Consider the following 288,358-nt stretch of genomic DNA (forward strand, 5'->3'; position numbering starts at 1 on the left):
GACTTTATCTGGTCATCTGGGATGTTCTCTGCCACAGCAGAGCTGTGGTAAAGCTGGATCTCATATCAAAGATGTCTTACTTTGCATACAAACATGCTCACAGGCAGATAGGATAAATTAAAGAAGTGAAGCAACTTGCCAATGAGAGCTCCCCCAGCCTCTTCCAGTGAGTGAGTCAGAGCATGTGGACTCAAGACTGTATCAAGCATCTCCAGAGAACACAAGAAGTGCAGGCTAACATGTTCTGCCCAAGAAAACTTGCTCTGATAATTTGGATGCATGCCATCTAGTTTGTGCTGAAAAAAACTTTGAAACATGAGAAAAAAGGGCTGTTTGTTTGATTGGGATTTTCACAGGCTTTAAAGGAGCTGGAAACTTGGATCTCATTAACTACTTCAAGTGCCTTGCAAACTTTTCAGTCCTGCAAAACAGCCAATAGGCTGGAACTTGCATGCTTAGGCTGTTAGCAGGATATGAATGATCATCTCTAGGTTTCTAAATACCAATTTTTTGCCGCACTGAGGGGGGTCAAGCACTGGGAGAGGAGCCCAGTGAGGTTGTGGAGTCTCCATTCTTGAAGATATTCAACATGCAAGACCCTCAGCAACCTGATTTAACTTCAAAATTAATCCAACTTCAAAGCTGGCCCTGATTTAGGGAGGTTGGTTGGACCAGATGACCCCCAGAAATCCCTTACAACCTATATTATTCTGTATTTCTGCAATCCATAAACAAATAACAAAGAAAACAAATGAATTGGTCATTTGGGTTTGAAGTGAAATCCCAAGGGGTTGCACTGGGAGTAATATAAGGTCGTGATGGACATTGCTTCGTATGATATTTTCCCCAGTAGTTCTTGCCAAAAGCATTGCCATCACTCATTGCTCTTATGCCAGAGCCCTCTTCACACAGGCCTGTCCTCAAACAGTAGCCTCAGTTAAAGCTATATGCAACTCCTTCCTCATGAAGTTTAGCACATTTGACAAAATGTTGGCTTGCACTTCTCCCACTGACAAAAAAATGTAGTTAGAACTGCCTTTTAAAAATTATTTTTTCTGGCATAGTGAAGAGTAATTAAAATATGACATTTCTGTAAATTGGTCATTGTATAATTAGAAGCTTAAGGTCAATGTATTTTTAATATAACAGATGAAGTCATCTCCATCTTTCCATTTAACAGTAGGAAGAAGACTGCACAACTACAGAGGAAAAATAAATGGGTTCTCAGGAATATTCAGTGAATTGGATGTTGCAAAAATTCCCCTGTGTTAAAGTAGTACAAATTCCCCACCAAGTCACCAACAGCTCTCAGGATAAGACAAGGACAGTTCCACGTCTACCAGCTGCACATTTCTACTTGCAGCTGTGTTTCACAAAAAGGTGAAGATCCCACTTTTCTTCTCAGGCATCTTCTGATGAACTCTAAGAATAGGGAGCAATTTTAAGTCAGGTGGAGCACAGTTCTCTAAAGCAATGGATCCTGCCTGTCACCAAGTAGTCTCTGGCCATATAAATGCCAGGCATGTCTTCTTTTAGTTCATAATAATCCTATGCCCTGACATCTTTTACAACTAAAGTCTCTCACATTGAGATTTTTGGGTCTACTACATCCTCTTATGCTTCAGTTTTTCCATTTAAGGCAGGTAATTAAAGTTTCTGTTTTATCCTTTGGGCTTGGATCCACTGGTACCTCAGCCAGAGTGGCTTACAATGGGAATTTCCAGGACATCCTGACACCACTGACTAGGTCTGTGTGGTCCGTTTCTAACCAGTAACTATACAAGGGCCTCAAATGTCTGACAAATCCCTTGTAAAGGTCTAAAGTGAAATGAGCCCACCCCCAGTACTTGAAGCCCAGACTACACTGTGCCGACAGCCATGGCAGACTTACCAACATGGACCCTACAGGATATGGGTCAGCTTTGATGCAGTGTGACCAGTTTCTTCCTGTGCTTCCCCATCACCCCCTGGGCCAGGCGGGACCTGCTGCTGCTGCAGAGCCAGGAGAAGGCATCTTCACACAGCCTTGGGGGCCAATGTCAGCTAGTCCCACCTCTGTCTCCCTGTCCCTGGCCAGTGACAGGCACATCATCTAACTTCAGATAACTTCTGACACAGCCTAGGGATTGAGAGTGTGTGCAGAAGAATGATATTTTGAATGCTACTGTCCCAAAACAATTAATATGTAAAAATTCTTTTTGCTATCTGCTTACGGAGGAAGCCCCATGAAATGTAGTAAGCCTTTGTGGTTTGTCACTCCAAAGTCAGGCAGTCCAAATAAGGCATCATTTTGATAGAGGTTTATCATAGCTACATGATTCTTTATGGAATTTGTTTCTCACACCTCCTAAAGCAGGTGGGGTTAATCTCATGTAACTCTATATAATCCTCTTGATTACCAGAGGGACAGATCAACCTCATCCTCCTGAGGGTTGCTCAGTTGTCTGCTTTTGAATGTCCAGGTAACCCCCTCAGATATATTTGTTTCTGCTGACACTAAAGCAAGCCCAGAAGACCAGCTTAGACTGAGACAACTAGCTCTTGGGTGCCTGTGGCTAGCTGCGGTGAGGCCTTCTCTTGCATTGTTTCTTGGGGTACCATCAGGATAAGGACCATCTGCACCAAAGGCAAGAGCCTCTATGGCTGGATTTGCTCTGGCACTTGACTGCAGTGCTTAAGTTAGCTAGGACACTGGAGAGAGACTGAGTACTTCCAGCCAATGATTCAGATCTCTCATCTGCCCTCCCAGGGAGACAGCTGTGCTGCCATAGATGTTCCTCTCAGTGATTTACATGCTGTGTTAGTGGCAGCTCAGCAAAGGCTGAACTCTCTCCACTACTCGTGAGGCAGGTGGGTTTTGTTCTTTGGGAAGCAGCTTTGAACCCTCCTGCCAGCAAGGAAAAAAAAAATTGCCTTGGGAAAGTGACCCTTGCAGGATACTCTTCAAACTAGAAGCAGCTTGTTCTAGCCTTGTTCACAAAGATCGAGGTGAAGGGGTTAGGAGGAGGTTCAGGTGGAGATTGTGCCAAGTGTGTGCCTAGGAGGGTGGTCTGTAGTTGTGAGGAGGGACTCTGCCATGGCCTAGCAGCTTCCAGACAGAAAGCAGTCTATAACTGCTCTGGCAGAGAAGTTATCACATGTTGTTTGCTTACCTCCTCACAGTGAAGCATGGCATGGTGGTGAGATCACTGGAATGTGCATTAGAGAGAAGGGTTTTAATGGGTGAAAGAGAGTAATTTTTGCCCTTTCAGATGTGCATTCTTTTTTTTTCTCAACTCTCTGCCTTGAATTAACCATTTCTCACTTTTACCATTCTTTTCAAATTGTATTGTCCAGCTTTGGAGTCCATCTGAATTTGTCACAGGTCATTTTTCTGGACTTTTTTAAAAGAGAAAAATGTTTATATCCCAGAAGAAGCTATTTATTAATATAGATGCATTGTCACAGCAGTACATCATTTCTCTCCCCCCCCCCCCCCAAAAAAAAAAAAAAAGTAAAAGGGTGGTCTATGGACAAGAAAAGGAAGTAGTAATTGTGGAACAATTTTTTTTCCCAGCTCTGCTACAGATGGTAAATATAAAAATAGAGATCTTTCCTCTCATAGAGGAATGTTTTCAGTTAAATACCCTATTTTCAGTGGTTATCAGTTACTTCACCCCTTAGCTATCTCTACCACTATGTTGGCTGGACAAGGAACAGCAGAGCCATTCCATGTTGTCCTTCACTTCTCTGGCACCTTCTCCTCTTCCAAGGGCTACAGAGAAGCTCACAATCATGACAGGCTTCTGATGGTCAAGCTACAGCTTTTTGCTAAGAACTGTGGTTTGTGCTGCTTGAGATCCATTTGATGCCCCAGGGATCCAACCTGGAAGAGTCAGCCCTTTCTTCTTTCAGAAGGATATTTACTTTGCTCATTAAAGATCTCTTCCTCTAGATGTTGACAAGTCACCACAAGGAGCAAACATTAGGGTAAACATCAAGAACTGCAAAAGCAAAAGTGTAACTAGCTTATTAGAAATTCAGTGAAATACAGAATAACATCACCCATCTCACAAAAGTCCCACAATGTGCTTCATCATTGTGGGAATACTGCTTTCACTGCAGCAGTATTTGATGCAGCAGAGACCCGTCAGTTACTTGCAGTGTCATTTACACGCTTTGTTAAGTCTTGTGCTAGTTCTAATGATCATGTAACACAAAACAGACTGGTTTGCATTTTCTTGCTAATTGCTCCTCAGAGACAAGTTTTCTTAGGCAAGCACAGATGATTTCTACATCTGATGGCATAATCCCCATAGCTTCTGTTTTCTTTGACGCATCTGAAGTGACAGCACCCTGCCTGCTCAGGAAAGCGAACCTGACACAGCACAGAAGCACAGCCCTTGTCTAACAGGAAGATTGACTCTTCTCTTGTTCACATATCTATAGATTTCAGAGAAGCTGAAGCTGAGAATCTCTCTGGAGTTCCTCACCCTAATAATATATCTCCATCCCTCTTGGGTAGCACTCTGTGCAATTTCTTGTCCTGGAAAATACCTGTCTGGAACTGTGATTCCTTGAAACAGAGCAGGATTCTGGCACGAGCATGGCTAGTTGCAGGCTGGGGTTTCTGCATGACTATGCCAGAATCTCTGCTATAGTTATAAAAAAACCTATTTCATGAAAAGAAGATGCTGACAAAGCATTTTCTACAGGTCCTTAACTCTATGACCCGTTATTATAAGCTTATGGTCCATTACTGGAGTGTCTGAATGAACAGCAAGCTGGTTATTAGCAGTCTCATTTGCACACCTGGATCAGATTCTGCAGGTTTCACCAAGCGAAACTATGAAACAAAAGAAATGCATGAACACGTGTGCCTCCTTGGAGGTTAGACCTGAATGAGAGTTGCCTATTTTCCATCCCAGTCCATTTGGCATCCAAACAAAGGGCATACTCTTCACCATGGGTGCTGAGAGGTGACCCAGAAGCTCCAGGGAGAGCTGGATGGCAGCTCTGTGGATCTGGGAAGGGCCTGACTCGCCAAAATGTTCCATTCTAATTATCCAAAGTCCTGCAGGCAGAACTGCTAGAAAGAGTCATGTTTAGCAGGTGGTTGGCAAGGTAGGCTGTCTCCCTGAGACCAGGTCTTGCCAGGAAGGCACCTTGAAAAGCATCCTAGAAATGGAGACACTCAGACAGACATACTGTGAAACAGAGATTGGAGATGTGTTTTGTACTTGCTCTCTTAGTAACTTTTTGTTTCCAGGGATTCATCTGTAAGTCTGACCTGAGACAGTACTAGAGCAGTCTTTTCTGTTAAGTTGTTTCCAGAGGCAGCAGATTAACATGGAAAGTTGCACATAGGCAGGTCTGAAGAAGTGGTAGGGAATGAAGCTCAGGAGAATATTTCCCAGTGTTTTGCAGAGTGGAGTTTTGTTTTGCTATCAGCTGAGATTTAGAAAAGCTTTTCCTCTGGTGAAGGCAAACCAGCACCCTTTCTGCAGAGAAGCACTCAGGCCTCCACCTAAACCCCAAATGGCCTGTGAGACAGGTTTATGCCTCTTAAAATGCAGTGATCATATAATTATAATAAATTATTTTTTTGTGGCTTTGAAGGACAGGTGGCTTGGACAGGTCTGCACAAGTGTTCAGTCTCCCCTCACCATGTTTCCTGTGTGATATTCCCACTACTACCTTTTCTCTCCTCACTGCAAAGCTCTCCCAACCTCTACCCAACTGCAAAGCCAAATCAAGACTCCAGTGATAAGGAAAAGCCCAAGAAACAGCATGACCAATAGACCTGGAGATGATAATAGGAAGCTAAGCAGACTTTCCTACTGTATTTGGACAGCCAAAAGAAGGTTTTGGTAGGTAGTACCTTCAGAAGAGTCATGTAACAGGAAGACATCACATCTGTCTCCTCAGCTTGCCTGGATTATTGCTCTTTTATGTGTGTGAACCACCAGAAAAGCATTTTACTGAATAACTGTTCAGCAGAGAGCAACAAAACTGGGCTTGTGGTGTGTTCTTAACTCTAAAGCGAGAAATTTCTGTGCTGGAAATTTTGAGGGAGCAATGGAAAGAGTGCAAAGCATAAGCCAGTGTGTCTTTAACTGCCTGAATACTACTAGCATGATTTTCTTTCCACTCTGGATGCAGAGTGTGAAATATAGTAATTATGTACAGAAGTCAGTGATCCAGCTAGTTCCAGTGAAGCAGAAGTTAATGAGAGGGTTCAGCAGTAGCAGGAAAACCCAAACTGACAAATTGCTCCTGAACATTTAACAGAGCTTCTCACACACAGGACAGCTGCCAGGAGCAGACAGGACATTTTCACCTAAGCAATTACATCTGCAGCAAGAACAAGCAAGCAGAGGCCCATGAGATGGCATGTCCCAGTGCCTCTGGTGGGTGGGCTCTTCCTTTCCTCTGATCCCTTTCTTCTCAGATGACTTGTTCTTGTTATGGGACTGGAACCTCTCCCTAAACTCCATGATGGAACCAAGGTAGTTCTGAGACTCTTGCACTCAGGAGGTATTGGAACTTCTGTCCAAGCAAAACCTGCTGCATTGTGCCTTGCCCTCCTGTTCCCTACCCTCCTCTTTCCATGAAGTTTTCTGGAAACTGGAAGAAGCATGCTTAGTTTGGGACAGCAGAGGAGGTGAGGGAAAGCCCAGTCTGCCTCCACACCCAATCCCAGGTGAGACACAGTGTGACAGCACTCATTGTCCCTGCCCTGGAAGAGGGCATGGGTGAAGCCGGCATCACAGCAGGGTTGCACGTTTAGTGGTGGCTCTGCAGAGAAACATAAAGCAGAGAAGACTGGCATGGCAGATACTGTGAAAGCATCAACACCAATCAAACTGTGGTGTTTGTGTCACACATGTTTGGAATCACAGCATTACTATGAGATCAGGAAAGAGGTCATGTCCACAGGCATCACAGAATTTCTAACTCAATAAGAGCAGTGGTACAGCTCTGTTCTTCATACACACCACTCCTGCCCCAACCAGGAACCTGCTTCCATGCCAGAATCCCCTTTGCTTTTCTGGCTGCAGCTTCACCCCACCCAAGGGAAACTTCCACCAGGAGTCTCCTGCTTCCCATGGAAAGATCAGCAGAGGGGCTATGTCTGAGGAGACTGTGACTGTGGCTCCTCTCACCATGAGCAGGAGAGAACAATGGACTGGGCTTTTTACACCATGTAATAAGAGTCTAGCAAAGGAGGCAGAGGAACAGGGTGAAGGGCCAGCTTGCCAGACAAACACCCACCCATGCTCCAGGCTGAGCAGCATATTGGTGCTCTGTTCTTGAACCTCTTCACTGGAGGTTTGCTTGCTGGCTTGCAGTGTTTTCCTCTGGACAGTGTTTGCTGGTAGATCTGATCGGAAAGATTGGGAGAAGCCTATTTGAGGTAGCAATCCTGGCTCGATCCTCCCTTACTGTGATGCAAAGGATGGTTGGTGGGCTGGGGGGTGTCCCTGGTACATGGTTCCCAGCTGGCACATTAAAGCAGTGGTGCAAATGCAGAGCTCCAAAGGAAGGTGACTGTTCTTTCTGCTCTTCTGCAGGGGCAATACTGGGGACAGTGGTACACTGGAGGATGCCCCAGTTGTACTGTGGAAGTGGTGGATGAAAATGGCGGGGTTTTCCAGTCCAGAGCTCCCCTTAGCAGTGAACTCACTGGAAGGTGCAGTTACCCAAATCCAAGGAGGACCCAGATCAGATCAGTCACTTCCTGGGAGAGTCTACTTCTCACCGACTTTCCAGGGTGTTTAGGTGACTCATTCAGATGGCTGCAATGTAGACGCTTAAAGCAAGTGATGTGAATCCTGCTTCATGAGAAAAGCTAAAAAAAAGCCAGAGCAGAACAAGTGAAGATAAACAAGCAAAGAAGGTGTGACTTCACCCACAGCAAGGGCGATAAATTAAAGTCTTGGCAGGGACAACGGTGCTCTACACAGGGCAGTAACTAGCAACACGCCAGTGCTTGTTTTAAAAGGAAGACTGATTGTAAGCCCTGTTCCTAGCTAGAAGCAGGAATCAAAACAGGGAAATTGAGCACCACTCTTATTTTCTTTACTTTGTGCAACTTATAAGGAAATTTGCTGTGGGAGAAAGCCCTGCCAAGAGCCAGGATTCTTCCATTGTGAGAAGTGTCTACAGACTGCTGGGTAGCTGCTAAGGAGCTTTCCTGCATCACAGAAGATCTGAAGCATTTTCAAAGTGAACATTTTCTAGGAATATAGCACATAGCCCACTGACATTGAATATGCATGACTGCAGCCTCAGTATTCCTACAATGAGGGAGTGATGGGTGAGTATCAGAGTCCCCAAGGCAGCTGCAGTGCCATTTCAACTCACCCACTTTTTCAGGAGATTTTTGCCATTGGTAAGGTGCCTGCTGTGTGTACAAGTGTTAGGGCAGACACAATAAATACAAGGAGGAAGTAATAATTAGAAAATATCCTTCAGACATTTACCTGACAGTGGTCTATCTGCTGCCTGCTCTGATTTGCTTTGTAGATTTCACCTTGCTCCTGGGCAATATTCATATGTAAGTGACCAGGGGAACTGTTGGGCCAGGCTCAGCTCAGCAATTATAATTCTCTGAGAGTAGCACCTGGAGACCTTATTCTGTATTACAGTCCCCTTGTGCTTAATCCTTAAGCGATGTAATATAAGGCAGTCTTTACCTTCACACATATGACTTGAGCAGAGAGGAGAAATGCATGCTCCATGGGTCAGTGCTAGTGCTAGTGCTTGCCCCAGCTTGATCCCACCTTTTTGTAGCAGAGCCTAGCCCCAGGGCAGTTCTGCCTGCCCAATTGCAGTTTATGTCCTGACTGGGAACTAGGAAGCACAGATGGAGCACTCTGAGTTTGAAATTAGTCTGATTTTGGATCCGCTTCTTTGGGCCAACTTTATCTCTTCCAACATTGTCTCCAGTGTCTTTGGATTCTCCAAAAGGAGCAGCCCTTTGCCCAGCCTGGGTGTTGTTCTTCAACAGCTGTGCAGAGCCAGCTGCTACTGTCACAGGTCATCATGGTCCTGTCTGAGGAGCTGTGGGCCAAGCAGTTTTATTCCTAAGGCAAAATAAACAGTATCTCCTTCTTTATTTGACATTTAAATGTTATTTTAATGCTTAGCTCTTTTTTTGCTGTGCTTAAAGGTTTCTGAGGTATTTTAATCCAGTGCTATGAAAATGAGCAATGTCTTTATCTGTTGAACTTCAGGAGCAAAGCATTTATCTACTCTAGCTGTCTGCTAGAATTTTAAAGGAAGTAAATTCTTAAATTCCTTAGGCACTAAACCTCCATTGTGACATGCCTCTGTATGGCTGGGGGCACTTGCTAAATTCCTTAGGAAAAAATTGGATCAGACCCAGGGGAAACATCCAAAATACCTTACTTTAATGACAATGCCAGCTACTGAAGCAATTATTTTGAAAGCATGGAATTTAAATATGATATTAAAGTCAAAGTAGCTCCATGGTTATAAAAAGGGAGATAGTAATAGAAAAAAAAACCTCACTAACATCCACGAACAATAGAAAGCAGCCCAAGCTCAGATGTTATCTGAGGTATGATACAAATATAACACAAAAGCTCAATAAGTAGCCTGTTGTCCTTATGTCAACATTCACCTCACAATAAAACCAACCTGATTTCTTTGACTGTCTCTTTGTTCAGTGAACTAAACGAAGCTCTGCCTACCTCTGGGTGCAAGGGCTCTGGTTGCCAGACAGCCCCAGTACAGTTTCCCAGTGGAGCAAGAGGCCAGCTGCTATGTGGTAATGTCATGCCTGGAGGCTAATGCTATGGCTCTGGAGGGACGGTTGCTGCTGCCAAATGTTGGTCCCACTCTGGCTGGGCATATGGCCCTATGATTTTCCCTTATTTTGCTTTTGATGGAGGGAACTTTTAAAAATATTCTAATTATGGGCACATTTCTAAGCATGCAAACAGATAGCCCACAGCTGGGTCTTGAAGCATGAACTGGAAGAGGAGAGAGGGCTGATGCCTATTACTTTTGTTGCATGTTCTTCTATGGGTCTTCTAGTGATGTGGAAGCACCATTTCCTCCTCAGCTGCCAGCAAAAATCTGGCCAGCTCTGTAGTTCTGGGAAGAAGCCAGGGCTACAAATGGTCTACATGTAGCCTTGTAGTCACAAGTGAGAATGTCATCCATGCACATAGCCATGAGTGGGCAGGTGGCTTTGTGCTGAGGAACTGCAGGAAGCCTGAGAAGAAGGAGCTTGTGCTCTGATGATGGGACTGGGGCCAACTGCACTGGTCAGTATGAGGCAGGATGGAACAATCTGGGTACTCCAAGGAGGGCCTCATTGATATAAATGAAGATGTGAATAAACGAATGCTAAAAAAGAAGCTCACGACCCTGGTCATCAGGAGAGCAGACTTTGGCCTCTTCAGGGATCTATTTGGTAGAGTACCATAGGATACAGACCTGGAGGGAACAGGGGCCGAAGAAAGCTGGTTGATATTCAAGGATCACCTCCTCCAAGCTCAGGAGCAATGCATCCCAACAAAGAGGAAGTCAGGCAAAAATGCCAGGAGGCCTGCGTGAATGAACAAGGAGCTCCTGGACAGACTCAAACACAAAAACGAAGCCTACAGAGGGTGGAAGCAAGCACAGGTAGCCTGGGAGGAATACAGAGAAATTGTCTGAGCTGCCAGGGATTAGGTTAGGAAAACAAAAGCCCTGATAGAATTAAATCTGGCCAGGGATGTCAAGGGCAACAAGAAAAGCTTCAATAGGTATGTTGACGGTAAAAGGAAGATGAGGGAAAATGTGGGCCCTCTCTGGAAGGAAATGGGAGGCCTGGTTACCTGGGACATGGAGAAGGCTGAGGTAGTCAACGACTTTTTTGCCTCAGTCTGCACCAGCAAGTGCTCCAGCCACACCGCCCTAGTCACAGAAGGCAAAGGCAGAGACTGGGAGAATGAAGAACCACCCACTGTAGGAGGTCAGGTTCAAGACCATCTAAAGAACCTGAAGGTGCACAAGTCCCTGGGACCTGATGAGATGCACACATGGGTCCTCTGGGGAACTGGCGGATGAAGTGGCTAAGCCACTATCCATCATATTTGAGAAGTTGTGGCAGTCTGATGAAGATCCCCTGACTGGAAAAGAAGAAACATAACCCTCATTTTTAAAAAGGGAAAAAAGGAAGACCCAGGGAGCTACAGGCCAGTCAGTCTCACCTCTGTGCCCAGCAAGATCATGGAATGGATCCTCCTGGAAACTACGCTAGGGCCCATGGAAAATGAGGAGATGAGTGGTGACAGCCAACATGGCTTCACTAAGGGCGAATCATGCCTGACAAATTTGGTGGCCTTCTATGAGGGGGTTACAGCGTTGGTGGATAAGGGAAGAGAAACAGGCATCATCTACCTGGACTTGTGCAAAGCATTTGACACTGTCCCATGCAACATCCTTGTCTCTAAATTGGAGAGGCATGGATTTGATGTTTGGACCACTCAGTGGATAAGGAAGTGGCTGAATGGTCACACTCAAAGAGTTGCAGTCAACAGCTTGATGTCCAAGTGGAGACCAGTGATGAGTGGTGCTCCTCAGGGGTTGGTATTGGGACCAGGGCTGTTTAACATCTTTGTTGGAGAGATGGACAGTGGGATTGAGTACACCCTCAGCAAGTTTGCTGAGGACACTGAGCTGTGTGGTGTGGTCGACATGCTGGAGGGAAGGGATGCCATCCAGCGGGACCTTGACAGGCTTGAGAGGTAGGTCCATGCAAACCTCATGAAGAGCAACAAGGCTAAGTGCAAGGTCCTGCACATGGGTTGGGCAATCCCAAGCACAACTACAGGCTGGGCAATGAGTGGATTGAAAGCAGCCCTGAGGAGAAGCACATGGGGGTATTAGTGGATGAAAAACTGAATATGAGCCAGCAATGGTGCTTGCAGCTCAGAAAGCTGACCATATCCTGGCCTGCATCAAAAGAAGCGTGGCCAACAGGTTGAGGGAGGTAATTCTGCTCCTCTACTCCGCTCTCATGAGAAAGCTCCAGAGACACTTTATAGCAGCCTTCCAGTACTTAAAGGGGGCCTACAGGAAAGATGGGAAGGGACTCTTTAACAGGGAGTGTAGTGATAGGACAAGGGGTAATGGTTTTAAACTGAAAGAGGGTAGATTTAAAATAGATGTTAGGAAGAAATGCTTTACTGTGAGGGTGGTGAGACACCGCAACAGGTTGCCCCCTCCCTGGAAGTGTTCAAAGCCAGGTCGGTTGGGGTTTTGCGCAACCTGGTCTAGCAGAAGGTGTCCCTGCCCATGGCAGGGGGGATTGGAACTAGATGATCTTTAAGGTCTCTTCCAACCCAAGCAATTCTATGATTCTGTGTTAGCTGTGCAGCCACATTAAGCTCTCCTGTCAGAAATACAGTCAATTAGCAACATCTACTCCCTATACTGAGAAGGATCCAGAACACAGAGCTCATTTCATCCTCAGGTCGATGTCCCCAAGGTTGACAAATGATGCCACAGACCCTAACAACCACCCTACATCCCACTGGCCAAAGCCATTTGTGTCTGGAAAAGGACATCAGAATGGCAAGATGTAGGCGTCTAAAATTTGCATAGAGGAGTATTGCTCTGACTGAATGGGTGTATTTGAAATAGACCATTGGGCCATGCTCAAATATTCTCTCACAATTTTTAATCTCCTACTGGGAAAAACAGTTTCTTCAGTGAGGTCCTCTGAGAGGGCTTTCCATCTGTGTCTTAGTTGGCATTGATTAGATTTTGAAAGGAATTAGCAATCAGTAAATCCCTAGAGCCAGGGAAGCAGGAGAGCTACTGCTTTTCCATTGCATATTATGTATAGCCATTGCTAACTAATTAGTTTCAGTAAAATGACCTTAACATGCAGTCCCTCAACAGTATGCCAATTTTTTCAACTTTTTCACTCAGACAGTCATGCTTTCCACTTAGGCAGTCTTTTAAAGTCTGGTTAAACTGTGCCTGGAAACTGGGAGGTAGGTACCAAAAGAAAAGCCAGATAATTTTGGGTCCCTACACCTCACATAGTTCTCCATTGCTTTTTCCTTTTACCCCCCTGCACCCTGACACATCTTCACAACATGGCCCAGGGCATATCTTTGACATTGACTTGTAAAACCACTACTCTGGCTTCAGAGTCCTCACAGCTGGAGCTGGAACTAGTGAGATACGTGCAGAATAAATAAATACACTGACAGCAAAAGAAAGGCTAAGGAAACTGCCTCCCCTTGCTTAATCAGGCAGAGGACCTGGTGACAAAGGACATGGAAATGGTTGAGATACTGCCTTTTACTACAAAGATTTGCCCTCAGGCCTCTCATGTCCTTGACCCTTCTCGCAGTCTGTGGGAGTGAAGTGTGTCCTACAGCAGAGGAAGATTGAGCTAGGGAGCATCCAAGCCAATTTGACATATGCAAGTCCATGGGGTCTAGTTGGATGGATGCCTCCAAGAGTGCAGACGCAGCTTGGCTGACATCATTGTGAGGCCACTATCATCTCTGAAAAGTCATTTGGAGGAGATTCCTGAAGGCAAGTGTTACACCCACCTTCAAGATGGTTTCAAGTCCCTGTGAAAGTGATGGAAACCTTCCTCCCAGCCAGGCATGTGAAAGACAAGCAGGCATTCACCAAGGGAAAAGTGTGCCAAACTAACCTGATTGATTGCCTTCTGTGACAAGACTAGCTGTGTTGTCATAGGAGGAAGCAGTGGATGTTTTACACCTTAGTGCTAGCAACGCCTTTGACATGGACCTGTTAGAGCAGGTCCAGAGGAGGGCCACAGAAATGACTGGAGGGCTGGAATGTCTTTACTATGAAGAAAGGTTGAGAGAGTTGGGATTGTTCGGCCTGGAGAAGAGAAAGCTCCAGGAAGACATTTCAGTACTTGAAGAGGGCTTATAAGAAAGGTGGAGACAGACTTTCTACCAGGGCCTGTAGTGACAGGACAAGGGATAACTTTTAAACTAAAAGAGGCTAAATTTAGATCAGATATAAGGAAGAAATTCTTTACTATGGGAGCAATGTGATACTGGACCAGGTTGCCCAGAGACGCTGTGGATGCCTCATCCCTGGAAGGCCAGATTGGATGGGACTTTGAGCAACCTAATCTACTGGAAAGTGTCCCTCCCCATGGGAGGGGGGTTGGACTAGATGATCTTTGAATACCCCTTCCAACAAAAAACATTCTGTGATTCTATGTTTCTATGGTCTCCTGTTGTCACCTCACAGTCAGATTGGTCAGATAGTGGGTGATAAAGTAGATGGAATACTGGCTGGACTGCCAGACCCCAAGGGTTGTGATCAGCTGTACAAAGTCCAATTGGCAGCCAGCTGCTAGTGGTGTCCTTCAGGGAAGCACACAGAGATCAACACTGTTTAGTGTCTTTATTAACAACCTAGATGATGGGACAGAGTACACTCTCAGCAAGCTCATGGATGATGGATGGGACATTGGTTGACACCTTGTAGAGCATGGCTGCTGCTCAGAGGTACCTTCTTTACTATGAGGGTGGTCCATCCTTGGAGATATTCAAAACCTGAATTGACAAGGTCCTGGGCAACCTGTTCTAGCTGACACTGCTTGAGCAGGGGGCTTGGACAAGATGATCTCATGAGGTCCCTTCCAACCCAAATGATTTTGTAATTCTGGAGCCAGCAAGTTGAGGAAAGTGAATCTTCCCATCTTTGGCACTTTTGAGACTATATTTGGAGCCCTGTGTCCAATCTTGCCTGTGGTACAAGAAAGACACTGATATACTGATGCAAGTCCAACAGAGGCCATCAAGATGATCGGGGGCTGAAACACATTATGTACAAGGAGGGACTCACAGAACTGAGTTTCTTCAGCCTGGAGAAGAGAAGACGAAAAAAGATCTCATTGTTGTCTGCAGGTACCTAATGGAAGGGCATAGCCAGTCTCTACTTGGAGGTGCACAATGAAAGGACAAGATGCAGCAGACACAAGCTGTAACACTGAGAATTCAAATGGGATATTAGGAAATAATTTCATTGTGGAGATAGTCAATCAGTGGAACAGGATCCTAGAGGAGTTGTGGACTCCTCATCCTTCATTTGAAGCTGAGCTGGACCAGGCCCTGAACAGCCTAATCTGCTCAGAGTGGGAGGTGTGTCCAGTGGTCTCCAGAAGTTGACTCCTTTCTTTTCTTCTTTATGAGTCTAGATTCTGTCTGATCAGATGGGTTGTATATCTTCTCCCTTTCAAAATTTTCTCTCTGCAGTGTAATTTTGGACAGGTTTTAGATCAGCACAGGTAGTTTCTTTTTTTCATTGTTCAGCTCCCCCACAAAAAACCCACAATGAGACAATGCCATATATAAGGAAGAGAAGAAGATGAACCAAAAAGTAACAAAAATTCATTCAAGATTTTGGACAAAAAAAGCGCAACCCCCCCCAAATAATAGAAAATCAAGAATTTAGAAAGCCAAATATTCAAAAATTTCATTTAAAAAATCATATTAAAAATGTATTTTTTTCCAAATGCAAAAAAAAGGAAATTATTTTAAGATTTTTTTCCCAATATTATTTTCCAGATATGATTTCCAATTTGTAATTACCTATAAATTTGCAAATTATGAGGAATTACTTATTGTCTGTACATTCTGTCTTTCTTCTGAGTAGAAACACGGAGGCCAGGTTCTTCTAGATGAATCATGAACCAGAAGATCACAGAACTTCCATTCCCAGGTTGATCCTTCTCCTTTTTTTCTACTCCACCTTCTTGCCGCTGAAACAATTAAATGCATAATTTTGAAACATGCATTAAAGACATCATTTGATTTGTTTGCTTGCATTATTCCTCAGTATCTGTTTTGTCTCCTTCCTCTGTCTATGTATGTATAACCATCTTGCTGGCTGCTTGCCCATTGTGCTGTTGGAGGAATGCCTTCCCCTGGGATGTGCCAGTGGGACCACTGGGATTACTGGTAGTTTCCCATCAAGGGAACTGCTTCCACAGGGATGCAACACTTCCCTCCTCTTTTTCATCCCCTGCTATCATGGCAAATGGCAGTCTATGAATCTACTTCTTTATGACCCTCCATCCTCAGAGGTTTTCAGATCTTAGCTGGATGAGGCTTTGAGTAACCTCATCTGTAGCTTTCAGGCTGGCCCAGCTTTGAGCAAGAGTTTGGACTAGAGACCTCCAGGCATCCCCTCCAGTTATTCTGTGATTGGACTTGTGTTTCCTTATACGGGGGCTATTTCAGAGTCTCTGACATTTATGAAAATAACAGCAAAGCTGACATACCACCACAGAGGACATCTCCACTGTTTGTCCATGTGCCTTGTCACATTGCCTGGCACATTCTTGTGTGCTGTAGGTCTTTATTGGAGAGTAATGGAACATGCACTTCCCATTGACTGCTTTTTCTCACAGCTTTGAATATTTGAATTTCTCTTAGCAAAACATTATTAGGGACATAATGGGAGTTGACAGGGACAAGTGGTTTTGTAAATAAAAACAAAGTGTATTGTGCTTCAGTATTCAGTATTTTCTCTTGCTCTTCTCTTCACACACTTAATTTCATAATATTCTGTAAGGCAAGGCAAGGATAGCAAATAACAGACACAGGTCTATCACTTGTAATCAAGAACACAAATATTTAGTCAATAGCATTCACATTAATGAGCACCTGGGGCAGATGGACATTTCCTCCATAGAGAATTGGCCTCAACGTCAGAGCTGAATGTCAGCCCAAAATCCAAGATTCTTGGCTGTTGTATGCAGGGATCACTGTCAAAATAAATGTTGACTCAGCCTGTTTATAGCCCTTTCCTTTTCATTCTGTGACTGATGATTGCTTTATGTGCAATGAGCCCAGATCCAGCCAGTAATGGATATGACAATAACCAGACTGTGTGTGGACATGTTGCATGGTCTCTGGGTACTCCCCTGTGTCAATTCTCAACATCTCTTTCAAAGTGAAACTCACTGGATGCCCCATCCAATTTCTGTCCCACTGTAAGTGGGGTGCAGAAGATGTGCTGCTCTGTTCCTGGATGGGTTTTACCTGAGGGGAAGCAGTAGTTGCAAATACAGCTGATGACAGTTTTAATTTAAAAATATACCAATCCAGTGAATCATGAGTGCTTTGTCCTTGATTCCTGGTGGACTGCTGCCTTCACCTTTGGCTCTGAGCAGCCAGAAGGCAAGCACCTGTGTCCTGTTAACCTGGAAGCAGGAACCTGTATATCTTCGGAGTTCAGTATGGACACCAAGACCTGACAGTCCCTCCTCCCCACAGAAGTGTGAGGGCTAGGAAACCTGGGGAAGGCTCCCAGGGTACGTGACTGTGGAACAGCCCTGCTGTAGGCAACTATCATGCAAAATTAAAATGCTGTGTACGACTGATGTGCCAGCATCTTTATAGCTGTTAATCATGGCATAACCCTAAAGAATGAAATAAAATTTATTTCCCAAAACCTATTTTTCCATGAAACTGTTTTTTCTGACATTGGATGGGCTGAGTCCCTTTACTAGATCTGGACAAGGTGAGCATCTTGTTCAAGGGAGCTCCTGGTTCAAGTTCAAACTATTTAGAATCCTTTCCAATTTTTTAATATCCACTTTTAAGTGAGAGCATGGAGCCTCAGCCAGATGTGTTTTATAGAGCTTGGCATGTATCATTTTGTTCATGGGACATCAGCTACAGGACAAACAAAAAAGCTTATGTGAATCTCACTAGATGACCAGGATCAAAACGAACAGTTCTTCATTCACAGTGTGACATATGTGTTTTCATTTTAGCCAGTACTGAGAGCTTCAAGGTGGGTTGTCTTTGCTTCAGAAGAATCAACTGGCAGACGCAGTTATTAGAAATCACAAGAGAGGGACCCTGTCTGGGAGTTCACTCATGAATCTGCTCTCATGTCATGAATCATTCAAAGCTGTTGCTATGCCAAGCAGTGCTCTCGCTCTTCCTCTGACTGCAGTGCTGCAGTTTATCACAAGACTGTTTACAGATAACGATACTTGCAGCATGCCTCCAAGTCCAGATATGTGCTTCCATGGCTCAATGAGTTGATTTGCACCATTCTGTCCCCACCACACTCCTAACTGACACTTCCCAGAGCTTTAATTATTTTACTCCTTTATGACAATGGGAAATTTTCCAGTAAGACAGTCTGATGAGCAGGAGCTGTGACTCTCCTTAATGTCTAGTTGGAATTTCCCTTGCTGCAGCTTGCATCTGTTGCCCTTTCACTGTGCACAGCTGCGAAGAGTCGGGTGTCATCTTCTCTATAACACCATTAGTTAGCTGAAGATTGCAGTTAGATCCCCCTTTCCCTTATCTTTTCCAAGATGAACAAGCCCAGGTCCTTCAGCCTCTCCTCAAGCAATGTGCTCCTGTGTCCTGATTGCCTTAGTGCCCTCCAGTGGGTTGTCTCCAGCCCTGAAGCCAGTACCATATACTCTGTTCAGAAAAATGCTTCACTAAATCAGTGGAAGAACAGTGCTGATAGAGACTTCCTCTTCCTCGAGGAAGGAAATTACTGTTTAGCTGTAACATAATTTTTTTGTTTTATGTGTAAATAAGGCCTGTGACCTCATGGAGCTTCATTGAGTAAACACAACCTCTTGGAAGCTGGCTGCATTCCTTAGCCATCTTCTGAATTAATCAGAAAGTTCAAACGGGTTCAAGCAACTCTTTGGGGAAGGCACAAGTACCTTAGCTCTTTGGGGAAGGTACAAGTTAAATTAGCAATTATAAGACAGGTTTTGTATTTTGATACTGTACCAATTTCTGAGCATTTCTCTGCTTGATACAGAGAGAGGAAAGAGAGGAGCCTCAGGAGAAGGAAGCATCAATTGGGCTCTGGGCTATAGTTGTTTGCAAGGCTGAGAATAAAGCTTTGTAAAGCCAAAATACACCTTCTGTAGGGAAGCAGTGCCTGAAGAACTCTCCATATGCCAGCATCTAACTGTGAGGTTTGGAATGTGACAAAAACGTGGAATTCAGAGGAAAATGACTCATGAAGGAAAAGTAAGTACTGTGAGATTCCTCCTTTTTGGGGAATGTCTGGGTCTTTAATTCAGTTTTCAATGTTAAAAGTGAGTTGACATCAAGTACCAAAGAGCAGACATAATTCCTGAACCAAGAGGAGGGACCTCACTTGATGCATCTGCCTTCCTTAGCCAAAGTAAATTTCTTTGACAAGAAGCCAGTACATTCTGTTGACACAAAAAAGAGTTGGTTGGTTAATCACAACAGTAAACCTCAAGGAAGGACACCACTGGACACAGAAGAAATACATGTAAATTAGCAATGGACAAACTTAGGCTGACAATTAGAAGGGGCCTATATGTTAGTTTTCTGACCATAGTTTAACAGTGAGCAAAAGCAGTTTTGAGGTACTTCGTGTAGTTCTCAGGATGATGTCAGCCCCCTTGTTCTTCTTTAGTCTGGGCTTGGCAAGATTTACAGAGGGAAAAAGCATTATCTCTGTTCACATAAGCAATGGATCTGACTGTGATGCATCCACAGGGAGCCACACAACTGATGAGGAAGGAAGTATTTTTACTTGGATGTCATCCAGGCTGTAGCCATTTTAACGTAATTTCCTTTCTCCCAAGGAGGATGAATTCATATGGTGGTTTCCATGCTGTTCAGCATTCACTTGAATTGCCCTGTCCACTGACCCTCCCATCTGCTGGGCGATGCAACTGTGACAGTTCCCAGCTCTTGGAGAGCTTCAATGAGGGCAGCAAAATAATTCCAATCTCAGAGATTTTGTCTTGACTTGTGTCAGTGGTGCTGATGTTCAGTATAACACAGCAGTCTTTAAGTAAACCAGGAACAGATCAGTTCATGAATATGCACAGTGCTACAGAGGTCTTTATTACCAATTGCCACCCCTCCTGTCAGCTCAAACAAGTAAAAACACTCCCCTAGCATATCTGGAAAAGTTAAATAATTAATCATCATCTTACTTCCCTGGGAAGTCACAGTAGAGGAAGCAGCATCACTCTAATACGTTTGTTTGATCTTGAGCTAGATCGGACCAGAGGAGGGCTCAGAACCAAAGATCCTGGGCTCACTCCTAAGATTGAACAGCCAATACTCTCCTACCCTCGCGAAGAAAAGCATCTGTTTTATCTTTGATTGCCTTCCAGCTACACCAAGGAAGGAAACTGTTTCTCACACCATGAAAACCTCCAGTTTTCAGCCTTTCTTCTGCAGCAAGGGAATAAAAACCTGAGCCTTTTGAAATCAAACACCCAGGAGATGCACTTCACCTTAGAGCAACAGTCTAGTCAATACTGGTGAGGCATTCACTCGAGATTCTGAAGAATTAAGTTTAATTCTCCTTGTCCATGTCTGGGACCTTTACCCCCTCCCAGTGTCCCAGGGACCCAGGCTCAGCTGCATCATAACCTTGGCTCAGACTGCTGAGGAAATAATTAAGCTGTGAGAAACAGCAATGAGAAATTCTTAGAATCATGCATGATGGGAAACAAAATTAGAGAGGTAGGACAGCTGAGATGGGCTCAATTTGAAAAGGAAACATGGAATCAGCCATGTGAAAGTCAAATAAATGGGTGCAAGGAAGAAACTCACTAAGAGCTGTGTGTGAAGCCCAGATCTTCTCCAAAGGACCTGCCTCAGACAGCACCAAGTGGTCGCAAATGTACCTGAGCTACACTGATGTACAGCTACAACTGCTCCAACACAGGAGTCTACAGACTGAGCATCACTACCACACTTCTTGTGACTCTGTCAACCTTGCCAATGCAGCTATACTTTTTTTCCTAGAGTTAAACCAAAGCATAGACTCGTTTCAAAGGCTCCTTTATCTGTAGATCTTCCTGTCATACGGGTGCACATTCTTACTGTCTCTGGGCATGTGCACAAATTCTGTCTGTGTATCCACCACACCAAAAAAAAAAAAAAAAAAGATAACATATCTCAAAAAAGAATAGTTGCATTATTTTTCTAAGCAGGACATTCAACACAGGAAATTAAATACAACACTGATTTTGACCTTATAAAGCATGAGTGAAATGAGCTATAGCTGTTATTAGGCAAGAGAGTGGCTAGATAATCAAAGTCAGAGGGAGAAGGAAAATGTTTTTTTTTTTTTTCTTAAATACCTGAAGACCAGTTTGCACCCCAAAATTCTCTCTGGTTTTCCCAGTCAGCCTAAGGAAAACCACCAGACATTTCCTTTTTCTGCATGGAGTGAATGTTTCTGAAAAATATCTAACATCTGTGAAGCCCTGGCATGGGAGACCAGACCAATGACTTTACAGCAAATGTTTTTCCTGTGCTATGAGGAATCTGGCCTCTGCCTACAGCATGTGAGTTCCCCAGTCAGGCTGAGTGACTGGCAGGACAGCAGTAGCTGGCTCAGGGTGGCCGCAGACCTCAGACCAGCTCGCACTCTCTGCTGCAAAGCTCTGCAAGATTTTCTGAAGTATCTCTTGCCCTGAGAGGGGAATTTATTCTTCAGTTGGAGATATAAAAGAGCCAACCTCTTTCCTTGCACATTGTATCACACCAAACACATTTCCATCCATGAAAAAACACCCACATTGTTTGAAAGGAAAATAAACCGAGAGGCATCTTTTCTCTAGACTTTCAAAGAAAATCTATTGTAGCTACATTTGCCTCAGTCTGTCTCTAGGAAATTGTGGAGGCTCAAAAGATTCACCGCATACCATCTCCCAGCCTGGAAGTGAAGTGATGCTGCAGGGAATTATTATTTTTTTGTATAAGATTCACACCATGGTGGTGCAGTTTGAAAAGCCCCCATTTTCCTCTCATTCTTAAGTGAGGCTGTAGTTTTTTTGACTTACACAATAACCAGCCTCTTCTTTGGGTTTAAAAACATGTTCTAAGTCCTGAATTGCAATGCAGAATAGATAAAATGCTGCTGTTCCTGGCAGTAGCCAGCTATTTGAGGTGCTGAAGTTGGGACAACTCTGGAGAGAGCATAACATTTCTTCTGAGACTGACCTCAGGGCAGCTACAGCAGACTGGCTCAGAGTCACAAACTTTTTGCGTGTTAATGAGTTTCAGACCATCACATTGAGACAACATGGTGTAGACAGCAGAGCCTGGCTATCAGCAGTAGTAAGTGTTCAAAACTGATGAGATTGTTTTCTGAAAATAACACAATATGTAAATTAGCTGCCAGAGGGAGCTGGAGACAGCGGGTTGGCAATGGTTAATTTAAAATCTATTTAAGGCCAAACGATACTGCAAAGGGACTGTGACTTCAGCATTGCTCTTTCAAGACCTTGGCTCTGTTTGAATTGCTTTTATACAAATGTTTTGTCTAGCGTGAACGAAGCTACCACTTCATCGAAAAAACAGCTTTCATTTCTCATTAGTGACTAAAACCAGCTTAAAAACACTAACTGCATCTCCCAGAAGAGCTGGAATTAACACTCTGGGTCTCTGAGGTTTGGGTGCAGGAGGTCTGCACTGCTAGAGGGGGTACCAGCCCAAGTTGGAGGCAAGCCCATACAAGTGTCGCCTGCTGCAGTCCGGCAAGCCCATCCAGCGAAGCTCTCGGCCCACATCTACTCTTGGCCGTAGATGATGCCCTGTTGCCCTTCAGGGCATCATCATGATCTTGCTGGGTTACTTACCTTTCGATCACCCGAAATAACCGAGGGTCTGCGACACGGCAGCCTGCCAGAGCCGTGTTTCACGGCACTGGGGTCAAGGCCCAGGCTGGCGCAGCATGGTCCGGTGCGAGGACCACCCCGGAGGAGGGCCGCAAACCCCATCCAGGCCCCACCTCGCCGGGGCAGCGCGGCCCCGGCGCCCACCCCCGGAGCCGGGGCTCCCCTCTCCAGGCGCCACGGGCGCGTCCCGGGGGACTGGGGCCGGTGTCGCTAGCGGCGCGGGGGCCGCTCGCTGCCCCGACCCAGCCCGACGGGCAGAGCCTCGGGGCCGAGCCGCCGCCGCCGCCGCCGCCGCCGCCGCCGCCGCCGCCGCCGCCGCCGCCGCCGCCGCCGCCGCCGCCGCCGCCGCCGCCGCCGCCGCCGCGCCCGAGGAGCGGCCGGGCCCCGCGGCGCCGAGCGGAGCGGGACGCGCGGCGGCGGCGCAGGCGAGCCCAGCCGGGGCCGCCGGTATTTAGGGCGGGCGCTGCCGGAGCCGGGCGAGAGCGGGCGGGCGCGGGACGGCGGGGACGGCAGGTGAGTGCCGGCCGGCGGGGCGATGCCGGCGGGGCGATGCCACCGCGCCGACGGGGCGGGCTCCCCCCGCCGTTCGGCCCGGCCGGGCGGGGGGGGCGCCCGCGGGGCCCCGGTTGAAGTTGGTTTCCCCACGGCCCCGCCGGAGGGGACGGGACGCTCGGGGCTTCCCCGCCGGCGCCCCGACGCTGCGGCCGCGGCTGGACCGTGCCCCGGCGGCTGTGGGGACAAGCCGGCCGCCGCCCCGCGACCCGCCGCTGGAGGCCGGTGCCGGCGCGGGAGCGGGGAGCCGGGGGCCGGGAGCCGAGAGCGGGGCGGGCAGGAGATGTAGGCCGGGGCCTTCGGCGGCATCGTCCCGGCTCGATGGGCGCCGGTGGACGGGGCGAGGAAAGCTCCCGCGTCGGCATCGCCCTCCCGAGCCCCGGCTGAGCGCGGAGAGTGGGGGTTCCAACAGGCGCCAGTCACGGGTGTTTATCGTGCAAGTTTATCTTGAAGGGAGGCTTTGCTCTCACGGGCAATTTAAATGGGTATTGCAGGTCTCTTCCTCCAGGTACTGGGTGATATTGGGTAAATGAAGGCACCGCTTTAAAAGTGTAAATTTCTGTGGATTGCTCTGGGGAAAGCTTTGGGTGACGGCGGCTCTGAGATTTGTCTTGTTACGGTCGTCCCAGCATTATCCCACGCCATTCTGGTTTGCATACCACGAGTGACCCAGCTGCCTGGCTTCTTCCTTACTCCTTCTTCACATACGGTGGTGACCAAATGTCACCTCCAGTTAGGTGCTAGCACACAGACAGGAGTCTTACCATCACGTTGTGCTCCTGGAGTCCTCATCCTTCCATGCTTATGTACCTGCCTGGATGCAAGCCAGGATTTCCAGGGCAAAGCCCATCATTTTCTCACTTATAGCCAGTGGACTGCCACCGTGTCACAGGTTGCAGCAAATTATGAATGTGAGCCACTTTGGGAATGAGCTTTGGTACTACAGAAAAGAGCAGGAGCCAGCCAAGGACAAGGACTCCCTGTGATCATGAGATGGTCCTAATTTTTCCAGGATACTGTGGGCAGCAATGCATGAGACTTGAACAAGGACTTCAAGGAGAATAACATTTCCCCCCAAAGACAAAGTCCCTTTCCCAGTTGTGAGCCTGATGTAAACCCCAAGGAAGAAACTCCCTTTGCAAAGCTAAGTGGACAACTGACTTCAGAGTGGTAGGAATTACTTTGCCAGTAATTGTAACTTCCTCATTGCAGGAACTGTTGCCAATGGAGCGTTAAACAGATTATTCCAGGAAGCAATGGCTAGGATCTGTGACAAATTTGCTTTTGTTCTTCATGTTCTCCCCAAAGTTAAGGTGGCATCATAACAAAGGATTTAGGCTGTACATCATGCATGCTTCTCAAATATTTAAATGACCAAATATCAAGCAAATTGTCAATCTGTTGTTTTTCATGTAACATTTTCTGGTTTTCCCATCTACCCCCAGATCCTGATGGTTTCAGAGTAGCATCCTCACCAGTCATCACTCATCCATCTTTCCTGAAATCACAGATTGTTCTGTCCCCTTTGCAGCTGATGGTCACTCCCTATATTACACTTCTGATGGGCTGGGGGGAGATTGAGCATGTGTAATGCAGGTGCGTGTGAGAATATGGCAGAGAATAAGGAAATTTTAAAAAAAAGAAACCTCTGCGGTGTGAACAATGCTGGTTTGCAGCTTTCTTAGAAATCTGGGAAGTATATTTCTCAAATTGAGACATGTCAGAATGCAGGAAGATGTGAGGGGCCTGGCTACTTTCAGTGTCTAACACCGAGTAAGCATGATGGCAGTCCTCACCTAAATGCGGAACAAAAACCAATGGCAAAGATCACTCTCTTCTGGAATGTACACAGCAAGGCAATGCAGTCATCTTGGAGCAGTTTGCCTAGCTAGAGTTGTCTTACATACAGCTCTGAGGGGAACCATCCTGATATAGTAAGTTAGCATAAAAAATGGACTGTTTTTTCCTCTGCCTTTTGAGTAAAGATTCCTTTCTGCCCCCTTGGCGATGCAGTCAGAGATGCATGTAAAGAGAGATATCTTTCAGAGTGCACACAAATTATGATCCACCCTCCATGATCCCCAGAGTTGCAGTGCCGGACCCATTTGAGATGTTCCTTCTGTCTGTCCTGCCAGCTCCCAACCTGCCCATTACTGACCCTATATAAGCACAGAGACATTGTGCAGAGGAGAACCTAGAAATTTTACCATCTCTGAGCTCATTGAAATTGGGGTGGCTAGGGGAGTTTATTCTAAACCAGGGAAAAAATAAGCATCATCATTGCTATAAACACTGTAGTCAGAGCAATAACTGTTCAGCTTCTTATTTGCCTATGTTTCTATAGCTGGAGAGCTCTTAACAGGTCATATATGGGAATGCTACTTTACAGTGCCTTACAAATGTTGAGGAATAAAAGGAACAAGCATTGTATGTTAGGGGACCCTGTGTCTGTATCCAAGGAAGCGAGTAAGAAGGCAGAGGAGTGTAGTGTGAGAGTGCAGTGAGAGAGGAGGGTAGAGAATTAGTAAGGAGCAACACTCAGAAAGCCAGGACATGTGAAAAATGCTGCTGGGGTTGGTGCAGTTGTCTATAAAGAGAACATTTTGGTACAGTGTTCCTACCTGGCACAGTCATGGGTAGTTCCTTCCTCCTGTTCATGCTCTGAAATGGTGGAGGTTGGGGGCTCTGGTGCCCAGATGACACCCAGTGGCAGTTGCTACAATCAGCTGTGTCATTCCTCACCAGTCTGTGCTTGAAGGCAATAAAAATTATCTTAATTCCTCTGCCCACATGGAGGACCACAATACCACAGTGCTGAGTCCTGAGCCAGTTCCAGATCTGAACTGTGATGTTCTGCAAAGCTTGCACTGTCTTGGGTTTCTGTTCATTTTGAATTGGCTAATTTTACACTGTATTGCAGTCAAAATGGTGCAAAACATAAGATTTTTTTTTACACAGGGCAGACTTGTCTAATCCATTTTGCTTCTCCAGTGCTGAATTGGTTATTGGAAATCACATTCCAGAAAGATTGTTTGAACTGTCCTTAAAGACTTTCTGTAATGGAGATGTCACAGTGTCACCAAGCAATACTTTAAGAGTTTCACTACCCCTACCATCTGGAAGGTTCTCCTTATGGCTCAGTCTTCCTTGCTGCAGTTAAATCCCTCTCTTTTCAGTGATATTAGTCACAGGCATGCGGAGCAGACTATTCCTTCCTGTTCTGCAGCAGGCTTTCATGCATATAAAGACTGTTGAACATCTCCTTCAGCTCTGTCCTTTCTAGCCCAGACAGTCCTGTTCATTCAGTTTGTTCCCATACCTTCACTTTTCTGATGATTCTCACTGCTTTCCTCTGATCTCTTTCTGTGTGGTCCGTATCTTCTTGGGAACCAGTGCCCAAAGCTGAACGCAGGGCTCCCACTTGGCCTCATCCAAGGTGAACAGAACAAGATCTATTTGAGGTCTTATTCCTAGTTACACACCTGCCAAGGTCTTTGCCATTTTGCTGGGGTACAATATCACTGACACTGCTGACAGTGAATGTTGGTCCTACACTATGCAGAGCTTTTTTACCGAGCTGGTTACTCTCCATCACACAATGAAACAGCTGCTCATTTCTACCTGAACTAAATACCTTGCACTTGTTCTTAGACTCATGTTTAAGCTTCTTAATCCTGTTCCCTAGTATGCTGGAACCCCTCCAGTGTCATTTCACTGGATGAAGCATGCCATCCACTTCATGACCCAAACCATTACTCAAAGTACCAACTTCTGGGCCTCCTTGTTCCCACCATGGTAGAATTGCTGTGTGTTTCATTCTGCATGTGTGTAGGTTAAATCCCTGTGTGCTCTCTGACACATCTAGCTGCCAGCTAGACGTCGTTCAAGCAAAAGTTGTTCCCAGTTTCTTCCTGAATTGCCTCTGGGACAGAGAGTAAGGGGAAGCAGGGTGGATGAGTGCTTCTTCCAAGAAGTGCAAGACCATGTTTCTTCAAAAGTGCATTCTGAATTTATTTACTAGGTGAGGAAGTGCTGCATGACAGGTCAGTGTGCTGCCCTCTGAAGCTACCTCATTCTCTGTGTTGGCAATAAAAGCTACCTCATTCTCTGTGTTGGCAATAAGGGGGTATGCTCTGATTAAATGTCTATAGTTAGGCAGATCAATTCTACCATCATAGCTTGCATTTTTAAGGCTTGACTGTTTATTTAAGTGCAAGTATTAACACAACAACCAATGCTTTCCAAACCCCTCTACAGGCAAAGCTGTAGGATACTTTCTGGAAAAAATATAATTCTTCTTGACTTCTGGACTGGAGGAAAGGTCAGGCAAGAAAAATGGCTAAAATGTAAAAGTGAATCTTGGTGCATTATGTAAGGCCCTGAGACATCCTAGTAGACCACTGTGCTCAGAGATGAAGCCTCATGGGAATGTCTGAGCACACTGAAACCAAGTTAAATAAAGCATCAATGGGTGATCCGCAGAGCACAGTGCAGTGCTGAACTGAGCAAAAATGGTTTGCATGAGACCTGCAAGAACTTTTCCTCCTTTGCATCTCTTCCCAGCATTTATTGTTATAGATTCCAGCTGATTTTAAAAGTGCCAAGGTTTGAGCACTGAGGGCTTCTTCGAATGCGCTGGGCTTTTCCAGAGCACTCAGTGTGAGCCTAATTCCCATTGTTCCATTGAATGAATGCTAACATTTTGTTGGCTTAAAAATAAAGGAATTAGAACATCATTAAACACTTGGAAAAGTCCCCTAGTCTGAAAACAGTCTAGAGGCACTCTGTAGGAAGCTGTAACAGTGATTCCCCATCCTTTTCTAAACAGGCTCTAGTACTTCATGGCAGGTACTCAGAAGACCCCTGACTGGTCTCCTGTCCTTGCTCCAGTTCTCCGGCTGCCCACCACTGCTTTCAGACTCCAGGCAAAGCTGATAGGTTCAAGCTATCAGGGCTTTTAAATGCCAACATCACTCCAGGCTTCCTTTGCAGGTACTGGAAAAAAATGGGCACCACCTAAAACAGGCTTCTAGGACAGGAGGGAAAAGTAATCTCCATAGAGGGAGCCTGAGATGATTAGCCACTCTTTAGATATCAGATGTGCCAGGTCAGGCCTTCTGCATCAGTTAGACCATCCAGATCAGAGCCAGTGTCACTGTGCTTGTCTCAGATCCCACCTTGCAGGCACTTGGACATAGTCTACCTTACAATCTCACACCCAACTGTATTTCATTGGCTCTTACAATTCCACATATTATATGACATCAAATAATAATGAGGGAGGAAACATGGGAAAGAAAAAGTTTATTGGAGATTTTGCATTGTGCATGTTTGTTATCAGAGATTTTACAGCTGAGGGAGTCTAGGTAATGCCAGAGGTAAGTGCTCTAGCCCCTGCTCCCTCCAAAGAAATTATTGGTAACTTACTGTGGAGTATGTTTTTGCAGTGTAGTATTTGCCAGCATCACTGCCCACTAAGTCCCAACCTTTCTTGTTGATAAGTAATATTTAGTTATAAGGTGTAACAGCAGTTGTAACTTGGTATTTAACAATAGGTTGGGTAGCTAGTACATGTTGGCTGTGTATAAAGGCAAGAGAGAAAAAATAGCAATACTTTATTGAAAGCTGAGCAAAAAATAGAAGGTGGGGAGAAGGGAGAAAAGGTATTAAACTTTGCCAATATTTGCTTGCCAATTGTCATATTTGCTTGTTTAGAATGGGAAATGTTTTGTATACAATTTATCATATAGAGTACTGTTCCTTGTATCAAAGAAACAAAATAGGCATACCTGATTTACTTTGAAATAGTCACAATAATCCTAGCATTAGAGATTTAGTTGTGCTTCATAAACCATGCTGGAATGAACATACGCAGCGTCTACTTCTCTAGAAGCATGAACTCTTTTGTACCAGCTCCCCTTACAGTCAATAAAGAGAGATGCTCAGCCCTAAAGGGCTCAGTTGCCTGTCCGGGCTGACCAGCTCTGGCTGGGTTTTAGATGTCTAAGTGGACTGTGTTGAATCCCACCTTAACTTTGTTATTTTGTGATGCATCACTGAAGTAGGGGGCAAGGAGGCAAATGTTGAAAACAGGGCTCATATTACTGATTTCATAACTGATGGAAAATATTATATCCATAGCAAACAGAACTGATACATCAGTATAAACCTAATGTAATAAAACAAAGAATATAACTTTTTTCTAATGAAAGGCTTAGAAAATGTACAGTTCATTGTATTATGACTAACACAATACAGTGTTATTGATCAACAGTTAATCTATACTTATGGTATTTGAGGTTTGTAATTTCCCCATGTTGGTTGGACAACTCATTAAATGCAACACCCTGAATTCCAAAACACTGTTGAAACATCTCAGAGCAAAGAAAGGTCAGGAGGGTGCAAACTAGCTATGACTGGAGTATTAGAGCTCTGTTTCTTGAAATATGTTCCAGTATTAAAAAGTTGTTTGGTGTTGATGTGAAGTACACCTGAGATCTCAAAAGCATCTTGAATTATCAGAATAACCAGTCTAGCCAGTAACACAGTAGCCTTGCTACTCCCTAAACACATGAGAAATTCAGGTGCAGACTCATGCTCTTATTGATTCAGCTCAGAGTCTGAAGAATTCTAATCATTTATTCTCCTAAAACAGGTACCTGCAAAAATCAGGAATCAGGATCCTGTGTAAAATGTCAGGGTGGAATCAGTCAGTGAAAACTGCTTCCCAGATGCATGGAGGTGTGAGTAGAGCTGGGTGTGTGTCTAGATGCCTACACTGGCTGGTGTCTACAGGTGTGTGAACTACCTGCCTGGCACGTAGGTAGGAGGAATTCACCCTTCATGCTATGCTATGAGAGGCACCCACTGAGCTGTGGCCAAATGAGAGCCTGCACTGGAGGCAGGACCCTGATCTGTCAGCCCAGAGCACCCAGCCCTGGTTGGAGGCTGTCAAAGAGGGAGAGGAGGCTGAGACTAAGCAGTACCTCTTTCCTCCTGCCAGCAAAAGTGGTCCTGCGCTCTGCAAACCTGAACCTTGCTCCTCCCTGGCTGGAGCATGAGACAATGGAGGAGCTGGAACCAGAGGTGTAAAGAACATCACTGCCACGTACATCAGTGGGTGAGAATAGAGGAGCAATGAAAGACTTTGCCATAAGCGCTGCATGGCTTTCCTGTGGCCTTGAGGGTTGCCGCTTCCTGCAGGTGCTCTTGGCTTCTCCTTCTAGCTTGTGATCCTTGCTTGAGCAGAAAACAAATGAGCAATTGCAGTTGTGCTCATCCCTCTCCCCCAGGGACATGGCAGCTTGTCTCAGGGCAACAGGGACACTTTTGTAGATTCCCCTTGTTTTGCTCTGAGTTTAGCTTTTGTAGCCAATGTTGAAATCATCTCCTCATCATATGAGGACACTTACTTCTATTCTAGATACTCTGCTTTCTTTTCAAGGTGCTAACTGTAAGTTCAAATGGCACATTAGCTTGTGCATAATGGACAGCAAGTAACAAAGCTCCCGTTACAGTTCTTAAACTAATCCTCCCCCCCCGCCCCTTTTCTTCTTTATTTGTGATGGCAGTGTGACAGACTTTTCAGTACATAGTGCAGCCTAATCCTACTTTATTGTGCAAGGTGCATATTTATTTTATTTCCTGTCAGGTTTATTCTATCTTATTTATAGCTTTTGCAAAATGTTATGTATTTCAGGCAGCTTAATCCAAGGCTAGGAAACTGGTTAGGACTGTGGTTACTTTTGAGGCATATCCAGTCCTTTATACTGATGCATGCAAACCTACTCACATTACATTTTACAGTTTTTACCAATTTTTCACTTTTACACAGACTCTACCTTTCCTGTGGATCTCATTTTTCAGTGCAATACACTATGGCATTGCCTTGTTTTTTTTTCCCAGAAGCTGCATCCTGTTTTGATTATGATCTACGGACTCGCACATTCCTATAGCTTATTCTAAAGGTATTTCACCACGTTTGAACAGGGTTCTCATCTCCAGGTTGGACTCCACAGACACTCTTATGCTGCATGCTTGAGTCAAGTGTCCTAAATACGCAAGAAAGTATTCAAAAATTTCTCCGTCTTTTGAGTTCTGTGAAATGTATCTTTCAAAGGTGTGATTCCTGTTAGGAGTGCCATCTGGTGTTTGTCAGCTTACACAGGGAGTAGCTTTATTACTGGTCAAGGTTTCAGCATGATAGAATATACCTGTTTTATTTAGGCAAGATAGCAGCAGATTGTACATTTAAATGAAAAATTAGAATTAGTTACAAGAAGATGGGAGACCAAATGGATTTTCAGCAGTTTGCTGAAACTTAGCTCTGTTCTCAGCCATCCCTTTGCAATTCCCCTGGTTTTTACCCAGCTACAAGGGGAGAGAATGAATTCTCTAATTCCTCTAACTTCAGTGTGAACTTAAAGGAAACGTTCAACTTATTAGAAGACATTTCATCTTGCTCTTTTTTTTCCTTGTTCTATTCAGTGAAAGAGGAAATTCTGTATTTTCATTTCAACATACTTATTTTTGTATACACTATTTACCTCACTCTGACATCGATCTGCCTGGGTGCACCAAAGCATTCTCTTTGCAGCTGAGCTTGTCAGAAAGTGTTTTCAGCTGCACCATAAAATTGCTGTCTGCAGGAATTGCCCTGTTCTCCAGAAATAGCAGCTGTGCTCTGGAAGAGACAGAAATGTGTCATGACTTTGTTTACACTTGGGACTAAGTATCTTTGGCAATCCTTGGTGGTCGCTCTCCCTGCAGAGCTGCAGCTCTGTGTCTGCGTGATGGCACTTGGTTGTAACGTGCTGTCAGTCTCACGCAGCCTCCTGCTTGCAAGTTTACCTGCCTTGTCACAGCTTGGCGCTTGCTTTCTCCTCTGACTTAACCAGGCTAGAGACCCTCTCCTGCTGCCTTGCCCTTACTGTGTCAGTTTAACTGCAGAGCTGGAGCACCAAGTATCTTTTCAAAAGAAGTACCTGGTTTTACGCAAGGACCCTGAACTGTGAAGCAATCCCAGTGGTTATCACTAACAGCTAAAGTGTGTTCTCTTTTCACATTGAATATGTGCCTCGCTTCACCTTCCAGACCCTGAACTGAGCCTTCTGCTAAGTTAAATAGCACTGCACTGTCTAAAATTGTCTCTCCATTTAAATACTCTTTCCTTCTTTTTGATGAACAAAAAAGAATCTCCCCAGTCTCTCCGGGACATCAACGTATCATTACACACCTCCTCACCTCCTGGACTTTCCAAGTAACCACTGAATGTTGACCCAGGAAGTGACCAAAAGGTCCCTCCCCATGCAACCTTTGGTACTGTTGGAGGTGTATAAATGAGGGACATTCTCAGCCCAGGTCACATCTAGGGTGAAGGAGAGTGGCTGCTCCTGACGGCAGTCCTGGTCTCTGGTGGTCCTTCAGTGAGGAGGTGCTGTTCTCTCCCCACTGGCTACAGAAGAGGCTCTGGTGACTGCGCTGCTTGCTGTGATTGTATCATCACTGTCAAGTATCTTCACTCCAGGGTCACTTTGTGCCATGGTTTCTCATCATCCTCACTGCATGGGTCTAAGTTTGCCCCATCCTCTCTTGACTGCCAAACCTGCATGCCACTCTGGGAATGGTAGTGTGGATAAATCACAGGGACAGTAGCATGAATAAAGCAAGGACAGGTTTGGCTTCCTTTGCTCCATGCTTTGTAGAAAGCCTTGCCTGCAAGTATCCAACACAACCCTGCAGTTTGCTGCAAACTATGCATTGTATGTCACACGTGCTGTGCTGTGAAAACCTCACTCTGGTAGGCTGTGGCACCACCTTAAATTTATTTCAGATACTTTGAACTGAAAAAAATACCCACAGCCCATGGCCAAGGAGACCAGGTGAAGCCCAAGAAGAGATGGGCCAAGGACAGTGCTGATGCAGCCAACTCACCTGAGAGGATTTCCATCTTAAGAAGTGTGGGTGAAAAACATACTATGTCTTGCCTGGTTGGAGGCCAGAGGCATGACACAGGCTGATGCCTTCAGCACTGTAAACGTAACTGCAGGCACACAGCCCGCAATTACCCAGACTGTAAATTGCACATACTGAAGACAATAATACTATCTAGATATGATATCATCAGGTTCTACTCAATTCTCCTCATGCTCCAGACATCATGTAAACTGTGCCTAGGCAATATGTCCTACTGGGAGATTGCTCTCAGCTGAAGGTGCCGGATGGCCTCTTCCTCCTTCTGGGCTTCGAGTTTCAGGATGTGTATGTCTATACATTTGTGTTCTGTTTTCCTTAATATGCAACTATATGTATGACCTTGTACTTGTCTTAATTTAGTGACTGCTTGAGATTTAATGTTATTTTTCTTCAGTGTGTGTAGTTTAAGCACACAATTTTTTTTTTCTTTTTTTTTGTCAACAGGAAAATCATTTATCTTTATTCAGGATTTTTTCTTGAGTAAAAGGTAACTTAATTGAAATATTAAATTATTGGGAAGACATTAATTTTGTCTAAATGGTAACTATAATTCATTACATCCTAACATACTAATTCTAACTGGAGTCCCATTACTAATTTTTTTTTAATTATATCAAAGGTAGTGATCACCAACTCACACAAATTAAGTAACAGAGTCTGTAAAACAGGCATCACAGGGAAGTACATTCAAACGAACTTTTAAAAGTAGATTCAGAGTCCCTGATTCCTAAACACTTATTTAAGCTACATTGTGTTCTTAGTAGTCCATTGAATTTAATATTTATTTACAGTATATGAAGTCATATCATTAAGCAAATGCATAAGTCATTGCAATAGAAGGGCTATAGATTTTAAGAAACTTTTATGACCATCCTATCTGACCTTGTGCATATCCCCAAGCAGACCACTGCCTTCCAGTTTCATTCATGGAGCCCAGGAGCTTCCAACCAGCTGAAGTGATCACAGTTCTGTCTAGATACTACACTGTGGGTTTTGTTTTTTTTTTAATTTTGCATATTTACAGTTCCATACGTTATACTGTGTACTGGCACCTTACTGCTTGTAAGTGAAGGATTATTTTGACTAATTATTCTGCATAAGTCTATAGTACCTGGTGATAATTTAGCATATGGGGAATATATTTTAATGTCAGCACAGCAAACACCCAGAATAAAGCTCTAAGTAGGGAACAAAAATTATGTGAGTCCCATGCACTCTCATAATCTGTTTTAATCTGAAACCAATGAGTCATATTGACTAGCTGCCTTGCATGATTATTGATACATCTCTGATAGATGCTGCCCTGCCAATCAGAATGGATAACAGCTGCTCAATATGCTATATGTATTTCTTGATGAATGACTCACAATCAAAAGACTTTTTCTGTATGCCCAAGTGCATGATTTTATTAAACTTAAGAATACATGCTATTAAGGTTTTGAAGACCCCAGCAGAAATCCTACAAGATGTGTCTGTTGTGGGGTTCAGAAACCTGACCTGGAGTTACTTCTAAAAATTACTTTCAGTCATGATAGCCTTATTTGTGGTGCAGGAAACAGCCAATGCACTCTTTCTGAGTACATGATAAATAACTGACTTGGAGAATTTTTGTAAAAAAAATGGTTCTTTTCCTTTGGTGATCACATCACAGGAAAACATCATTTATTTATAAAAATTAATTCAGTAAGTCACTACCTGTTGAGGCATTGTTTGGTTTCAGCAAGACTTTCTCCCAGTGTCAGGCTGTCCTGTTTACTGGTATGTTGAAGATTAATAATTCATTTAAACTCTGGACTAGTTCATTTGACTGAAAATACCATGTTTCACATCAGATTATTTTTTTTCCACAGTCATTGACAGCAGTTGGAAGCAATAGGACTACTAATAGGCTTGTTCATATACAGGTGGGTGGGTGATGTCCACTTCATTTTATTTCACATTGCTGGAATTGTTCTAACACTGAACAATGGCTGATACTTGCAATATATGGGAAAGGCTTGATATCACTTTTCTCAGTAACTGAAATCAAGATTGGACTTGGCTTTAGTTTTTAAGTAATACAGTCGTTGCCTTTAATATTGCTAATCAATCTGTCTGGTGGTTTTGTTTTAGATTTTCTACTGCGTGGGATGTGTGATCAGCCCAGTGTTCAGGTAAAGAGGTTTCTTAGACTCTAAAAATGACAACTCTATTACTGAGTCAGAGAGTTAAAGGGATGGTAAAGGTATGGGGAAAAAAGCCAACAGGGACGATGAAGGAAATTTCTCACACAGAAGCTAGATTAACTTTAGCATCCGTGTTCACTGAAGAGAATTTGGAGGATGTTTAGTGGAACCTTTATTTCTGGCCAAAGCGAACCATAACAAATCTTCACTATCAGACAGTGCTCAGCTGAAGAGTTAGATGCAACTCAAGATCCAAAGTGCAATGGTATCAGCAGGGTGTTCAGCCTCTACTTAAAACTCCCCTTGCACCTGCCAACTGCAAGACAGCTGCTGTGGTACCAGTTTCCAAAGAGATCTGGGCAACTGCTTATCTGTAAGCCTGATGTCTGTACCTAGCCAGTTTGCAGAAATTATAATAAACAATAGTATTATTTTACACATAGTAAATATGGTGTTTTGGGGAACAGTCAAAATTACTTTTGTAAAGGTAAGTTATGCCTCACAAGTCTGTTGAAATAATTAAGAAAAGCTGATGAGTATAGGGATTGAGTGAAGTCCAACTGATATAATTACTTGGACTTTCAGGAGACTTTAAGTGATCTGGAAAGTACATGAATAGTGGGGTGATGACATCTGCCGAAGAAACAAAGCTTTTCAGGGTAATAAAGACAAGGCCTGACTGTGCAGACTAGTAAAGTACCTTAGTTAAAAAGTGGGAGAAGGAATACAATGCAGATAGATGTAAAAAGTGAGCAAACAGGAAAAAATGCTGATGTTGCCACTCATGGCTTTGGAATTATATTAATTGGGACTGTTCTGTGGAAATGTCAGATCAGTGCTATATAATGATTAAAAAAGCAAAGTAAATCTCAGGAATCATTAGGAAAGAAATTGAGAAGAGAACAGAAAATACGATTATGCTGCAGTATAAATCTATGGTGCATCCACATCTTCAACAATGTTTGTGGTTCTGGTCCCTCTGTCTCAAAAAGAATGTATCAGAGTTGGGAAAGCATCAGAAAAAGTCAGCAGGATTGAGCTGAACGTATGGGCCGTTGTTGGAGACAGGTGACTGGATTTGATGGACTTTGGTCACTATCACCATTCTTACATGCAAAAATTCTTATAAGTTGAAAATTTGCTCAGTGTGACAAAAATGGTCATTAGGAAAAGAGGTTAGCCTTACTGGAAAAAAAAAATCAAGAAAGTAATAGTCTAGTGTGAAATATGAGACTCTTCTAGGTCGCCTTATTAGAAAAATACACCTCAGAAGAAAAAGCATGTCTAAAAATAAGTTTGACTCACAGAAGGTGGATGTTTATAAAAAAATCAAACATGCAAAATCAAAAAGTGTTGTTTCTTATGTTAGGATTCAGGAGCTCAAGAGAGGCTGTTTGACACCAAAGTGTTAGTGTTTCACGTAGAATATGTGATGCTCTTTCTCCACAGATTCTTAACCGGTGACTCTCAGTTCTGTGTCAGATGGCATGAAACTGTACCAGTTATGACTGATAGAGGCGTTTTTCCTCAATGGTTGGGAGGAGGCTTGCCTGGTGATTATCTTCTTGGAGAAGTTTGGTGTCTCTCCTTGTAGCCCTCACAGCATGCTTCAAAGCTGTTCATGACCCATATTCGGGATCTCTTTCAAGAAGGCTTGGGCTGGCATAATGTAAGTGACATTCTGGTACTCAGGGGCAGATCTGAGTGAAAGGTCGCAAGGAAATCTGTCTGAGGATGTTTTCTTCAGGTTTGTAAAGATCTCTAAGTGAATCTAAAGAAAAGTATGGAAAGGCTGTAGACTGTATACTGTGATACCTCAACTTCCACAACTCTTGTATCACCATTCTGGACTAAAACAATCGCTTTCTTTTTCCAGATCCCCTTAACCACTCTATTCTTCGTCTTTTGAGGGAATCACCACTCCACAAGTGCATGCATTACAATCATTCACCATGTGCATGATAAGGAACACCTCAGTACTTGGAACATGCTGTGAGCTTCAGTGCCAGCGTATTGAATTCTGATACCCAACACCTGACTTCAGGATTTGAAGACTGAGTGTTGAAGAGAAAATCTGAATGGTCTGGAGGAATAAATGAAAATAGAGCTCTGCACTTTTCAAAAAGAGATCTTGATTTACAAATCTGGCAGAAATTATGTTTACAGAAGGAATCCAGACAGTATTGTTTTATATCTTCGGTCCTCTACTAATAAAGTGTCCCTTATAAATATAAAAAATGTGACATTCAGCTATTAGAGAGGAAGGGAAAATACTCCTGAGGATAGCTTTGTTCCAAGCACAGGGGCATCAATTAAATGCCCAGATGTTTTCAGCTTCTCACTCTTCAGTATTGACTTATGGAGCTTTGCAGAAAATTAGTTCAGAAAGGAGGTGTGAATAAAAGATAATAGAGAATGATTTAGTCGTCTGCAAGATGTAAATGAAAACCACCTAAATTCCCACCACTTACAGTACCACTTGTCATATACCAGAATCATGTCTGCATGATTATGTTAACATTTTGCTTTAACAATGATGTCATTGATGTGATGTGATGGAAAGTCTAGCTTAGGAGGGTACCTCATCTACTGTGTAAGCTGAAGTTTTCAACAAGTTAATATTTCTTCAGTGCTGGACTCTAGTATGAAACATTCTATTTCAGCAAAAAGTAAGCATCTTTCTTCATCATCCCAGAAAGATTACACTGGAAAGTGAAAAGTGAAATCAGAGCAGAGGATGACTCAGTATAACCATTCAGCAGAGCTCTCTCTCCAGAGCTCAGCAAATAAGTCATTAAATTTCACTGAAACACCACTGGCTTTGGATGAAAGGACACTATTAGGGCTGAAGATTTCACTGTCAGTCCTTCTGTCTGTTATAACTTTGGCAACGATCCTTGCAAACATTTTTGTTGTTATTACAATTTTCCTGACTAGAAAGCTCCACACACCTGCAAATTACCTCATTGGCTCCTTGGCAGTGACTGATCTTTTAGTGTCTGTCCTGGTAATGCCCATCAGTATTGCTTACACTGTCACCCACACGTGGGCCTTTGGCCAAGTGTTGTGTGACATCTGGTTATCATCAGACATCACGTGCTGCACAGCCTCAATCCTACACCTCTGTGTTATTGCACTGGACAGATACTGGGCTATCACAGATGCTTTGGAATATGCCAAACGCCGGACTGCTGGCCGAGCAGCGCTCATGATTGCTGTGGTCTGGATGATATCTATTAGTATTTCTGTGCCACCATTTTTCTGGAGGCAAGTGAAAGCTCATGAAGAAATTGCAAAGTGTACTGTGAACACAGATCAAATTTCCTACACAATTTATTCCACTTGTGGAGCTTTCTACATCCCAACTGTGCTCCTTCTGATATTGTATGGCAGAATTTATGTAGCAGCTCGATCCAGGATTCTGAAGCCGCCCTCATTCTATGGGAAACGTTTTACTACTGCACACCTGATTACCGGCTCTGCTGGGTCTTCTCTCTGTTCCATTAATGCCAGCCTTCATGAAGGGCATTCCGATTCAGGTGGATCCCCCATATTTATCAATCATGTTAAAATAAAACTTGCAGATAGTATCCTGGAAAGGAAAAGAATTTCTGCTGCAAGAGAAAGGAAAGCTACCAAAACTTTAGGCATTATTCTGGGAGCTTTCATTTTCTGCTGGCTGCCTTTTTTTGTCATGTCCTTAGTCCTACCAATCTGCCAAGATGCTTGTTGGTTTCATCCCATCCTACTGGACTTTTTTACATGGTTAGGTTACTTAAACTCATTGATCAATCCAGTCATTTATACAGCTTTTAATGAAGAATTTAAACAGGCTTTCCAAAAACTAATACATTTCAAAAAGTGTTCATCTTGAGCCTCTCCTGTTGTGTTACTGACCCTTGTGGAATCTTGCAGCCTACCTGGAAACTTTCTGTGCTTTTACGCTGCTGCTACCCTGTGCTGTGCATGTAACTGGGAACTTCTTGCCAGTTTGGTACTTTCTATCTGGAATTCTGTATCCCATAACAGAACTTGTCTGTGGTCTGTGCAGTGATTGTTTGTGTATATAAGATCAACACATGAAGTAAGCTTTGTAACAAGTGAAGGAGTGTGAACCAGAGAGCTGAGTTTGTATGATGAGATGACACATATTATCCAAAGCTGCCATGCCTTTCTAACCTGATGGGAGGAGAAATGTGTGCATATTTGCAGGATGTCAGTATTTCTGCTGTATATTATTAACAATTTATGTAGGCTGAGAAAATTTCTGGGGAACAGGATCTGATGTCTACATTTTCTATGGCATGTATCCGATCCATTTGAAATCGATAAAACCTGTAATTTTTTCAGAAGTTGTGTGACAGCCTGACTCTAAGCAGCAGGGCATAGGAGGCATAGCGTGTATGTAAGTTCTGTGGATATTTCACAAATACTGCATCTGAAGCTATGCTTTTGGTGAACTGTAGAAAGAAGACAATTTGAAAAATTTTTTACATGTTTTATCATGAATAGAATAGCCAGTGCAGAAATAACACAAAATAAATAGCATGAAAATTATTGAAAAGTACCTTGATCTTATATTTCTGTTATTTAATTTTTTGCATGCACAAATTGAAAGAGGAAAATATGGTTAGTGCCAGTGTGGAATGACTGGAACCTCAAAAAAGAGCCAGAAGGTTCACTCCCTGGTGACAAGAAATGAGGAGTTAGAGAGGAGAGAATGAAGTGACATATCAAGGAAAACTTTCTTAGTGATTAAGGTTGTTGGGGTGGATGTGACATCACTGTCTCTGAAAGTCTTTAAGAACTAGTCAAACATCTGTCAGAGATCACAATGTCAGGACCCTCCAATGGGGCTCTGGAGAGTGGAGCAGGTCCCCTCTAACCTGCACTTCTCTGTCTCTGGGATTATTTCCCCCATTCGGCAGGTGGGAAGCTGGCACATGGAGGTCTTAGTTGAAGTCTTGGACAGGACAGCACACCAAGTCATGCAGCCCAAATTTCATTCAACTTTTTAGAGTCTCTGGGCATTTTACAGCAGAAGCATCATGTCCATACTGCATATGAGCAGCATGCATTGCTTTGAAAGAGTTACCCCATCATCCTTCTGACTGCCCTTCCATCTCTTAGCCTGCCCAAATTCATCTCCACCATCCACTACTGTGACCATCCCAACACACTCCACCACAGCCCAGGTCCATGACAGCTCTTCAGCCTCTCCTTTGCATTTGCTGCACAGTCTTGTAGCTTATTCCTGTTGCTGGTGCCTCTGCTGAGGACCAGACTATAAAGTAATGTCCCAGGACCACCCACATGTTGCAGAATCAGGCAGAGCAGTTGTGTAGGTCACAGAATTGTAGTCCTCTCTCTCACAGTACACACCTAGGGCAATTAGGCCTGCCCTGTTTGGGACACAGCTCCTCTCCCCTCCCAAGAGTGAGCTGATCTAGCTTAGCCCAGCTCAAGAGATTTTCATGGTGGCACCACCTGGCCATGCCCATGCAGTCTGCTTCCACAGTGTGTCCAGAGTGCCCACTGGCAGCAGTGGTTCTCTCACCTGTGCTCACTCCTGAACTGTGCTTGTGCATTGCCTGAGGGCATGGGAACTGACATGGGCCACAGCGATATTTGGAAATGCATGAAACACTAACTAGTGTAGACACCCGAGTTCTCACACCTGAGGCCAGGCCCTGCCACTATTTAATTTGCTGTTATAGACATAACCTGTGTGAAGAGGTAGTGTACAACTTGGAGCTCCAGGCTCCCTTCTGGGCTGCCATCCTCATGTCCAGGCCACTCACAGCTTCTACCATTGTCGGACAGATGGTGTGGCAGGGCCAGTCTGGTGTTGGTCTGGTGGTAACTGAGGTATGCAGACATCACAAAAGGTTGGTATAACCACCTCTGCCAGAATAATGGGATATACAGTCTCATCTTGAGCCTGCAGCAGGGGACCTGTGTGACTACATGAATTCGAAGAGATACAACTCCAGGATCCTGCAAGGTGTTGTCACTCAAAGAATCATTTGTGGAGACTGGGGGAAAGTCTCCTAGCTTAACATAGGACATTGCATATTCCAGAACATTGGCATCTTCTAAAGGAGATAGACAAACAGCCAATTCCTCCCCAAAGGACACAGTCTGTGTTATTTTAGAATAATCTTTTTCATCATGGGTCTGGGTGATACAGGTCTTCCTGAGCAGTAGTGTCTCACATCAGGGTTTCAGTCAGCCATTGAACTCATGTGTTTAAAGCGCCAATGTTTAAAGATAGGCTTTATGCCCCTGGGTCCACATCAGTGGAGCTTTTTGCATCCTCTACCAGCTGTACAAGGATTTGGAGGAGCCTTTCTGTTTGACATTGACACAGCAAGACAAGACTGCTTTTAAAATGACCCAGCAGCGCTGCCAGCCGTGGCTGATTCCCAGAATAAAGAGCACCCTGGAAAGTTTCCTGCAGCCATATAGCATAAGCACTAGTATGAGAGTGCCCATGATATGACATCCCCTCATTCCCTTAGGGATCCTTTCCTGTCCCCCAGCAATTTAACCTGGGAGACAAGTCACAGCCTGAAGAGTATGTACTTCCAGAAGTCATGGGATCTCTGCAGACTTTCTTTTTTTGCACTATAGGCCAAGGTTTGGGTATCTCTGGAGTTTCCCCTCCTTTTCCTCAGATGCCCTTTTAATGCTGTCCATCCTGCCCGCATCCTGTGCTTTCTGGACCCCTTTGTCTGTCGGGGGATGCAACAAGCCTACGGAATTCCTGACAGTTCGAGAACAGCGCGACCTTGAGCAGCTTGTAGTGTATCCTTGAGAGTCTGGAAAGATCCGAGAAGACCAGTACAAAAACAAGATAGTGATAAGAAGAACCGTCCTAACGAACTCACCAATCATGAATTGTTAGTTACTAACCAAACCAATCATATACTAACACATACTCAAAAGAAGGGTATAAAAAGGTGTGTTAGAACAATAAAGTAGCCATTTTGCATGATCTATTACTTGTCGTGTCCGTCTCTACCGCGACATTTGTCTACTGTGTTCGTCTGGCACAGCCCTGTGACCTGAGGGGCCCAGGGTACAGGGAGAGTGTCACACAGCTCTAACTGCACAAACATACCTGTTTTGTAGCTTGAAAACAAAAAAAAGACCCAACTAGGGCAAGTGGATAAAGGACAAACCAAGTGAACGATAAGTCACGGTGACAGTCAGAACCCAGAATGAAGGTTTGGGTTCCTCAGGGACTTGAATAACAGAAGCGAAGACAGTTTCTCTGCCTCCCCTTCAGCAGCCTGGCCAGCATAGCACTGGTGCCTCCTGCTTTGTACCAGCCTCTGTGGACAGCTATAGGCTGGCATTCCCACCATATGGCTTCATGCTGCCTAAGGAAGGGCTTACCTACAGCCAGGTCCCTTACAAACTACTCATTCTCTTCCTACGTCATGTTTCAAGACATCACGCTAGCAGTGAGCCCTCAGGTCACAGTGTTCCTGCAAAAACTTGGCAGCAAGGCTGTCACTTGGTTGTCTAAATGATGCTGAATTTTGGCCTGCATTTCACCTAGGGAGCTTCTCCACAGTGTCCTTCAGGTGGCCTCATGCCTGGTTCTAACCTTGAAATCAGAGCCTTGGAGCAGCTGATGCCAACATCTTATTAGAAATACTGATAGAAGCAATGACAGCAAGTGTGTCAGTCCTTGCTCAGATGTGGGGACATGCAATACATAGAATCAGAGTAATTCAGGTTGGAAGGGACCTCTGGATGTCACTAGTCCAAAATCCTGCTCAAAGCAGGACCAGCTGTGACATCAGACCAGGTTACTCAAGGTTTTCTTCAGCCTTCCAAGGATGAGGATGCACAACCTCTCTGGGTAACCTGTTCCAGTGCTTGACTGTCCTTATGGTGAAAAAAGACTTTCCTTATATCCAGCTTGAAGCTCTCTTTTTTCCCACTTATGTCTATTGTCTTTCAGTCTCCCACCAATCACTTCCTCATAGGTCCTGGGGGAGCTGCTGTCAGGTTCCCTCACAGCATTCTTTTCTCCAGACTGACCAAGCCCGGTTCATTCAGCTTCTCCCTCTGCATTCCTGGGGCAAGTTCTCCACTCTCCTGACCACTCTGGTGTCCATCCATTGACCTCACTCTGGTTTAGGTATGTCTTTCTTTTACTAAGAGGCCCAGAACCAGACACAGTATTCTAGATGTGGTTTAACAAGGGCTGAGTAGAGCAGGATAATAACTTCTCTTGATTTATTAGCTATGCTTCTGTTATAATGTAGCCTTCTCTGCTGCCAGGGCACACTGCTGGCTCCTGTTTAGCTTGCTGTCTACCAAGACCCCCAGGTCCTTTCCAGCAGAGCTGCTACCCAGCCACTCAGTCCTCAGCCTGTATCATTGCAAAGGGGTCTTCCTTCCCTGGTGCAGGATTTTGCATTTGTCCTGTTGAATTTCATAAGGTTCCTGTTAGCTCCTTCCTCCAGCCTGTCTAGGTAACTCTGAATAGTGGCTCTACCCTTGAGTGTATGCACTGGATGCCCCAGCTTAGTGTCATCTGCAAACTTAAGTGCACTCCGTCACTTCCTCCATGCAATTGATAAAGATGTTAAACAGGACAGGTCCTAGGATAGCCCCCTCCAGTACTCTACTTGTTAGCAGGCTGTCCACCCATCCAGACCACAACATCCCAAACTAGATACAAAGATACTGTGGGAGTTAGTTAGTGTTGAAAGCCTTGCTAAAGTCAAGGTAAATTACACTCCTCTCTGCTCATGCACAAATCCAGTAAATGTATCATACAAGGCAGTCAGACTGGTCAGGCATGATTTACCCTTTGCAAATCCATGCTGACTGTTCACCTTCTCCTTCACAGATGACTGTTCACATTCTCCTTCACAATGCTCTTGCACAGATCCAGCCTCCCAAGGCAGTACAACTGAAGGCCGCAACTTTGTCATTTTTTTTCAGACTGTGTTGCAGGATTGGTTAGAGAAAATCTCTGGGCAGGATGGCACAGAAGCAGGAGCCTGAGAGGTCAGTCTGAGTGACCTCTGCAGCACCCTGTAGCTTAGACCACAGGAAAAAGTGTCTCAGAAAACAACAGAACAACATGGTTTAAGTCTGCTATGTGAGGAGTTCTAATAAATAATGTTTCCCTGCTGTACCTTTATAGATGGTTCTAAGCGGTCAGTTGATTGAGATTCCTTCACTATTGCAAACAGTCCTGGAGAAGATGGCTTAGATGGATTATACCTAGTGGGCAAATGGAGGCAGGGTATGTGGAAACCCAAGTCTTGGGGAAGTCCTTAAAGAAAAAGGCCTCCTCTCTATCCCATCCCTTTGGATTGAGGGATATGATGTCTGCTTCCATGCTAATGTTCTGAGCCTGGTCTTTGTGAAGGACCTGGTGTCCTGTTTCTTCCCACTATTCAGATGGGCATCTGGAACCTTTCTACCCACTATCCTTCCCACAACTCCTGGACCATGACCTGCTTGACTTTCCCCAGCCCTGTGACAGTTCCTAGCTAGAAAATTTTGCCCTCGTACATATACAAAAGAAGCTGGAAAGAGGGAAAGGGGAGCAAGACCTTGACAGTACAGACCACTAGTTAGAACACACCTGGAAAGCAGAAAACACAGGGTCAAGTCTGTTCTCTAATGAGTAGTAGATGGTTTATACACAATAGCAGGTGAAACTGTGAACTTTGTCCTTCAGTATCTAGGCAGTGACATTGTTTAAAACTAGGCTTCCCAGCAAAGTGTTTTGGTCACTGACTTAGGGGTCGGCATCAGTATGCAAAGCCAAGGAAAGTTCCCAGCTGAGAATCCTGGGACTGTAAGTACCTGTGCACAGGGATCTGGAGGCCAAATGTCTCCACAGAATTTCTCCTGATGGTTCACCTGCCCAGTGTTAATCATAAAACCACAGATAATCATCCTGGAAGGGCCTCTGAGAGGCTGGCTAGTCCATGCCCATTGCTCTATCCGGATCAACTATGCTTTTGTCCTTTTCCTGTCTTGCCTACTCTTGAAGATTTCCAATGATGAACAGAATGGCAAAATGCAGCATAGGAAGATGAACCACTACTATTCTTTGGGCTTTTATAAGACACTGTTTAATTCAAGAGCAAACAAACTAGGTCCTTTCTTTGATTAGATTATAGGCTAATTAAAAAAGGCACATGGTCTAATATTACATGATTCTTAATGCCGGTAAATATTTGATACAGTGCTTCAGGAACTCATATTGGAAAAAACAGTGATATGGAACCATCAGAGGAAAACACTAGCTAAGGATCATAAGTAAAAGATAAATAACACCCCACAGCCTCTGAGTTGAAAGGGGGAGGCTATCATGTCACAGAGATCAATGTCCATATTTACCATGTCATTAATGCTCTGTGGATCACAGTCAAAAGTACACAAATGCGTTTCACAGAAGGTACATGAGGGCTGCATGATTTCTAAGTGCCTCTCTGGTGAAGCTCTTGCAATATTAAGCACACAGATAAGTTAAAACACATATTTTTATTTGTACAGAAGTACATATTGTGGTTGTCCCAGCGGATAGTTATTTCAATGATCATGTGGAATTTACTGGAAACAGAAGAAATAGCTAAATAAAAGTCAAAGCATGTGTGTTCACTGCAGCACCCTGCAATTAAATTTCAGTGCAGGTTATTCCTACAACTGGGGAAGTGGAAGAGTGTCAGCAATGAGTCACCATGACTGAAGGCTGGCAAGACAATGGAAGTGGAGGCTGATCAGTCGTCCCAGGACAAGCCTGAATCTTGCAATGTGAAGGGAAGATGGTCATGGAAATTGTGTTGGTTGAAGCAATACTGTCATACTTACCAATCCAAAGATGGTTCCTTGTAAGTGGGGTACAGAGGAACAACTGTTGTATGTGTAAGACTACTCTCTCTGCAGTAAACTTTGAGAGCCCTTGAAGGAATGTCAGGAGGGATGGCTGCAGTTATGGCTCCCATGCAATTTCCATTACGACAATCCAGCTACAGGTGCTCAGTAGGTCTTGTCACTCAGAGGTAAGGATTTCCCAATGGCTTCAGCAAAATGCATTTAACTTTCCTGAATTCTGTTTCAATGCAGCCAAGAAGCTTCTGTTGAAAATGCCAATGACCAGACACATACTCCATATACTTGTTGTCAATAACAGATTTTGCATTTAGATTTCATCACCGGTGAAACAGAAGGAGGAAATGTAGATTAGTAGGTAATGAAGTTAAGAGCCCTCTCAGCCAGATTTCCTCTAAGCCACATTCACATACACACTGCCTCCAGCTTCTGGTGGCAACAGTCACATTTTCACAGCAGTTGTGTTGCCAGCATCTGTTACTGAGAGGGGAGCCCTTTTCCGTAGCCTGCTAAGGTCCATCTGAGTAGCAGCCCTGCCCTACACCATAGCAATAGTTCTCCCCAATTTGGTATTGTCTGCAAACTTGCTGAGAGTGCAAGACAGCTCATTGTCCAGGCCATTAATAAAGACATTAAACACTATTGACCTATCAGTGTGCATCCCTGAAAGATGCCCCTAGTAACTAGTTGCCAGTTGAACTTCATATTGTTGATATGACCCCATCAGCCCAACCATCCAGCCAGTTTTCCATTCAATTCACACTCCACTTATCCAGTCCAAATCTCACCAACTTGCCTACAAGTAGATTGTGGGAGACCTTGTCAAAGGCCTTGATAAAGTCAATGCTACAATCAATCAGTACAACATCCAGTGCCCTCCTGTTGTCCACACAGGCTGTTGTCTTCTTGTAGAAGGTAATCAGGTTGGTCAGGCACAACTGGCCCTTGGTAAATCCCTGCTGGCTGCTAACAGTCACTTTCTTGTCCTTCATGTGCTTGGAAATAGCTTCCAGGAGGATATGGTGTCCAGTCTTTGCAGGGACTGAGTTGAGGCTGACCAGCTGATAGCAGGACCTTTCAAAGATGACAGAAAAGCAATCTTGAAATTACGCTGGCAAGCATCTTTGGCACCCTCAAATGCATCCCTTCTGGTCCCACGTGTAGGCCTAATTCAGCTGACATTTTTAAGATGTCTGCTCCAGGAAGGGGTGAAACACCCCCTAAATTCAACTGACTTTAATGACAATTATTTCCACTATCTAGGAAGGAAGACTGAAATAAGACTTGTATGGAAAATCTGTAGTGCGGATGTCTAATGTATTCAGACAAACCCTGCTCTCAGTGTGTGCAAATCCTGTTTATTATTCCCAGCAACTGCCACTCCCCATCCTGGTGGTCTCCAGATATGTCAGGTTCTGGCTCCTGATGAAGCTGGTGAAGACAGATACGAAGATTCTTGGTCTGAGGACATGACGTTCTCACTGTAATGCCATGCATATGCTTTTTGACAAAAAGAAAGATGGCAGCAGTATGAACTGAACAAGACATCAACCTGCTTCTGATGTTGCTGCTTGCTTCTCAGTGCCTTCATTACTGTACCTTGATATGGCTGCAAGCTCCTAGGGGATGTAATGGCGGTATCTCACTGATCCTACAGAACAAGAAACAGTTACACACACACACAACCCCCCCCACCCAACCCAACAAAACTTATGTTGGTTGCCATATAGAGTGCCGATAATGATGTAAGACCAGCAAGGTATGCAGCACTGCTGCCCACACAAGCGTGCACCTGTTTCTTTTTTCCCGCTTACAGTGTTTAATAATATTCCTAAACTCTGTGTGGCACCTAGCATAGCCAAGGCTCCAGCTCTGTCAGGAGCTTTTAGAAACCAATTCAATAAATATCAGGATCTTATAAAGACTCTGCTGTTATAAATACTTAAAGCCTGAATACCTGGAATCAGGTAATAACAGCAGAATCTCCACTTCCATTTAAAAACAAATCTAGTCTTACTTTGCAGAGAGAAGCAAGAAATTTTGATGGACACCACTGGCTCAGAAAACAGTGGGCTGATTCAACTCACTAAACTGGCAGAAAAGTATTCACTCTGTGTTAATTTTCTGCCAGTTTAATGAACTGAACAAATGCCAGAACTGGTGCAACAGAAGCAGCACAGATGCAGAAGTAGTTTCAGAAGGAGGGAAGCAGAACTGCATGTATCATCAGCAGCAAGCTGTTAGATCAACTTAGACACCTCATTTAAATTCACCATAGAAACAGAGCAAATACGGAATAGCAAGAATGTCTGAAGAGTCAGTTCAGGGACTTCATGAACTGGAAGATGACTCAGGTAGACATTTTTAATAGCCACTGAGAAATCTGTTCTCTGTGAGCCTGTCTAATCCCTTTTCATCCTCATGCCTCTGGTGTTCATGGCATCCTGCAGCCATCCACTTCTCACATTACCAAGCTGTGCATAAACTGTATGAGCTACTTTTGTTTGTTTAAACCTACTACACCCATATGGGTCCTCTGTTGTCAGACATGCTGACAGCTTCTGTTTCTTCCCCATATTATTCATGATTTTATGGGTGTTTTTCATCTCCCCTCCCCCCATCATCTCTGATCACATCTGCCCATATTACTTACACCCTGCACCCTTGGAACTAAACAACCTTTCTATCAAGTACCATAAGAAGAGAAGGCTGCCACTCCACAGTGAGAGTCTTTGAGGTAAGAAAGGGATCACTGCTTCCCTTTCAGCTTTAACCCTGCTATTCATATCTGCCCACAAGCAGAGCAGTCTTCTCCAGCCCACCCTAAGCAAATGCACAACACCAGCAGTGTAACCTCTGGCACACCTCTTCCTCCACTCCCCTGTGCCTCTGCTCCTTCTTCCTGTTCCAGCCCCTGTGTAGTTTTCTCCCATCCTCATCCCCTTTACGCTTTAGGGTGAGTTGGGCTCCCCTACTTTGCTCCCACCCTCCCTGCCAATTGTATACCTTTTGTTCAGCACCGCTGCAGTCCAGCCAAGAGCTGGGTCTGCCTCCTCACCTTGTTACATCCCCCATTCCACTTGTCCCTTTCTGTCCTTTTTGTCTGGTGCTTCCATTGACTGCACTAAGTCCCCATGAATAAAACCAAAAAAAATTGCTCCTTCCCCTCAGAGCAGCCAGAGCTTCCTTATTTCTCCTCTTTTCCTCTAGGTCATGTATCACATTTCCTTTCCTGGGACAGAACTTTCTAATTCTCTAACCTCACAACACTAAGCTTTTTTCTCTGAGACTATCTGCCTAGGCAGCTGCAGGCTTGTTACCACAGTCACTGTATCACCAGCTGCAGCCATGCCACTTCTACACCACCCACAGTGGGTAGGATGTCTCCCACATGGATCCAGAGGTCTGACATTTGTCACTCCCTGGTCTTTTTGTCACTCACTGTCTCTTCCTCTAACTGGAGTCCCCACCTGGAAGTTGGTTCAGATGCCACCTTGGTGAAGGGCTTCTTTCTCCTCCTTTATTTCCCCTCGGCTCAGTTTGTTCCCTCACACCTCCCTTGTCTACCTCCTATCAGTCATGCTGGGTGGTAAGGACTTTACCCTCTGCCTTGTGCTTTCCATCCAGCAGCAGTTCATTGTCCAAATGCTGCTGGCACCTTGTGGCACAGGTGACTGAGGAGTGTCTTTCACAGTGTGTAGTGAGCATTCTGCTCTTGATTGCATTACTGCATGATGAGGACTTGCCAAGGCCTGGGGCATGGTCACAATGGCTGTCTCTTGTATTGGAAGGATGGGTGCTGGGTTTCCAATACCCAAAGCAGGGTGCCAGCACCACTGGTAGAAATCTGTCTTCCCCAGATGTCCCCTCAATGCCTGCTAAGTAGCCCACCTAGGTGCCTGGAAAGATCCTGCTGCAGACTGCTGCAGCCAGCGGACACTGCTCATGACAATGACCAGGTGGGATCCACACAGATGGTATGAAGGATACACCAAGGAGAGGGCTTACCTTGGGGAAACACATTCCCTCTTCTGTCCTTTCTTGTCTCATCCTCTCCTGAACATTGTTCCCTAGAGCCCCTGAGTCCACCTCAGTACCAAAACTTCCATCTTCATAATGATGGGGGCTGAACTATGGACAAGGATGATGAATGCAGACCGTAAGACCCATGACTCCCTTCTGCCCTGGGACGAGGCTTCCTCCACAGAGGAGTGAAGCTGTAAGGAGGTCACTGTCCTTCCCCTCCTGGAAGCCATGGTGTAGGAGGTCTCAAAATCCTTGGTCAGTGCTGGAACAGGGTTCACCACTGGGCTCCAGGAAGGACTCCTCTTCAAGGGTTGTGACTTAGCTGCCATTTCCAAAGTCGGACCTCTGCCAACCAGGGGAGCAAACAGAGCCCAGGAGCAGAGCTCTGGGCCTTTAGGATGTCCCTGAATGGTGAAGCCTTTTGGTGAGCATCCAGCACATATCAGCGGAGCCTGTCAATGGTTAAGGGTGCCAACCAAGTCCTGCTGCTGGTCCTGCTCGTTACATACAGCCTTCTACACCTGGTACACATGATGGTGGTGCTGAGCCTGGTGGCAGGGACAGGTCCTTTGCTTAGTCCCTGTCCTAGCCTGGATCCCCAGCTGTCCCACCATCAGCAAAGAGCCAACACATGGCATGCTGTCAGGTAGCAGCAGGCACACAGCTTTCACAAGGCCTTCCTTGCCCTTGGGGAGCAGTTCAGGTGGCTGAATCATTTTCCTGATCACAAGGGTGCACCACGAAATGTCAAAACCCAGCATCACTGAACACCTCGGGGTCTCAGGTGATTCTTTGTACTAATAAGACATGTCCAATAATTATCATGTTCTCAGCACTGCATTCCTGCAGGGGACTAATGTCAGTGCAGCTCCTGAGCCTGTGAGGGGGAGGCTAGAGGGTGAGAGAAACCACTTCCACCAAAATCTCCATGAGGAAGTGGAGAAAATGTTTTCCTCATATCTAGGGACAAAGGTGTGCTGTTATTTACACACCTACACCTCAATGCTAGGCCCAGGGTTTGTGCACTTCAGCAGGTGTCCACCTTCCACAGATGTTTGGATCCACATGGAACCTGCACAGGGGTTTTATCATGGTGAGTCAACAGGACTGTACTGGGGGAGAAATGCTTGGCCACTGCACACTCAGGATCTCTCATGGGTGACTGCTCTCTGGGGCATGTTGGCCTAACCAGACTTGAATACCTGTGCTTGGATGGAGAGAAACACATTGACTTTCTACCAACTGGACTACATTTATATTTTAAGTTTAACTGCCTTGCAAGATGTTTAAACCTCTCTAGTGCAAGGGTGACTTGTCTCATGGGCCTCACCTGGTGCCCACGAAGGCTGCTGTAACTTCAGGCCAGACAGATGCCATCTATTGGCACTTAAAGCCATTTAAATCATGGGCTTTGCACAGTGCTCTTTCTATCCAGACAGAAAATGCTGGATTTTTTCTCACCAGGGCTCACTGTGTTTGCAGTCACCACCAGGTCTACGCTTTCAGACACTGCCACAAACATCTATCTCGTGCAGACAGCCTGTATGGAGCATGCTGGTATATGTCTTTCTTTAACCACATGCCAGAGCCTGGCAGCCATTTTGCATCCACCTGAAAGACCCATCCCAAGAACACATCCTTTCAGACCTCCTCAGAATGCTGAAGTACTCTTCAGGCCCAGTTTTGCTACAGCCACAAAACGGGACAGAAAGATTTTCTTTAAGAATCCCCATTAAAAAATTCTACCTTCATACAAAGTGGTGGTTGTCCCTGGAAGGCTGATGCTGGACCTGGCCAGTGTCATCAACATCAGATACTTCCTGAACTACAGTCAGCAAGACCAAGTAGATCCCATTGTGCTGACTTTGCATATGAGGTGGTCCACCCACAGCATCTCTCAACTAATTTATCCAGAAGATGAGTGTGTCCCACATCTCCTATTTTGCTCCTACTGTAAGCAGGTTCTGCAGGAGCAATGCCACCCGAGCCACTGTCACCTCTGGCCTCATAACCAGAGGTTTTGGCCTCCAAATATCTCAATGCTCTGAACTCCTTCATGTTCTCCATATTGAGAACTTGATATGGAGTTGGATCTTTTCTATTTGGCTGCACCCATCCATATCCAGGAAGGCATTTAGGCTTTTGATACACTTTCAGCTGTTTTCACTGTGGAAACCAATGAGGACAACGGCAAGTAGATTATGCCTGAGGAAGGGCAGAAAAATATGCCAAACATATAACACCACTTTCCCAACATCTCTTCACGTTCTTCTTTAGCCAGAGGAGGCATTGTTGTGATTCCCTGGCAGCCCCTGACAGAATTTTCTTCCCTTCATTTGTTTCATGTTCTTTTGAAACACTCAGGAATCTCTGGTGCCAATATCATACTGCAGCAATGAGTTTCACCATAAACTCTCTACAAAAAAGTACCCAAGCACAGCCCCATTCCTCTCCCAGCACAGCAAATCCAAGAAGCACATGGAAGGCACCCTAGGCTCTAATGTACACTGCTCCTGACAAGTTTGAAGCACACGCATTTAGCACATGCTGAAATAAAAACCTACCTTTTTTTTCCATTTCACCTCCCAGTTATCCCAGCTGTGCCATTGCTAGATGGATTTCAAGAGCTGGCATTGTATTAGCAAACCTCCCTCTTACCAGTTTGGAAATTAGAAGTGGCATCTGTAAAGCAGAGAACCAAAAAACTGCTGAATGTGGTTGCATGGTAGAGCGCGTGTAACATGTGCCTCTGCTGCTGAATGCTGGTGTGCAGGTGGAGTTTCTTTCCTGAAATATACTTTCCCCAGTTAGAATGACTGTACATGAGCCCTCCTCAGTTTGTCTACACGTAAGGTCTTGTTCATTCTGTATCTTTGTGTGAGCTTGGACTTTGGCTGTAAACCTAGGAAATTCACTTTAAAGTGTTGATACTTCATTCAGAACAAGTATATTTCAGACTGTGCTATGGAAACAGGACCAAAGAGTAATATTTTAACTCAGTATGACACCATGGACAATATTCTATCAGAGTGTTACAAGTCAAATCATCTAGCGATCGAAGCATCTTCCTTTGGCATTGTCTGAAATAAAACAGCACTGGAAATACAATTTCAGCTAACATACCTACTGGCAAAAGGGGATGATGCATTCTACGACTGCCTGGTCCAGCTGCATGGCCTGGAGGCTGGAAGTGCTCACCAGCTGCTGACTGGATCCTCTCTCTATTGACTCAGCTGGGCAATTGCAGCACTGACCCATAGCTCCTCTGTGTTCATCGCTGTACCACCCTCCAGGTCAGCATCACTTGAGTCCTGTGGCTTTGCTTACAGCCGAGTAACACTTTGAGCAGCTTTTCCCGGCTACTGCTGGAAGGTCTCTTGTCTCTGATCCCATCTGAACATCTTTGGGCTGCACATACCAGATGTGGAAACAACCATAGCTGGGTCCCCACTTGATTCAACACCAAGTCCCAAACTTTGCAAGAGATGACACGGAAGGGGAGATGCAAGGAATGCCCTGGAGGACAAGTGTCCAGTGCCATCTGGCATACGGCTCTCTGCCCTGTTCTTAGGGAGACAGGTCTCTGGTAGATGCCTGGTGTTAGCGGGCAGGGAGGGAGCGCTTGCGAAGGCACCGGCAGTGCCCACCCCGCCACTAGCCCCTCCAGAGCCCTGAGGCGGCGGCAGAGCCCGAGCTGGTGGCAGCCCCGCGAGGAACCACCGAGGGACTCGGTCTGGAGGGCTCTCGCGCACAAACCCACCGTGAACCTAGTCATCAGAGGGCCCCGACCTGCACCCTGCGCTCTGTCCCGCAGCCGTCCCACGACACCCACCCCCGGCGAGCTGCTCGCCCCCTCCCCAGCCTCCCCGTTTCCCTTCCGGGGCCCTTCGGAAGGCAGCAGCCCCTCGGCGCTAACGCAAGCCTACCACCCGCCGAGCGCGGCCCCACCCGTTCCCCCCCCAAAATGGCCGACGCTCCCTCACCGCCCTCTCCCAGAGCCGGGGGAGGGCGCCGCGGAGCTGCACCGCGTCCGGGCCGGGCCCGGCAGCCCCCGCCCCCGTTGACGTCAAGCACCGCCCGGTACCGCGTCCCTCCCCTCATTGTCAGCGCCCGCACCCGCCGCCCGAGCCCGGAGCCCCCCGCGGGCTGCGGCTGCCCAAGCCCGGGCTGTCCCGCCGGCTAGAGCGCGCCGTGGGCGGGAGGGAGGCCCGGCTGCTCCCGCTGCCCAGGTAGGCAGAGGCGGGCGATGAGGGTGCGGGCGGGGGGTGCCGCAGCACCGCCAGACCGGCGGGGCGGGGAGGAATTCGAGGCATCCGCTTTGTCTCCGCGGACAGCAGACCGCCTTCCCTGACCGGGCGGGCGCCGCAGGGCCGGGTCGCCCGCGGTGTGGCGGCGGCAGGGACCCCGCCGCCGCCACACCGCGGGCGACCCGGCCCTGCGGCGCCCGCCGGGGCCTCGGCTCCCGCTCGGAAATGGAGCCGCCGTCGGGCTCCTTCCGACGTGACCGGAACAGCCGCTTTCCTGACCGGAGAGCGGCCCCGCCAGCGCCCGGTCCCCGCCCGGGAAGGGCACGGTCCCTCAGGGACTGCTGCGAGCTGCCTTCAGGGAAGCTCTTAAACCCGTCGGTGTGCATCGTTGGATTTTGGCGTAGTTGAGATTTTGGAGGCTTCCAGGCGCTCAAAGCATGGGATTTCTGTGAATAACCTTTTTTTTTTTTTTTTTTTTCCTTTGCTGCAGCCACATACTCCCTTTCCTGTTGCTTATTTTTTTTTAATTCTCCCTTCTTTCCCCAGCCCACCCACATTTGTCATATAATTAATAATATTCTCCCTTTTATATGTGAGCTTTTCTGATGCTCTGCCTTTGTTAATCACTTTAGTATTCTTTGCTCCCCTGTCGTGAGGGAACCTTTTTTTCGTCATAAAATTTCTTAAAAGTACCACATTTGGCTTTGCCAGGTGTCCCACGTGCTGGTATGCAAAGCAAGCGGAATAGCAGACCCTTGGTGGTTGTCCTTGGTGACTGGGCTTTCATTGCAATTCTGCGTTGTTTTTTTTTTCTTCTAATGCTTCATCTGAAGCCTTTAAACCAATTAAACACAAGTTAAAGTGACCGTCTCAAGTAATCAGCACATTCGAGTTAGACACAGTGGAATTAGATTTTAATGGGTGCATAAATTCTGTTAAAATCTTGCACAAAAAATCACAGGAAAGAGTGCTCCTCGTTGCAGTGAGCGTTGCATTGGGGTTGTTTCTTATCAAGTCTTTAGCTGAGAGCCACCTCGGCTGGCAAGCGCCTCTCCAAGCAGTACCACACAGCAATGACAGTGAAAGGGGGGGAAGTATTTTTACAACTCTGGAGTAGTCTCGGGCATTCAGAGTTTAGGGAAAAAATGCAGTTACCACGTGCCTACAGTCTCTTGGCAGAGATACGCATCTGGCCTGCTGGATAGTGAGGAGGGACAGTGTTCCTCAGCATTTCTGTGCAAGTACAAAACTAACAGTTGTGTGCTTTGGTCAGTTAACACAGCCCATGGCCAGCCATCGTGTTTCGGCAGGGGCAGCATGCTCCATGGCCGATTTGCGTACGCGGCACTTGCAAAAGAATAATTCCTCCATTGTGTTGGCTCCACAGTGGTAAGGATGGCAGAAAACGGTCGGCGCTGCCTGCTAGGCTGACAACCCCCCCCCAGGGCTCCGAGGGGCCTGAGGGAGCGATGGTCATGCTGGGGTGCAGGATCCCTCCTGGGCGTGGGGCCCCCTTGTCTGGATTGTGCCCTGGCAGCTGGGGCTGGTCAGGGCAGGGAAGGAGGAGGACGTGGAGAGCTGGTTGCTGTATTTCTTTTAGACATGTGGCTGAAAGTTCCTGTGGGCAGGAGTGAATCGGGCTAAGGGTGTGTGGGAGAATGGAGCAATTCAAGAGTAGGCAGTTCCCCATTAACTAACCCCTATGCCTCTATTCTGGTCTGAGCAGCCCTCCAGCCTCAGCTTCCCCATAATCCTATAAATGGCAAGTTTTCTTCATTCCAGTACAGGGCAATCTGACCCATTTCTACTTTCTTGGAAGTCAAAATAAATTACGGCAATGTGGGATCTTCACTAGCCCTCTGGCTTTCTCTGTGCTCTGAAAATTTGGCCCAACTGAGAATAAGTTACTGAATTTATTTATTTAACGTGAGTTAGGAAGTGTAGACAAAAATAGCTCTTAAAAAAGAGTACTCTCAAATGTGGCTGTTACCAGAAATGGTAATGTTTAAAAGCCCAGCATGCCTTACAGTCTAGACCATGTTATTTTGTTTGTTAAAATGGGTTGGTGATTACATCTTTGAGCATGACCTTACCGTAATATTGTACACAGGCACTCTGAGATTATGCTCATCCTCCACGAAACCTTTCCTTCCCACCAAGGGCTGCGGTTGCTGAGGAACCAGACGATATGTGCCTCCTTCCTCATGGAAGCTTTTCAGAAAGCGTGGCTGGCGTGACTGACCCAAATGACAAAATAGGACAATTTTGATAAAATTGTTACACTAAAATGAAGTGAATAATCTTTTTAGGAGGTCAGTTGCATTGGAAGATTCACATGATGGTGATGATTAGTAGCAGTAATAAGTTTTGCACTAACTAGTGCAATGCAGGTCATAGGAACCCTTAAAACATATCAGAAGGGAAAGCACTGGTTGTGGTGGTTATGGCTTTGTTAGTTATGTCTTCATGAGTCTAAGGCCTGTTGTACAGTCTTTTGCCTTGGGTAATGTTTGGAATCTGCATATGTGAAGTAGAAATCATGAGTGTTTTCAAATACTTGGTGACAGCTGATGGGCAAGTGTTGCTTGCCAGCACTTCCTGCATCCCTGGTGCTGGTGGTCTGCTTCATCCTTCCATACTGTTATTTCCTCTGCTTTAGGCAGGCTGCATCTTTGGAGGGCTTTTAGTCCTTTAATTTGATCTCTCTGTAGCCACCAATGGTGGGATTCATCTCCCTGTCCAAGCTCAGCTGTTTGCCAGGGTAACAGGGGAAGGCAGCCTTCCCCTGGTGGTGACTGTGGCCACCCACTGCAGCAGACCCTGTAGACAGTCACATCTCTCTGGGTTTGAGGGTTTAAAGATGGTGACAGAATCAGTTTGGTGGAAAATCCACAAACCGTTTGCCTTTAATTATCCAGATTTAGAAGACTTTGTAACCACCCTGACTCTGAGAAGGCACTGCAGGCATGGCATTCCCGTTGAGCCAGTGGGGTTTAGGTTGATTGAGCAGCCTGAAAATCAGCACTTTTAGAGATGATCAAACATGAAGTGTGGCAATTTAGGCCTTAATCTTTTTGTGTCTCTGGCTTTGTCTTAGGTTTTGGCAGTGATGTTCCCCTGCTGAGGCCCAAATCTCGGCAGATAAGGGGTTGTAAGGCACAGTTCAGCCCTGTGTTCTTTAACCCTTGCCAGGGTGGAGTAAGATATGCAGGTGCAACAAGCAGCCTTACCTAAGCGCACTGTCAGTATGCACAGGGGCATGAACACCATGCACAGTCAGTTTCTGTTTCCTTCTCCCTAAAACAGAGCTGAGACTGTTTCGGTGCTTTCTTGCAGTGGTTGTGCAGCAAACTTAATGTTTGCATTCGTGAATGTTTGAGAATTCTATGAGAAGAAACACAATCCGGAAAGGCGAATGCACTGTTACAGTAAAGGGCTGAAAGGAGGGAGGGTGTTTAGAAAATATGAGTTTTAATGTTGCACTTAGCAATCAGCCTGCTATGCAGTCCTCTGCCATGAGAGTTGGATAAGCTCTGCCAATGGTGGAACCTGTTAGGATCAACATCAATAACCCAAGGAACTAAATGGATCAGTTATTCACTTAGGAACAAAGTTACCAAAATACACAGCTATAAAGTGTAAGGAAACATCAGCTGATAAGTTTGTTTCTGTGTGACAGTGGGCAGATGAGAGCTGCTGCTGGCTGCTACAGCTCTGCCAACTTGGAGGAGGGACAGAGATTTTGGGAAGTGCTACATCAGTGGAGGTGGGCACTGTGGCTGGAGGAGATGGGTTTGCCTTTCCTCTCGTCCTGGCCACTTTCTCCTCTGGATGCCCTTTCCAGCCCTACCCCAGCTGACGCAAACTCCACGCAGCCTGCAGCCCTGTGGAGGGAGCTAATGTGGGCAAAAATTAACCATCAGCCTCCCACCCATCCCCTTTAACCCTGCCTAATTCGCAGCCTGGCTGCAGGGTTGCTTTTGTCTGGCCAGGAGAGAGGAGCGTGGGGCTAGAAGGGGGCAGGCGCAGTGCAGGGCCACCTAAAAATGGCTGTAAAACTTCAGTCTGAGGATCTGGTCCAAAGTCTGTGAGGGTCACTTGCGCAGTGATAGCATGCCCAGAGCATATTAAGCATTGCTGCCTGTGTTTGTATCTCTGCCACCACCTTGCTTCCGTGGTGACTTTGGAAGTGCTGCCTTTGCAAAGGTCCTGCTCACACAAAGTGCTGCCCAGGTTTGGGCAGCAGGAGTACAGACACCACATTTAGAGGACTTCAGTGGAAAAGTTCCTGTGTTTATTAAGTCCCAACAATTTTGGCCCTGTTTCAGAGTTTCACTGGATTGGGCAAACCTCAAATATATTCTTAAAGTAACTTCTGAGCTGTATTATCTGGGGTCTGATCAGCTGTATTGAAATCGGGCCAGCAAAATGCACTGGTCTTCCAACAAAACGCATTGGTCTCGCTTGTGTAAATGGTTCGTGTGAGCTGGAAACTTCTATATTGCTCCTCCTTGGCCTGCCACAGTGTAACACCAGACATCCTGAGCCACCTCATCCCCTGCACTGCCCTGGCCCTCAGGGAATGGGTTGTCCACAACCCAGCCATGCTTGGTGCCAGCCCTCATCCTCCCTTGGCAGCAGGCATGGGTGGGCTGGCCTGGCTCTGTGGGCAGATCACATTTCTCACAGGTGGGTTTCTGGGTGCTTCAGGATGAAGTGGGGAGGGAGGGACTTGTGCTGCCAAGTGCGGGTGCTTCCTCACCACCCCCTTGCCATCTCCCCTGTTTTGTGGAGGAATGTGTGGTGGTTTTGCCCCTTCCAGTCACGAAGGGGAAAGTGTAGGCTTTAATGATTTTGATCAGTACTGTGTGGACTAGGCCCTGCATGTAAACATTTATAGTTCTGAATTTACTTAGCTAATTGTTTTTTAAGTCATAGTTTGACCTGCTGTACAGCCCAGGCTGTAGTATCAAACCTCACTTAATATCAAATTAACTCATTAACTTAGCCATTTTTGAGGTTTGCGATTTCAAATTGCAAACTTGATGGTTGGGGGGGCATTGGTGAATATAAATAAGATTTTTTTGCCATGAAAACTGATGTTCTTTGGTTGGATTTGTGATTGTTTGGCTCAGAAGTAGCAGGACAGATTTCATTTGAACACCCTGCAAACAGCATTATGGCCAAGACCAGACACACATCCTTGAGTGTGCACTGCATGCCTCTGAAAAAGCAGAGGAGCAGGAGGAGAGAGGAGATGAGGACTGAGGCTTTCTTAGCCCTAGTAGGAATCAGCTTTGGTGGTTAATATTACAAAACCCCTGAAGCTTGGGGCTCATGTGTCAGGCTGCATGGCAGAAGAGAAAAGCAACTGCTTCTGTAGGTAGGTGATGTAAGAGGGATGCCTGACTTGCATCACAGCATAGCAGTCCTGCCCGCCAGCTGAGGAATGTGCTTTCCAGTGGCACATCACCTTTGCTGCAAGACAGCATCTCTCCCACTCTGGGAGCCAGTGGGCAACACGTATCAGGTCATCCCAATCAAGCGCTCACATCTACTCCAATGGTGTAGAAGTGGGCAACAGCAAGCATGCTGCATTGGAAGTGCCAGTGCCACAGTAGGAAAAGGTGGAATAGGGGTGAAAGAGTGAGCACGTTGTTGTGTGACGTAGTCAGACCCGTGTCCATACTGCTCATATATGTGTTGCAGTGTTCTAATTGACCTCTAAAGTGGTAGCTTCACCCTAAGCTGAAAATGTGCCTTTCTACATGACTGATTAGGATGAACATAAGCTCAAGCAACTCTTTAATTAGCTCAAGTCCTTTACTGTGAATGTTTACTTTTCACATTTTCCTCTGTTGTTGCATGCAATCCAGACGCTTGCAGAAAGTTAAAACAGCTCAAGGCTGTGTAGTGTGGGCTCCTGTCAGCATAGCTCTCTGCTTCCTGGTGTCGTCAGCTCTGCCACACCGTGCTGCATGCAGCACGGCATCGTTCAGCTGGGAATGACAGATTTTGCTGCAGTGCTGCACCCTCGTTACGTGTTGCAGCAGAATCTGTCAGACTTTTTCACGTTCATTCTCAAAATTGCTTTTATATAAATTGCTTTTATATGCATTATCTGGGTTTTAAGCTACAGCACTGGCTTGTGGCTTCCCCGTTGGGTTGGTTTGAAAATCGCAGGATATGTTTCCAAAGCTGAAAGGAGGCTGCAGAGGCTCCAAGTTTGTGCTGATCATCTGATTCCACTGCAGCACTTCCAGCTGCTTGTGCCTTTGAGGTGCCTGTGCCTCACGTGGGAGTGCAGTAGGTTACCTTAAAGGGAAAATCTGATGAAACTGCTTCAAGAACTTGTTGTTACATGTGATATCTTAGTGGAATTTACCAGAATAGAAAGGAGATTCCTGACCTAGGATCTGGAACAGAGCTGCAAAAACATTAATTCCTCAGGTAGTGTGAATCATTTGGAAATATGTCTGTTTTTACTGGAGAACAATAATTCCTGTGTGATAATAAATAACTGTTAGTACTGCATTGTGGTGAGAATTTGAACTTGGAGCAGTTGAGAAATCCTAATGAAGCTTCTCACTCCATTGTTTGTATACCATTTTGTATAGCTACTGTTTGGTATTGTTTTTAGTGTTGTTGAGTGTGATTAATGTCTTAGCATAAAGGTATCCCGTGCAAAGTGGATGTTGATGTTTCTATGTGAGATTTGGCATGAGTATATTATAAACTGCCTGCACATGCTCTTAAATTCTCTGGATGATGCCTTCAGGTAGCTTTTTGCATTGGGCAGAGTGTAGCAACAAGAAGAACAGTTTGGAATAGGGCATTTCTTTTTGTCTGAAATGAACTGTCACAGAGGTACTGTGAAGGGGGGAGAGAGAGTATCATCATTGTTTTGGGAAAGCTATGAAACTGTGTGAAGGTGAATGCAGGAGCAATGCTGTAACCCGCTGTGGAGGTGGGGGGACCGCTTTCCTGTGGTGATTGGAAGATGGGGGGGGGGGTGCACTCTTCCAGATCTTAGTCTCTGCAGAGCGTAGACAGTAAATGAGCTCCTGATAGCCAAGTGTTAAACAGCTACGGATATGAGGCTGTCTTTAGGCACAGGCAGAGGAAAACAGCAACTGCTGAGTGCAGAAAAAAAAGTTGTTCCCTGTTGACTGCCTTGATTGCTGTGTGGCACCTTAATTGCCGTGTGGCACTCCTTGAGCCTGGGTCACCTTCCCTGCATCTTCCCAGTGCAGCAGTAGTGGCAAGCCCCATTCTCTAGCTTTCTTTTCCTGACTGTCTTACAACAGAAACATGCTCCCAAGGCCTTACCCACAGTTCATCTCCATTCACTTTTTCCTCTGCTGCCTCAATTTTGAGCTGATTTGCAGAGCAGGGCTCTTTTCCACCTTCTTCCTCCCCCCCCACCTTCTTCCTCCCCCCCCACCTTCTTCCTCCCCCCCACCTTCTTCCTCCCCCCCCACCTTCTTCCTCCCCCCCCACCTTCTTCCTCCCCCCCCACCTTCTTCCTCCCCCCACCTCTTCCTCCCCCCCACCTTCTTCCTCCCCCCCACCTTCTTCCTCCCCCCCACCTCCTTCCTCCCCCCCACCTTCTTCCTCCCCCCCACCTTCTCCTCCCCCCCACCTTCTTCCTCCCCCCCACCTTCTTCCTCCCCCCACCTTCTTCCTCCCCCCCCACCTTCTTCCTCCCCCCCACCTCTTCCCCCCCACCTTCTCCTCCCCCCCACCTTCTTCCTCCCCCCCCACCTTCTTCCTCCCCCCACCTTCTTCCTCCCCCCCACCTTCTTCCTCCCCCCACCTTCTTCCTCCCCCCCACCATCTTCCTCCCCCCCACCTTCTTCCTCCCCCCACCTTCTTCCTCCCCCCCCACCTTCTTCCTCCCCCCACCTCTTCCTCCCCCCCCACCTTCTTCCCCCCCCCCACCTCACTCCCCCCCACACCTCCCCCCCCACCACCTTCTTCCCTCCCCCCCACCTTCTTCCTCCCCCCCACCTTCTTCCTCCCCCCCACCTTCTTCCTCCCCCCACCTTCTTCCTCCCCCCCACCTCTTCCTCCCCCCCACCTTCTTCCTCCCCCCCACCTTCTTCCCCCCCCCACCTTCTTCCTCCCCCCACCTCTTCCTCCCCCCCACCTTCTTCCTCCCCCCCACCTTCTTCCTCCCCCCCACCTTCTTCCTCCCCCCCACCTTCTTCCTCCCCCCCACCTTCTTCCTCCCCCCCACCTTCTTCCTCCCCCCACCTTCTTCCTCCCCCCCACCTTCTTCCTCCCCCCCACCTTCTTCCTCCCCCCACCTTCTTCCTCCCCCCTACCTTCTTCCTCCCCCCCACCTTCTTCCTCCCCCCCCACCTTCTTCCTCCCCCCCCACCCTTCTTCCTCCCCCCCCACCTTCTTCCTCCCCCCCACCTTCTTCCTCCCCCCCACCTTCTTCCTCCCCCCCACCTTCTTCCTCCCCCCCCACCTTCTTCCTCCCCCCCACCTTCTTCCTCCCCCCCACCCTTCTTCCTCCCCCCCCACCTTCTTCCTCCCCCCCACCTTCTTCCTCCCCCCCACCTTCTTCCTCCCCCCCACCTCTTCTTCCTCCCCCCACCTTCTTCCTCCCCCCCACCTTCTTCCTCCCCCCCACCTTCTTCCTCCCCCCCACCTTCTTCCTCCCCCCCACCTTCTTCCTCCCCCCCACCTTCTTCCTCCCCCCCACCTTCTTCCTCCCCCCACCTTCTTCCTCCCCCCACCTTCTTCCTCCCCCCACCTTCTTCCTCCCCCCCACCTTCTTCCTCCCCCCCACCTTCTTCCTCCCCCCCCACCTTCTTCCTCCCCCCCACCTTCTTCCTCCCCCCCACCTTCTTCCTCCCCCCCACCTTCTTCCTCCCCCCCACCTTCTTCCTCCCCCCCCACCTTCTTCCTCCCCCCCCACCTTCTTCCTCCCCCCCCACCTTCTTCCTCCCCCCCCCACCTTCTTCCTCCCCCCCCCACCTTCTTCCTCCCCCCCCCACCTTCTTCCTCCCCCCCCCACCTTCTTCCTCCCCCCCCCCCCTTCTTCCTCCCCCCCCCACCTTCTTCCTCCCCCCCTCCTCCCCTGCCCTATGTGCCTCCAGCGACTGCTGCAGCATGTGGCTGAGGGTGCTCAGCACAGTCCTTTGCCTTGGACCCCAGCTGTGCTGTGTGTGAGCTGGTGGGGCACACAGCACCTCTACTGCGAAAGCTGGTCTGATGGCAATAAGCCGGACGGGGTCAGCAAAGCATCAGTAGCATGGCAGTGACGGCATGTGGGGCTGCGTGAGTAACAGCACAGTGGGCAGATGAAGGGGGGAAGGTTGTTCTCTTCTGCTCAGTACTGTCAAGGTGGTGTCTGAAGTGTCATGAGAGTCGGGTGGATCTTTCACTAGATCAGGTTGCTCAAAGCCCTGTCCAACCTGACCGTGAACACTTCCAATGATGGGGCATCCACAGCTTCTCTGGACAACCTGTTCCAGTGTCTCACCACCCTCTTCATAAAAAATACATTCCTTATGTCCAATCTAAACCTACTGTCTTTCGGTTTGAAACCATTGCCCCTTGTCCTGTCACTACAGGCCACGGTAGAAAGTCTCTCTCTGTCTTTCTTATAAACACCCCTTTATGTATTGAAAGACCACAGTAAGATCTCCCCAGAGCCTTCTCTTCTCCAGGCTGCACAAGCCCAACTCTCTCAGCCTTTCTTCACAGGAGAGGTGTTCTGGCCCTCAGATCATTTTTGTGGCCTTCTGTGGACCTGCTGTAGTCTTTTAGGGGACCCCAGAGCTGAACACAGTACTCTAGGCGGGGTCTCACAAGAGTGGAGTAGAGGGGCAGAATCACCTTCCTCGACCTGCTGGCCACACTTCTTTTGATGCAGCCCAGGATACGGTCGGCTTTCTGGGCTGTGAGCACACATTGCTGGCTCATGTCCAATTTTTCGTCCACCAGTACCCCCAAGTCCTCCTCTGCAGGGCTGCTCTCAATCCATTCATTCCCTAGTCTGTACTGATGCTGGGGATTGCCCCAACCCAGGTACAGGAAGCTGCAACATGGTAAATTCTGACTGGATGTAAAGGAAAATAATTTTCACCATGAGGTTGGTCTGATACAGGAACAGGACCCCAGAGGTTGTGGCATCTCTGACCTTGGAGATTTTTACAACTTGATGCAGTTTTGAGCAACCTGCTCCAGCTTTTGACACTAACCCTGCTTGGAGTGGGAGCTGGGCTAGGTTCTGTGACATTTGGGCTTAACTTCATCCCCTTACTGGCAACCAAGATGAGACAGAAATTGTGGGTTTCCCACTCCTTCCCTCCTCTGTAGAAAGGAACAGTGGGGTGGGGGAAGTGGTGTGGTCCCATCTCAGTACAGCCAAGGCGGTCCTTCCTTCCTGTGAAACATCCTTCCTTCCTTCAGTCCAGGGAGTACAAGGGGAAAAAGAACACATAAATAACAATGTGAGGGAGCGAGGTTACCCAGCCATGCCCTGGAAAAGTGCTGGAGGGAGACCCTCTGCTGCCATTTATGGCTTATGCTCCATTTTTTACTCTCCCCTTCTTAAATGTGCTGTAAGAATAGCATATGCCCTCTTGGCTCTGATCTTCGTTTAGGATGGGATTCAGATAAATTAATGCTTGGCATTAAGCCTGCAGATTCTCTCATTAGCTTCTTCTGTAATGCCTGCAGGAATACATGTGCTTCAAGAGCAATAGAATTTGTCTGTCTTGTGTCCAGAGTACCTGTTGTCCATTGTCCATTAGATACCAGTGGACTTAAAAGCAAATGCAGGCTGCCCAGTAGAACTGCCTTTTTCTTGTTATTACAGGGTATTTCAAGATTGTTGGTTTTCTAGCAGCATAAAACTGAGAATTTGGAACCTGAGAATTTTCCCATCATAGTCATGAATTGGTTGGCATCTTTAACTCTTTCATGCCCCATGGACAAGAGGCTGGTAGGAGCTGGATGAACTTTGAAGCTGGTGATGTATTCAGCCCTGTCTGTGGGAGAAGTACTGCTCAGCACCTTCCTGCTGAAAATACTGTCCCACACTTCTGACCCCAAACAGCTTCTTAGCTGTGTACTGAAGGAGGCAGCTGGATGCTCAGGATGATCTTCTCCCTGGGAAGTTATGGCTGTTTTTCTGCTGTGTCAGTGCCCACCCTAATCAAAGGAGTCACTTTATGCAAGCGAATGGGGAATAATTCTGTCCTGTTTCTGGGAAGAGGGAGCAGAGGCCAGGTATCGTTCTGCCATTTCTTTCTGCATTAAGGAGAATCCCAACAGTGGCTGCTGAATCCCCTGGCCATTCACCAGACCTTGGACCTCTAATTCATGGAGACCATCAAATCTTCCATCACAGCTCTTAGCTCAGAGCAGGGTCTGTAGTGCACTGCCTGCCAGTGCAGTGAGACGTGCTCACATTTTTGGCCCATTTGCCCAGTTTCTGGCGCAATGCTGTATGTCTCGTGTGTGAAATGCCCATTGTCCTTTTGAGATGCTCAGCCTGCAGGTGAAAATACTCTGTCCATAAATTCATCAAGGGTTTTGAGTGGGCTTTTTTCAATGGCATGACTGCATAGTGTCATAACACCATCCTGGCAGCTTGTCTTGGATCCTCCCTGTTGTCCATGGAGCATTAATTTTGAAGTTAATGTGTTTAAGTCCCCACAGCTACAAGTGTGCTCTCACAAAGGCAGCGTGTTCCTTAGAAGATCCAGGCTGTGACCTGTTTGTAAATGTTATTTTATTTACTTTTTTGTTACCTGAGGGTATTTTCAGCAATAAATTGAACACAAAAGACTCCTCTTAGAGTCTTCCAATCCACCTAGCTGTCTTCATTGAATAAATCACACTTAAGAGAGTGACATAAGCTCCTGAATACCTCCTTTCATTTGACTTTGCACTTACCAGTGAACAAAAAAGATATCTTCTGAAGCTGCAGGGTGAGAGCTCAGAGGGAAAAAAAATCCTGTTGTTATAAGGCAGTCCAAGATCACAGTTAACATTTGTGGTATAGCCAGAGGACAGGGTACCTGGGAGTTTCTGTTGGGTGGCTGTGAAGGATTTGGAGATTACTTGCAGTGTGTTAGCCAGCCAGCCTTCATTTACCTGTGCATTGTGAAATGCTGTACGTGAGGTCCACCTAGTTCAAATGACTTCGGGGAGAATCACGCAGGCTTTGGCTGCGTTGCTGCCCGCCTGTGAGTCAGTGCGTGGGGTGGGTGGGGTATCCACTGCTCCTGCACTGCTAATGGCAGGGCTTTGTGCTGGAGCGTCAAGCCTCATCTTGCCTGCCTGCTGTCCTGCTGGCTCCCGGCCCATGAGGGGCTGGCTCGGCTCAGCTGACTGCTCCCCACAGAATACCTGAGCACCTCTGGAAGAGACCCCGAGCTGGTGATGGAGCCTCGGTTTAGTAATAGCACCCAAGGTCTTGCTTTAGAGCAGAGTGCGGATTTAATTGATTGCAAAAGGAGCAGATGGAAGACAGTCTCTCATCCCTGTGCCGAAAGGTTTGCTTCGAGCCCGCAGTGATGCTGCTGGTGAAGGGGAGTCCTGCAGCCGGGCTGCATGGTGTAACCCAAGCCGGTCAGCCTTCATGCCAGAGGCATTTCAAATGGCTGACCGATTCCTCGTGCCAGCGGTGTTAACCCCTGCTGTTCCCCAGCTAGCTGTGCTGAGGGATGCTGCTAGTCTCTCCCCTTTCTAACAAATGCTTGTCCAAAAGCTGCAGACTCATACAGTGGTTCTGGTGCCACTGGGCATGTGAGCACGCATGTGAGCTGCTGCAGTCCTGCCACTGCCTGCATGCGTGCAGTGCACTGCAGGCTACTGTAAAGATACAGCCCTGCCACTAGAAGTTTACAGTTCAAGTCTAAACCCTGGTTTGCTCTGGGAGCAACAGCAGTGGCACCTGTAACCTGATTCATCTTCCTTGGCTTCCTTGGGGGCCCTTCCAAAAGTCTGCTTGCTGCTAATAGCAGCCTTCATTCAGCCCTGTGCGTTTTGGCTGCAAGCACAGGGCAGGGCAGGCTGCTGAGTGTGCCTGCTGAACCACTGCTGTCCATACATCCCAGTGCAGTGTCCTAAAATGGTGCCAGCAGTTTCGTCTTCTGCATCTGCAATATGTGGGGCAAGTGTTGAATTTGAATCGGGGAGGCTGTGTCAGATGTCAGCTAGGCCAGGGCAAGCTTCTTGCAGACAAGCCAAGGGAAACAGCAGTGTACCCTGAAAAGGGGACACCCCCCCCCCCCCAGCAAGAGCAGCCTTCCAGAGACTTGGGGTAAAACTTTTCCTGATTTGGGGGATTTTGATGATCATGTTTCTTTCTAGTGGCAGGGCTGTTCTGTTCAGTGGGTGGATAGCAATGCTAATGATTTATAAAGTAGACTACAAAAGAGCAGTTAAAACTGGGCTTATGCTTGAATATTGAATTTTATCAGAGTAATTAGTCCTAGATGTCTGCTGAGCGTTATTGAGTTAAAGGGCTATTAGTAAAGATTAATGAAAAATTAAAATTTAGACATTTAAATCTGAATGATAATTTTTAATTCAGTTCACATTTTATTTTCTTGTGCCATCTGTCTGAGGGCCTGTGCAGTGCCTGCTGGGCCTGCTCAGAATGAGTACCTGTGTGCAGAGAGTAGAAGAAAGTGCAGGGCAAGGTGGGTAGAGAGGACAGGGTGCTTTTCCTGAAATGTAGCTAAAAGTTGGCTGTTTGTCTAAGCTGTTCCAGAAAGATTTTCCCTACTAGTACTAAGGAGTGCTAGAGGACAATCCTGAGCCATGGATCACCATCATCAATGCTGCTTTTTGTTTGTACAGTTCTTGGCATGGCTTGGCCTGGACCTTCCCAGACATCTCCTGGGGATGGCATAGGAGTTAGCAAGGGCTGTCCCGTTTAGAGGCAAAGCAAGTTTAATAGGGCAGGGGGGCTTGTTCCATACTAGTTGGCCTTGGGGCAGAGGACAGGCCTAAGCAAGGCTCACATGCTGATATAGGTGTACCCCTAAGTGCTCTCTTTGGTCAGCAGGATGACAGTGCAGTCTCCAAGGGCCATTCATCCACCCAGCCTTAGGCAGCAAACTGGGATCAAGTGAACAGTTATCTGACAGTGCTGCCCACTTTCTTTTTTTTTTTTATCTGTGGAGGGTGCCTGGACCCTTTTATATTGAATACGCAGCTTTAGAAGGCTAAGTTTTGGGGACACAGGTACTGTCCACGGAGATGGGCTGTTCAAGCAGACAGCTAAGCCAGGTTCTTTCCTCAAACCATACAACGATAGGCCTGGGTAGGACCCTGAGGTCAGGCAGTTGAATTTCCCAGTGCAGGAGAGCTGGGAGGGATGCCAAAGGGCTGCTCTGCTCACCTTTGGTTTTCAGTGGCTGCTTGGCTACCTGTGATGGTGTGGCACTGCAGCTGAGCTGGGCACTCGGTGCTGAGGTTGTGCTCTCTGCCATGGGTGGCTGAGCCCTGCATACAGGTGGGCTGTGAGCGGGACATGGGAGTGAGCCAGCAAGGAGCAGCACAGGTGGCTTGTAAGGAGAGCTGTGCCTCCGAGCCCCATACAGCACTGTGGTTGCTTCTTCAGTGCAGCATGGAGCTGCCTGCTGCCTCTGGCTGATTCCTGGATAACGTGGTGATGCCTTGGTGATCCCTTCATGTGGCCATGTACTCCAGAGTGCGGCCCTATAGCTGAGCCCTGAAGACAGTATTGTGTCTCAGGCCCCAAAGTCCTCAGAAAAACAGAAAAATTACTTCATCTGCTGTGTGTACAGCTCTTCTCTTCATGTGTCCAGAGCCTGACTTGCCTTTTTCACAAAAGATGGCCTTGTATGTAGGTGGAAGCTTGCTCTTACCTCTGTATTTGCTTTCTACTGTGAGTCCACCCATTCCCTGTTTAGGTGTTTCACTTGCCTGTGGTGCAGGACTTGGCCTGGGGTGAGTTTTGGTTTGGGTTCTGAAGGATTTTTTCTGTTCATCAGGTTTATCCTCTGTTCTGGGCTCACCATTGCTCTCAGCTTGGTGGCATGTCTGTGTTGTCTCAAGTCTCCTTTCCACTCCACTACCCAAGCTGGTAATGAGACTGCTTAACAGACTGAATGGAGGGGTTATGCTAGGAAAACCATAAGAGAGGATAGATCACTGTTTGTCATATTATTATATTCTCTCCCCAACAACCATTGCTGGTGATGTTCAGAGACAGATTTTGGGCTACACAAACCTTTGCCTGACCTCCCTTAGGAGTTCTTACCATCTCTCTTTTATTATTGAGAAAGCTTCTCATTTACACACTGGATCAGGGGACAATTTCAGAGAGTCCTGGGCTTTCTGGCTCATTGTGGTTTCATCTAGACTTGTGTTTCCCTACTCTGCTTATGGGAATCCATGTGGGAGACAGTGTCAGAAGCCTTAATAAAGTCAAGATACCTTATGTCTACTGCTTCTTCAGTTGTTCAGTGTAACTGTTACCCAGTTTAACAAGGGTTAAAGAAGTTACCAGCACAGCTATGAATTTGAATGTCCCAGTTCTTTCTCCACTTTCACAAACTTACATTCTTCATACTTCAGACTCTGCCTTCAGCTTGATTTTTGAGATGAGAACCTCCCTAACCTGGGATCGGTCTCCTTTAACAGATTTTAGGCTAGTTAGCAGGATTATATGGTGCTCTTGATGATGAGCAGAGTCTTGTTCACTGAGGCTGGCACAAAACTACCTACTTTAAAAAAAAAACCAAAACCAAACAACAAATTGGGTTGTTAAATAATCTGTTGACAACTCTGTCTTGGGTTGTGACACAAGACCAGAACATTGCCTCTGTGAAATTACATGTTGCTGCCTCCTTGCAGGGCCTCCACCTCTGGGCAAGTGTGGAGTCAAAGCCCTTCTGAAACAGCAGATGCTGAACAACACAGAAGTGAGCACAGACCTACCCATGTCCAGCCCCAGACTGCGTATTCGAGTTGTATAGCCATGCACAGTCCTCTTGGGATTTAAAACACCAAGGACAGGAGCAGGTCACCTGTGTCACCTTGTGCATCAGCTTCAGGATCAGAGAAAGATGCTGGGTTTGCTTTAGCTTCACCTTGTAGCTCTGCCCTCCTCCAGGCGTGTGCCAATGTGTGCCTGAGATGAACCCATTCTTTACCCTTACTGTCAAGCCGTGCTGTTGTGCAATGTGGGATCCAAGGTTTTTAAATCTGGTCAAAGTCATAAAGCGAAGCATAGTTGCTGCTTTGCCTGGCTTTCCAGAGAGGGCAGAGACCTGTCAATGAAGAGCCACTATCCATGGTTTCCACCTCTGCCATAATCCTTGTTTCACCCAGCTCCTGATGCAAATCTAGCAGGACAGATTTTTTTTTTCTTTGTTTTGTGATTATAAGCTGGGCTTGACTTTCCTACCCAAGGCCATTATATTTGTCCTGGATGAGACTACAAGTGTACCTAGCCCAGTATTTTTGTAGTGGCCAAGAACAGGGCCCTAGGGAAGAGAGCAGAAACAGGGAAAACCGCGGTAAGTAGTTCCTGTGTGCTCTCCCAGCCTCTGGCCCCTTGTGGCACAGGCACTTACAGAGCTGGATGTGGCTTCTGTGGATTTACTAACCCTCAAAAGACATCTGTGGTGTTACTTTATCTGTTTCCCCAAACCCATGGAAACTTTTAGTGTCCACAGCATCCTCTGGCAGAGTCCAACAGCTTATCTGCATGCCATGAGGAGCAGCATCTCTCCTTGTTTGTTGTGACTGCAAAGTCAGTGAACGTTTGATCATATCCCTCTTCTCCAAGCTACTCATAATTTTATAGATCTGTCATATTCCTCCTAGGTCATTTCATTTTCCAGGTTAAACAGTTCTCGTTTGTCAGTGATTTCCTCTGCAGAAATCATACTTTTGACCATCTTTTCATATCTTTTCTAGCTGGCAGCAGCGGCTGAGATGGGACCAGAACTGCAAACAGCTTTGGAGATTCTGGCACACAGTGGGTTGATACAGTGGCAAATTAATGTTTTCCTTTTTTTGTGCTGTACTTATCTCCTAGTAACTCATAGTGTTAGACCTGATTTTTGACCACTGTGGAACAATGAGCTGGTATTTTTCTGAATGGTTGTGGTAAGCTGAAAGCTTGCTATTTTACATGTAAAGTTAGGATTTTTTTTTCCATGTCTGTAACATAATGCTGATCTACACTGAATGTCATCTGTCCTTTCCCTGATGAGACTTGGAAGGTCCTTACATAGGTCTTCAAAGTTAGCCTTTGTCTCTATGACCCCGAGCTCAGAGTGTCTTCAGCTGCTTTTACTAATGTGGTGGAGGAATGCATGGATGTGGGGTGGCACCGAGGGCAGGTCCTGCATTGCTGGTGTCACGTGGGGGCATGAGCTTCTCTGGGAAGGTGTGAGTTCAAAGTTGAAGTGCAGATCCAGGAAGCTTGCTGGAGGTAAACCCATTTCTGCTGAACTGCTTATGTAGGTGGGAGCTAATAAGAGCTCCGTCACCATTTTCCTTAAGAAATGCTGCTGGCAGCTGTGTGCAGTCGGAAGTCTCACTGATGGAGAAATGGTGCCGCCTTCTGCTTCTTCCTTCCTTGCTCCTGTGCTGCTCACTTTCACCCTTGTTCATACCTTGTACTCCTTTGTGCTGGGACAAACATTTTTCTGTCCACTATTTCTTACCTTAATGAGGTTAACTTTAGCCTAGATAAGTCCTGCATGAATGTGTGGGATAGGAGTGGTGAGTGTGCGTAGCAGGGGGGAATATGCAGCTGAGAGTGAGAAGGCATCTGATCCAAGTCAGCCAGCAGACACTGCTCCAGCAGCTGCAGTGTTAGGACGGTTTGGAACATCCCTGAGCAAGCAGCAACAGACCCAGTACTTGTTTAAATGGCTGAAGCAGAACAAAGTGTAGGAATCCAAATTGCAACGCAAGCAAGGAAACTCGTGTTTTCATCAGATCATGGACCTCAGGAAAGACAACTTGCAAACCTTGTGACCAACAGGCAGCAGAAGAAAGAGGGCCTGGGGGAATCCTTGAACAAATACTATCAAAGGGTACCTCCTTGGGCAGACTAGCTCAAAAAACCTGGAAAGTGCCAGCTTCCTTCTGGAGTGTTATTGTACAGTCTGAGGGCCAGAGAGCCATTGCTGTGGCAACAGATTTTTCAAATGCTGCTTTATTTTGGTGGGATGTCCAAAAAAATGTTGAAAATAGGCCATGGGACTAGGTGTGCAGCAGTGCATCAAAAGACCAGTCAGGGCTGCTGGGGAAGTCCAATAGCAGTGGGCTGGGGTTCAGTGTGATGCCCTACAGCCTTTTTTAGGTGAATCAAACATGCCACTGTGGCTTTCAGAGTTGCTTCCTGGCAGCAGCAGGCAGCCTTGGACCCTGCACTCCAGGATGATTAGCAGAGCTGCTGCTTTCTTCCGAAATACACTTCAAACTATGAGGACAGCAGCCCTGCTGGTCCTAAAGAAAAAAAAAATTGGGGCATGCATTAGAAAGCTAGGAGCATGCACTGTCACGTTGAACACTGGGGATAGCTGGGACTGTGTGGGTGGGGATGAGAGGTGTATCCCGTTGTTCTGTAATTGCACTGTTGAACAGCACACTGGGAGATGTTAGGGGGTTGTTTTCTGCTTAGTATCCCCACATGGATTTGCTCTGCAGCCACACTGCTGTCTTGGCCCTCAGACACTGGTGCAGGCATGAAGTGTAGCTTCTTTTGGGCCTGTATGCTTCCTTTTTCCAAAACTCTGCTCTGTCCCAGCTTTTGAGATCTGCTGGGAGTTTGCTGAATTGCATTTCTGTGCCAAGGCTGGGCAGGCACACACACAGTCTGGTTGCCTGTCTGTCCTTTCATTTCTGTCCAAGGCAGAAAACAGATGGTTCAGTAGCTGCAGTGGTTCAAGGCAGTCAGTAGCTATGGCAACTCCCCAAGCTGTTCTGGTGTGGGTGTAAGGGAGCTAAAAAGCTTTCGTTTTAGCACTTAAAAACTTAATTGATTGAGTTCTTCCAGGAAGAAAGTCACAAGAATAACCAGTTTTCTGTGCTACTGGGTCCATGAACTCATTTTCTTGGGAGGGCTTTTGGAGCAATCCCCAATTTCTGCAGGGTTTGTAGGGATCCATGTGGAAACATCTGAATGGCTGAGCCAGGCTTTTGGCCAGGAAAGCTCACAGCAATCAAAGGAGTGTTCCTGCAAAGGAGTTGGCTGGGATGTCCTTCCACCACTCTGTTAAGGAAAGTGGAGTATACTCTGTATCAGACAGGGTGCAGAGAAACATATAATACCCTATAGTTTTCATGCCAAGAGGGATATATCAGTGCCCATATGGTTTTCAGGTATAATGCTAGGAAGAATGTGAAGGTTAAAACTGCCTACACCTGATGAAAAAAATGATTCAGAGATGATTATGAGTACTGGAAGCTGATCTTATTAGGTATATCGTACCAGGGATGCCTTTCCCAGCTCTGTAGATGATTGTGTGGGTTTATGCTTTTGGGTACTGAGCCCATTTGTAGTGTGGGACTTGTCAGATGTGCAGTGTTAGTCCTATCTGACTTGGATAGGTGTTTGGGATGGGACAGTACAAGAGCCCCAAGAAGATGGTAAGAGCTCTACTGGATGAGAAAAAAGGTTTACCTACCCCATATCCCATGTCCAGCAATGGCTAGAAATGGACTCCCAGAAAGGAGGATAGGGACAGGGGAAGTGTGCAACGATGCAGGCCAGAGGATTCTCCCAACCTCCAAGTTTTGGCTCTGAGACTTGCTGAGCTAGGAGTGGGTCCCTGTCTCTGCATGTATGACTTTCATAGAAAAATCCCTCAATTTGTCTAGTTGCTGCTTAATGAACCCACAAGGACTTTTAGCTTGCACAACATCCTGCAACAAGGAGTTCCCCAGTGTAACACCATGTACAAGCAGCAGCAGGGCACTGAACAGAATGAGCCCAACCAGAGATGAGCAGAAGGCAACAGGATGGGAAGAGGGAGTGAAAACACTAGCAGGAACAGGAGCCAAGCATGACAGAAGAGGGTGGAGGGAATAGAGCCATGCTTGAAGGGTAAGATTTGTGGTGGCCAGATGAAGAGGTTAGAAGAGCAATTGTAGGAGTCAAGCTTGTTAAACTGACAATGTGCAAGATAGGTCTGAGAAGAGCTTTTACTGTATGCTAAATATCTGGGGAAAATGGAAGTTTGAGAAGCAGAGAGGTAGACTGAAGTGATGTGGGAGAGAAGAAAAGGAACAGAGGAGAGGGCACTGTAGGTCCCACCTCGGGCACCCAAGGTGCCCATCTCCACAGCATCCTAGCTGTACCAGCAGCCAAAAGCAGATGTAGAGGAGAAGCATGAGAATAGCTAATATACACTATGATTTCCCCCCTGCCCACTTGCAGGGACTTCCTGAGTGATAGGACTTCGTGTTCTTTGCATTCAATGATCTTTGAAATTTTTTTCCATGAATTTTTCTAATAATTTTCTGGATCTTTGTAAACTTTGGCATCCATAATATCCTGCAAGTGGTGATTTCCATGGTTTTGCTGCTTGCTTTGAACCTCCCCACAGTCAATCCAGCTGATGCCCATCCGTTTGTGTTTTACGCATGGCAGCAAACATCAACTTCCTCTGTTCTTCTCCTGATTTTTATGGCTCTGTATTAGTAACTCCTCCCCCCATCAGCTGTCTCTGTTTCAGACTGGCGAGGCTGATTCTGGGCAGTCTCCTTACATACAGCTTTTCTGAGATGGACAAGCCAGAAGCCCGCAGTACTTGAGACTGAGCAGTAGTTTTCCCTCCTGATTTACATTCCTCCTCTAATACTCTGTTTGGTTTTTGTACTGCTGTTAACATTGAACCAATGTGTTCATAAATACTGCAGTATCCCTGAGGAGTACAAGGCCCCTTTCCTTGAAAGGGGCAATGCTGGAGAATTACAGATAAAAAACAATGACAACTGGGTACAAAGTAGACAACAGTAATAGACAAAATGCTGGCCTCGTGGCAGGACAGTTGGGAAACTTCAGTTAGTCTGAGGCTTCTAAAGTCTGGATCCTGTGGCTTTCAGCCAGCCTGTGGGTGGTTCAGCTCCAGGCAGCACCCTGACGCTAGCACATGTTACGGGGGTGAAGTGTTGGTGACAAGCGTGGTCCCTGAAGCCCTTGCAATGCTGAGCCTGACAGAGGTGGGGTGGAGGGATGGAGGGGTGAAGGAGGTGGAAGACCTCCATGTCCAATAACTATTACAAAGGCACTACTGAGCGGAGGCTGCTTTTCCCATGCCGTTGGCAGGATGCTGCCAAGTTTGTGACTCGCTGGAGAGATGCCCGCATAGTGTTTGTGAAATCAAATGTGACAGTAAAATCTGTTTCTGAGGACAGTACAAGTAGCAGCATGGGACACTGCACATCAGAGAAGAAAAACATCTTCCTCAGCTTTGATTCCAGTGCAGGATGAGGCGTTTTACTTGAAACAGTGTGCAGAAGGCAGAAAGATAATTCTTGAGATCTATGATGTGATGAGGTCCCCAGCTGTCCCACCAAGTCTTCTGCTTGCCTACAATACAGAAAAATGTGTTGCTGAATTCAAATATAAGGCAAATGTAGAGCTTGTCAAAATAGGAAACTTGTCTACTGCATGTACAAGGCATTTTTTGATACCGGGCAGATAGGAGCAGCATGCTGAGGGGCTTTGAAAGTGTCAATCCATTTCTGATCAAGAGCTCCAGAGTACAGGTAGCATCCTCCTTGCCATGGCAAGGATGCCACCAGCTGCAGGGCTCTGTTTGATGCTTGTGCAGGTTAACACCATTGTGTATTGCTGGAAGGAAGATGCTGCACTGAGTCACCGAATGCTCAGACCTGGTCTCAGTGAGCCTTTACTTGTGAGTCTTTCCAGTGGGAGGCAAGCAGTGATTTTGAAGGGGAGCCAGAGGAGAGCAGTAGCAGCTTTGTAGAGAAAAGCAAAATCTCTGCTGTGCACAGTAAAGCAATAGTGACTGTGTCTGCTCAGACCCCAGTGCTGATCAAAGCATCTGCTGTGAGCAACTGGGAGTGGCTTTATGCTCTGCTTCTTTCACATTGGCCCTGCCAGCTCCATGTAGAGAAATTCCTGTTATAATGCCAGGAGCAGAGCAACACTGAGGAGTTTGGTGGGCGATCAGAGTGTTGGTGTAGGGTCGGTGTGACTTAGTGACATCCCAGATCCTCTCCTGCATCTGCAGAGCTGCTGCAGTCTTCCACACTTGCTGTAGATGCTATTGGTGTCTTTGTTTTAGTCTCCTTGAACATTGTGGTTGCTGTGGTTATTTTTGGCTGCTTTCTCTTTATTTCACATGTCTCTAGTCTAGCATTGTATTAGTCAATATTCAAACCACTTCCAGATTGTTTAGCTTGTTCTGACTTTGAAAATTTCCTCTCCAGCTAGATGCAGATGTTTCTGAGACAGTTCATCCCTCAAAATACAGACATCCCTAAAAGTCACTTGGCATTTTGCCTTTGTGTTCAGTGGGGCGAGGGTGCCCCCTTCCACACCCTGTGTAAGCAAACACATCATCTGCCTCTCTTCAGCTGCCCCAGGAGGTTGTTAGGTGCCTGCAGGTGGCATGCAGGGATGATGACACATAGTGGACTCTGGCTCTTATTTAGTCTGAATATCTTGTTTTATACCCTTTTTTTCTCCTGTTCCCATGACTATGTGTCATTGTGTGGGGTCAAGAACCAGGTGCTGGAAGGAGCTCATAAAAGGCAAAATCAAATTAAGAAAAACTTTCCTTCTGTCTCTCTTTAACTTACTGAAGGCTCTGGCCACGGAATCCTCATCTGCTGCAATCTGTGACATCCATGTCCTTTTGCTATATAAGTGGCAGAGAAATTTTGCTTTACAAATGAAGAATGGCATGCTGGACACCTCCCAGCCCATTCCACCCTGGGGCAGGGAAGAAAAATCCCACTGATGCTCTCACCATGTTGAGCTATGATACAAGCATGAATCGTCAGCAGCAGTACCGCATTTGAGCATGACACGTTCACAGTCCCTTGCATATGTATGCAACACCAGAAACCCTTTAATTAAAACTGCAGATGTCCATGCACACAGGGCAGAATCCAACAAACACACCTAACCTATACTTCAGGCAGAAAAGTATGCATTAGAACCATAGCGTAGTCTAATCAACTCCCCCCTGACCTGCTTGGCTATCTGGGACTGCTGAGAGGACCCCCACCTTGCTACCTCAGGTTTTGCTGATGTATGTCTCCAGAGCTGTCCTTCTGCTTGAAGTGACTGTCAGCTGCCTAATGCAATTAGAATACATATTCTGGAGACCTGTGTTGCCTAAGGCTCCCTTTCCCCAGGTGTGTGCAAACACTCCCAGCATTGTGTTCAGTGCAAAAATACAGTTCCCACGGGTATTCTAAGTAATAATTTAGCAGAAAACAGAACAGGGAAGATCTAAGCTCACTCCAGAATTTGGGGAGGTGGAAGGAGTAGTACCAGGTGTACACTCCATCCACAAGAGCATGGACAATAGCCCTACTCTGCTCCTGCCCTGAAACCAGACCAGCTGTCAGCTGAGGGATGTAAAACCCTTAGCCTGTGTGGATTTGACAGTGTGGAGGACCCCAAGGACTCCAGCTACAATGGGGCAAATTGCTATTCTTATCTCTGATTATAGCTGTGTTTGAGTCTATTGATGTTCTATTACCTGTGATGAGTGCTGCTCTCCAGGGTCTACTGGAAACCCCTACAGCTTCAAGAGCAAAAGAAGAAATGAATAAAAAGTGGCTGTAGGCCAAGGCATTAATAATTCTCATTCATCTTTAGGATTGGGTAAGGCTGGAACTTAACTTATATGATGTGGCATCACCCTTTTGATGGTGAGTACTGTGGAAGACCAGCAGTGCTGTCACTGGCAGCCTGGGCTCCCCCAACCACAGTGAGGGATGTTGCACTATCAGTATAAAAGCATAAGTGAAAAGATAAAAAACCAAAGATTAAGTGCAAAATGTGCTCGTGAGAGATAGCAGAGTCTTCTAGCGCTCCACAGACATGCATGGCAGCTGGCAGCATTTTTATCTTGGCATAGCAGAGAGCACAGTAGGAGTGGGTGCCAACAATTATTCCCACATGGTCATGTTGGGCACATCCTGAAACCCAGAGCAGTGGGTGCTTGTGGGACTCTTACCAATAACCAAATCAGAGCAAGGAACGTGGCATGTAGGGTAAGATGCTTCTGTGCATCTGGAGAGGAACAGTGTCACAGTCCTTCTGGCAGAGGTTATCTGTGTAGGTCTCAAGTCATAGTCATTTAATTGCTCTTCCTGAAATACAAGATGGTTATCTCCTAATTCATAAAGTGTTTCAGCTAGCATGAATGTTTCTAGCTAGAGGTTTTTTGCCTCCATGCACAGCTGTAAATTGACTGTGTGTGTTTTGTGCAGACAAGATAATACAGTCCCAGTGGAAGATTATATCCAATGATGCTGCTAAAGAAATGTTTTCCTAAAACTGTAGATAAAGATGAGCAAAACTGAGTGTGCAGAAAAAATTAAATTTAAGAACATGAAGGGTAATTGAGAGTTATGAAAGTACTCTAGTAAATGTCCTGGATACTGAATTCTTACAGCTGTTTTAACAGGATGCTGTGGCCAAAAAAGCAGGGTAGATTTAGATTAGATGTAAGGAAGAAGTTCTTCACCGTGAGGGTGGTGAGGCACTGGAACAGGTTGCCCAGAGAGGTTGTGGATGCCCCCTCCCTGGAAGTGCTCAAGGCCAGGTTGGGTGGGGCTTTGAGCAACCTGGTCTAGTGGAAGGTGTCCCTGCCCATGGCAGGGGGGTTGGAACTAGATGATCTTTAAGGTCCCTTCCAACCTAAACTATTTTGTGATTCATTTTATGATTTAAAACCACACAGAGTCAGAAGAGCCCTGAAAGACAATCTGTACTATACAGGGGGAGGATGCAATTGATAATGATAAATACAAATAAAGTTAGGAGATACACGCACTTGTTGAGGAGGACCAGAAAACCTAATGACAAATCCATGGGGAAAAGTAGAATCAGAATGAGTCATTTAAATAGTGAATCCTGGTAAATTCACTGCTGTGTTTGTTAGTAAGTTACTACTTTGAATCACCTAAATTGTGTGCTACATTTCTCTTGTGAAATTGGGTTTCAGCTGCAAGTGCTATAATAAAGAACCTTTTAAATCAAACAAAAATCTTTTCTCCCTGTAGGTATTTACTGGCCACACCTTTTGCCTTGATATTTGCTTTGAATAACAGATAGTTTGAGATTCCCCAGGCTTCCTACCTGTCTCATCGGAAGGGCATTTTTTCAAGAACTCGCATGCAGGATTGCCCTTGTTCTGGTGAAATCAGTGATTTCTTAGAGTTTTAAAGGGTAAAAAAGCATTCATGACTATTTTCTGAGCTTTCACAAAACTTTCTCCAGCTTTTCCCAAACTTTCAGCTTGTGTTTTTGACGCATGGCCCCTGGAGAGAGAGGGACATCATTCCCAGGGGAGACGATTGCCATCCAGATATCTGTGCCTGAGCCCATGTCTAGGTTCCCTTCATCGTCAGTGGGCAGAGTACGATTCCTCAAGGGGTGATTCTTGTCCTGTGAAAAGTCCTGTGTCCCTGGGAAGGTCAGATGAAGACACTTGAGCATCTTTTTCTCTTTGAATCTAGAAGATTCAAGAGCAATTTGTAGGTGTCTCTCTTGCTCTGTGTCACTACTTAAGCAAGGTGAGATGTGTCATACTTGGGTGTGTAAATACACAGTTCAGTACTGCATACGAAATAATGTAATTTCTTCTGTCATACTTCTAGTCAGTATTTCCTGCTGATACAGCAAAGAGGGTCTGCCTATGAGCTGCAGCAGTACATCAGCTGCTTCTGTGGATAAGATTTCTTTTGTCATCATTTAAGCCTTTTCAGTGTTTCCAGGATATAGCCCTTCAGAGTTTTTGAACCCACTTTATCAGTGACTCAGATGGCTCTGTTTAACTGAACTGTCCTTATTATATTTGCTACTGCCACAGATTTTTTGCTATTTGTGAAAATTATCATGCTATTTTCTTCCTGTGTTTTTTTTTTTCCTAAAAATGTAAAGTAGGGCTAGGATGAGAACTGCTCACTTTCTGGAAAGAGAGAGAGAGAAATCTGAAGTCCATACATCATGTCAGATTGTTTAGTACCTTTACAAGCTGAGCAAGTTATTGCCTTATTGGATTTATTTAACAAGTCCTTTTAAACATCCCCCAACAATTTAATTAGCATTAATAGTAGTCCTAGTGTTTGAATCCTGCACCATTCCTTTTGATATTTTGATATCAGTGACAGATTGCAGAAGAACAGTCAAGAATAGCCAGAGTAATTTAGGTTGGAAGTATCCCTGAAGGTCTCTGGTTCAAGCCCTCACTCAAAGCATGACCAGCTTAAAGCAGCCACTACATCTAAGCTAATATTTTATATTGGCTGATTCCCTTCAATCTTATAAATGTGCACTTTATTTGTAATACTGATTTGTTTAGGTTCTGTTTCCAAGCACTGGGGTTAGTTCTGGCTATGCCAGGAAGCTAAAGGGCCTTCTGCTAGAAGACTTCTTGTGGATACTTTCTCTCAACATATTTGTTTGTAGAAGATGTTGCTTTACGTCTCCTTCTTCTCCTTATTAAGCTAATTAGATTGAGCCTCTTTCATCTTTTGCAGTAAATCATGTCAGCTGGGGAGGTATTGGGGAGTTCGAGGGCTGCCTCTGGTAGAGCTCTGAGTACCTCCACAGATGGAGCCCCACAGCCTCTCTGGGACCCTGGGCCAGTGTTTGACCACTCTCATGGTGTGTGGGGTGGAAAAGAAGTCCTAATATCTACTTGGAATTTTTCTTCTTGCAGCTTGAATCTTCTTTTCTCACTGTGTGCCTCAGAGGAGAGCCTGACTCTGTCTTCTCTATACCCTCCTGTTCAGTAGCTGCAGGCAGCAAAAGGTCTTTGCCTTCCCTTCTGAAGAAGAAGGGCTGAGTAAACCCAATTCCTTCAGTGTCTCCTTGTATGTCCACTGCTCCAGCCCATGGCCATCTTAGTGGCCTCTGCTGGACTCAGCCCGGTACATCTGTATCTTTCTTGTACTGGGCAGTCCCAAACTAGACACTGCAGCCCAGATGTGGCCTCACAAGAGCCAAACAGAGAGGAAGGATCACCTTCCTCAAACTGCTGGCTGCACACATGCTGACACAGCCCAGTCTATGGTTGGCTGCCTTATCCAGAAGGACACACTGCTGACCTCTGTTCAACTTTTCATCTTCTAGGACTCCCCAGATCACTTTCCGTGAAGCTGCTTTCTAGCCATCATCCCTAGCCTGTCCTGGTGCCACAGGAGCATGACTCGGACTTCTTTTTGCTGAGGCTGCTGTCCACTCCTTTCTCCAGCCTGTCAAGGTCCCTCTGAATAGCAGCCCTGCTCTCCAGTATACTGGCCACGCTTTCCCATGCCTTCCAGTCCAGTATTATCCACAAACTCGCTGAGAGTGCACTCCATCCCATCATCTCTGTCGTTAATAAAGACATTAAACGTCATCAGCCCCTGAGGGACACCACTAGTAATTCTTTCATGCAACTAATTGCTGAGTTCAATTTTCTGTTTCATTCAAAGATTTGAGTGTTTCCTCCTAAATCAGGTTCTCCTCTGGGTCTCTGAGCAGCCTCTGACATCCACAGAGATCAGTGACTCAGTCCCAACATGCCTCTCCTGCCCTTTATGACCCATGAGCTGTGACAATGTAGCCAGAGGGTCTAAATCCTGACTCATGGCCCGCACTGAGCTCTTCACCCAGCATTATCCTGTGTAGACACAAAGGCATGTTATTAGCCGTGGTCCAGACTCTGTAGGAACCAGCTTTAGGAGCATGCTTTGGTGGAGCAAGGAGATGGCTAGTTCACCAGTAATACTGGGTCCCTTTCCAGGGATCTGTGCCCGTAACATCCTTCCTTCCTGGTGGAGACTGCATTGGACCACCTCAGGTCACCTCCTGGGGTGACTGTTTCTTCTGTCTGCAGAAGCTCTTTGTCTTCAGGGCAAGGTCACCTCTCTGCACCCAGTTGCTCACTGAGCTTGAGCCTCTGCTGGCCTCCACAGTGGGGCTTCCTCAGGGTACCAAGTGTGTGTGTATATGAGTCCTACTCCATCCAGGTGGCAACTGATGCTGCGGGAATATTTGGGATGTAGAAAAGGAAGGAAAGGGAAGAGCAGTCCCTCTGCCTCACCCCTCTGCCCACACACCTTTGGAGGTAGCTGTCCATTTCCTACCCCTTCCCATGAAGATGAAGGGGGCTGTGGGACTGGTCTCACTGGCAGAGCTTGCTGAGCCACCATGGTCTCTCTGTGGTGAGAAGCCTGTTGCCTGGGAGCCAGAGCTGCCCCCCTCCCGGCTGGCACGACGCTTGTGGGCCACACACAGCCCTCTCTCCTGAGCTCTGCAGAAACAACCTGCAGGAGCTGTGGCCTGAAAACCAGCGGTGCACACCAGCCTTGCTGCCTGTCTGCCTGTGTTACGCTCTGCCAGCTGTGTCCTGGGGAGGAGGCTGCTCTCATTTCCCAACCAGAGGCCGATGCTGGGTTAACCATTAACTCCCTGCTCGGAGGCCTGCTGGGGACAGGGCTTTCTTTTCAGGGTACTGCGAAGCTGCTTTCTTTGGCCTTTCCTGCGACGCTCTGGTGATGTTTCTTGATGGGATCCTGCTGGGGTCTGAACAGCCTTTCCTGTCTGCAGACAGCCACGCAGCAGGGCCGTGGCCCTTACAGTCTGTAGGCAGCGCGAGGGAGGGTGGCCCAGGAGCAGGATGTGATCATGGTGGTGAGGGAGGGGACAGGCGCACCACTGCGCACTGAGATTCCTCTTTGGGTGCTCTTTGTGGTGCTCCTTTCGGCTGCCTGAGGTGCAGGAGACCAAGCAAATAGGCTGGTGATCCTCCCCCCAGAGTGAGGGAGGTCCCTCAGGGGAGGGGTTGCAGGGTGCCTGGTGTGCACCGTGAGTGCCCAGTGTGCGTGGCAGGTGCCTATTGGCAGCCCGGCGTGAAATGAATCACCTTCAGTCAAAGGCTTTGCACTGGGGTGCTGCAGTCTCCCTTACCGGTGCTATCTCCTCCCCACATCTTGCTCTTCGCTTCTTGGCACTGTGACGTGGGAAACTCCCGTTTCCTCTGCAGGGAGTTCCACAAAAATGCTGGAGGCCAAGTCCTGCTTCAAGGCAGACAGCCTGAGCACAGGCGCAGGTCAAAGAGCTGCAGTCACTCCCCTCCCCTGAAGTTTGCAGTAGCCCTCTCACATGTTGGGGATGTGCCCAGGACAGGATGATGCTAATGCTGAGTGCTAAAGAGGGACTTAAGATCTTCCCAGCAGCCATTCTGGCCCACTCGGGTCCCCCATCCTTGCTACTCCCTGCCAAGCACAGAGGGGCTGTTTAAAAAAAAAGCTCTGCCACCTCTGAGCTAAGCTGGGAAGAGATCTACATTCAGTGCATCAGAGGGTGCCCATTTGTTATATTCACTGCTCATCGTCAGCGGCAGCGAAGAGGAGAGGTATAAGCGTTTGCAACTCCTCATCTCCTGGGTGGGTGAGTGGGTGGCAGCTGAGGGCAACAACAGCTCTTGAAACAGGAGGGAGAAACTTGAAACTCCACCAGCAGAGTGTCCTTGGCATATGAGTACAAACCAGGTGAAGATTTCTGCTGAGCATCCTGGGCTGCAGGAGAAATACTGGTAGCGATGGGCAGTGCCAAGTGGCAGCAGATTTCACACCTTCCATCTGCGAGCCAGGTGTGTGGGGGCTTACCCCATCCTCAGTGGCCACCAAATGGCTGGGGGTTGCATTTTCTAGTTTCCAGATCTTGTTTATGGTTCCTGAATCTTCATCTCTAAGGCATCTTCAGGACACTGGTGCAGTGCTGAAAAGAGAGGTTTCTGCTGCATGGACGTGTCCATGCACAGCGGCTTGAGTCCTACACATGCATGAACCTCTGCAGCCCAAGAGCTTGCAAGTAGGCAGCTTGTACTGACTGTTGAGCACTGGGATGAAGGTCTGCCGGTTGTGCACACACCACCTGTGCAGACCAGCAGAGGAGGGCACTTCCTTCCCTCAGCTATTTGGAACAGGCTATTTTTGGAAACCCTCTGTAACCAAAGTAAATGAACTGTGGCTCTTCTCCAGAGTTTCATTTCTCCTAATATAGCACTCAAAAATGTGTTTAATTAAAAAGTTATTTATATAAACATTTATAGTCTAACTTATACATTGAGAATACTTATATTCTGAGCTCTTATATTGATTTTAAACATTTTTTCTTTCAGGGTGAGATTGCCTCTTTTCAAAGAAATAGTAACATACCAGGAATACACAAGGTGTTAAAGACCACACCATTCACCAAGACTAAGCAAAGCTTTCACCTAAAAGGAATAAAAAAAAAACATGGCAGAATTTACAGGTTACAAGGAAACCTCAAATCGGCACTTACGATTCAAATTGCAGAGTCTTAGTCGCCGCCTTGATGAACTGGAGGAAGCAACTAAAAATCTGCAGAAAGCAGAGGATGAGCTGCTTGACCTCCAGGACAAAGTTATCCAGACAGAAGGCAGCAATTCCAGCATGCTGGCTGATGTTGAAGCCCTGCGGAAAAGAGTGCTGAAGATTGAAGGCAAGGATGAAGAAATTAGGAAGGCTGAAGAGCTTTGCCGGTTAATGAAAGAAAAACTTGAAGAGGAAGAGAGCCTCACCCGAGAGCTGAAGTCAGAAATTGAACACCTTCAGAGGAGAATGGCAGAGCTGGAGAAGCTGGAGGAGGCCTTTGGCAGGAGCAAGAATGACTGTACACAGCTGTGTCTTAGCCTCAATGAAGAAAAGAACTTGACCAAAAAGATATCTACAGAATTAGAAATACTTAGAGTGAAAGTGAAAGAACTGGAAGCATCTGAGGACAGGCTGGATAAAACTGAGCAGAGCTTAACGGGTGAGTTAGAAAAACTGAAATCCTTAGCGCTGAGCTTTATCACTGAAAGAAAACATTTTAATGAAAGAGAAAAGCAGAATGAAAAAATAATCCAGGAGCTAACTCAGAAACTAGAACAAAACAATAAACTAACTAGGGCAGATCAAACTAGAAATGCATCCAACTTGCTAGAAAGGTCATCAAATAATCTCCTGGACAGAAATGATTTGAGAATTGAAGATGACTTGACTTCTGCATTGCCCTCTAAGGAGTCCAGGAGGAAGGGAAATGTGGATTACCTGAAACATGTAGAAAATGAAACCAGGAATAAATCAGAAAACCAAAAGAATAAAAATCAGGAAGACAACAAAGTGAAAGATCTCACCCAAGAAATTGAGAAACTTAAAACTCAGATTAAACGTTTTGAATCTTTAGAAGAAGAACTTAAAAAAATGAGAGCCAAAAACAATGACCTGCAAGACAGTTATTTGAGTGAACAGAATAAAAACAAACTCTTAACGGGTCAGCTAGAAGAAATAAAAATGCAAATAAAGAAACAGAAAGATGTGGAGAATGGAGAGGTCGAAAATGAAGATACAAGCCTTTCTAGCAGGGGAAAACATGACAGACCTAAATACAGAGGTGTCACGGCTGATTTGACAGCTGCCAAGCACAAGTCAAGGGAGCTCTCACCGCAGCATCGTCGGGAAAGACTAAGGAACAGAGATTTCTCTGTCAGTAATGACAGCTACAGCCACGGTGGTAAGCAGGTGCCCAGTCCAAGCTTAATGAACAGAAAAGCAGGAAAAGCATCTGGTGCATCTGCCCTTTCAGACACTGCTGTGACAGATACAAAAAGACTGGAAGATAAATCTTTAGTTTCCACTTTTTCTTCTGGTCAGAAGGAAGGCTGCATCACGCAGAATGAGGGGAAGAGATCAAAAGAGCAGCCGTCTGTCCTCAGCCGATATCCTCCTGCTGCACAGGAGCAGAAATCTTGGAAAGCACCTTCCAAACCTGTTGGTGACACAGGCCCAAGATCCAAGGCTGAAAAGCCATCTCAGGTGCTCCGTGGCAACTGCCAAACTGGTGCTGATGCACGGGATGAAAAGTCAAGCAAGGGAGAATCAGTGGCTTCTTTGGCTGAGAAGCTGAAAACAAGTCAGGCAGAAGTCAGTGACTGCTCGGGAGACACGCTGCTCACCAGGGGTAATCACACGTCTTCCAACGGCACAGCTTCGGCACACAGGTACCACCTCTCATCCCATGTGTCGGCATCGGACTCCACTGGCTCTACAGCAGAAGCAGTGAACACTTTTGCTGCATCACACAGACAGCCCTCGGAGGGGAGGGCTAAAAGAGCAATAATCTCCCAGGAAAAAGAATTCACAGACACATCACTTGAAAGTGCAAAGCCATCAACACTAACAAAGCGTTCCCATCGCTCCAGGAGTCAAGAAGACATCCTGCAGGTTCTCACAGGTCTTGATAAAGAAGACACAGAGCAGTCTTCAACTTCAGCAATGGATCATGTAAATGCTGGCTTAAAAATGGACTCCAAAACCATCCAGAGTAACCAGGAAAAACTTAATTCAGATGAAGAATCGGGAAGAAGCAAAAAACCAATCACTCAGTCAGATTTTGAGACAAGGAAGAAAGTCAGTTCCAAGCAGTTCTCCAGTTCCAGGGGAGTTTTTAGAGCATCACTTTTTGAAAATGACAAAAACACTGTAAATGATGAAGACTCCACCAAGTGTATAAAACCATCAGATGCCAGCACTGGAGGATTTAAATCCAGAAGGTCGTTCAGCCCAAGAGAAGCTCTGAGATCAAAAGCTGTCATTAAACCTGCAATTGTTGAAAAGGATATGAAGGCAGTCATGGGAGGGACTATTTCTGAGGCAGAGTCAGAAAAACAGAAGTCTGTTTTTAAAATGGTAACAAATAAAATGACAAGCAGCATCACAATCTTCCCTTCTGAGCCAACAGCTTCAAGGACCAGTGGAGATACAGCAGCAAAGGAAAGGCATGTTACCACCAGCAACATCATAGTTGCTCCAAATGAGCCTTCACCAATAACAAACAATCTCCCCACACCCTTCGAGATATCGATTAATAAAAGTGCTCTGAAATTATCTGAGACAGACAGAATTGGAGAGGCAGCACCAAGAAGTAAAGCAGAAACAGTGGTCTCCAGAAGCAGCTTTATGATAAAGACTTCTGAACTCACAGAGAGGAACAACTGTGAGCCACCTTCAGAGACAATCTGCTGGAAGAGCCACGGCTCTTCAGATGCAGCTTCATCTGAAACAAAACATGTCACTGTGAGAAGTTCCTGGAGAACAAGACAAGGCTTACGTTCCCTGGAGGACTCTCAAACCAAAGTGGAGAAAAGCGCAGCTTCCATTACTACAAACATGTGTAGGTCCTCAGTGGACCTCTCAGAAATGGAAGGGAACAGTGCAAGAACAAACTCCCTGGAGCAGACCTCAGCAAGGACCAGTGCCACAGCTAATTCCTGGAGTGCCCCTGAACTGGGGTCCCGAAGGACGAAAAGTAACTTAAGTGCGTCTGAACTGTTGACACGCAGGAGCTATGCAAGTGATCCTACAGCAGCTTCTGCTTGGCACCGGACCACGCTACCTGTAAGTATCCTATGTCAAACACTCTTCTCTTTCAGTTGATGAGCTTTTCCAAGTTGCCTGTTAGTTGTAGGGTGCCTGATTTTAAATTCTTACAGCTTATTTCCTGAAGTGCTGCCCTCTCCCAGCTCCTGCTATACTTCTTGTATATGAAGTACCCTATTTAGACTTCTTGAAATTGGATCCATCTGCTTGGGTCTTGTAATACCATATGAATAACTATAAAGTAGCATTTCATCTTGCCAAGATCAGAGAAGACATAGTCACAGCTTATGTAGGACATAGTGTGCTTTTCAGAGTGGCTTTGCATGGCGCTGTCAACTTGGAGCAGTAATGAAAAAATGATCGAAATGAGTAGATTTTAATAGGGCAGAGCTGTAGCTCTAATGGCAGCTGTAGAGGTATAGCTCCTTTTGGTAAGAACTGCACGGTTTCCCCATGTGTAACCAGACTCTGGTCTGGAAATGCTTCCCAGGCATCTCCTAAACAGATGAGTGGTGGCTGGCTACACAGGGCTGCTCCCTTCTTGGTCTGTGTCAATATGCCACCTGAAAAGAAGCAAGAGCCACAGGGATGGCTGTGTTCTTTTCCTATTCCTTTGGCTGGTACCAGTGAGGGGAGTCCCTCAAAGCTGGGCTGACATACACAGACAGTTGGTCTGGTGAGCTATACTTGCCACCGGAGCTGCAGGCTCCAGCATATTTCAAGCAAGCTCACTCTCACCAAGTGCCCCTCCCGTCCATTAAACCACATACCGGTTCCTGCTGCAGCTCCTGCCTCTGCTTTTACTTAGAGCTGCTCTAAGCAGCTGCTGCCATTGCCAGTCTCCAGGAGGAGACCAGCTGAGTAATCTGACAGGGCTGGTGGCAGAGGGGACAGATTCATAACCAAATGGCTCTGGCATTAACAAAAATGAGGTGGTGAAGATGTGAAAGGAGTTTTACATTTGCAAAACTTCTCTTCCCTTCTCTGGCAATATGAGAAGCACAGAAGAATTTGCATCATTGCTTTGCTTTGCTTTGCAGAGAGTCTTGCCTGGTGTTACGAAGTGCAGGTTGGCCTTCTAGCTACATTTAGACACAGGAAATACATCTTCTCCCTGGCCAGGGTTACTCGTGGGTCACAGTCAAGTCTGTACTTCTCAGAACTGACATGACTGAGGTTGTCCTTTTGCATAATGGCAGCTTATATGTTTGGGAAACAGGAAATCAATCCCTGAGCTTCCCTTTATCCCAGGAGTTTGAATTCACAGCACCCACGACCTTGAGTCTCACAGCTGAAGAGGTTTCCACTTGCAGCTGGGCTCATGTGTGACCAGTCATGGAGCCCTAAAGAGCGAGCACTCACATATTTCTTTCCCATCTTCCCTCTAGCAGCCCACTACCCAGGGCTGAGTGTTAGCTCTGCAGTATGTTCTGCGGATGGCCTCAAGGTCACTGTCAGATCAAATTTGCTAGCTATGCAGTGTGCCTACAACAGCAGCTGAAATGTACCTGACAGACCAATGTGACCTCTGTATGGTCATCCTGGGTATTCCTGATGAATTAGCTGTCTTCCAGCCTTGCCTGCATCTGCAGTGACAAACAGTCAGGAAAGCAACCACATGGTTAGTTCATACAGGGCTGTTGAGTATTGAGTTAGGTATCTCTGTGCATCATACTTTGAAATAAAATCACACACACCACAGAGTCACAAATCTGAATTCTTGGTCATAAATTAAGTATATTTTTATCTTGTAAATGAGGAGCATGAAGTTACCCCGAAAGACTCCAGATACACAGATATACCAGATGTTATACCAAATTTTATGTATTTGGGCAGGTCAAATTATTGCATATGCCCTCGGAAAAAAACCAAAGTATCTGCCTTTGAAGGGTATCTTCAGGCTTATAATATGCCTCATATCACAAGCAGTCTATTTCTGCTGGGATTTGTGTTTCAGTTAAAGATGTAGCTATTTCTCTGGCAGAAGGCTTGGCACTGATCTGTGCTAACTTTGCACGTTCAGCTCTCCTGTGAAGGCATCACTGTCACCTCTTCCCAGCTCCACTATCCAAAGTCTGAGATTGCCTTAAGAATCCTATTTGGGAAACACAGGGTCTGTGCTGGTTTTGCCAAAATACATCTTCCTCTCCTCCATGAAATACTCATGATGTCTGACCATTTGCTGCAGCACAGCAGGAAGCTATAGCAAGCTGGAGGCTTGGCCCCTGCCTCAGCCTGGCCCTCAGGATAGACCCAAACTGAGCACCTGGAAATAATTCTTGCAAGATGCCAAGGCACAAGGTCTAATTTCAGCCTTCCGGTTTTGCACGGCCGATGTAGGCAAATGTCCCTAATGAAGCTACTTGAGGTATCAGCAGCTCTTAGCCATACTTGTGCTACAGAAGCAGCAGCTCCTTGGAGTGCTGCTTTGGGAGACCCAGAAAGCAATAGGTGCTGCTGGATGGATGCTACAGCTTGAGGACCAGCTCCCTCTAGTGCTTGCAGCCAGCCTTTCTCGGGCTCCCATAAAAGCCATGAGGAGATGCAAGACCTCAAGCAGTCATTCTGTTGGGCTTGTGTTTCAGATAACGAAGTTGGTGTTTCTCTGGTGTGATGTTTGCTGAAAATTTGCAATGCCCAAATTAGTCCAAAGCCACTGGCAGGTAGCGAGCAGACAAGCAGGCAGCAATGCAAAATGAATGCACTTAATTAATTTTTCTTGTGGCTGTGACATTAATATGACTGGAGCTGGGCTGTGTGCTGCATGAATTAGGTAAAAACCTAAAGGTAGGCTTTTCTTCAAGTGAAGCTATGCATATCTTCTTATGGTGGGTGGGTCTCATCAAAAAGTCTCCCTGACAGTATCCAGGGATGTGCTGCCTCTTGCCCCTTCTCTGCTTTAGGGACTAATATAAAGTACATCCATCACCATTTCACCCTTGCTGACTCCACATAAGCTTCTACTTAAGCAGTTATGCTACATTAGTGTTCTCATCTTTCCTTGGACCTTAGTTAACTTTGTCCAAGGGTTCTGTTCTGTTTTGTGTGAATCCTGGGGATCAGAGCCTGTTCAGAGCAGCTTCCCGGGTGCTTGTCAGTAACTAGCTAATTGTCCTTTGGGGTGCCATGGATCATGCTGTGCTTCACATGGACCTGGCTCTGGTGCCATACCAGGAGGTACTGGTCTGCATCACCAACACATCAGGGGTAGCCAGCCTGATAGCCCTGGTTCAGCTCTTTACCTACAAAACTCTCTGAGACCAGTGTATTTGGGTTGCTAGTCATAATTGATGCTGCCTGACAGCAGAATGCTCGCTGTCAGGTGCCCAAGGGGATGGAGGTCCTATATGCTCACCCAGGGGCCTTGTCGCTAAAGACAACCACTGTATCAGAAATACAGAGGTGCCTAGCCCTTGCTAAGCTGTCCAGGTCCACCAAGATTACTGCCATTCACTAAATTAAAATTATCACCTCAGTTTTATGAGCAGCCTGGCCCACCATTGTTATCTCTGGCCCGTGGTTGGTTGGAGGTCCCTGTGGGTCCTGTCCCTGTGTTGTGGCTATTCACCAAGGTGCTGCTGCTCACATCTCACAAGGGGGAGGTCAGGTCCAGTGTTTGCTGGATGTCATCCACAGTGGGGCCAGCTCAGGGCAGATGTTTGCCTATCCAGACCCACCAGATGTCACAGCTTCTTTCTGGGAGGCCATCAAAGCCTGGTGTCCATCTCACAGATGCTTTTCTGCCAGGCACAGGGGCTGCTGCCTCTCCCTTCCCTGCTATCCCTTTTGCCACAGGGCAGGGACCAAATCTGTTCCACCAGTGCCCACAGCCCTTTCATAGGGCTGTGCACTGCGTTTTTTCAGCAAACACAATGCCATCCCCAAAGTGAGCAGAGCTGATAAAGCCTTCAGGAGTACAATGCAGCTGTTGCGCTTTGCCCAGTAGCTCATTACAGTATTGCAAGCTCACCATTGTCGTGATTTGTTTTGTTTCTGATGTTGACATGATGGTACCTTACAGTGTGCTGGAACTCGTGGATAAGGAGGTTTTTCCAGCCAGCGACAGCAACAGCAAAAGCACTGCTGGGGAGCTGGAGGGTGACAGGGACTCCTCACCCTCATGACTCACAGCAGGGTGCTGCCTCAGTAAAAGACACAGGTGCCCCAACCAGCCCTAAGGCAGACCGTAGGCATCTGAATCAAAGGGTATGATCCTATAAATGTTTCTGCCAACATTCCAAGAAAACATTAGTGAGTTTAAAAGTGCCATTTAGATGCCTATAGCAGGAAAACAGTGTAGGACACTCCCATATCACATCCTCATTGCCAAGAAAATGGGACATTCAGGTTGCTGGCCACCCCCCACCCATGGTAGAACTCAGAGTTAAAAGTATTAAGAAACTGCTTCAGTCACTAAACCATGGGATTTTCTGCTGATAGTCCGTCATGGATACAAGCACTCTGGGCCCAGCAAGCCATGCAGGTTGAGCACAGATTTGTGCACAGGTCAGTCAGCTGAACAGAAGACTCTGCATCCATAACTTTGATTAAAATTACCGGCTGGTTTAAAAAAAAATATCTTTATGAAATAGCACATAAGTGAGGACATGTCAGAGCTGGCCTTGTGGCCCAAGTCCCTCCTTGCCAAAGGGACTCAAGCCAGCACCTCACACTGCAAACCCAGAACCAGGAACCTAGTGCTATTCCAGACCCTTTCATAGTCCTCGAGTCCCAGCCTTCTTTATTTTCCTTTGCACAGGATGAAAGCAAAGATTTTGCGCCCAGTTCCAGAAGAAAACAATATGGCTCTTCTGAGTACCTCTCACAGGTTGACACACCAGGGAAAAGGCCAGCCACCAAGATGGAGCTGCAGGACCCTGAATCCAACCCCCATGCACCACTGGGTCTCCAAGTGGAGGAGCAGGTATGTGAGTTCAAGGGCCATCCAGAAAAGAGAGTTACAAGGCAAGAAGCCAATATCTGAACTGACCTCCCAGCAACATAACTTAGAGAACTTGTCCAAAGTGAATGTAAATCTTTTATGAGAAATCCAGTCTTACATTAGCACTGCCCAGAGGTATAGTGTCTACTGTATTGCCTTGGTAAATCATTCTACTCCTTTCCTATACCGGTAAAAAAGTACTACCTTATTTTTCTGTTCTAAAAACCAGTTCTTGTTTCAACTAGCTTTATGGCTAAAAACATTCTCCAGGGAATAAGAGGCACTGCCTCTAGTCATCCTGTGGCACACATTGGACAATCAGGGTTGGAAACAAAAACATCTGGAGAGACAGAATCAGAGCTCTTAACTTACCTGCTTCAGCTGGCTGCTGTAGTACTAGGGTGCTTGTCTGCTGCTACACACCTGCTGCTCTTAAACACATCTTTCTGGACACAGAAAGAAGTGGAAAATGGCCTATATTATAGTGACTATGAAAAACTTGTATTCTAGCCTTTTCACAGGGGGGTCCCTTCAGAAGAGATAGGGGTCCCGGCAGACTTTAATTCTTAGGAGCCATGCTTATATCTGTATAAAAGACTTTCTTCCTCTCTTGGCATTCCCTCTTTGCCTGCGCAGCTGCCCAGAGCAAAGTGCATCTTTCCATTTATAGATCACCCACAGCAGGAAATATCTTAAGACCTCAAACCTGTCATCAGTGTATCTTACTGGATGTGCACAGGAGTTGCTAAGTCTTGATGTGAGAGCAGCAGGACTGCCGTGAGGCAGCTGAGAGCCCTACGTAGTCATGCCTCTTGGTGAAGTTGCACAAAATTAAGAGCCCAGAGGAACGTGGTCCAGGATGAGCTTTGCAGACTGGCATTTAGATAGGTAATGTTTGCAGTAGAGAGTAGTGAACTCACACTGTCCTTGGTAGCTGAAGAAAGGGACACCACAGTGATGCTCTGTGTGGTCACCAAGAGGTGTTACCCACAGTGACATTCATCTGGCCATACGCAGACTCCTGTACCTGAGGCTGTGCTGTGCTTCCTTTGTCTGCACAGGCTGGGTCAACAGCAAATAAAAACTTGGGTAAAGTCAGGTCCCTGTAACATACACACCATCCTTTGGATCTTCTGTCTTGCCCAGACCTCCACTGACTGTAACAGGAGCCTGAACACCTTGCATATGGAGATGTGCTCTGACATTAGATCAGCTCCATCTCCTCTGTGTTGTCAGGTGGTGTGCATCTCACTTGCAAGATCCACATGCTGGGTGTGGAAGTGGGTGCAAGGTATGCTACAGTATAAAAAAAGATAATAGACCCTGCCTCTGTGGGGCAGGGCCGGGTCATTCTGTTTTGGGCTTACTCCACTGTAAACTCTGATGGAGCCTGTATCTTCCAAACTGATCCTGCCACTGCTCTCCTCTGCCCCACCATCAGGCTAGGATCCTGATGGGCTTTAGGATGGCCTAAGGGCAATCACAATACCTCTTCCCCAGAGCAAAAATGCTGCAGAGGCAGCTGCCAGTTCTGGTCAGTCTGTGATGCTGTGGGGTTCTCTCTTACAGGGTGCTTTCCGTGCCTGCTGGACAACATCTCGGAGATGAGTTGTATTCCTTTCCACTCAATGGACACGCTGCACAGTGGAGCAAGAGGCAGGACAGTACCAAGCTCACAGGCGTCACACCTGTTTGTAACCTCTCGGGAGGCTTCAGCTAGCCTGAAACCAGTTTTCTAATGCGATTTGCAAGGTACAGGAGCTTTACCAGTGAATTCTTTTTCTTCATTGCCGAAGAGGCAGCTGCAGAGACTTTGCTCAGGGGACTCCCACTTCTCATCTCTGTACCTGCAATCTTAATCTTCTCCATAGGATGATAGGTCTGTCTCCATATGGAAACCTTGACTTGCATAGCCACTCTGAATGATGGTACTCCCTGGACAAGAGAGAACTTCTTGTTAATCACTTGCATTTAGACAAGATCCCAGAAGTATCCTTGTGACTACAGTCCACCAGCCCATGACAGCAGTCCTACATGGCTCCACAACTGAAAGCTTACAGTTCCTAGGGAGAGTTTGCATTCTCCCAATACACCCTTATTGGCTTGGGTTGTGGTCACCTCAGTACCTGTGTTGCCAGTACCCTCTGCCTCTAGGCAGGAGGAAACCATTCCCCACTGGTTGCTTACACATAAGAGGGAAAGAGAGCAGAAAATGTTGTTTAGAAGCAGTTTCTTCCCTGTTGCTGTCAGTCTCCACAACAAGCTTTGCATGACCTACTGATCACCAGCTGAGATCTTGCACGAAGAACTCATCCACTGAGCCAAACCAACAGCAGTTCACACAGCAGTGAAACTTCCTCTTGACTTGGACTGAGGTGCTTTTTTACCTGAAGCTTTATGCCCATCATGCTCTGCAGGCACCAACTCTGTTGCTCATTCTCAGCAGTTGAGCTCTAAAGGAAAAAGAAACAAGTGCTTTTCCTCACAGACAAGCAGAATGTCCTTGATTCCTTCCAAAAACAGGGTGGAGACAGCAGGATTGGACCCTAAGCTGAGCGCCAGTATGGTTATCTAGGCAGCCTCGGTCTGTGCCCCTCTTCAGGACCACCCCATCTACCGTGTCTGGGACCCAGGTATGATCAGAGACTGCTTCAAATACAGAGGTATGTCACCCTGTCAGTGCCCACAGGCCACCGAGTGCAGATGGCATCACTGTCAGGGGAGACACTGCCCCCTGCAGCTCCAAGAGGTGCTCAGATGTTGGACCAGCATCTGCCTGGAGCAAGGTGATTGCATCTGGCTCACACAGTCAGAGCCCTGCCACTCCTTTACATCCCACCACGCAGCTGCAGAGCTGGCCCACAGTTTTCCTGTCCTGTACACAAACACCACTGACTTCCCCCAGTGCTTTCTTCTGCCTGTTGGAAACAGACGCCCCTCTCTGTGGAGGGACAAGGACAGTGCTGCAGAAGGGAAGAGGTTTGTTTTGGAGGTGCTGTGGGAACAGCTGTGACCCAGCAGCTCCCATATCTTGAGTTGCACTCCACACTCATTTTCACATCCACCTTCCAGACAAGCAGCTACCACAGTAGTGCGCATGTGACTATCCGTACATGCACATTATATGCTGTATCTCCTCCCTCTCCCTTGGAATTATATGCCTCAATTCTGAGAGGCAAATGAATCAAGAAAACAGAGCTGGTTGGAAAATATCTATGGAAACATTTATATAAAAAAGGAAAGTGTTTCAATGACTTTTTTTTTTTTTTAAATAAAGATTGCCTGGAGGAAGGGAAATTTTTTAAAAAAAAAAGTGTTTCCTTTTGCAATTTTTAGATGGTTTCCCAAATTTGTATTTTTAACCCTTCATTTTATTCTTTTATTTTTCATGACATGTATAAGTGTCAAGTTGCATTACAAGACAAAAAGATAATGATTTTAAATTAGTATGATGTGGCAGCTCTAATAATCTTAAATTATATTAATATAAATTATATCAACTGCTATCACCATTTCATGACATGGCAATATTAGTACAGAATGGGATAAATATATCAGGTATAATAGGAAAAAAATTTTAAACTCAAAATCCAAACTAAAAGTGAAAGAAACTTAAACTCTGAAGTTAAATTCAGATTTCTGAAATGCCTCCCCCACCCCGTGTTTATCAGGAAGTATTGAAAATTAATGCATATTTTGCAATTTGAAACCACAATAGATTTTTTTTTTTTTTTTAAAAAAAGCCTGTGAAATTGCAATATCCACCCTGAGCACCCTGCTTTGCTCAGAGGTTAACTGTATGGCACGATCACAACCATCACCACCACACAAAAAAAAGACATTACTGAGATCGATTGCTTGAATGGCATCATCTTCCCTTACCTCATTGTTCAATCTTCCAGGCTTTCCACAGCTGATAAACATAATTGCAGCCTGACCAGAAGTGCCACATCTCAGCAGTGCTCTCATGGGGCTGGCTTGCTTGCTAGCCTCTGCCAGCCTCAGGATGCTACGTTCTGACTCTTTGCCCTTATTTTCATGTTAAAGAAAATGTTTCCCTTCAAAACTAAATATGCTGCCTCAGGTCCTCTTCCATGTGTTGCATAGGAGACGCTGCTGCAAAAAAACCCTCTGAGGCAGTGCAGCCGCTCTGCAGCAAGTGGCCCAAAATGCCTTCTGCAGTACCTGCTTGTTTAACCTGGGATTTTGCATCTTAGAGGCATCTTAGCATGTACCTGCCTCTTCAGATATCACAGTAATTATTTACCTCTGTTTACATTCCCAAACCTGCTGCTAAGCAGCTTTCCAGCCATATAATATAAACCCAGTTACAATCACTGTGGAAGAACTGCTGCTGACGACTTGCTTGGCATTGCAGTTCAATCTCTCAGAGAAGCAGCGTATTTAGGAGGGCCTCCCCCCTGCCCTGTGTCACTGCTGGACTTACAGCTTAGTTTTTACAAAGAGCCGGACAGCACATACACACTGAAGATGAGGATCGCTTTGAGTGTATAGCTTTCCTCCCAGTGATGAGCCCCATTCTGCTGCAGGACAGTGGTCCACATCCCGCAGGACACTTGCATACCCAAATGCATCCACCAGCCCTCTCCATCTCATGTTCTTGGCATGGATCCAGCTTAGCATGGTGCTTCCAACACTCCTTCCAAGGGAACTGGCTTCAGTCCTGGCCAGGAAAGCTCTGCATCCCTACAACACGACATGTTAGGTTAACACAGGCTTCCTTGTACTTACCCACAAAACTCTGGCTTACCCATCAGCTTTTCAACCCCACAGCTCACCCCAGTAATGCAACTCCATGTCTGAAGTGCAAGGGAAAAACCACCAGCAGCAGTAGCTGTTGGTTTTCCCCTTCTGTCAGCCAGGACCAGGCTTTTCCTTAGCCATGGGCAACCAGGCAGCTTTACCCTGCTGCTCGGCCAGCTCACAGCATGCAGCAGGAGCCCCAGCTACTGACCCAGCAATACAGCTCTTCTGGCACTGTCTGCTCTCCTCAGGTGTTTCTCACAGGTGACGTCTCTTTTTTCAGCATACCTTGAACTCTTGCTCTAGACTCAGTCTCACTGCTTGTAAATAATGAACACAGATGTCACTCAGTAACTGTACACTGGGTTGTTTTTACCACAACCAAGATTAAATCTGAGAAAGAAAACCCTCCTTAAAATTGAAAGGGGCCACGCCCTCTAATCATGAGTGCAATAGGAGCTGATTGTATTATTAAACTTATAGCAATGACTTCAGGAAACACGATGTGTTTTACTCAAATTGCACACTTTTTTTGAACAGCTGTAAAATAGAGTCTATGTGTAAATATTGCCATCACTGAAGAAGTATTTGTAATTTTAGCATATAAATATAACAGGCTTTCCAGTGGCCTTGATGATGCCGTGAGGCTGTGCATCAAGCACTCGGGTAATTCCAAAGTTGTAAATGTATTTGCTGTATAGAGGAAGTGTGTCAGTGCTCACTTCTCCCACGGAAACGGAGATGCTGGTTCCTTTTGGACAGCCAGTGGCTTTCCCCAGAATGGCTGGCATCAGCCTGAGGGGTCAGCAGCTTGCTGCTTCATGGAGTGGCTTCCTTTGTGTCCAGAAACACCACTGCAGCACGCAGAGCAGTGCCTCTCCAGCTGCTTGGGTGGCATGGAAGGGTGACAGCTTTGCAGTGCAACCACCAGTGCCGTGCATTGTCAAACTGCAGCTCGGGACACAGATGAGGGGAGACCCACAGTCCTCCTGCAGATGGTACCTCCAGAAAAGGAAAAGGGCAGGAAGCACAGGGCAGTGTGGCGCACCTTGGTGCTTCAAGAGACACTTGACGAGCAATTTCCTAGCTACAGATTGAAGCAATAGGCACACTGGTGTCATCTGTAATATAGGAGACCTCATCTCTGCCACCCTTGCACACATTGGAGTGGTCAAAGCACTGCTCCAATGTCAGCCTCCAGTGGACTGCTCTGTATGTGATGAAACGTGAAGCCATTGTTTGCAGATGCCTCTGATGGTCAGTAACCTAAGGACCAAAAGGATCATCTTCCTAGGCTGCCCAGCATGCAGCACAAGCTCCTGCCTTGGGGAAGCAGCACTCCAGGCTGCATGGAATGTATTTTTAAGAGAATAAATATATTTTTTTGTATTTGCAGACATATATTTGGGCTGGGGCAGCTTAGTTAGTTAGAAAACAAATAATGCAAGAAATCTTTTCGTAATCACAGACTCATCCAAGTTAAGCAAATTTTCCAGGGTTACAGTATTGCCTATTTCCCTAAACCAAACTTTGTGTCCAATAGAGCTATCAGCACTGTTTCACCCTCTCAAAACTCTCCCTGTCTCAGCATGCTCAGTAGAGGGAAGCCAGCTCTTTCCTCCCCAGGCTGCCCATGCAGTGGATACAGATGGTGCTCACTTCCTTCCAGTTCCACAGTGCTCTTAGTCTGCATGCCAAATGTAAACAGACACTTTATCTGCATGTCTCTCCTGATTCGAACACTGTCAGCTCTACAGTATATAACCAATAAAAACTTCTCTTTTTACACGTTTGTGATGTGGTATTTATAGCTCTGGCTGAATGCCTGCAGAGTGTCCGTTACTCAGAGGTACTGATCTGCCTTGGTGAAGTGCTGAGGCAGCTGCACTCTGCAGCACTGTGTTAGTGCTGAGTCTGACTACCTTGTTCTTAGGTTTTTGCCTGTATCCAGGCTGATCTCATATATCCATTCCTAGGCTGCATTTAAGACATGGACAGTGCAGGCAAACGTGGCAAATCAAGTTGAACACAGCCACTCTCCACTTTGGATGACCTGGACTTGGCATTGCTGAGAGCAGGTTGGAGGAAGGGCTTTCCTAGAGAGGGAAATGAGCCACCGCTTCATTACATTTCCTTGACTCAGCCAATATAGATTGTAATGGAACCAAGATCCATTGGCCATCTCCTGGAAGAAGCTGGAGGATATAGAGGTCAGTACAAGTGGCAAAGTCTCTTTCACAGTTCCTAACTTTCTGGCACATGCAGGTACAATTAGCACCTACCATATGCAGGACAAGTCCCTGTGACTATAACCACATCATTTGGAGAGAAGTATGTTGATTTGTAAGGGGCTCTGGGCACCACACTATATTGGACAAAGCTCTTTTCCTTATATCTGGTTTATTCTGTTTGACTGCAAAACTGGATGCATTTCCAGTAGCTCTATTAAATGGGTTATTAGTATTGACTGGCATTTTAGGAGCCATCCATAGCTGTCACTTCAGCTGTTACTCCCTGGGTAGAGCTCTAACGAGGTGAAGTCCTGCAAAGATTCCTTCTGTTAAATATCTAAGAAAACTGACTTTTGGGTTGGCTGAGACCCCTTTCTATCCCAGTTTACACAGGCAGCTATTGAACATCACTAAAGAGGTGGTTCTTCAGCTCTTAACCATTACTGTAGCTACAACACAAATGCTGCTGTGTCTGGCTTGCTGAGGACAGCAGAGATCTGTAAATGTGTAAGTGAAGAGTTACTCCATAGCTTCCACATCTGCTCTAAGTCTCCCCTCTACCAACACCTTACGCATGTACCACAAGGCGGTTCTTTTCCTTGTTTGTGATTCAAGGCCAGGCTCACCACTCCTATGTCAGGACATTATAGTAGGTGTACTGGACTACTGGCCCACCTACCAAAGCATTGCTGCTTAGCCATGAATCTTGACTCTTTCTGAAGCAGTTTTTAGTCTGTTCTTTTTGATCAGTCACGCCTACTTGCTTTAGTGGGTTTAAGTAGTCCTCTCATGTTGCCTACAAACAAGTGTATTCTCTTATTACTCCAGCTGCAAACCTTTCTGCTTTAGTTGCACATGTGAGAAGGTTGCTGCTGTAAATCATCTTTATTGGTGAGATTTTGAGCCAGATCATGTATGCTGCCCGTGCCCAGATCAAGCATTGCTAGTGCTCCTGTGGGTTCATGATCAGCCACTTACAGAAGTCTAAGTAGCGTCTTACATTTTAACTCTGGCATCACATCCAAAGCACTATTTACCCAAGCTACAGAGGCAGCTGACGGCTCCCCTTAACTGTGTTTCCTGACCTTGCAAACTGATCTGCTTACCACCATTACCACCACTCCAATCAGAGAAAGTCCTTAATGCTCACCACCCTGGTAGACAGGTAGGGAGCACCCACCCAACTCTGGAGCCAGTCCCACTGATCTCTGGATGCCTTTAGCATGCAGCATCACTTTTCACTGGCACAGGGCAGCTACCTGCCTGTTGCCCAGCTACTCATGTTCCCACAAACAGCCTTCCTTCCATCAGCTTCCCAGTGTGCTTATCCTGTTAACAATCTTTATTAACATGCTTTTTAATCCAAGGCATCTGAAACCCAGACTTACTTCCTTGCTTTTGGCATTTGCACAGATAGACATACACAATTGTTTTCAAGTTACCTGCATTCAACTTGCGCAGGAATTCTGTGCAGCTGTCATCAGGTTATGGAAACAAGGTTTAAGGATACGTAGACCCTTCAGTTCCCAAAGACATCTCTGTTACACACTATCCAAGCACACAGATGGCACGAAGTCAGGCACAGCAGCCAGAGCTATTTCCCTTCAAAACCACCACCAGATAAAGCAGTTGTATTTTGTATCACTTGGTGGCCTAGACACCACAGGAAAGGGAAGGTCTCTGTTCATTCTCCTCAGCTTGCTGAGGACTCAAGCCAACATCTGTTAGGCCTTAGCAGACCAGGGTAAACCAAGGGGGCAGAAGAGTGAAGGGCACCCTCCTACTGAAGCACAGGCTGAGGCTTTACCATTGCAGAGCTTGGGAAGAGAAACACCTAACTTGGTCCAAGGCCTCCCTGGACTCTTCAGCACTAGCTCAGCTCCAAGCCCCTCTTGGGACTTCAAGGCCAAGATACATTATGTGGCTCCTATTCACAGACCACGATGCCATCACCTCCCTACACCACAAACATGAAGGCAAACCCTTCAGCCCCCTTTCCCTCCAGCCCCCTAACAGGATGGCCACAGCCAAACAACTTCATTCATCCTTAGCAACACTCCCTTACTCAGGCACCGAGGACTCCCCTTATCTTCCTTAAAACCCACCATATTATTGGGAGCACAAGTTGTTTCCTTCTGCATAGGAAGCCCCAACACTGCCTGTCAGTGAATATATTTGACATTACCTCTTACTGACCCAGACTGGTGCCCAGCACTGCTCTCACTTCTCTGGTGCACCATGAGTAACGCCTCTGCATACCTGGGACTAATCACCTCAGTTATGATGCCGTAGAGAATAAACCAACATCCTCCTAGCAATGACAGAACTAGGCCTGGATTAGCCATAAAGTTGAAACCATTAACTTCAAGCTCCCATCCAGGATGCTCCTATGGTTCATCCACCAAAGCTGGGATTGTACAGGGTAAACCATGAAATAAAAACCAAGTAGGCTGAACATGACAACCAGAGGGTGGTGAAGGCTAGGACAAAATCATCCCTTACCATTTCCTTCATGAAACATCTGCGCTAGCTCTGTGTTCTCAGCTGGTGTTTTTTCCAGGCCCATGAAGATCTTACCAGCTGCAGCCCTTCCCATCCCAGGCCAGATTCCAGGACCTCCCTTCAGGAGCAGCTTGGCTATCCTGTCTCCTCAAATGGACCAGCTACCTCCAGAACTACGATGAGTTGCCAATAAATAGGAATCCTGTTTTCTTCAAAAGCTGCAACATCACAGCTGCTTCTGAAAACAGGCACAGTGCCCAAACTCTTCACACTTCAACCATGAGGAAATGCTGGGTGGATCATACCAACCAGAACACCCTGAAGCCTGGGTAAATAATATCCTAAATCCTTACGCACTCAAAAAGCACGTTTCCTCCTGTGCTGACCCAAACCAACTGCACAGTGGAGCACAGCAGGAAGATACTGCACAGAGTACCGAGGAGATGGTGAGATTTCCAGCCCCTGTGGGCTAAGGGGCACACGTGAAACATCAGGTAGGGTGTAAGGCTTGAAGGCAAATGGAGTACACTGAGTACTCCAGTCACACTCAGTTCTGAATTACATCCTCCCATCATTGTCAGCTACAGAAAAAGTTGGCTTCTGTTGCTGAACAGGAATTTGGTAGTCTTATACATACATTGCTAGTTGCAGTAGTATTTTTTCATGCTTAGCACCAAGCTGAAGTATCCTCAGTGACTCAGGAAAAAACATTCAAATTGAGCAATTTGACAAGCTTTATGTGTTATTCAGTAGTGAGGATACAATTCTGTGAGGGAGGAAAAGTCACTAAGGACAGAAGTATGTTGTCCAAACATCAGTTCTAACTCTGCCCAAGAACTTGAGATTGGAGAAATTTCTGTCCTATAACAGTGAATCATGGCTGAGACTTGAACCTCCCCATGTGTTAAGCCATGAGCCCACAAAGCTTAACAAAAAACCTGAAAAAAAAAATTACGTGGGACTGTGAGGAAAAAAAAAGGATAAGTATTGAGTATGTAGAGTACATGTGTCATACAACACCTGGGCAAGTAATGTCCATTTTCAGGTGGTTGTAGTCTACATGTCTCTTCTAATCTTGGGTAACTTCAAACACAATTCCACATAGGTGCAGCTACCCAGGGGTGGCTTGGAAGCAAAGCAAACAGTAATTTCACCATTTGCAAAATCTAGCACTAATTACCAGATGCTCAAGCAGAGGAGCAGCATTTGGTGCAGGTATGGAGAAAATGCTGCACAAGCTGTGTGGAAGGATGGACACACTGAGCACCACTATTGGGGATTATGGTGTCCTGCCATGAGGTGCTTACAGCCAGACTACACTCAAATAACTGCAATCTAAAACAAATGGTTACCTACACAGATGATCTCTGCAGAGAGACAAGTACCTAGGACCTCTCCACAAACAACTGCATTCAGGAGCTTCTGAAAGGCACGAACCCATAGATGGAAAAACTACTTTATCATCCAGGCTGGGTTGGCATGCCAAGATATCTGTCTTTTAAGCATGAAGTCTAAAAAACAGGTAATCTACCCTTGTTCAAGTGAAATAGCCTTAAAGTTATTGGGGTGTGGCGATACACTGTCTAGAAAAAACAACAACAGAATAACAGTGAGCAGAAGTCCCTTCATGGAGAGGTGTAATTAACACAACATTGATGGGGACCAACAAACAATACAGTAAAACAGAGATCCAAACTTTTGGGCCCATGAGACAGCAGACCCCCAAGCATAGGATATATCCAAAGCATTTCTGCAAGAGTGGAAAGCTGTGAGCTGGGTCTGGAACATGGAAGTGGTAAATAGAAGCCATCTCCAGAAGGTCCTTGAGCTGATATACAACTGCAGTAACAATACCCAAGGTCTGTGAGCATGGCACACTGGCCACATACTAGTAAAGATTTCGATGTAGGTCCTGTATTACCAGAACTCAAGACCTAATTAACAGACTCAAAGGTCCTGAAATGATTTGGACACAGGGACATAATGAGTTTCTCTAGAGAAATGTGGCTAGAGGGAGTCTAGACAACTAGTGCAGAGGAAACGTATAAGGTTAGGTAAGATAAAGCCCACCCTAAGTAGGTATTTCAAACATTACCACAATTCTTCCTGCAAAATCTTCCATGAAATGTCTTTGCACATCTTTTATTTGGCAGCAGTCTGAAGTTTGCACTTACTGGTACAGCTGAGTCCACCTCTAATATTTTGATATAGCATGAACATGGCAAGTGCTTTCTTCAGCTGAATAGCACTTCTGGATGCTTCTGAACAAGTCAGCCTGCTGCTATTTTTTTGCTTGTTATTTTATGATGTACTAAACTAGAGAGTATTTGCATGAGAAACTACAAAAATTATTCCAAGTATAAACAGGCCCATTAATATAATTGAAGAAAGGCCAGTCTAGATGTCAGCCTTTCTTACAGATTCATTGGGCAAGACACAGAAAGGTTGAACCTACAGCTACAGTAAAAATATGTCTGCTTTGTTTCTTTGAAGCATGGCCACCCTTCATATGACTTTAAGGCTCCCAGTACCATATCACCATGTGTGATAGTGAATTTGGTCAGCTACTCTGCCCCGTTATCTATGTGTGTATGTTAAGAACATGATGATGCTGCGCACACAGAAGTGCAGGATGGTGAAGCCTGGGCTGCATTCCTAACATCAATATTTGCATTGGATATTTTATGGTATTTCTCAGCCTCTGTGATTGATGTTTTCCAGGGAATTTCTAAACACCACGTTGACTTGATGCCTATTAGTGCCTGGAAGTAACGGACAGACTCCACAAGCGCTGTAGGAGCTTTGCTAATAAAAGCCAACAGACTCTGTAGAGAAGCAACAGCTTTTAGCAGACAAATTGGCAAAGCTGGAAAAACCCCCTAATTTTAAGAAAATTTGTTCTTTGGATAAGACACATTCCATGACTGATAAGCACAGGTAATTAAAAGGATGCTTTCACTCTCCACTGACCTCTCTAAAGGTGACTTGTGGGTTTTTTTTGTATTTATCCAGCTGACGCAGGTATCATCCAGAGCATAAGGTCTGGAAGCATGCCAATAGTTCTGTAATATCTGTGTGCTTTAGGGAAGAATGTCAGTGTAAGCATCTCCTGTATCTTTCAATATTGCTTCCAAATGAACAACAGCAACAACAAAAAATCACACCTTCAGAAATTAGATACATTGGAAACTGCAAAAAAATCATTGGTAAAAGCAGCGAACTCAAAAACAAATCAGCCCATGGCATCTAATTCTCTTTTGGTAAACATTTTTGGGAAAAGTAACTCATGGAATTATCACCACCTTTAAAAAGAATCTGAAGTATACAAATAAATTAAGTTTAGTCACCTTACTTTATGGAGCCACTTCATGGCTTGAAGACTGCAAGATGAAGTCTGAGCACCTTGTTGACCATAATACCCTCAGTTGAACTTTTTTAGAAATATAGCAAGAGACCTAGTCAGATGAAAAGATTAATAAGAAAAAACCTGAATCACTCCAGTGAAGTTGTTCCTCTAGGTTTATGATCCAGTCAATTACTAAGATAGCAAAACAGGGAGAACCCATGCTTTGCAATTAATTTCCACTACAGGCAAGACCATAGCAAATATTCTGAATTCCATACAGAGACTGTACACAAAGACCCTGAGCTAACAGTAGTTTATTGCAAAGTAGATGCTAGCACCTGTCAAAAATACAGGCATCTGGAGAACTGAGAAATGCAAATCTTCCTGCAGATTCATCCCATCCAAAATCACAATCTGACTAGGCAATGTGTGCACTCAGTATTTAGAACCCCATGGCAGATTACTGTGGCCCTTAATCTTCAGTACAGAAAGGGAGGTCCAACTAAGGAAGAACATTTTTCTTTCCAAAATAGGCACCAATCAGTTTTGTTGTCAGAAATGCAATTCACCTGCCCATGGAGCAGAGCGAGAAGTGGCAAGTCCCTGAGAATAGGTGGAAAGGTATGCTATAGAAGGTGCAACCAGACTTGATCACAAGTTTTTGTGACTGTGCCCAGCAGCCTCAAATCTGTGAAAAAGGTTATCCATGATCTACTGAAACAGATCAGGCAATCCCTACAGGGAAGTTAGGGCAAGCAAACAGCAGCAAGGGGAAGAATGGCTACACCATGAAGGAGGACACTGAGGTGAAGAGGGCCTGGTGACCCATTTAGTTACAATGCCATCTCCTCCTCTGTAGGTCACAGGGGTAGGAAGACTGCAGAGACAGCACTTGAAAAGAACCAGCCATTATGGGTCAGACAAAAGGTCCATCTAACAGACCTTGGCACAGGGAGCAGAAAGCAATATGCTTCTAAACACATACATTGATAGTCTGGACTTGAAGCCACCATTTGACGTACAGCAGAAAGCACTCCTGGGATGACAGGAGCAGCGGGGTAAGAGCTGCTAACTGCTGGAGAGTACCTGCTCAAGGAATATCACACACTGGTAGTGCTGCAAAGAGTGCGAGACCATCCCGCTCCCGGACAAACAATGGCAGTTTCACCATGTGGCCTGGCAGAGCTGAACCCCAACACTAAGTTGACTTAGCACTATGTGCTCAGGCCACCTTTTCCAGGTCTCCAGCTGGCCTTGGGGTGATAGTGCTTCCCCCCAAGCTTACTCCACCCCCCATCCCAGCAATTCCACAGGATACAACCACAATAGAGGGAGCAGTCTTTGACCTCCACCCAACCACTGCTCCCCTCTGCTTAGGATGCAACCAATGTCACTGACCATGAGAAACTGGGCCATGCAGGGCAGAAGCTGCAGCACAGCAGCTCTGAAGTGTCCAGCAACTAGCTGCACAGCCTTATCTGTGTCTTCGCTGAGCCTCAAACACCCCTAAGAGCTGAAAGTACTCTGAGCTGTTCACTCTCTAATACCTACTAGGTCTTGGTTAGCAGGGACTGGCTGAGGAATAGGTCCAGACTCCCCAGAGATAATGGAGGGCAGGGTGCAGCAGGCCACAGATCATGGTCTTCATCTTCCAGTGAAGACTCTGAAAGCAACAAATGGGCTACATCAAGTCACAGGGCCTCCTCATCTCCTCCTGGCATTCCTATTCCTTTGCTCATGCCCATCACCACCATCAGCTAACACCCACCAACTCCTTGCACACCTTCAAAAAGGGTGGGAACTGTCAGGACTTCATCTCCACCTTCTTACTTCAGTGGTCATAGTTTTCAGATGTCTTTTTGAAAAGGGAAAGTGGGACAGTCTGATTGTCAGGTGAAAGATTAGCCCCACTCAGTCAAACCAATGGCAATGTGCAAAAGGAAGTTTGTTTACATTTGAAAGTCTTCGACAAACTACTGCATGTTGTTTGACAGAATTAGCCTGCTGAATAATCTTCTAAGTCTCAGTCAGAACAAACATAAAGCAGAACAAAGCAGCTGAAAATAACATTAATAGGCTGATGCAGAAGTGGCTTGATATTTGACTGGAAAATATACCATTTGGCTATGTTAAGTTGAGGACTATTTTATTTTCCTGTGGGCCACAAGTGCTTTCCTGACTTTTTGACACTTTGCTAGAGCAAGTGGGATGACAGTCCTCATGGCAAGAGACAGCACCACCACCAATCCCAATAGCAAACGACCCCACAAATATGGAGACCCATAGAGGCTGGAAGCCTGGTTACAGAACATAGCACCCCAACTCTCAGGTCTCTTTCCCATCTTCAGTCAGACTAGCCAGGAGACTATATCAGCTGTTGGTGGATTTTGAACACCTGTCACACCTCTCATCCTGGATCAGGATTTCTCTGGGTAGTGGTGCTGATAGGCTTTTACCTGAACATAAGGTAGGGAGTCTTCGGTCTCAAATTACTCTCTATTTACTCTCAAGTCACCCCCTGGACACCCCTCCTCCATGTCCTGCTGGACTTCCAATTCCTGCCCCACTTCAGTGGCAGTTTTCTGACCAACCATCACAAAGTCTGTCTTGTCCCCTGGAAGGGAAAGCGAGGATAAGTAGTGTTGCTGAGGAGTACCCCCTTCAATAAAGGGCTCAAGTAGCAACAACATTTACCAAGTTAGATATACGGGGAAGGCAGCACTAACTTAGAGGTTCAGGATAGAGGGTCCCCCATGGCACCAAATTCAGCCACTTCAAATGGGCTTATTCCCCTGACACCTCAAGTCTGTGCCCCCTCACAGACTATTACCCCTGCCGCATCAGAGTCCTCCCCTTTCTCACAGCTTGTTGGAAGGACTGCCTATGGAGATACCCCCCCTCAGACTTCAACATCTAATGAGAAAGCAACCATAAGATAATAGACATAGTCAGGAGAAAGAATGATCTCCAGCTACTAAGAAGGAGACACAAGAAAACAGGAGAAGCAATGATGCTAGAAGATGGGAGAGTCTGTGGCCAAAGACAATACGGCTATAAACAAGTAGGGGCTGCAGTCATGTTTGTGTGTGTATTTTCTTCAGGAAAAAGTGTGGACCATGTTATTGTAGGGGGATGAGCATGGAACTAGAGGAGGTACCGGTCCTCCAGCAGAATAGAAGGTGCAAGGACAGAAGGAAGCTGCGACAGACTGCACGTGTACAGACATGGGGTCAGATAGAGTGAGAACAGAAAAACTGAAAAGTAGAAAAAAACCCAGTGTGAACAGAGACGACAGTTAGATGACATGGAAATAAACTGTAGAAAGAGGAGGATGAGAAAAGTTGGAAGAAATAAGAAAAGTCTAACGCTAACTGGGGAATGAAGGATAGGGAAAAAGGACCTAAATGTAAATAAGACTGCTCTGTGCAATGAAAGGAAGACTCTATGCACTGAATTAATAAGAAGAAAAATATCTGGAAAAGCAGCCAAACCAAAGTGATTTTCAGCATAACAATGGCAGCTGTGACATCATCTCGTCAACCTAGCAGAAATGAAATCAACAGGTACACAGAGTGCCTACCTGCAGCGTGCAGAAGTCAAGAGATTAGGTCCTTCAGCTAACTTACTGTCTAGGCAACTCTGTTTCCATATAAACAAATAGGAATAATTTTTCTAGCTTTTAACTTACAAATATCCAATTCTGATCTTTTTTTTTGTTGAAAGTATTTAATAAAACAGTATGCTTAGCACACTCTTAGTAATACCAGCTTTCTTTCTAAAACAGGATGCACATGGCATAGCAGCCAATGGACCATTTTGGAGGGGTATGATTTGCTGTTACTGGTAGGGAAACAGTTGCACCAACTTCTCAAATGCCAGGTAAGAATAGAATTGGTCAAAAAATATTATTCCTTAAAACAAAACAATAAAAACAAAACAAAAACCAAAGAGGTTTACATAAATTCTACACTAAGCTACTATTTGTAGCAACCAGCTTCTAGAGGGCCTTGTGCAATTACCGAACTGTAAATACATGTATAGGTAGAAAAAAAAACCCTAAAAAACTTCCAGCTATAAGCTTGACTTTCAAAAAGTACCTGCAGAGTCAAAAAAGTCCCTGACCAGCTTGGTAGTAAAGGATTCTGTGTACACTGACACTTCAAATAGCTATAAGAGATTTTGTAAAAGGATGCCAAGCCAAAGGTTAGGTAAGTTTTTGTGAGGCCATTCTAACGGAAGTATTACACAGTAACTCATGGCTGAGTCCTTTCAGCAGGTACTGTTACAGACTACGTGAATATCTTCATCCCAGAGTCCACAACAGCAACACTGTGGTCTTGTCACTCTTCTGATACCTTCTACTTTTCTTTACATGCTGGCAGCTTGTTGTGGGGGGACCCCAGGTGTAGGCTGGCGAGGCAAAGTATACATGGCCCCAAGAAATTGGTCTGCAATGCGACCGGCTTCTCGCAGTCCACTCAGTAAAGCACCATGGACGGTTGCAGGGTAGTTGCGAATTGTATGTTCTCCTGCAAAAAACAGGCGAGGAATAGGCTGGAGGGAACAGAGAACACTGTTAAGGCTTGTTCATATTCTTTCAGATTCTGCAGCAAACAGGTACTTTAAGAAGAATGTTAAAAGTCCTCTAATCACACTACAGTCTCCATTAACATGAAGATGTACATACAAAATAGTCTGTATTAAAAATATTTTAGCCTCTCCTACAAATTACCAAGAAAATACACCTTTCATTTCACAGGAGAGTTTCATGTTTGTAATGATGGTTATACGAGGAAATATTTTCCAATTATTTGACAATATCTTTGCTTTGATACAAAGATATTAAAGCTCTACTTGAAAAACAATACTTTCAGAACCAGGTAAGCACGGGAGATTAACATCCCCAGCTGTATACCAAAAAAGCATTTGAATATTGTATCTTCAACTCTACAGCCAACTGTTAGACATGTTTAAGAAGAATGATGGTTTCTGATCCTGGGACATGAACTCTAGCACAGTAAGCAAACAAAAACTTCAGCAATTCACTTAAGTTAGTAGTTTCTCTTTAAACTGAGACCTAAACCAACTATTGACAGCGTCAAAAAGTAGGAGAAAAACATATTTTCATATATTATACTCTGCAGAGAATTATTTTATCCATAGCTATGTTTATTAATGACTTGTATCACTAGAAAAAGAACCTTAATAAAGCCAAAGCCAATATATCCTTCTCTGCTAGGGCTCTCAGAATGGCTATTGCTTTCAAAACTTCATCCTCTCAAAGTGAACTGGAGATGACTTTGTTCCCAATTTGGGAGAGACCTTTTGATTCCTGTTCCTCTCACTCTGGCCTTCACCCTCTTTCAAATCACTATAACTCACTTAAATATGGTGATAGACAACATAAATATGGAGTATGAAACACAGTAAATGCCTAATATTATAATACTCTGTTCAGACATTACCAAATTGACTTTCTGAATAAAAACGCTCTTTTCCTAGTAAACAAATTACATGAAACCTGGGAAGGCAGAATTCATGGATGGAAAACAGAATTATATTACAGGTTCTAATCATTCATCAGAAGATGCAAGTTATCTAAACTTGTGTTTAGATCTGTATGCAAATTACTTGGAAAAATCATCCTGTTTTGAGGTTTTTAAAAAAGAGTTGGGACATCTCTCACCTGAGGAGCACCTGGAATGGCTGGCCCTGGAGTAATTGGCTGAGCCATCAAATCATAGTCATTTCCAGAAGATCCAGCTGCTACATAGGAGTACGATCCCCGGGCCCATGGGTCAGCACGCCAGCGGGACACCACAGTCTCTTTAGGCTGAGACAAGACAGAAACTTCAGTTGCTGACACAGTGCAATTTCTACAATTAGTACAAAATACAATGGTGGAACTCCCAGTTTATATTCCATGATAACACATACTAAGGTAAATAAATTGTCTTTGGTGGCAATACCTTAATTCTTTCCAATATACTACGAGAACCTACTGCACATAGCTTCTGGATCAGAACTCAGACTTTGTAGTCAGCTGTACATGCACACTGTGTAGCGTTTGCTCTGTTTCTTCTCTTATTATCAACATAATGACAATGCACACTTCCTACTCCTTTACTTTCTTTCAGCCACAGCTCATCTGAATCTCTTGATTTGACTATGACATAGGCCTATATAAGCTCTGTAACTCACCAGGGAAAATGACTGCATGAAGGGTACCTACACAAACACCTATATTTCTCCAATCCATCTGGTTTGCCAAGGTAATGGTCACGATGAAAGATATTCCACTGAAAGATGCAGCAGTGAGAGCATCACCTGGACTCAAACCAGTATCACTCTAAGGCATAACAGCAGTCAAGAGAATATGGGACATCTTCATAACCTTGCAGACATAACACTGAGAAGTGGTGGGTGTGAGTCTTAAAATAGCCCAGACGCTGTCCAAATGTGTAAATGTGTAACAGTTTTAACAGGAATCATACCCTGTAAAAATGCAAACATCAAGACAGGAAGCTCATCTCCTCTCCTTGGCTATGAAGGTATTTCATGGAATTGTTTATACTTGAACAGAACTTCCCACAAAGGAAGAGAAGGAGGCTCTATCTAGTGAGGACGTTATCCAGAAAGCAATCCAGCAGGCATCATATCACATCATGGCAAGAGAAGTCTCCTGGACTCAACACCAACAGATCTGAGATGATCTCTGAGGCTGGCCTCAGCTGGACTATATCTGATGCCTTCTGCTGAGTCTGTGGAAAGGCCACAGAGGACTGGGGCCACATTCCAAGGTGTAAGACACCACTGGGGGCTGGAGACCACATTTTCCAATATGGTCTGATGACTTGAGAAAATTCTTCACCGCAATTTTCAGCACTTTTTTATCCAAAAGGTAAGAAACTTGAGTGATAAGCCAGCCCTCATCTACTGACTGCTTCTTGAGAAAAAAGCAACCTCACATTTCCCTCCTTGTTGGATGGAGACCACTGTGATGGCACTGTATGTTACCACGTATATGTCTGGCAAAGGAAACTTTGAGCCATTTCATAAAATTCTTAATTCTCTCTAGTAATCACATGAAGCATTGCAATCTAACAGGGAATAAAGCCAGACAGAAATTTTACTTCACTGAGGTAGTTTTGAAAGTATGGCTAACCCAGGCACAGTTGTAGAGCAGAATACAAAAGTACCGGTTCCCCAGTCCAAACTTCACCAGTCCAAACAGCAACTGTGGTGTTCATGTGCCCACACACCCATGTATGGGTATGAGTCAACTTTTATTTTCAGACTGAGAAGCAAATGCTGTAATTAGGATTCCCTGTGAACGGGAAGAAGGATGGTTGGAGGATAAAACATGTACTACAACAGAAGTGGTACAAAACTTGAATCCTACTCTACAGAGGACATGAAGCTTGCAGAGGTTAGCTGCACAGCAGGTTGAGAAAGCTTCCATGTGTTGAAGAACAGCAGAGGGAAAAAATGGTTCTATCTGTCTTTGGGAAATGAAAACCAAACCAGAAAGACAAAATAAGACAGTACTAAGCAGCACAGGAACGAGGAGGATGGCTCACATTCCAATGAAGTGTTACTTTTGTTTAATTTTTCTGCTTCCCTGTTTTGGACAGATATGAGGAACTGCACTTGCACAGCAAGCTCTGCTTCATATATAGTTGTTCATCCAATACAACAGATGAGAGTGCAGTTTATCCAGACTGATGAATGGCTGTCCAGAAGACAGCCTCCAGCAAATCTCTCCATTATCAAGTGCTCATAGTACATAAGCACCTGAACTGTGAATATGTTAAAACAGAGACTCAGAGATCTCACTTATCACAACCGAGAACTGCATTCTCCTTTGAAAGACTGATCAGATACGGAGTCATTCCATAACAGAGGATTATCAGTTAATGCACTGAAATATTTTAGAAGTTCATGGAGTTCTCTAAATTTGATGTTTATCGACAGTAGAATCCATATTTCTCAAGATTCTGCAATTTGCTAGTGTGTGGGTTTTTTCACTTGAAAATCCTACTAGAGAGCAGCTGCAGTAAAACACTTTGCTCTTGGTTCACTGTAGAGTGATTTCTACAGCACCTGTAGACAGAAAAGTCTCAAAGCTCCTCTCAAAGAGAGATCTCATTAGGAAGTGAAACTGTCTTCTGAGAGTTCAGAGGAGGAGCTGTGGATTTATCAGAAAGGCAAGCCTGGGGTTTCCTTCTTTTGTGTTCTCCAGTCTGAGACGTAAAATTCAACTGATTGAGCATTTCCAAAATATGAGATCCACTCATTAACTAAAAATCCATGCTTACAGTCAGCTGTGAGGATTTGTCCATCATATAGAAAGAAGTAAAATACTGGGGATTATAAGGCCATGTTCAAGAAGAGCTCTACAACTACTCTACAATAAAGACAACAAAGTGAATCTGTTCCTCACATGAAATACCAAGCAAGTAAACAGTCCAATTTACACATGGCCAAATGCTCGGAGAAGACTGGTGTATTAAAGTTACCATGTATTTTTTCATTACTTTACTATATAGAAATCCCAGTGGAGGAGAGCTATTTATTTACAACCAATGCCATTTGTAAGAACTGCTGCCTGTTAGGAGAACAGACCAAGTATTCAACTAAGTCACACACACTGTGCGTTGAACGGACTTTTCAAATCAATGTCCTAAGTACCCAAGCTTCTTTTGAGTAATATTAACTATTTTCCAAACTCCGCCTTCACTAACCATTCCTTTTACACTTATTGTGCCTAAATAACTGTTGGCTAGCTGCACAAGGAACTGATCCAGATGAAAGATTGCCTTTACTCCCTTCCTTCCCCTTCAGCCATTTTCCAGCCAAACCTGTTTCTCTGCAGAATTCACTGGTCAAGAGCTTTACTGTACTTTAGAGAAGGTGCAGAACATGGCAGGGAGTATCTAAGCAGTGTTGTCACTAGCCACAGACAACTCTGCTGTAACACCAGAAATGTAAAAGGTAGAAAATTTACTGAAGTGTTGGATGCTCTGGAAAAGTTAGAGTCTTACTCAGTCTAAAACAATCTTCTCAAGAAAAAAAACCCACCCCCCTACCCCAAACAAAAAAAAGCCCTAACCGCCAAAAAAACCCAAACCCACAAACAACCCCTCCTCCCCAAAACCCCTGAACAACCAAAAGGTGGTACATATACCATATACCAAACAGTTCAATACTGCAGCAAAGCTACTGAGAATTGTAGTACATTCTGAAATGCAGAGAAGTTACCCAAAGACACTGTCTGTACTAACCTGTGGCACAGCACTGCTACCAAATATGCCTTTGAGGATGGCAAGGCACCGTCCAACAATGACATCATCGCTGATATTTTCCATGATCCCTGCTGCTTCTCCTGCTACCAAGGCCAACAAAATTGGTGCTGAGAGGGCGGGGGGAAGGAGAGAAAAAAACACAACTGAATTATTGAAATTGAACATTTTAATCAGGCAAGTTGGACTTGAATAGGCATGGATCTGCAGCTAAGTCATGAGGTTAAAAACTAAACAAACCCAACAAAAATAGTCCTAAATCTTCCACCATCATGTTGAATTACGAAAAGCAAAATTAATTAATATATGCTATGGTACTATTTAGAATTATCAAGAGAACTGATGTATTAAAAATTAAATACACACATTAGGAAGTACAGCATGCAGAAGAGAGGAAAGGTTTTCTTTAGTGAAGACATCACTTGTTTGACATAGGAGTTTCCACCGGGATTTAACAGTCATCTGTGCTACATTTAAGGGAACTTAATACCTTCCAAACCATCTAATTTAGGTACAATTAACATCAGCATAGCAGTTAAGTTACCTGTATAGGTACTTCAATTGTATAAAGTATCTAGATTTCTTTGTTACCAATGCACATTCACATTAAATAATCTCAATGGAGTGGAAACTATGAACAGTAGAACAATATCAAGAAAAGCAGTGATTCTAAGAAGAACTTAGAAGTCAAATGGACAGATATCAAGTAACTCAGCTGTCCATGTGATGCTGTGGTGAAGACTGTTAATGTGACTATACAATCTACAAACAAATAGATGAGGTCATTTTACCTCTGACCAGCTATGGTAAGACTAAGCATACATTTGTGGTAGCCACAAATTCAAGGGAAAACTTAGATAAGTATCAAAGAGCTACCAAAATAACCCAATGACAAGAAACACGCATTTCAAGAAGTGACTTGTAGATCCGAGCATGGTTACTTAATGAAAACTCTCTCAGTTATCTTTCTCCTGCTGGAGATATTTATGAGTTCCTAAATTTAGCAAGGGAAATACTACAGCTAGAAACAGATGTGAAGCATATTGAAATGGGAAATACAGTCCTTCTTAAAAATTTGGCTTTAACTTTTGTACAGATTTCCAAAATGATTAGTGAATTCCTTATATCCTGGTATATACGGAGATCTCCTGGTATACATTCCCAGCGAGTTACTGCTCTTTAAAGAAAACTGGCTAAAGTTCAGTTGCAATACACAGGCTGGAAGACCCAGTAATATATTCTGGTTAAAAACAAAAGTCTTTGAAATTCTGAAGAAGTTAGACTAGTAAGGATGTTACAACTACAAAGATAATTACACTACGCAAGATACAATTAAGACACTTCAATACACAGGACCTCTGGGACTAGAAAGAATTTATTAGACAAAAAAGTTACAGGATTGCTCCTCTAGTTAAACTCCATTTTCTGAAAGATTAAGCCTAGTCTTTTAAACAATTGAAGGAAAGAACAAAAAACTGGTCTCCTATCATCCACAGACATTGGGGAATTTTTTTTTGTCATTTCAGCAGCAAAGTTTTTCCTAGTTTGCCATCCTTGACACAATGAGATCCCTGAACTTTCCAGCAATTCCTGTCAACGTATTTTTTCTTGATAGAACAACTACATATTAAAAATGCAGCTTCCAGTGAATTTGTTCATGATAACTTGTGTTCAGACAACCCCAAAATATTTTTATGGAAATCCCGCCTTTCCAGGTATGAGACCCTGTTCTGTAAGCATTTATCCAGACCTGAAAATGTTGCTATTCAGTCACCTGGATTAATTCAGAACTGTAAGAGAAAGCCAGAAGGTTGTAGCAGAACAGTGACTATTTTGCTACGCAAATATCAAAGTGCTGCTCAGAAAATCTTCTTGCATGATAAGCATGTGTCACTGCATCACAAAAAATTCTCGAGGCAGTGATGTTTACTGAGCCTTGATACCAAACAGCAAGCAGAGAACGTGGTTTAGCCAGAGATCAGAGAGTAACCACAAAACTATGACAGAGAAAGGGCCTCATCTTTTTCATCACATCTCTAGGAAAAACAGAAGAGCCAGGCAAGAAAAGAGAGACTGAAATGTCATTGGACTTCCAGAAAACACTGAGTGTTTCTACCATGAGTTCCTCTGCCCTGTGCTGATGGAGTCTCTCCATCCTAAAGTGTGTCTACAAGGCTACAACAATAATCCAACAGCATTGCAGAGCAAGAGGCACCAACAGCACAGGGCAGCTGCTCTGGGACACGTGTAGCGTTCCTGAGGCTACAGGTTTTCTCAGCAGTCATCATCTGAACTAGACTTAAACCACAGGGAGGATTCCTGTCTGAGGTACAACAGGTCACCCAACAGCAGTACAAACACATGCAGTCTTTTCATCTGAGTTTCACTGCATTCACCCACCTATCTTTAAACCCTTCTCAGAGGCCAGTTGGTCCCTGCCAACACAAGACCTTTAAAGAACTTTCACAGAGCTAATACAGCATGTGCTGTGATACTTTGGTTTTTTTTGTTTCTGGATTAATAATTGTTCTCCGATTTGTTCAGTTTAAATAGTCTCTGCCCAAAGTGCTACGGCTACAGAAATACAGAATATGACAGAATAACAGCTTTACAAGTTCAGTCAGGTCTGCTTTAGTATTTCACAGTGTAATCATGTTAACTGCCACCTAACTATCCACAAGAAATGGTAATTGATTTTTTTTCTATTTCAGCCATCTGACTTATGCTTTAGCATAGGATTTTATTGCACTTCTATTTTATTTCTATGTGCTCTGCCTATTTTCATGAGAAAGAAGGTTTTGCATCTAGCAGCAAAACCTTTGTATGCGAGATTGTCTTTCAGTCTAAACCAAAACCCCATCACTACTTGTTAAGTATGTAACACAGCCATCTTAAAGCCACAAAAGCAGATACACAAACAGCCTTATTATCCACGGCTCATTGCTTGTATCTCTCCAGACAAGTCTCACCAAACATTGTAACAATTAAATACCCTAGAAAGGCAGGTTCCTTGCGCAGCAATTTTCTCCAGTTAAAAGAAAAACCTGTCCTGCCCATGACAGGCTGGAAGAAAAACCCGTGGTACTTTAAACAGTCATCTGCAAGAAAAATAACTCATTTAATAGTGCTCACTGTATATACACCTTTGCTTTTAGTATGGCAATGAATAAAAACAGTACGCTTACTGAAAAATATCTTCTGACAACCTCTTGTCACAGACACCAGCTGCAGATAAAAAAAACTACTAATGGCAAAGTCCAGCTGTAGAAACAGGCAGAGCAAAACCTTTTGCCTACTTAAGCATTTTCTAAAGAGGAGTTCTAAAATCATCTGTCAGTCTGAGACTCATGGTCTGTAAGTCACAGCCGCTTTGCTGCTCAAAACAGGAAACAGTCATCCATTCAACAAATTGGATCCACTGCAGCTAGCTTGCCTTTCCTCCAGGGCAGACTGCATCTTAACCATATGGATGGGCCTGCAGCTCATCAAGCTGGAAAGGTAATGCTCAGCAAGAGGAATGGAGCTATCACAAAGCCTCTAGTCTGCTCCACTGACATCTGAGTGTTCAATACTCTGTAAAGGCTGCACTGCACCCCTCTGAGAAATCAAAGCAGGATAACATACAAGCATTGAGTTCTGCAAGTCAGCCATGTAAGAGAATACACAAGTCAATAGCACCCCTTACATCTGAAAAAAATGTAGTTTATCTTGGTTAGATCCTAGCCACTTAAGTTTGAAATCCTGGGCAGCAAAGTCACCTGTACCAGAAAGGACTAGAGGTCACAGACAAAAGGGGCTCATCTACAGTTATCGCATCATCCTAGATTAGATGGACAGTCCCATGAAAGAGGTCTGGCTTCAAACTATCAGTTGAAATTTAAAAACATCCAGGAAGCTGAGGTTTTCAAAACTAAGACTAAATTGGATGCCAGTCCCATCTGCATGAGAAGCTTAGTAAAAGAGGGGAAGAGCTCAAACAATATTCTAAGTGGCCAGAGAGAAACTTAATTTCAAAGAGACTTATGAACTAAGAAGTGGCTTTTAATTCAGAAAAGCTGCAGAGGCAAATCACCCTTTTCTTGAAGAACTCAGTACATCCTCCTGACAAAGTAGATACTGAATTAAGACAACACTGCTCTTCAGCAAACAAAATGCACATTATTTGCGGTATTTTTTAAACACTATATAAACATGTTAGATGAGGTTTGGGGTTTTTTTTTCTTAATACAGCACAATAAAAATCAAAAAAGTTAATTTTTTCAGAATACCAGTGGCAATTAAATAGATGGTTAAAAGAAGCAACCAAGATAATACTGAGTAAGTCACAGAACAACTTCAATGTGCAAGACAATAAAGTAGCCAATAAAACTGTAAGTGTTATGGTAGATAGGTAGCAACACAATTTAACAGACATAGCCTCCAATTCAGTATTGGTAAACCCATACTCATCCATGTCCTGCCCTAATTTACTACAGAATTGTTTACAAGTCAGTGCTGCTCTCTGCTTCCATTTGTCTTCCTACAAATACTATCTTCTTATCATATCCATATGTGAACACTCACAGCATCATAAAAAGTGCTCTTTTCTGGATCTGAAACTACACAAATGAGACACTGGCAAAAGTAGACATGCACCACAGCTACCTTTGTACAGGTTCCAAAACAGGAAAAGTTCTCCTCTGCTTGCAGTAGTGCTACCAACATGACCAAACAAATTGACACTTGGATCCCAGAAGACACGATCAAAACACAACACAACCTAGAAACAAAAAAAATCAAGACTTGGGAAGCGCACACAATGAAAACAAAAATAGAGACAATTACACTCATTGGTGTTTATCACTGGAAAGGTCAAGAAAGGAAAATCTGGTGAATATATACTGCATATACATAATACATAACAGTGTATACCTACACTGCCTTCCATAGGTTAGTGTGCCCTCACAGTTTACAAATTTGCTGGTTAACAAGCTACAGCAGACATATTGAGTCAATCTACTTCTGAAATTTAACTATTTAAAAATTGTGTGGGAAATAGAGAAGAGGTCCTTACAGTTCTTCAGATAATTTTCAGCATCAAAATCTAGCAAAACAGCAGTGGAAAAAACGTTCTTCCTCTCATCCACCAAACATTTTCCACAGACATTTCAGATTCTACCTATTGCAAACCCTGGTCTGCTGCAGTTCCCTCAAAGACCAAGTCACCTTGTTAAGGTTGCCAAATCCCATACGCTGCACTGCAGAAGTTTTCCACTCAGGAAGAGGTGGCACAAACTGTACTGCTGGAGGCTGCTGTTTCAATACTCCCAAGGGAAGAGTACACAGCACAGCATCACATTTGTAAATGAAAGTCTGGCTAGTAGATCGGGTATTTACAGCTATCACTTCACAGCCTGGAAAGGGGAGAGAAAACCAATCATTTAATAGGCCAGGAGGCAAGAGCATTAGATTAAATATTAAAGAAACTACCATAAAAACATATCCACATCAGAAAACATTTGTTTATCGAGACAACTTTACACTAACAATTACTTCACTTGTAGGCAAGTGAATGTTACTGGCCATATAGCTCAATTCCAGAAAGTGTAATTTACGCAGCATCTGAAAATGGCCATACTGGGATAAGCCGAAAGGTTCTTCATTTAGGACAGTGAATGATATTTAAATATATGCATAAATAGAGCAAGTAGAGTGAGCCTCTCATTGAGTTGCTCTCCCAGTTGACAGTTTCCTACACAATTAATCACAATAAGAAGTGTGGCTGTTTATCTAACTCAAAACATATAATGAGAGGGTTTTTACGAGATCAATCTTCACATCTGCTTCCAGAAGCACTTAAACCTAATTTCTATGATCATACTCCCTCAGAGCAGTTTTCTGGCGGAGGTGGCTTCATTTACCTGATGCTGTATAGCGAACCTGTCGAACTGCTGTGTTTAATTTAATATCTAGCCCTTCTGCCAAGGCTACAGGCACACAGGAATATCCATTCCTCACAGTCAAGTGACTGCCTGTGAATTCAAAGTCATCATCCTACAACAAAAGATGCATAAAAAGCATGCATTTATAATGAAATCACATAATTCAATAGAAAATAATCAGCAAATCTACACAATGGCAAAATTTTTTTCTAAAACCTTTTTTTCAAAGAGTTGAATAAATTTGAAAATCTTTCTGTTAATTAGTCAAGTAGTAAGTATAGGAACTTTCAGTAGAAAGTATTATTAGATCGTTTTGGCACTAACAAAAAGCTGACAGCACTTCAGTGTTTAGAAGTTATTAACATAGAGAAGCTTCCATGAGAATGAAGTAAATATAGCTTAAGTTTTTAGTGTATTGCTGAATGAATACATTAATTAGCTACCTGGTCCCAGTGCTTCAGTGAAAGCGTAGATAGGGGTGTAGCATTAGCAAATTCTAGGTTTGCAAAATGCCAGTCAAGTATTTGCCTGTCTCTTGATGACAGATAAACATCACTAGAAAAAACCAAACATAATACAAAGACATTTAGTTTGCTGGAGTATGATGTTGCAAATACATTGCTTTTGAAAAATTTATTCACAGTCTTTTTTGAGTCCCTCCTTAGTGGAAAAATAAAAAAAGAACACAAGCAGATTCTGTTTCAAGGAGTTGGACCTCCTTGATGAAAGCTGAGCATCAAAGCCCAGCAAATTCACATTTTCAAAGTAGAATACATGTAAAATATTCTAAATGAAGCTAGAAACTTAACTTTCGAAATAAAAAAGTTACATAAATAATGGCTTAAGTAGCATGTATAAAGACAACAACTAAAAACCTAGTGTAATCACATACAGCACAAAACAATAATATTCTGCCAAAATAAGCAGGATTGGTATGCTATCATTAGTGATGGGAATTTAAAATCTCAAAGGCTTCCTGAGATCAGGCACTGATTACAGTAAGGATTTCTACTGAAATGCACCCTAGCTAAGAACCACCTTTTTTGTCCGAGTCACCTCTAAAAATGAGGAAGATTAGTTTAAAGCTGAAGGAACTCAAACTTCATGTTTGTACCCTCCTAACCCCTTGAGTTACCATAATTAAAACAAAGCATACCATAGCATTTTTTGAAACTAAGTGAAAAGTAGTAAAAAACCTGCTTTCCTGAGTATTTATTTTTATAGTTTGTATCTTTACCTTGGTGGATTGGCTTCAAGTTCTTGTAACTTCTCTTCCAGCTTTCCTTGTGTTTCTGCCAATTCATCATACTCCTAATAAGATTTAAAGCTAGCATTAAAATCAGTTTACATGTAAAAGGACTTAAAGACATCATGTAGCATCAGACTAGACCTAACCTCAAGAGAAATCAGTGGAAGATTCATGTTTTTAGTGGAATCTAAATCAAGTTCGTTATTTATTCAACATTTAATCCAGCATATTTTGCCCTTCTGCTGTTCGAATATATAGAAGTCTATGCCACACTGCAGAAAAGATCAGTACACTAATATTTCAGGAATTTAAACACTCAGATCTAAAGAACATGCAGGTCCATTACAATCCTGCAATTTTAAGGGCTCCTATGGTACTGAGAGCTTTTTCATATTGGACAAAATGTTATTTCTATTCTTCTTTCTCTCTTGAAAGATTATAGTTCATATCAAACAGAGATTTCCAAAGCAGAAGCAGTCATGCAAAAGGCAAAGACATGATCTAATTCAAGCTCCTTTCAGAGGTTTGGGGTTTGTTGGGTTTTTTTCCTTTATTTTAAAAAATATTAGTAGAACTAGGTATAAAGGCAACAATCATTTTCCTTCAAGGCAGAATAATTTGGAGTGTCCAACAATAGCAACAGGAGCACAAAGCTGTTCATTGGTGACAAAATAGAAGAGCTACTACTTATGTATACATAAAAACATTGAGCTTCCAAATAAAGGTATGTATCTTCTATTGCACAAGTCGCTGAAAAATGATCCTTAGTTCTATCTGACCTGGTTTAGCAGCATGTCTTTCACTATCATAGAAAGCACAGTTTTTAAGGTTTCCTTTTTAAGGCATATTTCTACATCAACATACACCCAGAGAGGGGGACTAACTCTGCTTGTCAAGACAGAGCTCTGTAATGATAATCTTTGGATAGAAAGAAGTCTTTTATTCAGGAAATCACCTTTTCTATCTTGGAAAAAGAGCGTTTCTCTTCAAGTGCAGATTTTATTTCCAGACTATTGTGAGACCCAGCAGTACTAACTAAAGACCAAGTGTGATCTAAAACTTAGCCTTCAAAACATTAAATCCTGTCTGACATGAGCCAGCACAGACTATTACCTAAAATTGAGCCTTCATCGTGTTAATACTCTCCATCATAAGCCATGAAAGACAGGTACCTAAAGGTACTTAATGCAGCCCTGTTATCAGTATTACAACCCAGAGTTACCATCAATCACGTTCTCTTGAGAGTGTTGGATCAGAGTGAGAGATGTGGAAACATTTATATTGGCTTATTTTGGCTGGCTGCTGAAGTCCTCAGCAACCACTGACTTAAGTGCTGTATGTATGTCATCCTTTACCTTGCAAAGCGCAGTCAGATCTCTGTGTTTGCTTTTCACAAGAAACTCTGCTGTAATATCCCGAGGTGGCTTCACTTCTGATGCTTCCTTATACTGTTGATGAAGTTCTTTAATCTTCTCTTTTAAATTCACCATCTTTTTCAGGTGGAGTAGAAAAAGGGAGCAAGGGGTGGGGGGAGGGGAGGGAAGAAGGAAAGGTAGATTTCATGCATGTTATTGTGTAAAATGGATATTCATCTCAAACTATGCCATTATACCAAAGAGATTTCCAGGTTTTGACAGATGTTACTTATATATAAGCAATTCTACCTCCAAGAAACCACAATAAATACCACCAACCCCAAATCAACATGGCTTAGACCCAACATTGTTGATTTCTTACAAAATATCTTGCAAATAACTTAGGATATGAGAGCTATCCTCAGACATTTTTAATTTGAGAAACTTCCATGAAGATGTAAAGATGTCATCTACCACAACCAAAACTAATTTAAGTAGGCCTAAAACACTGTTTCTACACTACAAATCAGATTTGTGGTAAAGAAAGTAAACATTTTAAAATAACCCCCCAAAAGTCTCAGTCATTATCAACATCTCTCAAGGAAGCTATGACACAACACTGTTTATCATGTCTGTCCTCTCCCTTTCTTTTCCCATATTTATGTTTTACAGTCTTCTGCCTAGTCACTTATGTGCTCCTCCTCAAAAATGGAGACTCCATTGTTATAACAGTGCCTCTAGAAAGGTCTTAAATGAACAGATATGTTTAAGAACAGCATTAATGGCAACTTTCTGATATTTTTCCATGGAAGTTTTTGTTCATTTTGCCACTTTCTGAGGAACACAATGCTATCCTTTTGTTCTAAATGTCATTATCTGACCTTGTTAAGAAGATCTTTCAACTCCTCCTGTGTTTTCACAATTTTTTTCCAGTGTTCAATCTGCTCGTCCTTCACATGCTTCTCCTGCAATCTGGAAAAGGTAAGTAGTTAGTTCACCATAAAATCCTCACATTATTGAGAAAACTCATTATCACAATCTAATTAACGTAATGCAATAAAAGCACGTCATGGGATATTTTAGTAAATACTCATATGGCAATTAGAAAATTAATACAAGTTTCTGTAAATAAGGGATATCTGACTAGCTAAAGTGTGAGTCTGAAGTTACCTATTATTATTAAAAGGCATATTACAAATGCCATTAGCTTTCAAGTAGCCTAAGTGGGCTGTATGTATGTCAATTATCCACTATCAGTTGCTGTAGCAGTGATTTTCAGGAAGCTTTCAAGAGAAGATGTTTGCTTCTTTAACCATCTTTGGCATAGTTTGCTTCAATAAACAAGAAACACATACACAAATGAGAACTCAGCAGAGACCAAACAGTTGTATTAAGTGGGTAATGCTTACCCTAGGGGCATCACAGTTGTTTCAGATGTCTTTTGGAAAATTCTCCACAAAATAGGAAAGTCTACCATGAAGAGAAAAGTCACTTACTGTATGACAACCTCCAGAGCCTGACCTAGGGAGACAGGCTTATTATTGAGAACATTAAAATCCAGCTGGTGACTGAGGTAGGATGTGGCTTCCAGCAGACGATTAAATTCTTGCTCCACCATTTCATCTTTCTCTTTTGGAACCTAGGAGTCAAAAGAACAAACTTTCTTGTTAATAAACTATTCATAAAAAAAAAAAAAAAAAGAAAAAATACTAGTCACCAAAGCTCAAGGCCTCAGAGACAAGACATTCAAGTAGTCCATAGAAAATTTTAAAAGAAACCAGAGCAATGACATAGATTACCTTCTCTACTGCAGTCTAAATTCACAACAACTATCTGATGGCTATTTTTCAACTGTTATTCACCCCTAACTCCAAGTATACCCTGTGTTGACTGGGAAGTTATATCAGTATCTCATTGCTCTAATTAGGATTCCCCTTCCACTCTGCAGCTGGCCACTTACTCTTGTGCCAATGGTTATCTTCTAGCTCTGTAGATCTTTCTTGTCTGGCATTTTCCCAGACTGAAACACTGAGGTTCACAATTAATACTTCTATTTCTGGGTACATATCATAAGCATAACAAGCAAACTTTTCCAACTGCATATACTAAGATGTTGATTCTTCTACTATTCTTGTGGTGAAATGTCTTAGAACCCCATACTGTTCTGCAGGTAGTGTCTCCCTGGAGACCTACTGCATCATGAAATGAATTTCCCTATTTCTGATGGATCTACTTTTTTGAGAGAATCTTAAGAATGAAGATACCTCGCCCAGCCCATGGCTGCCAAAGATTAGTGACTCACCTACTCTGCAATGAGTGCAAGGTTCTCCTTTTTTCTTATTACTGAAATTCTCCCATCACTCAAGGTTATTAGGTCTCAAAACGAATGATCTCTTTTTTGACACTACTATATTCTATACTATATCCACTATTTATTTCTCAAGATCATGCGCTTCTAAAACATGATAAAAATTTTGACATACTGTCAGTTCACAGGCTGGAATATTATACACAACAGCACTACAGAAGACACAGATTATATGATGTCTAAAGCATATATATATAAATTAATATTTTTTTAACTATATATGTGGATATTTCAAACTTTCCCTATACTTATCTCCAGTCTTGTCCAATCTACAATTTCAAGATACAGATGCATGCTTACATTTCTGCTTATTCATTTGTGTAAAAATTGAAAATCTGTCCCAAAGACCTGTATTGCCTTCCCTGATTGATACTGCTCCCCTTCAGAATTACATGCTGAAATTTCCTCTTTAGCCAGATCTGTACTTAAGATTCTTCTATGCCACCCTCTCCAGTAGCTGCTGCCACTCACATTTGATAACAATTGTGTTAACTCTGTAGCTATATAACAACGTAATCTTTACCTATTATATTCAAAAAGATTTGGGTTTTATACTAAATAGAACATGTATTTCACAATTATGAGACTATTTTCGTATATGTACCAGAAAGCTTCAACAAGGCTACTGAACATAGCAGAGGTATAAAGGAAAGCTTCAAATGGCAGTTCCCAAATGTAAACTTTTTTGTCACATTCCAGTGATACACCCACTGCTGACCTAACCTTTGTATTCTTGTACTACACCTGAATACTAGGATCTACTTTAACAACGTGGGTAACAACGTGGGTACGTACTGCTGTGCCCTTTTAATTTTTTTAATCATGAAGAAGGGAGAGCTGGAAATGAAAAGGCATGATCTAAATGACTTGGTTTCTAGGATACTTCCTTACAGTCAATCCATGGATAAGTGATTTTGTCTCTGAAGAGAAGAACCTGGGGATGAACAGGATGCTGCCGCAGCTTCTGGCTTAAGTAGAAGCCGTGTCTCAGTGGGCCAGAACTTGGTACACATCCTCAGCAGAAGTCTCAGTTGAAAACAGAGGACTTGCTACCACCAAGCACTGCCTTAAGACTGAACAGAGGCTCTCCAGAGCCACAGGGCAGACTCCACTGAATGATTAGATTTCAGATCTTTTCTGGATGAATAGGTGTAGGACTGAGGGTTTAAAAATTAAAATTAGAGCTCCAGTTTCAAGAAACTGCTGGGAATCACTTTTACCATTTAAGCTTCATCTTCCAAGTTCCAGCTTAAGCATCTATTATTACACCACAAGTCAGCTGCGATGAATGAAGAAGCATTGCCCAAGCATGCAGGGATGGCATTAAGAAAACCTGAAGACAGAGTTGAAACTGAGATGCTGGACCTACAAGGGCAAGAAGAAGGGCTCTCTACATACACAGCAGTAGCAAAAAAGTAAGGATAATGCAGACTGCAGGCCTGCTGCTGAACCTAGTGGTAATGGATATGGAAAAGGCTAAAACACTAAATTCCTCTCTGCCTCAGACTTTATGGGTAAGGTCTGCTCTCAAGCTTCCCCAATCTCTTCTCCTCTCAATGTAATCTCAACAAGTTGGGGGAACGAGCTGACAAAAACCTCATGAAGTTCAAAGGTAGAGCCTTGAAACTGTGATGGAATACCCCCATGCCTCACGACAGGCTGAGGACTGACTGTTGGGTATCAGCTTTGAAGAAAAGGATGTGAGCATCCTGGTGGACAACAAACTGAAGATGGCACTACAAAATACACACTTCCCAGCAATGTGAAGTTAGGATGAAGAAAGGGAAAAGAAATGACATATTGATATTTACATTGCCTACCTTTTCACAGCTGATATCAATGCCTTATTCAGAAGCTTAGGCAGCTGTACAGACAGTAGAACTTCCCAAAGACTATTCAGAACTCCTGTATCAGTAAATTTTTTGGAGAAAACCAACTTACCAACTCACAAATAAAGGATCTGAAACTTGCAGTCATTAAGAGCCCATCCTATATGCGAGAAATTGACTCCATCTTCAGTTCTTCAGAGAGAAGTCTTTCTTAATTAGGTAACACCATGGCAAAGACTAAAATAATAACCGCACTTTAGAGGAGTGGTAACTGAAGGTATAGAACTGCTCGATCTTGGGCCATCATACAGTTGCGAGCAGCAAAAGATTTATGACTTCACTGCAGAGCTTAACAATGAGGATGTATACTCAGTATATAACTTATGTACTTTCCTCTTCAGTAAAATGCAGATAGCAGAGAAAAAGACATAGACGGACTGGCAAGAATGGTTAACCATTTAAAAGATACTTGTATAAACGTGGAAAGCTGTCAAGACAGTAGCCAAGGTATGAAGGACATCCCATTATTACTTGTACCTAGACTTCTAGATGCATTCCCTGCTTTAGATGTCTGAAGTATTATCTGATGTATATTGTTTTCCAATGAGATCTTTGATACTTCCTAGGATGGCTAGGGAATTAGCTAATTTAAAAGCTACAGCTTGCCTCCTGTCAAGTACCATGAAGTCTGCCAAAATGCCAGAGAGAGAGATATGGAACATTAGTACTCTTACTTGAGACAAGAAAGGTTGTGCTCTTGCCTATTACTGGTAGACACAAATTGAGAAAGTTTTGAGGAAGAGTGGGGCAATGAATGGACTTGGGCTCAGGGATAAGCTGAAAGGAAAATGTAAAGGGACAGTATCAAGTTAGTAGACTCTCTATGGACAGAGTGAGAAAAATTTTTGCTTTGAAAAAAGGTAGACATTACTTGCCCAATACTCATTAGTAACCCAATGCGAATGCACCTTTGTAAGAAGCATATCCTGTAGAAAGTGATTTCAGCTTAAACTAAACTTCATTTTCACTGTTTATAAAGTAGTACCTTGACAGTGTCCTTTCAACAATTGCAGCAGAAAGAAATACAACATAAGTAGCCTGACAGCTATTTTAGGATAAGCTTTATACAGTGGGGTAAAAATCAAAGTACTAAGATGTGAAAACATTGCAGAAACAGATAATAGGCATTTAATTTTTAGCAGTGCTAATAATCAAAGGAAAAAGTGTGGCTACATTAAAGAAGGAAAAGAAAGGATTAGTAAAATAACTGCCTTGGTGTAAGCAGCATCATGGAGTATATTAAGGAAAAAGAAGAGAAAGACAACATAAGCAGTACACGTCAAAACACACAGCTTTCAAGGTACAACTGCACCACATCTGAGTGAGCAAATTCAAATCTTCTTTTTAGAGCTTCCATTTTCATTTACTTACTCTTTATCATATGAAGTAACAAGCTTTAACACAGCCTAGATCGTCATCAGTTACAGGCAATACAGAGATATGATCACAGATATTGAAAGTCACATAAGCAAGATTATATTGGCATTTGTGGTATCTGGGTGGTAGAAGATTAAAATATTGGTCATCACTACTCACACCACAACTTCTCTTCCTAATTATCTGTCATAGTCAAAATGGCTTCAAATTAGATAGTTTAGTCAAATGTTCCAGAAGCTATATGTAACAGACATGCTAGGAAACAAGCAGCACACAGAGGCAATCTTATTTATTTATTTTTAAACCAAGGAAAAGCATTCTGGTTTATTATGTAGTCAACACAAGGAAGTGATAAAATTCAGTCTGGAAAATATATCCAGTTACACCTATCAAGCTTTGTTTGCAACAGGTAAGGCGACAAATTTTGTGACATGCCTTTTTAAAATATGACTAGTGTCATAACCTTCCTGTCATTACACTAATAAATGCACACATCTAAACAGCAGCAATTCCCTGCTGCAGCAACCACCTTCGAACACAAGGTGGTGATGTTACCTGTGCCACCAGGTTAGCCAAAGGAGCAATAAGAACCTTTTTTGTGCTGAACAATTCCACCCTACCCCAGCGCTGGGCAGCATGCAGCCACGCTGCCAGTTTCCACCCTGACTGTGTCTCCTAGGATAAATAACATTTGAATGCGGTACTGGAAACACTACAGAGTAATTGGAAGGAATATTCCTTTTCAGACAAACACTCCATTCTCACTGGCTTCTTCTGTAAGTGCCTATCTGATGAGCAAGAGAAGTCCTGGACCACAGGAGCTGCATATGCCTAAGGGCCTTACCTGGAAATAAGTGATCTAGTTGCTGCATACCGTGAACAGAAAGGAGTGGGCTAGAGAAAGAAAAGCTGCATGGGCAAGCTGCAGGCATCACAGTGCTTACTGAGACAATAAAAGCATGGTATAAAGTTCAAAGTAGCTGAACTGTGTGTCTTATTGGGTAGTGTTAGCAGAGGGAGTCTCTTCACATTGCACAAGGATACATCTGCCCCACCATGAGATACTGAAGCATTACTTGGGCAGATGCTGAAACAGCTGGGAGAGGGGGAACACAGCAGTGCAGAGGCAAGCATGTTACATGAAGGACTGGCTTCACAACACGAGAGCAGACTGACTGCTAGAACTGTCTACAATGCTTTCCCTGAGTTTATTATAACACCCTATTCATTTGTGTGCAGTAAGAGAAGCTGCAGGTGCCAGGTTACAACATGTTTGTGCCAAGGATCACTTTTTCAGGCCCCTAGCAAGCAGCTCAGTATCCTCATCTGTCTTCTTTCAGAAGTTACTCTTGGTACCATGTTTTAAGTTTCAGGAGGTAGGAACACTTCCAGTCAATACACATGTGAGATTCAGGACTAAATTAGGATCTATCATTTTTATCTCTAACAGCACTCCTTGACACTGCAGTGAAAAGAAATAAAGCTAATTAAGTTTGTGAATCCCAGCTCTAGAATATTATTTCTGAACTGTTGCATGTATTCAACCAGCTGACATTGGTTAGTCAATCCTTTAAAAAGTAACAAGTAAGTAGAACAGCACAGCAGACAACTGTTTCAAAGAGGAGTTAGACAGACAACCGCCTACGGAAAAACAGTAATGAATTTGGGAAGATCAAAGGGGAACTTAGCTTCCATAAAAAGTCTGAAATTCGAAGTTAAAAACTCATGTGGAAAGAACAGGTTTTAGAAGAATAGGTGCAGATATGCTAGAATATTACTACACTGCCTAAAAATGGACACACACTTTCATTACTCTGTCTCCCTCTTCCTAGAAGCTATCTCCTGCTAGACCAATAGCCTGGTGACAAATACACTGGAGATACTATTTCTTTCTAAAAGGCTCATGAAAACAGTATCAGACTTACAGCTTGTCCATTTGCTTCATAAAGTGGGCATTTTTGTTTGATCTTAGCCAATTCCATATTCACTTGTTTGCTGACCACAGCCATGGGATTTCCTCCTGGAAAACATTTTGTATAGTTAACAACAGTACTCCTGCAAAGTTTGTCTGCAATTAAATAAAAATCCCACATTTAAAGCTATTTCAGAGACTAAACACACCAACTCCAGTGAAAAAAGCATTCCAGTGAAGTAGTAGAACACTGCCAAAGGTCTACTCTTCACAGCAATTCTTGCAACAAGGTCATGAAAAAAAACCCTGCCCACCAACAGTTAAAGGACTGTATGTAAAAAGGGCTGATTATAAAAGCAGAGTCCTAGGATGGCAGCAACCTTAGTATGATTAAGAGTTTATAGCCATAAATGTATCTTCAAAACATTTGTGAGCAGAGCGTTTGAAAAGCCAAGAAAAGCTCCCATAGCTGCACAGTAATTTCAGAAGTTTTTCTAAGTGTGGTGACATGGACATGGAACCTAGAATTCAGTCCCTAAAAACTTAGTGGAACTCCAACAAGTGATTCTAGTGAATACAATCTATGAAGATGAACCATGTACCCCAACTGTACCTGGAAGATGTGTAACTAAACAGATGAGAAAACAATCTAGGAGATTCCACATAGAAACATGAGAAAGGCAGAAAGCATTGACTTTAAGCATCCAGAATCACTAAACACTAAAGCCTCTCTTGTAAGCACAGCAGACGAAAGGAAAAGAATGGTCACAAATGGGAAATGGCATAGAGGAGAAGAAACGTGAGCTTCTTCCACAAAATTAACTTTGGGAAAAGATTTTCAGCTCTAGCTTCCCAATGTTCTCTGATTCTGCAATCCAATCAAACCCAGAGCTTTAGTTCAAAATAGAGAGGGATGTTCAGCCACCTAATACTTTCCTGTCTTTGACTGAACAAGCAGAAGAGCGTTTTGAAGTAGGTCTAAATAAGTTCATGTTTTAAGTTCAACAACCTACTAAAAATTTTAGTTCTTCCACAGTTTACTAACAAAATCAGAAAAGATCCTGTTAACTTCTTTCACCATCCTGAACCACAAGCTCAACCCCTTTAGTAGTCTTTCCTCCTCACATCTCTTCCAGATTCAAAAATATGAAGGATGTCCTTCAAACCATCTCCTTCACTACATGAATCTTTCTTTCTTCATAGCATATGCTGCCTCATTAAAGGCAAAGGGTAGATTCTTTTGGAAAGGAAACACCCATGATGAATTAAATATAAAAATATTACAGTCTTTCACTAAGAAACCTTAAATGTGTTTTACCAGGCCTGTGCAACTTCAATACCCTGTCTGGAAATAGTTTCTGTATGCAATTTAATAAAGACTAATACGACAGACACCAAGTTTTGGCAGTCAGTAAAAATCAGTTAGGTTTTATTATAGGTTTTATAATATTTTATCATTTCACTGCATTACTGAAGGGTATTCCAATCTAAACACGTGCTCATCTTCTTAGTAGAGTAACCAGTATCAATAACTGATGCCAACCTATAAACCAGCATTAAATAGGAAGAAATATGGCTTGTTTGCCATTATTTTTACAACTATTTCTGAAATCACTTAGAAAAAGAACTTTTAGGTTTTAAAACCTGACTCTAAGAAGGGCTTTCTCTTTAGATTGGCTCTGTTCTTCATTCCTCCTCCTCCCTTTTTTTCCTGTGTAAAAGCAAAAACATATTCTATCTCTTTGGGGTCTCTCCCATCTTATAGCTTTGCTATTTATTTGCTCTTATTAACTTTGCTCTTAGCTACTCAACTAATCCCCTCACTAAATTCCTACTTCTCCATGTTCAGTTTCATGGTTATACTTTGGAAGATCCAAGGGAACAACTAAAAGAGTACCAAGAAATTCAGTCCAAGGATCTGAGCTCAGAGGCCACAGGCAGCTGGGTAAAGCAGCTTTAGAAAAACTTGCTCAGCACATGCAGTGAACCCAGTGCAAATACCACCTTTAAAAGGAACTGGGCAGAGAACAGACACACTAAAGGACAGAATGCCAAGGAAAGAGCAAAGAATTCCACTAAGCACAAGCAAACAGCAAAAGAATGGATCTTCAACAGTTTGATAATGTGACAAGCACCTGTATGACTTCAGTGACCAATGAGAACTATGACACCAACAAAAATCCCAGCTTTTAGTGCAGGCTGCCATCTGTTCTGAAGATTCACTAATGAAAAATACTAACTACCAAAGAGGCTGAACTAGAACATCTACTTTTTAATAGTTAAAAATACCCAATTATTTTGGCCATGAAAGGAAACAGCATAATGTTTCAGATTTGTAACATCTTGCCCCACAATTTTCCTCCCCGCTTCTTTTTATTCTGAAAAACTCACCAAGTCCTGTTACCACCATTGCTCCTAGATCAGCAACATAGTTCCCTTTGCGAAAGGTAGCAACTCTTCCTCCTACTCGGTCCTTTTAAAAGCACAATATATTAAACCTCCTGTAACATTGGGCAATACACCTTACTTAAACATAATCACTGAAACTTCTAGAGAATGTAGTATAAGTATTCTCTGATCCTAAGGTTCAATGAACAGAATGTACACTTTTCCAAGAACCTCTGCAAATGAACACTTGATCTCAATTAATTTGCCTAAGTTAAGGAATAACATGTTTAAGTTGCATAAAAAAAAAAAAAAACCAAAACAAAACAAAAGAAAGAAAAGAAAAGGAAAGAAAAAGAAAAAGATGCCTAACCTGATTTGGACAGATTTAACTGTATCTACAGTAGGATCTAATGTGATTCTAAAATCAGTCTTTCATTGTCCATGGATAGATTAAGTTACATACTAGATTTCCTCCTCCCACTTCCTACTACAAAATCCAACAGCTATGTAGGAAATTATTCAGCTGTGCTTGAGAAAACTAAATTTTAGGGTTAGAAAAACCATCAGCCAATTACACCTATCTATTCTCCACAGAAGAGCCAGCTATCAATCAAGAAGATAACCACAAATCAACAGCCCATTTTAGAAGCAGGAAAAAAGTTTTTGATTCTTGACACATACTACCGACTTAAGGATGACACTTATTTTCCTACTGCTTCAAACTTAATAAGGAAGAAAAGCCACCTTTCCCTATTATCAACTAGCTGGATGGTATCAGAGAGAAATATCAATTACAATTGGGCAACGATCCCAAACAGCTACCAATTCATATAAAAATGTAAACTTCTATTTTTAGTAATTATATCAGCAATTCAGAAGCATGTAAACTAACAGTCTAAAAGTTACAGAAAATGAGTGGACACAAAGAAACTACCACCTGAATCACTGAAATCATAATGTGAGAAAACACCAGACAGCCTTAAAAAATAAAGAAATACAGACTACTCAAGAAGAGATGCAGCAGTCTAGAGAAAAATGACTAAAAAATATTGTACATTATTTTAAAACAGCCTCTTGCTGGATCTACCTATTGGTTGTAACAAAGATGCATAGAACAAAACCCAGGTCACAGCACAGATCACTTTCTTTCAGCTTGGGGAAAAAAAAGCCCACAAACCAAAAAAACCACCAAAAGCCCAAAAGCAAACCAACCAACCAAAAAACCCCACAATAAATTTAGGTGAGCAAGAGACTCCTAAACAATTAGGTGGTTGTGCTCTCCTTTGCTCTAGTGGTATGGAACCTGTGAAGGACAGAACCAGCAGCTCTTGCACCCTAGCAACAAGAGCAGTAGCTAGCAAAATGAAGAGCCTGAAACATTACTCTAATAAAAAACCTAAGCAGATTATTTTAATCTGTGCTAAAAAAGTGTCAGAAGTAAATACACAAACAAAATTAAGTCAGGAAGTAAAGCACAAGATAAATTCCAATTTAATTGGTCACTGGATTTATTTATTTTAAATGAGCATCAAGCTGTTCTCAATTGATTAATTATATGAAAAAAACTTTAACTTAAAAAAAAAAAAAGGAGATTCCACTTAGGGCTGGATATAAAAGAATACCTTATTAATGGAAGAACAATCAGCTAGTTCACGTACTGCAAAATGTAGCTCTATATAACTTAAAAGCCTCTGTTAAGCACCAAGTAATAAACAAGGAAAGAATTAATGTAGTCTTAAAAGGTGCCAAGAAAAATATCCTGCCTGATATTGTGTGGCAATTCCAAACAATGATTCTATTTAACGGGCAGGTTCTTGACATACAGACTTGTGCTCTGCTTTCCAGTAAAAAATCAGTTCCTAATCATGAAAGGAAGAAGATTCCAGCCTGTTACTGGTGTAAGCATATGACACTAGCATCTGACTATAGAGTCCACCCCTGAGAAAGCATTAGCCAACTCCCAGTGAGAACAGATACACTCATTTCCTAGTGAGACAGGTTTAGTACTCAGCAATACATCCTGGCTGCCTGTAACCACACACAAGCTTAACCATCTTGGGCATGCTGCTGGGATACTTAGCCTTATGCTAGTACTGAATGTGGTTACTGGTTAAGTTTCTGTACGGAAGTAAAATAGCACAGAAATTCATACCCTGGCTTCCAGAACTGTGACATCCATTCCAAAACTCTGCAGCTGGCGAGCTGCTGCCAACCCAGAGACTCCAGAACCAATAATGATCACCTTTCCAGTCTTCTTGGCTAAAGAAAAGGAAAAATAAGTTACAAGCTCTATATGTGCATTCCTACATCGTAAGCAGTCATGTTAAAGTTGCATTTAAGAGATACCAAAACCAAAAAGCAGCTTCCTTCTCATCAGTAGTTCTGACAGAACAAACTCTTTAACAAAATAGCCACAAAAAGAAAACTGAAGTAAGTATGTACATAATATGGTAACAGTAAAACACTTTACAATTTTTCTTAATGAGACAGGTACAAGAAAAATACACCAGTAGCGCATCTGTGACAAGGAAGAAAACAGGAGGAAAAATACTTCTGAAGGATAATCGTTTGAACAAGAAACTGATTCTTATTAATTACTGTGGGACAAAGTATCATAGGTTTTATTTCTTTCTGCCCCAGAAGAATAAAACCTAGAAAGGACAGACAAGTTCAGCACTTGTAAAATTCAAGCATCATATAAGAATGTAACAAATATAAGTACTGTATTACATTTCTGTCTTTTGTTATTCAAAGGAGGAACAAAGATAACTCATTAAACAGTGACAGTCACCAAATTATCTACAGAAGATTTGCAAATATTTTCCCTCTCAGTGATTTACCTAAATACACGGCTTCTCCATGCCAAAATAAAAAACATGAACATCTATAGCCAGATAGCTCTCCAGCCTTTTTTTATTTTCTCAGCACCGCAATCCTAAAAAAAAATTCCAAAATTTGTCCTAATAAATCACAGAACAATAAAACAAAACTCTAATTAAAAACAATTTTCAAGTTTCTTACTTGGAAGGGGCTTCACTCTTTTGTAGATACCGAAGTTGATTAGACCATGCCGCTCCAGATAGCTGTGTACTCTGTGAACGAGCACCGTATCACCTACAAAATTGTAATGTTTTAAAATTATTCTGTACATTCGGCAGCACATATGTACTGAAAACATACTCACAAGCAAACGTATCACAGCAGCAACCCAGCAAAGTCACACTGAACACATCCCTTTCTGCACCCCCAGTTACCCTACTGAAGAATCTATCTTCTTGAAGAAGGCTAAGGTTAAAGTTTTCTGGAAACCACAAGCTGTTTTCCGTGCTATACTGCAGTTTTAAATACTGCCTGAACAGCTGTACAGGACATTAAATGCTTCTATTTATCTAGTGTGGAAGAACACCTTTTCTGAAATTGAGGGCAGAAATCTGGTGAACTGCACACAGAACTGTAATGCGATTTGCCAGTATTAAGCCAAGCCATTACTGGAGCACTGAGTTCTAATTTTTGTTTTTATAAACACAATAATTCACTATTTTGCAATATTTGATAGTGTATCTGCTTTCATTTCAGCATTATTTTCTTCTTTAATTACTTTTTCTTTATTGCTCCCCTCCACGCTGTTCCAGTTTATTGGAATCTTTTTTGAGAAGGGTGAAATGGCCTACATTTGGAAGCAGTAACTCCTTGCTCTTTTACTGCCTTCTTTCGTCAGAACTAGTCCGTTCAAGTCTTATGCAATTTTTTACTGCCTCCCAGAAAGCTTATGATTAAGAAAATCTCACAGCTGCAAACCACCGTGAAGTTGTAGCAAACCTCAAAAGCTGCATGTGAATTCACTCACAGGAAACTTCTGTAACAACTCATCTTTTTACCAGCTTTTTTGAATTCTGCTAGGGATATATTTCTTTACCAGACAAATGAACTCTAACAAACCTGAAACATGAGCATACTGCAATATCCCATTCTGTACACGAACGCTCATGGAGCTCCACTAACAAAAGGACCCATCTGAAATCCTCTCTTGATTCTGAGCAGCTTTTCCACAATCAAAACTGAAAAAGAATAGCAATGATACATACAGTATGGTTTTGGCAGTAAGACTTGACTTACTATTATAAGGTGCTTCTAATTGTTGGATAGTTGCCTCAAATGTCAACTGAATCTTTGGGTTATCCAACCAGAGCTGCAGCTGTATTTAAACAAACACAAAGACACATTATATTAAGCAATACAAAAGAGTCATTTACCATGTGTGTGTTTGTTACCAAGTACTGTTAGTAGATGAAACCTTCTAATGAGTTAAACTTTGGCAGTGCTATCCAAGCTGCACTGAGCTTTGCCTTCCAGTGTTCTTTAGAGTGCCACAGAATCCATTTTAAATTCCTACACCATTTCAAGTAAGTGGAAATGCATCAAGTTAGCAATCTCCTAATCACACATACAAGAAAACATACACTGAAAGAACAAAAGCTACAAAACTAAAGCACCGGAATGCTTCTATGTACAGCCCTCCTTCCACCTGCATGGCAAGTATGATACATGTGATATTTTAATTGGGCATGCAACGTCAGCCAGCATCTGACTTTTCAGCATCAAATTTCATGTTATTTTTGTAAAAGCTACAGAAGTATTTGTCATCTTATGAAGTTTATTTATCTCAGACCTTTAATCATCTAATCCATCTTCACTGATACAAGACACTACCATGGACTACACAGGCCACGTATGTACAAGAAAGAAATGTAGAGGGCAGTTACAGTTCAAAAACCAAGCAGGAAGAACTGCCTGTGAAATATTAATAATGTCACTTCATGCTAGAAAAAGAAGCACAGAATAACAGAATCACCACTCACCACTGTTTCCCCAACAGAACTCCTACTTCATGGCATGGATGGCAATAGTTAATAAATAACATTTTACTATTCAATATCTAGATCAGACATAGCATCTCCACATCATTTTACATTCCAGAATTAGCCACTTATTTAGGTATTTCTCTACAATTGCACTACTGAACTTCACAGCTCCTCACAGATACCAAATTAAAGTGGAAATCATACAAATATAACGAATAGGAAAGATTAAGAAAGAATTTCCATATAATTTGGGAGGCCATTTGAGGCAAGTTTCATCTTTAGCATAGTACTCTCTTCCACTTGTTTTCCAAGTAATTTTTAACAATGTTCTTTCTGATAACTTCTGAATGTGGAACTACCCATTTTGTAGTACTATGTACCATAATGCTAAGATTCCATTCTCAGTTGGAAGAGTGCAAAGCCCACAATCTATATTTTTATATATAAATCTTTATGTGTGTATATATATATACACAATTACTTCCATTATGCACATTAGTTTACTTTTATTTAAAATTAATTTCATCTGCTATGTTATCACCCAGTTACGCATAAGTCTTCATCTTTTGTAGTTTTTGTAGTCCTCATTTTACTACCTAAAATAACTTAGTATGTGCAGCAAATTTCCATTTCTTTACAAATTCTGATTTGTAGACCCCCTATGAATACACAGAACAGTGCAGGCCTTAGAAGATTTTAAAGGCTTCAAACCACACCTGCCCTGCACGGCCACAACAGATCATTTATCCTTACATTCTGCTTTGTAAATTTTCATGATCTGCTTTAACCAACAGTAATTTAGCAAGAGCTTTTACTGTTTTGGATGGGGTGGTTGTTTTTTTTTCATTGGTTGGTTGTGATTTTTTGTTGTTGTTTTGGGATGGGGGGATTCATGTAGAAGATCACATGAAGTGGACCTCTGTAGCATTTGCTACATATCAAGGTGCCACGCTTAGATCACTGGTCGGCCCGGACCAGGGAAAGAGACAGATAACACACGCAGTGTGAGCGCCAACTTCCGCCTTTTATTGCGCAGTTAATTCCTTTTATACTAACAAGGGGAGGTGGGGTTACAGGTACATCACAAGGCTGCGACTAACCCTCTAACTTTCCGTGACAACGCGAGATCTTCCGAACGCCGACCCCTACAGACCTCCTTTGTTCACTTTCTCATGAGTCCTTCGAAGAACTCGGACGGACTGTAAAGGATGACTTCCCTTTATAAGAGCTACTGTGAGCCTTCCAAAATGCATTTTACTTACCAGGTCATTCATTCAATTCTTGATTCCATTTGTTACCAGGCAAATTGGAAATATCAGACTTACTAGTCTAACTCCTTTAACCTCCGGGAACTCTGGGCATTCATGCCTTCTTCAGTATTTTCAAATCCCTTGGTACTGTGCCAGCTACAAGTAATAGGATGCACACTGCAGTTCACAGCTCTTCCAGAGCTCTATTTATATTACCATTTGCTTCATCTGCTGTTCTATAACCTCTGCTATCTTGACTGGAAGAGATTTTGCAAGTCTTCCTTGGAGAGGGATTCCTGCTTAGGAAGTTCTGTAAGTTCCTCCATAGCGAATAAGGACCAAAGATCAGCAATGCAGCTTCTCTAGTGCAGGCCTGCAAATACCCCTTCCAAGCATTCCTTTAAATCTCAGTCATTTATTAGTTTCAGGGGCAGGCTTTTCTGCTTCTAATGTATTTGTAAAAGGACTATTCACTATACATTTTGAGCAAACTGTTTTTCCAACTTTTTGGCTTACCTTGGTCTGTTTTTATGCATCTCATGACTTCCCAAAACTTACAACTTAGGTTAATTAGAGGGAGATTTCACAGGAATAGCAAAAGTCATGCTCTCAGCATGAAGATGTCCATCATGCATAAATTTTTAATAACTTCAAGTTATTAAGCACTGGGTGCTACCATGGTTAATACACTGTGATGTCCCTCGATCATCTTAAGTCTGTGAAAAAAACTGAATGGTGCATAAGGTGTTTTCTCTCTTAACTATGGTAACAAAGCAATTTTCAAAATATTTCCTGCTTTCCTACTCTTAATTTTTCTAGTGTGACTTAAGTTTTCTAAAACACTCTTTTCTAAGTACAGGAGAAAGCCCTGAACCCTGTTTGTGTGCTGAGGAACTTAAAAGCATTGTCACAGTTTAAAAGCACCACCTGCAAAACACAATATTACTGGTTTACTAAGGTTTAAACTTCAGGCATGCTTGCCTGAACTCAAGTGAATGAAGTCCCCAATGAATTACTTGAATATTGCCCCTTCTTTCTATATTTTAAGTTGCATGTAAGTTTAATGAATTGGCCAGAAATGCTACAAACGTTCAGAAGCAAGAGTTTCATTTCTTCAACATTACAATCTCTTTTATGAAATCAAAGCTGGCAAAGTAACTATTCTGTTCCGGGAATAAGCCACATGACTGGCTTGATGTCTCAGTATTACAGCAACTGAATGCTAAGCAAAGTGAAAAAATAAAAGCTGAGAGGTTTGCCTTATTCTAAGCAACAAGGTATTGATTGAATATTATTTTTAAGTGTTCTTAAACTGGGATTAAGTAATAGAACATTTGCACCAGCTTTCTGTTTGTTTACTTTTAAAAAGCTGTATTAGCTGAATCATGTAGTTTTGATGGCTGTTATGACTGTAATTTGGATATTGTAAATATACTGCAGATTCTTTATGCTGCCTCACAGCACTGCCTCAATCAAGAAATGGGTAACACCTTCCTTAGCAACTTAGAGCATGATAGGATGCCAGAAATGAAATCCCACTGTCTCAAAAAAATCGACCAACTGTTAGACATGGTAACTGCCAAAAAGTCTTTGCAAGGTACACAAATGTCCTACCCTCTTTTCATCAATACTTTTACAATAAACTTACGGTGCGGTTCCTGATGTACAGAAACACCTTCTGAGTCTGCTGTGGCCCACTGATTATATCAGGGAAGCAGGCAGCTTCTTGAGATGTCATACGGTCATGTGGAAGTCTACTCTGGAAAGCTGCACCCTCCACACCTACAATAAAAAGACAAGTTGTCTACAGGCACTCCGAAAGGAACTGCTAAATAAGTATTTTTACACTACCCTTCCTAGCCAGTGCATCTAGCCATGAGGTGATATGGTGGCCAATATCACATCATGCTTTCATTTAGTCCTTTTATTTACTTCTGCAAGACATGCAGGTTCCCAAGTCAACAGTTCTTTGAATTACAGGTATCATCTAGGGTTAATGAAAAAACTATACTACAGGGGAAAAAAAGAAAACAAGACAAAAACCCAAATAACCTGAAAAATAAGAGACACAGGAGCACAGATCAATATAACATATAATATTATATATAAACATATACATAAAATATAATATCAATAAAAAATAACTGCTTTAGATGCTGTCCTTCATTTGTGTGGTTTCCAGTTTCTATCAGAATATGAAAAACATTTTGGAACCCATTCAATGCCAAAAGATCTATAAGATACAAGCACAATGCCTACAGTCCCCTCTCACCTGCTTTTCAAGGTTTCATTTGCACTGAACTCCTGAAGCTAGAGGAATGCTCTAGCTTTCACCTCTCTTTTTGCATATTTTATATATTCACAACAGGCAGTGCAATGAAATACAATCCTTCTTATGCTTTTCCTGTGTCCCTTCCCCAAGTGCTGTCTACAACCAACAACTACAGATTTCTGACTTTTCCTTTTAAATGCTCCACATAAGAGACTAATGTTGAACATATACAGGAGACATTTTCTCTGTGGAAAGACTTCGTTCATAAAGACACCTGTACTTCTAACCATTCAAACACCAGCAATGATGTAATAATACAGTTATGTACCCTCCATTCCTCAATCTCATTTGAATGTTATACTATATATAAAGTAACAAACCAAGACAGAGCTGCACAGAGTGCTACAGCACAAGTAGAATGCAGAACGCGAATCTTGCAGGCACAGCGAGCAAAATGAAATACTGAGATGCAAAATACAACAAGAACAACGTAAATCTTGTATGTTCTAGGAAGTGACTTAAGATCAGGACTGACAGAGGAGAGGACATTCAATCTGGAAAGATATAAGCCAATACATCCCAAGGGAAAAAAAAAACCAACACAAGTAACACAGTAAGATTAAGATCATTTGCTGAAACTGGAACTGTTCAAAAGAATGTAATAAATATAAAAGAAAATATAAGCTTGCAGTGTGTTACACTAACCAAGACAACTGTCTGAAAGTTTGAAGTTCATGTGCAGAAGTACACATCACTGTATTGGGGAGAGGAATTCTCTTTCAGTTCTGGTGCAACCATACACACACCTTTAACTTCAAAGCATTTTTACACCCCAAAGGTGAAGAAAAAAATTTAAGCAAGGAAACGGTTGTGAAGCTAAAATAATTCATTCACAAGCAAAGATTAGAGGATCTAACTGTGTGATGACTCAAGGTAAAGAAAACTGTCTATAATATTTACAGGAATTTTACAACACAAGGAAATTAGTAACAGAGGCTACAGAGCACTGCAGGAAAGTAAAATGCAATTAACAATAGGAAAAGTTGTCACACCCACAATGCTTCTTGACACTAATATTCAGCTACGGAATAGAAACCCATAGCTCTGCTAGAACATCAGCTTCTCCAGTAATAAACATCCCTCAGTCCTTTCGTTGTCCTTCAGTCTAACACTGGACCAACTGTGCAAACACCTACACGTGAATGCATATGCTAAACTATGAACTCCATAAAATTGTGCACGTAAATCAAACCAAAGTTACCAATTCTCTGATACATTACTAACATTAACAAATCTTAATTAAAGTTCTAGATCATCAAGTGTTAGCAAAGAGCTTGGCAGCACAATTTTCAGAGAATGGCTAGTTAAAGACTTGAAATGCTGAACCTGACTCCCTCTTACAGGCTTATGCCAAAATGAGTGTGCCTTCTCCAGATATTTGCTAAAAAGTGTTGACTGTCATGCAGTGATCAACTACCAGGAAACTCTCAGACATGTGGATTTAAGGCAACTCACCAGTTTCTTGAAAAGCTTTGCAATTTATTTCTTCAAACTGAGAAGCCAGAGAAGCTGGCGCTCCTAACAGCCTTGGAAAGAACTCCAAGGTGGGGGTTTTTTGTTGTTGTTTTTTTCAAAGCCACATGTCTTTTATGGCAATACCTGAACTTTAAAACTGTCAGAATAGCTCCAGATGAGCACTGGTGTTTAGGAAAACAAAATAAAACAAAACAAAAACACAAAAGGGTTTGACACCAGAATTCAGAAAAAAATCTAGCTATTATTAGCGAAGATACTGTTTTATTTGGCCCAACCACCAGGAGATCTTTTAAGAACTAAATGTCCTTGAATTTACTTCTGCAACTACACGGCTCAAAGTTAAATCAATTTCAGGCTGATTAAATCTCCCCCATCCCCACACCCTTACTGCTTGCGTTTCATGAAAGCAACACATTAAAGGGAGTACCAGTTCAGAACTACACATGCTTTCCTTAGGGCAGGCAACTCTTTAATGACTGTAGGAATGGGTCTGCCTAGACTGGATTCTCATTCCCTCTTCACACACATTCGCGCACACACTTGCCACTTCCTGACATTCAGCATCAGCAACTAATGTGCTCAAGTTTTCATTATCTTCTTCCCCACAGAAGAAATCTTGAGGGATGCTGCTCATTTAAAGACTTACTGAAACTTCTGCAGATGAAAAACACTGAAGGAAAGCTATTGGCTGCTAAACTGGACAATTGCTAAAGCATACCCTCAGCATATATATAAAATGCAAAATATGCAGAATTTCCAAACAGCCAATGCCTACCTAAAAATTAAATAGGCAATGCACCCTTAAGCCCACAATCTATAACAGTCAGAAATTCTGTGCAAGTGGTAAGATCCAAAACATAACTTGGCTCCTTTACTCAGAACAGCAAGGATGCACTCTCAGATTAATATCTTGAAGTTGTATTTGCTTCAAAAAGAGCAACTTGGAGGTACAGAATAGGTTCTGGAGCCTTCAACTCCTTTGCTTAAAACCCTAGTCCTCAATCGTCAAGCGAGAGCGAAAGCGGCAGAGTTGGAGGAAGATTTTCAGTAGCATTCTAAGTACTTAAAGATACCAATTCTGTGAATTAAGCAGTAAGTGCATACTGCTAGCATCAGTACTTAGGTCAAATGGCAAATGCAATTCACAATCCAGTCCACTGAGAAGCAGACTATGAATCTCCTCAACAGATAAACCTCCTGGGCTAACCACTGGTACACAGCTTAAGCACAAACCCTTTCAAAAGAAAAAACAAAAACAAAGGAGCAAAAAGGTACTCCACACTGTTTCTTCAGCAAATTAGAAAAAAGGTCTACTGTGCTGAAGCCCAGGGCTTTCTGTGTCATTCTAGGTGGTAGAAACTGGCTAGGTAAGAAATATCTTTTCGCACATTTGAACTCCTCTGAACATGGAGAGGAGTGGAGGGATGAGAGATCGGCCTGAGGGATTTCAACATATGTTAGCGTCCTTTTCCATAGTTGGTACAGAACTCAACTGAAATTTGAAAATACCCTTGCTTTTTTAACAGGTGGGTAAAAAACTCCTGTATCTCTTGCTAAGTTCTGGACAACCACACCCATGCGCACTTGCAAGCATCAATGCCTAACTTGGCGGCTCTTGCTACTAAGTGGCAAGCATCAAACGCCACCCTCACCTGATGCTTGGCCGTCTCCATACCCTCCAGAATTGTCGTCTTGAAGTCCTCCTGCTTGCCCTGTGGAAGGAAAGAGGAGAACTCAGGGACCTTACTCCATAAGTTAAACCATACTGGACATAAAGGCCCGGCAGTTGGCGTTTTAGGTATTAAATTTCACCAACTAACTAAACCCATTTTCTGAGAATCCCATCTTCTGGAACCTAGGTTCAGGGTACCAAACTCTGTAGTCTTCTAGTGTCATCCATGTTACTGGAACGCTTTACATCAGACTTTATGAGAAATAAAGTAGTACACAATATGTAGCATTCCTGGTGGCTAAATACTTATGATCAACTTCGTTAATGGCTAGGATTTGAATAATAAGATTACATTTCTTACTGCCAAGATCTGGTGGACGGATACCATCAGATTCTATGGATCTCAAACCATAAGAATTTGATAATCTTGCCCTTGGTACTCCCGAGTGTCCCCATATGCAAGGGGATAGTTTGAAGCATTCTGAAAAGCCTCTCACTTTCAAGAGAGCCTATTTTTTTTTTGCCATAAACCCTTCCCTGAAGCTTGATGACGGAACTTTTTTGAAAGGCTCAGACCACTTATTTTGGCTTCAGTGCTCTTGATACACCAACAATGTTCTAACAGACTAAGACCACCTTTGAAGCAAAGTACATGTCAATACCATTGATCAGTAACGTGATCAACACCCGGCACTGAAAGACATTGGTCTTTCAACGTATCCAAGGCTGGAAACATGAGGAAGGGCAAAGCACTCATCTAAAAGATCTGAAGAAGTCTCAAAATTACCTTAGCCTGCATCTAAGTCCTAAATAGCAGCCTTGACAGAACTACAACACAACCAGGAACAGAGCATTTCTACAACAGAGATGAGTACAGCTGCGATGTCTGCAGGAACAAAGCCAATATAGGTCACCTCACACACTGCTAATCTTCACAGGAGATGCTAGCTCCAAGTTTAGCTTGCAAGTGATATTATTCCAGAGTCAGATGTTTGCCTGAAGTCTTGTCACCTCCAGAGAGCAGGAAGTCGTGGAACACTACAGAGACAGCTGAACACTGTTCAGCTAGCTGCTCCTGTAACAAGGTTCCTTCAAACCAAGTGCTTCAACAGTCAGCAAATTGGGTGTTTTCTAAAGTCCAAACAAACCCCCACTGAAACAAACTGCTGAGGTCAAGGTAGCAAATGGAACAGTCACTTCCTAGAGCACAAGTGCTCAAGGTGTCATCTCTAAACATGTAAGAGTAAGGTCTAACCTGAGGCTGAACACACAATTGTTAAGATTACTCTTCAGAGTTTGGGATTGGGTCGACAATTTTGCCAGAATGTAATTTGAGGCTCTTGGGGGATACATTAACTTAAAAGAATTTCACCTGAACTACAAATTTAACCCCTAAAGCAAGACACAGAGAATGAAACAAATATCTTCATACTTCGATAGCCTGGAGTAACATCTGGAATATTGTAACAATACACATCTACAGATAATATAAAATAGGAACTGAAACAAGAAAGACATTTTCACTCAGCTACAGTAGAGGAGCAATAGTAACTACCTTTATATAATCAGTCTACCAGCAGGGAAGTTCAGAAACTCACAAGAGAGACCATGACAAATAATTGTATTTTGACATGCCTCAGAAGTCCCAAAGCCAGGATTCTCTGAACTAATATATCTGCAATAGCAAGAGAAAATTCCTCACTTCATCTACACTTTTAAGTACTTTATTCTGCTGGGAACATTGCAAGATCTGCTTCTCTTCTGGGAGAGACTAACAGAACTCAAACACCAATATTCACAGTCCAGCACAGGCCTTTAATTTGCAGGAAAAGTTACACTTGTGCCTTCCGTAAGTTAAGAAATTGAAAAAATGCTGACATCACCCTGTGGCATTCATTGTCCCTGAATTAGCACTGACAATGAGTAGAGGGGACAAAATTGCTCTCGGTTTACTTACAAAAAGAAATCAGTATTTTCCTCCTCTGTTAATAACAGCTAAACCATTTTCAGTTTTAGGTCAAAAAAAAGTATCACTATTACTGCTTGCTTGGACATAATTCTGAAAGCTACCCAGTCTGAGTACAGAAGTGTGGAAACAAGGTCTACTAGTGCAGATAGCCTCTCCTTCCCCATAAGAAAGTCACGTTCCAGCTGCAGAGGAACAAAGCAGCAAGCAAACTGCTGACCCATGTTAACAACAAATTACTGCAGCTGAACACATGTGCAAGAGCAGAATCTGCTGAAAGTCTCAAGGCAACTGAATAACAGACCATGAGCTGAACAGCAATCAGAAAGGTCTACAAAGGAGTCCACTTCACACAATCATCCACTGTCTTAAAATAAAGAATAGTGGCACAAGATTACCACTGAGTACCGAATTTAATTAGGAAAACAGACAAGTCGGATGAAAGACAGAGACAGAGTACCACTAAGTTTTGACTATTCACTTGACATTAATCTGGATCATAGTCAGTCTCACACTTCCTTGGAAAACAGTAGCTAGGAACACAAGATTACCACAAAGTAAGAACACTGACAAAACTAAAAAGACAGAAGCTGGTAAAGAAAACCTTCAGAAAGCTATAAGAATGAAAATCCAATTTGGTGAGGGCAAACAAAAAAGATCCTTAGAGGAGAAAAACAAAAGCAGCAAGCTCCTTAATTTCAAAAGGGATATTGGCAAATAACACAAATGTCATTCAACACTGAAAGTGAGTTTGGAAGCTTTGTGCTATCAGACAATATTTCTCAAGTAAAAAATGAGGAGAGACACTTTAAGGAAATTACCTTAATCATGAAATACTGTTACGCCTTTTAAAACTGCTCTGCAGTAACATGCAGTAAATCTTGCAAATCCAGATGATAACAATCTGCATAGCCAAAACATCTGGAATTCCCCACAGCTGAACACATTAAGCAAGCCCACCCCAAATAAGATCCGCATTTTGCTGTCACCTAAAGTGTGGTACTTAATAACCTCCTTCTACTGTAAACTGTCTGTGGGGACAGACTAATGAAATACCAGCTACTGTCACTATTACATTCTCAAGTTTGCACAATTAGGCTTTTCAACACAAAAGGTCATAACCTATAACATGACACCTTTACACCTCTACTGCATTACCTATGTTTTTGCAGGCTTTAAACATACAGAGGAAATTATTAAGGTCTGCAATGAGACTAAATTAACAGTAATACACAAGCTAACTTTTTGTATTTTGTTAAATTTTCAATATGCAAACCTGCTCTAGTATTGCTGTACTATTTAATATTTCTTATTGAACACATATTTTTGCTTCAAAGAAGTCACAGAGGGAGAAAACCTCAATTATAAACATTGTTTCTATATACAGGAGACTCCATGCCTCTTCCTGCTAACGGTTGTTTGAATTAGAAGTTTCAATGCACTTTAACAGCCAGCATAGATGACCTGATGCTCTTGATGCCTACATTAATAAAGACAAAGATAGAGAGATCCACCAATGTATATAATTTCAGAAGCCTTTAAAAATATGGCAAGACTAGCTATGGAATGACAACTGCAAATCTGTCACCTTTCTACATCACTGCTTCATGCATATCACAGGATTTCTAGGAATGGAGAGAGGATATGATGATGTGAAATCTACTTATTTCTAGGCAGCTAGATATAGCCTGTTTTAAATTTGGTTGTATTTAGACAACTAAATATAGTGCTTGCAGAGTAACTGCTTAACAGACTGTTGTGTGTATAGAACAGCATGAGTTTATCACTGCCTATCTTCCATGTTTCTTCCTTCATGGGGTAAAACACTACTTCATTGACTATGTCTCAAACTGATTTCAATAATCATTCTTAGAGCCACAAAATGGCATCTAAGAAATATCAAAAGTGTATTAATATTAGGTCTCAAGGATTAAACTCAAGGTCTAAGCTAACTTAAATAGTAAACTTAAGATACTTTCTTAATTACACCTATTAAAATTCCATTTTTTGACAGATCAACTACAAGTACGGGCAGGGATGATTTTTATCATTGCAAATATTTCAGTCAAGCATATGAGCTATGGTATTCCTGTATCAAGCCAGGAGCCAACAGCTGCAGCTGAGGAGAGATTACAGGGGCAAATCCTAAGAGATAAAACACAACTGTGGCTTTTAATATATTTTCTGAATCCGAAGGCAAGTACCCCCAAACTGACTTCAATCCTATTGTCTACGTTCTCAGACCTGCCAGCCAAAAAGAAGCCAATTAAGAGCAGCAGAACTGAAGACTAGCAGTTATTCACATCAGTGATGAACCAGCAAAAGTTCAACTACTAGATTTCAGCTATTGTCTAAAACCAACTAGCACACACATCATCTCATGAAATCTCTCCGACAGCTAAACTGTGCAAAAGCATGATTTTGTAGATAGTAGACTGATGCACCAACACCAGACCTAACTAATGGTGGTAGCTGTAAACACAACAGAGGTAAAGAATGGATAGGGTACTGCTAATACCATAAATTTCAAAAGCTGCTTCCTGAACAAGACTGACCAAAAAAATTCCCAACGTAAAGTGAAGCTTTACAACTCTGTCAAAGGTAATGAGAAAAGCACTGAAGTTTAAACAAACAGTATCCAAACAGAACTTAAGGATAGAGTCATAGTTTAAAGCCACAGGAATCACTGTACATTATATTTGTTCTCCTGTACAGCAAACCCCCCAGTAAATCTAACCTCTTTTCTTTCAGAAGAATAAGTAAATGTTGGTACATGAGCAGGTGTGGCAGCTAAGTGCCAAAGAGGCTATTCTGGTCAATAAGCTTCCAAAGACATGTCAATAAAGATCATAAGAATCCAGTATAAGACATTTAGCTTAGCTGGAATTACATCATGCATATACCCATCTTTATCAGGCTGCTCTTCTGCATTTTTCCCCTCCTTCCACATATAGGGCCAGCAAAGAAAACACTGCAAAACAATCATTCAAAACCAATCAAAACCAGACACAGGATTCGTGATGCTGCACCTGACCCTGCTTAATTTCTGGCAGTAAAACAGGTAAGTAGTGTCAGAGGAGAAGGTCTCTCTTTACTCACCAGATGGTTCCTCCGGCTCACTTTCATTCTCTTCTTCTGCAGGTGCTGGTGGAGGTGGTGGTGGTAGTTTTTTCTCTTTCTCAGCTTTAGCATTTCTCTCTTCTTCAGAGTAATACTCATCTTCTGACAGGTTTGCAAGACTCTCATCCATCTCTCTATACTCCACCTGTAAAAAGCACAACAGAGGATAAACACACTGAAGATACTGGTAAGTCTCACTACTAAAATGAACACTGCAAGCAACAAAATTGCTTACAGCTCAGAGAAAAGGCCTGAGTTACCTTGTCCAGAGTCTTATTATAGCTACCATGTTATAAAATCTTCAATAGCTTAACAAGTTCCATGTGTTTTTACCTCCACAAAAAAAAAAAAAAAAAGTCTTCAGCACCCAACTGTCCAGTAGTAGGAACTTTCTACTCATATTGAGCCCAGCTTATGTGTATTTGTTATATCATCATTTAACCTCTCTAGCTGTCTTCCCCTCCCTCACCTCCCTGTCAAACTCAAGGATAACAAATTGCCTCTGTGTCTGTTCCATATGTTCCAACTTGAATTTATCTGTCAAACATGGGTGACCACAACTGTACACAAGATTTCCTGAGGAAATCCCACTCATGTCCTGTACACAGATGTATCTTGCACAGATAGTCTCCCGTTTACTGGAAATCTTGCCCTCACACAGAGGATCACATTTCCCTCCTCTCCAGGATGGTCACACTAGTGGCTCAACACAAGACTGAAAAAACCCCCCACCCAACTTTATTGCCATATATGTTTTGTTCTGTTCTCCAGTAAAAATAAATAATATTACCAGTTAAAAAGACTCACTCCAACTTAAAGAAACATAGAAACCCCAAGAAATAACCTAGAAAGGATGCATCTCATACTGTTTAATAAACCAAGTTTTTTTCCAAAGTAAGAAAGCTTTGTATATTGCTATTGAATTTCCCTACCTGTTGGAAAGGAAAAAAAGGACTTCTCACAATATGCAGCCTTAGGAAAAATAAAGCGAAAGCAGCTAGTGTACCTCCAACATTCTACAGGTCAGCTTCTCCCATGAGATGACAAAAGCAACTCTGCATTTCTCATCAAAAAAATGACAAATCTTTCACAGTTGAAGTTCAGTCATTAAGAAAGGGCAATAATGGGTACATTTCAAAGTAGCATTAGGAAGCCCGTGTATAGGAAAGCCTAAATTCAGTAACATGCTAACACACTCCATGATCTCCTACCTTTCAAATATTTATGTTCATTCCATCCTGTCCAGCACATTCAGTTTTTCACGCTGTTGAGCAAATGTTGCACCACTAGGACCTTTTGTGATCTCCCACTCTGAAGCAAGTTACAATGGTCCCACAGCATCACAAGAACAGTATGACAGGTATTTGAAACTAACACAAACTAGCTTTGCCCTAAGGCCCTCTAAAGCCTTCCATCCTCCTTGAGCTCACACAACTGTCAGAGAACAATCAAGTCCTATAAAAACCTAAGCTTTTCCCTAGGTTTATTTTTAACATGGATACCCCCCAACGAAGTTCACACCACAAACATTCGCAGTAAGACAACTTTGTGCTAGACTGAAGTGATCATGGGCATATACTGTGTTAAAAGAGATTAATGCCCTTAGCAAATAGGTATTGTCAACGCAGAGAAACATCACCGCAATACAACCCACAGATAGTGCACTAATTCCTACTTGTTAACAGACCACTATAAAGCAAGTAAAAGCCAGGTATGCTGCCTCTGAAGATCACAGAATCACAGAATGGTTTGGATCAGAAGGGACCTTTGAAGATCACCTGGTCCAACCCCCCTCCCATGGGCAGAGACATCTTTCACTAGATCAGGTTGCTCAAAGCTCCATCCAGCCTGACCTTGAACGCTTCCAATGATGGGGGACCCACAACTTCTCTGGGGAACCTGTTCCAGTGTCTCACCACACTCATTGTAAAAAATTTCTTCCTTATGTCCAGTCTACATCTACCCTCTTTCAGTTTAAAAGATGCACCAGACTGACCTACCCAACAGTTCCTATACGCAAAGGACTAGTCCAGCTATCTTGTCACATAAGAGCTCTGAAGAGCAAGACATTCAATGATACGGCTAAAGTACAACAGACATAGTTCCTGAAAGTAATTTCAGCTTCCATATCAAACACACCCAGCTCTAGGCACAGCCAAGATCTTCAAAGTCTTCTGCAACAAGGTTTCTGAGAAAAAGTTTCAGAAAAAAAAAAAAGGTAATGTTCTCAGATGTTCAGAATAAGATATGAGGATTACATACCACAGGCCCAAGTTATTGGAAGCTGTTTACAGCCTTTAGATTTCATTGCTAAATCTCACCCTTAACACAGCACTGGCTCAACTCTTCAATGCCAACTGAGGGAAGCTGAAGAATGGTGGACTGAGTGTGGCCATCACCTTTATACCTTGCAATACCAGCATCATTCCATGCACATAATCCCCAAGACAAGCTGCATCCACACACCCCTAGTAACAACAGGAAAGTGCTCACAAAAACGTAAGATCACAAAAACTCAGATGCAATGCTAGGGTGTGTTTGGTTCTTTTTTTACTGCTCAGTATCTGACCAGGAAGCCCTACAAAGTTCCGAGGACTGTTGCAGACTGCTCTCCTTTATGGAAGTGCACAAGTTCTCCCCAGACCTTATGAAGGTCAGCTGTGACAATACGAGACCTTAACCCTCATCAGCTTCTTGCACGTCTGCACGTTCATCCTGCAGGAGAACTCCCCTCCACGGGCAGCACCCGCAGCCCACGCACCGGCGCCGCCCGGTAACGCCCGACCGGGCCAGAGAAGTCTGCTCAGCCCAGCGCCCCCCCCCCCGGGCAGGGAGCGGTCTCGGGGACTCCCGGCCCGCCGCCCGCCCGCCCGCCCGGCCCCTTCCCCGGGAGCCGTCCCGGGCGGCGCGAGCCGCCTCACAGAGGGTCAGGGCCCGGCAGCCCAACGGCCGGAGCACGCGACACCCGCCAGACCCCCCCTCCCGCTCCAGGCCGGCAGGGCCGGGCCCGTAGCCCAAGCACCCCGCCCTCCCCCACCTACTTTGGCCCGCTTGCGGCGGCTGGTCCTGCGACCCTCGGGGGTCTCGGCGATGCCAGTGGTTTCGGCGCTGGGCGCAGGGGCGGCGCCGGCAGCTGGCGGCTCGGACAGACCGCCCGGGGGCGAGGCCCGCGGCGGTTCCTTCTTGCGCGGAGTGCGCTCCGCAGCCCCGCCGCTCTCGGCAGAGGAGCCCAGGGCCCCCGCCGCGGCGGGAGGAGGCACCGGCGCCTCAGGCCCGCCCTCGCCGCCCGCCGCCGCCTCCGCGGCCTTCTTTCCCCCCGACAGCATCGCCCCGGCCGTGCCGCGCCGCCCCGCACAAAGGAGGCCGCGAGCGGGCTGGCGGCACCTCCTCCTGACGTCACCTCCAGGCCGCGGCGCGCGCGCACTGGGGCGGTCGTGCCACCCACAGCCGCGCGTGCGCAGGCCTTCCCGCGGAGGGTCCGGTAACACCTGCGTCTCCTGGGATGGCGGCGGGAGTCGTGAAGATGGAGACCCCAAGAACCATGTCTCTCTGACTGCCGGCGGTGCTTGCATGGTGTAGCCCTCGCTGTTCCACAGACATCGTGGTTGCCTTCAGTTCACAAATTACTATTTTTATCTCCGGCATGTTCAGGGGAGCCTCTGGTTACTTGCCTGGCCTCAAGGAGCTCATTATGAGATCCATGTCATGCAAACCTCCCAAGTGCCACCGTTAGATCATGTTAGCAATCTGAAACTGTACATCCATCCACTTCCATGCCATCAGACAAATTTACCTACGCACACATCTCTTCCACAGTTTCCCTGCCTACACACTAAGGCAGATAGAAAGTGGCATGACCTGTTGCCAACCAAAATAAGTGAGAAGCAGACTGTGGCCACAGCAGTCCTGTGTGGACATAAGTATGTCCACAGCACAACTCGTGGAGTCTCCTGAAATGTGACAAGACTGTGCTGAAAGGGAGATGTTTGTGCCTATTTCCATGAAGCATTCCAAGCTTAGTCTTCCTCCCATCTCCTTCCAAGGTCTGGACTGGACTTTTCCTCGCCACGTCCTCTCTCAAGCTTCTATTTACACCACCAGAAAAAGCTGGTGAGGCAGGGAAGGGGAAGCTGAAGCTATCAGCCTTTCGGCAGGACACTGCTGATCAGTGCCCACCAGCCCCATGGATGCCTGCATGGAGCATACTGCTAGAGATATTCTGCTCTAGGTTCCCTTGCGTTGAATATTTGAACATTATTAGCTAAAGGTAACAGAAAACAAAAGCCCACTCTTGCTAATTTTCTTGCCTCTCTCCTCAAAACTGGTCGTTAATCAGAAGGGAGGTGTGGCTGATCCTAGTAGACATACCTTGTCAGCAAGCTGTTTTGTACTGGCTGGTCAGGTGGCTGTGTAGACACTGTAGGAGGATTTAGATACCTGGGAAGGCAGCAGTTGCACAGAAAGATTTAGGTGTGATTTCAACCATTCTCAGGAACACAGGAAGCAACTAGAGGCTGTAGAAGGTCTGCAATGTGTAGCTGATGCATTCCAGATGTCTGCACAGCAGTGTGTGGACAGGCAGAAAGAAGGTCAAAAGCACACACTGACAAATAATGCCAGTGCTGAGAAGCAACTGGAGCGGACTGGAAGGAACTCTGAACCCTTGTTCAGAGGAGTTAGATGATGAAATCCAGCTGGGAGAACTGCAGAGATCAACTCCAAACAGTGACAGGGAAGACAAGGAAGCAACAGGCAATTGCCATAACAAAACACTCTTCACCTGTAAGCCTATGTATTTCAAATATTTCATGCTTCCATAGGAGCTGGCATTTCCTTCATTATCCCACTTTACTCTCCTTTTGTTTGTTTCTGAAATAGCCACAAAATTAATTTTTGAGTACAAGTTTTACCTAATGGGTGAGACAAATGGTTTTCTCAGAGCACATTTAACATGTTTTCCATAGGTTTACACCAACCACCATCTCAAACTCAAAACCTGACACATTTATTTACTCTTCTGAATTGACAGATTCAAGTTAATCCTTTTATTTTTAAGGGCCATTTATTAAATGCAGTTAACATGACAAGTATAGGCTCCCCATATTTGTGAAACTATCTCCTAAGTCCATATCTATAGTTTAGCTTCATATTCACTAGAGTACAAACACAATTAGAATAAGGCATACAAAGGGCTTCCAGCAACAACTTGTTTCTTGTTGCACCTGAGACATCATCATGCTCATCATCTTATAAGGCATTTTTCCCTATGATCAGAAAAGCAAATTTAAGCTAACAGTAAAGTCTATGAGAATACTCTGACATCTGAAACAATGAGAATTTGCTTCCACTCCTTCTCTCTTTGTACAGAGCTGAGCAGAACTTTTTATTTACCTCAGATATAAAATCTGATTTTTATATAAAGTATGTGCAGTCTCATCCAAAACATTTGTATGGCACATACAAACTTACATTTAACTTTTATCTTTATTTAAACAAAAGTAAATTTAATTCTACCTTTCATCAGAAAAATCTCATATAATCAACACAGAAGCCATTTCCGCAATTATTCACTTTGTCCTTCACTAACCTACATGAACAAACTGTGTCTTGGGCTGTTTATATCAAAATAATGATAAGGAATATTTTCTAAGTATTCCAGCTGGATTCATATTAATGGAAAACCCTCCATGGAGCGGAGGACAAACACCCTCAGAATGAAAGTTTGGCTTTGATACACTGCCTGAGCAACTGGATACTTCCATATACACAAAAAATGTAGGCAAAGGACAACAGAAATGGAGGAACTGAGGTGTGGAAAAGCTGTTAACCATTCTGCTCACAGACCAAAGGGAGAAGAACAGAGAATTAGCAACTTTCTCTAACATATGGGTCCTGTTCTGATTCTCCGTAACATACTTCCACATCCCCAGCAGCACAGTGGAAAAGGAGCCGAAACCCACTATAATGCTACTAAATACCCACTAGTGCTCATTTTCAAGCAAGCCATGGTACATTTCCTCAGCTGTAATTCATTCTTCTTCCCACACTTCAGAGAAAGGAGGTTTTATTAAGTGGCATTTTCAATTATGACAGACATGAATCCAGGAGAAAGGCCTGTACTTGCATTCAGCTTTCTAAAACACAAAATAGTGACTGGTGAGTACAAGTATTATACAGGAAATCAAGTCACTCAAACCCTCTTCATTGTGAAGAGGGTTGAGACCGGGAAGGTTCACAGAATGCTGAGAATGGGAAAAGGATCAAAAGCAATGTTCAAGGCATTCACGAACTGAACAAATAGGTGCTTTGAAGTCTATACTTTTGTTTTTCTCCCTTTACAAGTCTATACTATGATATGGAGATAAAAGCCAGTGTGTGTGTGTGGGGAAGGTCTTCACCAGTACTTTTTCTAAATTAAGTTCCACAGTTTTGTTTTTGTTAAAAAAAGTCATTTATAATTTAATACCTGTTTCAGGATTCTGAGATCCGTGGTGCTGTTAACATTGCACTTAATTGGCATTATCCATTTTTAAAAAGAAATTAAAAAGCAGCTCTGAACTTTGCTTCTGAGAAGGAAGCACTGTCTCTGAACCAACAATGATTCCTGTCACTCTTGCTTTGCATCTTTCAAGGCCTGAAGTCTTTCTAAAAGGGGTGGATGGGAGTAATGCCACATTGAAAAGATCCAGTCAGAAACAGGGAATCCTAAATTATCTTTGTTTAACTTGATCAAAGCAGAATATAGGTCTTTAGCCTTCCCAAGCTCCTTGGCAAATGAGTCTGCTTGAAACTCAAATCGTCGGCTTAATACAGTCAAGCAAAATGAGAGAACCTGTGGAAAGAAACATATTAAAAATTATTTTTAAGATTCAGCCATCTACAAGTTCCTTACAGTATCAGTAAATACCACTGTATCTGCCTTCCCACATCCCACACATCACTGTGGCTGTAGAATGATCTCACTAAGGTTTATCCAGGCCACACCTGAAACTGGGAGTCTTACCCAACATGGAACACTAAGCCTACTTATTAAAACAAGATACCAGATGGAGCCCCTAAAAACTTCAAATTCTGCCCCCCCCCCAAGTCAAAATAAAATCATTATTTAAATAGGACAATATTTCAGCACCTGTGTCTTGAAAACAATTTACCTCATTGTAAGGTGAAAAAATGAACTGGAAAATAATCATCAAGCCTATCAGGGTAGGCTGGGTGTCACAGAAACCAAATGCAGCAAAGAGTTCTTTTCGACCAATTAACACAGCAAACAGGAAGAAGCAGAGGAAGGAATTCATCTAGAGAAAGGAAACAACATTCTTGATTAAGATGAGTTTTTCATCTAAGTCTAAAGCATGACCTATTCATATTAGATTTGGATAGAAACACCACTGAAAAAAGCCTAAATAGATTACTTTAGAACTAATATACAAAAAGGAACAAACAGCTGGCCTTTACCTGCTTTCTGTAAATGCATTCAGTAAAGAAACACTATTTTCTGTCAGTGAGCTAAAAAAAAAAAAAGTCTAAGTAGCAAAGGAAGATGAAAAGGCAAGAAGACAAGGTAAGTGAGGAGGGAGTACAGGGTAGAATCCAACTCCTTGGAATTAAGCATAGGTTCCAAAAAGTTTAAAATCAAACAAAATGTGTCTGTGCTGTGTCATACTTCTATTCCTGGAAACAATCTACACTTCCATCTAAGCCATGTGTCCCTGTGTACAAGCACTGTGCTTGCCTGGCTTTTCAGAGGCAAGAGGCAGGACCATGCCTTACCAAGTTTTCTAGAGAAGATTAGTATCTTTTCAATCCATTCAACTGGCTGTTTGGTCTTTTTAGAGTAATGTGGAAGGTGCCAGAATATTGTTTGTTATTGCAACACGAGACAGAAGAAAAGAGGGACAGCTATGACAGCAAACAAACAACAGAAAAAGTAGAAGACATTGCAGAAGAATCTGTGAAAATTTCTGGAAGTGAAGATAAAATCTACCTATTACAGCAAAATCATAGTATCTAGAAAGTGGATCCAAAGACAAAAGTTACATGAGTTAGAGTGGCAAAAGCATCACAATAGTTGCTATTTAGTAGGGATCAACACTGATGTCAGAAGTTGGAAGGTAATTCTGTAAAGCAGAAAACAAGGAGGACCTCACTGAAGTGTTCAGTTGCATGGATAAGAAAAAGCCAGTGTGGAAACAGAATGAGAGAGATTTTCTTAAACAGGAGCTTGATAGTGATGTTTACAGCCTAAAAAGCTTGTGAATAGCCTTAGAAAAAGAAGAGAACAACATTCCTAGAATGGTGCACACATCTCAAGAAAGACATGATCAGAGTTATAGAAGGTGCATAGAAGGGGAGCTAAGAAAAACAAAAAACCAAAAGGCTGGGAACTTGGGAGAAAAGAAGGGTGAATGATACCTGGAACAACATAGACCTACACCAAAGCATGCAGTAGACTGCTGATAGTAATTTAACAGAAGACACATAGCTGTGCCTTCCAAATAAAAGAATTTGAAGTAGGAGGTTTGGGGGAAGAATTCCCTTGTATTGTGCAATGCCCAAAGGCATATGCATGAGTAAACAGACCATCAGGCTCCTTTTCTTCAAAGGTGAGGTTGGGCCATCTCTAGAGATTGCTTCAGTGTTCACCCCCATTTGAGCATGCACCAAGAACGGCACAATAAAGTTATTTACTAATAATCAATCCACAAGGTATGAGAATACAATATAAATAAGAATGCCCTCCTGTGTCAGATTTCATAATCCTCAATAGCATTTCTTCTCAGCTCTCCAAGGAACAAGACTGATAGAAACTCTCAGACACACAGCTTGCTTCGAGATAATGACAAATACCTAAACAAATGCAGGCTGGGAGACAGGATACATCCAATCCTATCCCTAGCACAGGGATGGAAACAGACCTTCAGAGAAGGCCCTGAGATGCAAACAGACATGGAAGAAGTGTTACAGAGCAAGAAAAATGTGTCCCAACTTCAGAATGCTTCTGAGATGAATTAAAATTGGCAGCAGACATACTTTCTTAGATGCTTTCTACCAGCCAGATGGAGCAAGGAGGGGACAGAAAGGCTGGTGCATGTTCCCTCTAGATACAGACACCCACCCCCTGCCCCCCCCCCCCAACAAAAAACCCCAACTTTCCGTCACAGAGCATAAGTATGTTGTGTGAATATACACTTACAAATCTGGAAGCAGGTATTTGGAAACAGCAATAATTACAGAACACTCTAGGAAAACCACCAGTTCATCATCACTTACCTGGCTGATGATAATATTTTTGACAGTGTGACCTAGTTTCCAGTGACCCAACTCATGACCAAGTACAGCCAGAACTTCTTCATTTTTACATCCTTGTTTCTTATTCTGACGGAGTAACAAAGCAGAAGTAGTATCAGGTATGGCTGAACACAACTGAGTAAACTTCTTATTTATTAGTTTGTTTTTTCCTAGGTCATTTAAGCATCCCTAGATCAGGCCATTCCCTTTTACCAGCAGATACACAGATATAATTTCTTATAAACTTTTAAGTTCAACAAGATTTCTACCATGAGGTGGTGTTCTCTTATTTCTACATATGCAGACATGCCTATGCAAACCTGGAAGAACACTGGAGAGATGTGCCTTCCAAACTCTCTCCTACCATCCCTTGATCCCATCCTGTTTCTTTACTCAAGAAAAGGCATTACAGTGGAAGCAGACATTCAGAGCCACAGACTTTCAACAGAGAATTGAGAGCAAAGTCCTCTCCCTACTTCCTTCAACACTCAACATGTAGCCCTCCTCCCAAGGCACTACCGTTCCTTTAAAAACAAATGACAACATCCCAGTCCTCTGCAACAAAAGCTATTATTAGGAAAGATGGACATCTGTGCCTTTGAAGGTACATTAGCAAGGCAGAAGCAAGCATGTGGGCTTGCGTACTGAGAACATAGCCAAAGAACCTTTTGAAATGGAACAAATGATTCGCATTATGACTAGATCAGGTTGAGCTCAAAATCCCCTCCCTCTCATCATCCACTTCTGCAGTATGCTATACCAAACCATGGATGAGGAGAATTCCACCACCAACATGGTTACAAGAAACAGAAGCTGGACTGAACAATAACCTATACATTGGCCTAACCCTAGGCTGCACGAGGTAATTCTTTCTTCTCAGAATTACTCCTTCAGGCTCTTCAGAAAGTATTCCATCAGTTTTAATCATTCCTACACTCTCCCGAAGCCACAAAAAGATGTTACAGCAGACTCCTTATGTGCAGCTGCACATCAATGGAAAGGACAATGAAAAGCCATCATCCTGTTCTGGACTAGGGCAGGGGAGGATGCACATGTGGAATCTGTACATGTGTGCGCATGTGCGTGCCTCTTGCACCAAAATTCTTGCGTGTAGTAAATGACACAAAAATGACACGCTGATAGTCAAAAGCATTTCATTCTAAGGAAAGCTTCAATGTGGCAGTCCCAAGAGAAGGAACAGGAGCTAAAACCCTGAACAGGTCCCTTATTCAAACAATTACAAGGAAGGCCTATTTTTTACATGCAGGGAACAAATGTTTTGCTGAAGCCCCTGAGGATTTCTATGGTCTCTCTGGTGCTATCTGCAGCACTCACACAGCCCCAGAAATTCCAATAACCAGCTCAACTTTCATGTTGAAATCATTAGGTTTTGGGTTTTAGCATCTCGCTCAGGACCTTTAAAATACATTCAGAAAACACAAGGGAATATCTCACCACGAAGTTAATGTAAATAGCACAATGAAACCCAAAGATTAACTCACTTTGGTTTTAGACTTTGTCTCTTCATTCTCGCCATCTTCTCCTGCTGGCTCTTTGTTCAATGCAGAATAATCTTCCAGGAGGGTGTCAAAGAGTACTATCCGCTTATTCTTGAAGAATCCATAGAAATAAGCATTGCTATGAGAAGAACGCTTAGAACCTAATGGGGAAAATTTACATTGAAGGCCATGATCTGAATAATCCCATGCACTAAAGACTATGCAATATTACATAGAACAGATTCTTCTAAAGGAATTCTCAAAGTCCCCAAATGAACAGTAGACAAACTCAAGCAAATGAGTTTGCAGGTTGAAGCGTATTTTAAAATGATGTAAGTAATGATAATCTCATTTACTGACTCCAATTGAGAAATAATTCTTTTCATCTGTAACATGTAATCACTAAAAACGAGAGCAGTCTTGTGAAGATTTAATATCCAGAAGAAAAACACTTTCTATTGCAATTTCAAGTTCTGAGTGGAAAGAGCATTCTACATAGAACGCGTGCTGCCCTCCTGGCAAAGGGCCTGTGATGAATACATTTAGAATTCTTTCAGTGTGCCAGCAAAGATGATTCAAAAAAGGTAAGGATGAAGATGTTAGATAAGGAGACGATAAAGGGATGAACTACAGACATCAGGCAGTCCCTCAATATTATTTTTGTTAGAAATAGGCAATTTTTTACAGCTACTTTTATCTAGATCAGGTGAATCACGGACTGTTTCTACTATCAATATACTTGGGGCCAACAAACTCATCTCTTTCCATAGAACATGGACTGTTTCAGTTGATTAAAAAGCTGTCTAGATCAAAGCAGCTATTAAAACTTTGCCTATTTTTGCCTGTGGATAGGAGCTGTTGCAACATCAGGACTGAGAGGTCTCTGAGAGAAGTGGATTGCTCTGTTTTTTGCAGCAAAAGACACTTCAAGTCGAGGGCGTTTGCCTTCAACTCTTACTATAAATGTACGAGCTGCATAAACTCCTTAGGGCACAAAATATCCATTGTTCCATTGCAAGCCAACCCATGGTATGGTCATGGTAACCTTCAGCACCAAACCAAGACAGGTAACAGAGGAAGAGGCTGGTCAGAGTATGAAGCCTCAGCATCCAGTCCCTTCTCAGTGAAGTAATCTGGACAGCCACAGGATAGCAATGTTCCCTTTCATCTGTGTATCATAAAAAACTTCATTGTCCACTAAGTGTTAGTAGAGAATGAACCTTTGTAATCTGCCTGTTACAGAATGAACCCTGAAATTAAAGGACTTGGTTGCACATGTTACTAAGAAGTCAGTTCTGGAGTGGGAACATCCAATACAGAATGCAGAAAAACACCGGCAAAAAGATGTTCACACATCTCAGAAGGGAATGGTGCTGGCTCAATGCTCTTAGAGACATGAGGAAAGAAAATGGGGGTTTGGCAGCCTTCCTCCACTGCAGATCACTGCCACTAAATGCAGACATGCTGAAGAAGCCAATGCAGTAGCACACTACACAGGTGCCAGAGTACCAACAATTGGCTCATAGGACTTTCACCATAGTTAAAAGCCAGCTGTGCATATGGGAAAAACTTAGTATTTAGCAAGCCTCTACACTGACTCAAGCTTGAAAAGCTTCAACTTCACTAGAAGAGGTGTTTCTTGGGCCCCAAGTATATCAATAGCAGTAGTTCCCAGCTGCACTGAGGCAGAGCACTGGATGGATTTGGCCAGCCCAAGGTTTTGAAAGCCACAGCTCCCAGGCTAGAGAAAGCGTTCATCACCCTCTCTTACAGCAAAATTCTACCATTTCAGCTCTTTATGCCATCTCATGCTGCTTTCACCAAGGCAATAAAAACACTTCTGATCCTCACAGGTGGGGCACAAAACCAAAACAAAATTTGGGAAAGTCCCTGAAATCAAGTTCAGAAGGGAACAAAATGAGGAACAGTGGAAATGGCAAACAGTAAAGTGCTCCATGAACACGGAAGTGGAGAGGAAGTGACATGGAAGCTGGCATGCTCCATGTTACAATCCATGACCTGAGAAAAGAGGATGAGACATTCATTACTATAAAGTGAAAAAATTAGTCTCACGTAGAAGGCGTGAGTCCATCCAGCCATACCGTAAGAAACCATCCACGTTAACACTCTAAGAAGGAACAGTTTTTTTTAACTTTCATAACTTTTTCAATTGTTTCACCAAGAATTTGAGACAATTAATGCTAAACTGAGACGAGAAATGATAAAAAAACCCTTTTCCCTCTGGTTTAAAGTTCTAAAATTGGAATCTTGATTGGTGCTTCCATTTCTGACTGTGCTATGTATTTCCATTCCACAGAGCCAAGGCAATGATTCCAACAAGATGCTGAGTTAAGGCTGTACATTCAGCTTCACTTTTCTAACCTCAAGGCAAAAAAAGGAAAATGGTACAGAAATTGACGAGCATTACAATAGCTGAGGAATATAAGCTACTGCCCTACTACAGCATCTGCAACTGCCCTACTACAGCATCTGCAATCAAAGCTAAAAATAAACAAATTCAAAATTACGAAGTCTTTTTATTAAAAAAAAATCTCACCTTCAACAACATACACCTTAGTCAATGGGAAGTCAATGCTCTTTGCCATTGTTTCAATTTGTTGCTTGAGCTCTCCCTCAGGAAGTGGAATGAATTTATCAAACAAAGGTGCAATATAATCTGCATAGATTGTAACAAGCACCTGCAAACACATACAGATATTATAAACAAGGCATACAAATGTGTGTTTAGTACTAAAGGTGGAGCATGAGTAAGTACGAAAAGAGGGCACAATTTCAGAAAAAACACTTGATAAAGTAGAGTCCTGTATGATCTGTAGCAAGGCTCTCTATGGGTCATCCCCTCTACGAAGACAACTACTGACAGTCAGCAATTCAACAACAAGATGGGGGTGGGGGCAGGTTAATCTACAGTCCTCAACAGAATTAGTGTAAATAGTGCTTTTGCTCTGACAGTTCATCAAGCCCCAGAAGGCAAAACTACTATGACAGCTGGGAGCAGTGGTCTTATCAGTGACAGGCTGTCACTTTCACTCACTTCACCGATACTGGAAAGCTCTCAAGTGTTTCATAATGAACAGCAGAGATGACTGAACCAGGACTGAGTCCAGCTTCTTCAAATTCTTGCTAACTTGCAAAGGCACAGTCTAAAAGAGGGAAAAAATTCACATCCCCTATTTTCTTTCCCTTCTCCCAGTTGTATGCAGGGCTAAGGAACTGCCTGATGCCTCTGGTCCACAATGATTAACAGCCATGTCCCAAAAAATCACTACAATGCACCTGCATCTCTTCAAACTGGCAGCAGATGCAGCCCAGATGAGAAAGCCAGGGCTGGAATAACACTGTGATGGGAGGGAAAGCTGAACTCCCTTCCCTCACACTCTGGACCTTCACAAAGTGATTTTGATCTATTTATTTTAAAGAAAAGGACTGGAGAAAAGTTTAAATTCTGGTTAGCAAAAAAGGAACAGGACATGAGAGGCAAATGGACATCAACGTTAACTTTGAAGTTATCTTGACAGTTTTTCTTCCACTGAAAACAAGTACCTTGACTTCTGAAAGTATCTGCACTGTTGAAAAAATCCAATGTAATCTAAAACTAGGGAAACTGACTTTTTCAAAGTCATAGCAAGACAGGGCATCAATATGAAACACCACTAGAAAATAAAAGTTATTTTCATTACTGTAACTGTTAAGACAAGGGTTTAAACCCCTGCAGGTATTTTGCCGCAAGTGTAGGAGAGTATTTTATAGAGCAGAAATAAGCTGTCTGTTTCAGTCCAGACAAGTGTCTTCAGACCATGTAGTATGCATGGACTACTTTTAAGTTTTTATCTCTGATCTTTGTGCAATCCCTTGATATCAGCAGGCATAACAAACTGGTAGAAGGATGCAACTCTAAGTATAATTACAGAGTTATGGAATGTGATTACAACTGGAATTTTTCCCTAAAACAAACGCTAAAGGGTAAATCTAACACCTCTTAAGGTTATTTTGCATGTCAAAGACATGTTCAAATCTACACATTAAGGCCTCAAACCATGATCAACACCCTGTTGGGCTGCAGCGACACTGCAAGACACCAGAAAAGCACCAATTGTCCGGGCATGTACTTTAATCCTCAGGAAAAAAATGGGGGGTGGGGGGGAAGTGAGTCTATCCGTCTTGCTACATAATCTTTCAGTACAGCAGTCTGTAGCTCTGACAAGATATGTTTTATTTTCTAGCTTTTGTTGTGTAAAAGATAGGCCAACCCCTGTTTTATCAGTTTCTGAAGTATATGTAAAATGTCAAGAAAAAAAAAATCTACAAGGGCAGCTCAATTGGAAGGGGCATGCAAAGCAAAAATAAAATACTAGTTTGTGATAGGAAAGTGACAGAGAAAGAAATGTGGTATTAGTTGAGTATGTTCTCACCTTGAAATTTAATGTTAGGTACTACTCACCTACATCTCTTCTTTCTACTAAACTTGCTTGATAAAGACTATAAAATGGACATTCAGAAAGTTTCTCATATGAGATCATACAACATTTTTTTACAATATATATTTTAAAGATAAGATGGCAAGAATAAAAGCAGTCAGTGACTGGTATAAAGGAAGCTAAGGAAAATTTTTTCACTTTCGGTGTATAAATGAGTGCAGGCCATTTCAGAAAATCCTGTATCCTTCAATCCTGAAAGTACCAATTCTTTTAAAATTTCAGTTTAATCCTTCCATGAAAAAGCAAGTTTTTAAGGCCTTTAAGACTAAAGACTCAAAATATGAACTGGGTATCACATGAGGAACTAATATCTCCCCAATTTTACCAATAATAAGGCTACACTAGAATAATCTGTAAGGACTGTTTCACTCACGTTGACAGAGCAGTAGCTCAAACACTGAATTATGATTTAAAAGAGTAGTGCTGATCAAAGCTTGAAAGAAAAAGAACAATTCTTTAAGAATATCAGACTCCTGATCAGAGTCTGCACAAAGCTTTCTCTAACAGTCATTTCAATACACATGAACTCATGTTTTTGAGACCTAACACTATGATTTTTCAGAATACAGAGACAAAAAAAGGGAAGATGTCAGAGCATAAGGACACCAGAAGTACAGAAAGCAGGAGCTAGCACAACAAAACAACAGGAAACACTGTATAATTAAGCCAACAAACAAAAAAAAAAGCTTGAAAGAACTCAAAGTAGCAATTGTAAGCTAGACTTACCACCTAAATGGGGCACTTCTGCTACTATACTACTGTCATGGAGTTCTTCAGAAACACGTAGCTGGTAACTGCACTATGCCAGAATTAGTGGCCATTCAGAAATCTGCTAATCCACACAGGTTTTACTTCACTTACACGTTAAGCATCAATGAAGCAAAAATACAAGTAAGCAACAAATACAACCCAGATAATGAGATCTGTATCCCTTAAAAACAGGATTATGAAAATACTTCGCAGTCAAGATCTAAACTGAGCCACAATTCCTTCCATGTTGCCATGTCTTGAGAAAGTCAATGCAGCTGTTGGATATCCAAGTGGGAAATCAGATTTTCCTGCGTTAATTGCAATGGCCTCCCATGTAGCATTATGATCACATTTTTGTACAAATGCAGTCTGTGCTTTAGAAAGGAAGCTGACAAATTGAAAGTCCAAAAAAAGCTATAAAAGTGATCTGAATCTAGAAGCAGTGGTGAGAAGGAAATGAAAAAAATAAAAAGCAACACTTAAGTCATGAAAGAGAAGGTTAAGAAAGAAAACAATCATCATTTCCTACCCCGGTATTCCTAAAAATTTTCTTGATGATGCACTGCAGTTCAACCACAAAGTCTGAACTTAACACAAGAATTAGGGATAGATTGACCCAAATTTATTGTTAGGCTAACATGGCAGGCTTTATTACGTTACTGTAATGTAGTAATTCTTTTACTTGTTAAGGTGCTCTTTTAATCTAAAAATGAATGAATATACACAACGGTACTTCTGTAATTTCTTCCTTGGGTGAGCAATGGTTAGTATGTTGAGCAAAAAGACAGTAGAGCACAATGTCAAAATAGAAAAAATAAAAATACAGACCTTGAAGCTTATATTAACAATAGAAAACATCAAATCCTTATGATGTATACAAAAAGATCCTTTTAATATAAGCCCTAAAAATGTCACTTACCAATACAGTGTATAAAAGCAGCTATATAAGCAGAAGCAGAAATGGAAAATTGCTACTAATCTCAATACAAAGCAATGCAATTGAGAATTGGTGTTTGATAACCTGCAAGAAAAGCCCAATGGAAACATTACTGACCAAAGCACATTCTGCCTTGTCTTACCAATCTGCTGGCAGTTGTCCTTGTGCCCTTTCTTATTTAAGAAAAAGGAAAACCTATCACCACATACTGCTGTATTTCCAGTATCTATTCTAAAGTTTTTGAATGTTTACTTTTCAGTTGATGAAGACACTCCAGTATTTGATAGATAAAATAGAAGATATCACATTGATGTGGAAATTAACATGAGCTATTACTCCTGAACAAGTACACTGAGAGCAAGACACACTGTTAAAGTTTTTCGACACTAAAATTCCCAGGAGATTTAGATTTTTCTCCATTTTCTTTCAGTTATGTTTTTAAACCTCAGCACACTAAGCCATACAAGTAAGCTAGCATTTGGAAGAAACCCAGACATATTCTCATACTCACCAAGGAAACAACTAATGTGAAGAGCCAGGCATAGATGAAGAAGTAGTCTCCCCCTATTTTAATAATGTAAAGCAGAAGGGATGTCACTGGTAACAGAATACACTGAGTCACGATAAACTTCTTGATAGCATCCTTAAAAAAAAATCCCAGCGTCTGTAAAGAAAGGATATCAGTAGTATTTTCAATGTAAGTATTGATGTACCACAGTGGTTAATGAACTGATCCCTTCAGTGGATGCAGAGAAACAAAATAAGACAAATTGCAAAACAGCAATACCAATGTGATAAGGAGGAAATCAGAGTCAGTTAAGAAAAGGTGAAAGAACATTTTCACCTCCTCTCCCAGTAGCTGTGGCTCTTTACATCCACACGGACGCCAAGCCCAGGCAGATACATCCTTCCTTAGTAAGATATGACCCAAATCCTTATTTTGTGTTGCACATATATACTTTATTAAAGGAGGAAAGAAAAATTTAAGCTTATCTGTTCCTTAATTCTTTACCAATCTCTATCCTAGACATTATGGGATTTTTAGAGAATAGGAAACTCTTAAAGAAACATAGCTACTGTAAAATATTTTGTCTTTGAAAAGTTGCCTCCATGCACCTTAACTTTCAGTTACCACTAAGCTGATTGTCTTAACTGAAAATATATAGAAGTCCTATTAAAGATTTTTGGATATATATTGGGCATTTTACTCCAAGCTTCCACTGACATGCAGTTACTACCCATGTAGCTGCCTCAGGTTTTAAAATTAGCATAACTTTAATAGAAACAATAGAAATTTCAAAGACCTCTACCTGAATGAATCTGACCTAGTGACACTACAACATGATTACACACCCAACTAGCTCTTTCAGGAATTGTTACTTCAGTACTTACAGCTACCTTCAAGGCACAGAATTAAGGGGGTTATTATGTAAAGATCCTTCCCAACAAGGTTGTATTAAAAAAGCCCACACTACATTAAAGATATGGAACTCGTCTGGAAAGAAAAAAACATACTGGTGAAACAGAATTAAATAAAAACTAAGGATTAGGGGCAAGAATTTGGATAGACGCCTCAGACTTCCCTGACTATTGGAAACACAAATCAGACACAAACCCACAATTTTAGACTATCCTTGTAGATATATTGACTCTGGTCACACAGTGAGCACTCTGGTGATACATTCTTGCTAAGCGACCATTAGTATCAGCAGTAACAAAATTGTATAGACATGTGCCCACACAAATGGACCACTCCAGAAGATACTGTTCCTTGCCTGCCTTTAATATTCCCAGGTGGGGTGGGCTACCTTTTCCAGCAAAACAGTTCTTAACTAGAAAAGCAAGACTTGTGGCTCTCATTCACACTAAGCAGTGGTCCTTTCCTGAAAATGCTATGGAGAAGCATGAAAGAAACTCTGTGGGTGATCCTGGACAAAGGAAAAAATTGTTTCTGTTTGATCAAGACTCTTAAACTGGTACAAGCCAGGAGAGAGAAAACAAAATACACAACAGTGTGTTCCTCCTTTATTACTTCCCCAGCTCAGCCAGAAAATGGCCTATTATATAGCTTTTTCATTTTTTAGCTTAGTAAACAGCTGAAGAAACAGTAACTTAATATAACCTGGAAGAACTCTTAACAGAAGTGTGCTGCCAGCCTGTTTCTACTTGGCTTTCTGAAACCAGTCAACTACAATCCATTTAGCTCAAGTTTTCATTTTAATTCTTTCTTTACTTCCAGCTCCACAATCTAGGAGGAGTAGAGCTATAAAATTGCATGGTGTCTTTCATCTTTGCCCCGCCTCTTTCCTGCTTTCTAAGGCAGATGTGACTTCAAGAGAAAACGTCACTTTAAGCAAGCCACTCCCATAGAAGAAAGAGTCTATCTGAAGATCATATGAAACCATATGGATTCTGCAAGCTCTCAAGACAGTTTTAAAGAAGCCTGAGCTGCTAAGTTCAGTATTTGACACTCCACTGCTTCTGCACAGAGGTAGGACCTGATCAAGTCAAGCTCTCCATCCATCAGCTAGTCTGCCAGTTTGCTCTAATTCTAGTGCTTTACAAGTCCCAACACTAACAGTCTTTGGACTTTTGTGTCCTGGACATAAAGGGCTTGCAGATCTGGCACCAAGATGGAACTTACTCCTCACTAAGGTAGGAGAGACATCCAAGGTGCAGGCCTGATGCGACTACTCAGGATGGACACAAAAGACAACAGTGAAGATTGCTATTGATGCATATTTAAGGATTCTGAATGTCAAAAGGATGTCTAGGTTAGACCAGGGCACAAGCACATTGCAAGAATTAGGACTTTGCCAGCCCTTTCAATTTTTGAGGACTACAGAACAGAAGTGATAGCCTGAGAACAAACAAAGTACATCAATTAGGTATTTCCCCAAGTAAAAGATTGCTTGACTCATGCTCTGGAAACATGGGAACATTCCTTCCTCCCTTGATAGGAGCAGGATGTTAGCCTGCCAGTGTGCTCACTGTAAAGTCTGCAGAAGGGAATGGGATCTCCAGGACTATGGCTCAGAATCACCTAGGATATGAATGGCCATGCATGCCACCATTCTGACAACGAGTATGTACTTGCTGGTGAGAGAAGAGAGTGATTGTTAGAAGTTAGACATATGTTTTTAGAAGCACAAGATTTTCTTATATGACTAGAGAGCTAAATGGAGTATAAAAAGAGCTCCGAATTGGTCACAAGCTCAAAGCTTATGACTAACTAGAACAATCTTCAGATTTGTTTCCCAAAGACTGGAGCAGGAGCCACCATTGGCACAGTATTCAAACATCGGGGACTGTAGGGGCAGAACCAAACAAGCCTTGCAGTTTCCTGGAATACACACAGATGTCAAGGCAAAACTGTGCAGTGAGAAGTTTCATAGTTCCCTGGAAAGAAAATAGTATACCACTAAATAATTGATGCAAATCAAAATAATACAGGATGTGTCAGGATCTACACACTTCCGTTTTAAAGATGATTGAGTGAGGGTACAAACTGGATCATTGCACTTAGAGCTTTTTTTCTCACTTATTTTCTTACTTGTTTTATAAAAAAGGAATAAGAAACATCAATTTATCAATTTACCAGGAATATAATGAATTGAGAAACAAACTGATTCCACTTCTTTAGGTCTAGCTCAGTCTTCCTGCCTCCATAGAAATTGGAAGATGAAACTGGCAAATACCAGAGCATCTCTACCCTTATTAAAATCAGCCAAACAGCTTTACCCCACATCTGCCACCCATCCAAATTTCATTCTACTGTAAAAAAAAAAAACAACAAAAAAACAACCAAAAAAACCAAACCAAACAAACCACAAAACCCCAAACAACTGCCTAGCAGACTTGGAACAGAAAGTACCATAGACAAAACTAGCTGGGTCCAAAAGCAGAAAACAAGTCTTATGCTCTGGCATGAAATGGCTAGTGATGTGTCCCAGATTGAGGTTCCTCTCCCAAACAGAAAATTTGATCTCATGAGAAACTGATATCGAAACAGGTTGAACTAAGTTGGTGAGAGAAAAGCCAGGGCTGGTATTGAGTACCTAACAGAAGTACAAATGAAGAACTGAATTCTCTAATTTAGTAAAGGCTGATACAAGAAATCAATAAGGAAAACAGAATGAGGAGGAAAGTAATTTCTCGGTTTTGTTTCATCTATTCAGTGTCCATGAGTCAGAACTGCCCCTGTCAAGCAGTGATCCAGACTTCTCAGGAAGGGCATATGAAGGGCAAGGAATAGTCCATCCAAAAATGAACAGCTGAGGCATGAAATGTTCTTTGTTCCACTGCTAGAATACACACTTCTCTTTGCTCAGAAGCATGGGCTCACACAGAGACATTTTGGTGTGGCATGGGTACTTCTGCAACAGTCACAAACTGTCACTGCTCTTATTTTTATGCAATGCGAGTAGAAATGTTCCTAAAACTAATTATCTTTGGCACAGATATGGACATACCAGTCCATCTAACCAACCAAACCTACTGAGGACATTAGGTCAGTATAAGTGCTATTTACAATACCTGTTGATTGAAGCCATGTTTCTCTTCTATGACAAACGTGTTATATAAACTCCATGGGAGACCAGTCACTGCACTGAAGAGCGTTGCAAGCAGCAGAAATACCAATGACTGAACAATCTAAAGAAAAATATAAAAATAAATCTGGTATTTACTGACCTGTACTAACATTAATATTCTGTGTGTTAAAAATTGATTTTATGTCAGTGGTTTAACTGAAACTGGTTAGAAGTTGAAGCTAGATAAATTCACAGAAATAAGACTTTTGTGATGATTATATTACTGATCACTGGAATAGCTTACTATGTTAAAGAAAGAAAAAAAAATACACTGACGAAACAGATTTAAGTAAAAACTAAGGATTTGGGACAAGAATTTAGATAGATGCCTCATCCACAGCACAAAGACAACATAACCAGTAGCCTCAAATTTCTTACCTTTTTAACTGTGCAGGAAGATCACATCTAGGATTAGTAAAAAGACAACACCCAAACAAAAAGCCCCCAAAACCCCAACCCACCACCTCATTTGACTCAAGTAACTTTGAGACTTTTATGTTTTTATCATTTTAGGCTATTTAATTAGTAAGCTAATTTAAAAGTCACATACTGTTATCAGTTCTCAGACTCACTTAATCACTGTGTTCACCAGAAAATATCTGTTATTTTTACTATATTGTACCCACTTTAAGTAAATGCAAGCTTAAAAATAAAAAATATTATAACAGTGTAGTTCACAGACCAAACATTTTCACTAAAATTTAAAGACTGCTTACCTCATATTCTGGTCCAAACCCAGCACGACCAGAGATCTGACCAGACAGATTCCAAAGAAAAGGAATTCCTCCACAGAGCAGAATCATCTTGAAAACAAAAATACATACCACAGAGGCAATATGAAACAGACCGTCATGTTATTCTACTAAAATTTCAGCATGATAAAGACCTTTTAAGGGTGAATGAGAAAGGTTTTATAATTAGGCTTTTTGTCCCCCTCTGATCTTAGTAGTGCATAAACAAAGCCTAGAATATTTGGCAATGTTTCATTTTACTTTACAGAAGTAGAGATCAGGTTAAGCTTTTTTTTTTTGCCTGGGAAATACTAGCATATTTCCAAGCCTATTTACTGTAGACTTTGCTGCTACGTTGGCTCAGACATGAGGTATATTTTTCAGAAGACCTTAAAACTCATTTGCCCTAGGGTTGTAGAACATACCATCTCTAGGAGGGGTATGCGAAATTCAGCAACTTGACTGCACTGGGACAAACTTGCCTGCATTCCACATTGCCTACCAAGAGAAAGGCATTCAGAATAAGGTCGTAATTTCACTTTCAGTATTAGTGCTGCTTCAACCATTTTAAGAAAGCTTCATGCGCTCTTTCTTGTGCCTGCCTCACCACATCTCCTCGTGCCTGTCTCCTGCCATAGAGGTTGCCAAGGAACAGGGAGTGGACTACTTGGGACACACCACCATCAAAGAAATGCTTGAGACAGAGCTACTAAACAAGTGCTAACTGTAGTTCAGGGCAGGGTCTGGTAGTGTCTGTTAAACAGCTTGACTTCTAAATGTTTCACATTTACTTTCTTAGCAAGTGATGCATCACTATGTATATAAAAATCAATCTTCAAGTAGGAAGCCTTCCAGTATGGACAGTACCAGATTTTTATTTACTTATTTATTTTTAAAAGGCTTACTTTTTTATAACCTAAATATCAGGGTGCATTCTGAGTGTCAGCAGGAGAAGGAAAGGACAAAAGCAAGCTTGTTTCTCCTTTGCTGGCTACCTCTAAGTTTCAGAGCTGGAAATCCCAGAAGTACCAAGCCCTGAACAAAGACAGCTATTAGCATGATGTTGATACTACTTATTAGTTAAAAAGAAACCCACATAATTAATGGCTGAAATAAATCAAAGCATACTAGTAATTCCAACATAGCATCTCCCCTCCAATTAACTTCCTAGGTTAATGAATCATATGTCTGCCTACTAAAAGCAAAATGTTGCAAACCTCATATAATTTCATCAACTTCGGCCACTACAGCCTCTTTCAAGTTCAGGCAGTCCCCAAAGCCAATAAAGGATGCAGTTTATGATTTAAGGAAGTGGCAAATCCAGACTGTAGAGGCCACCTCACTGAGCTCTGCTGGAATCTGATAATCCCAGGACAGATTCTGAGAAATGGACACAGCTCAACATCACAGAATGGACTAAGTCACCCTCGTGTAGAGAAGCAGCTGCACGTACTCTACACACCAGGGGTATCAGCCTGATTGCAGAATAGAATCATAGAATCATTTAGGTTGGAAAAGACCCTTAAGATCATCAAGTCCAACCATGAACCTAACACTGCCAAGTCCACCACTAAACCGTGTCCCCAAGCACCACATCCACACATCTCTGAAATACCTCCAGGGATGGCGATTCGACCACTTCCCTGGGCAGCCCGTTCCAGTGCTTGACAACACTTTTGGTGAAGAAATTTTTCCTAATATCCAATGTAAGCCTCCCCTGGCACAACTTGAGGCCATTTCCTCTCATCCTATTGCTTCTTACTAGGGAGAAAAGACCAATACCCACCTCACTACAACCTCCAGCCTCACCAATGCCGAGTACAGAGGAACAATCACTTCCTTGCTCCTGCTGGCCACACAACTTCTAATACAAGCCAGGATGCTATTGGCCTTCTTGGCCACCTGGGCACACTGCTGGCTCATATTCAGTTGGCTGTCGACCAACACCTCCAGGCCCTTTTCCATCAGTCAACCTTCCAGCTACTCTTCCCCAAGCCTGTAGAGCTGCATGGGGTTGTTGCGATCCAAGCGCAGGACCCGGCACTAAGCCTTGTTGAACTTCATACAATTTGCCCTGGGAATGAGGAATGTATGAACAAGCTGCCTGAAATCTAACAAGCAATAATAGCCTTACTTACAACCATACCATTGCTGCAGCCTTCAGACCAGAGGTTATTTTCCCTATTAGGAGATATGCAGCAGCCATGACAGCATAAGGGTATGCAGGAAAAGGTTCATACAGTACGTTTTCTTTTTATTAGGTTGATCACAGTAAGTGGAAAAAGCAGGCAGGTTTTTTTGGAAACACAAGCTCTTCTTCAAGTCTGAAGTGAAGCCAGCAGACTTCAGTACAATTGAGAACAAGTTCTCAAAACCTGGGAAGATGCATATCAAGTCTAGAGGTGTTAGCAGCAGCAGATGGAAGAAGATTAGAATGAGCTGGATACTCAGTGTCTCTGTTAAGTCCACTGTACACAGCTGGAAGTTCTCAATGTTTCACAAGTAATTATCTCAAAAAAATAAATCACCTTGGTTCTCTATCCCTACCATTTGGACTACTCTAAAGGTAATGACTACTTTATCACTCAGACTGCTCCAGCTGCTAAGTCAGCTCTGAACTTTATTCCAAGCTTGTATTATCTTTTCAGTGTATAGTTGACATTACTGACCAGAAGCAGCTCTATATGCCTCCAAGACCATCTATTTTTTTAGACCAGTTAGTGCAGTTGGGAAAGTACTGTTACCTAGATTTTTTTCTGATCTTTAAAACATACCAAAAAAGGTACCATAAGGATGTGTTCCAACTCTGAATTTTCCAAGAAAACCTCTTGTCCTGGGATGACAATGGATTGGGGGGGGGGAGGGGGGGAGCAGAATTTCCATTCAAGTGTAATTTTCCCTTTGCAGGAACAAAATAATCAGAGAAACCTGAGGGTGTGCTTTCCTAGGGAGAAGGGAACATAAGAAGTGTGTTAACAAGGAACAAAATTTTAAAGGACAGGATTTCTAAACACGGGGGCAGCAGAGAGGACTAGCTGTGGAGATTTTCCAAAGCTCACAGCTGGCTATGATACACTTCCCTCATTTCATTCCAAATGGGACCTGAGTGTTCAACCACAAACACAAATTTTGTGACTTTAACATAAAATTTAAGGAAACTCTACAAAACTCTTTCAAAAGTCCAGGGCAACGCTGCACAGAAGGAAGTGCCCAGCACCAGAGAAGTAATGTAAAATGGTCTACAGAACTCCATAAAGAAACCTGCTGCAGGGGAGACTGGTTATCAGGGATGCTATATGGTTGTACATTATTTAGCTCTAGCTAAGCAAAACTTATATTAATGGAGCCATAACGAAGAAGTGAGATGTAGGAGCCACTGGACTTGCGTTACCTTGCTTCCACAAAGCTCTGCAACCTCTGTAGCAAATCTGCGAATGCAGGCAAAGCTTGGACATCTAATAGCTTGCAGGCCCATTAGCAACCCTCCTGGGACAGCTCACTCCCAGTCCCAAACTCGACAAGTTCTGGGATACAGAATCCCAAGCCCACAATCCATCAAGCCCAAGTAGGAACACTAACTTCTTGTTCAGAAGATGAAAACGACTGTCAGTACTAGTAGAACATGGGCATACAGTATCTCAGTTGACTGCTCTGAGACCTGCTTATTCAGGCCAGTGCTTGCTAAATTAGCTGGGAGCTTTAACTCACATATTCCATGTTTTTTTTCCTTGGCTTTTGTTCATCAGTAATACTGCAACACAAAAAGCAGAACACCACAATCAATTCAATAGCAGCAGCAGCAGTTTGAGACACAACTGCTTCCCAGCTGTTTATCACTATCACAGCTGAAACAGTGGAACAACATACAAGCTAAGATGCTTGACTTAGTAAGAGGTTTTGACTGCTGCTTAGGAAGCACCACCATAAGCCTGGGTTTTGTGGCTCAGTTGTGGAAGACAGCTGGATGCAGTAATTTCTTTAACAGACCAATCAGCTGCCAAAATCATTGTGTACCTGTTATTACAGTAACAGGGACAGAACAGAAAGAAAAGATCATGACAGAAAGCAAAGGCTGTGCTTTTCCTACACAGGCACAATCACAGAATGGTTTGGATCAGGAGGGACCTTTGAAGATCACCTGGTCCAACCCCCCTCCCATGGGCAGAGATATCTTTCAATAGATCAGGTTGCTCAAAGCCCCATCCAGCCTGACCTTGAACACTTCCAATGATGGGGCATCCACAACTTCTCTGGGCAACCTGTTCCAGTGTCTCACCACCCACACTGTAAAAAATTTCTTCCTTATGTCCACTCTACATCTATCCTTTTCCAGTTTGAAACTGTTTCTCCTTATCCTGTCACTACAGGCCTTGGTAAACAGTCTCTCTCCATCTTTTTTATATAAGCCTCCTTTAATTATTGAAAGGTCACAATAAGGTCTCCTCGGAGCCTTTTCTTCTCCAGGCTGAACAACCCCAACTCTCCCAGTCTTTCTTCATAGAAGAGGTGTTCCAGCCCTCTGACCATTTCTGTGTCCTCCCCTCTGGACCCACTCTGACAGGTCCATGTCTGTCTTGTACTGGACACCCCAGAGCTGGACACAGTACTCCAGGTGGGGTCTCATGAGAGCGGAGTAGACGGGGCAGAGTCACTTCCCTCCACCTGCTGGCCATGCTTCTTGTGACGTAGCACAGGGTACAGTTGGCTTTCTGGGCTGCAAGTGCACATTGCCAGCTCATATCCAATTTTTTGTCAGCTGGTATCCCTAAGTCCTGCTCTGCAGGGCTCCTCTCAATTCATCCACCAGTCTGTACTGATACTGGGGATTGCCCAGATCCAGGTGCAGGATCTTGCACTTGGCCTTGCTGAACTTCATGAGATTTGCACGGGCCCACTCCTCAAGCCTGTCAAAGTCACCCCGGATGGCATCCCTTCCCTCTTGCGTATCAACTGCACCACTGAGCTTGATGTCATCTGCAAACTTGCTGAGTGTGCGCTCAATCCCACTATCTGTGCCACTGATGAAGATATTAAATAATATTTGTCCCAGTACAGATCCTTGAGGGACAACACTCCTTACTACTTGGACATTGAGCCATTGGCTATAACTCTTTGGACGTGGCCATCCAGACAGTTCTTTACCCATCTACCAGTCCATCTGTGAAACCCCTATCTCTCCAATTTGGCGGCTGGAATGCTGCGGGGGACCATAACAATTGTAGGCCTGTGTGAAGATAAGCACTGACTGCTCATCAGCTCTTTGTTTTGCAGGGCACTAAATTCAGTGGCAAGAGAGGCTCGTTCCAATCACGTATTTTCTTTAAAAGCAACAAGGGACACTGTTTTGGCTAAAGCTCTTGAAATCAAAATAAAGCTTCAGAACCTTTTGACTTGTTGCACTTGCTAGGGGGTACTATCTCACCTCATCCACTAATCCACTGTTGGGAGTATATCTTCATTTTTCAAATGAAATACTGCCTCTAAAGTCACTCAAAAACATAGAAGCTTTTCTAATTCACACAAAAACTGTCTTGAGTTTTTAGTGTACCAAAAAGCCCAACAAGAAGAATATAACAGCTATACTGACACGTGTAACAACATTTTTACAAGTTCATACAAAATGAAACAATGTACAGGTTAGGCTGCACAAAACAGATCCGGAAATGCGAAAGTTAAGAGGGGTCACAGTTCTTAAGTACTGGTTTCACATCACAGTTATACAGTTACATGACTTTATACTATTTTACAATGACTCAGCACTGCATAGAGAAATTATGTGCTGTCTGAATAATCCCTTTTTATACAGCAAATACAGCCACAAACAAGAAACAAAGAACCCCAGGCCTTCCAAATTTCAGTGTTTGATGTAAGATGCCAGAATGCCAACAGTGCAGCTGCACAGGATCACTAAGAATCAAAGTATTTCACAGTTTAAGTACATGAAAAGTATCATATGAATGCTAGATCAGCTCAGGTACTTACGGTGCCCTCAACCTCTGAATACAGGCCTGACCAAAAGCTGAAAGTACTTTTGTCCAGCTGATACAGACGAGATTTTTCAAATGTTTCTGAATCCATAATCTGTCCTAATTCCTGTGGTACGTGCGTTGTTGTTCTATACACCCGTCTCTGAAAATTTGGAAAAGAAACTTAAAGTCTACATCCAATATTTTTAAGGAGATAAATAAGATGTAAAAGTAACATAACATAATCACATGGGCCACCACAGAAAGTAAAAAAAAAAAAAAAACAAAAAAAAACCACAAAACAAGAAATATTCCTAAATTCCTGTTTTCTATCAAGTTCCAAATATAAAACTGAAGCATAATTATTACATTATAACCAGAAACTGTCACCTACATATTAATTTATTTCCAATATAGTTACTAGATAAAGATCACGCACACTCATTTTTCCACAGGATATGACTTACTGCACCACAATAACAACTAAGCAGAGTTTAAAACTAAACACTAGATCCTCCCATGAAAACCACACAACTTCACCAGAAAACGTATGTATGATGTGGCTGCATAAATGAGGTGCTATTTCATTTTTGGTAAAGAACTCACCACTTCTTTAAAATTTTTAAAGACTAAAAGTCCTTATACCATCCACTGCCTTATCTCATTTCAGTATATTTATCCCTCCTCAAAGGAAGAGTTCTTACACTTTGTCACTTTAAGATACATTCTTCCTCTGACCGGAGTACTGGGCTGCAGTCTCACAGGCTGCTTAGCTGATCTAAAGGCTCACAAGTGGATGCAGCATTGCTTCCTGCCCTCCCAGCAGTGTTCTCCCCAGCTGTGCTGGGTCTGGCTGGGATGGAGTTAATTTTTTCATAGCAGCCTGCATGGTGGTATGCTTTGCATTTGTGGCCAAAGCAGTGTTGATAACACACCAGTGTTCTGGCTACTGCTAAACAGTGTCAAGGCTTTCTCTCTTCACCAGTGAGCAGGCTGGGGGTGGACAAGAGGCTGGAAGGGGACACAGCCAGGACAGCTGGCCTGAGCCCAGCAAAGGGATATTCCATGCTATATGTTATACTCAGCAATAAAAACTGAAGTAGAGGAAGAAGAAAGGGGAGGGGGAGAGGGTTTGACTTCCAAGGTGGCTGTTACTTGGAAGACCGGCCAGGCATCGGCCTGCTTGTGGGAGGTGGCGAGCGACTGCCTTTGCAGCCCTTGTGGGGGCTTTTTGCCTCCTCCTTCCTTCACTTTAATTAAACTGTCTCTACTTCGACCCATGAGTTTTCTCATTTTTGCTCTTCCTGCTCTCTCACCTGTCCCGGGGGAGGAGGACAGAGCTGCTGGTTAGGTGCTGGGCTGCTGGTTACCCCACCACACCTGCGCTTTTCAGATCCTTCTATGAACTCACTTAACTCGTTGATGTGACAGCGAGTGTCCCTGCCAGGCCGCTAAAACAAGCGGGGTACAGTGCCTTGGTTCATCTGAGGGAGTGCAGCCGGTCCACAGAAGAACAGCCATGCTCCAGAGCAGGGGCAAGTGTGAACAGACGCCGACGCCGAGTGGGGCAGGACCCCGCTCGGCAGAGCTGCCGAGAGCTTCGCTATCCGGCGCTGAACCCCCATGGGGCGCACAGACGGACGCGGCGGGCCCTTTCTCCCTCTCAGGCCGCTCTCACAGCCTGCCGGCGGCAAACCGCTTCCACCCACAGGTCGCGGGCGAGCAGGGCTGACACCGCGCCTCAGGCCCGCTGCCTCGGCCGGGACAGGGCCGAGCCCTCCCCAGGTAGGCGGCAGACGAAGCTGAGCTCCGCGCCACTCGGCCCCGGCCCCGGCCCCGGCCCCGGTCCCGGCCCCGCCGCGGGACTCCGCCGCTCCGCGCCCGGACCGCCGCCCGCCGCCCGCCACGTGAGGCCGGGCCGGGCCCGGCAGAGCCCGGAGCCCGGCACAGCCCACGGCCCGGTGGCGCCTGTCCCCGCCAGAGCCCCCGCCGACCTGCCGGTGCGCCAAGAAGGCCTCCCAGAGGTAGACGGCCCAGGAGAAGAGCAGCACGGAGCAGAAGATGCGTTTCTCGGCAGGCAGCTCTGCCCACAGCTCCCCGGGCAGCGCCATGGCACGCGCCGCTCCCGCGCTTCCTCCCGCCGCCCGCGCTGCGGCGCCGCCTGGCGCCCGGAGGAGCCGCGGGAAGGCAAGGGCGGGGCGGGGCGGGGCTGGGCCCGGCCCTGAGGATTAGTGGGCCGGGGGCAGGGAATGGGGCCGTGCGGGACGGGTAGGGGAGGGCAGCGGCGGGGCCGGGGAGCGGCGGGGCTGCAGCGGGACGGGGACGGGGACGGGGACGGGGCGCCGTGTCAGCCGGCCCTTGCTGGCGCGGGGCTCCTCCGCCGCCCCTGGCAGCGCCGGCGCCCGGCTGCGGAGAGGGGAGGGCAGGGCAGGGTGGCCTCCCCGCAGGAGCTGCGCGGTGCGGGGCAGGCTCTTCTCCCCGGGGAGCAGCGGGAGGGCGTAAGGCGACCGCCCCAGCTGACATCCCAGTCGGAAGCCCGCAGGACTGGGCCAAGGCTGCTCCTGGGAAGGCCTCGTGTGAGGGGAGACCTGGCAGAGACTCCCCGGGGTAGCTGTGGTGGACCCGCTGCTCCTGTGGTCACGTAGAAGAGGTGGAGGAGAGCTGTCCATAACTGGTGGTGGTATTAGGAGACATCGGCAGCACACAAGCGAGGAGGGCACCCACCAGCATGATCATGCTGGGCGCCTTACACTGCACAGAAGCCTCTCCTGATGTTCAGGTGCAAAGATGTAGGGACTGATGCTATGGAAATCCCCTTCCCTAACTATTATTATATCAGTCAGTCTTTATAGTATGAAAGTGTACTAACTGTGTTAATATATATACACAATAGTTCACTGCAGTGTGATGAGGTAGTGGAATTTTACTGGTATTGTTCATGCTGAAGTAAAACAAACTAAAGGACAGCCCAGCCCTGGAAATAAGGACTTTGCTCCTCGAAGGCTTAGAGCTGTCCATGAAGGATGAAGGATATCCCTGGACAACCCCTGAAACCCTCCCAGCATCATCTGGCTTGGTATCCCAGTACCATCTGGAGATAAGTAACTCTAGCAAGACTGACTCCAGGGGCATCTGGATCAATGAACAAACAGCAACAATGTGCAGAAATACAGTTGCTTTGTAAAGTTTTACTATGATTAGTAATTGGTACCGTGGGTGTTAGTGATTAGCCAAATCATGTCATACCTGAACATTTGAAGGGTATAAGAACCCCGTGTAAAGACACATTCAGGGTGCCCCAATTTGGCTGGGTCATCTCATGAGCATGGATAAATATTTACCCTTGTAATTCTATACTTTGCATCCTGATCTCTCCTCATTTGGCACGGGCTAGTTGCAAATTTTCATTAACGCTGAGCTGGGGTGCAGAGCAAGCCATGGTTTCCCTGCTCTCCAGAGCAAGACTCAAGGCCCACTCAGAAACCCAACTGTAGCTATGATCACAATGAATTAAAATATTTCTTCTGGAGGCTGGCCAGGGCTGCAAGGCTGGGGTGAAGGATGTTGAGGGGCAGAGTGTGAACAAGACCCTCAGAGATGATCCCTCTAAAGGGGAAGACCCTTTAGGAGTTCTGTCCCATCTGTGCAGCCATTCTGGCATCCCAGCCTCCAGTTTGACTCAGCAAAAAGGGATCACAGAGGTACCCAGAGACAGCAGGAGGCCAGGGCCCACTCAGTGATGTGCAGTACAGGCAGAAAAAAGTTTGTCTCCACCTAACTCCAACCATGAGGATGCAGCTTGACCAATGTAGAGGAGGGAGGACACTGAGAAGATTTTTGTTGTGGGCCTCTACATGCATCAGGTCTCCTGCATCCTGAATCAGAGAGAGAATGTTGGCAGTGTACACCAACAGGCTCAGCTTGTGGAGCACCAACCCCATCATCTCCCTCCAGAAGAGGCAGAGGAGTGGCTTGATAGCAATGGGGTAGAATTGGTTGGGCAAGGGCAAACTTAATACAATTCTCAAGTGAATGTGTTCAGCCAGGTCAATACGCTTCTGAACTTGCCCAAGCACTTTCTAGCAGTGTGTAGTGTCCATAGGAACCTCACATAGTGCAGGTCAAAGCCAAACTCCTGCAATTTCCCCATGGGGTAGCTGTCATCCCGCCCTATCAAATGTCTTTGCTACAAGGCAAAGAACAGACTGGCACTACGTACTAAGTGGAGCAAGTTGGGAATCAGCTGTCCAAGATGCTCCAACCTGGGACCACCTCAATCTGGTCAGGAGGGATCAGCACAGAGCTAGGTCACTGAGATAGCCTTCACAACGATCTTGTAGTCTGTGCTCAGGAGCAATATTGGGTACGAGTTCTGTAGGGTGCAGAAGTGTCCCTGCTTGGGCAGGAAGACTATGACAGCCCCCACCCCTGCACAACAGGAGCAGCACATTATTGGCTGCAAAGTTGACCCAGAAAGTGGTGAGTTTTGGACCGAGGATACTCTAGAAAGTGCAGTAAAACTTGTCAGCCCATTGATGTCTGGGGAGTTGTTAGTACACTGGAGGTTAGTACACATACACAGCAGGAATCCTGAGCTCAGCCATAGTGAGAGGGAATTATATCTATGGGGACCTCTGTTGCCAGCAGTTTGAGGGAGGTGATCCTTTCCTTCTACTCGGCACTGGTGGGGCCACACCTGGAGTGGCCCTCTTGTGCTGGGCTCCCCAGTACAAAAGAGACATGGAGATGCTGGAGTGAGCCCAGTGAAGGGCCATGAAGGGACTGGAGCATCTTTCATAGGAGGAAAGGCTGAGAGAGCTGAGACTGTTCAGCCTGGAGAAGAGAAGGCTCAGGGGGACTTTATCAATGTGTGTAAATATCTGATATGAGAGAATGAAGACAAGGGAGCCAGACTTTTCTCAGCAGTACCCACTGGTGGGACAAGAGGCAATGGGCACAAATTAAAAACCATGAAATTCCATCTGAACACAAGAAATCACTTTTTTACTGTGGGAGTGGTCAAACACTGGGACAGGTTGTCCAGAGAGGCTGTGGAGATACTCCATCTTTGGAGATATTCAAAAGCTGTCTAGACATGGTCCTGGGCAACCTCCTCTTGCTGATCCTCCTTGATGAGCAGGTAGGGGCGAGGGAGATAATCTCAAGAGGTCTCTTCCAACCTAAACAATTCTGTGACCATGGGGGAGCCCCTTCTCACAGGTCTGGCAAGTGAACTCCAGAAAGGGTGCCTTACTCCCTTCTGCATCAGCTCCAAATCCATCAACATACTGTTAACCAGACCATCAAGGAAAGCATAGTAGTTGGAATTGCACCTCTTCTGGGCCTGACATCAGGGCACAGGCAACAGGTTAATTAATCAGGTCTTCTCACAGTCCCAAAGATCCAGCAGGCGACCTGGTATAACCTTGGCAACCCAAAGGAAATAGGCTGGCAAAAAGCAGGGTCATTATACCCCTAGTGACAGCTGAGTTCAGTGACTGGAGCATGGTGTATGTCTTGCAGGAACATGACAAAACATCCTGCCTTCTGAAGAGGTGCACAAGGCTCCGGAGAAAACTTATCCTACTGTCTGTACTGTTTAGCAACACTTATCCTGTGGTGCTCCTGAGGACTCATGGGCAGTACTGACACTTGTGCCAGCAGTGCCATGCAGCAACTTGTGCTCATCACAGATGAGAGGTGTACAGTAGCTGTACATTTTCATCTTTGCCTAGTTTTGCTCCTCCTGTAACTATAAATCTGGAATCCCTTATTCCACTCAGTGTTTTCTGGGTATTATTCTGACACAAGCACATCTCGTAATGAAACTGATATCAAGCCTTTTCCATTACATTGGTGTCTCCAATTTCAGATCCTATGGAATCAAAATACCATTTTCACACTGCGTTGTTTACCCTGCACAGATCTGAAATCCTGCCCTAACTCCAACTACACCTCTCCCAAATACTTTTCAGCTGGCTCCATCTGATAACATTAGGAAGTTTTCCACCAGTCTTTGCTATTTGACAGTTTCTGCTGGTTCCTGCTGCTGCTACTCAGCAATCCTTGTCTGCAGCCGTTTACATCTGCCATTCTTCCCAGTATTGCACAACATGAACGAACTTACATGCTAGAGCTGAATCACCTTTCCCAAACACAATGTTGCTGCTTCTCTGTTCATACCCCCTCCCGCCCTCCCGGCTCCCCAGTAAAACTAAGATTTCAGCAGAAGGCCTGCTTGGATAAGCAGGGAGTTTCTTAGTGACCTAAAATGCAGAAGAGTAAACTCCTGATTGTTACACAGCTCCTCTCTGTTGCTTTAGCACACAGCTTGAAAGGTGTTCCTTTATTATTGGATGGATGCAATTTTTGCTACTGAGGCCAGTACCTCTGTTCTGTCCTTTCACAAGCTCACAGAGGTCTGTTTCCTCACTGCTTCTACAGAAAAGATCTTTCCAGAACTGCTTTAATAGTTTGCAACTTTTTTTCTGATTTCCAGTACAGTGTTCCTGTTGATTTGTTCTGTGCAATGCTCTCTGCAAGCTCACACAGCTTCTCTGTTATGTGAGGGGAAGACAGGAGAGGCACTCCTTGATGTGTGCATTTGCTGTCCAATCCAAGGGCCGTTAGTTTTTCTTCATCCATTAGACTTTTCATTCCCCACGTACTGCAGTCTGTACACAGGATGTTTAAACTATTTTTCTTCAGTACAAGTTACCCAGACTGCGCACAATAATGCATATAAAGCCTCACTAGTACTTGTCCAAATCCTTTCACAGCCACACTAAGAGAAGGGAAGTGCAAAAATTAATACTGACTACACTAGTATGTGACTAGTTTTCTCCCCGGTATATGCTGCAAGCAGTCCCTTGACTGTCTCCTAAGAGCTGCTTTTTTTTTCCTCCTTGCAATGCAGTATCAGTGACTCTAATTCTACTAGAGTAAGCTCTGTTAAGTCCTTTTTAAAATAAAGCAGGCTGGCACAACACATGTTCCATGAAGTCATTTGTTTGGCTGCTTGCTCTGGGACTCCCCATTACAGATACTGCTGCAGGGGAATTTCCAGAATGTGGGTTCTTTCCTTTTTAAAAACAGGGAAGAATTCAAGGTAATCGGCCCCTCCTGGTCAAGCCACAAGAGATTTGCCACAGAGACAACCAGGTGCTACAGACCATCCCTAGAGATGAGCTGAGATAACTCAGTACACAACAGTAATTTACTCATGTGAAGGACTGTGATAGCTTATAGTGGAAGAAATGGGGTAGAAGGGACTGTTGCAGAGCACAGCCAGACATGTTCACATTAGGAAGGCTGTGATTCCAGAGTCTGAGCTGTTATTTTTTGCCAATTCCATTCTCACCGAGTAAGCAAAGGGCAGGACCTGCACTCTGGGTAAGGAGATGGAAGCCTGAGTTTACTCTTGTAAAGGACGGACAGATTATAGCACAGGAAGAAAACAGGAGTACAGAGACCAGAGTATAGAAGAGGGGCAGCCTTCATAAAGGACTGAGATAGGGAGTTTGGGAAATTGGGGTAATTAGAGATGCCACGATAGTTCCAAGTGAACAGCCAGCCTGAGCAAGGATGCAAGGGCATCCAAATGCAATACAAATCTCTCACATTAACTGTAGCCCCAATAGCATTAGTAAATTGTATCTTTGAATTGCAGCCCTATTTCCTTGCACTGTAATGGTAGAAAGGTACTTAATTGCATGTTACTGTTGCTGGGTTTGTTTTCTAACGTTTCAAGGAGTTAAATTAATTCACAGAAGTGCCGGAGCTGACACAAAGGAAGCAGCAGGAGATCACAGCTGAGAACAGAAGAGAAGCAGAGACTCCTTTTGGTAGCCATGAGACATTTACTGCCTCACTTATCTCTGTGAGTATTTGAAGCTGATGTGTATCAGCACTGCCATCAAAAGCAGAACACCAACCCCCTTCTCTCCCTCTCACTTCCTGTGCTCACACATTTACATCGTTTTGTAGCAAGGACCGAAGAACTCATCAGTGTTAAAACACTTTAAGCCTTTCTTGTCACGGTTTTTGCCTAACCCAGTTCATTCTGAAGATAAGCACGTCCCCTCCTCTCTGAACCAGAATAAACCAAAAATGTCTTGGGAAATATAAAGTTACAGAGCCCTACAAGGAATCAAGTATTTATTCAGACTCAGAAGACTCTTATCATACTTGATATGTGTAATGTTAAGTGAAGACAGCTAAGTGCTGCTGAAATCCACAGAGCTTGCCACAGCAGTACTGGGGACACACATACCATGCAGAGCACAATGAATGTGTAACCTGATAGAGACACAGTAAGAGGGGTGTTAATGAATGTTCCTTTTCAGACAATTCTTGAGACAGCATTTTAGTGTCAGTCATTCATCTTCTTTCTACCAGTGTAAAGTATAACAGAACTTGTCTGTGGATTTTTAATCATTAACTTTTAATAAAATAATGCCAACTTAATTTTCTATCAGTTACCAGTTGTAACTATTTAGCAGAATGACCTGTCAAATAAATTAAAAACCAGCCTTATCTTTTCTGTAAGCTGGTATGTCCCCCCAGAAGAAATACTATACCTCCTCACTGCCATGAAAGACAAGGCAATTCTCCTCTCTGAGCTCTGTTACTGGCTGTCACTTTTCTCCTTTCATAGAGGAAGCTCTAGCAATTCACAGAAGCTGGCCAAGACAGATCCCTCCCCAGCACTGCACTGCATCCTGACTAATCCCTTACCTACTTCCTTCCCTATAATTGTAAATCTTAAGACATTTTCAAGGAAGAGCAATAGCTCTCCTATTCCACCCTCACCCCCTCCAAACTCATGTGGGCATAGGGAAAAAAATTGGCAGAATACTGCTGTGGGGGAGTCAGGAGAGCAGAAGGGCTCAAGGGCACCAGCTGCAAACCTTAGGGAAGAGGGAGGAGAACAGGTTTAGCACCTGACAGGGCCAGACAAAGGCAAGGTTCTTTCATTTAAGCCTCCCCTGCTTTCTGCCATAACCATGCTCAGATTCTTGACAAGACATTCTAAGACTTAACTGGAAATTGAATTTCCCTCAAATAATTCACTGCAGCCAAGATGCAGAATTTGTGAAATACAGTGTCACAAGGCTTTATCAGCATCATAAAATTGAAAGATCTTGCACGAACAAAGACAGCCAGAAAACAACGGACAAGTGGGAACACTGAACTAACCTGTTGGCTCTGCTGAAAGCCCTGCCAGAAGTACAGAAGTCAGCCTAGAACGTCTCTCTTTGTAATGGTATTTACAGTTTTTTACTACCATAGGAACATGGCAGGGCAGCCCACAGCCTTGGGGAATTTAAGTATGCACAACCAATAAACATGTTGTTTTACTATAAGATCCACACACCTGAGGACAGTAATTTAAAAAATGGGAGCAACATACCATGATTATGAACTTGCACCTGCTCTTCTCAGGTTTCTGCTGTTTACAGTAAGAATCCTTTTTTAGGAAGTCAATGTGATGCTGTTCCTTTACTGTGGAAAAAAATGTTTCTCCTGTATGTTCAAAAGCAAGAAGCTGGATATGTTACATCTTCACTGTGAGATAAGTTCTGGTAGCACTTCGGAGGAAAAATGATGGTCTACTCAATGACGTGAAAACAGAAATAGACAGTAAAACCTCTTAACTTCAGACCTTTACCCTTTTGTGGCCTACTTCCCTGTTACCCATCAGTGCTAGGCAATTAGAAAGACCATATAAACAAGCCTGAGAAGAAATCAGGATCAGGATGTGGATTCAAACTGTTTAGTTTTGATGGTGTAACATCTATTACCTCACCAAGATGATCATGCATTTTGTAGATTATAAAGAAGTGGAGTTCAAAGACTGAAACACACTGTCAGTATCTGAAATGGGCAAGACATTATTTCTATAACTAGGAAGTAGTGACAGAGCAGTGTGACATTGGTATCTGTCAACAGAAATACATATACAACTTGAGACCACAGTATTAAAAATCCCAGTAGTGCATGGGATGCCACATCCCCAGAGGAAAACGTCTCTAAGATGCTCATGTACGACCACTGAGAAAAACCCACTCACCACTTTCTAAATACAATTCTTGGACTGAAGAATACTGCAGGACCTGTCTCCATGCCCGACAGACAGAAACGATGTCTGTCTCTTTATCCTGTCCTGCATTGTATTCAAGCCTATGGAAATAGCAGTAATTTAAATTAACAGCAGCAGCCACTCCACAGGATCTATAAAATACTTCAGAGATGTAATTTGTAAAAGCTTGCCCGGTGTATAGTGGCAATAAGTTACACACATGCAGTAACTCTTATTTGGTAAGAGCAGAATACCTTTGAGGAATTAAGTGTTTCACACACAACTGTTCCATGGGATTACAGAACTACAACTGTCACAAAATTCATGCTTAATATGCAAATTTGTTTATACAACAAGTGGCAGGATTGATTTTTTTAATAGGAAAGCTGAACACTGAAGAACTTTAATACACAGCTTAAACACAGTAGGATTCTATAAAGGTAATTTTATATGCTTTTGTAGAGTTCTTTAGTGGGAAGTTTGCAGCAGAGCTTATATGAACACTATACAAGAAATGCGAACTCATTCAAAGTCATAGTTTTAAAATGATCCATAATTTGGGAGCTTGACAGAAGGAAGTAGGAAGATATGCTCCAAAGGGAGAGGCAAGGTTGTACCACTGTGTATTTTATTCTGTTTGTTACTCACACTACAAGGACACATGGTACCTCCAAACAACCTGCATTTTGCATTGCTGTTTTTGACACTGAATTGTAAGTGAACCCATTCCTACATTCATGTCAGAACAGGTAGACAGATGCACTGTGAATTACACTGGAGAAGATGGACATTTGCAATAAGTCTTCATTCACGTGGCAATTTATCCAGCAGCCTTAAGCTAACTCTTGTAAAGTTTTTCTCTTTTACACAGAAGAGCTTCACCCATGCCAGGCAGAAACTCTTTTGCTCCTTATTTCTGGACAACTTCTGTGGTCCAAGAATCTTTTTAATTATAAAAAGAATTAATTCACAAACTCCATGAGGTTGTTCACTGGGAATCTGTGATCATAGCTTCCTATTGAGCAGGAAGTTATCAGTGTCGACTCCAAGAGGCAACAATAGCAAAGAAAGAAAACAACTTGAAGAAAGTTTAAGTACAATCAAACCTGAATATCGGTCAAGTGTAAAAAGAAAGAGAAGGAAACTGCAACCAGGGAGTTAAAGTGAAATCTTATTCAGCTTCAGATTACAATATGTGCAAAAATATAGCATGGGCAATGGGGGAAGCATGGGTTGGAAGAAGCTCAGATCTTACAATCAGAGCCATACCATTTGCAGCATTTCTAAAAACAGTTACGTCTGTTCTCCAAGAACCTCAGGTATTCATTAGAGGAAGGTCTAGTGAATGATGTATGAATGAAGTCTAAAAGAATAAAATGCAAACTTCTCTGAAAAGTTTTCTTCTGTATATAGGTAAAAAGATCACACTGAACTGTTATCCCAGTTAAACAAATTTCTACCTGTCAGCTAAACAACTGTCAACTAACCCAATGAAAATGGAAAGCAAAAAGCCTGTGTTTAAATGCCTTCAGGTTTGCAAAGACACTATAACTATTCCAAAACTACTATAAAAAAAAATTAAATCTGTAAGATTAGATTACATGCAACATACTACCTTAAATACGCCATTTACCAAAAGCTTCATCTACATCATAAAGCAGCACCATGGAAATAAATCCCATTTTTAATTTTTAATTTTTCTTCTGGTTTCTGGCTTGTGTAAGCATGTAGGACTATATAACCTTTCAAACTTGTTCTAAAAACCAAGTTGTCCCCAGGTGGCTCAAGACAACTTCAGGTCCTCGCACAGAGCAGATTTCCATCAATGTGTGCTCATGGATGGAAGTGGCAGTCAGCATCAGACGTGATGAAATTGTCTCAGGAACAAAATTTTGTTACCTTCAAAGAGGACTCAGCTAGCCTACGGAGTCTTCACAAAATTGTCTCCTACCTTTTAAGTCTGCAGATAACTTGCTCTGGTGGAATCTATTTCTCTTTGCTATTCCCCATGTAAAAAGTTCTTTACTGGTCTCTTATGACTCAGCTACTCACCACATTAAGTATCAGTCTTGTGTTTAATCATTTCCATTTTCTTGACTGTACTCACAGCATTTTAACTTGTAGGAAGCAATCAATTACATCAAAACTACTTTTAAAAAGATTTGGTACATTTTTAGGACTACATAAAGCAAAAGCTTGCATGGTGCCTTTGTCTCACCCCTTCTCCAGTCTGTGGCATATATATGTATTTTCTGTCTCATTTCATTCCTGCATTTGCATCTAATTTCTCTAATTTAAAGTATTTTAAATGTTTGAATTCTTTAATACTGTCATATTTGAAGCTCTGGTTATCTAGTGGAAATACAGCTGCTTGACCTGAAACTGAAGACTCAAAACCTCAATGAATTTACTGTTCATGCTGACCAGTTTTCCTTCTTTAGGCATTGAAGGGGACAGATTGCTCTGTGGGATACTCAAAAAAAATGGTAGCGTACTGGTATCTCTCTAGGCACATTACCTGAAGCAGTCATCACATGTTTATTAAGGTAGCAGTTAATTTCATTTCCTGTTTTGAGATCCTGAAGATTCAAGTTATGTTTGAACATGACACAGACTTGACATTAAAAGGTAGACTTTTTTTTTTTTTTTTAAAGAGACAAAAATCACTTTGGAACACACTTTAGCTACTTCAGGTGTCTAACCCTGTTGCAGGGTTAAAACATTTTGACCCTAACTTACTTCCATTTTTAAAAGCTAGTGAGAAGATTCATGCACCATATTCCTTTCATTACAAGAAGCTTATAGTTTAGAGAAAGGAAATGACAGGAATAGATATGCAATAAACTACACTTCTCCTGCTTGGTGTACGACTTGTAATCTAACTTTTATTTTAAGGATGCCCAAATAACTTCTGTAAACGTAGTATGAAGATGCCATTTCTGCCTAGTTCTGGTCATAACACAGTTCTCCAGATAGTTTTTTAGATAACCTTCTTCATTCCTGCCGCCAGCCAATATTCATGGTCTTTTTTAAACAACATTTCCCAAAGTTTTCTTCACTTCCTTTCCACTGCTACTTTTCAGATCGCAGTATAAACCCCAAACCACCTCAACAAAACCCAAGCTCTCAATCAATAAGCAGCTGTGAATGCTGCTTGCTCATTATCATCCTCACAGAGATTGGGAAGTGCCACTCACAGGGGAAACAGATTCTGGGCCTCATGATATGTCCAGAAGTATGGCAAGAAATTACACAGAAGAACAAGAAACAGATCTTAAAATACTAGATTACTCTTCTGGTAAATCTTCCAGCTAGGTTTTATTCATTATCCAAAAAGCTAACCAGGGAACCCAAAATGTGCACTGATACTTTCATGAAACACAACTCTCTTGGAAGTCTGGCAACACTCTACAAACATTTATGTTGTACCATACACTCTCAGAAGCATCTTTTTCCTTTAAAGGGAAAGATTACTAGGACTTTCTTATCTCTTAAGTGGCAAGTGCTTTCTGCCTCTACTAATTATAATTCTTTCAAGTCTGAAAAAAGCACAGAGAATATTATAAAGTGTAATACTTTACTTTTCTGAATCTGTACTGTTTCAGCAGTCTGATAAATTACCTACAAATGCATAAAACTTAAGCATCATTGTCCAATGCACTCAGAATGGTCCCAAATTCAATTACAAGTAAACCACATGAAAGACTTACTGTACAGTAAACAAATGGGTGAAAAACTGTAATTTATTGAAACTCATAACTCAAAAAATATAAGATGCTGTAGTGTACAATATGTTACACAAAGCACCCTAGGGTGCACATTCAAGTCAAGTAATAACTCCATCGCCCCCCAAACCCTGGTACCCTAGTACTTGTTCCATATACAATCATGCACATTTACTCTTCAGGAGGAAGCCCCCAGTATTCTGATGTATTAAATAGCACCAAAATCAGCATAGTCCATTGAAAAAAAATGGGGAGCTAAATTAAATTGGCCAATACTTTTGACAGATATTATACATTCATGGAATTAAACAGTCTAAACTAACCTAAACAGTGTGTACTGTAACAATTACTGTTCTAATTTGAAGTTCTCCCCATATAGCAGTAGTGGAGGCAATATGCTCTAAGCAAAACTACTTACGTACTTCCTACACAAAGCTCATCTCCCTTTTTCGTTGGAAATAAGTCTATGAGGGGTGTGGAAAACTTGGATCTTTCAAGAACAACTACTGGTCTTAAATAATGAAGCTGTTTTAAGGCAAGGTCTCCACAGTCCGTTAGTGCCTTGTCCAAGATAGCCCTCAAATTTTCTAAAGAAGGGGCAGATGACGATTCTGACAACAAGGGCTGGATTTCTGTTAGCTGCCCATGATTATTTTGGGTTATGATTACATTTTTGTCATTTACAAAGTTCTTTACTGGTGTATCCCCTTGGCCATCTCCCTCTTTTTGCAAGGTTTTATCTACTGACAACTGCTCAGGTGACTCCCATTCTACTACCTCATCAAAATCATCATCATCGTCGTCATCTTTTCCCTCACTTTCCTGAATAAATTTTAAAAATGAAGACTCAAATCCCATTGGTTTATATGTCTTTAAATCAAATGGTTTGGACACTGGAGGCTTCTGAAATTTGTCTTTTGTAGCACAAAGTACATTTCTTTTTGCATTTTGATTAACTGCACTATGTTGACATCCTTCTGGGTCTTTCTCTCTTGGTAACTCTATTTGTAAACTGGAGAAATAAGAGCTATTCTCTCTTTCACTATTTTCAGAAAAATCTTCAGTTTTACATGTAACCGTCTCCCTGATGTTATGCTCTTCAAAACAGGCGTTCTTTGAACTGTGGTTATATTTTAAAGTGCCTGAATACATAAAGGCACTGGCATCAAAACTCGCACTACTTGTTGGATATCTTTTTTGGTCTTCATTGCTTACATCTTGAGGATCACAGTCAGTATTTGGAACAAGAGGTTTTTCACTTTCTTGCACATAGTCAGGATTAGCTGATTTATCCTCTTTAACTTTTACACTTTTTTTATCCAAGTCTAAAGCTGTTTCAGAGCAGGACTGTTTTTCAATCATTATGCCACATTTAACACAAACAACAAGTTTCTGAATCCGTTGCTCTATATACATATTGGTCATCTGATGTGTGCGCTTATAGTGCCTCACTATACTGCTTTCCAATTTGACAACAGACAAACATCCCTGAACCATGCAAGGGTACTGGGTCTGGTTAGACTTCTCTTTGCACATTTGTAGGGCTTCCTCTTTTGTTTTGAAATTCATCAAATGCTTTTCTCTACTTCTGCTAATTCTTTTAGATTTTTCTTTTAACTGCTTCCCATTCTGCTTGCTCATGTCAAAACTGTCTTTCAAGTAACTTTGTTCATTTTTATCTTTACCTTGATTATCTTCCTCCTCTTTCTGATTTCCAAAAAGACTATCATAATATTCACTATGTCGGAAATACACATGTTGAGAGTAGTGACTGTAATTTGTGAAAATTCGATCACAGCCATTAAGGTCACAATGGATTTCAAAATCTTTGTTTAATTTTTCTTCATTGGCATGTTCTTCTATTAGGTGCTGTTTAAGCTTATTAAAGGTATAAAATACAGCAGGGCACTGGGCTTGGTTACAAGCAAATCTTGCAGATTCAGCTTCAGAAAGCAGTTTTTGATCCTCTAAGTGTTCATTGTGGAAGTCACTACAATGCTTAGCAAGAGCTTTAGAACATAAAAAACGCTTACCACACTCTTTGTATTTGCATGCAAATATTTTTTTACATTTGACAATTTCCCTTTTTGTTCTTGCTTTGTCTTTTTCTAAGCAGAGCTGTTCCTTATTATACTGGTGAACAGTTCTATAATGGCGAATCAAACCTTTCTGGTTGGTAAATGCAGAGTTGCAGCTTTTATGTATACAGTGAAATGGTTTGTGGTACTTATGCAATATATAACATAAGTTTCCTTTAGCAACTGTTCTTTTGCTTCCTCTTCCCTGTCTTGCTTCCAGTTCTTCTCTGTGACTGTCCAGAGAAGCCATGTTAGATGTTTTTCTTGTTACATTATTGTCTGTCTCTTCACTGGACTCCAAATCTGTCTCAGAACTACAGTCTTCCTTTTTAGGATGACACAGCTGTTCAGAGTGGTCTGAATGTTCAATGAATTCAATGTTGGTTGCACAGACAGGTGTTGGAACAATGCTATTTTTATGCATGTCTTCTGTACGTAAACCTACATGATCAATTTTTTCCTTAGAACATACTTTGTGAGCTACCCTCTCACAGCCAATTTGATGTTTGTTTCTATAGTGAATTCTAAGGTGTGTTTTTCTTGTAAATGATCTTTGGCAAATATGGCACTTAAATGGTGAGTACCGATGCTGGAACATATTTAACTGAAGAACCATTTCCTTTGAATAGTTATGCTTTTTAACATAATGCATTAAGAGAGCTTCTCTGGTCACAAACTCACACGTACATCCTTGACATTCACAGAAAAATGGTTTCGCTGCCAGCTGAGTAAGATACTGGCTGGGTAAATTATCTTGTTGCTCTTGAAGCTGAAATTTTGAGGTAGTTTCATCTACTAACTCAGGGCACTTGGCATCCCTAGATGAATAGGACTGTAAAGAGCCCAAAAGAGGCTTGTGTCTTGAAGAATTCTGAATGTTAGAATTTTTTAAGCTTAGATGTTTCAAGCCTAACATTAGTTCCAGCATGTTATCTTCAATATTTGATTCTTTAGAACTGTCATAGAAAGATGTTTCTGGGGAAGAAGGACAAGTTTCTTCCTTCAGGCAATTGCTTCCTTTAGCATCTATAGTACAATACAAGCTTTCTGGAGAGTCAGCATTTGTATCTGAATTATGACCTAACTCTGTACTAATGTCTGTAGGGGATTTACTGTCCTGAGTGTCACTCAACAGGTTGAGAAAGTCTTTAGTTTTCAACTCCATATTTTTTTTACCTTTGGAGTTATATGGATGGGCCCTGCGAAGGTTTTTTTGCATACTTCTGGAATTTTTGTGTGTGGAACAGCAGCCTTCAAAACCACAGGAAAGTTTTTTTTCATCAAAGCAAACTGCCACATTGGAACACTGTTGTTTCACATCTGCTGGATGGAAGACTCCTTCCTGGGACATGAGAAAACCTGGAACTGATTGATTGCGAGCCATTGTTTCAATCAGTAGAGGAGACACCTGGCCTTGGTTTACTGCAGCATCTGTGCTGTGGTCCCCACAATGAAGGCTGCAATTACTTTCACTGTCTAGATCTTCACTGTCAGAGAGTGCTTCTTCCTTAATCTGTGGAATTTCCTGAGAGCCTGAAGGATCCAAGTTATCATTCAGACTGGAATTTTCCGATTGTTCAAGCAGCTGAGACTCTGGAAGATAACTACATTTGTCTTTTGAAACTGACTCTTCAAGTTTTAGTGTTTGCTTCACTTCCCCATTTGACACTTCAATATTATGCACCGCAAGGTGATTCTGAAATTCAGTTTTTGAATAATAAAATTTTTTGCAACCAAAGAAGTTGCAGGTGTATGATGCATCTCTGAAGTGCTGTGCCTCGTGATGGTAAAGTTGCCCTAAGTCACTGAAAACAATATTACAGCCATTTAGCTCACATTTATAACGAAGATCATCATGTGTTTGTTTGTGATTGAGAAGCTCATTAACTGACCCAAATCTAGCATAACAATCCATTGACACACACATATATGGTTGAGGTCCACAGTGCACACGTTCATGCTCCCGCAAATGAAAGGATGTCATGAAATGTCGGCGGCAGAAAGCACACTTCTCTCTCCTGTTTTTCATATCTAAGTAGTGTTTTGCATTCTCATCATTGTTTTGATGTTCAGCTTTCAGATGTACACTTAAGTATTTAAACTGTTTAAATACTCTAGAACAATCTGTTCCGGGACATGGATAGATGTCTCTGTCTTGTAGCTGGCAATTTTCCAGTTGGCTAAATGTGACATATTCATGTGTGTCATTTTCAAAGTTTTCAGGCAGGTGTGGCTGATGTGACTTTTCCTGAAACACTGGGGGCGGGCTGCTGGAAGCTGTTGTCTTTTGTGGTGATCTTTCTTTTTTCAGTATTATCTTCTTTTTGGGTCTGTGTGTTCTACTAGGTGGCATTTTAACATGTTCCATTACATGTGGTACAAAAAATTCCTTTCTCTTGAACTTTTTTGTACACACTGGACATGTATAAACACCATCTTCCATATGCATCTTAGAATGATGCAGTATTCTAGCCTCTATACACTCCCTTTTGCAGAGCACACAAAAAAATTTGTACTGAAGCCATCTCTGGTATCTTTCTGAAGAACCAATTGGTTTTTTTACTCTTGCTTTTTCTTTAGGGTGGTTCATTGTGTCTTTTCCATCATAATATTTATGTTCTTTTGTCTCATCATAGTCACTAAAGAAAGTTTCTAACATGTCAGTTTCATTGATTGACATATTACAACTTGCATCGTCCTCGGAATCAGAAGCTACTTTCCCTAACAGTTTAAGGCAATGTCGCTTTAAAGTCTTCCAGTCCCAAAATTCAGGATCAAATGGCCAATATGCTTTTAAAGCTAACAGCAGCTCGCAACGGAGTGAATTTGGAACCAGTGCATTTTCTTCATCAAATTTTTGATCTGGTTGCATATAAAGCTCTTCCAACACATTAAATCCACTCAAAGTTGGCTCAAGTAAAAATTCTGTGAGCTGACAAGCTCTTCTAACTTCAAGGTCTTCTGGTAAAAGGCATGCAATTGTTTTACATACTGATGTCTTCATTTCATCACTTCCGTTTGATCTGATCTGAAGGGCTCTCACACATAACAAAACAGACACAGCAAGTCCTGCTTCTTCTGCCTGTTTAAAACAAACAAACAAACAAACAAAAACCAAACAAAAAACAGCCACAAAACAAATGTTACTTTTCTTTGATAACCACATTCTCTCTAGAACTGTTCTAGGAAAAAAACATGCAATGAGAGCATCTGATAGACTACAGCCCATTCAGAATGTATTCAGGCTTCTGAGTGCTAAGTGCCCGAGTCACTGAGCATAATCTAAAAAGTTGTAGTTTATTTTATGTGAGGAACCTCTTCTACTTTTCAAGCGAGGGCATCCACTTCACATTTAGTGCACTCTGTGGAGGAGTCACACAAACTAGTTTGGGCATTAGATATTGCAAAACATCTTTCTAACTCCTCTCTCTCTTCATTGAGTGACTCTCAATCATAAATAAGTCAGATGTCTAAAACAGAATGGTGTAAATCTTCCATATACACTCCTCCAGCAGCATCCACACAGGACATTAATTCAGAACATGTGGTACTGTGTAATAAGGAAATTAATGTAAATTCACACCCTGAAACAAAATAATCTTCAACAGCATAAGCAGTACAGTAGCAGAAATGATTCCTGATGAACATAACTGTCATTTCACTTTCAAACATTTTCTGAGGAGTCTATGCAACTTTGAGGTGCTGCTCAATAGTGTCAGGAAGATACCTACAAATATTACTCACATGCTGATTTTAAAAAATAATATATTCCAAATTCTACATGGACAAAATTGAAAGTTAACTTGTTCCAGAAACATACTTTCCAGCATAAAGAATCTGAATGCATGAAGTAACTATTTAGTCATTATTAGTAAAGATAAGTAACAGTTAAGATATTTATGAATAGTGCAGAGAGATGATACATGGCTAACACAATCAAATCCACACCAGCTCAGATGGTAAAAATCCAAAAGAACTAAAAACAGGTTAAAAGAATTAGCGAGCTCTTACACTCACTGTGCACTGCCTATTGGAAGTCATGCAATTTGCTAGAGACCAATAAAAAAGCTATTTCACCAGGAGAAGAAATTTTAATATGTTTTAGCAGGAAACACAGAAAGAACTGGTACATAGCTAACAATGTATTATGCTTTATATATAAAGTGCACATTAGCACATGTTTTAAAAGTAGAAACAGGCCAACTTTAGAGAAACTAGGAGCAAACATTACTCTGTGCAATCACTACTGGAATTCATCTTTGCCAAATCAGAGTTCTGGACTCTCCTCTATGATCTGTCAAAAGGACAATCATGTAACCTTTCTGATCTCTACTTTGACTCTAAAACAGGGCTCTGATACTTGCTCTTCTCTTATCAAATCACACTTGATAACTCACTTGGTTCACAGGATTAACTCTGGTCAGTGAAAGAGAGTCCCAGACAAACAAACCTGAAGCTGTAGAGAAATGTAATTGAAAAAAGGAACCTTGTCTGTTTTATCCATAATCCATTTGATGCCTTAACTCTTAATTAACTCATATCCATATAAGAATGCAAACAGATGGGCAAATTTGGGAGGGTACTGTTAATTGAAACATTCATAAAACTGAAGTTCATGTGGCAAATTCTACTCTACATGTGCAAAACTATGCTGTTCTTCAGGAAGAAATGTCTGAACTCTTTTGGAAGTGGTGACATTCCTAAGGGAAAATCCCATATCTAATTTAAGGTCCATGATCCATGTAATACTGTTACTGAAACAGTTAAAATCCTTACTTTTCCTCCATTGAAGCGTGCCTGATTCACTTTCATTCATAACTGCCCTCCACAAACCTACTCTCATATAGTGACAAGACACAGGAAATTTCAGTCTAACCAATTCCAAGAGTCAGAATAGCCATCAAAGGAAGACAAAAAAATCCTATTGAGCAACTATCCAGATTAACCATAGCTATCCCTTCTGCTCTGCTTAAGAACAGCATGCTATATTTGCCTCCTGGGTAGGTGGATCAGTTAAAGTCTTTCCATTATGCCTCAAACAGAGATTATGAGTTTATAAAAATTGCTGTTAGGCATCTCTTGAACCTTTCTGTAACTTTCTAAAGATAAGCATCAGAATAGAAGGTAGGATTCCACATGTGACTGTATCACACATTTTGAAGAAAACCCATTTTCTCAGAATACAAAAATACGAGACATTTCAGCCAAGTCACCATCTCTTAGAGACGCTGCAGAAGATTTTTGCTGTGCCTCACTTCTAAACAGGCATCAGATCAAAACACAGCTATGCTTTGTTTGCAAAATACTATCATAGTGTATTTTCAGACTAACAAACAAACCATTCCACACTGATTGAAGGTAACTTCAATGTGTCAAGCTGACACAAAACTACAATGGCAGGCATTTTTCAGAAATTTTTATTAGTAAGTTATTAGGCACTTAATCAGAAAGTATGAATAATGAAATAAGCTATATTTCATATCAGTTCAGTAGAATTATTAAGAAAATAATAAATTCATGTAAACAGTTCTGGCTGCATCCAAGGACTCTGGACTGCAGCTTACTTACTTCAGATTGTATGACTCTTATCAAGAAAAATAAATGCTGTAGTGTCTTGGCAATGATGCCAAACTGACGACATCTCTCCAAAAAGGAATCTAAGGAAGGATCTATTCTTCTCTGCAGTTTACTCCAGAAAAGTGTCAGTTCCCTGCAAAGAGTTGAAAGCAAAATGTAAGAACATTACAGATACACAGAATTTGTCCAGTCTACACAGTTTAGTTCAGAGTTGATGCCACAACAATTTGTTATTAAAAACCAGCACACACTTCAATCAGGTCTCCATCTCTGAAAGATGCTGAAGAGAACTTTCACTTTACCTTACTCCTAAACAAGCATCACATCAAAACACAGTATATCTCCTGTTATCTAATGGGGAAAAACACTGGCAATGGGATTCATCTCACTTAATGCAGGCATCTATAGCTGCACAGACTTCCTTTCTAGACAAGAACCACCCCTTGCCACGCTTGCAGAGCCTTAACTTTTCACGTAGAAATTTAAAATAGGCAAGATGAATCATAATGTAAAGTAGCCACTGCCCTCCCACTAGGCAAGTAGCTTAGATGTTGACACCTGCATTCAAATGATGTAACTGTCACTCAGTGCTTTAAAAGATACCTCTAACAGAACACGTTTTGTAAAGTGTTACATAAGGGATACATAAGCTGAGGGCTTTGTCTACTGTCTTTGAACAGTTATGTGCTTTACTGTTCGTAGCATTTGAGCACAGAGCTGTTCTGTTAAGCAATTTATTATAACCAAAGCAACACAGCCATTGAATGATGCAATCTGTCACTTTGTGTTGCTTTGCCATCTCAGTGAGTGCCACAGAAATGGAAAAACACCAGTGATAGGATCTGTGTCTTTTACATCACTTGAAAAGTTTTTATGTTCCTTTAGTAGAGCAAATGTCACCTTTGCTAATTTAACCACTCTGTGCATCAAATTATACATATAAGTTTCTAGAAGCAAGGTCAGTTGTAGCCTCTAGAACCAAAAAACCAAGAAAACACACCTAGGCAAACTTTACACTGAATATTGGCAAGGTTCTTCCTTTGAATTATTGCAATCCTACTCTTGAACCCTAAGCCAAGTGAAAGGGAATGAGGCCTTGTTAAGGATTTGACATGGGATACATTTATTGCACAAAAATGGACAATATTTACTGGTAACAGTTTTGGTTTTTTTGTTTGTTTATGTTTTTGTCTTCTTTGTTTTTTATCTTTAAAGGCCTAGAAATGCAGTTAACAGCCTTTCATAGTCAGGAAGAGACAGCTGAGAAGCTAGATAGGTCTACAAGAAACTAACATACAAGCAGTACAATTCAAGTTGTTTTAATTTTAAATCCTAAAACAGAACTAGAGAGGAAAAAAAGGTATACACCCAGAATATTAGCAACTTTTTCTACTGCCCTTTTAGCCCCAAGAAGCTGACAAAATTAAAATTTAATTGAACATCAGGATGACTAACATGGAAGAATTGTATGAAGGGAAGCTTATGCAAGGAAGGCATAAATATATACACATATATAGAAGCATTACAAAAAAATTTAACTCGGGATTACCACAACAGAAACAAAACAAACTTGAAAAATAGCTTATCAAGACATCAGTCATTTTGTATATCTATTCAGTACATTTACACAGTTGGGAGTTGGAAGAATAGTGAGAGAAGGGCTTCACTCTGGATAATCCCTTATTCCTAAGAGTTTTTGGGAGACCAAAAAGTTTTCAGTGTTTGCCCTGTTCTCTTTCTCATCCCGTCCCTTCTTTCTGCAAAGCTGAAGTATGCTGTTGGAAGGGGTCCTCAAGGATGGTGATGTGTAAGTGTTCCTCAAATAATCTTCATATATATAAAAAGGCAAGAAAGGACAACTCTCAGTATTTGGGCAATTTTCCATTTCAGAAGTGATGTGAGGCAGTGCAGAGAACAGAAAGAACTCCAGACAGACAGATATCTAGTAATACTTAGGAAAAAAACCCCTCTTACTACCATATCAGACCAGAGAGAAGTTTTTTTAATTTGTTCTTAGCTACAGTTCATACTTAATGCCACTTGTGTAATGCTAATGATTACATTATCTTATGGACTGATGAACTGCCTGACTCCTTGGAGACTAAGGCAATCAGCTAGCTCAGAACTACTGCCCACAGCAGCACTACTTCTTAGATAAAGTTCCAAACACAGCAGATAAAAGTAGCATTACACGTTTTTTTATGATTATCAGCAACAATCATTGCAAAATCTTCCAATTTTGATGAAGAATAACATATACAAAACTAATTTTGCTTTCATCTTCAGCTGTGAAATGAAGTGTCACACCAACAGCACTAATTCACATACATTTATGGTTTACTAATCTCTTGGAGGTACAGACTTGAGGCTACAGGATGAGCTGAGCTAAGCTAATCAAATAGCTTAACCTCTCTAATATGCAAGAATAATAATTAGAGGTTTGTGCTGGGTTAGAGAGTTAGCACTGTGGCATCAGGCAGATGCTAGAGCAGTGAAGACAGGAGGGAAGGGAGGTTGTTTTCCCTTTCTAGACTGAGAATGATGTTACAGCTTAACAGATTTAACAGCTTAAAACTTCCAGAAGCACCAGTGTTGCACTTCTTTGCTGGAACTTGCCTGACCACATGGTAAAACTAATCAAGCATTAACGTGTAGAAAGCTATACACAGTTTTGGCTGGGTTAGATTAATGTGCTCGCTACAGGTCAGATGGGCCCAGAGCCAGAACAACAGACGAGGCAGACTTGTGCAGCTAGCACAATATGACAGGAACTTATCTTCCACTCTGTGGTAGCAGCAAACTGTTAGGACTAGCTCAAGTATCATGGCACCAAAGCTCCATCTTCATCCACTATGTAAGACACTCATCCACACTAATAAGAATCTCAAAAGCATCCTCACTTTCATGTGCTGTTCACAACTGACGACTGGTCTTTTCCTCTGTCTAAACCAGAACACTTTCAATCTGGATCACTTATGCTGGTTCACTTTGACACTGCATAAAGCAAGATACAGAGCAGAATAATGGGAATGGGTGGCTGGCAGCAAGCAGGATAGCACTGGACAACACTGCTTGCTTACAGCGTCTGTTAAAGGGTAGTCAGGGGCTAGCAGAAAATGTTTCATCAATATACTGCTACTCTAAAAATCAAGAAGGACGTGATCCAGAAAATCCTGCAGGAAACAGTTTTATTTAAGGATCCTACGGGTGAGTGGAACATTTCCAAGTACATATGCTAGGGCTTGTCTGTTGCACCGAATCTGTAACAGCACAAAGAAAAGCTGACCTGCAAACAACACTGTACCAGGGGGTCTCTGTTCTTCTTATTCCCTGCTCTCCTCTCAAAGATTTTCAGTAAATGTTTTAGTCACCACTCAGTTCTGGTCTATCAAATTGCATAATGTATCAGAAGTACACTATGAAAACTGATTAAAGCTTAAATCATTTATTGACTTGAAACACCGTTATGCAGGCTTATGATTAAATACACACAACAAAAAGCTACATTTTATTATTAACAATCAAAATGCAAAAGGTGTCAATGACATTGCTAGAAAAACTATAAGTAGAGTCCAAATCATCAGTAGATCAAGCATCACACAGTAAAATAACCTCTCAACTACAGTTCTGTCTTTTTGAACCAGACAGGACCTTCTTTGAAGTGAATTAAGCAATTGCTGCCCCTTAAAACCAGCAGCTGGTCACAGAAAGGATTATGTGTCCGTTTATGTATTTGATTTAACTAAGTATTTTAAGTGTATATTTATGCTGTACTTAAGCCTATATAATGGCTAGCAAGCAACCTCTAGCATGTGATTCCTCCACATTAGTTTTAGCTGTAGGATAAGGTTAAATATGCATATTACAGCAAGTCCATCTTAACATTTCCTGTCCTTCCAGTCAGCTCTGACATTTGTCATGCTTTCAAACTGACCTCAATTTACTAATGCAGAGAAAGCAACATTACCTTATGCCTTTTCTAGGGTACTGATTCAAATCAGCTCTGCAATGATTTCAGTGATCACCACAGTTTGTATGGGGCAGAAGCCTCCTCATTTTTGTGAGCCATAATATCTACTACATCTGTAATGTGTAATCTCACGCCTCATCAGTTAAGCTGGCTGATTTGACAAAAGTAATCCTCCAAATCAAAAGTTTTATATCATATCAACCACTTGAATTCATCTGCCTTGTGGCTAAACAATGACTAGATCTGCGTCTGCCACAAGGAAAGTCAGTGGAGGTCAATAAAAAAGGCCACTCCATCAAACAGCAGTTCACCATTAGACCAGCAAGGCATCCTTATTTTCAAGCAACAGTACTTTTTAAACAGACTTAGAGGTACAGCCTCAAAGTGAGAAAGTAATCTGATGGTCAAGAAGTATTACACCAGTTTCACAAGACAGGAGTTCATCAGAAAGTGAACTTCTTCAGTCTGGGCTCCAGCATCCTGGAAGCTTTGCTCTTCAGTGGGTCCAGACTGCATCAGTTGTGTGGAATTCTGTTGTACAAGGAGTGCTATGTACGGTACTAGAATTTGAATTTATATATCTATACAATTTCAGGGTTAGACAGAAGACTTAATTCTCCTGTCTTGTCCCTGGGGGAAGGCAGCTGGAAATTGAGGAGTTTATCCAGACAGCAGCAGAGGGGGCAACTGTGGCATGCATGGACATAGCAGCACAGTTTGAGCCAGCACCTTTCATTTGAACGACCACTAACAACAGTGTGGACATAATGACATGACTTCAGCATGAGTGACACAAACCTGCTAACACCTTCTCTAAGTAGGAACATACTTGTGTTCTAGACTGTGCTAACATTTGTATCTTCAAGCCTTCACTGCTTGTCACCTAGGCTAGCCAATTTTAAAGCTGATGTGGAAGTACCTACTCGTGTTACAGCTACACCATGTTTTGTGTAGACTTATCATTAAGCAGGCCCCATCATGGGCCAGACTAGGATGAAGATGAGAAATCTACAGCTCTAACTGGTATCTCCAGACTCAGTCAGGAAAAAATGTAGATTGGAGTTACAGGACCTGAAAGTTTCATTCAAATTCTAATTTGTTGCAGTTCAGACTTCATACTGCAAGCGAAAAATCTACCCACAATTGTTGTCAGAAAAAAGAGATGTTATTCTGTAACAATAAATGCTACATCAGTGAAGTCTGTTCTCCAGTCCCAATAGTTTTAAAGTCTCAGCTACACATAAAGTCCAACTCTCTTTGTTTTCACCCTAGGGATACAGCTTTTAGAACTGCTTAACAAGTCTCCTTGGACAACAGCAAATAATTTAGTTCACCCTGAAAGAATGTTAGTTGTTGGGTTTTGTTTGGTTGGTTAGTTGGTTTTGGTTTGTTCTTTAAAAAGAGGCCACGGGATGGACTTCAGCCTTGTATGTCTTTGGACATGGGTCTAATGACACATTTTGGTAGTGAAAAACAGTCAGCCTCTAGAACTTCCAAGTGTGGTGGACTCTCCCCTTTGACTCTTCCACAAGTTCATTTCTCTCTACAAGGTATGCTTTTGCTCAAAAAGACGTTTCTGGCCTGAAACAGAAGCAATATGTAAATACTTCTGGCCTTTTTGTACAGATGATTGGACCAGGCTAATCATCCTGCTGACACTTAAGTGCTATGAAAACTTTTCTTAATGGCATTTTTAATTTTATGTGGAGTGAGTAAATGAACAACGCCACAGCTGACCAAATCCAAATTCCCAAGATATACTTGAGATGTCTGGTAATGTAAAACTTTATCCAGACCAGTGTTTAAACAGGAGAAAACTACACATTTAGCCATGCCTTGAAAGCCAAAATTACAAACTCATTTTGTAAGGGGCAGAAAACAGTTTCCCTGCTTTGGCTCTAACAGTTTGCCACTGCTGAAACAGAGATGCAAGAAGTTTTGTATCTCCAGCCAGTTAAGACGGCAGACAAGTTTTATAGTCACAATTTGGCCAAGATCTAGTAATGCAATTCTCAGAGTTATAGAAATTACAAAAACATAAAAAGGCTCTCAGAGGGTGGTGGTGAAGTTAAAGGGTGCTGCCTTTGCACATTCCTACTACTTGCATCTCTGTGGAAGAAGTGAAAAAAGGCAAACTCTCAGGGGTCTAAGTATTCTAGAGGGAAGAACTGAATTACAACATACTTTGTGGAACCACAAAGCTTAGGGGTTTAATATCAACCCAGACAGCACTGATCCAGCACTACTTACAGAGCTACCATATTGCTGAAGCATTACTGTTAATGCCAACAATGTAAGTGCTGTTTTGTTTTTAAATGACTTAAACATTACTTTTGTCTAACTGCTTTATTACTGTAGCAAGATGAGGCCTTTTTCATTTTGTCACAAGTTATCTAGAAGGTACTTCAGTCTGATGTACTTCTCAAGTTAAAGATATATCCACATTCTGTACATATTTTTGTACAATATTAGCTCAATCCTCTTGCACTGAAGCCAGTGAGGAAGTTAGGAGTAGCAGTAATACTTACTACTTACCAAGAGCAATACACATTTGCTGTTTGAAGCTGATGAGTAAGGTATGTTGTACAAAGAATAAATGCAGTGTTTTCTTGTCCCTCAGATTCCAGATTACATATGATGTCCAGTACTTCTTTGCAATCCACCTTTGCAATCTTAAAGATAAAAAAGAAAATTAAAAAAAGAAAAGGCACTTTATTCTCAGTACGTTTACAGAAGAAATGCATGTTTACTGTATCAAAGGAAATGGGTCTCAAAACACATGAACAAAACACTATGTCTGCTTTTAATATCCAGAGTTCATACCACACCTTTCAGGTATAGAATGGCATGAGAAGTTCACATATGTTAGTTCTGATCCTTTCTCGGTATTAGTTTTCTTTGGGACCACCTTCCATTTTGGGCAGCTTAGCAAAATACTTATATACAGGCAACAGTCTCTCTAAAACTTCCCATTCCATCTCTGCAGTTGCAGGCATCCCTGTTCTCCTTTTGAAAATTAAAACCCATGTCCAAAAAGGTCAAGAGATGTGAAAAAGCCAGTTTCTTGTCCTCTTTGTCCTAAGTGCTGATTCTGAACAATCACACTTCAAAGCATGATGTTAAAAATAGAAGTGTTTAGAGACAAATCCCATGGAAGTTCTGGAAAGCATACTTAAAGGTAGTACCATGTATCAAAACAGGGCATTAGCTTGGTTATAAGCCAATTATTTTAGACCACAAACAGTAATTATGAAGTGCTTTTACTATTAAGACACTATTTTTAATACATTTTTTCCACCGGATCTATTCCACTTCACAGAATAGGCTGTATTCAAGCAACATCTACTTTAATCAGCTGTTGCTACTATAAACAATTCAAACCTCTTGTTAATCATGAAAAATAATGATATATTTTAACTTCCCATTGTTATTTCTATACCAAACTAATTTTCACAAACATCTCATTTAGCAGGAAGAGCAGAAGCTGGTATATTACCCCAGTTTTCCATACACATTTGACAATGGAGTTCACTGAGCAATGTCAACATTTTCTAGGGTCCACTGACTTTTGATGTTCAACTTGAGACCCATGACCGACCTTTTCCAGCAGACATTTTTAGAGCAATTCAAAGCTGGAAGTTCTTGCAGATGTGTCAGTTCTCATTTGAAGACAACTAGAATGTAGCAGATTATTTTGGTCGGGGGTTTTGTTACTGACTCACCTCTGGCAAGACAGAAACCTCAAGAACTGATTTAAGTGACAATGCTTTGCTAACTAAGGGGACAGACATCATTCCTCCTTGCATGCCAGAGATAATAAACACTTAAAATATCTGCAAATCAAGTGCTACCTCCAGCAGGTTGTGGAAGATGGAAAAGCAAGCCCAATACCAATGGCCACATGAAAGAATTCTGAAGGTGTTGTTCACTGCGCAGGAGAGAACAGTGCTGTTCTAGCTTACAGATAAAAAAAAAAACCAAAACCAAAAAAGGATACTGCTGCATATCATCTCCCTCCAACATCCTTTGCCAGCAGTACCTTTCTTACACTCTCATCTACCTTCAGTACTTACAGGCACATAGGCTTTCAGCTTATGTGGGAAGTCTAGCTGAATACATGTCTGATAGCTCCAGCCTTTTCACAGTATTCTACCACCTCTCTCCACTCATTTATTCCTATTCTTTATAGATTACAATTTCCATCAGCACATTTTATAAAGCAAATTAGGAAAACAAAGCTAAGTGACCCAAACTTTTGTCCTTGATAATTTCCACAATTACACACTACCATCTCCTCAATACTGCAGCAAACATTCTTAAGTAACGCAAGAGGCTGCCTGCAATGGTTTGATACAAGCCTGATCTTCCAAGTCTTGGTTTTTAGAAAAACAAAAATTGTCAGTGCATGTAAATATGGGATGTGTTTCTTCCACAGATCTGAAGACAACGCGGCAGCCTGTGATCTACTTGGCCAGGCATCACTTGACAGAGACCATGCTCAGCTTCCCAGTTCCATTAAAGGAACAATCACTGAACAACGCTACCACTGTTTTAAAAACTACAAACTTAAAACCTACTTACTAGGGTTTCTTAGGCTACAGAATGAAAAAACCCCACATTTTTAAGAGCCATCAGTTACTCCTCACTCAGACTTACACTGCAACAAGACCTTGAACTTCTACTGTGTGCTGGACCAGCAGGAACAGCACAAACATCGGCTCCAGCGACAGGCATGTCTGTGGTGCTTCGAGCAGCCTGTTGTCACACAGCACATTGGATTCGCTCTCCTTCTCACATAGAAATCTGATTCTTTTTGGCCGAACTCACTCATATGCAGGACATTAACTACTGTGTAAGCAACAAGGCAATTTGTTTTCAACTCCTGTTTATTTCAAACTTTGTCAATGGATCCATCTCATTTCAGACCTTGGGTTTTTTTTTTGTCATTTGGTTTCTTGTTGTTGGTTTTTTTTGTTGTTTTAAATAATATTTAAGACAAAAAGTCCAAATGCACAGCTTGAAATCACCCAACAATATCCAGTCAGTCACTTAAGTGACAAACCTGACACTTAGTAAATTAAAGTGTCTTTACTAAACCTGGAATGCTGACCAGCACTTCTGTTATTGTCAGAAACCCAACAAGACCAACAGCTGAATGAAATTTCAGAGACTACAAAATGAATAGTACTAAGATATTTTAAATTAGAATTATTGAAAAATGCTGCCATCCTCCCCACATTCTGTTAACAAGAAGGATGCCAGTTTACTCCTCAAAATTATTCCATGGAACATATAAGCATATAAGATTTATCTTGTCTTTGTCTTCCATGTCATTGTAGTTTGAAGAAAAAGTTTTAACATTACAAAGATATTTCATTTCTTGTGTCGTCATAAAAATTGCCTACCACTAACCTAAGCCTTCTACCATTTTTTTAGTAGGACATCATGTTAATACTCCTTAAAGAAGGGGCACCCAACCTGTTTATCTAGGGAGACTTACCCTCCTTTCGGGAGCTAGATATACCATGAACCAACTAAAGGCAATTTCCTTTCAGCTCAGAGACTGTAAATTCTCCCTAGCTGAGTTGGGACAACATACTCTCGAGTCTATAAATGCAGGCTACTCTTCTGCAGCATATTACTTTATTCACATTAAATAATGCTGCTACAGCTGCAAGAATTTGGGAGCTGCTGCCTCAGAATTTAATGAAAAGATATGTTTTATATCAAAAGTATTTCATGAAGCATAAACAGTTTGCAGGGCAAGGAAGACTTAGGTTAAGTTCTTGTAATCTTCCAATCAAATTAGAAAGTACAGAGGGAAGAGAACACTTGGTTTAACTTAACAATGGAAACAACACAGTAACTAAGAATATTTTTGCAAGCAAACTCATGACAAGCAACTATCCTTTCCCAGTGTTTTAACAAGCTTCATTGTCTTTTCCTCTTGCTCTTTTAAGCATACAACCCAGGAACAATTCCTTATTCTGCAGACAGTGTCTAGAGAGGGCCTCCAAAAGATGACTGTTCTTAAGCTTCCCAGTTGAACTTTTTATGAATGGGATAATGGGCATTTGCTTAAATTCATACTTCCTCAAGTGCTCTAGTCTCAGATTTTTGAATGGTCTTTCACAAAGAAAGTCCAGACTCAAAAACCCCTACTTTGATGACAAGAGATGGCTATATGGAGCTCAAATGCAACCTAGAAAACAATCACACTGACACTGTACAGAGGTGACCAGTTACGATTAAATGAATCAATCTGGCTTTGATTTTAACTGGTTGGTTCATTTTAAAACCCTGTTTTATTGCTACATGTGGCTGGCACTTGCCTTGCAGAGAAAGCCATCTCAGATTATGGAACATTTGGGGCTTCATGCTTTTTGCAATAGTAGAGAGTGTTATTAACTACTTGTTAACTACTGTGTAGGAGAACCTCTTTAATTAGCATTTTAATTGGTTCAATAAAATTGACAAATTCAAGCCAATCATTGGAATCAGTAAGCCAGACAGCAATTCTTAGTTCTGTTACTTTCTATGTTTCTCACTGAGCAGCATGAGATTTGTGTGAACAAATAATTACATAATCACATTATTTGTTATATGTGTGCCTTAGGATCAATTCAAGGTACTAGAAGGTACCAGAAATGCAAGGGACAACTTTATATATATATAGTGTATACACACACACAGAGTTACAACCATATATACACACACACATATATGTATGTACATACATATATATACACATGTATATATGTGTGTTATTGCCTATAATAGAGATAGAAGTAGTTCACCAGCCTTAACTTTTAGGAGCTCAGCAATTTAACTTCCAAGCCTGACCTAGCCATTCCAATCACTTCCAGTTCCTGGAAAGGGATAACCATATACTGTCTAATCTTCCAAAACAAATTCTTCCTCTTCAATCCTCCGCAAGCTACCTTCACTCATATTCACCCTTTTTGTAACATTTATTTTCTTAGCTAAGCCCTGTTCCTCCATCTACCCCATCCTACTCTGAACTTCAACTTTCACTTAAACTTTGTTTCTTTTATTACAGTTAATACCCTCTTCCCCCTGCTGAGTTTTCGGTCATTGCCATCTCTTGTTCTCAAACAGTGCCATTCTTTGAGCTCTTCATCTTTCTTTTTTTTTTCCCCACCTCTTTTCCCCACTTGACATAGACCTGATAACCTTCTCCCTGAGGAAGACGATAGGTAACATGATGATATAACACAATTCTTGCCTTCTGAAAATGAAGCTGGAAACAAATGTGTTTTAGAAGTCTCAGATTTCAACAATTCTGTAAAGAGTGCCAACTACACAATACCTGTGACCAAGCATGCAAAGAAACATACATGCAAATCCTTGTATTGATAATTATTTACATCAACTTTCTGACACTGTAACACCACTGACTTTACACTTTTCACAGTGTGGGCTACAAGTCCAGTTAAGTCAATAAACCATACTGTCTTAAGATACTGCTTTGATGCTTAGTGGCTTCATTTTCCCATAAAAGGCTTAATTAAGTGATTACCATAATTTGATTCAATTCATCAATCTGTGTTGTAGCTTGCACACTTGACTGGCAAGTAAAGTTTTCTGAGTATCTAGGTAAAACAGACACCACAACTCTTAAATGAAACTAAGAAGTGAACACAATTTAATGTGGTTTCTATGCCATTCATCATTAGTAGCCAAGCCAATCAAAGAACATGTTGCAAGTTACCCATATATTCCCAACACCTCCAGTAAGCAGATTGTGTCTGCAGTGAGCTGTTAAATGCATTCATTGCTCCTACAGTACAGCAAACTGAGGGGAATCTGGCTCAAACTGAAGAGACTGTCAGAGGGTATATTTATCCAAATACATATTTTTCAAAATAAGTATTTTTAAAGGAGTGCTTTTTCAATAGTTTACATGTTTGGAGTGTTCTTGTGATACAAGTCTGCTACTAACTCAGGAAGTGCAGACATCAGAGCCGCATTTTTCCTTTTGTATGCGAAGCTTCCCCCAGTTTCACAGAGGGTTACTGAAAATGTGCCAAGTCTCACATTTAAGACTACACCAAAACCATATAACTCTAACAAGAACAGCAAGATTCATAAAATAACAGATGTGTGAGATCAAGATGCAACAGAAGCAAGAGTTGTATGATCGCTGTTATGATTGCAATGTGTTAACACAAATCATTACTATGACTGATACTGTAAGAGGAAGACTAACTGCTAAAAATGAATTTAGAGTTCTGGAGCAACAACCCTAAAAGGGTTTTTGTTTGGTTGGTTATGGTTTTGTTTTGTTTTTTTAAACCCTTCTTTCCTCAGTCAGAATGACTAGAAGAGAAGTAACTGCACTAGTACTAGTATTTGAGTCAGAAAAGACAGCTTTCCAATTTTATTTTGCTTACAAGGGGCACTGAAGTTACAAGTTTTATTTTAAACTTTCAAACACATCTAACTTCAAATGCAAGCATATAATACATACTTATCTACATCAGCAGTTAATACTTTCCTACTGCAGTCTGCAATAGGTCATTTATCTTTTGGAACTCCACTGCAATAGTTTCACTCTTCAGCTTCAGTTCTTAGTATTGCAGAAATAAATTCTAAAATGCTTGATAAATAAACATTAAAAAGGGACTATAGATTACTAACCTCCTTAATGGAGTCTTCATTAGGCAGCATAGAACACACACATGTGATGTAGGCTTGGCGAAAAGATGAAACATTTGCAATTTCTGGAGAATCTGCACACAATTTTGACAAGAAAGTAGCTTGTGGAATGCAGTTGGACTTCATCAAATGTTTTATTCGCATCTGCAGAAAGGAAGGCCCTTCTCGTGTAATCAATTTATTAGCTAGGAAAAGAAAAAAGCCTTTGAGAACACACCAATTTACAGCTGACACTTAACTCAAATTGTCTCACTGCATTCACACTTTATTTTATTACAAACTTGTATACGTATGTTCAGCTTTCTTAGAAAGCTGTGATAAAAAGTGACAGCAATAAATGGAATATTTTATCCCAAACAAATTCAGACCAACTGTGTAGGGAGAGAATGCTGGGCTATAGAAAACAGATACCCCTCCACAACCAAAAGATAGCACCCACTGACATAATAAGGAAGTAAGCCACAGCAGTGGCTAAAGGACACTGATTAGACCATATAGTTTTTTGAACAAGATACCAGTAGTTTAGCTGAGATTTTAAATCTTCAACTTTTAATTGTAGCTTCATAATCCAAAGAAACAAAAATATTTCAAACAAACCAGCAAGATTTTACTAATCATAACACCTGCTATAACAGGACTTCATGGATCAGTTGGTATTTCAGCAATAACTTCTGCAGTCACTGAATTACACTTGTCTGATGATGTCAAGAACCAGTTACATTAGCAGCACAATTTAGGAGTCAAAAGATTTTCCACGCCACAATTGTTGGCATAGAGAGAAGTATTTCTTTAAGTTTTCATTTTGCCTTGCACCAGAATGTAGGGTATACAAATCTGGCACATTCATCTTGCCTTCTGAGAAAAGAGTAAACTTTATGTATGCCCTCAATCTACTTCTCTCTTCCTGTAACGTTTTAGAGTTTTATGACTCACAGTGACTCATGATATGCATTATTTTGATTTCTTTGAAATGTTATTGAATAGCTGCCAACAATTACAGGAGACTGAATCCTATACCCTGCATTGTCTTTCCCAGCCTTATGTTCTCTCCTACAACACCCTGCAAATCCTCAATACCTCTTCAATATGCTCTTAGTCTCCCAAGAGGCTAACAAGAACAAAACCAACCAAATAAAACCCCTTCTATCCTCTGTAATGTAAGGACACAGGATTATTTAACTACTAAAGCATTACTTCATAGTATTTGTAGCTATTAAATAGCCCCATTCCCCATCTTGCTGTTTTCCCATTTCCATTACTAATAACGCTACTAATATGATCTCCCACTTTCACAGTATTTGCTGCAAACCAGAACAGCACTCTCACGTGGTACTCTCACTGTCTTTCTACATGTTGACAGATACCACAAGAGCTCTACTACTACTTAATGTTCCTGCACTGTCAGTTGAAAGCACTCAACCAATATCTAAAACATCTTGCTTGGGTGCTAAGACAACACATTCATATAGCTTGGAAAGCTTGTAGAAAGATCTGTTAGATATGTCTAAGCAGCTTTGTTGCATGTCAACAGGCCACAAGAATGACACTTTTCTCTGTTTATCTGCTCTTCGATACCCTGAAAGCAAGCAAAAAACCAAACCAAACCAAGGTTTCCAAGATTGCCACAAAAGCAAGACACTCGGTAAGAAGTGACATTTTAGGCAGATATTTGGCTTCTTAGAACTGCCCTTTATTTAAAATGTCTAACTCTTTACTTTATGATTTACTTGAGAAACCTTCCTTTTACAGACTGGTCTAACAAGGGATTCCGAACTACTCCAGACTATATGAGAATGCACTTGTGCAGTTACAAAATTCCCAGAAGAGTTCCAACGAGTGTCCTGTTGCCTCTGCTTGCATTGCATGAAAGAAACACCAGTGAGGACAACTCTTCTGGGCATATATTCAGATCTAGCTGAACAGACAAATATGTACGAAATAAAGAACACTAAGAAATCAATAGTTTCAAGGTTCTCAAGTGACCTCAGAAACAGGAACCTACACTAAGCCCAATTCAACATGGTCAGAGGTATGTCAATCGGTTTGTCAGCAGAAACTTCAACCCAAATTAAAAGCCAAAGGACTGAACAAACTAGTTCTATCTTATTACTGCCGAAGTCAAGAGGTAGTCTGAACCATGTCAAGGTTCTCCTGCACAAGAACGAAGAAGTGTAGCAGCATTTAGTAATATAGCCATTGATAAAACCAGACACGTGTGTAAGACACAAATTCATCTATAATGGAGTTCACACAGATACATATGAGGAAATCACTCCTACTAGAATTCACATCAGTCCTCCAGAACAGCTCTTGGCTTGCCACAGATAAAGGGAGTTGGCAAAGTTAGCTAACCATTAGCCCTCACTGGGACACCAGTCAGAGCTGAAGGTTTTCAGTAATATGGACCAATTTTGAAATGCAAGTCCTTTTGAGTAGAAATATACTAAGAGCAGCAACCATGCAACTGGATACCTAACAATACTATAAATGAAAGACTCCAAGACAGGATGTTAATAGGGAATGCAATTCTTTTCAAGACATGTTAGAGATGGGACTAAATGCTGTTTGCAGTTCAAATGTTTCTGAAGTGAATGCTAGCAAAGACTGTAGTCCACCCTCGGCTGCTTTTTTTTTTTTTTTAAGGATTTCTAGCACAGGGAAGCAACATATCCTCTCAATAACCTTAACATGTTTGTCATTTATTTATTAAAAAATACCAACTTACACAACTCAAAGAGAGGCTACCCAAAGCCAGAAAGAAGGATTCTGCTATAGAAGTAACCTTGACTTAAAATCCCTTTTTGTGCTCCTTTAATTTTTAAGAAAATATTTTAAGCTTTTCTCCTCCTCTATATTATTTTTAACTTTAGATCACCACTGAGATTAACTGTGGTCTCATGTACTGTTAACAGAACAGTTAAAAGGAATACCTGGAAGTATGTAATGGTATGACTAATAGATATGAAAAAAAATTCAGTGAGTAAGAGAAGAGACTTTAAGAGAAGACATTCAAAAATTATATAAAGTGATGATAAAAGCTCCTTCTCCCTCACCTCCCAACGTTTTCTGATTCAAGATCTTATTTCCGTAGTCTAAACACAATGACCTTCCCAGCCCAGAGCTTAATAAAGGGAAACCTCCACACTCATGTCACCACTGCACATGCATCTTTTAATGCCTCTGAAAGGTGTGGACACACACAATTCCTCCCTGTGAAGCACTCAAGAAAACATTTAAAAGCACAGAATCATGAAGAACAAACCTCCTCAGGAAGCAATTTCCATATTTTTATGATGGAAAAAGAAATAATTCTTTTTAAAAATGGAGTTTCAAAATATGCAAACTGATGGATAGTATAGCCCAAGCAGAGATGCATTAGCAAGGACACATTATTCAGAGTGCCAGTGAGACAGTTTCATCATAAATATCATTTAGCAACATACAAATACTACTGCACAATGCAATTTAAAATACAACTCTCTTCTGGCTTCAAATCACTGGTTCCCCAACAAAACTGCACCAAGTAATTTAATAACCACATATCATCTCTAAAATCAGATTCTTACCTTCCTCAGTTTCTACTGGTTGCTGGGATAGAATTTTAAGAAGAACAGGATTTTTCCATACTCCTTCCCTTGTGATATCCACCAATATTTGGAGGTTGTTATTCCCAAATTCCAGTAAAGCATCATGTGAATCCTACAAAATGAAAAAAAAAAAAAAAGAAAAAAAAAGTCATTAAGTCTTTCCTAAAAATTAAACCAATGTAATTTTACATTATCTGTCCTAATATTTGACTGTATTCTAATAGTTTCACACCATTCTTCTAAGTTATTACTGTTTTGACATGTTTGCATTGGGATTTTAACAGTACAACATCCTTTTCTAATCCTATAGCAAAACTTCCCAATTTCTAAGTACTGAAAGTTAAGTGAAATGGCTTAACTCAAAAAAACCATTCTGCAGTTGTAACTTCTGCAACTTTTGTTTCACCGTGTACACACATACATATAAATAAAATCACAAAATTATTTTATAAAAGACAAAGGATGATTTTGTATCAAAGCATTTAGTATCATTTAAGAAACCAGAATGAAGACTAAATAGATTTCAAAATGAGTAACAAAATGCCAAGAGTGTAAAATTTTACATTTACTGTTAACACCAGTGAGATGAGCCAAGTCAATTCACTTCTCTGAGAATTATCAAAGCCATCGCTCAGTAGTCTGAGGAAAGTTGTGTGTGGAAAGACCCTTAAGCTACATAGAAAGCAGTACAATGGGAGAGACTCAGAAAGGACTCTCAACGACCAAAAGGGTGAGGTTGGGGTCATATGAAGAGGCAGGTTTCCTGGTGCTTAGAGATGCAACAAGTCTCAGGAAACTTAAGAAAGAAAAAGTAAAGCACAACATACACAGCAGAGACTGCTGTACAACACTCACAATCTACACCAAACTGGATGATGAATAATTTCCTTTAATAAGATGAAAGCATCCTTCTACTGGATACAGATACACCATTTCCTTAGAAACTAATCCATGTCCAGTGCATTTACTCTAAGATACAGGGATTTCCAATCCTGACAGTTTTGATGTTGTGAAGGCTGACCCAGAGAACCTCCACACCGAACAGGTCTCCAGCAGAAGTTCATCCACCAAACCTGTTTACATAGCACAACACTCAGAGTGATCAAGGCCCTACCACTTTTAGTTATGGAAATCTGGGGAGTGAAGGAGAGAAGAAAAAAAAAAAAGAGACGTTACACAGGGAAAGAAGGTGAGAGTCTAACGCAGAAGAAAAAGCAAGTGGAAGCAGATTCCAGCACTTGATGTCCTCAGCAGGAAAATCAATCTAGGGTGACTTGCACTGAAAAAATTAAAGTATCACCATGCAGGATTCCCTAATGCTGACAAATTGAAGCCAGCTAACTGTAGGCAATTTATGGTTACATGTACAGTAAAAATGATTCTCATATCAGTCACAACACATTTTAAGTTTAAGAATTAGTTTGATATATGACAACGTCCCCTAGTTCTAGTGAGCTGTGTTTTAAGTTGGCAGTATTTCTAACACTATTATTAACCCCAGGTTTGCTTTCGATAGCCTCTGTTGTATCCTCTCTATATATCATTATCAATTCCATGTTCTGAATTACCAGAATTAAATGGGGCTAATGCTATGACCACTGGGAATATCAGAGTAACCAAAGAGCCTTGTATCATGGGCTGTCAAAAGACAGCAACAAACTGCATTCCACATTGCAACACATGTGTTTTTTGAGTTCCTGAGTTACCTTCTATAACCAAGTGAATCTACTATGAAAATAGCCAAGACTTACCCATTAACCATTCATAGTAAAAGGCATCTTTGCATTTAATGATTAGATGCCCTTTAATAAATTAGATATCGATGTTCAGCATCAGGTATCAGATGCTAATTTCAGACCAACTTCAGTGTTCTGATGTAACTATCTATGTCCTTTCTAATACTGCAGCAAACTGCACTCCATAAATCTCTGCATGATAGAACCTGGATTTAACTCTTGGGCGAAGCATCTACCCACTAAGGAGTGAAGCTTTATTCCCAGCAAAAGATTCACAAGGGGAAAATTATATCCTTGCAGTGAAGGTTTCATTTACATCGATCCATAGCTGTCGTAAGTAATAGTCTTAGAAGTTTCTTAAAGGACTCCTCTCGAATAACTATGAAACTATACTATCAGACATGCTACTTAGTAAATCCCAAATTAAAGTGAGGTATAGCTAACACGGGGTTCTTCCATCCTCACTCCCTGATTACGTGTATCTGCTCCAAGTATATCATAGCATACTTGTGTACTATATAGAATAAACTTGAGTATTACTTCACCACTTAAGTCTGTCTAGTGGCAAGTTTATATGGATCCATTCATCCCCTGGATAGTCTTGTCAGTCTCTAGCATATGAAATTAAGTGTTATGGGGCTCTTCTAGGAGTTTATGTATCTGGGTGACTTTGGGGCGTTCCTTCACTAAACTGAGAACACAGGCAATTTTAGAAGAAAATAATTCCCAGCAAGTACCAAGTAAAAATTTCAGCAATCAAAAGGGGACCACAGAAAGATGCATATACTCCTACAAAGCTCATTATAGCAACCACCTTTCTGCTTGCTCACCTAGCACACAATGAATTGTGAAATTTTAAAGGGTAAGCAAGAACACCAGGTGGTGTTCTGCAACGCAGGTGTTAAGTATCTGTAGGAGGTCTTGTTGTCACAAGAAGCACAGGGAAGTCAAGGAAAAGTAAAGTATATTTTGTATGTTTCTGTGTAAGCTGGTAAGACAGCACAAAATGTATTCCTGATTCCAGAAACTGGTATTACTGTGCTCCATAGCTAGGCTAATCTTCTTCCTACACTACTCATGACATTGAAGTAACATGATGTCCTGACTAACCTTTAAATAAACAGGATTTCCAGCTATAACCATACTTTAATGTAATAGGCAAGATGGGAAAGGTGGAAGGAAACAAAGCAGTTGTCATTGTTAAAATCCTATGTAAGCATTTGCCACTTTCAGCTGCTAATCAGACTTCATGTCTCACAAGGTTTGGTGCTTGACAGGGACTTGGATCTGGGATATTGTTAGAATCTGCCAAGGCTTGTCCTCAGACCATCACCACCTGCTGCTCACACACCTGGACAACAATCACACTGCACATCCAGAGTAAATACAAGGCTCTGGGGGCCAAGCTGAAGGACAGGAGCACCCACCCGGTCTTCTTTACTTTGCTGAGGAAAATATAAGACTGAAAGCAAAAGAAAGGCCAAGGAAAGTGTGAGAACAGCCCACTAGTACAGGACATCAAGTAACATAGGACACTGAAGAAGCTAAGGCACACTGAGAACTTTGCCTCAAGTTTTACTGTTAAGGTCTGCACTCTGGCCTTGATGGTCCCTATGACTAGTGGCAGAGTTGGGGGCAGTGAAGGGGCATGAAGCAGCACAACAGATGAAATGTTAAGACAATCATGTTGGCATCCATGGTACCAAACAGAAACCAAGGGTGTCAATGGAGACCATGGATGTCACTGCAAGACCTATACTAGCTCTGAAAGGTCATGGCCACTGGGGGAAGGTTCCTGGTGACTGGAAGAAACCACCATGCCCATTTTCAAGACCAAGAGGAGGAGACCTAGAGGAACTACAGGCCAGTCAGTGTAACCTGTCCCCAGAAAGACTACAGGGCAAATTCTCCGGGAAACCACATCCAGGCACTTGAAAAACAAAAATGTGACTGTAGACAGCCAGGATTTGCTAAGCACAAGTCACATTTTATCAACCTGACTACCTTCTGTGATAACAGGCTACAGATGATATTAGAGTAGTCAGACTTAGCAAGGCTTCTGAGTCTCCCATAGTGTCTTTAAAACCAAATTGTTAAAAATATGGAGAAGTGGACCATAGTGCAGGTGGAAAAATCAGCTCAACTGCCAGGCTCAGAAGGCTTGTGACCAATTGTAAAAAAACCAACTGGCAGCTGCCTCCTAGTAGCACTTCTCAGGAGTCAACACAGAGCTGATACTTTTAACATCTTTATTTATTGTCTGAATAATGGGACAAAGCATGTTCTCATAGTCCACAGCTCATACAGGACTTGGAGAGCAGCTGACACTGGAGTGCAGGGCTGCCGTTCAGAAAGACATTCAAAAGGCCACACAAACATCACTGACAGGGACTCATTTATGTTCAACACAGGGAAATGCAAAGTGCTGCACCTGGCAGAACCCCAGCTATCAGTAGCGGCTGGTGACCAGCTGGCGACATTCCAGTTTGGCTCAACAGGCCTCTAGGGTCTGTAATTCAAGTGTAGGTCAGCAGTGAGTCCTTACTGCAAACAAGGCAAACTATGCTGAACAGTTTCAAACAGAGCATAACCAGGAGGTTGGTGAAGTGTTTATTCCCCTCTGTCTGGTACTTTTGAGACTCCACTGGAGTACAACACTCAGTTTGTGGCTGTCCTGTACAACTCCTTTGCCACAGTGGAGCAAGTCCAGCAAAGGCCACCAGAGGACCTATACAACCTTAGGAAGAGAGGGTGAAGAGGGAAATTTTAGAGCTGTCTGTCTTCACTACACTCCCCAGTAGGTAGTTGGAGCTGGACTCTTCTTTCTGTCTAGTTGAGTGAGTGAATAGACAAGTCACATAAAAGGAAATTCTGTAAAGTGTGTGTGTGGGAAGTGTATCAATGTTTAAATACTGCCGCTTCGAAAGGACTACCCAAAGTTTGTGCAATCTCCTTAGAGACACTTAAAGCTTGGTGGGGCAGGACCCTCAGCAACCTGATTCAAGATAGCCCTTATTCTGAGTGAAGAGGTGGATCAGATAACTTGAGCTACCTTCCAGCTCCAGCTACCTCATGACTCTTCCAAAATACACTTTCAGAGGGCTGCATATTCAATGCATTTACTACACATACTGAAAGTACATTTAGTGGGAGTCAGTGCTTCTGCCCTACACTAGTGCTTCTCCGACTGCAAGAACAAAACCAAACTAACATCAGAAGTAAGTGAAAAAGTACACATTAGGAGTTATTTCCAAACACAGAACTATAGTACAGACTTCCACCTTCTAAGGAGCACAGAAGTTAAAATCCTCATAGCTGAATGCAACAATCAAGCAGTTTTGATAACTTCACCATCTCATCTTCCTTAGCAATACCTAAGATTTTCTGTAAATATTGTGGCAATGTTGATTTTATTTTTAGATAAAAATCAATTATTAAAGACTGAGCTACTTCTAAAAATGACTATAAAGTAAAACTAGCAAGTGAGCTATCGCCGAGACCACCTCAAAATCAGTTGTTGATATCAGTAGAAGAGTTGGTGCTAATTTGCAGATGCAAAGATAGCCAAGTATGATGTTTATGATTTCTGGCCTTGAGCCTGAAATATCACTCACAAAATCAAAGGAAAAAAAAAAAAAAAAAAAAAAAAAGGAGTGTCACAGCTGTACCCTGAAGATGCAAGTGACTTTGTATTTTCTTATCCAGAGCTCAAACTGCTCTTAACTAACAGCATTGAGAGACTACTAATACATGAGCTACAACACACAAAGGTTTCAGGCTGTATTTAAGCATTTGAAATCATCACTTAAGCAATCCTTATGTTCACACAGCTGTTCCTCCTCTCCAGTCTTTCCTTCCTGTGCAAGCTGGATCAGGAAACCAAATTCAGCAAAAAGAGCCTCATGGGAGGAGTGGGTTTTTTTTTGTTTTGTTTTTAAAAATTAAAGCATGATCAATTCCCCACTTTACACACAGCTAAATGGCATGCCAGTAGAATCAGGCAGGTGAATGACAGACTCAGTGCTGCTGCCAAAAGATGCTCAAGTTATAGCCTCAGGACAGCTTTAAGACTGTCAGTGGAAAACAACAAACTGATCTAAATTTATATCTATGAAGTATGCAACCACAGTCCAGAGTTTCCGTAAGTGGCAGTTATGATCATATAGGAAGTCTATGTATATAATTTTATCCTCTGACTTGGGTGATTAAGAAAACAATTATGGATGTGCAGGTAGAAGGGATACTGTATCTTATCCACAAAATAAATGCAAGCCCATTTTGACAACCTCTACTTTTGACCTCTCTCAACTGTACAGCACCATGCATTAAGTCTTTTCAATACAATAGGTTGCTAGAGCATCCATTGTGCATTCCCCTCCCATATATTAACATTACAGCTTTAACCTGTATCAGTCTCAAGTGTAGGTCATAGGTTAGGTCAAAGACTAAGTCCAAAAACCCATCAGCATTTAACAACCTATGACTTCGCATTTCACCTGGAAGACTGAACTCAATGAGCTTTACTGAGCTACAGTGTTTTTCGAAGGCATTCAGCACGTGTTATGCCTCGTAAAAAAGTTGGAGCAGAATAGCAAGGCCCTTCCAATCAGTTTGTATCAAATAGAGGCAAGAAGTGCCAGGTTCTTCACAGTTACGACTTGTAAGAGGAGAAAGAATACCACATCTTTGAAACTGCAGGTTTTCTTGAAGAAAAACAACAGCGGAATCAGAAGAGTTCTCATTATCAGAAGACCTTTGGTAATTGGCCTACATTTCCTTTGACGGTATCATTTGTATGTTCAGATTCTTCACAAAGAGCTTCAACAAAGCATTAATAATCAATAAAAACTTATCAATTTTACTGCAAGTCTTGAGAATTTATGCCATTTCCTGGCATCATTTGAATAAAAGCATACAACGCAGACATTCCCAGCTCTTAGCGTTGAGAAATAGTTTAACAAACATGAGACAAAGAATCACCTCTTAAATTACCAATGCTTTACTGTACTTAAGCGTACCACAAGAGACACAGCTTTAGGAAGCCACAGAGAGCTCTCAGCACATATTACATATAGCGGTGTCACCCAAATATCTGTTCCAGCAACTCAAGAGATATTTATCATAAAGAAGAATGAACTACAAACAGGATTTTCAGCTCTGAAAGGCAAAGAAAGGGAAACACCAACTCCTGGCTGTATGAACTCACCCTCTCTATGCGTTATACCCATCCTAGTCCCAGCAAGCACTGGCCAACCAGCAAGTTCCAAAGACCATACAAGCAGATTTTGTAATGGCACATTACACTAGTTAAGATTTGCTCCCTCTTAGTGATACTTATCCCAAGTCCCTCTGCTACTGAGTTGCATGTTCTGAGGAGCCAGAAACCACTGCCTCAAAGACAGAACAGACCATTTATCTGCTGCCAATGCCGGAATGATGTAGCTGACAAAAAATTATCATACAACTTGGACAAGGGTGAGGTACTACTGCTGAAAAGACTGCTATCCCTCAGTTTATGACATTCTGCAATCCAGATATCCGGTGTAAACAATGTTTTCCCAACAGCAACTCTTCCCTAATCTGAGGGCTTCAGGATGCAGTACAGACCTAGCAGAACCCAGTTCAGTTATGAGGATCATTCACATTTCAGCACCTTTGCATTAAGGGCTGGAAAGAACCACCTTAGAAGGTGAGAAAGAAGGGGCCTATTACACAAGCCAACCGATTTGCTGAGTCAGCACTGTGTTTGAGATTCAGGGTATCAATATTAAAATACCAAATATTAAACTCATCAATGTATGTAGCATAAATAACTAACTACTGTAAACACACTCCAATTCTATTCTAGACACTTAGCTGAACCTTTCCTTATTGGACCTACTGAAGAATATAAGGCTAATATTTATGAAAATCTGCTATGAATACTTCAAAAGTCTTTGAAGACATCTAATGCAAAATTTAACTGTATCATAGAATCATTTAGGTTGGAAAAGACCTTTAAGATCAAGTCCAACCATAAACCTAGCACTGCAAAGCCCACCACTAAACCATGTCCCTAAGCACCACATCCACACATCTTTGAAATACCTCCAGGGATGGTGACACAACCACTTCCTTGGGCAGCCTGTTTCAATGCTTGACAACCCTTTTGGTGAAGAAATTCTTCCTAGTATCCAATGTACACCTCCCCTGGCACAACTTGAGGCCATTGCCTCTTGTCCTATCACTAGTTGCTTTGGAGAAGAGACTGATACCCACCTCACTACAACCTCCTTTCAAGTAGTTGTAGAGCACGATAAGGTCTACCCTCAGCCTCCTTTTCTCCAGGCTAAACAACCCCAGTTCCCTCAGCCGCTCCTCATAGGACTTTCTTCTGCAGACCCTTCACCAGCTTCGTTGCCCTTCTTTGGGAACACTCCAGCATCTCAATGTCTATCTTGTAGTGAGGGGCCCAAAACTGAACACAGTATTCAAGGTACAGCCTCACCAGTTCTGAGTGCATGGGGACAAACACTTTCCTAGTCCTGCTGGCCACACAACTTCTGATACAAGCCAGGATGCTATTGGCCTTCTTGGCCACCTGGGCACACTGCTGGCTCATATTCAGCTGGCTGTCGACCAACACCCTCAGGCCCTTTTCCACCAGTCAGCCTTCCAGCCACTCTTCCCCAAGCCTGTAGTGTTGCATGGGGTTGTTGTGACCCAAGTGCAGGACCCAGTGCTGAGCCTTGTTGAACCTCATACAATTGGCCTTGGCCCGTTGATCCAGCCTCTCCAGATTTCTCTGTAGAGCCTTCCTATCCTAAAGCAGATCAACACTCCTGCCCAACTTGGTGTTATCTACAAACTTACTGATCCCCTCATCCAGATCATTGATAGATATTAAACAGAACTGGCCCCAATACTGAGCCCTGGGGAACACCACTTGTGACCAGCCACCAACTGGATTTAACTCCATTCACGACCACTCTTTGGCACCGACCATCCAGACAGTTTTTTACCCAGCGAAGAGTAAGCCATGAGCAGCCAGTTTCTCCAGGAGAAGTTAGGATAACACCATAAACAGGTCCTGAATAGAGGGACACAAAAGACTTCATTCTAAACAAAGTCAGGAAAGGGTAATATAGTAAGAGCCTATGGACAAAGTTAAAGAGAAAATACAATCCCTGGAACAGTTTACTAAAGATACCTGGATTTTTCAGTCCTGACAATTTAAAGCAATCAGCAACTACTACAGTGTCACAAAAGTTGTTGTTTTTATGCCCACCCTCAATACACAACTTTTCTAAAGAAAGCATTCATGCTCTTTGTAAGGCTTGAAGGGAACCCTGTTCTGCAATCCATATTCAATTCCTGTGATAATACATCTTTACTCCCACTAAAGCCATCTTTGAATGCACTGTTTTACCTTCCTCAACTGGTCAGATTACATCTATCCCCACAGTACCTCGCCAATGAGTTCCTCCCCCAGATTAATTGAGTTTACCTGTACCAAGGGCCCTGTTGTAATTCTGCCGCAATCCTTTCACTCATATTTTACAGCATTTCCCCACCTGTGTCTACATCCTTTTGCCTGCTGCCACTGTATAAAATCTGTGCTGAGACTCCTCCCATACAATCTCACATCTTGTTTTCATTTTGCACAGGCTGCCTCTGGTCTTGCTTAGAGATAAGGAAAACTGGACACATGGGGGACTGCAGGGCATAACTACTGTTATTTAAGATGAAAGAACAAACAGGTTCAGACACCAAAGAAAGCTTTTGATAGCATTTTGTATCTGGACATCAGTGACACTCCATTTTTAGCTTTAGAACAGTCCCTACACCTTGCTTCTCTGAAATGCAAGCCCTTACTTTTTTCAGTCCTGGCATGAAAATTTATTTGAAGTTTCACTGACTCTTACTACCTGTGCAGACTGTTACAGAGCAACAACTACTGGAGGTAGATCTGAAAGAATACCTCTGTCCCACATTTGCTGCAACCACTAGTTACATTTGGAGTTATGTTCCTCATCAGCCACACTTGCTCCTTTTGTTAGGAAAGGAATAAGCACATTCACATCCGTCAATCTGGGGCATGTGCTAAAATATAAATTTGCAGTACTTTTCTACAGGATTTGCCTGGATTTGCCGGCACATTAACATGGTCACAGGCTTTAAACCTACAAGCCCTCTCATGAGAGCCTATGAATGATTCCTGTCTAAAAGTCTATATTGCCCTCTGTATGACTGCATACTCCTTCTCTGATGACAAGTAGGTTCCTACTGTATTTCAGGGCAGGGTACAAATGTTGTCATTCTCTTATTTCTGCAAGAGTGCTACTTCAAAATCTCATTAGAAGCACCTGTTTGTAGAAGTCCACAAACAGTAAGGTTTCAGAGTACTACCATGTTTAATAAGCTTTGCCCAAATCTTTTACTATCTGAACTACGGGGAGCATTAGATGAGTGCTAAACCTGGAAGCCAGTTTCAAAAAGTTAGTACAAAAGCCAAGTATATTACTATACCTCGCAACAGCACATCTTGAATTTTCCCTTAGTTCTAAAAGTTGATTCTCCTTGGTAACAAGAATTCTTGTTGCAGATCCCCTCCAGTTAAATGCTAGTAATTCTTAGAGCTGCTTTATACCTCTGCTATAATGGGAAAAAGCCTGTATATGCCCTCCCATACTCTGAATATGAGAACATCTTGTTTCAGGTCTAGGCCATCTCAGTTACAAACTTATTATATGCCTTTTAAGTGTATGATAAGCTCATAAGGCTTAGGGGAGACCTTATCAACATGTTCCAGTATTTAAAGGGTGGCTACAAAGACTGAGACTCCCTTTTTACACACAAAGAAAAGATGAGGGTTAATGGGTACAAGTTACTCCTGGGGAGATTCCAATTGGACACAACAGGAAAAATTTTCACAATGAGAACAATCAGCCATTGGAATAATCTCCCCAGTGAAGCGATGGATTACCCAACCGTCCTGGTTTCAGCTGGGATAGAGTTAACTGTCTTCCTAGTAGCTGGTACAGTGCTATGTTTTTGAGTTTGGTATGAGAAGAATGTTGATAACACACTGATGTTTTCAGTTGTTGCTAAGTAGTGTTTAGACTAAAGTCAAGGATTTTTCAGCTTCTCATGCCCAGCCAGCAAGAAAGCTGGAGGGGCACAAGAAGTTGGGAGGGAACACAGTCAGGGCAGCTGACCCAAAGTGGCCAACAGGGTATTCCATATCATGTGACATCACATCTAGTATATAAACTGGGGGGGAGTGGGGGCAGGGGGGGATCGCCCCTTGGGGACTAACTGGGCGTCAATCAGCGGGTGGTGAGCAACTGCATTGTGCATCATTTGTATATTCCAATCCTTTTATTGTTACTATTCTCATTTTATTAGTGTTATCGTTATTAGTTTCTTCTTCTCTGTTCTATTAAACCATTCTCATCTCAACCCATGAGTTTTACTTCTTTTCCTGATTTTCTCCCCCATCCCACTGGGTGGGGGGGGAAGTGAGTGAGCAGCTGCATGGTGCTTAGTTGCTGGCTGGGGTTAAACCACGACACCAACGTTGGACACTTCTAAGATTCAGCTGGATGGAGTGCTGGGCCATCTTGTCTAGACCGTGTTTTTGCCAAGAAAGGTTGGACCAGATGATCCTTGAGGTCCTTTCCAACCTGGTATTCTATGATTCACTCCTTGTCCAAGGAAGACCGGATTAGTGAATTTAAGGGCTACCTTGTAAACAGTAAGTTTCAACTTCTTCCATCAGCTCTAACACAAAAGATGAACCTGTGGCTGACCACCCTTATTTGTGGCATCCCCAAAAATCAATGGGTTGAGAGCACAGATCTAGCATCTGCAACACCATGGCTAATAGTTACAGACTGTGTGTAATAGATGGCATAGCTGGGTATTGTCAAAATAAACTGATATACCTTCAGACTTGGTTCTGGGTTGCTGCAATGGCCACTATGATCTGCTGTAGTCACTGACGGAGTCACAGGACTTATGCACCAGCACTCAAAATAAAGGACACATCTTTGACACCACTAAGACCATAGGATCTAAACTGTACCTACTGCTCTTCTTTCTACTACCAAGAACATGTCACACCCAACTGTTTTTAGGTTGCTATGATACTAAGTATTCCATGATATTTCAGGAAAAAGAGGTCTGTCCACACCTGAAGTCACCAGCCACAGACCACCTCTGTCCCTACCACTACTAGGAGGACTACAAAGCTCTACTAGTCTGTTTCTCTCAGTATAAAGTGCCAGGTTTATTCACCTTCAGTCTACTGAAGAGTTTCCGCACCTGCAATTTCCCTGACTGCGAGTGAAACAAAAGTAGAAACTCCTTCAGAACCTCTATACCTGCATCTTCAGAGCTACTGCAGCAGCAGCAGCCAAGCCTCACAGACTGACAAAATCCGCAGTCACAGAGGTATAAGGACTTGTGGCAAGGTCTGCACAAGGACAGCTGCAAGGTCTAAGTTCACTTACTTCCAACTACATCCAGCCAAAGTCTTTACTTCAGTAACTTATAACTGATACTAGCTTCCAACTTCATCAGTCACAGTTAAAGCCAGAACAGGCAATAGCAACAGATAAGTCCCTGGTCCTGGAAGGGTCTATTAGTATAAACACAGCAAGACTACCACTCCTGTCTTTCAGCTCCACAAAGAACACAAGTCATTGCAGTCAGCTGGGTACTACCTCCAGACTAAAACCTTGAAAACATCTCTTCCTCCTACACAGCCTACAAGAGCCATCTTCATTTGAGTGTAGGAGTAGTAGTATTATGAGCTTGTTTCAGCACCACCTCAGAAGAAACACTTCTAGAAACCACCTGGACTAAAGACCTGTCCTACTATTTTCATCCCTCTCAAATCAGGAATCGACACTAACTTACCACTCAGATCTCCACAAAAGCTTTTTAAGTCACCTTCAAAGTAATACTTCAGAGCTGTTACATCACTCCATCTAACTCAGTCTTACTCTCACACAAACCATTAGATAGATGAAGATTTGCTACAGTTCTCTTGCTGCAGTTGCCATTGATTACGTAGTCATAAATCTGTTGTTGGGCCTAGGGCTGCCAATATCACTCTTGCAGTTAGTCTTTTGCTGCTCAGAAATTCTTGCTGCCTAGATAACAGCAATACAGGACAGGTGGAATTCAGGGCAAGGGTAGAAGAAAAGGAGCATAACAGCTGCCTTTTTTTTTTTTTAATATGCAAATTGGAAAAAAGAAATCCAGAACACTTACCTGTATGGACTGATGGAATCCTAACCACACCTCATGCGGCAATTCACTTTCAGGAATTGAAAGCAGTAGCTCAAAACAACTCCTGGAAAAGTAAGAGGCAAGTAAGCAAGCTACCTGAACACATTCTGTCGTTACGTTAAACATCATCTGTGGCACATATTACTTAGCATTCAGATAAGAAATGACAGTAACATTGAAACATGTTTGACTGCACAAATCAGTTAAAGGCCAGAAACAGCCCTAGAATCAGGAATGAGTCATCATATGGAAAGAGTGCTTTTTACTATGCACAATCTTGCTATAATAAGATTGCAGCTACTCTTATAATCCAAGATAGTCTGTTCAACATGGCTCAGGAACATTGCATTACAGAATTTCTGCTCTTTCCTCTCACAAAGGAATCCTAATATCCATTATGAATAAAACTCATTTGATCCCAGCATGGTATCTTTGCCTAGAGTGAGAATGAAAGCCAGCTTTACCTAACTTAAAGTTTCAGATCTGACATATATAAGAAAATAAAACTGAAGAACAGCTTGACAGAAGACCCATGCATCAGCACAGAAATGGACCTAGAGAACAGATCCCTAGCAGTATCCTAAAAGCAACAGACTGAGAAGCGATGTCAAGAGCAGCATCAGTACAGAAACAGACCTGCAGAATAGATTCCTAGAAACAGCTTATGAGTCTTTGATAGCATGGGGGGAGAGGACGCATTCAAATACCTACGGTGCAAACAGCAACAAGCTCAAGAGCTTACCAAAGCAAAAAAACCCCACCCACATTGATATGCATACAAAAGATGCTCAGATTAAAGTCAGACTTAAATAGATCAGATTGTAAAATTCCCAGTTCATTAATTCAGGGAGCTGCTGTATTTGTGTAGCTCAGTTATCTACACAACACAGGTGGAGAACATCCCCTTATTTCTTCATTAAGCCAAGGTCCTGCTTAAAAATAGGACACTAGTCACCCAGTCTTAATTTCACACCCAGGGAAGTTTGTTGACACAGTTGAAAATGGGATGTAACAATTAATGTTAGTATGAGTCAGCCCCATCACAGTGGCATGTGAATTTCTGCTGTGTATCAGGTTTTCCAAATGAAAATTTAGGAAAGTGGGAAGGGTTCAGAAAGTTTTAACATCTCTGAAATATCCAGCAAATTTGAGACCTAAATATTCCATACATAAGTTCATATTCCAAAAACAGAAGCAGAGGAAAGCAAGACCTACTTGATATTCCCTCATTTAGACCATCAGGTCAATGCTATCCCTTTTCAAAAACAAAAAGGAAGCAACTGTATGTATTTAGCATATCCACCTCATTCCAGGGAAAAGTCTTGGAGAACAAGAATCACTGTTTTCTAGGAGACAAAGCAATGGCAGGACTACTGCCAATATTGTTCTATCCAACAATATTGTTCTATCCAACAATATTGTTCTATCCAACAATATTGTTCTATCCAACAATATTGTTCTATCTAACCTTGTACAGGACATATGGATTACCTAAACCCCAGCTGCTGCACAGAACAATTTGACCTAATCAAACTAAACATGTTAACTACGACAATGTCTAGAGATTCACAAGATTTACACGCAGCAAAAATGTTCTCATAAGTCATGGCAATATAAGGAAAGAAAACTAGTCTAAGACTCTGCATGTAATAAATGCACTGAATAATTGCTATAAGCTACATCTACATTGTTAGTTCCAACTCATGCTATTTTTTTCTTCAAAACCTCGACTCCCAAATACTAAATAGAAGAATGACAGGACAACACATTCAGTTTTACCATAGACAGAAGAGCTGAGCTTGGGGAAGGGGAAAAGGAAGAGATGACCACAAAGCAAACATGAGTTTCAAAACTGCTTAGTACCCAAAAAGAATCGCTTTCCTTTCCCCCTTCCTCCTGACTCTTGATAAATAAATACATTGAACAGTTACCTGCAAAATGCTATGCCTTATCAGTTTTTAGCCAGATTCAGCAGTAATATACATAAACAAGATCAAATGGACAAATAATGAATTAACATCTGGCCACCTTTTTCACATTTCAGAAGTTTGCCTTCACCACCCAATCCTGTTCCTTTAAAACCTGCAAAAGCTCTAAACACTATTATGCAGAAAATACGATAGCCTTCATCACTGTCATCCAGTAATTATTCACATTATCAGACACTAGAATCTCAATCATTACTACATCCGTGAAAAAGTGGGCAACAGGATCACCAGATATTCCAACTGTCATAGGTCTCAATGTTATAAAATAATCAGGACTTACTTCTCCCTTGTATTGTACTCAAGCTTGGCAATCCAAGTTAATTGACCAGTCCAGATGTCTAGACCCAGGTGGTTGCTACTAGACTATCAAAACCAACTTTAAATAGTCTCACAGCAGCCGAACACTATTTTAACATAAGAAAACAAACCCAGCAAAAAACCCCACTAGGTACGTGTCTAATTTTCATGCATGTCATACAGAGACTCTTTTCATCAAATAAAACATTTGCAAACTTCACGGTTAATGTGCTTTTGAAAAGTCTTTTGATGCACACCTCATTTTCAGTCAACCAATCCCATCTACTTCCACTCTTTTAATTCCCACAAATACTTTTTCTAGAATATTACTTTTTCACATATATAATACGATATTGATTATATAAAATACCAGGTTTAAACAAAATGGCAAAGCAAGGTTTTACAAATCACTTTTCTGTACTTAACCCTTAAGGTGCTACTTGGACAGTGAAAAAGATCTGAAAATAGATTTTCAAAGCATTGTGTATACAGAGTGAGATGACAGTCTATGAAGACAAGAGGCTGAATTTATGCTTCAAGAGTTATCATCTGTTGTGGTACCACAGGACTAAGCTGAACCAGAAACCGCAAATTCTTTTGTTGTGAGTCCTTAAGTCTTCCTCAGGATTGCAACACCAAGCACTCTAGCTTGAAATTACTCCATGAGAAATCTGGAGCTCCGGGTGTATAGCCACCACATAAAACAACTTACGGCACAACTGCAAAAGTAATATCCAGATATTCCAATTACAATTTCCTTGGCAGAAAAATAGTTAGAATTCTAAGTCAATTGTCTAAGTTTTTGTGTAAGAATTGACTCAAACACACAGCTGCATAAAGACTAGCCAGACTTCTCTACAGGCAAGGGGGAGAAATGGCCATTTAGCTTAATTCTTCCTTTTGGTCCTTATTATACAACACTTCAAAATGCACCTCTATCCCTGAAAGCTCATTTCTTTACTGTAATGCAACTAAACGGAATTTAGGTATCATGGCTAAGACCACAAATCAAAATACCAGGACCGCTTCATAAAGTCAAGCCTTTCTAACCAACTCTACCAGTACCACCACAACTCTTACTTAAACAAAAGCCAATTCCAAACTTTAATCACAATTTCTGCAAATAAACTGTAACTGGTGCTTGAATGCTTCCATTATTAAAAAAATCATTGATCTGAAACACTCAACTTCAAAATATCTTTTAGGAGAAGGTCTCCTAGATTTGAATTTCTTCATTTTGGAAGGAACAACTCTAGGCCAAAATCAATAGATTATTTGCATACAATTATTCTGTAATCACTTTACACCTCATTCACTATTATTTCAAGAAAGAAATTTTTAAAAGTAAATTTTAAAAGCTTTCAGAATTGTGTTCATCTTTAGATTGTATTAGAAATCTTATCCTAAGCTTCTTAGAATTAAAAAGATTACTAATTATACATCAGATGATCAGCAGGAATAGTTCACCTGTTGCCAGGACTTATCCTGCACTTGCTAAGATTTGAGTTAGCTCTTAATGATAGACAGCAGAGTGGTAAATGCAAGTTAGTGAATCAAATTGTAACAGTTTATTAGGTTGAGAAATGCTTTGTTAGATAGACAAACTGCCCCATGTGCCTCCTCACAGAGGTGTTATGGAAAGCAAGCACACTGTTCCTGGAAGCAACATGTGTTAGACTCAGTAGGTACAACCAGTAGGTGAGATACAGCTCAAGAAGTTTGAGGTAGACTAGTTGTCCTGGTTTCAGCTGGGATAGAGTTAACTGTCTTCCTAGTAGCTGGTACAGTGCTATGTTTTGAGTTCGGTATGCGATAACACTGATGTTTTCAGTTGTTGCTAAGTAGTGTTTAGACTAAAGTCAAGGATTTTTCAGCTTCTCATGCCCAGCCAGTGAGAAAGCTGGAGGGGCACAAAAAGCTGGCACAGGACACAGCCAGGGCACCTGACCCAAATTGGCCAACGGTGTATTCCATACCATGTGACGTCCCATTTAGTATAGGAACTGGGAAGTGGGGGCGGGGAATCGCCACTTGGGGACTAGCTGGGTGTTGGTCAGCGGGTGGTGAGCAATTGCCCTGCGCATCATTTGTACATTCCAATCTTTTTATTACTACTGTTCTCTTTTTATTAGTCTTATCATTATTAGTTTCTTCTTTTCTATTAAACCGTTCTTATCTCAACCCATGAGTTTTACTTCTTTTCCCAATTTTCTCCCCATCCCACTGGGTGGGGGGGGGAGTGAGTGAGCGGTTGCGTGATGCTTAGGTGCTGGCTGGGGTTAAACCACGACACTGGTCTTATCAGATTAATCCAGTTTTGCTACTTAGACCAGATGACATTCAGATCTCCTTTCTCTTTTTATGGTTGAAAAAGCATATAAACACCTTCTTGAAGATGTAGAAATGGTAAACTCCCTTTTAGACCAGTGCTGTCACAGCAAATGGGAAAAGGTAGAAAGCTGTCAAATGTTAGCTATTAGCAAACACAATGTGAACTAGAAACAATTCTTTCTACTTTTAAAACTTTAATCTATTAATCTTAGGACCATATAAACTATTTTCAGATGAAAGTAAAATTTTCATACCGATGGTAACAGGAATGACACCTCCCCCACCCCCACCCCGCTACAGTATCCTCAGAAAAAAAGCACCTGCAGAAGCTCAAGTGAACAATCAGCTTCAAGGGCTTCCTAAGGTTTGCAAGGATAGCCAGCTAACCAAATCTCAGTGAAAGACACCATTGATATGGCTAATTCTTTATTAATTCTTCTATAGATGCAATATGTTTGGTATAGTAATATTGGGGGGTGAGGGGAACGTGTCATGCTTTGTGGCTGTGGAAACAAGCAGTCTGAGTTCCAACTTGACCAAAGCAGGTTATGTCCCTTCATGGCCATGGCCAAGAAGAACATTCCTGTTTCTCCACAATCATTTGCCAAATCTGTAACCTACAAGAGCAACCACTCCAAGCTTTCCTTTTATATCCTAAGGTTAGACAGTGGACCAACAAGGTCTCACACTGCATCAGCATCATGTTTCTTATGGAGGGCACAGTCTCTACATCATGTCAGATTTACTGTGAACACAAAATTGACCTGGTCAGGAGGCAGAGAAAACCATAGTATATTGAGTTTTGCTCTTACTGGCTCACCCTGCTGAGAAGGATGTCAGGAGGAGGAAGTTCTTTCCCCCCCTCTCCAGAAGGGATGTTGGAAGGCAAGGAGGATTTCAATAGTAAGTAGAGCACTTTTGCTTTAAAAGAGGAAGCTTGTTCTTTTCATTTCTCATCAGGGTTCAAGTCTGAAAATACATAGCGTGTACAACAGCTGTGGGTAACCAAGTTGTCTCCCCAAAAATCACAGTTACAGGGGAACAGTACACTTTCACATTCCTAACCAGGTAATAGTCTTCCTCTCTCATGGAACTTAATTTTTATCTTTAATTCCCTGCTCTAACTTCTTTCTCCCTCCCTTGGAAACTCTTATGTAGAAGAAAAACATGGGGGAGTTGAGTTAGGTATGCCATTTACCTCACCCTATCTGCAACCTCACTCGTCTTTCTCATTCTTTAGATTCCTCGCAAATGTAATCATAACAAGAACAGGGGAGATTCCAGCAAGTCAGCCTCTCTACTGTTCTCCACCACAAAGTTTTCTCAATATACAAGCAACAGCAAACAAACTCCTTACACTAAAAGATGGAAGAAACCATATTAGCAGAAGCAGAATATTCTAATTTTTCCCAAGAAAAAAGCAATTTTGATAAGCAATTTTGACACAGAATTGGGATTCCTGCCCCAAAATATATAACAGTGGCAAAATATATAGAAAGTACTCCAGGTGTGGATGACCTGCATAGAAAGACAGTGAAAGACAAACTTTTTAAGTGACGTAAGTAAGAAACAGCAGAATACACAAGCTAATTAAAGATAATATGATGAAGATGAGAATACTGTATCCATAAAGGGACAGTCTGCCAAAGCAATTAAGATATTTTGCCAAAAATATATGTATCATATACCAGGTAAATGATTTAGCAGTTTAAGTCTTCAGTTTCCATGTTAAGAAGTTAAGACTTCCTGATTTCACATGTTTTCCCTTCTTGACAGAAGGTTTAAAAAAACCTAACCAAACAAAAAAACCCACTCCTAGTTCACACATTTCTCTAAGAAAAAAAAAATATTGAAGGCATCATATGGAGATACGTGGTTCCGAGCTGTTGATTTATATTGCAAGTTAGTACATTACAAAAAAAAAGCACTTGACCAAGGAGTTCATTGCAAAATCCTTCTCAAAAAGAACACTTGAATTCAGCCCGCAAAGCAAGTAAGCTACTAATAACAAAGAAAAAATAGCCCACTGAAAAACTGTCACAGAATTGCTATTATTCTATAATGATCTTTACATTCAAGGTTCTAGATCTTCACCCTCCCCCCTAGAATGAAACCTTACCAGCAAGGAGTGACCAAGGCATCAAGTTATCCTTCTCAGGCTCTGCCTAGTAACTGATTATACTCCAGTGTATGTGAAAGCCCTCAGGCTACACTCTTCAATTACAAATAGCTGCTTTGCACTTAAAACACTCTTTGAGGAACTACTATTCCAACTTAGCTGATGGACTGTAAAATAGTTCTCTCTTTTGTTTGAAGAATTGCTGTGCTTTAAGTCATGTCTACAAACACTTGTCAAAGAGCTCAGGTTGAATTACTCTACTCTGTTTTGCTATCCTATTGCAACAGCCCACATGCACAACTTAGATTGCCATAAATACAAACCAGCTTATCCTTTTCAGAAAGGGACATGTTCAGAACTACCTTGGGAAAAGACACACAAAAGCAGCAACCGCAGAGCAAATGATACAGGTTTATTAATCCATGCATGGTCTAATATTAAAGCTTCTGTTTAATGAGGACCACACTAAGCTTTTTCTACAGAAAATAATAATAATTTTCAGAATGTTTAAGAAAGAACAGAACCTTCCTAATACCTGCATGATTATCCAAGTACAGAAGAACAAAGCCTTGTTCACATTAATTAACAAAATACTCAAGTATATTTTTGTGGTATGATTAAAAAAAGTACTAAAGACATTTACTAGATAATAAATCATAAACACAGTTGTCAAATTAAGCATTACACTATTTCAACATCATGCCCTTTCATTTATAAAGTACAGTTCCTTTTTTTATTTTTTAAATATTAATGTACCAACTTAAAACTTACAGCACTAGCCTGCCAAGTACCAAAAGAACATCTTCACATTCTGTAGTCAAGTAAGGTCGTGCATTAGCAAAGCTTTGGATGGAGATTCGATATACTTCCAAAAAAGGTAAAATATGTTCCGATGCACCCCGACTGCCAGCATACTGAAGTAGTGTCTGAAAGAAAATGAGTTATCATTAGAAGTTCTCATAACGTACTTGTGTCTAAATAACAAGTATCAATATGCAATATCAAGCATATACAGTGGAAGAATACTGGAAGCTGAGAAGTTTTTACTTAGAGGGAAATTTAAAAATGGTAGCTTTTCTCGTCAACAGAAGTTCTCCCTTGATTAAGTTATCAGAATTTCTACTGGGGAGCAAGCTAGACGCAATCGGCAGAAATGTGAACTGTTAAGTTAAAAACCCAGGGAGAAGTTCTGCACTCAGCTTCTTTTGTACAACTGCCAGAGACAGAACCACATATATAACACTGGAATCTTTATTACTAGTGAGAATGCAGAAAAATAGGTAAGATGTTCAAGGTTAAGAACATTATTCCAGCTGTAGTATTTGAAAGATATATGCATTACCCATACAACAAACATGAAGAGAACACAAAACCCAGATCGGACTGTTATGTAGTCATTTTTCAAATGCAAAATTACCATAGATTTTACTACTTGACCAGAGCAATCCTACATTATCCCGACACTGTACTGAAGAAGCAATATAAAATCTAGCCAGTTTTAAGAGAAATCAAAATAAGTTTCAAAAATCAGCATAGGGATGACAGTAGTATCTCCCAACCATTTTAAAACTTCACTACACTACCATGTTATTTTCCTACAGGTTATAAAGTAATATTGAGAGCAAGGCAGGGCACTGAGCTAAGGACACCTTAGCTCTACTAACAGCTTGCTTCACAAGTACCATCCCTTCTCCGTATGCACGCCCTCCTACAACTCCAGACCAGTTATGCTTGTGTTCTTACCAGTTACAATCCCTCTCTCATGTTGCACCCTCCCTAGACCAAACAAGGTACCAATCTTGATTAAGGCCAGCTGCGAAGAAAACAAAAAACAATGAAAAAGACTATACTTTGTGGAACACTTAGGGCCAAGACTGTATGAAAAAAAAGCTCAGAGTGCCCCACCCTATAATTCAATACAAGCCAAATTGTCCTAAGACGATGATCAGGTCATACCAGGCTTCAAATTACTTCAAGTTGGGACTCTGACACAACCAATTTATTTTAACAACTTAAACAAACACATGATCATATCAGATTATGACTGGAAGGAGGACACTACTGAACAGACCCTACAATGAGCTTACAAAGCCAAGTGCAGTCATTATAATGGTCAGAAGCTTCTAAAATGAAGCCTAACTTCCAACACAGCCAGAAATAAGTAGCCAGCTACACACTATTTTGTGGACTATCTGGTGTTATGTCAGTGATCTAACTATACAATATAAGTCCTAGGCAAAAAAAAAAATAAATATGCAGATATCCACTAGACTGGCACAATCATGTGTGATATTTAAGAAAGAAAAAAATCTATAAAAAATACCATCTAAGAATCAGTAAAAATCAAGACCATTTTGTAAATTATTCTCTCAGAACTCAGTATCAGTAATATAATGGTGAATGAAAGTTACAAACTTTCCAAAAACCCCCACAATATTAACAAAGACATAAGGAGGGTGTGGGAAGGGAAGATTGGAAGTTTACAGAAGTCATCCTTAAACACAGCACAAAGGTCATTAACAGAAGCTATGAATGACTAGAAACTAACTGGTCTAAGTGCTTCTCTAACAGATTAATGAAGGATTTGATAATATAACTCAAATTATATATGGCATTAGAAGCATTAAGGCTGTCAAGCTGTAATGCCTAGAGATATTCAATTGATGACTATCATAAAATCATCTGTTTAGTAAACCCAGCTGTAATGCTATCATTATAGTGACTACAGAAACAGAAGATCAAACATACAAAGCTCTGCACTTTTATAAAAATACATCCATTAAAACCAATCTATTTAAAAAGGCAAATTTAGTACTCAATTTTTGACACAGACTTAGATCACAAACTATCAAGTCTGTGTAAACCATAAAACATGGCAGAATATTTCCTAAGATTAAATAAACTTACTAGAAAACACTTTACCCTTGCTTGAGTGCAATCCTAGCATTGAGATCAAAGTCCTACAGCTGTATGAGCAATTTGTTGAGCAGCGATTTATCAGAAACTTCTCCCCAAATAGATAAGCAATGATGGCTTTGGTGTTTAAGACAGATTCAAGGCAAGAGACTTATTAAGAGCTTGAACTTTAAAGATATGTAGTTTTGAACATTATTATGCTATTAGTATTAGCATACTGACAAATAAGCAAAACACAGTAACTGTTATTACAATGGCTCTTAAAAGCCCTTCTGCTATTTCACAAGCAATATAAGTTTTAATAGTCTACTACAGACTTTTCCTGGCAGTCTATATACAAGATAAAATTAGATAATTTTTAACTTGTCAGAATTAAATAATCTACATGCTTAACAAACAGTCAAGTAACAATTTTATAAGCAAATACTACCTTACAGTTTAATTACCTGAAGAGTGTATTCAAACATTTTAAGTCTGGTTAACACACATCCACTTACACTTTATTTTATCCTCTTTCCTTTGACAACAGTGACACACCTAATTGGCAAGTGGGGGAAGAGCAGAGGCCACACACATCCACCTACTGTGTAATCTACAGACCAGCCTAGGTCCTCAACACTGCATAGATTCTCATGTCCTGCAATGCTGGAATACCTGCTTAGCTGCATTTCTTCTGAAGCATCAATTTTTTGCTCAGAACCAATTTAAACATGTCCAAGTTGCCTGACCTGTTACTACAGCTTTAAGTCTCCATTAAAGAAAAAAAAACCAAACAACTTCCACCTCTTCTTAAACATACCTGATTGCAATTGACAGTCCTCAACTGTGTGACCTTCAATAATTTCAGCAAGCCAACAGGTTCTGGGTATTGGCAGATGGGATGCTCTGATGTCCTACAACCCCTGCTTCACTGATAACTGTTCTTCATATTTGTGATAGCACACCCTCAAACACACACACACTGTTCATTCTAGTTGGCTGTTTGGGTACATATTGAGCTCCCCAACAGACATGTTTTCCCTAAGGTGAATATGTAAAGCATTCACACTTGTACAATATAAAGTTGCAGAATCAACCCACTATCTGGGTGTCACGAGTTTCTTTGCTGTGTTACCCTGGTCAGTAATCTTACTCCCCTGCTCAAAAATAGGGCTCTTCAAGGAAATTGTGCCATCTGACATCACTCCCAAGAAGAGCTACTGGAAAGCTGCATGTGGCAGCACAAGTTCACATGTAGTAAAATGTAGCATCCAGACAGCTCAAAGCATAGGAAAGCTACTGATTTGGTTCACAGTTTGTTGTGTCCCAACAGCATTGGTAACTTCCACAGCAAAACAGAGCACCTTTCAGGACCATGCCACACATGTACACACAGGATGGCAAATCCATTGCTACCCCAAAACATTTCAGCTACCCTCATTGCAACTGCTTCCCAAGATCGTATTTAAGCCCAGTTAAATTTAGCTTCTCTCTAGACATGCTCTGCTGTAGTTTAATAAGCTTACAACAAGATACCAGTGGTTCCCTCCAAGTTGTTAATAGAAAATTAAGTTGAGCTCCTTAAATTTCACTTAGGGGCAGACCTTAAGTTATTTTTAAGTTTTATCACTCAAACTGTGCAACATTCACAAACATACCCAGTCAGAAGGAGAAACCAAGATGTAAAATTATATCCTAACCACAGTGGTTTGGCTGCACAATGGCATCACAAATTCATACTCCATTGAAGTTGCTGCATAACAGATTTGCGATTTCATGTTTTCCACTGTATCTCTTGGTGTACAGTCATGACAATCAGAAATGTCCCAAACTGATGGCAACACAAGACAGATCTTTTTCATTTTTATCTGTACTATCTATCACAGTGTTCTAAAACGAGACTACCATTCAAAGACAGCACAAAGACCTAAAGAGATCTACATTTTTGTGGAACAGGATTTAGGGTTTGTTTGTTTTTTTAGGTAACAGAACTGTCTTCCATCAAACTCTACTGATCAAGTACCTCTAAAGCTTTATCTGTACCAACCTAATCCACGTGACTGGACATCTACATATATTGATCATCTTGACAACCTCTACTAAGTGTTAGCTGAAAATTTGTTTCAACGTGCTGATGTAATGAATGCCAGGGGAAACAGTTTTAGCAAACCTGAAACATGGAGAAAGTCACAGACATTATAAAGACCTCATGTAAAGGTGAGGTCACAGATCTTAACAGTATGCTTAACTTGGGACATACATAGCAGCATGCAACAGCAGCAGCATCCTTCAGTTTGAGAAGCAGGAGTTTTGAAACCTAACAAATAAACTCCTCCTTTTGTTTTGGTAAGCAATGAGCTAAACACTCTCCCAGAATGATATGGCAAAGTACACAACCTGTGGATGTAAAATGGAAGACTGTGAAGGGTAATATCACTTAACTGTAACGCAGCAGTAGGATTTTTTGTCTCATTTGGCATCCAGTTTTGCCACTCACCATTCAAACGCAGTGGCTGTATCAGCAGAGGTGTGGTTAAACTAGCTTGTGAAACAGAATTTTTTTTTTATTTTTTATTTTAGAAACCATAATCTCTTCAGATTCAACAGGGATGGCTCTCCAACCCAGCGACCTAACAATTATTTAACCTTAGAGCTCACAGTAAATGATGCTGTGGGGGAAGCAAACACTAATTAACCACTGAAAGAGTTTAAGAATAAGTTATCTCCATCACTGCAACTTTAATCAAGTTCAGCTCTTCTTCTGGAAGTTAGTGGCTCAATTCAGAAATTGCTGGTCCTTAGCCTAAGTTGCATTAAGCAAGTATTCAAGCAAGATCACCAGACCACAGCAGCTCATTCATGACTTATGTGAACTGCAGGCCTTCACAAACCAGCAAGCATTGTTTATGCCACAGCAGATCTCAATCCAGGCAGAACACAGAGTTTTGATCCCGAGGCAGGTAAAGAACAGAATGGCAGAGATCTAGGAACAGAGCCAAGACCACACCAAGAAAACATGGGGCGGCCCGCCTGCCCCAGGAACCTCCCAGGGGCCACCAGCTGTCCAGGCCCGAGGCGCTGCCGTGACCCAAAGGCAATCGGCTCCCTCGGTGTAACGGGCCCGGCCCCAGGCTGGCAGCGGAGCGCCCGCGGGGGCACCCAGGCTGGCAGCGGAGCGCCCGCGGGGGCACCCAGGCTGGCAGCGGAGCGCCCGCGGGGGCACCCAGGCTGGCAGCGGAGCGCCCGCGGGGGCACCCAGGCTGGCAGCGGAGCGCCCGCGGGGGCACCCAGGCTGGCAGCGGAGCGCCCGCGGGGGCACCCAGGCTGGCAGCGGAGCGCCCGCGGGGGCACCCAGGCTGGCAGCGGAGCGCCCGCGGGGGCACCCAGGCTGGCAGCGGAGCGCCCGCGGGGGCACCCAGGCTGGCAGCGGAGCGCCCGCGGGGGCACCCAGGCTGGCAGCGGAGCGCCCGCGGGGGCACCCAGGCTGGCAGCGGAGCGCCCGCGGGGGCACCCAGGCTGGCAGCGGAGCGCCCGCGGGGGCACCCAGGCTGGCAGCGGAGCGCCCGCGGGGGCACCCAGGCTGGCAGCGGAGCGCCCGCGGGGGCACCCCGTCGGGCAGGGCGCGCACGTCCCCGCTCGGCAGCGGCGACGAGCCCCGGGCCGCGCCGCGGCAGCTCCGGAGGAGCGAGCGGAGGCCCGCAGAACGGCAGACCTTGGCCGCTGGCAGCGCTGGGCGCGCACCGCGGCGGGGGTAGGCCCGCCGGGCCCGCCGCGGCCCCGGCAACCCGGCCTGCAGCCCGCGCCGCGGCCCACCCCTGCCCGGCCCCTACCTGGCAGAAGCCCCGGCAGTAGGCGCGGGACGAAGCCTCCGACACCTCCTGCTCACGCAGCTCCGTCTGCAGCTGCCAGAGGCGGGCTCGGAGCGCCGCCACCAGCCGCTGCATCTCGGGCCGCGGAGCCGCCTCGGCCTCAGCGTCCGCCATCTGCACCCGGCCCCACTGCGCGTAGGCAAGGATCACGTGACCGGTAGCCACTGACATCATCGTCCTGGGACGGCATCACGTGACGCAGCGCGCATGTCGCTGTCCACGCGACCCGCCTTCTGGGGCAGCGAGCGGACCCCTCCCGTCGAGCGGGGTCACGTGACTTGACGGGAGCCCAGCGCAGGCGCGCAGGTCTCCTGCGGGGGGGAGGAGGGGGAGGGACCAGGAGGAGGGACCAGGGGGAGGGACCAGGGGGCGGGGCCGTCCATCTCCCGCCGGCAGTGGCCGCGCGCTCCGCCCACCAGGGCCTGGGGCTGGCAGCACAGCGCGGGCGGCCTTGGCCCCGGCCCGGGCGAGGGGCCCCCTGCGCGGGAGCGCAGAGGAGGAGCGCGGCGGCAGCGCGGGCCGGGCGCGGGCCAGCCCCGCTGTCGCTTGAGCGTGGCTCTCCGCGCGGTCTGCGGACTGGGGTTGCGCGGGGCGTCCCCCCGGGAGCTTCTTCACTCGCTACCACCCCGGTAGATATTGGTACCGGTGTTCTTCCGGGCCTTTAGGAGAAGGTCACGGGGAGGGGCTGGAAGTTTTCAGCCTGCTGCTGGTCCCAGAACTAGCACCAGTAGGTACCCGTGTGTTATAAAGGTAATTGCAGAGCAAGAATCCGCTGAAGATAATGACGGTCACTGGGGAGAGTCAACTTTTTTAACTTAGGCTGTGTTTATTTTAATCTCTTGTTTAAGAGCACATTGTTGAAAGCAGAACATTCATGATTTGAGGAAAGCCCTGGAGGGCCTGATGCCCAACCAAATATCAGAACCAGGAGAACAGTAAATAGCTCCTACCAAGAACTTGCAACTTGCAGCACGTCCCATGAAATAACATGGTACGCCCATGGGTCAGGAAGCTCTGCAGTGCATTGATGCAGAGCCCTCTGGTTGACAAGTTGACCTGCCAAGGTTAAAAAACAGGAGGGCAAGCCTAGCAGCAGCAGTTGTGAAATCTCGCAGGAAGTAATGAGTGCCAGTAAGGCTTGCTTTTACCACATCTGACTGCGAAGGGAATCCATGAAGGCCACTCCAAAGTAGAGGCTGAAATGGTACGCAGTTGCATGGAGCTCCCAGGCCAGAAATATGCTGACAGGCATTTTGGCTTCCTTCATTTGTGTGGCTTAGGAAGGAGGGGAGGTGAAGTCCTAGCTGTTTCTGCAGGGGAAAAAAACCAAACCCACAACCAAAACCCAACAAACAAAACATTTTCCTTTGGTTTTAGTCTGGGTAGCCCAAAGGTGTGCTATCTCCTTTTTTGATTTGAGAATTTATCTCAGGAGGTCCTTTGGCTTGCTTATGAGCATATGGTTGGAGTTTCTACCCTCCAGTGAGATGGGAACTCTCTTTTTCCTTGTCATACTCTACCTAATTGGGCATGAACAGTGGGAAGGAAACATGTCTCTGTCCATCTGGTAAGAATTACCTGCCTTTTTCCCACCTCAGCCTCTGCAAGGCAAATGAGAAAGGGAGAGGAGTGGAGAAGTCAGGAAGACCTGGGGTGAATTGACATGGAACCATTTGGGATGCTTTCCCTACCTGCAAGCAAGTTGTGTGATTTCAGCTCATAGCTTTGTGGTACGAAGCAAGTGGAATGCTTAATGTTTGGAGAGGTGTGTGAAAACTAAGAGATGAGTTAGGAATGGTAAAACTATCCCCCTGCAAATTTAAAGCCAAAGCAGGGGGCCCTTAAGAGGTGTCCTGGGAAGGAGAGATGTAAAACAAGAGCCTGGAGCTCCCGGGCCACAGATCTGCCCATGAGCTTTTGCACATCCCCATTATTGTCCTACAAGTTAAATGGTTCTGTAGTTTTCTTGTTGGGAGAGGGTGTCTCCTAGATACCAGTCTGGATCGCATCGTAGGGTGAACAACAGTCTTTAAGTACGAGAAGTCTATTGCTGGGGGGGAGGGTTATTGTTCCACCTTCAGAATGCACCCTTCATCCTTTCCAGAATCTGGGAAAGTCCCTTCCTTGTACAAGACATTATATGGGGCCATGGATATAAGGAAAAACTTTTTAACTCTGAGGACAGTCAAGCAGTGGAATAGGGTGCTGAAAAAGCTTGTGCAGTCTCTCCTCTTAGAGATGTCTAAGGCAAGACTGAGTAAAGCTCTGTACAGCCTCACCTGACCTCATAGCTGACCCTGGTTTGAGTAGGAAGTTGGACTAGAAGCCTCCTGGGGTCTTTTCCAATCAGAATTATTCTGTCATTCTACTGCCATTTTTTTAGTTTGGTACAGAATCTGGGGCCAGGAGCACAAGAAGGTGAGCGCATGGCCAGAGAGGTTGTCATCCTCTCCTCTGAGCTTGCCTATGTCCTGCTGTCCTTCCTCTCAGCTGGAAGGGGCAAGGGACATCTACCAGGCCTGCACTGTCAATGCCGACACCTCTTCTGGCAGTGGGAGGAGGCCGGAATGGACCCCTCATGGCAGATACACAGTCGACAAAGAGCAACCAGGGCATCAAATCAGTTGGTAGGGCTGGCAGGCTTGTGATGGCCCCTGGGGAGTGTTAGTCCTTGGTTTCTCTCTCACACCGTGCTAAGAAGAGAACCACAGCAGCCTGCCAGACACACCTGACCTAGCACATCTGACACTCTGTTAACTGTAGGCCACCATAGCCTGCTGTCAGGCCCTCTGCATGCTGGCAGCTCCCCTGCCCATCACCCCTAGGCACTGGGGAAGAGTCGCCAACTGTGTGATCCTGCAGGACATCCATTACATGGAGCACCTGCAGTGAAGAGCCAATCTGAGAGCCAGTACATACGACTTTGAAGCTTGTATGTCTCCCAGCAGCTATTAGGAAAGGAGGGAGGAGGAAAGATCCTTGTAGAAAGGCCTCTTTTCCATCGCTCCTCTCTGATGGTTTTAACCTTCTCCCCTCATCCCGTGTCTCAGTTCTGCACTCCTGTTTATGTGAGGCTGACGCAGAGGGAAGTGTCTGCATTTCATCCTCCAGCAGCGTGATGGAGCACTGAAGACATGCAGAGGGAAAAAACAGGGATCTGAGTACACCTGGAGGCGAACGGTAGACATTGCACAGAGGGCGGTGGAGGATCAGTGGAGTGTTTACATGCACATCCGTATATATAACAGGGATAAATGCATTTTATATGTGTTTATACAACTTTGTACATATATGTTAGTTATACATGTTTAAATGCATACATATGTATGGATAGATAAAATATGTGCTTACATACATGTATGAGAGCCATTGAAGTAGCTGGAAGATAAACCTTTCCCTTTACCCTGGAGAAACATTAAAGGCCCTTAGGGCCAGGACATTGTCATTAGCCATGTTCTGTCCCGCAGGGGTACCTGGGATTTAACAACTCCTTGCCACTGGTTACCATCTGAAGCCCAATCTTTTTGTTTACATGCACTTTTTATAGTGTAGTTACATATATATATACATAAAAAGGTGTAAAAGGTTTCATTGGTTGGATTTTTTTTTTTTTAATGAGAGATAATGGAATTAATTGTAAATTTTAAAATTACATTTCTACAAGTCTGCCACAGCAGCTTTAACAGGTCTGGGGTGAGTGTGTACTGAAGAGGGAGCAGAGCAAAGGGCCAGTCCTGTGAGTCAAATCAAGGGACCCCCACTCAACTCTTGCTCATCCAAAGGACAGACCCATCTGTGAGTCTAACCAAGAGGTCTAAGCAACCTCCCTCCCAATTTCTGCTCTGCTAAAAGCAGTCTTTGTCCTAGCTAGTCATACGTGTTTCACTGGCATGAGGTGGTGGCAAGAAAAACCTGTATGAATTTACAGACTTTTTAGAATTATGCTCACTTTAACTTCAGGCTGTTATGCCACAACTAGTATTTCAGTTCTCTGCTTCTGTCATCAGTCATGGATATTTAGCTTCAAAAAGATTTTAGAGAAGAAAACGTGGTCATATGAGGAGAAAAACACACAGTTATGCAGAGTACCACAACCATTAAGAAAGTCTGTCAAAATCAGGACTGTGCATTGCCAGAGGAGTACAGCTGAAGAGTCAGGAATCTGTATGCAATGCAGGGAGCTACCATCAGGGTTGGACATTCCAGTAGGTATCCAGTAACACCAGTGGCCCACTGCTGGAAAGTCGCCTAACTCATCTCTTACAGGCAGGAAAAGCCAAAGTATGAAATACCATTTGTTTGAAAGATGTTTCCATTTTAGATTGCTTTCTGCCTCTGCCATTTCTTTCTTTCATCCATTCCTTTCTTCTGTATATCTGCAGCCACAGAAGCACAGTTTCTTTGCTGCTCCTGCCAGCAATGGTGGCACATTCCCTGGAGAGCCACAGAAATGCAACAGCATGCAGTATGAGTCTCAGCTCTTTTTCCTGAGGGGTGACTAGTTCTCATTGTGTCTTTGCCCCTCTCTTTGAGTCTTTCTGTCAGCAATTTTTTGCCCTCCAGGCACAACTGAAAGGCCCTTCTACTTTGACCAATGAGCTGAACGATCAGTGGTCTAAAAAGCAATCACACTTTTTCTACCCCATAAAAGCCTGCAGGTAACATTTCTAGTATAAACAATGCCCAAAGAAAGTGTTCTAATGTGTTTCATGGACCACAGGCATGAAGGTTGTACTCTGTACTTGTGTCCCCCCTCTGGCCCCACTTTGACAGGTCCATGTCTGTCTCATACTGGACACCCCAGAGCTGGACACAGTACTCCAGGTGGGGTCTCATGAGAGCAGAGTAGACGGGGGAGAGTCACTTCCCTCCACCTGCTGGCCATGCTTCTTGTGACGTAGCACAGGATACAGTTGGCTTTCTGGGCTGGAAGCGCACATTGCCAGCTCATATCCAATTTTTTGTCAGCTGGTATCCCTAAGTCCTTCTCTGCAGGGCTCCTCTCAATTCATCCACCAGTCTGTACTGATACTGGGGATTGCCCAGATCCAGGTGCAGGATCTTGCACTTGGCCTTGTTGAACTTCATGAGATTTGCACGGGCCCACTCCTCAGGCCTGTCAAAGTCGCCCTGGATGGCATCCCTTCCCTCTTGCGTATCAACTGCACCACTGAGCTTGGTGTCATCTGCAAACTTGCTAAGTGTGCGCTCAATCCCACTATCTGTGCCACTGATGAAGATATTAAATAATATTTGTCCCAGTACAGATCCTTGAGGTACACCACTCCTTACTATTTGGACATTGAGCCATTGACTGTAACTCTTTGGACGTGGCCATTCAGCCAGTTCCTTATCCACCTAACAATTTATCCATTAAACCCATATCTCTCCAATTTACTGGCAAGAATGTTGTGTGGGACCATATCAAAGGCCTTACAGAAGTCCAGGTAGCTGACATCCATAGCTCTTCCTTTGTCCACTGATGTAGTCACTCTGTTGTAGAAAGCCACTAGATTAGTCAGGCACAATTTGCCCTTGGTGAAGCCATGTTGGCTGTCTTCAGTCACCTCCCTGTCTTCCATATGTTTCGACGTGTCTTCCAGGAGGATCTGTTCCATGATCTTAGTGGATATGGAGGTGAGGCTGCCTGGTCGGTAGTTCCCAGGGTCCTCCTTTCTACCCTTTTTAAAAATGGGTGTGATGTTTCCCTTTTTCCAGTTTCTGGGGACTTCATTTCACTGCCACAGCTTTTCAAATATGATGGAGAGTGGCCTGGCAACTACATCAGACAATTCCCTCAGGACTCTAGGATGCATCTCGTTAGGCCCCATGGACTTATGTATGTTCAGATTCCTCAGGTGGTCTTGAACCTGATCTTCACTTACAAAAAATGTTATTCCCCTAGTCCCTGCCTTAAGGTTCAGTCGGTAGGTGTCAGCTTTATGTGGGCGTCCCCACGGAGGCAATGGTGACCTTGCCATACACCAGCCCACTGCTCTTCGGGAAACCCCGGTATTTATACATTTGCGGAGAAACGGGTGTCAACACTCGTGGCCAATGGGTGCCGAAACATGCCTCAGTTGCAACATAGGGAGCCTATGGCACATGCGCCTGCTGGCCAGGCACGCTGCACATGCCATAGCCATCCCTTCTATTGGTTCATGGGCTTTGTACAGACAGCATATTACCATAATCCATCAGTCATGTCAACTATGCTCTAACCAATAACAGGATTTTTGCAAGGCAAGCAAAATGCTGTGCCTTAGAATCATAGAATCATTTAGGTTGGAAAAGACCTTCAAGATCATTGAGTCCAACTGTTAACTATGCCCACTAAACCATGTCCTGAAGTACCCTGTCCACTCGCTTTTTGAATATCTCCAGGGATGGTGACTCAACCACTTCCCTGGGCAGCCCATTCCAATGTTTGACAACCCTCTCAGTAAAAAATTTTTTCCTAATATCTAAGCTAAATCTCCCTTGCCTCAACTTGAGGCCATTTCCTCTTGTCCTATCTCCAGCCACCTGACAGAAGAGACCAACAACCCCCTTTGAGGTAGTTGTAGAGAGCAATAAGGTCTCCCCTCAGCCTCCTCTTTTCTAGACTAAACAGCCCCAGTTCCCTCAGCCGCTCTTCATAAGACTTGTGCTCCATGCCCCTCACCAACTTGATTGCCCTCCTCTGAACACACTCCAGCAACTCAATGTCTTTCCTGCAGTGAGGGGCCCCAAACTGAACACAGTACTCAAGGTGCGGCCTCACCAGTGCCGAGTACAGGGGAACAACCACCTCCCTGTTCCTGCTGGCCACACTATTTCTGATACAGGCTAGGATGCGATTGGCCTTCTTGGCCACCTGGGCACACTGCTGGCTCATATTCAGCCGGCTGTCAACCAGCACCCCCAGGTCTTTCTCTGCCAGGCAGCTTTCCAGCCACTCTTCCCCAAGCTTGTAGCGCTGCATGGGATTGCCGTAACCGAAGTGCAGGACCCGGCACTTGGCCTTGTCGAACTTCATACGATTGGCCTCAGCCCATCGATCCAGCCTGTCCAGATCTCTTTGTAGAGCCTCCCTACCCTCAAGCAGATCGACCCTGCCTCCCAACTTGGTGTCATCTGCAAACTTGCTGAGGGTGCACTCAATCCCCTCATCCAAATCATCAATAAAGATATTAAACAGAACAGGGCCCAACATCGAGCCCTGGGGAACACCACTTGTGACCCACCGCCAACTGGATTTCACCCCATTCACCACTACCCTCTGGGCTTGGCCATCCAGCCAGTTTTTCACCCAGTGAAGAGTGCCTTGTATTCCTCCATTGTTACATGTCCTCCCCTAACATTGCTCAACTTCCTTATTCCCATGGTCAGCATTTCAAACAACAGACAATAAAGCATCTGTTTCTTGTGCTGACTGTGCTTTTCAGCTATCTACTTCTTACTCAGTGTTCATCGATGGACCAAAATTCCACCTTTTAACCCTTCCGTACACAGCCCCCTCCCAGCTTCCTGTGAATATTAACTCTATCCCAACTGAACCCAGGATACTGAGAAGTTTCCTACCATCCAAACTATTACATGTTGCTTTAGGGAAACCAAGTGTTCATAAGCCCCAGAGATGTATTTATACACCTCTAGCCCCTGGTCTTGGAAGGCTATTTCATGAAGAACTTCAAGATCATTTCTGAGCCTTGTTGGTCTCTCCGTAGGTTGTGGAATATCCTAAGTACTTGGATCTTTGGTCATGCACATCACAGACAGCTGGAGAACTGCTCCTCTATACCTTATATGCTGTCCTGGTACACAGTGGTGGCAGCTGTCATGGGGAACACTATTACTGGTATACAAAGGTAAAGAGCAACTTCCTTCCTAACAGGAAAAATGTGTGCTGAGGAAGACAAACTTTCATGGCAGTGTTACTGGCAGCCAAGGTTTTGGGGGAGAAGGTCTTCTTATGGGCTGGATTGGATTTGTTTTGGCATGCTCTTGATTCTGCAGGTTTTTTGCCTGTTTTTTTTTGTTGAGAAACCATGCAGTTCATCTCCAGATACTGATGCCTTTCTTTGCAGGGAAGCAATGGACTGTGGTACGAGACAAATGATATGTCTGTTGTTCTTCGTGACGTCAACAGCAAGCAACAACATTCTGTGACATCAGGCAGCAAGCTTATCTATTGTTTAATGTCAGGTAATAACAAATATTAAAATGTATTTAGAATATGTTTCCTTTTCACTGTTTTGGTATTGTTCTTCTCATCATCCTGAGTGTTTCTCATTGTGCCATAGGAGACAATTACTACCTGCATCAGTTGCTCTCTTTTCCCTCCCACACTGCAGTTTTCTTCACAGCTGCCCTGCTACAGCCACGCTCCTTCAAAGAGTGGCTACTGCTAAGCTGTGGATCCATGCTATGTCAGGTCTCCATCATCAAGGGCTTTCTAGACGCTGCTGGATGAAGCCCCAAGCATTGTGGTCAAACCTCCTAGCCACTGCTGCTTGGAGCTGGAGGCCTAAGGCCCTCCTGGTGTCCTTTTACCTGGAATGAACCAATGAACTTGTCACTCCTGGATTTGTAAACATAAACTGATTTCTAAACATAACTCCTGCTTGTAATTTTTCCAGTGAATTCCTTACCAATAAATTAATTGGTCTTCCTTCCGTTATCACAAACTGATGGTATAATAAATGAAGACCTACTTCTACTAATAAAGGGATTGTTATCCCCATTGTCAATTCCTAGCATCTAAACTTTCTCTTGACTTAATTCACCTGAGTATTGATTTATCATAGAGTAGGTAGCACCCATGTCTATCAGAAATTCTAAAGTGTGATTATTGACTTTTATCGTGATTTGAGCATGATCTCCTACCAGTAGTTTGCACGCCGCGAGCGTTCCAGGCTCTTCCACCTCCTCTCATTGTTGAGTGTCATACTGAGGGAATTCTGCCAATTCCTCAGCATTTTCTCTGCTTGGCGGTTTCCAGACAGGGGGATTTCCAAATCCTCTGGTCATTTGTGGCTGAACTGGACAGTCTCTCTTCCAGTGGCCTTTTTTCTCACAGTATGCACAACAATTTGGGTCTAACTGTCCTCTTCCTGTTTCTCCTGCTGCTCCCACACCCCTTCCTCCTCATACTCGTCCTGTCATATTCATTCCTCTGCCTCTTGACATCGGAGTTCATCCCAGTACTACTGCCAACATATTCACTTCCTCTCTTTTCTTCATGCCTTTTCTTTCTTTTCTGTCTCTGACCTGCCTTCATATACATGTGCTGCCAGAGACAATATTGTTTGTAGATTTTTTCCCCCTGCCATCCCAGAGTGTGCTTTAGAAAGTATTTATGAATGTCTGGAGCTGCCTGTTGAGCAAATACACTCATAGCCCAACGGACGTGATCAATAAAATAACAGAATTGTCGCCACCAGCTAACAAAAAAGAAACACAAGCTTTCTTTGGTGTCGTGGGTTTTCAGAGAATGCATATTCCAGGTTGTAGTCTGATTGTAAGCCCTCTCCACCAAGTGACCCAGAAGAAGAACAACTTTGAATGGGGCCCTGAGCAGCAGCAAGCTTTTGAACATATTAAACAGGAGATAGTTTGTGCGGTAGCCCTTGGGCCAGTCTAGACAGTCTAGACATCTGGACAAGATGTGAAAAACATGCTTCACACCACAGCCGGGGACCATGACCCCACCTGGAGCCTCTGGCAGAAAGCACCTGGAGACAACTGAGGTCAACGTCTAAGGTTTTAGAGCCGGGGTTATAGAGAATCTGAGGCCCACTACACTCCAACTGAAAAAGATATATTAGCAGCATATGAAGGCCTTCAAGCCACTTCAGAAGTAATTGGTCTAGAAGCACAACTCCTCTTGGCATCTCGATTGCCTGTGCTGGATGTTCAAAGGGAGTGCCCCTCTACGCATCATGCAACTGATGCTACATGGAGTAAGTGGGTCATGGAGATAACACAATGGGCTTGAATGGGAAACCCTGACTGCCCAGGAATCTTGGAAGTGATCACGGCCAGAAGGCCAAAACTTTGGAGTATCACCAGAGGAGGTGACTCATGCTGAAGAGGTCCCACTGTGTAATAAATTACCAGAAAAAGAGAAGCAATATACCCTGTTTACAGATGTGTCCTGTCATATTGTGAGAAAACATCGGAGGTAGAAAAGTGCTGTATGGAGTCCAATATGACAAGTCACAGAAACTGCTGAAGGAGAAAGTGAATTGAGTCAGTTTGCAGAGGTGAAAGCCATCCAGCTAGCTTTAGATATTACTGAATGAGAAAAGTGGCCAGTCCTTTCTCTCAATACTGACTCATGGATGGTGGCAAATGCTCTGTGGGGGTGGCTACAGCAATGGAAGTGGATCAACTGGCAGCACAGAGGCAAACCCATCTGGGCTGCTGAATTGTGGCAAGATATTGCTGCCTGGGTGGAGAACCTGGTTGTAAAAGTACATCACGTAGATGCTCACAGACCCGAGTAGTGTCACTGAAGAACATCAAAACAACCAGCAGGTGGACCAGGCTGCTAGAATTGAAGTGGCTCACATGAATCTGGACTGGGTACATAAGGATGAGCTATTTATAGCTCAATGGGCCCATGACACATCAGAACATTTAGGAAGGGATGCAACATACAAATGGGCTCGTGATTGAGAGGTGGACTTGACCATTGATGCCATTGCATAGGTTATCCATGAATGTAAAAAGTGCACCATAATCAAACATGCCAAGCTGTAGGGGTCGGCGTTCGGAAGATCTCACGTTGTCACGGAAAGTTAGAGGGTTAGTCGCAGCCTTGTGATGTACCTGTAACCCCACCTCCCCTTGTTAGTATAAAAGGAATTAACTGCGCAATAAAAGGCGGAAGTTGGCGCTCACACTGTGTGTGTTATCTGTCTCTTTCCCTGGTCCGGGCCGACCAGTGATCTAAGCGTGGCACCTTGATATGTAGCGAATGCTACACCAAGCAGCTAAAGCCTTTTAGCTATAGAGGTTGATAGCTGAAATATCAGTATGGAGAAACCTGGCAGATTGACTATATCACACTCCCACAAACCCGCCACAGCAAGTACCATGTGCTTACAAAGGTGGAAGAGACTACTAGATGGTTGGAAACATACCCTGTGACCTATACCACTGCCTGGGATACTATCTTGGGCCTTGAAAAGCAAGTTTTATGGTGACACAGCGCCCCTGAAGGAATTGAATCAGGCAATGGGACTCATTTCCAAAACAACCTCATAGACACCTGGGCCAAGGAGCATGGTATTGGCAGGATGTGTCACAACCCCTATCATGCACCAGCCTCCAGGAATATTGAACAATACAATGGATTGTTAAAAACCACACTGAGAGCAATGTGTGCTGGGATATTCAAGTAATGGGATACAAATTTAGCAGAAGCCGCTTGGCTAGTTAACACTAGAGGATCTACCAATCAACCTGGCCCTGCCAAATTGAAATTCCTACATGCTGTGGAAGGAGATAAGATCCCTGTAGTACATATGAAGAACTGGCTGGGAAAGAGTGTGGGTTATTCCTTCTTTGGGAAAAGGCAAAGCCACTCATGGGATTGCTTTTGCTCAAGGACCTTTCTTCATAGTAGCTTGTATGGGGCTGTGTTTTGGATTTGTGCTGAAAATAGTGTTGATAACACACCGATGTTTCAGTTACTGCTGAGCAGCGCTTACACAGCGTCAAAACCTTTTCTGCTCCTCATCCTGTCCCGCTAGTGAGTAGGTTGGATGTGCAGAAAAAGTTGGGAGGGGACACAGCTGGGACAGCTGACCCCAACTGACCAAAGGGATATTCCAGACCATATGACGTCATGCTTAGCAATAAAACTGGGGGGCAGGCTGGCAAGGGGCCACTGCTCAGGGACTGGCTGGGCATTGGTCAGTTGGTGGTGAGCAATTGTTTGCATTTGCATTCCTTGTTTTTCTTGGTTCTTAGTTCCTCTTCCTGTTTTTTCAGCAGTGTAGTAGTCTGCATGTGTGGTAGCCACTCTGGGCAATGCCACTTGAATCAGTATTTGGAATACGAGGCATGATAGCCCATCCACAAGTACATATCTAAAGTGGTTCAGATGAAGGGTGGTCTTGCAAAAGTTGCCCTTTGTGTCCCCAGGTGGCATAGACACTGCTGATTTCCCTCTCCAGAGAAGCAGAGGCTGGATCCCCTTCTCAGGACAGACTCCTTGCCAGGAAGCCACAGCCATGAGGAAAGCTCATTAGGTTTTTACTGGCACTTGTGCAGTAAATAAGGTCATAAAGGCCCTGTTAAAGGACACAAAAGCTCACCATGAGCTCTGGAGGTTTTCAGGAAGATTGAAATAAGCACCAGGAAGATCAAGAAAGCTCAAGAACTTTTCTGAAGAGTGAGTGACCCTGAGCAGCAGTGATTTGCCATATGTATATATGGTGGGTTAACCTTGACTGGCTGCCAGGTGCCCACCAGGCCTCTCTATCACTCCCCCTCCTCAGAAGGACAGGTGGAGAAAATAAAATTAAAAGCTCGTGGGTCAAGATAAGGTCAGGGAGATCATTCACTGCTTACCGTCACAAGCAAAACAGACTCGACTTGGGGAAATTAATTTAATTTATTGCCAATCAAACAGAGTAGAATAATAAGAAATAAGAACAAAATCTAAACTCATATTCCCTCTAGCCCTCCCTTCTTCCCAGGGTCAACTTCACTCCTGATTTTACCTCCTCCCCTGAGCCATACAGGGGGATGGGGAATGGGGGTTGCGGTCATTTCATAATGCTTTCTTTCTGCCGCTCCTTCCTCCTCATGCTCTTCCCCTGCTTCCTTTCAGAAACCTGCTCCAGTGCAGGTTCTCCACAGGGTTGCAGCTTCCTTCATGGCACATCCACCTGCTCTGGTATGGCTTCCTCCATGGGCTGCAGGTGGATATCTGCTCCACTGTGGACCTCCACAGGCTGCAAGGGACAGCCTGCCTCACCATGGTCCTCACCATGGGTTGCAGGGGAATCTCTGCTCTGGCTCTTGGAGCAGCACCTCCTCCCTCTCCTTCTTCACTCACCTTGGTGACTGCAGAGGTGTTTCTCTCACACATTCTCACTTTCCTTTCTCAGCTGCTGTTGTGCGGCAGTTTTTTTACTCCTTAAATATGTTATCACAGAGGCGCTACCAGCATTGCTGATTGGCTCAGCTTTGGCCCGTAGCAGGTCCCTCTTGGAACGGGCAGGAACTGACTCTGACAGACCTGGGGGCAGCTTCTCACAAAAGCCGCCCCTGCAGCGCCCCTGCTACCAAAACCTTGCCATGTAAACCCAATACAGTAAATCTGGGAAGATGGTCAGGGTATGTCAGTGAGTAACAAGGTGATGGCTGATGGCTTTAGCAAATCCTTACAATCATGTCTGACTCTAAAAAAGGCAAGCAGTTGATGCCTGTTGTCAGATGAGGAGAGGAAGTCATTCTGTTCTGGGATATGGCAAAAGGGAAGGACCTTCATGTGCAAATGGGCGATGACAGAGACATTTCCTTCTTGTGTGCATGTTTCAGCCTGGCAGATGGGGAACGTCCAGTGCTCTGGATGGCTGTGCTCAGTAATCTCTATGAGCTGACATTGCTCATTCACAGGGCTTTGGAAGAACCTGGCAGGTTCTGGAGAACTCACAGGCATTGGCAAATGCTCAGAAAACCATGGCTTTGTGTTGGAGGAAACAGCCAGTGAGGACAGAGAGATATCAGTAAAGCTTGGGACATCATGGGGTCACAGTGAGGTGGGGAAGCAGGGGAATGGTTAAAGTTTGCAAGGAAACAGGCACAGGACAGCCTGTGGTGGGGACGACCAAGGGCCTTGACAGGCTGGGACCCCCCCCAGAACTGAGATCCTTGTCCTCTTGTGTATGGCTGCTGTCTCTTTCACTGATGTCCACGAGATGATACTAGTTACACAAAAGTCCAGCACCTCATTTACTTCTCACCTCCATAGATCCTGGGATGTATCCTACCACTGTCCTGCACCCACCATCACCACACCTCCAACATCACACTGCCCCCTGGAAGACCCCTTGCCCCCTGGAAGACCCCTGAGACAACCATGAGGGAAAGGATCCTCCTCTCCAGGGTATGGAAGTCAAGGCTTGGCCGTCCTGCTCAGTGAAACACATCAAAGGCTTTCAGAGCCACTTCCACTGATGCCTTGAATAAAGTCATGAGAAGGAAAAACTTCACTGTATTGCTGTAGTGATGAACTTTTGCTTGCTTGAATAACTTGAAAATTTTGGTATGTACTAATTAGATAAGAAAAACCTTGATCTTTGTAAATGATATGCGCTAAAGACACCAATAGACAGGAGGCTTAGGGCCTGATGTGCCTTGGGCCCTACTGATAAACTTTGAGTTCTGCTGAGTTTTTGTAATTAAAACTTGCCAAGGCCAGTTGCACATGACCAAAGGGTGGACACTATGTAAATGATAATATGAGTATGTATGTGACTGGAACAATATAAATTTTGCTTGTTGTAGGTAATGGTGTGCACAGTAGGTGGAGCAATCCCCCGAGCACCCAGCGCTGCAATAAAGAATGCCTGCTTTCTAAAACTTCAAAATCAAGTCTTAGAGAGGTTCTTTGACTGGCTTTTCGGTGACATCACATTCAATTTTCCACCCGTAACCAATGCCCCTGACTTCCTGTTTCACCAGGCCCCAGGGATGATCTCCTTGTCAGGTCATTTCCTCCATGGTCTTTTCAGTGATGGCCCTCAGTGGGGCCTGCTAACACCCTCAGAATCTTGAAGGTTTGCTGCTGACTTGTATTCCGTAGAGTCTTGTTCAGTCTTTCAATAACCAGAGGGCTCATAAACATGCAAAAAGCCCAAACAAACCAACTGTCTAGGCATAATTTTCTTTATTTCCTCAGTTCTTATGTGGTTGACCAGAGAGATTTCAAAAGTGTAGTCAAAGTGAAAAGATTTCAGTAATAAATAACAGCAAGAAAGAATTTCTTGTTTCTAGTTCTTCTTTTTTCTGCTTACAGCTTAAGTGATATCAGCAATCTCTGACAGATGCTTTTCCTAAGCGTCTCTTAATGGAGTATGAACATAGAAGGAGATCAAGACCATTTATATTTTAAACTCAATGGGCAGCTTTTGTCCCTACCACACCCCAACCCTGTGATTTCACTCATCAGCCAGCTGGGACTGCCAGAAGCCTTGTTCAAATCTCAGCTTTCTCCACTAAAGTCTGTAGCTGCATGTTTCAGCCCACTGGCACCAACTCCCACCTGCTTTACTTAGGGAATGAGCTGCACACAGATGCAGGAGGATGTTTCTTAATTGCCAATTTAAAACTAAAGGCAGGCATGGTTCAATAAAAAGTGAAGGACATTCTTCTGCTGTATATTAAGTCCATGTTACCTTCTCCGAAGTTCACTCCCCACAGTGGATAGTCTCAGACCAATGGAAAAAATGTTCTTCTGTCAAGCATGGATCCCAAGACCCACCAAAACATTCCCTGCTCAGACTCTGCTTGTCAATATTCACTTTTTGCATACCGTGAGTCACATGGTGAATTCACGAGCTCCTTCAATTCATAGAAGGAAGCAAAGAAACAAAGTTAATGAAATGCTCTACTTTAAATAGCCAAATCTGCACTAATCTGAATGTGTCTGGGTTAAAGGATCAATTTCAAATAGTCTCTGCAGCATCTACACCAACTCATATTTAGCTCCCTGCAGGGTAAAGTACATGTGGCTCCTTTGTTGATGAAGGCAGGGATGAGTGATCTCTAATGTTGGTCAACTTGGGTGCCATTGCCCAGGTTTCCTTTTCTACTCAAGGGGGAGAAATCAGTTGTCTCAACTGAGATGCTTTGATAAAACCTGTCTGGTGATGAGCTTCTGCTCCAGAAGTGCTTCTGGAGGTCATGGGTCACATTTCCCAGTCCCACATATGGGCTTCAGCCACACCTGGGTATCTTGGAGTTAATGGCAACGTCTGTGCTGGCAACTGAATCAACCCCTGAATGAAGATGTTACGCAAAAGTAGAAACATGCAGAAAACACCTCAGGGTAGTAACTGTAAAAAGTTATTCTTCAGCACTTTGACGTTGGTTTATAAATTCTCATGAATTTTTCATAGGCCATGCATATGGACCAGCAATATGATGACCCTTTCTCTTCCGCAGTGTAAATATAGATTTATGCAGCCATTTCCAGAAATACATTTCCTCCTAACATTTTGAATGGAGAAATCTGTTCCGATGACATGTTTATATTAATAGAGTTCACATGGCAGTTTCTCCATTCATGTAAAAAAGCACAGGCTCCAGCTCACCTTGGCTCTGCCCCTGGCTGAGGGCATCAGTGCACGTTTGGGCTGTAGCACCTCAGGCGTGGCTCCAGGCCAATTCAGACTTGTTTTTGGGAAACCTGGTAAAAAGTGTCCAAATCTCCAAGTGTGCAAAGGCTTTGCTTCAGAGCAGAGACATGCTGGAGTGGTTGGTAGATGGAAAAATAAAGATGAAACAGGACACCAACTGAGTGAGCAGACACTGCTGTTTCCAAGGACAGACAGAAAAAGGGCTGGGAATAGCAGCCCTGGAAATAAACAGGTTTGCTGTCAGTGGTGTCTGCTGCGCCCGAGGTCCTTTGGTGGAGGTGAAGCCGATCTGTAGGAACAACAAGGTGCTGCTGACAGGCACACTGTGAAAATTGTTGGCCTGTTCCTTGACTGTATTTTCAAGTGGATGAGTGAAGGATAAGGGAGACAAAATACCAGCAGTTTGAGAGCATAGTCATGTGAGCGGAGACCCCCAGTGTGATGTGCCTTGTATTCCTGGACTGCCCTAAATCTACTGGATAGAGAACAGACAGACCTTGCGGCACTGCAGTGGTAGCAATCAGCAGCTTGCACAAAGGCACTGAATCTGTCTGCAATGCTGACACACACTCACTCGGAATGTGGATGGCTTTCTGTGAACCTTGGTATCTCACATAGCATTATGGGCCTGTATTTCACCAATAAATCAAGTAACTGTCCTGATTTTGATTAGGCAATGTGGGGATGTTCATGAGACCACCACCATTATAGTCAGTGGAGATCTAGTAAACCCAGTTGATGGGAAACAGAGAAACTCTGGTCTCACTGTAGTACATGACACCATTTGATCAGAGGCATCCCTGCATAGGTGTAGAATGATAGCTGGAGGTGACATATGTCCCCCCACTCTTAAGGGAAGGCAACACCAGGGGAGCTCGGTATGCTGACCCTAAGAGAAGCAACACGGAGGGTGCAGCGGAGTGGAAACACCGCAGCCGGGCTCTGTGATATCACTGCAGAGATGGCGAACTGGAACTACAGCAACAAGAATGGAAGGTGCCTGCATTGAATCCATTGGAGCAAGGAGGTGAAACAGTGGGGTTCTGCCAACGCTATTGTCTTGCTTCTGGTTTATAAGTGCCCAGTTCAGGAGTAGTGTCAAGCAAAATCATGTCTTCTGGGTGAACTTTGCTCATTATAATACCAAAACACACCTCCATCCCAAAAGCTACCTACTTCCAAGGTGTGACCACCCCTCACTAAGCATGCACTCTGAATTTTCTCTAGCATGTGCCTTTAAAAGTAAAGCGAGGAGATTTTTATACCAATCATAATAAAAGTATATATGACTGGAGTCTACCCAAAACCAAGAAAATAGTCTAAAAGGGCTTAAGAGAGGAGGGATGCTAGGGAAGACACCATCACAGACAAGTTGGGAGGACAACACTGACTTCTGGGATCAGCCGGGGGGCTGGACCTCTCTCCCCCAACATAGGGACACCTATTGGGTAAGATTCGAACCCTCGGTTATACCAAGTGCTTCCCCAGGAAACTTAGAAATCTCTATAGAGAAATTCCACGATTTAAAGTATTTGTAGTCGGCTGTATTATTCATATTCTTGGTACTTGCACGTACTTTGCATACAATGTATTTATCGCCAGCAATCCAAAAGAACCTGTACTCCTGTTGCTTTAATAAACTCTACTATTCATTAATCTAGCCATGAGATTTCTCACTGAATGCAACCAAACTCCTTAAGTCTGGCCATGATAGTTCATTGAACGCAACTAGACTGAAGGTACCTTGTGCTATTTGTGCATCCATGATCTTGGTAGTTCATTATATTGAATACGACTGTACTTATAGTGCTGAATTGGGCATCACTCAGAATCTAAGCCTAGCCACCCCCAGACCCTCTGATATCTGAGGACAAGCTGGAAAGTAAAGGAGTTTATTTTCTGCCAAGCTTTGTTATGCTTTAACGCAACAGTAGGCTGCCCGGAAAATAACAAACAGGGACAGGTTCTGTCATCCTAAATGTGGGCATCTGCTGTCATTTCTGTTGACCAAGGGAATTCCCCACCAGCCCCCCCAGATCCCCCCAGGTCATAGAATCATGGAATGATCTAATTTGGAAGGGACCTTTAAGGATTATCTAGTCCAACACCCCTGCCCACAGAGGGGATGGCTTGCACTGCTCAAAGCCCCATCCAGCCTGACCTTGAATGCTTCCAGGGATGGGGCATCCACAGCTTCTTTGGGCAGCCTCTTCCAATATCTCACCACCCTCATCATACAACATTTCTTCCCTATGTCCTATCAAAATCTACCCTCTTTTAGTTTAAAAACTGTTGTCCTTTGACCTGTCACTACAGGCCTTGGTAAAAAGTCTCACTCCATCTTATAAGCCCCCTTTGTATACTGAAAGGCCACAAGATCTCCCTCAAGCCTTCTCTTCTGCAGGCTGAAAACCCCCGACTCTCTCAGTCTTTCTTCATAGGAGAGGTATTCCAGTCCTTGGATCATTTCCATGGCCCTTCTCTGGATCCCCTCTAACAGGTCCATGTCTTGCTTGTGCCAAGGGCCCCAGAGCTGGATGAAGTACAGGTGGAGTCTCATGAGAGCAGAGCAGAGGGGCACCTCCCTTGACCTGCTGGCCAGGCTTCTTCTGATGCAGCCTAGGGTATGACTGGCTTTGTGGGCTGCAAGTGCACATTGCCAGCTCATGTTCCATTTGTCACTCACCAGTACCCCCAAGTACTCTGCAGGGCTGTTTTCAATCCATTCATCCTGCAGTCTGCACTGATATTGGGGATTGCCCCAATCTGGGTGCACTTGGCCTTGTTGAACTTCATGAGATTTGCATGGGCCAGCTTCCCAAACCCGTCAAGTTCCCTCTGGAGGGCATCCATTTCCTCCAGTGAATGAACTCCACCACTCAGCTTTATGTCATCTGCAAACTTGCTGAGGGTGCACTCAGTCCTACTGTCTATGTCATTGATAAACATATTTAAGAGTATTTGTCCCAGTACAGACCCTTGAGGGACACCACTCATTACTGGTTTCCACTTGGACATTGAGCCATTGACTGTAAGTCTTTGGATGTGTCCATTCAGCCAATTCCTTATCCATCAAATAGTCCATTTGTCAAACCCATATCTCTCCAATTTAGTGGTGAGAATATTGTGGGGGACTTTTTATCAAAAGCTTTACAGAAGTCCAAGTAGATGACATCTGTAGCTCTGCCCTTATCCACTGACACAGTCACTCCGTGGTAGAAGGCCACTAGATTAGTCAAGCACAATATGCCTTTGCTGAAGCCATATTGGCTGTCTCTGCCACCTCCCTGTCTTCCATCTGTTTCAACATGTCTTCCAAGAGGATCTGTTCCATTGTGTTTCTGGGTGCTGACTGGTCAATATTTTCCAGGGTCCTTTTTTACAAATAGGTGTGATGTTTCCCTTTTCTCTAGTCACTGGGGACTTTGCCTGACTGCCATGACTTTTCAATTGTGATGGACAGTGGCTTGGCAACTACATCAGCCAATTCCCTCAGGACCCTGGGATGCATCTCATCATGTCCCACTGATTTACATATGTTCATGTTCCTTAGGTGGTCTTGAACCTGATCTTCTCCTACGATGGGAGTGACTTCATTCCCACAGTTCCTGCCTTGAGGTTCAGGGACTTGAGAGGTGTAGGAATAGAGGTTACCATTGAAAAAATGAGACCAAAAAATTGTTGAGTACCTCAGCCTTCTCCGTGTCAGTTGTCATGAGTTCTCCTGTCTTTTTTTACTGGGGGCAGGGGGAGTACATTTTCTTTAATATTCCTTTTCTGGCCAAAATACGTGTAGATGCCCTTCTTATTCTGTGCATTCCTTGCCAAATTCAGCTCCAACTGTGCCTTAGCTCACCTGATCTCATCCTTACACATTTCAGAAGTGTCCCTATATTTGTCCCAGGATACATGTCTCTGGTTCCACTACCTGTGCATTTCCTTCTCACACTTTACTTTGACTAGGTGATCCTTACTGAGCCATCTGGTCTCCTGCCTTCCTTGTCTGACTTCATACATGTGGTAATTGAGAGCTCTTGCACTCTAAGAAATATGTCCTTAAAGAGCTGTCAGCTCTGTTCAGTTCCTTTACCCCAAGGGCAGTGTCAGAGGAGGTCCCATCTACCAAGTCCTTAGACAACTGCAGGTTTGCTCTTCTAAAATTCAGGGTCCTAACTCTACTCTTCACGAGGTCCATATGCCTCAAGATTGTGAATTCTGCCAGGGCATGACCACTGCAGCCCAGGCTGCCACCAATCTTGGCCTCTCTAGTTATCCATGTTCGTGAGTCACAGGTCGAGTAACAGTTCTCCTCTGGTTGGGCTGTCTATCACCTGCTGATTTTCTAGAAGATACCAGGGCAACTGAAGTCCCCTAGAAAGATCAGAGTCTGCAGGGATGATCCTTTCCATAGTTCAAGTAAGAATGCTTTGTCAACAGGCTCCCCTTGATCCAGTAGCCTGTAGTAAGCACCAGCCACAAGGTTTTCTCTGTTGGCTTGTCACTAATTTCAACCCAGAAGCTCTCCATTGCTGTTTTTCAAAGATCACTCTAGGCAGTCAATCCATTCTTTTCCACAGAGGGCAACCCCCCCACCCCTCCTTCCTTCCCTGTCCCTCCTGAACAGTTTATAGCCATCAACTGCAACACTCCAGTCATGTGATTTATCCCATTCCATTTCAGTAATAGTGATTAGATCATAGTTTTCTAGCTTCACAGTGGCTTCCAGCTCCTCCTGCTTGTCACCCATCATGCATGCTTTGGTACAGAGTGTCCTGGTTTCAGCTGGGATAGAGTTAATTTTCTTCCTAGTAGCTCATATAGTGTTGTGTTTTAGATTTAGTATGAGAATAATACCGAAAACAAGCTGATGTTTTTAGTTGATGCTAAGTAGCACTTATCCTAAGTCAAGGGCTTTTCAGTTTCCCATGCTCTCCCAGCAAGCAGGTGCACAAGAAGCTGGGAGGGAACATGGCCAGGCCAGCTGACCCAAACTAGCCAAAGGGCTATTCCATATCACAGGACATCATGCTCAGTATATAAACTGGGGGCGGGGGTTGGCCAGGAGGGGCCAATCGCTACTCAGGGACTGGCTGGGCATCAGTCAGCAACTGGTGAGCAATTGCAAATTGCAAATCTTTCTTGGGTTTTATTTCTCTCTCTTTTTGTTATCTTCCTTTTCATTAAAATTATTATTATTACTATTATTGTTATTATTTTATTTTATTTTATTACAATTATTAAACTGTTCTTATCTCAACCCACAAGTTTTACTTTTTTCCTGATTCTCCTCCCCATCCCACTGGGGGACAAGGAGCGAGCAAGGGGCTGTGTGGTGCTTAGTTTCCAGTTGAGGTTAAACCACAACACTCACAGAGCCCGATCCCACACCTGCAGGGGCTGCCTGAGTACCCCTAGCAGTAGCAGCACACCTGGAGAGTAAGCTGCAGAGTGGGGCTGGGCTTTCCCTCACTTCTAGTCAGCACAAGTCCCAAACTTGTTCTGTTTGATCAGAAAGGCCCCCTCACTGTGCTTCCTGCCAGGGACACAGGCTCCCAGTCCCCGATTCCCAGGAGCGCAGATGGGCAGAGATGTGCAGGCTCCGCTTGGTGTCTCAGCAGTGCCAGTACCGTGCTGAGGCTGGGCTAGGCCTGTCCCCGTGCTGCCCATCCCCAAGCCACTGCTGGCTGCTGCTCTCTCCTGCAGGAGCTGACCCATCTGGGTCGGCAGGGACATGCTGCATGGCTCTGCTCCAGCAAGAGCGAAGCTGGCGTCTCACCTGGAAAGGCTCAGTGACTGGGAAACCAGCCCCATGGAGCACTGGCCCAGGAGCTGCCTGCGGAGGGCTGGGGAGAGGCAAGCAAGCTCCAAGGCCCTGTGAGAGTGCCAGAGCCTGGAGACGTGCTGCAGGCTGCCAGGCTCCCTGGTGCTGCTAAAGGCTGGGGCATGGTGGCTCTCCCCACGTCCAGCTGACTCTGACTCCATGTCCCTGCGGCTGGTAGGTGGAGGGAGCCGGTGCAATGGATGAGTGGAAGTCTTCCAGTGCGGGACATGGAGCAGAGTCCTGAATGACCAGTGACATGTGGAGGAGGCCAGCACAGTGTGCCAGCAGCTAAGCTGTGGAGAGGCAGAGAAAGACTACATCCCTGCAAAGCCTGAGTGAGGGCTGAGTCCCAATGGGCTGTCAGGGGTCTGGTGTGCAGGGCATGAGGCCAGCCTGACTATCTACAACATCTCCCTGCCTGAGAGTACACTGGCGGCAGTGATTGCAGAGGACACGGGTGTTGTTGTTCAGTGGCACTGCATGGGCCCCCCAGGCTCTGGGCTGGGTGGGTAGCCGGCCCCTGAAGGCAGCTGGGGTTTCTTCCCCCTGCAGGAAGCCGGCAGGTCCAGCTGGTGAATGGGTCTGGGCACTGTGCTGGGAGAGTGGAGATCTACTACTACGGCAGCTGGGGTACTGTTTGCAATGATGGCTGGGACCTGCTTGATGCCACTGTTGTTTGCCACCAGCTGGGCTATGGAGGGGCATTGGAGGCAGTTGGCTCTGCTCAGTTTGGGAAAGGCTCTGTTCAGATCTGTCTGGACAGTATGAACTGCTCCAGGGCTGAAGCTTCTCTCTGGGAGTGCCCAGCAGTGTCCTGGGGGCAGCATGACTGCAAACATAAAGAGGACGCAGGAGTCGTCTGCTCAGGTTTGTGCTGGGAGCTGTGGTCGGACCCCATTGCCCAGGGAGGCCGGGATGAGGAGAGAGCTGGCAACAGCCAAGGCTGTCCCTGGCTGCCTCTGAGCCCATGCCTGAACCTGTCCTGGGGACACTCATGCAGAGGTCCCTTCAGTCCCACTGGGAGTCCCTTGTAAGCTGAGCTGTCCCCAAGGGTTAGCGGGGAAGGGCATAGGTGTCTGTCTGTCAGTGACTTCACTCTGCCCCCTGGCAAAAGGGTGACTTGCTGGCCGTGTATCTTCCTGGCTGAGGCCCCTGGAGGGTGAAGAGGCTTCTCTGCTCCCATAGCCCCAGACCAGCCTGTTTGCCTTTGGGGTTTTTCCTCCCAGAGTTTGTGGCTGGGGAAGAGCAACAACTGCTCCTGGCTCCTGCAGGTTTTCTACAATGGCACGTGGAGGAGTGTTTGCTCCCACTCAATGACTCCCAAAATGGTGTCGCTGGCACGGAAGGAGCTGGGTTGTGGAATCTGAGGGTCCCTAGAAACATGCTTGACCTATGGTAGTGTGTCTGGCCCCACCTGGCTGGATCATGTGGAGTGTGGGGAGAGAAACAGCTCCTTCTGGCAGTGTCCCTCGACTCCTGTGGACCCACAGTTGTGCGATGACCTGCAATATGAGACCCACACCACCTGCAATGGTAATTCTGAGCTACCCAGGCATCAACATCTTCCCAGCTCCTGCTTCCTGCTGGGCAGAGTCAAGCGGAGAGAGGGCTTGCACGGGCTTCTATTTTACATGCCAGGCAGTGCTGCTTCTGGTGGCACAAATGGGACTTCAGCTCTCAGAGTCCCACACATTCACCAGCACTTGCCAGAGGGGCTCCCAGCATCACCCACAGGGAGTCAGAGGTGTCTCCAGGCAAGGTCTCAGAAGAGACCAGCCTTGGCTCCGATGAACATCCCCTCCATTGACATCCTCCTGCTTCTCTGCGAAGCAGGGTCCCTTGGGGGATGAGCAGTCCAGGTCTCCTGGATTGCTGTGCATTACCCCTGAATGACAGGGGTAGAGCTGCTGCTGTGAGCAAGGTGGCACAGGGAGGCCGAAGTAGAGCTTAGCTCTACTCTCTGCTGCATGACCCCCTTTCAGCAGTCCTTTTACCGCAGCATTTCCCTGTGGAGGAAGACAGCCAGAAAAGCCCCTGGCTCTAGGGACTGTGTGCCCAAGCTCCACAAGCTGTACAGGTAGCTGCTCCTCTGCATGCCCTTCTCCCCTGGTAGGGTTCTGCCTGCTGTCCCAGTGCCATGGGATGTCTCTACCTTTCCCAGACAGGGAGAAGGTTTGTGCTGTGGGAGGCAAGAATGGGTGCTCAGGTGGAGTGGATGTCTGGCACTGTGGCTCCTGGGGGATGGTGTGCAATGACTCTTGGGACATGCAGGATGTCAAGGTGGCATGCAGGTAGCTGGGCTGTGACTCCATGGTGTCTTCCATGGATGAGGCTATGTTTGAGGAATGGACAGGCCCCACTTGGCTGGAGCAGGTGGAGTGCCGGGGGACAGAGCCATCTCTGCAGGTGGGCCTGGCCTGGGGACAGCAGTGCCTGCTGGCACAAGAAAGAAGCTGCTGTTCACCGCTTGGGTGAGCAGCAGGGCCAGGACCCCTCATGGGGCTATTGGCAAGGATCCAGGTAAGGCATTTTCCCTGCTAGGTCCCAGCATGGCTTCAGAGCTCCTGAGAGCATGGCTGTCCCTGTGGACCATGGGAGCCTGGTGCCAAGTGGGCAGCAGCCTCTGTGGGGCCGGATGTCTTCCAGATTCTGCCCACAGGGCCTTGCAGCCCCCAGGGGCATCTCCTGGGCTGCCTGCACCATCCTGCCCAATATCCAGAGCAAGGCCCTGGGCTCTGTCCCAGCCATTCTGACCAGCCCCACAGGAGGGGCAATTTGAGTGGGATGTGTAAGGTATATATGCACACACACAGAGTGCGTCAGAGAGGATGCTCCCTGGTACCTGCACACCCACCCTCTCAGTCCAGCTCTCCTCCTTGTCCTCTTGCAGCTGCACCCAGGACAGCAGCACCAACCCCCCGAGCAGGTAACCTGGCCTCTCCACCAGCACCAGGTCTTCTTGGGGCCAAGGCTTTGACCCACAGCCAGAGAGAAAGTGCCTCCTTGCTGGGGTGTGAAACTCCCAAGATGAGGCACCAGGGGGGTGGTGGTGGTGTGGGTGTTTGGGGAGGGCTGTCATTTACCCAGCAGGGTGGGAGCTTCACCATCACTCATTCCTGGGGTTGTCTATCCCCAGTGTAATGGGGGTCAGGATTGGGGTGTTCCAGCCCCCCACATCTGCCAGGCCTGTTGCTGCCCTTTTTGTGTTCCTGCCATGCAGATCCCACCTGGGACTGTCCAACCAGCAGCAGGAGAGTCTCATTGCCTGTCATCATCTGCATCATCCTGGGGACCCTTCTCTGCCTGCTCCTGCCCTCCTGGCCAGGTAAGTGAGAAGTACCAGGTCTGGGCACAGAAATGAGTCCTTCCTCCGTGGTCCTGGGGAAAGATGCCTCCTGCTAGGGCCAGGGGTGCTGTGGGGTGTCAGTGACTGGCACAGGCAGAGCTTTGGGGGACAAGAGTGTGTGCTGCCTGGTGTCCCATGTACTGTCTCATTGCCTGACCACAGGCCATCAACAGCAAGGGGTGGAGAGAGTCCAGACATGGGGCGAGTTAGGGATGGGGCGAGGACAGAAATGGCAGAGCTGGGCTGGAGTAGATGGGAGCAGAGGGGAGACAGATGAGGATGTCACACTGGCAGCACTCTGGGCAGCTCTGGAGGGAGCTCTGGGGCAGGGGAGATGCCAGGAGAGGTCTGTACAGGTGTGAGAGCTGTGAGCACCAGGGAACTGTCTCCCTTTTCCCACAGGCAGCAGAAACAGCTGGGCATTTCCTCTATTTTTATTACCCTGTTTTTACAGCGTTCTTATCAAAAGCCTTTGGGGCTTTGAGCCAGAGCTGGTGCTTGCCTGCCCAGGTGTCAGGGTGTCTCCCTGAGGCTGACTGGAGGGAGCAGAGCACCAAGACATGGCAGTGCGGAAGGGGCACATCTCGGAGACAAGCAGTCTTGGGGTCAGGCTGTGGGGCTGCAAAAGCCCATGGTCCCTGGCAAATATTCCTGCTGACAGAGACATTTCCATCCTGCCAGCCAGAGTTTTCATTAAAATGGTTCTCTGCAAGTTCCTGTGATGCACCCCAGTGGGAACACCCATCTCCTCACCCCAGCATTCCCCAGTTGCTCTTTCCCCTAGGCCCTGCCTGGGCCATGCTGGTCCCACAGTGCAGAGGCCACGACAGAGCTACTGTGGTGGGGTGAGCCCTGGGCTGTAGCCCCCACGGAAGTAAGCCCTAAGTTTGCTGACATGCCCTGAACACCCTGGCCAGTCTCAGGTGGTATCATGGCCCATGGATTACCTCCCACAGTGGTTAGGAGGCAGCTCTGCTCCCCACTGCCATGACACAGGGTGCTGGGGCACATGGGGCTGGAATTGCCCCTTCAATGGCTCTGCCAGGATGCCAGTCTCCAAGGGCTGTTCCTGCTGCCTTGGTCCCTTGGAGGCTCCAGCACTCCTGTCACAGCCCCAGAGCTGCCTCCTTCCTGGGCAGGGTCTGTAAGGCCCCATGGCAGCCCTGGGACCTCATCCTCTTGGTGCGCTCCAGCCCCCACCACTGCCCTCCTGCTGCCTCCCTGGGGGTGTCAGTATGGATTTGTGTCAGGGCAGTACCTGTGTGCAAGTGCAGGGGAGGGATGGGAGCATGGGGAATGGGGGGGACCTTTCCCTCAGCACTGTGGGAGGCAGAGGAGGGAGATGCCAAGGGGAGGGAGAAAGGATCCACAGGAGATATGGTCTGCAGCCAAAAGCCATCCTCCAGCCCTTGGCCTGGAGAAGGGCCTGTCTGGGAGAATGCTCACATGGGCACATTTCCATGGCAGAGGGTATTTTGTTTCCCTCCCCTAAAGCAGGCACTGCTGGGAGTTGAGCCAGGGTCCCTTTCCCTTGGCTGGGTGTTGTGGTTTAACCCCAGCCAGCAACTAAGCATCAAGCAGCTGCTCACTCACTCCCCCCATCCACTGGGATGGGGGAGTGAATCAGGAAAAGAAGTAAAACTTGTGGGTTGAGATAAGAATGGTTTAATAGAATAGAAAAGAAGAAACTAATAATGATAATGATAACACTAATAAAGTGACAACAGTAGTAATAAAAGGATTGGGATGTACAAATGATGCACAATGCAATTGCTCACCCCCTGCCAATCCACACCCAGCTAGTCCCCAAGCGGTGATTCCCTGCTCCCACTCCCCAGTTCCTATACTAGATGTGACATCACATGGTATGGAATACCCCGTTGGTCAGTTTGGGTCAGGTGCCCTGGCTGTGTCCTGTGCCCCTCCAGCTTTCTTGCTGGCTGGGCATGAGAAGCTGAAAAATCCTTGACTTGAGACTAAATATTACTTAACAACAACTGAAAACATCAGTGTTATCAACATTCTTCACATACTGAACTCAAACCATAGCACTGTACCAGCTACTAGGAAGACAAATAACTGAAACCAGGACAGTATCCACCCCTTATTCTATACCATTGACATCATGCTCAGTTCCCATACCTTTAGTTACATCCCAGTCAATCATCATCACCTTTTCCATCCCTTTGAGACATATGAAGAATTATATATACGTATATATGTATATACACAGAGATATCATTCCTCTAGATTATGGGCCATGTTCATAAAACGTTTGTTGAGTTCATTTAGTTTCCGACTCTGGGCTCCATCTGTCATACCAGTCTTTCTGGGCAGGAGGGATGGTGCAAAGTCCTCTCAGTCGGTAGAGCAGAATTGGGCTTCAGTGCAGTGTGACGAGCAGATGACATTTGACGCAGCAGGAGGATGGTGTGCACCATTGGATTGTTGCATACTGGAGTCAGTTCTGGTTCCATCACTACTGCGCTTTGCTCAGTTTTATCACAGTTCTTTCTTGCTTGATCTAAGTGATTCTTACTATAGTACTATGGATATAGCATATAACAGTTATAGTAATGATAGCATACAGTAGCAGGGTTATATAGCAACTAATACCATACAGTTTAATTCTGGCTATTCTCACCTAAAATCAGATCCCCTTGAAGCACATATTGGACTTTCCCATCTTTTCACATCACCCACCAAGTTCAGCCAGGCCCTTGTGCAAAAGCAATCCCACGAATGGGTTTATCTTTGCCTGAGGCAGGAGTAACCCAGACTGTTTTCCCTAACATATTTTTCACGTGCACTACAGGGACTTTATCCCCTTCTACAGTATGTAAAAATTCTGATTGGGCAGGGCCACTCCGATTGGCAGATCCTCTGGTGTTGACTAACCAGGTGACTTTTGCCAAATGTGTATCCCAATGTTTGAAAGTTCCACCCCCCATTGCTTTCAATGTAGTCTTTAACAGTCCATTGTATCGCTCAATTTTCCCAGTGGCTGGTGCATGATAGGGGATATGACACACCCACTCAATGCCATGCTCTTTGGCCCAGGCGTCTATGAGGTTGTTTCGGAAATGAGTCCTGTTGTCTGACTCAATTCTTTCTGGGGTGCCATGTTGCCACAAGACCCGCTTTTCAAGGCCCAGGATAGTGTTCTGGGCAGTGGCATGGGGTACAGAATATGTTTCCAGCCATCCGGTGGTTACTTCCACCATTGTAAGCACATAGCGCTTGCCTTGGCGAGTTTGTGGGAGTGTGATATAGTCAATCTGCCAGGCTTCCCCATATTTATATTTCAGCCATCGCCCTCCATACCACAGGGGCTTTAACTGCTTGGCTTGCTTAATTGCAGCACATGTTTCACATTCATGGATAACCTGCGCGATAGTGTCCATGGTCAGGTCCACCCCTTGATCACGAGCCCATCTATATGTTGCATCTCTTCCCTGATGGCCTGAAGTATCATGGGCCCACTGAGCCATAAATAGCTCACCCTTATGTTGCCAGTCCAGGTCCACCTGAGCCACTTCAACCTTGGCAGCCTGATCCACCTGTTGGTTGTTTTGATGTTCTTCAGTGGCCTGACCCTTGGGTACGTGAGCATCTACATGGCGTACTTTTACAACCAGATTCTCTAGCCGGGACGCAATATCTTGCCACAGTGTGGCAGCCCAAATGGGTTTACGTCTGCGCTGCCAGTTGCTCTGCTTCCGTTGCTGTAACCACCCCCACAGGGCATTTGCCACCATCCATGAGTCAGTATAGAGATAGAGCACTGGCCACTTCTCCCTTTCAGCAATGTCTAATGCTAGCTGGATGGCTTTCACCTCTGCAAACTGACTCGATTCACCTTCTCCTTCAGCAGTTTCTGCAACTTGTCGTGTAGGACTCCATACAGCAGCTTTCCACCTTCGATGCTTTCCCACAATGCGACAGGATCTGTCAGTGAACAGGGCATATTGCCTCTCATTTTCTGACAGTTTATTATACAGCGGGGCTTCTTCAGCACATGCCACCTCCTCCTCTGGTGACATTCCAAAATCTTTGCTTCTGGCCAGCCCGTGATCACTTCTAAAATTCCTGGGCGACTGGGATTTCCTATGTGAGCCCATTGTGTGATCAGTGTGGCCCACTTACTCCACGTGGCATCAGTTGCATGATGTGTAGAGGAGACCCTCCCTTTGAACATCCAGCCCAGCACTGGCAGTCGGGGTGCTAAGAGGGGCTGTGTTTCAGTACCAACCACTTCTGAGGCAGCTCGAACTCCTTCATATGCTGCCAATATCTCTTTTTCAGTTGGAGCATAGTGAGCCTCAGATCCTTGATGTCCTCGACTCCAAAACCCCAGGCGTCAGCCTCGGGTCTCCCCAGGTGCTTTCTGCCAGAGGCTTCAGGTAGGGCCATTCTCTCCGGCTGCAGTATAGAGCACATTTTTAACATCTTATCCTGCCCGGACTGGTCCAAGGGCTACTGCATGAACAATCTCCCATTTAATTTGTTCAAAGGCTTGTCGTTGCTCAGGGCCCCATTTAAAATCATTCTTCTTCCGTGTCACTTGATAGAGAGGGCTTACAATCAGACTGTAATTTGGAATATGCATTCTCCAAAACCCCACGACACCTAAGAAAGCCTGTGTTTCCTTTTTATTAGTCCGTGGAGACATAGCTGCTATTTTGTCGATCCCATCCATTGGGATCTGACGACATCCATCTTGCCATTTTACTCCCAAAAACTGGATCTCCTGTGCAGGTCCCTTGACCTTACTTTCTTTTATGGCAAAACCAGCTTTCAGAAGGATTTGGATTATTTTCTTCCCTTTCTCAAAGACTTCTTCTGCCGTGTTGCCCCATACGATGATGTCATCAATGTATTGCAGGTGTTCCGGAGCTTCACCTTTTTCCAGTGCAGTCTGGATTAGTCCATGACAAATGGTGGGGCTGTGTTTCCACCCCTGGGGCAATTGATTCCAAGTGTACTGGACACTCCTCCAAGTAAAGGCAAATTGTGGACGACACTCTGCTACCAGAGGGATTGAGAAAAACGCATTAGCAATGTCAATTGTGGCATACCACTTGGCTGCCTTTGACTCCAGTTCGTATTGAAGTTCTAGCATATCTGGAATGGCAGCACTCAGCAGTGGCGTAACTTCATTCAGGCTGCGATAGTCAACTGTTAGTCTCCACTCCCCATTAGACTTCCGCACTGGCCATATGGGACTATTAAAGGGTGAGTGAGTTTTGCTGATCACTCCTTGGCTCTCCAGTTGGCGAATCAACTTGTGGATGGGAATCAGAGAGTCTCGGTTGGTGCAATATTGCTGCCAGTGCACCGTCGTGGTAGCAATTGGCACTTGTTGTTCTTCAACCTTCAGCAACCCCACAACCGAAGGGTCTTGAGAGAGACCAGGCAGGGTAGACAGCTGTTCAGTGCCCTCCGTCTCCAAGGCAGCTATACCAAAAGCCCATCGATACCCCTTCGGGTCCTTAAAATACCCTCTCCTGAGATAGTCTATGCCAAGGATACACGGAGCCTCTGGACCAGTCACAATAGGGTGTTTCTGCCATTCATTTCCAGTTAGGCTTACTTCAGCTTCCAAGACAGTTAACTCTTGAGATCCCCCTGTCACACCAGAAATACAAATGGATTCTGCCCCTTTATAACTTGATGGCATTAGAGTGCACTGTGTGCCGGTGTCTACTAGAGTCTTATATTCCTGTGGGTCTGACGTGCCACGCCATCGAATCCACACAGTCCAATAGACCTGGTTGTCCCTTTCCTCCACCTGGCTGGAGGCAGGGCCCCTCTAATTCTGGTCAGAGTATCCAGTATTCACTTCTCGTAAAATTGGCTCAGAATTCCCTTCAAGAGGATCAGAAAAAAGATCAGCCCTTCTACTCTGTTTGGAAACTGGAGCGGCATTTTTTCTGGTAGAATCCCCTTTTGTGGTGGTTTTTCCTCGCAGCTCATGTACCCGTGCATTTAGGACCGAGGTAGGTTTTCTGTCCCATTTCCTCATGTCCTCTCCCTGATCACATAGGAAAAACCACAGGGCACCTCGCGGTGTGTACCTTCTATATTCTCTCTCGGGCAGAATAACGCTCACTCCTAATAGCTGAGACATTGGTCCTTACAAGTGTGGAGTAGCACATATCCTGTTTGATTTGTTGGACATCCTGGGACAGCTTCTCCACAGCAGAAATGCAGGCTTGTAGGGAGGAGGAGAGATTTTCTTCATATTGACGGAGTTGGCAAGCCACTTCATCCACTGTCGGTGCCTCTTCGTCTTTCCAGGTCATTATTGCCAGTGAGTTGGCATAGGACGATGGTGTGCTCCGTACAAACTTCCGCCACATGGGTCGTGTGCATTGGACTTCGTATGGATCTTTGGGTAATTGTGGGTGGTCCAGGTCATGATGAATCATCTCTAGCACAGCTAATTCCCTCAGATATTGGGTACCTTTTTCCATGGTGGTCCACTTGCTTGATTGACATATAACATCTTCCTTAAAGGGGTACCTTTCCTTCACACTTGACAGGAGTTGCCTCCAGAGGCTGAGGGGTTGTGTCCCTTTTCCAATTGCCTTGTCAATGCCACCTTCCCTGGCAAGCGATCCCAGCTGCTTGGCTTCCCTACCTTCTAATTCCAAGCTATTAGCCCCATTGTCCCAGCATCGGAGGAGCCAGGTGATAATATGCTCACCTATACGGCGGCCAAAATCTTTTTGCATATCCCGCAGCTCACTCAAAGATAGGGACCGAGTTATTACCTCTGGTTCTGCCTCTTCCTCTGGTTCCCATGATGACCCTTGTTCACCTTCATCCTTCGCTAAGTGAACTGATTTTTTTGTATATTTCTTTTTATGTATGGGGGCAACTGATACTGGTGCAGGTTGGTCCGCTGGTTCAGTTGCAGTATCGCTTGCCAAGTTTTGGATAACCGCAGTGTCTGTTACCGAGGTTTGGGTAGCAGCAGTGCTCGTCGCTGGGGCTGGAGGGACCGCAGTGCCCATTGCCAAGGTTTGGGTAGCTGCTGTGCTCATTGCCGGGGCTGGAGGGGCTGCAGCGCCTGTTGCTGAGGTTTGGGTAGCCCAAGTTCTCGTCACCGGGGCTGGAGGGGTCACGGTGTCTGTTGCCAAGGTCTGGGTGCCTGGAATGCTTGTTGCCGGGCCTGGAGGGGCCGCAGCGCCTGTTGCCGAGGTTTGGGTGGCCACGGTGCTCATCGTTTTGTTGTTAGGTCCAGAGAATTTCTCTTCCCCTTGAGGGTACTGAGTGGTGTCGAACAGGGCTCGATAGGCATGGGCCAGGCCCCAGCACGTTGCAGTGAATTATATCTCTCTGGAGCTGCTGGGGTGACAGCATACCTTTTCCAAATAATTTACTAGTTCTTCTGGATCCTGCACTTGTTCAGGGGTGAATTTCCAAAACATTGGAGGTGTCCACTGTTCTAGGTACTTACCCATACTACCACGCCACTCATAATTATCCAGCCTCGGGCCAGATCTCTGGGTGATCTTAAATAGTTGTTTAACCTTAAACAAGAGCTGAACCACATTCAGGAGCATGCTAATTCCTAGCAGTAGGGCTAGGACCGTGCTGGTCTCAAGATCCCAAGCGTGTTCAAATTTTTGAAAGTTCCAAAATGCCATTGTAACTGGACTGAAGGAGAAAGGAAAGGAGAAGAATGGGACCCCACCCATAGATTGGCTCTCTGAGGAGGAAAGGTAAATGGTGTAATTATTAAGAGTTTCCCACAGATGGCTCCTGAAGTATAGAGGTAACAATGCTGAGTGCAAAGACCAGATTAATCCCACAGCCGATGACTTTATCATACCATAAACCAGTGTTATACCATACATCAAAGCGAAAACCTTAATCCACCTCCCATGGATGATAAGCAGCAGAAGAGGAACTACATACAGCAAGTGAGGTGATACATAACAGAGCTTTAAAAACCAGAGCAACAACTATAAGAACACATAAAACAACACAGTAGTGACCAGCAACTCTTAGACCAATATAATGAATGCTTATAACAAATTTGTTTTAACAAGCTCTGGTCAGGTTTGTCATTATCTCAACCCTTCGTGCACCACAATGGGTGCCAAAAAGGACTGTCATGGTTTAACCCCAACCAGCAACTAAGCAGCACACAGCTGCTCACTCACTCCCCCCCATCCAGTAGGATGGGGGAGTGAATCAGGAAAAGAAGTAAAACTTGTGGGGAACAGAAAAGAAGAAACTAATAATGATAACACTAATAAAGTGACAACAGTAGTAATAAAAGGATTGGAATGTACAAATGATGCACAATGCAATTGCTCACCACCCGCCAATCCACACCCAGCTAGTCCCCAAGCGGTGATTCCCCTGCCCCCACTACCCCCAGTTTATACAGTAGATGTGATGTCACATGGTATGGAATACCCCGTTGGCCAGTTTGGGTCAGGTGCCCTGGCTGTGTCCTATGCCCCTCCAGCTTTCTCGCTGGCTGGGCATGAGAAGCTGAAAAATCCTTGACTTGAGACTAAACATTACTTAGCAACAACTGAAAACATCAGTGTTACCAACATTCTTCTCATACTGAACTCAAACCATAGCACTGTACCAGCTACTAGGAAGACAATCAACTCTATCCCAGCTGAAACCAGGACACTGGGGCTTTCACCTGCCCCAGCTCCCATGGACAGACACCTCTTACATAAGAGACAGGCAGGGAGAAAGGTTTTACACCTGGGCAGGAACCTGGAGCCCAAACTGCCCTCCCTGCTCCTGCTGGTGGGTGTCCCCACCCCTCTGCCTCTTCCCCAGTGGGCTTCTCTGCTGCAGGCTGGAAGGTGCATTGGGTGTCTGTGGCAGGTACACTCATCCCAATAAAGACCGAAACTTCTTGACCGCTGGAAGGAAAGGGTTAAACTGTAAACAGTGGTTTGGGGGTTGAGCCACCTGTCATGTGTGGTGAGCCCCAAGTCACACACTGCAGGTACATGAGCCTGCCAGAAACACCACATCCAAGGAAACACCTCTGTTAAGAGAAGTTTCTAGACCCCCAACCATATAAGACCACGAGCCCCGATCCAACCTAGGGTGTAGGTGAAGCCCATTGGAAGACCCCTTTAAGCCAGTATTCCTGGGAGTAGTGGGTTGTTGCATTAAAGGGCAAAGAAGTTTGGCAGAAAATAAACTCCTTTGCTTTCCAGCTTGTCCTCAGATATCAGAGGGTCTGGGGTTGGCTAGGCTTAGATTCTGAGTGATGCCCAATTCAGCACTGTAAGTACGGTTGTATTCAATATTTACCAATGCATCCACTAAATGAATGGGGTTTAAATGGTGATACAATGCAGTAGCACTAGAAATTGGTACCAGGAGGACCATCCAGGAAGAGGGGGGAAGGCAGTGCACAGGTCAGAGAACTGCAAGCCCTCCTGCTGCTGCCAAAAATGGTGCGATATGTCACTGGGAGTCTAACAAGTGGGAGATAAGTCATACTAAGGTGTGGAGAGCAGAAGACTGGCAGTGTCTATTGGAAACAGGGAGATCATGACCCTTAAAGATAGGATGGGTGAAAGGCCACATGCAGGATGAGACCCCCACCACTAAAGCAAGTAGACTATTTGCAAGAAAGAAGACTGGGATAGCTTGGTCAAGTGGTTACACACTAAGCAAGGCCACTCAGGCAAAGCAGATGTTTACTATGAATGCTGATCCAGAGGCTGGCCGATATCCATGAAAGCATGAGGCTACCATTACCACTTACCCACAATGTCAAATAAGACTTAAAGCCAGCCATCCAAACCAGGCTCCTCCCCAACATATCAGACAAAGAAAGGCCCTCTGGAGTACCTGGCAGGCTGGCTATATTGGGCCCTTAAAATCATCCCATGGGAAAAGGTACATCTTAGTAAGAGTAGAGGTGGTGTCAGGACTATGGCCACAGTAGCTAATGCTGCTACCTGGAAATGAATGATTCAGGTTCTGCAAGGGTGGATTAGTGTTTTACCCATACCTGACTGTATCCAAAATGAAAACAGGTTGCATTTTACAGCCACTATGGTACAGGACTGGGCATGAGGAGAAGGTATCAAATGGGTGTTTCATACACTGTATTATCCCCAGGCCAATGGTGCGGTCAAACAAACTAATGGTTTAATTAAGAAACATGCTGATGTCTCACATCACAACTGGGATACACGATTACCACAAGCGGTATTTATCATTAATACTTGTGGCAGATGCACCTGGCCTGACAGGAAATGAAACTTCTCTGGACAGGGAGGAGAGAAAAAAAACGCCAGAAGCTGCGGGTTGGAAGCTGAACTGACCAATCCGACACACATAAGGAACATGGAATTGTTGACCTTTTGGCCAATGGGGATTAAAATGACCACAGATCAGCTTTGACAAGGGTACAAATGGAGCCATGCCAGAGGACATTTTGAGTCAGACGTCCTCGGAGCAGTGGGTCTGCAGTTGGGGACTCTCCCATTGGGTCAGGATGCCACCCTAGGTAACTCCTCGAGGTTTAGAGCCCTCATCTTACAGGTGAGTGATATGCACATTTTGAGTCATCACTTCTAAACCTTAAGAACTCTGAAGTTGTCTGTGTAGTACTAATTTCCCCTTGCATCACTGAGCCTGTGGTTCACTAACATTATTGAAGTTCCAACTTTTTTTATTGAAGAATAAATCTGCTTTTTAACACCTGTTGGATTTGATTGTGTGTGCTTCTATAACACCTATTCACAGGCACAACAGCACTGGGGATTTGCACTTGTCTCAGCATCTAAACATCTCGTTACTCTCATTCTCTGCACAGCCTATTTCCAAAACTGAAAATGTCCAGCTAGTTCTCCCACAAGGAAGGCACCAGGACAGAATGCTGTTCCTGGTCCTCACCTTCCCTTTGCAGCCTATTCACAGGCACAACAGAACTGCAGATCTGCTCTTGCGCAGTGAAATAAACATATCATCCCTCTCATTCTCTGCACAGCCTATTTCCAACATAGAAAACATCCACCTAGTTCTCCTGCAAGGAAGGTGCCAGGACTGAATGCTCTTTCTGGATATCACACCCCCTTTGCAGCCCATTGACAAGTCCAACAGACATGGGGATCAGTGCTTTCCTATTGACCTAAAAGTCTCTTCACTCTCTCTTATTCTCTAGAGAGCCTATTTTCAAATTGAAATTGCCTCCTCCTCTTGCCTCCTGTTATATCATCTGGCATACTGTGGTCTCCTCCATTTTCTCTTTTTTGTTGCCTCCTCCTTCTTTTCCTGCTACAGACTTTTGCTGCCTCCTCCTCATTTACCTCCTGTGTCATGCTGTGTCCTCCTGTTGACTCCACTTGTTCCCCCCCCGCACTGTTGCCTCCTCCTGTTGCCTCCTCCTTCTCCTCTTGCCAACCTTTGTGTTGTGGTGCCCCTTCCTCCTTAGCCCCTCTTGCCTTCTCTTGCCTCCTGTTGCCTTTGTGTTTTTCTTCATCTCACAGGCCACCTCTCCTCAACTGTTGCCTTCTGCTGCCTCCTGTTGCCTCCACTTTTTCATCCTCCTGTTGTGTCCTCTTGCTTCCTCCTTCTCCTCTGTGGTTGCTTTCTGTTGACCCTTGGTGTGTCCTCCTCCTCCTTCCCCTCTTCCTCTTTTCTCCTCTTGCTACCTGTTTTGTCCTTGGCATCCTCCTCCTCATGTTCCCTTCTCCTTTAGGAGGCAACAGAGGTCCCAGGAGAATGAGGGAAGGGCACATTTTTCTTCCTCCCCCTCCTCTCTTTCTTCCTCTTGCCTCCTCTTGCTTCCTGTTGCCTCCTCTTTCCTTCTCCTCCACCTCCAGCTGTTGGTTCCTCTTGTGTCCCCTTCCCTCCTCCACCTCACCCTGCTCTTGCCTCCTCCTCTTCTTCCTCCTAATATTGCCTCCTGTTGCATCTTGTTGTCTCCTGTTGCATCCTCCTCTTGCCTCGTGTCTCCACGTCCTGCTGTATTTGGTCTGGCTGAGATGGAGTTAATTCTCCCCATAGCAGCCCTCATAGTGCTGTGCTCTGCATTGGTAGCTAGAAAGGTGTTGATAACACAGCAGTGTTTTGGCTACTGCTGAGCAGTGCTTGCACAAGCATCAAGGCTGTCTCTCCTGACTCCTGCAAACAGGACACCTTGCCCAGGGAAAAGACAAAAAGGCTGATGAGTGAGTTTCTTAGAGATAGGAAAAGGGAAAGCTGTGGAAAAAACCCCATGTTCTCAATTTTTTTTTCACCTCCTCAAATTATTTGTAACATCTCTCGTCTAGAGAAGATCCCAGGCATTTCCAGCACATGGAATACCCCTGGGACTTATTCCCAGTGATTATCCTTGGCACAGACCCAGCATCATCCCCTGTCTCTCTGCTTGGTCTCTCCACTCTGACCACAGGGAAGAGTGAAGCCCTGTAGGGTGCTGAATACTTATTCAGACTGGATCTGGATTTGGTTTCTCTCCCGGTTTGCTGAGAAGTTGCTCTGGGCACATGAGGTGGTCTTGGTGTGCTGCCACAATGCTGAGAGACGGATCGCTCCTCAGGGCCCATGCTCTCAGGAAGACTGAAGCCCTGCAGGGTGAGGGGAACCAGGATGCCAGCCCACCTTTTCCAGCTTCAGCTGTCCCAGAGTGTAATCAGCCACAGCTCCTCAGACAGCCACGATCTCTGGAAAGCAAAGGAAAGAGGTCTCAGCCTCCAGGCTGGATAGCGCATGGACTCTTGGCAAGCTCCTTGCGCCGGGGATGACAGATGCTGGTATACACAAAGAACCCAGAAAAACACTGTTGATGCCTTGAACAAAGTCATGAGAAGGAAAAACTTCACTGTATCACTGCAGTGACGAACTTTTGCTTGCTTGAATAACTTCAAGATTTGGGTATGTACTAAAACCTTGAGCTTTGTCAATGGTATGAGCTAAAGGCACCAACAGACAGAAGGCCTCTGGCCTGATGTGCCTTGGTTGGGCCCTGATGATAAGCTTTGAGTTCTGCTGAGTTTTTGTAATTAAAACTTGCCAAAGCCAGTTAACTAGGAGAAAGAGATGATCCACACTGCACATGACCACATGGTGGACACTGTGTAAATGGCAATATGAATGTGTATGACTGGAATAATATAGATTTCTGCTTGTTGTATGTAATGGCGTGCACGATAGGTGGAGCGATCCCCCATGCACCCAGTGCTGCAATAAAGAATGCCTGCTTTCTAAAACTCCAAAATCAAGTCTTAGAGAGTTTCTTTGACCAGCTTTTTCAGTAATAATTTGGCAACCCAGATACAATACTGCCTTTGAACATTGACGGCTCCATGGGATCTCTGGACCTCCAGCCGGCACCGAGGATTTCTCAGGGAGAAACTCTGATCCCTGGGCCCGAAGATTTCTAGACAAGTCCCCTGGAAAGGTGAGAAGGAATTCTTTCTTTTCCCTTGGGATTAGAGTCCCTGGAGTGTCTGCCTTGTCAGGTGGTGGGTAGAGCCCACAGAGGTTGGACTAGGTGCCTGTGGGGGTTAGAGTCCCCTGACTACAGGGTTAGAGACCCCGGCCAGTTGGACCGGTAATAAGCTTTGGTTGTGAATGATATAATTGTACCTGGTTATTGGAAATACGGATTTTTTTTGTTTGCTTGGATCATTCAATTGTTCTGTTATTAATATTTAATATGGGTGGGGAATCATCTAAGGGAGGTATTTTGAAAAAGTCACCTTTGAGATGTATTTTGGGACATTGGAAACAGATTTTCAGACCCCCCGGGTCCTGACAAGGGATAATTTGATTAAGTATTGTAATCAGTGTTGGCTACTGTATAAATTGGATGATGGAGAAAGTGGCCTATGAATGGTATGTTAAATTATAACACCTTATTATAATTAATGTTATTCTTGAGGAGAGAAGGAAAATGGGATGAACTGTTGTATGCAGATATGTTCTTTACTTTGAGGAGACATCCAGAGTGGCAAAAGCAATGTGGTATGTATCTTGCACCTAGTGATCCCCTCATTTTAGCTTTTGAAAAGGAGAAGAGTGAGTGTTAAATTTCCCTGAGCAGAAATAGCAGAACTGGCTAGGAACAAAAAAAAAAAGATCGAAACTCAGACTAAAACAGTGTAGGAGACTGAGCCGTTTGTCAGACGGGGCTCTGAAATTTAATAGAAGCAATTAGAGTATGTGGAGAACTAGGGGTAAATTGGTAATTTGGACTAAAAGTGCAAGCATGCAGGCAGAGACCTGACAAGCGTCCCAGTGATTTTTGGGGGACTCAGACAGGCTCTGCTAACAAAATTTTAATGATGCACTCACAATTAGTGTCCTTGTGGGTCAAACAGCCCTTGATTTAGAGAAATAATTTGACTGTTGCTGTATTTGTATACGATGGGCACGAGAAAAGCAAAAAAAAAAAAGAAAAAGGAACAAAGCAACAAGAGGCTGATTTACTGGCAGCCACATTTGTAAGGAATTTACAAGTGAGATAAGGATTAGGAATGTTAAAAGAAAAAGGAATCAAGTGTGTTTGTGTCTGTACTGAGAGAAACGTTTGAAATAAGCAGTGAGACAGCTGCTGGCTCCCTGCCCATCCTGCCGCACCACTCAGCACCATGCTGCAGGCAGGCCAGGCTCCGGGAGTGCTGGCCTGGCTGTCTCTATTGACGGGCTCTTGCTCTGTTTTCCTTTGCAGCAGGAGAGAGCAGCAGGAAGAGGAGGAGGAGAGGCTGCCCTGGCCCTTTGCTCTGTGGCAGATCCAGGCGCCAGAGCAGGTGGGGTCCGGCTGCATCTGGGCACTCTTTGGCCAGCCCCGGCAGCCCTCTGTGGGGAGGATGGCACACTGCCCCAGCCCATCCAGGTAAGCCAGCCTGGACAGGGGGGGTCCCCAGCCCTGTGTCTTCTCGGAAAGGTGGTGTCCCCAGGAGAGGAACTGTGGAGCTCTGGGGATAGGGGATTTGGCTCTTGACCCCCAGCGCACCCTTTTGGTGCCAGCCCCCTTAGGCAGGAAAGGAGCCAGGTCTGGGGCAGTGCTCTGGCCCCGACAGTTTGAGGGGACCAAAGTTGGGCATAGCACTGCAGGGCCAGGAGAGCCTCCTGTTCTCCTTTCTCAGCGTGCCTGGCAGAGACGAGCACTCAGTTCCCCTGCCCATCCCTGAGCAGACAAGGGCACAGCCTCGGCTCTCTGTTCAGTGAGATGCTCTCCGTCCTCCTTTCAGAATACTTATCCGGAGAGATACGTACCCCTGCACAGAAAAAACCCCTGCCTGTGCTGAGAACATGCATGCTGGAAGTGTTCAGGTGCAGATGGGACAGACTGACTCTTTCTCCAAAGCAAGGCCGATAGCTGGGAAGGTTCCTCACCATGGTCTGAGTTACTGGGACACCCTGGCTGAGGTGAACCTCTGGGATTTACAGCATCACCTAACAAGGTGATTTCTGCTGGTTGGTTCATTGGTGGGGAGATGTCACTGTTGTGCTTCTCACTTTCTATGGCAATCCTACGTCTGTCACTGGGTCTGCTCTTGTCAAGGCAGGGTCACTTTTAACTAACACTTGAAACAGTAAGAACAGGTTTCAGAAAAGAGTGGAGACTATGTAGTAACTTTACAGCCTGCTTTAGCTTCTGTGTGCTGCATTTTGATAAAGCTGGGCTGGCACCCACCAGGGGGAGCAGAGAAACAAGAGACAGGTTTGGGTGTTCCCCAAATATCACCCAGAAGTTTGTGGAAGTGCTTTATATTAGAGGATACGAGAGAAACTGCTGAAATTGTCAGCAGACTGCTGCCTGGAGTGAACCAAGTCACCAGAGTGGCACTACTCCAACTGAAAGCTTGATGTGTCCAAGATGTCATCATTTCTTCTAGACTTGTTTGGTTTTGATGTACAGGAGAGATGGACTGTTACTTTGAGTCTGGAGACCTGGTGCTTGTGGGATGTAATGGCTGTGCTTGATCTTGTGGCAGGAGGGATCCCATGGTACAAGGTGACTGAGACATCCAGGGAAAAGTTGAGATGCTCATTGTATTGGCTTTGCATGGCAAGGTTTTGGTAACAGGGGATGTTACAGGTGTGGCTTCTGTAAGAAGCTGCTGGAAGTTTCCCCTGTGTCCAACAGAGCCAATACCAGCCGGCTCTAAGATGGACCCGCCGCCAGCCAAGGCTGAGCCAAGGCGATAGTGGTAATGCCTCTGTGATAACGTTTTTCAGAAGGAAAAAAGTTGCTGGGACAGACAGAAATGGCAGCTGGAGAGAGAGTGAGAACATGTAAGAGAAACAACCCTGCAGACCCCCAGGTCAGTGAAGAAGGAGGGGGAGGACGTGCTCCAGGTGCTGGAGCAGAGATTCCCCTGCAGCCCATGGGAAAGACCATGGTGAGGCAGGCTGTCCCCCTGCAGTCCATGGAGGTCCACGGTGGAGCAGATCTCCACCTGCAGCCAGTGGAGGACCCCACGCTGGAGCAGGTGGGTTCCCGAAGGAGGCTGTGACCCCGTGGGAAGCCTGTGCTGGAGCAGGCTCCTGGCAGGACTTGTGGATCTGTGGAGAGAGGACCCCACAGAGCAGGTTTTCTGGCAGGACTTGTGACCCCCTGGGAAGCCTGCGCTGTGTGGTAGCAGCTCGAAACACCTGGCATTTGTTTTCAAGAGTGACCATTAGAATTTGTTGTGCTGCATGTTTGCCAAGCCTTTGAAGAACTAGTTTTACAAGGTCAGGTTGGAGGATGGCCTTGTGTAAGCCTGGGAAGATGTGGCTGAAGACAGTCACGACTATGTGTATGGAATGTCTTTATCTTTAACTGTTCTGAGTGAGGACTGGCAAACATCCCAGCTGGGCCAGATAAGCCCTCCTGTGTTAGTAGTATTGGCTGTGTGCTGTCAGTTCTTTCTAGACCTTTGTTGAAACATATATAAGTTTGATCTTTTAGTGAAATAAAGGCAATCCTGTACAGATAGCTTGAGCACTTAATTCAGTCGCTGCAGATGGTGAATGCGACGCGATCAAGAGATGACATGATCGAGAGAAGAAGCTGGCGTGGTTAAGAGAAGAAAACGACGTGATCAAGAGAAGAAGAAAAGACGTGATTCCCCTTCACTGCAGAGACCATGCAATCTAATGGGGAGTTTTGAAGAAGTGGCCATGACTCCGAGAAAATAGGTAACAGCAACCCCTGTGGAACGGGTGAGTTGCGAGATTGTGGTAGCATGGGGCAATCAGTTTCTCAAGAGCATAAGCTCTACTTAAACATTTTGCAGCAGATTTTACGGGCCTCTTGGTATAAAATAACAGAGGGACAAATTGCTTCACTTTTAATATTGGTAAAGGATAATTGTAACTGGTTTCCCACAGAGGGAACTTTTGATAGCAAGGTTTCAGAAAGAGTTGGGGAGCATTTTCAGATGTGAAAAAGTTTGGCATTCGGTGTATCAGAAAATTTAATTGTGACATGGAAATTTATTTATACTGTGCTGGTGCATTTACAGCCTGCAGAGAAAAACATATCAATACAACCTGATACTGCTTTTGAGGAGACAGTTTGTAAGCAGGCTGCTAATGAGCAGGATTCTGATTCTGATAATAATTCTTTTGCATCATGCAGGGTGGACTCCGAAAAAGAGCCGGATTTACATCCCTCATTACCTCCACTGCCACCTGCACTAACACCGTTAATGCACACACACCGCCGGCAGGCAGGCAGGCAGGCAGCGTGCGGGCAGCACAGGCTCCGCGGGGTCACCGACCCTCACCACCGCATACAGGTCCCCGCCGTCCCACCGCTGCCTCCTGCCACTTTCGCACCTGCTTCGCCGCTGCCGCCTGCCGCACCCGCCCCACCACTGCCTCCCGCAGCCTCTGAGCCCGCCGCCGTGCCGCCGCTGTCCCCCACCCATCCCCCACCCCCCCATCCCAAATGCCTAGTACTCCCTGTCCAGGGTTTGCAGAACTTAAAACAGAACCTGGCTTTGCTGCACTGCCTGTATCTCCTTCTCCTACTAATCCCTCTAACTCTGTGCCTCTGTCTAATCTTGTGGCTCCTGCTTTACAGCGGTGCGGAGAAAACACTATAGTGCCTTCAGCACCGCCTTTAACAGACTTTGATGCTAAATGTAACAATTCACTTAATAATTTGGGAAAAAATACACATAGCTTGATGCAACGCTGCCGAGAAAAAGCTCTACACCAAGGTGATACCATGTTCACTTTTCCTGTTACAAACCTCATAATCCACCACAGCATGACAGTTTACCTTATGAAATGATAAAGGAATTACGGAAATCAATTCGTGAAAATGGGATACACAATTCATTTACAATGGGATACACAATTCATTTACAATGGGACTCATGGAAATAATTGGAGGCACTTATACTATTATGACTCCTTGGGATAGGAAATTGCTTATGAAAACGGTGTTGACTTCTGCTCAGTATTCTGTATGGCAATTAGAATACAATGATTTGTCAGTGGAACAAATTATGGACAACTTGTCATCAGGGATACTTAGAGATCAAAATATCCCACCACAAGAACAGCTAGATAATGCTATGTTCTATGTTTACTTGGAATTTTTTAAATCGCTCACCAGAATTAATGGCCAGCACAGTGATAGAACAGCATTTTAAAACTCATGATTCTATTTCACACAGACCTAGAGTACTGTATAAAGATCCTTTTAGTGGATCTGGTTGGAATAGACCGTCCCCATTCAGCCTATTCACAAGCACAACAGCACTGGGGAATTCTGCTTTCCCAGAGAATCAACATCTCATGGTGCTCATCCTCAGCTGAGCCTGTTTGCAAAATGGCAAACACCCAGCTGCTTCTCCCATGAGGAAGATGCCAGCCCCAAAAGCTGTTACTGGTCTTCACCTTCCGCGTGCAGCCTATTCACAGGCACAACAGCACTGGGGATCTGTGTTATCCCAGAGACTCAGCATCTCAAGGCGCTCATTCTTGGCAGAGCCTCTTTCCGAAAAGGTAAACTTCCAGCTCCTTGTCCCATGAGGAAGGTGCCAGCCCCAAAAGAAGTTTCTGCTCTTCAGCTTCCCCGTGCAGCCTATTCAGAGGCACAACAGCACTGGGGATCTGTGCCTTTCCACGGACGAAACATCTCATGGCGCTCGTCCTCGGCAGAGCCTCATTCCGAAATGGCAAACGTCCAGCTTATTCTCCCACAAGGAAGGTGCCAGCCCTGAAAGCTCTTGCTACTCTTCACCGTCCCCATGCAGCCTATCCACAGGCAAAATAGCATTGGGTATGTCTGTTTTTTCAGAGACACAACATCTCATGGCGCGCGTCCTCGGCATAGCCTGTTTCCAAAATGGCAAACGTCTGGCTCCTTCTCCAATAAGGAACGTGGCAGCCATGAAAGTTGTTGCTGGTCTTCAACTTCCCAGGGCAGCGTATTCACAAGCACAAAAGCACTGGGGATCTGTGCTGTCCCAGAGACTCAACATCTCTTGATGCTCGTTCTTGGTAGAGCCTGTTTTTGAAAAAGGCAAACGTTCAGTTTATTCTCCCACAAGGAAGGTGCCAGCACTGAAAGCTCTTGCTGGTCTTCACTGTCCCCGTGCAGCCTATTCACAGGCACAACAGCACTGTCGATCTGTGCTGTCCCAGAGACTCAACATCTCATGGCGCTGGATCTCGGCAGAGCCTCCTTCCAAAAAGGCAAACGTCCAGCTTATTGTCCCACAAGGAAGGTGCCAACCCTGAAAGCACTTGCTGGTCTTCACCGTCCCTGTGCAGCCTATTCACAAGAAAAATAGCACTAGGGAATTGTGCTGTCCCAGAGACTCAGCATCTCATGGCACTCGTTCTCGGCAGAGCCTCTTTCCGAAAAGGTAATCGTCCAGCATATTCTCCAAAAAGCAAGGTGCCAGTCCTGATAGCTCTTGCTGGTCTTCACTGACCCCGTGCAGCCTATTCACAGGCACAACAGCACTGTCGATCTGTGCTGTCCCAGAGACTCAACATCTCATGGCGCTGGTTCTCAGCAGAGCCTCTTTTTGAAAAGGTAAAC

General features: G+C 43.7%; 5 protein-coding genes across 23 annotated transcripts; 2 read left to right on the plus strand and 3 right to left on the minus strand.

Annotated features, from left to right (window-relative positions):
- Positions 1-35,322: 35,322 nt before the first annotated feature.
- On the plus strand, positions 35,323-40,859 carry HTR1D (5-hydroxytryptamine receptor 1D). Its single transcript, XM_075047043.1, has 2 exons — positions 35,323-35,355; positions 36,817-40,859. Exon 2 carries the CDS (start codon positions 38,105-38,107, stop codon positions 39,239-39,241), a length of 1,137 nt encoding a protein of 378 aa, XP_074903144.1. The 5' UTR covers positions 35,323-35,355; positions 36,817-38,104; the 3' UTR covers positions 39,242-40,859.
- A 13,511-nt stretch (positions 40,860-54,370) lies between these two features.
- On the plus strand, positions 54,371-102,738 carry LUZP1 (leucine zipper protein 1). Of its 6 annotated transcripts, none has more exons than XR_012653122.1 (5): positions 54,371-54,497; positions 84,866-88,145; positions 92,887-93,051; positions 94,639-95,702; positions 102,625-102,738. XR_012653122.1 is itself a non-coding variant. In XM_075047757.1 (4 exons), the coding sequence occupies exons 2-4, from the start codon at positions 84,984-84,986 to the stop codon at positions 94,675-94,677; spliced, it is 3,366 nt and encodes a 1,121-aa protein (XP_074903858.1). In that variant the 5' UTR covers positions 54,371-54,497; positions 84,866-84,983; the 3' UTR covers positions 94,678-96,728. The 6 variants fall into 6 exon arrangements, 4 of the variants coding, with proteins under 4 accessions (XP_074903858.1, XP_074903859.1, XP_074903855.1 ...); XR_012653123.1 differs by lacking the exon at positions 102,625-102,738 and having other exon boundaries at positions 94,639-94,821; positions 95,593-96,728; XM_075047757.1 differs by lacking the exon at positions 102,625-102,738 and having other exon boundaries at positions 94,639-96,728.
- On the minus strand, positions 96,747-153,733 carry KDM1A (lysine demethylase 1A). 8 transcript variants are annotated; one of them, XR_012653125.1, is made up of 22 exons: positions 153,393-153,733; positions 150,331-150,496; positions 145,246-145,305; positions 141,434-141,567; positions 137,790-137,868; positions 136,695-136,787; positions 135,826-135,932; positions 133,677-133,758; positions 131,299-131,393; positions 125,236-125,378; positions 124,621-124,711; positions 123,740-123,874; positions 122,373-122,446; positions 121,579-121,690; positions 121,115-121,247; positions 120,420-120,607; positions 119,859-119,973; positions 115,197-115,324; positions 111,599-111,745; positions 110,268-110,466; positions 108,369-108,526; positions 96,747-97,776 (listed from the first exon to the last, which is right to left on the minus strand). XR_012653125.1 is itself a non-coding variant. In XM_075047761.1 (21 exons), exons 1-20 carry the CDS (start codon positions 153,675-153,677, stop codon positions 110,281-110,283), a joined length of 2,553 nt encoding a protein of 850 aa, XP_074903862.1. In that variant the 5' UTR covers positions 153,678-153,733; the 3' UTR covers positions 96,747-97,776; positions 110,268-110,280. The 8 variants fall into 8 exon arrangements, 2 of the variants coding, with proteins under 2 accessions (XP_074903862.1, XP_074903861.1); XR_012653128.1 differs by lacking the exon at positions 108,369-108,526 and having other exon boundaries at positions 110,268-110,441; XR_012653127.1 differs by having other exon boundaries at positions 108,369-110,441.
- Positions 153,734-156,398: 2,665 nt separating this feature from the next.
- Positions 156,399-180,757, minus strand: ZMPSTE24 (zinc metallopeptidase STE24). Of its 3 annotated transcripts, XM_075047762.1 has the most exons (10): positions 180,608-180,757; positions 178,630-178,776; positions 172,633-172,719; positions 171,861-171,977; positions 167,836-167,988; positions 163,696-163,837; positions 161,142-161,299; positions 159,622-159,726; positions 157,503-157,646; positions 156,399-157,183 (listed from the first exon to the last, which is right to left on the minus strand). In XM_075047762.1, the coding sequence occupies exons 1-10, from the start codon at positions 180,722-180,724 to the stop codon at positions 156,959-156,961; spliced, it is 1,395 nt and encodes a 464-aa protein (XP_074903863.1). In that variant the 5' UTR covers positions 180,725-180,757; the 3' UTR covers positions 156,399-156,958. The 3 variants fall into 3 exon arrangements, with proteins under 3 accessions (XP_074903863.1, XP_074903865.1, XP_074903864.1); XM_075047764.1 differs by lacking the exon at positions 178,630-178,776 and having other exon boundaries at positions 180,608-180,756; XM_075047763.1 differs by lacking the exons at positions 178,630-178,776; positions 180,608-180,757 and adding an exon at positions 173,073-173,304.
- Positions 180,758-192,421: 11,664 nt separating this feature from the next.
- RLF (RLF zinc finger) lies at positions 192,422-242,996 on the minus strand. Of its 5 annotated transcripts, none has more exons than XM_075047765.1 (8): positions 242,784-242,996; positions 236,830-236,984; positions 229,306-229,387; positions 216,290-216,422; positions 212,706-212,908; positions 206,580-206,716; positions 200,066-200,207; positions 192,422-197,579 (listed from the first exon to the last, which is right to left on the minus strand). In XM_075047765.1, the coding sequence occupies exons 1-8, from the start codon at positions 242,994-242,996 to the stop codon at positions 192,834-192,836; spliced, it is 5,811 nt and encodes a 1,936-aa protein (XP_074903866.1). In that variant the 3' UTR covers positions 192,422-192,833. The 5 variants fall into 5 exon arrangements, with proteins under 5 accessions (XP_074903866.1, XP_074903869.1, XP_074903868.1 ...); XM_075047769.1 differs by lacking the exon at positions 192,422-197,579 and adding an exon at positions 197,589-198,953 and having other exon boundaries at positions 242,784-242,960; XM_075047768.1 differs by lacking the exons at positions 229,306-229,387; positions 242,784-242,996 and adding an exon at positions 237,802-238,727.
- Between the last annotated feature and the right edge of the window lie 45,362 nt (positions 242,997-288,358).

The sequence above is a fragment of the Buteo buteo genome, chromosome 16, assembly GCF_964188355.1.
Source record: "Buteo buteo chromosome 16, bButBut1.hap1.1, whole genome shotgun sequence".
Lineage (NCBI taxonomy): Eukaryota > Metazoa > Chordata > Aves > Accipitriformes > Accipitridae > Buteo > Buteo buteo.

Excerpts from the sequence above, each read along its gene's own strand:
- HTR1D (XM_075047043.1), top strand. The coding sequence starts at position 38,105 with ATGACTCAGTATAACCATTCAGCAGAGCTCTCTCTCCAGAGCTCAGCA.
- LUZP1 (XM_075047754.1), top strand. The coding sequence starts at position 84,984 with ATGGCAGAATTTACAGGTTACAAGGAAACCTCAAATCGGCACTTACGA. Across the intron at positions 88,146-92,886 it reads GGCACCGGACCACGCTACCT|GATGAAAGCAAAGATTTTGC; the intron begins GTAAGTATCCTA and ends TCCTTTGCACAG.
- KDM1A (XM_075047761.1), bottom strand. The coding sequence starts at position 153,677 with ATGCTGTCGGGGGGAAAGAAGGCCGCGGAGGCGGCGGCGGGCGGCGAG. Across the intron at positions 150,497-153,392 it reads GCCGCCGCAAGCGGGCCAAA|GTGGAGTATAGAGAGATGGA; the intron begins GTAGGTGGGGGA and ends TGCTTTTTACAG. Across the intron at positions 119,974-120,419 it reads GATTTGGCAACCTTAACAAG|GTTGTGTTGTGTTTTGATCG; the intron begins GTGACTTGGTCT and ends TTTTGTTTCTAG.
- ZMPSTE24 (XM_075047762.1), bottom strand. The coding sequence starts at position 180,724 with ATGGCGCTGCCCGGGGAGCTGTGGGCAGAGCTGCCTGCCGAGAAACGC. Across the intron at positions 167,989-171,860 it reads AACATGGCTTCAATCAACAG|ACGCTGGGATTTTTTTTTAA; the intron begins GTATTGTAAATA and ends CTTTCTTTACAG. Across the intron at positions 157,647-159,621 it reads AAAATATTATCATCAGCCAG|ATGAATTCCTTCCTCTGCTT; the intron begins GTAAGTGATGAT and ends TCCTTTCTCTAG.
- RLF (XM_075047765.1), bottom strand. The coding sequence starts at position 242,996 with ATGATGTCAGTGGCTACCGGTCACGTGATCCTTGCCTACGCGCAGTGG. Across the intron at positions 229,388-236,829 it reads GTACTTGGCAGGCTAGTGCT|GAGTTGTTTTGAGCTACTGC; the intron begins GTAAGTTTTAAG and ends TTACTTTTCCAG. Across the intron at positions 206,717-212,705 it reads ATGAAGACTCCATTAAGGAG|ATTGCAAAGGTGGATTGCAA; the intron begins GTTAGTAATCTA and ends TTTATCTTTAAG.